Source organism: Malaclemys terrapin, chromosome 6 (assembly GCF_027887155.1).
Source record: "Malaclemys terrapin pileata isolate rMalTer1 chromosome 6, rMalTer1.hap1, whole genome shotgun sequence".
Lineage (NCBI taxonomy): Eukaryota > Metazoa > Chordata > Testudines > Emydidae > Malaclemys > Malaclemys terrapin.
Window position 1 is genome coordinate 15663471 of NC_071510.1, and position 281029 is coordinate 15944499.

A 281029-nucleotide genomic window follows, 5' to 3' on the forward strand; every position below is an offset into this window, starting at 1 on the left:
TCTCTCGCATACAACAACTCTTCCCCCAACACACACTAGTCTTTGTCTCACCACCACCACACACAAACACACCCTCCCTGTCACACACTCTTGCCCCCCACCCTTCAGTTGAAAAGCAGATGGCAATCTAGTAGGATGCCCATGGAAGATGGGATTGAGAAACCTGCATCATATGATGCTGTGCCTGCCCCATGAGGCATTGCAAACCCTTCCCAAAGCACCCTGCGGCCAGTTGCACAGTGGGATAGCTACCACAATGCACTGCTCTCTGTGTCGATGCAAGAGCTGCTAGTGTGGATGTGCTCTGCTGACACAAGGAGCATAGTGTGGACAGGCAACAGCAGTTTAAATAAAGCAATTTCATTAAAGTGGCACAACTTTTGTTGACAAAACTCTGTAGTGTAGTGTAGACCTAGCCTAAGGTTGTCTGCTCTTTAGACCAATGACTGTTTTCCTCTGCATTTGGAAAGAACCTTGCACAATAACCATCTTGCTAACTCTAAGGCTATGTCAACACTACCCCACAGGTTGATGCTCTGGGGATTGATGCACCAGGGTTAATGAAAGAAAGAATGGAGATATCCTATCTCCAAGAACTGGAAGGGACCTTGAAAAGTCATCCAGTCCAGACCCCTACCTTCACTAGCAGGACCAAGTACTGATTTTGCCCCAGATCCCTAAGTGGCCCCCTCAAGGATTGAACTTACAACCCTGTGTTTAGCAGGCCAATGCTCAAACCACTGAGCTATCCCTCCCCCTAGCAGGTCTAGTGAAGACCCGCCAAATTGACCCTAGATCGCTCTCCAGTCAACCCCAGTACTTTACCCCAAACAAGAAGAGTAAGGTAAGTCGACGGGAGATCGCGTCGACCCAGCATAGTGTGGACCCGGTGGTAAGTCGACCTCAGCTATGTCAACTCCGGCTACGTGAATAACATAGCTGGAGTTGCGTAGCTTAGGTTGACTTACCATGGAAGTGTAGACATAGTCTTAGGGCTCACCTTCACTGTTAGCTGGAGGTATAATTTGAGTGTGGCCCTTACCCTGACTCCTGTCCACACACAAAAGTCTCTAGCTTAAGTTAGTTGGTGCTTTAAACTCCAGCTAGCAGGCCCATCATGGGGTGTGGGTGGAAGCTTGAGTGCCACTGATAGTTGAGCTAATAATTATGTGGAAATGCAGCCACCTGGTGCTGCTGATCAGCTGACTCTGTGCAACTCGAGTGTAATTTTGCAGTGTGGCTGCTCTGACTCAAGCTAACGCTGCAGGGCAGATATATCCGGGATGATAGAACCATCAGCGAAATACCATGTACTAGAAAGAATGCAGGTTTGGTGGATGCGTTTGGATTTGGACACAGCTTCTGAAGCTGCTGGTGTACATTTTTCCTATGCTGACTCCCGTGAAGGGGTGATCCATTTGTCAGAGATTTACTTTCCTTTCACTAGAGAACAGCTGTAAGACACTGTCACTTTAATAAAATCGTCCAGGAGGGTAAACACGCCTCCTGTTTCCTTTATGAAGTACCTAATGTCTCTTATATATATCCAATATAAGGGTATTAAGAAGCATCTGTTCTGCTAAAAACATTCTTTAGCAACCAATATAATAAAAATGTGTGACTGCACAGACCAGTGCATTGTGAGGCGCTGTCTCCTAGTTCCCAAAAAATTCTCTTTGGGGCTGCCCATAAATTATGCAACGCAGTATCTGTGTGGGTCCTTAATTTTGTGTGTTTTCTTTCAGTGTGATGAAGTGTTACAAGGGGTGGCCGGCTGGATCTTGCAACGCCCCAAAAAATGCCTTGCGTGCTCTTGTGGACAGCCCCTTAGGATCCCTGAATGGAACCGGGCTTCCCACTTCCCATCGGGTCTGGAGGAGGAATTTCGCCCACTTGGGCACATGGCGGAGGTGAAGGCGTCAGACGGGAGGCGGGGCGTGTAGCCACACAGCTAAGCCACGTTGTGATTCCCCTGGCTCCGCCCCCTCGCTTGGTTCTGCTTCCAGCGCTCGCTTCTGGCCCCACCTCCCTCTGATAGCCCCGCCCCTATCTAGCCCCGCCTAAAATCCTCGCTTTGTTCCTCCTTCCCCGTACCTCAGGACCCGGCCGCCTTCTGGCCCCGCCCCTCTTCGTCAAGCCCCGCCCCTTTACCCTCCCCTCTGGCCCTGGCCCCGCCCCCGCGCTAGCTCCTCCCGCCTGCGGCTCCTCCCCATGGCTACGTTCGTTGGCTTGGCCCCGCCCCGGGGCAGCGCGTGCGCATGCGCGGCGCTCGGGCGGACATGGCGGCGGCGCTATGTGGCGGCGCGCGGGGCCGGCTGCTGTGGTGGCTGCTGGCGGCCGCGGCGCTGGCCCCGCGGCCGGCCCGGGCCCTGATCGAGGGCCTGTACTGCGGGCGGCAGGTGTGCTACGACGTGCTGGGCGTGAGCCGGGCCGCGGGCAAGGCCGAGATCGCCCGCGCCTACCGGCAGCTCGCCCGCCAGTACCATCCGGACCGGCACCGCGGGGAGCCGGCCGGGCCCGGCGGGGAGACCCTGCAGACGGCGCACGAGAAGTTCCTGCTCATCGCCACCGCCTACGAGACCCTCAAGGTGAGAGAGCGGGACCGCTGCCCCGGCCGGAGCCGCTCCGGTAAGAGACACCGCGGGCCGGGCAAGCAGGCGTGGGGACTAGGGGTTCCCCGGGGGGGTCTGGGGAAAGCTGAGGGAGAAGGGCTGGGTTGTGGGAAGGGGTGGACCTGGGGCGTAGGTGGGGAAGGGGGTGACACGTGCTGGGAGGCTCCCCACACTGAGGGAGGAGGGGGCTGGGCTGGGGGAGAGGAGGGCAATAGGAGGGAGGTAGCACAGGCTGGGGGGCTGCAGGAGATGGGGTGTGTCTCAGGCTGGAGGGGCACACCCCAGGTCAGGGGCCCGGGTGATGCCAGGGGTCGAAGTGAGGGGTATGGGGATGATGACTGGCTGGCTCTGGGACTCGGCTCACAGCTGGGGTCTGGCCCAGGTTGGTTACAGCTGGGATCCTGTTCCCATCAGCAGGCCTGTCTGGTCCTGGGGCAATGGCCAGGTATCAAAATCCAACCTCTGCAATTGGCCCTAACTCACATCTTTGTTGGCACCTTCAGTGGAGAGGGGATGAGCCACTGTCCCCTAGCTGTGGTCACAGCAGGTCAGGGCTGAGAAGTCATCAGTCAGGTAACAGCACAGACCAAAAAACCAAACACACAGCAAATACTGTACTGCCTCTGGACTTTAGCTCTGGGGCTCAGGGCTTCAGCCACACAGGGGGTTGGGGCTGCAGCTGTGGGGGAGGGTGTGCCAGGGCTCAGGGCGGGGGAGGGGGTGCTTGGGGCTTCTGACCCTCGGGAGCACGGGGCTTTAGACTGCGGGGGGAGTGTTGGGGCTTGGATCTTCGGCTTCGCTCCCAGCTTCAGCCTTGCAGGGGGCGCTGGGACTTGGGGCTTTATCTACGAGGGAGCGCTGGTTTCAGCACTCGTGCTCCCCCTGTAGCTATAGCCCCGAGCCCTGGTGCCACTTACCTCTCCACCTCCTGGTGAAGTCAGGAGCGGAGCTGCAGGGCTGAAGCCCCAAGGGTCAGAAGCCCTCCCCTACCTGGACCCCTGATGCCCCCCCCTCCCTGCAGCTGTAGCCTCACCCCCTGTGTGGCTGAAGTCTGTAACCTCTTCAGAGTTTGGGAATGTTTCAGAGTTAAGGGAGAACCTCTATTCCCGAGGTGTGCATAACTCTGAGGTTCTACTATATTGTCTTTCAGTTGAGACTTCCCATAACTCCTGTAATGTACTAATCCCGAGATATATTGTGGACACATTTGCTATATCAATATTTGAGTTATATATCATTAGCTTTACAGTTTTTAAGCTAACTGGGTAGCAAGGTAAAAAGTTGCTGCTGAAGGAAAAAAATAGGAACAATGTAGAGTAAAATGTGTAAGAACTCTAAAGGTATATAAATATCTTGTATTTTATCTGGAAATAGTCCCCATCTCCAATTGTAGCAAACTACATTCACTGGAGTCAATGAAATTAATCCCCTGTTCCCAACTTCCAGATGCTTAAAGCATTGCATTTGGTATGTTCATCCAGGTATCCTTAAAAATCACAGTTCTGAATTTTTTTAATAACGTTACAAGTAGTGTCTGAGATTCTTAGAACTGGAAGAAAGATGAGAGAACAATCTACTTTAACAGTTTGTTTACTTTGTGCTTTTGGAAACACTGCAGAATCAACACAGTTTCCCCCTGTTTGGCTTTCTTACCCAGCAGTAGGGAGAAGGAAGATAGCATAAAAAAAAAAAGCAAAATGTAATCATTCATGAATTAGCAGCGGGTGTTGTAGAGGACAAGCATAGTATGTGAAACGACCCAACAATTTTTAAAAGTAACGTTCCAGACTTTTTGAGTTAAACATATTCCTTTAAAACAGTGAGAAAAGTAATGGATGCAGGACCAGAATGGCTGAAGGGATTTGTGAGGAAAGATGATAATGGCCAGATAGCTGTAGGTTGGCTAAGCCACAGCTAAGGGATGAAGTAATAGATACAGGAGCAGGTATAAATACATGAAAGGATGGGGGTTGCTTTACCAAGTGTTAGGTCAGTGTAATGAGATAAAACAATTAACAGCAGGATACCAAGGGAGGAAAAATAACTTTTGAAGTGGTAAGAGAGTGGCCCATTACAGACAGTTGACAAGAAGATGTGAGCAACAGTAGGGAGAAATTAGCATTAGGAAAATTGAGTGTAGGTTTTGTAGTGACCCAAAACTCCCAGTCTTTATTCAGGCCTAATCTGATGGTATCTAGTTTTCAGATTAATTCCAGTTTTGCAGCTTCACGTTGGAGTCTGTTTTTGAAGGGTTTTTTTGTTGTTGAAGAATTGCCACTTTGAGGTCTGTTATTGAGCGACCAGAGAAATTGAAGTGTTCTACTGGTTTTTGAATGTTATGATTCCTGATATCAGATTTGTGTCCATTTATTCTTTTGCGTAGAGGGCTTGTTCACCTGCACATCTACCAATGTGATATATGCCATCATGTGCCAGCAATGCCCCTCTGCCATGTACATTGGCCAAACCGGTCAGTTTCTACTGGGAGTGGTAGAGTCATTACAAAACCTAAACTTAATTTTCCCAATACTAATTTCTACCTACTGTTACTCACACCTTCTTGTCAACTGTCTGTAATGGGCCACTTTCTTTCCACTTCAAAAGTTATTTTTCCTCCTGCTGTTAATTATTTTGTCTCATTAGACCAGGGGTGGGCAAACTTTTGTATGGAGGGTCGGATAGGGAAGGCTGTGCCTCCCCAAACAGTCTGGCCCCTGCCCCCTATCCGCCCCCTCCCAGTTCCCACCCTCTGACTGCCCCCCTCAGAACTCCCAACCCATCCAAACCCCCCGCTCCTTGTCCCCTGACCGCCCCCTCCCGGGACCCCCGCCCGCTATCCAACCCCCCTGGCTGCCCCGATCCCTATCCACACCCCCACCCCCTGACAGCCCCCCCGGGACTCCCACCCCCTATCCTACCGTCCTCTGCTCCTCGTCACCTGACCACCCCCTCCCGGGACCCCCCCGCCCCGAACTGCCCCCGGTATCCCACCCCCTTATCCAATACCTCCTGTCCCCTGACAGTCCTCCCAACCCCTATCCATATCCCCATGGATATGGCTGTGGGGGAGAGGGGACAGCGGGGGAGGGGCTAGGGACTAGGCTCCCCGGCTGGGAGCTCAGGGGCGGGCAGGATGGTCCCGTGGGCCGTAGTTTGCCCACGTCTGTGTTAGATTGACCTAACAGTTGGTAAAACAACTCCCATCCTTTCCTGTATTTATACCTGCTCCTGTATCTTTTACTTCATACATCCGATGAAGTGGGTTCTAGCCCACGAAAGCTTATGCCCAGATAAATTTGTTAGTCTCTGAGGTGCCACAAGGACCCCTCGTTTTTTTTGCTGATACAGGCTAACACGGCTACCGCTGAAACCAGCTAAGAGATGGAGAGTGTAATCTACAGATATTTTATGGGAGAAAGAAGAGAATTATGCTGGATGGTACAAAGGGTATAACTAAGACTAATTAAATGTAATTAAGAGATGAGATGCTTAGACTAAGTACCAGGAAAATGTTGAGAAAGTGAGATCCGTTAGGCCATGGAAATCTCCCAGAGGAATGGTAGTAGTCCTGTCACTTGGTGCATTTAATATTAGGCCTTGGCTACACTTACCAGCTAGTTCGACGGCTGGAAATCGAAGTTCTGGGTTCGACTTATCGCGTCTAGTCTGGACGCGATAAGTCGAACCCGGAAGTGCTTGCCGTCGACTGCGGTACTCCAGCTCGGCGAGAGGAGTACCGCGGAGTCGACGGGGGAGCCTGCCTGCCGCGTGTGGACCAAGGTAAGTTCGAACTAAGGTACTTCGACTTCAGCTACGTTATTCACGTAGCTGAAGTTGCGTACCTTAGTTCGAATTAGGGGGGGTAGTGTAGACCAAGCCTTAGACTGTCTCCAAAAAACTGAAAAGCATACTCTGTATTTTAAGAGTGTGTGTATTTCAAAACAAAAAAAACACCTCACCTTGCATTGACTCTGAGATGGATTAGAACCAATTAATACCAACTGTGTGCTTAGTATGTGGCTGTCAAATGCTTAACTGTTTCAAAATGAAATTTCTTCAGACAAGGCCAAGTATGCGTTATTCAGTCAGGGCTACATATGTGTTTTAGAATAAACTCGTTTAGGTTACCAGAGTTCAGGTAAAGATCTGAAGAATTTTCATAATACCTGGAAAGCAGAAGCTGCTTATTGAATATTAAAAATTGATTTTTTTTTTAAATTTCCCTATCTTCCATATACAAATCAGGCTAACACAGATTTTACAACAGTTTTGTGACTAACGATGTTGTAACACTAAAGTAATTTTGGTAACTAAAAATCACTTCACTACCAAGCCATCTTATGAAATGTTCTATGTGACACTGAGTAAAAGCTTAAGGATACAAACCTACAAAATTTTGTTTTAACTGTTTTCTTGCCAGGATGAAGAAACACGGAAAGATTATGACTACATGTTGGATCATCCTGAAGAGTATTACAGCCATTATTATCACTACTACAGCAGGAGATTGGCACCTAAAGTGGATGTCAGGATAGTGATTCTAGTCACTGTATGTGCTATCTCCGTGTTTCAGGTAAAATATATTTATGCGTATTATGACTATTCTTATAGTAAAACCTGAAATCTAGATTCCTTTACCATTAGTCAGTTACTGAGGTTTTTTTCTTTAATTGTACAATTAGAAGGCTCCACTGTTTCTACTTAAGTGTTGTCTACTATCCTGGGTGTACTAGACAGATATTTGTCCAGTCAGATAAATCTATATCCTGGACCAAGGCTGGGAAGTTAGTGGTACTAACCTGTTTGGGGGTTTTGTGGTACTATATATTTAAAGGATAAGAAACTTGCACTGCTGGAGAAATAATCTAGTTCCATGGTTCAAAAAAATTAAAGGCTGAACAGTCCATCTCAACAGTCGGCGATAGACTGAACCAATTTCTCATTTTTATATCAGTGTTTTAAGAAACTAATTTTGAAATTCTTCTTGAAATGATGATGTATTTAAAACAATCATGCTCCTGATTTCATAGTAGCCATTAAAATAAGAATTAGCTTTGATCAGTGAAGTCTTGCTCTTAAAATGCATGTATTTTGCTGTGTAGAAATTTGTAAATATTTCCTTTTGGATAAGGTAATAACTCTGTATACATCTTTGAGCAATTGTTTAAATAGAATAAATTTCTTAACTCTTTTCTTTAACACTTAACATTACATATATTGGAGTTACTTGTTCAAGACTTCTATAAAAGATAAAATGTCCGCTAGTTAATATGCTGTAGCTGAAGAAATGATTGAACCTTGCTATCTAATGGTCCAGATGCCCCTCTCAGCATTTTCCCCCAAATAACCCAACTAAGAGCTTTTGATTCCTTAATGCTTATGGCACCATCTGCAGATCAGTAGCTGTCCTAGAGTTCTCACCCTCCAAGCAGTGTTCACTTGAACTGCTAGATCCCTAAAGGCTTATACAGCTACATATCCTACTTCTCCTCAAGTCCACTTGGTTCTGATGGTGAAATAGCACCTGTCTCTCCTCCTTCTTTTCCTTGGGTATAAATGGGGAGATTAGTTTTTGCCTGAAATTTTCTAAACTGGAAAATAGTAAAAACTGAAGTCTAGATTCCTTTACCATTAGTCAGTTACTGAGGTTTTGATGATTGCAAAGGCAACGTAACCTCACATCTAAATCTATTTGCCTTTCTTTTGCTCTCTGCTACCTCTGCTATAGCTATTGTCTTAATGCAAGAGTTGATCTTTCCATAAGTTGCACTTCACATCTTTCACTAAGGAAGTATTGCCCCGGTAGGACTTTGGTAACTATTTGGGTGAATTAGGCAGAGAGAAGGCTGTTTTTTCTCATCTTTCTATCCTTGTTTTGTCTGTAGTCCCCTCCTAACTCAAGAATGAAGCAAGAGATGGAGGGGGATTGAGTCTTGTAAAGCAAATCCTGTCAAGCTAATAAGATTGCCCTTACATAAACTGTTTAATTAACTATTTAAAATGGATAGTGCCACTTATGATGTACTGTACTACTGCTTTAGTTGCAAATCCAAGATAATTAAAAATCTTTAAGAACATTTTTGTCCAGTAGAAAACAGTGAAACAGTTTAACATGACATTTTAAGCTAAGATGTATTGTGTGCCAATCTAAACAGTGACTCATAGTCCTGTAATACCATAATATGGGCTCGCTACGGTGGGTAAATCCTCTGATACTGAACTGGAGAATTAGAATTAAGGTCCCAAATTATTTAATGCATTGAAGTTTGCAAACCATAATTCCATTTGTATCAAACTTTTGCTGATAGTGATGTTTGTATGTGGGAGAAATGATATCGCCATAATAGGGTTCCACTGTACTGGACAAGTATAGCATTTCTGTCAAGCAGCAAACTCAAAATATGTCCCTTATTATGCCATCATTGCTTGTGGCAGTATGCAATGAGTAAAGAAATTCTGCATATTCATCAAACAAATGTATAAGCAGCCGAGCCACAGTGTTTTAGTATCGAAGAGAAGCATTTTCTTAACTATTGTCGTATTCTGTAGCAAGACATGATGCTTCTGGTAAATTAGTTTCTAGAATATGCCCGGCAAGCTTCCCCCCATTGTTCTGTAATTTCTTTGTATCTCTGTGAGAATAAACATAGCAGTTGCTAGTGTACTGGGTTTCATTAATAATGTGGGGTTAAAAACCTGTCACTGAGAGAGAAAATCAGCAGGAAAAGTTGCTAATATAATCCACAGGATAATCCTTCAGTATGAAAATAACTTCTATCTGATCTAATACATGATTATTATGAAAATTAATCCTTCACTATCTTACTACTGTTGTGAACTCGTTCTACCTGTCATTAAAAAGAATGAAATTAAATGTTATCAGATTCTTCTTTTCCTTGTACAGTCTAGCTTGTGAAATATGTTTTCTTTAGCAGAATGAGCACAGGGTTGGAGTCCAAGAATACAGAGTTCTAATCCTGGGTTTAACAATGCTAACGCATTGTGGCATTTGTTCCCCATCCAGTAGCTGGCCCACAAAAAGGTTTGAGTCTGCAGCTGGTGTTAAGCCAAGGGGACCTGGTCCTTCAGCTTAGCAGGAAAATCACACTTAAGTGTCTTCATTCCCCACAGAAGACCCTTTCAGGGCAGGGATATTTTTACACTGGCGTTCCTACTGACTTGCTGTAAGATCTTGGGCAAGTCAGTTCATCCCTCTGCATCTATAAAATGGGGATACTACCTCTTTTACTAAATATGATTATTATGTACCAGAGGTAGTGGATTTTCTTATGGTTTTTCTTCTGTTTTCTTTGTTAAAGCTACTGCTGGAACTAACAAGCTATTACTATTTTATATTCTAGTTCTTCAGCTGGTGGAGTAGCTACAACGAGGCCATCAACTACCTAGCTACAGTGCCAAAATATCGTATACAAGCGTCTGAGATTGCCAAGCAACAGGGCCTACTGAATAGGGCTAAAGAAAAAGGCAAAAACAGACGGTCTAAGGAAGAAATCCGTGAGGAAGAGGAAGAAATAATCAAAGACATTATCAAAAATAAAATAGATATAAAAGGCGGCTATCAGAAGCCTAAAATATATGATATCCTTCTATTCCAAATCCTCTTAGCTCCTTTTTACTTATGCAAGTATATAGCTTGGTATTGTTGGTGGATTTATTGTTTTAATATTAAAGGGCGAGAATATGGTGAGGAAGAGAAGCTGTATATCATACGCAGATACATGAAAATGTCACAGTCTCAGTTTGACACTCTGGAAGATAATCAGAGAAAGACTTTTCTGGAACGGCAACTATGGATAAGAGAGAACTATGAGGTGAGTAGTTGCGGCATGTTGTGAAAATGAACATTAAATGCCCAATTTACCCAGCTTAAAAACTGGTGTTCTCCCAGGGTATCTATTGTGGTTGTACTGCATGTAAGACTATGATTCATTTCTAGATATCAGTCATTAAGCTGGAGATTTTTGGCAATGAGATTCAGGTTTTCTGATGAAAGACAGTCTTTGCTCATCTATTAATGTGCTAGAATATCACCCTTATAAATTAAAAACACTTTTTTAACACCACCATTATAAATGCTGGGGGCAAAATGGGGTGTGGGGTGGAGGCTGACAGCTTGCAACTCCCCATGTAATAACCTCGTGACCCCCTGAGGGGTCCCAACCCCCAGTTTGAGAACACCTGCTCCAAAGTAACTGTTTATCCAAACCATTTGAGATTGGTGGTTGTTGTTGTTTTTTATCACTCTACCAATTCAGCTAGTTCCTGACTCTGCCCTCTTTACCCTTCAGTAGTTCTTCTGACTTTCAGTGATCCAGGGTCTGACATACTTCTTGCTGGGCAGTGGCTGTTTTATTCAAGTATAGTGCTCCATTGTTCCAGATCAGAGACTCCACACAATACACAAGCTCTGTGCCCTGGTCCTGGGGATGTTCCAGAGCCTATTACTTTGATTTAAGTATTGACTCTGCTTGTTGTACAAGACACAAGTGGAGGACTATCCTTGTACCAAGGTATTTGTAAGTGAAAACACATTAGGAGCCCTTATAGTTCTTTAGCACAGTAAATCTATATTTAAATGTTTTCTGCCTTGTTGTTGTTGCTGTGGTAATTTTATGACTATTGAGAGCAGTACTTCGTATTTTGTAATACTGTGCCACATAGTATTTACAGTTAGCCAGTCTGGTGTGCAGAGTTCTTCAAACTCTTGTGCAGAAAAACTTCAGTTACCATTGAGACACCATGCCATTATCCACTGTTGGAGATCAACCCTATTGACTGTATTACTAAAAAGAGGTTAGCTAGTTCAGGAGCAGGTGGAAAAAATACTAGGAACTGAAAGAATCACAGTAACAGCGGAGCCAAACAGCGATAAACAGGCTAGAAAAAGTTTGTGCAGTCTTGATAATGGGGAAGTTTAACTGTACAGGTGACTTCCACATGGCATGGTGGCTTTTTCATAACTTAATGGATGGAAAATTTGCAGTCTAGACCCAAGATTTACTGATCCTTTGAAACCTGTGTGTTTAGTACTGTTGTATCCCATGAGGATGTTGCATTTTAAAGATTAGAGTGTTGAACTGGTGCCCCGCACCCCCTAAAAAGTAGCTATCAACATTTGCTTAGAATTTCCTGGCAATTAAAATATCCAGTTATAATTCTAATCCTAATGCATCAAATGTGGTGATAAAAGCATTTACTTCCACAGCTAGACAGATTAAAAAAAATTAAAAAAATCAGATTTAACCACATTCCAAAATTTGTCTAATTAGTCTTGAATACAGAGGGACACAAGTATGAAAACAACTGTAGGAAACAGTTAAACCAGTGGATCTAGCTACTACATTGAGCAAACCCTTTACTGTATAGGAAATAGTCAGTGTCCTGAGTATTGCCTATTTTGGTTGGTGTGACTAGTATTGTCTCCTGCACAAGCATGCGGCTTTTAGCTAACGTTCCTGTGTGTTTTACAATGCATTCTTTTAATGGCTTAATACATTCGAGATAAAGCCAAATTCTGCTCTTACACCACCATAGACCCTAAATCCAAAGTAACTCAACTGAAGTTAATGGAGCTATGGGCCAAATGCTGCATTCCACCAGCAATCTGAGACTGACCTGACTCTATATAGCAACCTGGAGTGTGTGGTTTAAACAAAAAAAAAAAAAGTCTGCAGTTTGATTCATTGTAATAGCTGGAATAGCTCTTGCCTCTACTATGAGGCTTGCCTTGAGGGCTGACTTTTTCTTGGACTTTAAATAAAGTGACTTTTTCTTTCTCCTATCCAGGTCTACAAGCAAGAACAAGAGGAAGAGCTAAAGAAGAAGATGGCCATGGACCCTCGATGGAAGAGATATAGGCGGTGGATGAGGAATGAAGGACCTGGAAGATTAACGTTTATTGATGACTGAAGGCTGCTGAACAATGTGCAGTACTGATAAACCTGACTTGCAAAAAATTTTCGTAACTAAATTTTCAGAGTTTTATCTGCTGTGCCTCGGCAGTGATCTAAAACTCAGGAATAATTTCATCAGGCAGAAAATTAGTACAAGTTTACCATTTTTATAAATAAAAGTGAATCTGTTAAACAGAGACTTAGTTCATTGTTTATATTCTACTTGCTTGTGGAGCTGGAGTTCGTTTAAAAAGTGTTTCACATGAAATCTGTAAGAACAAATACCAACCCAACTATACCTTACACCCTTCCAGAAATTTCTTGATGAAGTCTCCTAGCTGTATTTTTGTTTTGTCCCCTCTTTAAAACCACAAGGTTTGTACATTTGGTTGTTAGGGATGTGTAAACGCTCATGTAAAATTCTATATGCAGGGCAATTTTATGGCTCTTCATCTATTTTTCCTCTCTATCCCCACCCAAAAGCTTCCAAAATCTGAGTGATCTTGCCAAATAGTATATTTGATGCAGACTAATCATAATGGGCTTATATATGCCTTTTCCCATGCCCTGTCCAGTTGGAAGCATAGTCTTCATTCATTCTGGTAACACATGGTGCATGATTGTTCAGCAATGTGACACAAACAGGCCTTAATTTTTGTCTTTGTTCTGCAGAATGATACATTAAGCAGATTTTGCTAGAATCTTAGGTTTGGGTTTTAATCTTTGTACACTGAACTGTAGATACTTGTTTGGAACAAGTGTAGCAGTATTCTACTAAATGTGACATGTTACTTGCACCGTAGTATTGGTATAAGGGAAACTAATCCTTTTGTTTAAAAGGGGCAACTTGATGCCTTATGTAAATAAAAAAAATTATTATTATAACGCCAATTCGTTTCAAATTCTAAAACCAAATTAACGTTTATAAATAAAATATTCTCTTTAGCTCTTGTCTGACTCTTTCGAACGTAGCTATTTCACAAGTCATCTATGAAGGGAAAAAAAGGAATGTTTCCCTCTTTACTTCTCACTTATGAAGAAGGCCTGGGGAGAACTTTTCATTAGGAATTCATCTCTTGTCTGCTAGGGAAGGTTCTGTGGCCACCTTACTGGTGGAAAGACCTAGTGTGGTCAAGGCTCAGGCTGGTTCCACCATTTAATACAGTGCACAAAACAGATATTGTTAGTCACGTATATGCTATGGCTCCCACTTATACCAGTGTCTGTTCAGCTGGTGGCACATGTTAGGGACTTTCTTTAACATTTCCTCATGTAGTTGAGGCTTTGGATGGCTAGAAAACTAATGAAATGACAGACCAAGAGCAGGAGTGAAAGCTTGAACAATTGAGAGGGGAAACGGGTTTAGTCAAACTTAGGGTTACCATCCGTCTGGGTTTCCCCGGACATGTCTGGCTCTTTCAGCTTTAAATGGCCGTCCAGGGGGGATTTCTAATAAAATAGAAATGTCCGGGATTTCCCCCTTCCCCTCATGCAGAGTGCGGCGCGGCTGATTGGACGGATGTGCCTGATTGAAAGCCGCTCGCAGCCACTGGGGCCTCTAGCAGCCAGAGCCCCTCCCCCACTCCCTCTTCCCTGCAGAGCAGAGCCAGTGTTTGGCTCCATGTGGAGTCCGCAGCTCTCCCTCGGCCTGGTAGGGGGGGCAAGCAAGAGACGAGGATTGGTTGGGGGTTGTGGGGGGGATGTCAGGAGAAGGGGGTGTAGAGAACGATTGGGGCAGTCAGGGGACAGGGAGACTTAGATAGGGGGTGGGGTCCTGGGGGCAGTTAGGGTGGGGGGGTCTCAGGAGAGGGCAGTCGGGGACAGGTAAGGGGTAGGGGAATTCTGAGGGGGGCGGGAAGTGGGAGGGGAGGGGCTAGGCTGGCACCCTGTGTCCTCTTTTGATTTAAATATGGTAACCCTAGTCAAACTGGTAAAATCTGCTAATAGCTATTTAAGTCCAATAGCTGTCCAGTATTTTGGAGAATTGAACTTTATTACAGATTTAGCATCATCCACACTTCAGTTATGATACAACTCTGTCTGAGACATGTAGCAGGTCTTGCCAGGACAACCAGGGAAGATCATGCTTGATATTTCAAAGGTTTAAAAATGGTGTGGAGTGGAGGGGAACAACTTGATTTTTTTTTGCCTTTACACGTCATAAAACAATACAATGATTACTATTTAAAGTCCATTGGAGACCACTTTTAGAAGTACCTCCTGTCAAGTGTTGTTAAGCATGTAAATTCAGACTCTTATGCTAATCCATTAACAATTTAATTTGCATTTGTTAACTTCAAAAGAATTGCTAGAAACTTGCTTTGCCACTGGACAGTGCTGCTATAAACCTGACTCCCACTTTGTCAGGAACCTTTTAACATAAAATCTTGGGAGGCCCCCAGAGTGAGCTGTTTTTGTGCTCCTAGGAGGGAACGCTGCAGACATCATTTTTAGAATTCCTAGCAGGATCCGGGATAACTGCTGAGTAAAGCTGTTCAAGTATGGGGGTGGGAGGAGCCGTTCAAGGAGTCCGGAACTCCAGGGAGTGGGGCAGGGAGGCAGGATACATGTGGTCTCAAGACAGGAGCTTGCAGGAGACAGCGCAGCCTCTCCCCCTGCAAAAAAAAAAAAAAAAAAAAAAAAAAAGCTATAGCATCTGTGAGGGAGATGGAACAGAGGCAGGAAAAGTGAAGCTTCTGCCTTCCTCGTGCAGGAAGCAGTGGGAGTGGCAGGGTGGATATGATTTAAATCACTAGTCAGGAAGACCTCGTTTAATCATGGTTTTCTACATAAAAGTGCATTCTTGTTGGTTGTTATAACCTTAATACATATTCTTCACAACTCAGAGATGTAGGTTTCATTTTTAGAAGGGACACTATACATTTTTAAAGTGATTTATTTGGAAAACTTTTCAGATTAGCTTTACAGCTATATCAGAAAATGAATGATTGTTTGGTTATTTCATTTACCAAAGGTAATTGAAGCAGATATTTATGAAGTGATTGGGTGGTGAACTATCTCCAATTCAACAGGTTAATCATTAATATTTGGAGATTTTCTTGCCATGCTGTATTAGGAGGAGAACATCACCAGACCGACATTTAAATTGTTTTATTTAACTAAAACAACATTATGTATTCTGGATTTTTTTCTTCAATAGCAAACATACTACTTTAACAAAATAAGCATATGCATTTTTGAATTTAGTTAAACATTCAAGTTTTTTAAAATCAGGTTTGTTTTTCTTAAAATTGTTTTTAACTAAAATAGTTAAATGAAATATATATATTTTTAAACAAATTAAATTGACTATGTCAGCCAGGTCAACCTGAGAAACTTAAAATATTGGCTTCTGCAGTGAACTGTCATCTTCACCTTCATTTTCCTGTTTATTCATAATCTGGAAAAGAAAAACAAGCTTTCCTGCTTTTTCAGGTCCCAAACGATTTCTCAATTTGGAATGAATTATTCCAAAGGAAGAAAATATTCTTTCTACACTGACAGAAGAAGCTACTGCTGGTAAAAGTGAGATTATCACTTCAACAGTCTCTGAATCCAAGTGCTTAAGTGACTTCCACCAGTTCACTGCTGTGACTTTCTTCATCAGCAAGCAGATATTTCTTGAATGGTTCTTATTCCCAAATTGGGCCTTTTTTATGGCCTGCTGCCATTATAGGTTTTCCCTTCTAGTGAGAGAATGGTATGGTAGATCTCAAATCAATGAAGGCTACACTCAGAAAGACCTCAAGACTTCTGGAATATGCTGCTCAAACAGTTTCACTTTTGTTTCTACTGCCTGTCCCTCCCTTCTCCCATTTATCTCCAGACTTCTTCTCCTTGCCCAGATCTATTCTGCCCCCAACAATCTTCTAGTCATTGAACTTTTTGAAACTTTGCACTTTTAGAGAGAGGTAAGGGATTGACACTGTACACAAATTTGCAGAGGGACAATAGGGTTGAGGTCTGTTATTTCTCATCTTGATTTATTTATTTATTTGTTTAAAAACATTTTTGCTCTTAACAAGCATATCATTTATGGAGACACAAATCCACAGTTTGAGAACTGCAAAACTAAGCATCTCTGATGGTATCTTCTAGACTGAGCACTGAGTCCCACTGAGTAGATAAAAAGATGAACATGAATAATCTATACAGAAGCTCCTGGAACCCCATAAGATTGGGTCCCTAATCCATGAACTATTGGAACTCAGTTACAAAACTTTTCTTAAACATTACATGACAATATTGTCTTATACTGTAGAATTGGAATTTATAATCCTTATTCCATGATGAGATATCTTTGAGCTATAATGTATCTTAATTAAAACTATCTTTAGATTGGTTTTTTCCTCAAAAAGCATTTGATCAAAAACTTTTTTTTTTATTTTTTTGATATATATATAAAATTTTAAATCATTGATTCTTATCCACCGTGGGGAAGAGGAAGCAGCAAATCCTGAAGAGCAATGGTGCCTCATCTGATGAATGGGTGAGACTGGAGACAAACAGCAGGGGGAGCTACAGGTGATTTTGCAGTCAGGGTATGTCTATGCTGCAGTTAGACACCTGTGGCTGGCCTGTGCCAGCTGATTCAGGCTTGAGGGGCTCAGGCTCAGGCCTGTTTAATTGCAGTGTAAATGCTTTGAGATCTTCCCACCTTGGGGATCCCAGAGACTGGACTCCACTCTCAGCCTGAAATCTGTACTGCAATTAAACAGCCTCTTAGCCCAAGCCTTGTGAACTTGAGTCAACTGGCATAGGCCAGCCATTGGTTTTTATTTGCAGTGTAGACATACCCTCAGTGGAAAAAAGTTAGCGGTGCTGAGATGCCCCCCCCGCCCCCCCCACTGGCTTAACCTAGAATTTTCCTTTCATGCGGAGGGAGTGGGCTTCAGCTAGGATTTACAGGGCCCTGCTGCCCTTGACCATGTCTTGGGAGTAAAAGCTAGAAACAGCCAATGAGAATTTGCAGTGTTCTATTGTATATAGTAGTAGCGTCCCCATTAGCTAAGGTTGCCTAAGCATTTCCAACCTACTATCCTATTTTAAGGTCACAAAATGTCACCACCATCTATAAAAAAAGATTCTTGGGGTGAGGGAAAGGACGGGATGATTTGATTAGAGACTGGTAGCAGGGGAGGGGGCTCTGGGGATAAAAGGAAAATACTAACTTCTACGGAAGTCAATGTAAGCTGGATCTGACCTTGGAATTCAAGTAAGAGCATATTTTTACATTACAGAAAAAGATACTTACAGAGTTGGAATCAGTTATTTTTCCCCCTTGTTCACAAGCACACTTGATAACAAATCTACCACTTGAAATAGAAAGTTATCACAGGATCAGCAGCACCTGAAAAGAAACATTCCCTGCATCCCTACTTCACACTCCTATGGAATTTCTCAAAGAAATAAAAAATACGTAGAAATATCTTTCTTGTAAGTCAAGACGATATCTCCCAAGATTTTCCAATGCTGGAGTCTGATCCTATGCCTGCTGAGGTCAATGGGAGTCTCCATCGACTTCTGTGAGCTTTGGATTAGTTGGGATGTGTAAGAAGGTATAAAGCAATAATACTCCATCGTGTGCTTGCAAAACAAGAGTGATGAACTACAACGTATGTCTAAGTCTGTGTGCAAATACGGACTTGACACACATTCAGTGTTGTTTTGAAGAACCAGAGCTTTAAGGTATTACATTGACCCAAACATATTATACCAGAAAAGTCCAGCTATTAAACTCCATCCTCCAAACCTCTGCATAATAAAATTATTTCAGTAATCATCCACCTATATAGCTACAATACTTACACAATTTACAATCAGAACAATGTAACAGTTCCCCGCACCTCCCCTCCATCAAAGGTTCTCAAACTTTTTCATAGGGTGGACTGCATCTCAGTGAAGAGAGAGGGTTTTGTGGGTGGCCTTCTCTCCAATACACAACCATACAGACTACCTCTCCTTCTGTTCATAGCCATATAACATTCTTGACACAGCTACAGTAACTACTTACATGAAATATTAAGTATTTTAGCTGTCTTAAATAGGTGGAAACAAAGAGCAGAGTTAGCACTACAAAGAGCAGAGTTTGCACTACGTGACTAGCCTGATGTCCAAGGACAATCAACATGTGATCAGCAGACAAGTGCTCTGTTGGCATAAAGTAGCTACAAAGCAACTACAGGTCCCCCACGGTGAATTTGCCTAGGCACAAGGCAAGCGTAGTGCCAGGTATATGAGCTTTGCTCTTCTGCAGCAGGAGCCCTGGGTGCAATGGACATATTGGGGATGGGTCACAAGGGACATCGCTATGCCCCGGTGAATCCCTGCTGCTGCAATGCCCAAATGAATTATGGCCGGAGGGGGCACAGCTTTCCAGCTTCCCCAACCTGCTCTGAGGGCTTGTGCAGCCCCAGCATTGGGTAGGTACAAAACCTCCCCTCTAGGTCCCTGTGTGAGAGCTCTGTACCAGCAAAGGGATGAATTCCCCTGTAATGATACAATTCTGCTCTTAGTTCCAAAGGTGTAATTCACATCAATATCACGACAGTTTGGGAGAAATTCAAAGTTGTTAATGTGACCAGGCTCTGCCACAAACTTCTTGTGTAGCCTTGGGCAGGTTACAATTTCTGTTTACCTCCAACCCCTGGTCTTCGCCATACACTCCTTGAGCCTTTCTTGACGCCAGGAGAAATATTACTCACCTACCCCTCAATTCAGGAAGATATTTAAACTTCCTCCTAACTTTTAGCACATGGTGGGTGTTCAGAGTTAGGAATTTGCTTAAGTATATTCCTGAATTGGGGCCCTAGGCCTTGTTTCTGCAGACACTCACGCATGCTTAATTTGAAGCGTGTGAGTAGTCCTGTTGCCTACTTCGAGATATGTATGTGTGTATGTGTTTGCAGAACTGAGGTCCATGTTATCAGTGTGCTCAAGCATGAGCCACTGAAGTCAGTGCAACTCAGAGGTGCAGGGGTCCTTGCATGATTTGCTGCTCCTCTTCCATTGAAAGGGACTTTGAAACGTCCTGTTGAGCATTGATTACAGTTACTGTTCATGTTTTTGAAGATTGACGTGTATTATAAGATTTTAGTATTTATTGATTATATTTTATATATATCTAGATCAGTGATACTCATCAGACTGAAGCTCGGGAACCGCTAGAGGCTCTTTAATGTGTCTCCTGCCGCTCTTTGCAGCACACGCTATTAAAACACTGTGATTTAATTATTAACCAATCTAAGTTACCAAATATCAGGATCAGTTGTAGAATACTTAGTCAGTCATTGTGTTGTGAGAATAATATATCTATGTAGTAAATGAAGCCATGAATTCATACTACTTTTTCAGGTAATGTTGATTGCCAATTTGGCTCCTGAACCACTGAAGTCTGAGTATTACTCATCTAGATCTAAAGCTACACACACACACACACACACACACACACACATCTATTATTTGTATTACTGTAGCACCTACAAAGCCTGGTCATGGACTAAGACAGCGGTTCTCAACCAGGGGTCTGTGGCCCCCTAGAGATCCGTGAGACCTTTCAGGGGGGCTGCAGGAAACCTAATACCCTGAACTCTGGCGCAGCCCCCCCGAAGTTGGCTGCGGCACGGCGCAGAAGCCGGGAGCCTGGGTGCCCCCCCGCCAGGTCTGAAGCAGGGAGCAGTGTGTGGCCCCTCTCCCCGGTCTGAAGCCAGCAGCGGCGTAGGGCAGAAGCCAGGATCCCCAGTGCACCCCCCACCCCAAGTATGAAGCCGGCAGTGCTGCGGGGCAGAAGCTGGGAGTCCTGGTGCCCCCCCACTCAGGCACCCCCCCTTGGCTGAAGCTCAGAGCACTGCAGATCTGAAGCCCCAAGCCCTGGTGCTCCCCACAGGCAGAGTTAGGGGAGCACAAAGGTGTTGCCCCCACAAATGGCTGTGCCATACCTAGAATGGGGCAACCCTGGGGGCAGCTCCAGCCCCCCCTCCCCCTCCTCATCTCCACCAGTTCCCCATAGGCCCTCTGGGCAGGTTGAATCCAGAGCCAGGCAGTGCGGGATAGCTGGTCCTTTGGCTGGTGGTGCCATGGAGCAGGCAGCTGTGGCTTTCCCCCCGTCTGCTGCTGGTGCCCAGGGGTACGGCTGCTCCTCAGCTCCCAGCCCTCTTTGACTTCTCACGCAGCTGGTAAAGGCTGCCTGGGTGGGGGGACCCGGGTCCGGGGCTGCAGAGCCCTTGGGGAGCAGCCACCACAGGGGGAGCCCTCCTAGCACACAGCCCCTAGCTACCCCCTCCCTGCATGCTGAACTCCCCTCCCACGCCCGCACACAGCCCCTACTTACCCCCTCACTGTACCCTGAGCTGCTCCCCTGCCCACACACAGCCCCTAGCTACCCCCTGCTCACACACAGCCCCTAGCTACCCCCTGCCTCCACCCTGAGCTACCCTCTGCCCACACACAGCCCCTAGCTACCCCCTGCCCACACACAGCCCCTAACTACCCCCTGCCTCCACCCTGAGCTACTCCGCTGCCTTCACACAGCCCCTAGCTACCTCTCTCCCTGCACTGAGCAGTTTTCAAACTTTTTGAACCAAGTCCCCTCTTTGAGTTATAATTTTTGGTTGCATCCCCCCCGGGTGGCCTGCTGAGGTGAGTCAGGGGGGTGAAGGTGGATCTCCGTCCCTAGACCCCACTGTGTGGAGCTGGCCCAAGGCCCACCGGCCCTTGCCCCCCACCCCCAAGTAAAAGTCAAACTACGCCTATGCCCCATCTTTCCGTTTTTTGCAGTGCACTGTGCAATCTTGTAACTTCCTCCTGTAGCTTTATTTTTACTTACACTTAAGCATTTATAAACACTGCTTTTCTTCTCATATCCTGCTACTGCCTTCTTGATCGATTCAGTCTTGTCTGCTTCATCAAGAAAAGTTTTCTCGTGCTTCGTTTCAAAACGTCGTTGAACACTTGATGTGCGACTAACAACACTTTCACAACAAAAAGCACAAACAGCACGGTCCTTCTTTTGAATAAATCCAAATGTGTCTGTCCAAGAAGGCTGAGATGAACGGACATATAACTTTGCTTTCTTAGGAACTGACATTTTGTCAAATGTTCCCCTCAACACACAGTGGGGAAAAAAATGGCGAGAGAGGGCATGCACAACGTCAAATGCAGTGCCTGATATAAGCCGCAAATCAGGACTTAAAAATATCCCAGTGGTGCTGGAACGATTTTTAAGGTAGGGGTGCTGAGCTGTGCCCCCACTTGCCCCTGTCTGCACCCCTCACTGTCCCAGGCTGGGGCCAGTGGGCCACAGCTGGGGGTGGCTGCAGAGCACCGGGCCGAGGCCAGGAGCTGAGCCCCGGGCCAACAGCCAGTATCCCAGGCCAGCCGCGGGCTGAGCGGGGCCAGCGGCCGGGATCCCAGTTGGCATGGAGCTGGCAGCTGGTATCCCAGGCCAGCAGTGGGCTGAGCGGGGCTGGCGGCCAGGACCCCGTCTGGCAGGGGGCTAGTGGCTGGAACCCCAGACCAGCAGCGAGCTGAACGGGGCCAGCGGCCAGGACCCTGGCTGGCAGGGGGCTGGTGGCCTGAACCCCAGACCGGCAGTGGGCTGAGCGGGGCTGGTGGCTGGTATCTGAGGCCGGCAGCAGGCTGAGCGAGGCCGGCAGCCAGGACCCCGTCTGGCAGGGGACCGGCAGACAGAACCCCAGGTTGGCAGCAGAGTGCCACTGAAAATCAGCTTGCATGTCACCTTTGGCACACATGCCATAGGTTGCTGACCCCTGCCATACTTCAACAAAAAAAATTCAAAAACAGACTTCAAAGAGAAACTGCAGAGCTACAATTCATTTGCAAATTTAACACCATTAATTTGGACTTGAATAGGGACTGGGAGTGGCCGGCTCACTACAAAAGCAATTTTCCCTCTCTTGGTATTGACACCTCCTCATCAATTGTTGGGAGTGGACCACATCCACCCTGATTGAATTGGCCTTGTCATCACTGGTTCTCCACTTGTAAGGTAACCTTTTCTTCATGTGTCAGTATATTTATGCCTGTATCTGTAATTTTCACTTCATGCATCTGAAAAAGAGGGATTTTTACCCATGAAAGCTTATGCCCAAATAAATCTGTTAGTCTTTAAGGTGCCACCAGACTCCTCGTTGTTTTTGTGGATACAGAACTAACACAGCTATCCCTTTGATACTTTTTTATTTGGCAGCTGGGGATTGCCTGAGGGGGTTGGTAGTTGGGAGACCTGTCAGGATTGGAGAGCTGTGTTGTGGGGGGAAGTTTAACTTCTGGGAGGAGGGTTCAGAAGCACTAGTCCCCAGGGAGAGGACTGAGAGGAAGTCTTTGCTACCATACTATGTTAACTTTGCCTGGGGCAGTCTGTCATTTTTTGGAATTGCTGTTGGATTAGGATTATATTGACACACTTGGAACCATAAATCAGGAAGTTGGAATGCAAAGAGGTATGGAGAAAATTACAAGGGCATCGTTTAGAGACAGACGCAGCCGCAATTAGATGCAAGATGCAGCAGAATTTATAAGAAAGCTGCTTATTGAAAGATGTCTGTAAGTAACATCTTATTGCCCCGCCCCTGCCTTTGAGAAATGTGATATACTGAGTGGAATAGAGGGAAGGGGCATGATAACCGAAAACCAATTTGAGTTACAGCTCTTAGATGTCTGTAGAGCCTTTGTGCCCAACCTAACAGTCATGATGGGAGGGAAAGGCAGGAGTCACATCTTTAGTTGAAATATATTATTCAGCCACTAGATGTCTCATATGCTATATAGAGTTCCAGCCAGGGTGTGGTCCCTTGTATACAAGGGTAACAAAGCTGGTGCTCAAACTGTGTAGAAACCCATTGTTTCTTTGTAATAATAGTTGTTTTCTTTAATAAACACCTCCTGATTAAGAAGATTGTTTATTTAATTCCCCATGACCAGGGCCGGCTCCAGGCACCAGCCCACCAAGCTTGTGCTTGGGGCGGCACCTGGAGGGGGGCAGCGCGGTTCTCCGGCTCTGGCCGCCGGGGAGAGCGGAGCCCCAGACGGGCTCTCCGCCCTCCTTCTGGCGCTCTGGACGCCGGGGAGAGCGGAGCCCCAGCCGACCTTGCCGCCCTCCCCCCAGCGCTGTGTGAATATATGTGTGACTCAGTTTCCCCTCTCACCTTATATAGTTGTTACCTGCTGGGTGCAAAGAGGTTAATTTCTTTCTTGGAACAGAGCAAGCAATGAAGTGACTGGGGGGACGTCGCTAAGTGTGAATGAACAATAAAGCACTAAAATCACTGTGGGAGCGGGAGGGAATTAATGCAATTCCCTAGAAGACAGATACACATGTCTGTAGAAGTACCACTTCCTTGGGGGGAAATTGTGTGTTTTGACAGGGTTCACGAAGCCCAGCAAACAATGACCTAAGAATTGTTTAAAGATTCCAGCCTGATATAGAGAGGGTGTGAGGGCATGTCACTCTCACTAGATGCAAGAACTGAAATAGGGTGACCAGACAGCAAATGTGAAAAATCGGGACAGGGGATGGGGGGTAATAGGAACCTATATAAGAAAAAGACCCAAAAATCAGGATTCTCCCTATAAAATTGGGACATCTGGTCACCCTAAACTGAAATGACACTGTGACTGAGAGAGCCAGACCCTGCAGAAAGGGTTTGAAGGACTTTGAAACCTACCAGGGTCTCCATGTGGAAGATGGGTGACACCTGGCAAGACAGTCATGCACATAAACTGTTTATTGTTTTCACGATATGCAATGCTTTTGTTCTAAATAAATACTTTGCTTTATGAAGACTGGCTGGTCACTGGTAAACCCTGTCATCGCCCCTGGGAGAGAACAGTGTGGCAGGTGCTGAACTAAAAACAGACTTGCTAAGGTGATCACTATGAGTTTCAGGAAGCAATTGCAGCCTGAAATCCTTGGTGTAGAAGGAGAGGAACATAGATTACTGGCCCAAGAAAGATGATGGCTAAGAGGCCTGAGACCTGAGGGAGGGTGCCCTCGAGGAGGCCACGAAGGCCTTTGGAACAGTGACAGCTGGCTTTCCATTTTTTTTCTTAGCTGCAGTCCTTAACCTCCCCAATTCCAGCTACTTGCATATTAGACCCAGCCAACAAATGTGCTATCCCCCCCGCCCCTTTTCCGTTTTTGCAACTTGGCTCCCTAGGATCTTGTCAGTTTTCACTCCCCTGCTATTTTCTTTACTCTCCACTAGGGGGAGAGGCACTCCCCTGCACATGCTCACCTAATTGTCTAGGCTGGAAAAAGACTGCAGCCTGAGGCCCTTAGGCTTGTTTTCTTTGTGCTTTCACTATCCAGTCACTAGGTAAACTTTCCTGTCCCTTTCAGTTGTGTGGTTCATGTATTTCATTTGCTAATGAAACAGGCCGGCTAGAGCACATCCTTTCATTTCCAATCTGCTTTTCTGATTCCTTAAAGCTCTGAACTCTCAAAAGTTTTTATAAAGCTTGTGGTGTTGGAACATGGCTAAAATACTGGTGGGGAAAAAATCATTTAAAATTACACCCCCCTCCCCCCCGGCTCCAAATTCCACAAAATAGTGTTGATCTGGAATAAAAAAATGCCTGATCAGTGAAAAATGTCCTCCTTAGCCCCAGAAAGGGTGGTCAGCTGCTTCCAAGCATAAAACTGGTTAGTATCCTTTTATCTTCTTGAATTTCTGATAAATATGTAATGCCTGAACACTTTTTGTCTATGTCTTCTCCTCGGTAATTCCACTCCACGGATTCACCACTCTCTTTGCAACATAAGGCCTCTTTAAATTATCCCTGCATATGTCCTTGTATCCAATATACACCTGGTCTTGGGGGATTTGTAGCCCTTTACAATCCACTGTGTTTGCCACCCAGCAGATTTACATCGATAGAGACTAACCCTTGATTTCGATAGAATTGGCAGAGGCATTTTCTCAAAATCAGGCCATTTCCAGTAAATTGGGATCTAGTCACCCTATGCAGGAAATTATGTCATAAAAATACCCTCCATATTCATTTGAGCTGTGATGCTTTTATCCACTGAAACTGTAGTCCCACCATGGTTTTTCTCACTTATGCTTCCTACAGATTTCTTTGTCTCCTTTCTGCATTAGCAGACACTCTTGCTTGCTTCTTCCCATATCCTTAAATCCTTTTCTTGATAGATGAACACAACCAGCTCTTCCCAGCCCATTCTTTGATAGACCTGACTCTCACCGCAGGGTGATGACGTTTCACTTGTTTGGTTTGTTGCACCTCGCTACAAAAACCAAATAGCTCACTTGTCATCTGGCTTTTCCAATCCTAGCTGGAATCTTCTCCTTCAATTCTTTATCACCTTTAGTCACTTTGTGCAGGAGGAAATCACTGTTAGCATTGTGAATGGGTTTTACCTAACCACAGTTTGAACTCCTGTCCTGTAGCAGTTCTAATTAGGACTTGAAGTAGTATGGTGTCTATGTTGTCTTTTTGGTGGCAGCAGGCCAACTGATTGTGCATACACACTCACTAACCCACCCGACTCTTCCTGGGATGGGTTCAATATTTGGTGTTCCAGCCACTCACTCTCCACTCCCAAATGGACTCACGTAAAGCAAACTGCAACTTCTGCTAACACTGGCAATCAGAGGTGAAAGTAAGCCGGTCCAGTCCAGTCCGGCTTACTGGCTATGCCGTGCCGGACTGGACCGGCTTCTCCGGCAGTGATTTAAAGGGCCCAAGGCTCCAGCCGCTGTGGGGAGTCCTGGGGCCTTTAAATCAAAGCCAGAGCTCCAGCAGCCGGGCTGGGGTGGGGATTTAAAGGTCCCGGAGCTCCAGTCCCTGTTCCTGTCGTGTGATTATTTTGATGCGGGAAGGGAATTCGGAGAAGCATGGACGGCTAATATTTTTGCTAGGTCTTTGGTTTTCTATTATAGCAACTCAACCTTATGTTTAAATTTGCTTAGAATTAACATTTGCCTCCTCTATTAACAGGGTTTAAAAATAATATCTCAGTGAGAATAACCTCATGCTAAAAAAAAGCTTTCAATATGAAACTTCAATTCCTTCCCAAATATTTATTTGCAGAGTTTTTTAAACATGGCCACAGGAGTGTTGGAGACAGAATTATTCCTTGGAGGATTCTTGTGGTGCGGTTATACCTGACACACCTTGATGCTGATACCCATTCGGGGCTGAAGCACTAAATAAGGAGTGGTGACAATGTCTTTCTTTAAAAGAGCATTTATAAATTAGAAGTACTGAGAGGAGTGGAAGCCTTATGGAGAGCGCTTTCTTTCCTATAGTTTAACCCACTGGAATACACTACTGGAATAAGGTATTCTTATTCTGGAATATGAGTGTCCACACATGAAAAGTAATCTGGAATATGGTAGGATGTGAATTTAAAGCTGCTTAACTATTCCTGATTAAGTCCATGTGTGGACACACTCTTATTCCGGCATAAAAGTGCCTTAGTCCGAATGAGTGTATTCCAGTGGATTAAGCTAATTCAGAATAAAGCACTCTTAGTCTGGAATAAGAACACGTAATAAGAACACATGGAGTTTTCAGGATTAGCTATTAGGAAATAACTCCCCATGTAAACAAGCCCTAAATTAGATTGTAAAGAAACACTGAAGTAAGGGAGGAAAATCTCTCCTGGAGCAGTTTGCGGGTATGGACAGGAGACTAGTAGCAGTGGAAGGACAGATGGGAGGAAGTGGCACCCCCTGGGAGTGTTTCACACTTCCTCTAAAATCTGTGCCTGACCGGCAGTGGCTCCAAGTCCCAGGCAGCACCTTTCCCAGTTAGAAATCCTCCAGACTGCTACAAGCACCTACCACAGATAGGGGGAGAAAGGCAGCCGTTTTGCTGCGGATTGACCTGTTTCTCTTCACCCCCCCGCCCCCGACCCCCTTTCTAAGTGAAGAAAAGAAAGTGTCTCGTCAGCCATGGAGGTCAGCATGGACTCAGGTCAGTTGCCCTCCCCTTGGGGAGGCTGGGTGCAAAGGCAGCAAGAGGAAAGCCACCGGGGAAGGAGCCCAGAGACCCCGAGCACATGGGCAGCAGGCGAGGGCTGCCGGGTTGGGCTGAGCACCTTAAGCCCATCGGGTGCGGAGCCCTCGGGGTTGGGTTGTTTCTCAGGCGCAGGCAGAGGAGGGGGAAACAGACCAGGGAGGGAGAGGGGGGTTGGGACGATGGCTCAGCTCTTTCTAAATATAAAACCGAAGTGAAGCGAGGGAGGCTGGACCGGGGGAGGGTGGGGGAGCCGCACTCGCTCGCGCACGGAGGGAGCTGCGGCGCTCGCCTGGCGGCTGGCGCTGGGGCGGGGAGAAGCCAGGCAGGGCCCCTGCCCCGCCGCGGCCCGGCGAAGGGGGCGCGGGGAGAGCGCAGGGGAGAGGCGGGGAGGGACCCCACCCCGAGTGACGGGATCGCTCCGGAGCCCCCGCCTCCTCCCGCGGCGGCTGGCAACATGGCTGCGGCCGCCTCCGCCGCCCAGGACGAGCTGAGTAAGTGACACCGACACGGCTCCGGCGGGGGGTTTCGGGGGCGGGGGGCTCTGGGGTGGCAGGATCCCCCCCCCCCAGGGCACCCCCCCACCCCCGTGTGTGCCGGTCCGTGGGGCGGGGCCGGTCCCCTCTCTCTGAGGGGGCGGGGAGCTGGGAAGGGGGGGTGCTGGTTTCATCGCCCCGTGTGGCCGGGGTGCCCCGGGCCAGGGGCGGCAGCGGGCGGGGAGGGAGCCGGGGCTAGGCCTCGGCTGTGCGCAGTCACGGTGTGAAATGGAAACTAAAGCCCGGGGCCGGGGCTTCCCCGCCCGTCTCAGCCCGGCCCGGCCGGCCGCAGCCCCCGGGCCGGGGTCCCCGTCGGGGTGTGTGTGTGGGGGGGGCTCTGCCAGGCCGGGCCTGGGGGCACGAGCCGCAGCCAGCGGCGCCTGGGGGCCGAGGCTGAATGTCTCCCCCGGGGCTGGGCCCCAGGCCGGGCAGGCCGCAGTGACTCTGCTTTCCAGCCCCCGCTGGGGACGCCCCGGGGAGCCCCCGGCAGCACTGCCGGCCCTGGGCGCTCGGCCCCGCGGGGACAGGGCGAGGGGAGGGTGTCGCAGGCTGATCCGGGCGGGGCCCCGCTCGGGGGTGCCCCCGTTTAATGTCCCCCCAGCGGTGTCGCTCTCCCTGCCAGGGGCCTGGGCCCTGCTTCGGGAGGGGAGAGTTTCTGGGCCTGGGGCCCCGGAGCAGGAACTGTCAGCAGCCCTGACACTGCTGCTGGCTGGGAAATGTAGTTCTCAGTCCTAGCAAGTTACTGGTGGGCGTCAGCTGAGACTGGCTGAGTGGTTAGAGCAGATGCCTTCCCTGCTCAGTGATTACAGGGGGTCTCTGGCTCATCTCGCCAACATGCTGGCGGTGTGACCTTGGGCAAGTCTCTTCCTGGCTCCGTGACTCAGTTTCTCCATCTGTGAACTTCAATTAGTTATGCTCCCTTATCAGACTAGAGTCTTGTGAAGCGTAATGTTTGCAGAGGGCGTAGAGATGCTTGGATCAGAAGTGCTACAGAGGTGCAAAGTATTCTAAAGTTTTGGTCGTTTATATTCCTCTCCAGAATAGCGTCTGACAGCACACGATAGATATGAATAATCCTTCGCTCATTTCATATTTTTTTCTTGTAATAAGTAGTGCATAGATACAAACTCTCCCCTTCCAGAGCTTGATATGTTTTGTTTGAATTTAAAGTAGGATCTAGTATAAGAAAAAAATATATTGGAAAATACATTTTAGCCATTTCAGTTTTCTTCTATTCTGCAAATGATGCCCCTGATCCAGCATTAAAACTCCATGGCAGGTCCTGTGCCCATGCAGTTCTCAGTGCTGATCAGGTTGGTGGTCAGAATCTGAGTCACGTAATTCAAATTTAGATATTTTTTTTATTTGGAGGGAAAGGACACCCAGTTTGGGGTGTCTTTTAACCTTCAAATCTACTGCTGAATCTGGTGCAGTAATGATAGATCTGTCTCTGAAGAAGTATAAAACATTAAGGGAGTGTTTTCTTGTCTTGTTGCTGCATCTCCTGAGATATAACAAAACTAGTTTTCAGACAACCTTCATGAATTAATAACCGCGTGATGTTTAACCCAGCTGATCCTGATCCATGGGAGAAATCAGTGGGCTGAGGAAAGTGGTGTTTTAAACTTGGCTTGACTGTGGAATTGATTTCACTACCAGAAACTCAGCAGAAGGAAGAAAGGTTTTAATGCAGACTTTCAAGCTCCAGGCTGTCAGATTTAAACCATGCATTGCTGCTTGATGTATAACTTGATTCTTCTGTCCTCTCTTTAGAGAAAACCCCTTTACCCTGCTTAGTTTCTACAAACTATTGCAGCAGTTCTCAAACTTCATTCGACTGGGACCCCCTTCTGACAGTAAAAATTACTACACAACCCCAGGAGGGGGGGTGACCGAAGCCTGAGCCTGCCCGAGCCCTGCTGCCCCAGGTGGAGTAGCCAAAGCTCAAGCCCGAGCCCCACCGCCTCAGGCGAGGGGACCAAAGTCTAAGCCCAGCCCGAGCCTTGCTGTCCAGAGCTGAAGTCCTTGGGCTTTGACTTCGGCCCCAGACCCCAGCAACTCTAAACCAGCCCTGGCGACCCCATTAAAATGGGGTCATGACCCACTTTGGGGTCCCGATCCACAGTTTGAGAACCACTGAGCGACTGGATGAGATGAATAGACTACGGAACATCAAAATACTGGTGGTGTCCCTGATGCCACCAAAGAACCATAATTTCATGTAGGAATAAGAAAAACCTACAGAATTCACTGATTCTCAGGTCTGACACAAATTGCAACATACTTATTCCAGTGACAGTTGGGATGAATCATAGTCATGACCACTGTAGTCTAGAAAAATTGATCGCAGACTCCATGGTCACCATCAGCCATGAAATTCTTCCTATACAGTCAACTATATATTGCCAGTGTTCCCTTCACTTGCAGACCTTGTAAAACTACTCAGGCCTGGTCTACACTACATAGTTAGGTTGACGTAAGGCAGCTCATGTAGACCTACTTATATCAGTGTAATGTACACAGTACAGCCTTGTCCCGCTGATGTAAGTGCCCTACTACACATAACTCCACCTCCAGGAGAGGCTTAGGACTTATGTTAATGTAGTTAATGTCTCAGACACTGAGTTACTTACATCTGTTGTTGGCTGTCTTGTCAATTTCAAGGCTCCCTGCTGGAGTCCTGAAATTGACAAGAAAGCCGGGCAGTTAGACCCTGGCTGACACTGGCTCCCCAGTCCCAGCCAGGCTGCATCTGCCTGGCTCCCCGCTCCCAGCTGGGCTGCCCCTGCCTGGCTCCCTGCTCAGGGAGGTGAGACCCTCAGGTGTCTGGCCCCAGCAGGGAATGGGGAGGTGAAAAGCCCGGGCAGCTGGCCGGGAGCAGAGCGGAGCTGAGAGCTTTGTCCCCCACACTGCCCCTCTTCAGTCGGTGGAAGGACGTGCACCACCGACAGAAGAAGGGTACTATGGACATCAGCCACCATAGTAATTACTGCAGTGACTGTAAGTTGACCTAACATAGGTCGATTTAAGTCTAGCGTAGACATGCCTTTAGTGGAAGAGTTCCTGCTCGCAGACACAGCTTTATTCAATCTATGGAGTGCTAGTTTCCTCCACCTACAAACTGAATATAACTGTTGCCTGTTTTTGGCAAGGTGTCCTGTGGTTATTGTCACTGGGTTTACAGTCACATTTAAATTTAATCTAAGCCTGGAAGAGGGGAAAGAAGAATGTCTTATAGGGTACAATCCAGTTTAGCAGTTTGATGTCACACTCATCAGATGTCTCAAACTATGTAAACTATGACTTATCTGTCAGCTGTACCACTAGAGAGTGTATAGTACCACCCTTCTGACTTGAGGGTGGTGGGGTTTTTTGTGCAGAGGGAGGATGGTGATTTTTCCAATGCCGCCTCTATGAATAAATGCAAACGTTGTGCAGTCAAAGGTGGACTTTAACAGGAAGCATAGGGAATTCAGGTAGCACCGAGGGGGAAAATTGGGCAGGCTTCTCAGGTAGAAGTGTGTGAGAGACTAAAATTAAATGCATCAAATTGTATTGTGAAAGGAACCCGATCTGTAGGATAATGAGCCTCCTGAAGGAGTAACCAAAATTTTCTTTTAGATCAGAAAACCAATTTGTCCCTGTTTTGTAGGCGTGTAGCGATAAGAAACTTTGATCTGTAGCAGCAATCAAATAGATGAGCTGTTACTCCTTTTTTTGTGTTGAGACAAGACTGCTTGCTTAAACTTTTTATGAGGATGCTTATGATTTGGTGGATGAATAATTTAAACAGTGCTAGCTTGAATCCTAATATAAAATCAGTAAATTGGGCCTAGAGCTGTGCGTGTTCAGAAAGAAAGAAAAGCCATTTTCAAAGAGAATGGGTAGTAATCTAAAGGGAGTCTAAACATGACACACTGCACATGGAAATCCAAATTCTGGCATTTCAAATCTGTATCTAAACTTTTCTCTGCTATGGAGGAATATGGTGAAAATAGAAAAATACATTCCCACAGTAAAAGATCATGTTTTATAAACTTGAGTAGTGACTAGGACAGGTCCCTTGTGGTGCTCCCTTAAAGTCATTTGATATTGCGATAGAGCCATGAACAGTACCTCCAAACCCTGACTCCCAGTATGTTGCTATAACCATTCTAGATGTACGTTCCCCAAGGCCTAATACAATTCCAGCAAGAATTTTCCTGGTGTTTTAATGGAAGCATAATACAAGTAGATCAGAGTTGGACTCCCAAACTGGGTATCTTGCTCCTCCAGTCCAGAGTGGTGCAGAATCAGTTGTTTAGCTTCTGGAGAAATGAAAGCCTCATTTTGCATTCTGTTCTTTTAATGACAGGTTTCAGAGTAACAGCCGTGTTAGTCTGTATCCGCAAAAAGAAGAACAGGAGTACTTGTGGCACCTTAGAGACTAACAAATTTATTAGAGCATAAGCTTTCGTGGACTACAGCCCACTTCTTCGGATGCATATAGAATGGAACATATATTGAGGAGCTGTCTCTGTATGTGTGTATATATAGCTCCTCAATATATGTTCCATTCTATATGCATCCGAAGAAGTGGGCTGTAGTCCACGAAAGCTTATGCTCTAATAAATTTGTTAGTCTCTAAGGTGCCACAAGTACTCCTGTTCTTCTTTTTGTTCTTTTAATGTTTGCTTCAGTCTCCTCTTCTTTCCCCCCAGTCATCCCGGGAATGAAGTTGACTGACTGTATCCAGGTAGAAAAGTAAGCACTTATTTGACAGAGGGCCTTTTGGAGGAAAATTCCAGCATATGTGCACAAAATAACTTTTATAAAATGGTCTTAGTGCAGTAACAATCAGCTGTTTTTAAGGAAGTGTCCATCCTCCGGAATGGCTTTAATATTGTGATCAGAGGGCTCTTGCTATAAAATGGAGTTTAGGCTGGGGAAGGTGAAGGAGGTAGCTGCCTGCATCCTCTCACAGAAAGTTACTGTCACAACTCCTGGAGTCCTGTTGTTTTCCAGGCTCAGACTGTATGGCTGGGTTGCTAGGATACTGTTGTGCTAACTAGATCAACTGTGAAGTACATCTGGTTTGACATGTCCCAGTCTTAGTAGTCCCTCAAATCCGCTTTTATAAATAGAAGTATGCACTTCATACTTGATATTCTCTTCTTACCCGAATATACATCACAACGTTCTGTAAAGAACATCTGACTTGCTGTTTACAATGGCTATAAATGCCACTGGCAGCTAATTCTTTAGTATAATAGGAAGGGAGGAGATACTGGACACACAAAAAATAGCATTTGAACTGAGAGCTGACTTCTTTGAACAGATGGATAAACAGTGAACTACACTGATGAGGCCGAACATCCAGAAGGATTTATTTTGTTGTTTTAATTGAAGAAATGATGATAGACGGGTGGCAAAACTGTCTTTTAAAAGGTACAGTATATTAAACTTCTTCCCCATCCTTCCCTTTCCACTATTTCTTATGGCAAACGACCATATAACAGAACCAGAGCAAAGGCCCAATCAATCTCCTGTTGGATTTTTGCCATTAACTTCAGTGGCTTGAAGGATCCAGCTCTAAGGCTACAGAGATTTAGAGGCTCCTAAACAACATGATGTAATGTCTGATCAGAGATCACTGCGGTAAAATGGGAGACAGGGGGTCATAGAATCATAGGGTTAGAAGGGACTGCAAGGGTCATCTAGTCTAACTCCCTGCCAAGATGCAAGATTTGTTGCGTCTAAACTATCCAAAGGCTTGTCTATACTTACGCGCTGGTTCGGCGGCAGGCAATCGAACTTCTGGGTTAGATTTATCGCGTCTTGTCTGGACGCGATAAATCGAACCCAGAAGTGCTCCCCGTCGACTCCGGTAATCCTGCTCGCCGCGAGGAGTACGCGGAGTCGACGGGGGAGCCTGCCTGCCGCGTCTGGACCGCGGTAAGTTCGAACTAAGGTACGTTGACTTCAGCTACGTTATTCACGTAGCTGAAGTTGCGAACCTTAGTTCGAATTGGGGGGTTAGTGTAGACCAGGCCCTAGACAGATGGCTGTCCAGCCTCCTTTTGAAAACCTCCAGTGAAGGAGCTCCCATAACGTCCCTAGTCACTTACAGTTTGCGGTTCGGGGCCTTGCCATTAATCTGGCTTTACTTTATAAAAAATATTTATACTCCCTTGATGGTTTAAAAAGAAAGACAATCCTTGTGGTTTTATAGAGTATATAGTATCTGCAATCTGAAATGTATTGTTCTTTCTCCTAGCAAGATGTAGTATTTCCATCAATTCTGAAGCCAATATTCTTTCACATACTTTTATCGTATAGTTGGAAAAGAACCAGAAGGGGTTAGAAATGACATTAGAAATCCTTAAGTTACCATGGAAAAGCTGTTACCTACTTGTGAGGAAAAACTATTTCTTTTTCTAAAAATATCATCCATCTATATACACAAATTGACCCTGGTGCTGTAAGCAATGGTCTAAAGATTTCTTTGGCTTTTCTACTTTCCTGATTCTTAGTGCAAAAATGAATGAATATGAAAGGACACCTGAAATCTGATCAGTTTTGTAAAATTAGTTCTAAAGTAGTTTCAGATATTGTACCTGTTCCCGAGTACCCCACCCAATCTTTGTGGTTTTACAAACACATTTTCTTAAAACTCTCCCCCTGTTACTCAGTGAAAGACTCTACAATAGTAGGAAAAAACAAAGTCGCAATCTTGCAAACACATATCAGTAGCGCCATTGAGTTATGCGTGAGTGTTTGCAGAATCGAAACGGGACAGAGTAGAACTGACTATAAAAAGCTATGTCAATTGCACACAGTATACAAACTGCAATAAGAGAGAGAATTGTACGCATCGTTTCTTACAGTAACTGGTAAAACATTTTCAGACTGATTTGTTTGAAAATTAACAGTTCATGTAATGATTCTGGTTTTTACTGCTTTCAAATAATCAAGCCTGTTTTAATCTTGTCATGCTACTGTTTATGCTTGTGTTTTTAATTTATTCTTGATAAATAGCCAGTGGCTATCATAACTGGAGCACAATTGGAAAAGGTCACACACATTGGGCCCAACTTCTGGGTTACATGGTGACTAGATTTCATCTGAAAAAAAAAAAAAAACAAGCTGTTTCTAGTCCTCATGGTTGGGAAGAAAAGCTTGAAAAAGGTGTCCCAAGGGTAACTAATGCCGTGATATCTGCCCAGCATCCTAAACAATAGCTCTGATTGGTGAACTGTGCCATTAATCATAGTGGGCTGTTAATTCTGAAACCAACTGCTGGGGGAGGCCTGGCTGATACCACCTCAGCAGAGGATTGTGTGTGTCCCCTCATTGCCATGACACCATTGTGTGATGGTGGCAGAGCCTCACACGCACACACTCCTTTGCTCAGGAGGGGTGGGGCTGAGACATCCCTTCTCTAGGATGGACTCCAGCCCACCAGAAAACAGGGAAGAGATGGTCCATGGAGAGGGAAGGCCCAATCTTCTCAAAGAGGAGTGGGGGTGGAGTCCCCTGCCAGCCAAACAGATAGCTCTTGTGCAGGAGACCTCTTGCCACTTCACTCCAAACAGGGGTCATGGCCACAGTGTGGGTCATGGCCATGGGGTGAACTTAGCGACCCAGAGTACCTTGGTTAATAATTTGGGCAGATTTATATTTGAGAGGATGGTTAAAAGCTATAGAAGAGAAAAGTTATTTCTCAGACAGACTTAATATACGATCTGGCTCCGTTAAGCTATTTTAGCTGCATCTCCTATGAATCCCTCTCTTGTTTCCTAACCCCCTTTAAAAAAAAAAAAAAAAAAAAAAATTGATCGTATTACCCTCTTGAAAAGGACAGTTCATTTTAGTCACTTGGTCGAGTTAAATTTAATCCCAGACCTCGATCAACATTCTCTTTCCAGTGTCACTATGTTTACCAAGAATTACAGATGTTAGACATATAGAAGTCAGTCCTTTACGTTAACCAGATAATATAATGTGTGTTATAGTTGGGAACATGGGACTAAGGGAGCAGCATATTTTATGGTCCTAAATCTGGAATGTGAGCCTGGTTTTGAGACCTAGGAAATACACCTCTACCCCGATATAACACAAATTCTGATATAACGCGGTAAAGCAGTGCTCTGGGGTGGGGAGCGGGGCTGCGTACTCCGGCGGATCAAAGCATGCTCGATATAAGTTTCACCTATAACGCGGTAAGATTTTTTGGCTCCCAAGGACAGCGTTATATCGAGGTAGAGGTGTAGTCTGGTGTAGAATCTCAAGAGTTCTCCAGATGTAACTTGCATTTCAGTGACGGATGAAATGATGCTTAATTAACGCTCATACCATCGTAATCTTCATCTAAGGATTGCAAAATGCTTTACAAATGAATACTAATAAAACACTGACTTAACCAACCCATCAAAATAACAGATTACAGAAAGCATATATGTCAATAGATTGAATTAAAAGCTTCAGTCTTGGTCAGCAGATTGCACATCAAAGGCTTTTATTTATTTATTTATTTATTATTTTTGGCTAGTGGGCTTTTTATTTTTAATTTGCTACAGTTACGGTCCAGTTGTGAGAAGACACTTTGTGGAGCAGATCACAGCAGTATGGAACTGCCAGGGCTAATCCAAAATGGATCTGATTACTAGGGCTGTCAAGCGATTAAAAAAATTAATCACACGATTAAAAAAATTGCGATTAATCGTGTGATTAATCGCACTGTTAATAACAGACTATCATTTATTTAAATATTTTTGGATGTTTTCTACATTTTCAAATATACTGATTTCAATTACAACACATAAGAACGGCCATACTGGGTCAGACCAAAGGTCCATCCAGCCCGGTATCCTGTCTGCTGACAGTGGCCAATGCCAGGTGCCCCAGAGGGAATGAACCTAACAGGTAATGATCAAGTGATCTCTCTCCTGCCATCAGTCTCCACCCTCTGACAAACAGAGGCTAGAGACGCCATTCCTTACCCATCCTGGCTAATAGCCATTAATGGACTTAACCTCCATGAGTGTATCTAGTTCTCTTTTAAACCCTGTTATAGTCCTAGCATTCACAACCTCCTCAGGCAAGGAGTTCCTAAGGTTGACTGTGCGCTGTGTGAAGAACTTCCTTTTATTTGTTTTAAACCTGCTGCCCATTAACTTCATTTGGTGGCCCCTAATTCTTGTATTATGGGAACAAGTAAATAACTTTTCCTTGTTCACTTTCTCCACATCACTCATGATTTTATATACCTCTATCATATCCCCCCTTAGTCTCCTCTTTTCCAAGCTGAAAAGTCTTAGCCTTTTTAATCTCGCCTCATATGGGACCTGTTCCAAACCCCTAATCATTTTAGTTGCCCTTCTCTGAACCTTTTCTAATGCCAGTATATCTTTTTTGAGATGAGGAGATCACGTTTGTACGCAGCATTCAAGGCTGGAGGGAGGTTACCAGAGGAGTTTCTCAGAGATCAGTTTTGGGACCAATCTTATTTAATCTTTTTATTACTGACCTTGGCACAAAAAATGGGAATGTGCTAATAAAGTCTGCGGATGACACAAAGTGGGGAGGTATTGCCAATACAGAGAAGGACTTGGATATCATACAGGAAGATCTGGATGACCTTGTAAACTGGAGTAATTGTAATAGGATGAAATTTAATAGTGAAAAGTGCAAGGTCATGCATTTAGGGATTAATAACAAGAATTATTGTTATTAGCTGGGGACGCATCAGTTGGAAGTAACAGGAGGAGAAGGACCTTGGAGTATTGGTTGATCACAGGATAACTATGAGCTGCCAATGTGATATGGCTGTGAAAAAAGTGAATGCGGTCTTGGGATACATCAGATGAGGTATTTCCAGTAGAGATAAAGAGGTGTTAGTACCGTTATACAAGGCACTGGTGAGACCTCATCTGGAATACTGTGTGCAGGTCTGGTGTCCCGTGTTCAAAAAGGATGAATTCTAACTGGAACAGGTACAGAGAAGGGCTACTAGGATGATCCGAGGAATGGAAAACCTGTCTTATGAAAGGAGACTCAAAGAGCTTAGCTTGTTTAGCCTAATTAAAAGAAGGCTTAGGGGAGATATGATTGCTCTCTATAAATATATCAGAGGAATAAATACCAGGGAAGGAGAGGAATTATTTAAGTTCAGTACCAATTTGGACACAAGAACAAATGGATATAAACTGGCCATCGGGAAGTTTAGACTTGAAATTAGACAAAGGTTTCTAACCATCAGAGGAGTGAAGTTCTGGAACAGCCTTCCAAGGGGAGTAGTGGGGTCAAAAGACATATCTGGCTTCAAGACTAAGCTTGATAAGTTTATGGAGGGGATGGTATAATGGGATTGACTATTATCGGTAAATATGCCCAATGGCCTGTGATGGGACACTAGATGGGGTGGGATCTGAGATACTACAGAGAATTCTTTCCTGGGTGTCTGGCTGGTGAGTCTTGCCACATACTCAGGGTTTAGCTGATTGCCATATTTGGGGTTGGGAAGGAATTTTCCTCCAGGCCAGATTGGCAGAGGCCCTGGGCGTTTTTCACCTATCTGCAGCGTGGGGCACGGGTCACTTGCTGGAAGATTCTCTGCACTCTGAAGTCTTTAAACCATGATTTGAAGACCTCAATGGCTCAGACATAGGTTTGAGACAGGAGTGGGTGGGTGAGATTCTGTGGCCTGCGTTGTGCAGGAGGTCAGACTAGATGATCATAATGGTCCCTTCTGACCTTAAAGTCTATGATTCTATGTGGGCGTACCATGGATTTATATAAGGGCAATAAGATATTCTCCATCTTATTCTCTATCCCCTTTTTAATGATTCCTAACATCCTGTTTGCTTTTTTTGACTGCCGCTGCACACTGCGTGGATATCTTCAGAGAACTATCCATGATGACTCCAAGATCTTTCCTGACTAATTGTAGCAAAATTAGCCCCCGTCATATTGTATGTATAGTTGGGGTTATTTTTTCCAATGTGCATTACTTTACATTTATCCACATTAAATTTCATTTGCCATTTTGTTGCCCAATCACTTAGTTTGGTGAGATCTTTTTGAAGTTCTTCACAGTCTGCTTTGGTCTTAACTATCTTGAGCAGTTTAGTATTGTCTGCAAACTTTGCCACCTCACTGTTTATCCCTTTCTCCAGATCATTTATGAATAAGTTGAATAGGATTGGTCCTAGGACTGACCCTTGGGGAACACCACTAGTTACCCCTCTCCATTCTGAAAATTTACCATTTATTCCTGCCTTTTGTTCCCTGTCTTTTAACCAGTTCTCAGTCCATGAAAGGATCTTCCCTTATCCCATGACAACTTAATTTACGTAAGAGCCTTTGGTGAGGGACCTTGTCAAAGGCTTTCTGGAAATCTAGGTACACTATGTCCACTGGATCCCCCTTGTCCACATGTTTGTTGACCCATTCAAAGAACTCTAATAGATTAGTAAGACGTGAAACCCTGTTGACTTTTGCCCAACAATTTATGTTCTTCTGACAATTTATGTTCTTTACTATTGTTTCAACTAATTTGCCTGGTACTGATGTTACACTTACCAGTCTGTAATTGCCAGGATCACCTCTAGAGCCCTTTTTAAATATTGGCGTTACATTAGCTATCTTCCAGTCATTGGGTACAGAAGCTGATTTAAAGGACAGGTTACAAACCATAGTTAATTTCACATTTGTGTTCTTTCAGAACTCTTGGGTGAACGCCATCTGGTCCTGGTGACTTGTTACTTTTAAGTTTATCAATTAATTCCAAAATCTCCTCTTATGACCCTTCAATCTGTGACAGTTCCTCAGATTTGTCGTTTACAAAGGACAGCTCAGGTTTGGGAATCACCCTAACATCCTCAGCCGTGAAGACTGAAGCAAAGAATTCATGACTTTATCGTCTTTAAGTGCTCCTTTTGTAACACAGAATACGAAGTATACAGTGCTCACTTTATATTTATTTTTGATTACAAGTATTTGCACTATAAAAAAACAAAAGAAATACTATTTTTCAGTTCACCTAATACAAGTACTGTAGTGCAATCTCTTTATCGTGAAAGTTGAACTGACAAATGTAGAATTATGTACAAAAAGCCTGCATTCAAAAATAAAATAATGTAAAATTTTAGAACCTGCAAGTCTACTCAGTCCTACTTCTTGTTCAGCCAATTGCTCAGACAAACAAGTTTGTTTCCATTTACAGGAGATAATGCTGCCTGCTCTTGTTTACAATGTCACCTGAAAGTGAGAACAGGCATTTTCATGGCACTGTTGTAGCTGGCGTCACAAGATATTTACGTGCCAGATATGCTAAAGATTCATATGTCCCTTCATGCTTCAGCCACCATTCCATGGGACATGTTGATGACAGGTTCTGCTTGATAACAATCCAAAGCAATGCGGACAGATGCATATTCATTTTCATTATCAGATGCCACCAGCATCTTTTGCTCATCATTTTTACAGTGCAAATATTTATAATAAAAAATAATATACACTTTGATTTCAGTTACAACACAGAATAAAATATATATGAAAATGTAGAACAACATCCAAAATATTTAATAAATTTCAATTGGTATTCTGTTGTTTAACAGTGCAATTGAAACTGCGATTAATTTTTTCAATTGTGATTAATTTTTTTGAGTTAACTGCGTGAGTTAACTGTGATTAATTGATAGCCGTACTGATTACCTTTCTTTGGAATTTGGTAGCCAGGAAAGCAAGTCAGAGAGTTGTTAATCATTTGTATTCTAGTAGCACCGAGAGGCCCCTACTGAGATCAGGACTCCATTGGGCTGGGTGCTGGACAAATACATAATGAGAGAAAAATTGTACTCCAAAGAGATTACAGACTAAATAGATGACAGATAAAGGATATGAAGGGAGACAAAGGTGCCGAGAGGTGAGATGACTTGCCAGACGTAACACAATCAGGTCAGTCATAGCTGGGAACAGATCTAAGGTCTCTTGAGTCCCAGTTTGATGCCATCTCCGTTGGACCAGATGGAGCCAAATGTGTTCTTTTATTTGGTTCTTTGGGGATGCTCTCCTCTAAAGTACACTGTCAGCTTGAGAAATGACAGAGACAAGATGGGTACGTAATATCTTTTATTGGACCAACTGCTGTTGGTGAGAGAGAAGCTTTCAAATTACACAGAACTGCTGCTTCAGAGCTCTGTGTAGCTCGAAAGCGCATCTTATTCAACAACAGCAGTTGGTCCAACAAAAAGGTATTACCTCACCACTGTGTCTCTCTAATAGCCTGGGACCAACACGGCTACACTAACGCAGCAAACAACTTGAGAAATGGTCAGTTTAGATCATTAAAAGTGGTTTCAGGTGATACAGCTGTCAGGGTTTGTGGGTTTACAGTCACATTTTCTTGTTTTTATTAAAGCGTTTTTCCTCTTCCCTGTTGCCATGTGACAAGCCCACACCAACAACAGAGGAAACTGATTTAGTCCATGATTCTGCAAACACCCATGTGCTTAACTTCAAGCATGTGAGTAGTTCCATTGCAATCAATGGGATTACTCCAGGTTTAAAGTTAAGCACATGAGTCCGCATTTGTGAGACTGGAACTTAACTAACCATACAGAGGAAACCTCTGAAAATAATGTACATGTCAAACACGCAAAGTAAATACATTGGGCAGAGAGGAAACTGTTCTTTCTCCACTCTCTTTCATCTTAATAGTAGTCTTGGGTGCTATTTATAACAATAGCAGAGGAAAAAATTGGAAAAGCAGTATACTTTTTGTTAGTTGACCCTTCCCTTTTAACATACGTTTTGCTTGACTGCTGCTTCACAGAATTCCTATATTTCCTGTGGCTTCTACTCTATATCTCTGCTTTTGAAAATTATATATCTTTAGCTGAAGGTTATAATAAATAAACTGATCTTCTTTGCATTCACTGCAATCAAGTCCTATTTATTCTCTACCACAAGGAACATGACATTGGGAAGGCCTCCCAGGTGTGGAGTTTGGGTGCACTGCAGCCAGTGGTGAGCACAGACACTGCAGGTATTGTTGATGGCTTTGTTAAGGTTACAGAACGCAGTCAGAGTTGCGTGTGCCCACTGACTCTCAGGATCAGGCTCTTGTTACCCCAGGCTGCTCAATTCATGAAGCATTGGAGAATTCTCAGAAGGCAGATACTTTAGGGAAATGAAATATGACAGAGAAAGGCAGGACATGAGAGAAGCTTTTTTTTAAAATTAGGTGGGAAGAATGTATCTTGATTCCCTGAGGCAGCTGATAGCATGAGAAAGCAAGAAAAATCCCCATAAGACGAGAGAGTCACTGACAAGTACAGTTTGCATTGGAGGAACTGCTGAATTTTGACTTGTAATTCAGCTGGCATTAAAATCTTATAGTCATTTGTCTTTTCAACTGCTTACCCTGTTTAGTTCAACCGGAAACAAAATGTTGGGAGGGACGTGCGTGTGCTTGGTCTGCTGCCTGCAGAGAGATGATACTGTGGCTAAGAGGTCTATACAACCACCTTATGTTGGTATAACTACGTCGTTCGGGGGGGTGGAGTACCTCTGCCGACAGGAGAGCGTCTCCCATCGGCATCTTGGCTAAGTGCTAAAGTGACACAGCGGCACTGCTGCAGTGCTGTAAGCGTAGACAAGCCCTGTAAGGGCTTTAACAAAGGGATGGGGAAAGTTAGAGACAATAGAGCAGCATTTCCAAAGGCCTTCCTATCTGCAGTGTGAGTGTTCAAAAGTCACTTCAAATCTGCGGGTACAGTATTGGTACTTAAACCTCCGTGTTGCCCGTTGAGGGACTGATTCCCTCCATCCCTTGTGTATCCATCCAAAACTCATTGACTTCCGGGGGAGCTTTGGGTTCCCAAGGAATACAAGGTTAAACCTTTGTGACAGGAGGGCCTCTCCCTCCTGCAAGTCTGAGCAGCCCATCCCTCAATCCATCAAATCCTCCTCTCTTTTGTAGGGTATAACTAAAGTTCAAACAAACATTCTCTCCTTTCGGGTGCTTCAAGCAGAAGAGCACTGCTTCCTCCTTACTTGACTGCATTAGACTGGCCCCTCTTTGCTGCTGCTTCCTCTGATATGTAGCAGTAGGGCTTGATAGATTGTCAAGACCAACTGCATGTGGACCATAACTCTGTAGAGCTGATAGAGGACTGACTCTTGACTCTACCTGGGTCTCCAGGTAGTACACTCTGTCACATCCTTTAATGCGTGGTATGGATCATCTAACAAGGGATTTTCCGTCTCTTGTATTGGAGCATCCTGGAGCCCCCAACAACATACTTTTGTCCTGCAAGCATCACAGATTAGGGACAGGGCAAAGGGCATTTTCCCTCCATTTAAGTTAAGAGCAAACCATTGTGGGGTGGTCCATGTTGGATCTGCAAGGGTTTTAGCTTCCCCTTGTTGTAGGCTGCCTTTTTGCCTGTAATCTCCCAATTGCATTGACCCTGTTAGCAATCCGTTGTAGATCAGGTGTGCATATTGAAGATGCAGAGAAGAGACGGGAACACTCCTGCCCTTGTGTATCAGAACCATCCTGCCCCCATCCCAAGCTATGAAAGTGCTGCTTCGGTGTCTTGCTACCCATGTGGCAGTCTGCTTTTCTTCTAGTTTAGCCATCAGGTCATCTAGATCCTAGTGCTTAAAACAGTGACTTTCCCATTTATTAGTCTAAAGACAGTTGGTCTTCAAGCCAATTGCTTGAGTTGCCGATAGAGGATTTTGGTCTTGTCAGTGTTCCTAAGATGATCCTTTCCTAGTTCATACAGGGAACTGATGCATGTTTTTTATCTCTTCCTCCCCTCCTGATCTTGTATCATTTGTGACTCCTATGTCCTTACTGACATTCATACTGTTATTTTATACTCCTTCCTGGGTTGGGTGGTCCTGAGAGGCGGTGAGAGGGATAGAGAAATGAGATTGTCAGAACACTCCAACACTTTCATGTGGGTGATAGGACCTTCAAAGTCTTTTGCATTTTAAGTTATGTCAAAATATCATTACTTTTCTGGCACCCACATTTAATTCCTATTGATGATGACAGTCTCACTTGAAAATTGGGTTAACAAATAATAGCAAATCCAGATAGTTTGTTCAGCTTCATAAATGTTTTTCTAATGGTGGCTCAGTGGATTGGTAACAGAGCATAGAGCCTTTCCTCTCTAGGTTGCTGGATCAAATCCATCCCTCGTTACGTTGTAAGCTCTTGGTGCAGGGACCGTCTGTTTGTGCAGTGTATAGCACCAGGGGGTCCTGGTCCAGACAGGGGTTCTTAGGCTCTACAGCAATATAAATAATAATAGACCAAAAGTTATTGCCATTCAGTGGCTGTCTGGTGGCCTTTGTTATGGTCTTAGTCCAGAGTCCAGCAGACAGATGTCTGTATCTCAAAAACGACCACCACAATTGACACGTTGGTTGGTGGTCAGAGCAGCGAGGCCAAAGGATTACTAGGTATGGAGGCTGAAGTACTGTCGTCGCCTGGCGGTGTTCTAGATTAGGGCTGAGGCCCATAAGTGGGGCAGTGTGTGGAAGTTTGCATTGCTGCTGTCCATGCTGAACCCGATCTGTGAATAATCGAGGATTGAGGGCCATCAATCCGGCATCTTTCACCAACGGAAAGTTTGCATGCAATTTTAAGAATAGAAGATCATGCTTTGTTGAGAGCTTTGATTGAAGATGCTCAATCCTTGCCATACTTTCATCCCAGCTGCTGTGTTACAAACCCATAAGTAGGAAAAGATTTGTCTGCTGTTTGGCTTTCTAACTCCAAATTAACTTTATTTTTTTTAAACTACAGATCAACTTGAACGTGTATTCTTACGTCTTGGCCATGCAGAAACAGATGAGCAGTTACAGAATATTATATCCAAATTCCTACCCCCTGTCCTGCTCAAACTGTCCAGCACGCAGGAAGGAGTGCGTAAAAAGGTAAGGGTGCAGTTATTGTAAGATTTCCAGTCACTGGCGATGTAGACATCCATGATGTATCGATGATTTGGTGTTACTGGCTGCTTTCCATAAGAGAATATATTCTGTGTAATGTTAATGTGATGTGTAGAGTCACTCCTGCTTGCTGTTAGACCAGGATACTTGCAATAGTCATTGCTATCATTCACTTAACTGGTTGTGTGTCAGTTCAGGGCAACTACACCTGTATTTCCCCCTTGGTGGTCCAGCAAGGGCACCCACTCATAGGCTCCCAGCTCCTCAGCTGTCACCTTGTGGGCGGAGACCTACGTCTCTTCCCTCCTGACTGGGGTTTTTCCAGGCTGCACAACTCCCTGCCTTACGCTGTGAGTTCCCCAGTAAGTCAGATGGTCTTAATGGCCTGCGCCTGCACTTTGCTTTCTCCTTGGAGGCTATACACGGTGTAATTGCCCTCAGTGATATCACACAGCCCTTTCTAAGAAAGCACGTTTGTTCTACAGATGAAAGCAATACAGAGAAAACATTAAAAACAAAAGAAGCTGCACCCATGCTAATAAGTTTATTGGAAATCATGCCCAACTCCAGCAGGGACTCCGGTAGGAGTCAATTCTTCAAACCCCACCAAGGGATTCTTCTGTGGTTACAGGTTCCTAACAGCTGGTAGCTCAGAATAGGCTCCCCCAAGTGTCTGTATAAAGTCACTCCTTTATATGGTTTGGGCCTTTGATCTTGGGGGGAGAATCCCCCCCTTCAGGGCAAAGGCTGGGTTTTTGCATAATTGTGGGTGGGGAATTTGCATTCATCTCTCTCCTAGATATTTCCTGGGAAATCCACTTCGCATGTGTTGTCCCAAAAGTTCATTCTTATCTGCCACATTGTGCATTATAGTCCTTTGATCATCAAGGCCCTCACTAATACATAACCTTTGCATTTAATACAATGGACTCCAGAGATACTTAAACTTAATTCAATATCTCCCAAAGATATTGCAGGAAACTGCATATCTGTTACAGGGTGCACTAGAAATCTGGGAATAGCAACTGAGAGATGGGCTACCACGGAGATTCAGGTTTTTTTTGGAATCTGCCAACCCCCCCCTCTCCGCCCCAATGTTATAAATCTTGTGCAAGTGGGGAAACTTGTCCCACTATGGCCAAAGTTTTCTAAAAAGCTCAACACCTACAGTCGGGGCCAGATTTTCAAAAGAGCTCAGCTCCCATTTAAGCACCAAAAACTGGTCCCAATTGTGGGTGCCGAACACTTGAAAATCTGGCACTAGATGCGTATTGTTGTCGACATGCTGAAGGACTGTTGTGTGAGAGAGAGAGCATCTGGCTAGCTGGTGAAGTTCCTTAGTGTCTGGGTATGTGATGTGTTTTCTTCTTTCAAGTTGGAATTTGTTAACCAGATTCATCTGAATGGTTATGCGTAGGAAAAGGCCAAAGACTGCAATTTTTAAAAATTAAAAATCATATGTAATTTAAGGAAGAAACCTTTTAAAATGACAAATTAATATTTTTGTTTCGGTGTGGGCTTAACATTAAATTGTAAACCAAAAAATATTACTCACTTTACTTTCCTGTCTAGACCAAAGTTTGATATTTTCCATGCAAAAGGTATCATGAACATAACCGATCATTTTCCTGTGCTCCCAAATGTTTGTAAGGTCCACTCTCAGCAGGGAAATACAGAATCCTGAATGTTGTTCTTGACAAAATGGGGTGGGGGAGGAATTGACTCTTCCAGTATTTTTGTTTTGAAAATTATTTTAAATCCTGATTTACAGATTATTCTGTTGTTGGTTTTTAATTATGTTTACGGTTCTAATCTTAAACAAATATACAGGAAAATTATTCTAAATTAAGTGTTTAGCAGCCAATCAAAGGTGATTAAAAACCTAACTGACCACTCGTAAACCTCAGCAAAGATCTAATCGGCACTATGCATTTGTGCAGAGAAACCTGTTCAACGCAAGCTCTGCTATTGATACATTATTTACCTCAAAGCCTTGCTTTTCAATCTGCGGGCTCACTTTAGTCTCACTTCTAAACTACCACAAGAGACTGAGAAATATGGCATGTTTTCAGACACCAACAACTTTTCAAAATATACCGAATGGTCTGTGCTAACGTTGGCTCTGATTCAGCCAAGAACGTTGGCCTCCCTCTTTAGACCCATCCCTATTCAGCGAAGCACTTAAACACATTTGAAGTCAAAGGGAGCTAAGCACAAGCTTAACTTTAAGCGCTTGCTGAATTGTGGTCTGAGAAAACAAAGGCCAATAAGCCAGATGAATGAAATCGGAAATGGAAAGATGCTGGCATAATCTAAGTGGCAAAACCCCTGCAGCGTAGATATAGTTGTAGGATATAAAAGTGCTTTTGCGGTATAGCTTGCTCTGTTTTGGGAGTTTAAATAAGCTCTAACAGTGTAAGGCATACTTTATACTGGGATAATTGCATCTACATTGGGGCTTTTACCGGCATAACAGAGTTAGCAAAAAATAATCCCACCTCCTGGTTATACTGGTAAAACTTTCAAGTGTAGACTAGCCCTAAATGTCATTGTTGGTCTTAACATAGTTTTAGAAGAGCAGGAGTAGTTTCTTCAGTTCCAACCAGTTTTTCCACCATACATAGGGTTTCTCTGACCATCAGTACTTTTCCTCCTCAGGCTTCCCTCCCCTCCCTTTGATTTCTTCCAACTAGCATGTTACTTCATTTCCCTTGCTCTCATCCTGAATTCTTTGACTGCTAGCACAGTGCCAGGTGTCTCTAGGATGGGTCATAGACATGTAGACTGAGTGAGAGGTCGAGGCCGACCGCTTACCTTGAAACCCTCCATATACCTTCTTAACTAACTTAGAAAATCTAATACCTCCTCAGTCGAACCCAGACACAGCTGATTCGAACCAGCTTCTTTCTCAACTGCCATCCTGAATGGTTTAACCAGGTGCCCCAAACTGTCATTGTATATGGAAGTTCTCTTGCTGTGATTACAATCTGTTATGCTTTGTTCTCCTGCATAATGTGTTTTGGGTGTAATTCCCTCCCCCACTCTGTATAATAGCAATAATATGTGGTTACAGGTGAAATACCCACAATTAACTGCTTTAAGGTTTGCTACATGTGTTTGCGGGGTTAGCTGACCAGGCAGTGGTTTATAGACTCTCATCACACCCCAGTTCCATGTTATTGCTCAACTGTCTATGAAAGCTTTTTATGCTACCTCTTGCACTGTGCTGGATCCCTCTCTCCCTGAGTTTGGAGAGGGAACTAGATTCTATCCCCTACAAGCCCATACAATGAGAGGCCAAGCTAGATCAAAATCAGTTTGAATTGCACCTATAAATAAACTGAAGTGCTAATTGTCCTCCGCTCCAGCTGACTTCTGTGGATCTTTGGGGTTGCTCAGCTAGCCAGTGCAGTCTCTAGAGCATAGGTGTATTGGTATTTCTCACAGAAAGCATACAGGCAGACAATTGCTTTCTGCACCAGCAGAAACATCCGTTACGTCTTCAGGAGTAGCCCCAAAAGCAGGACATTGCAGTAATCCCCTCTGGTGGTAACGAAGGTGCAGGTAGCCAGGGTGAGCGCTACATCAAAAAGAAAAGAGTTGCAACTTTCATGCCAGTTTAGATGGGAGAAAAAGCACTCATGGCCACTGCTGCTATCTGCGGCTCCAGAAGTAGCAGAGATTTGAACAAGTTATCCAAGTTGCTAACTTGGGTAACACAAGATGTGCAGACTCTCCCGGCTGAGATAGTAAAGGTCAGCTCTGCTATTTCCTCCAGTCATTTTCCCCTAGCCTGCCAACACTGACTCTGTGTTCTCCATGCTGCGCTTCAGCTAGCTAACTCTCATCCAAAGTCCAGTCTCCGCTAGACACCAGGAAGGCTGATAGTGTGTATTGGGTAGATCATGCCCAGGTGCTTCAGGAACAGAGTTGACCGTGTGCAGTCTGGAGTGTTTGACCATGCTGGCCCAGATGAGGCACTTGGGGGGGGAGAAGGTGGTATACAAACAGAGCTGTCCCTTGGGTAGGGCGAATCGGGGTGACTGCTCCGGGGCCCGTGCTTTGGGGGCCCCGTGAGCCGGTGCGATTGGCTGGCGCAGTTGGTCCTAGAAGAGATGAATCCATCACTTCCGCCCCGGGACTCCCACCCTGGGCCCTGCGCAATCGGCTGGCACGGTCAATCCCAGAAGAGAGGAATCAGTCACTTCTGCCCCAGGCCCCGCACCCTGCTAGGGACGTCCCTGTATACAAATGTTCTAGCTCAGTTTAATTACTGTTTCGTTTAATGTGAATCCTTTTTTTTCTTTTCTCAAACTGATTTGGCAAGTGCTAGATTTTTAGTACTAGAATCCTTCTCTGTCCATAGGGTACAGCACTGATGGCACATTGCAACCTTCCCCACATCACTCTGCCAGCATTCCTCCATCTTGAGATACAGCCGCCAACTATATATAGAGAGACAAGTTAACTCTCCTAATCATTTCTTCCTTGACATCTCTTCCAATCCTGCTAACAAGGGCACCACTTGTGGTGGATGGTTTTGTGATGTGGATGAGAGTCCGCTAGAAAGTGTCTGGAGACCACCAACGCATTTCATGCAGGCTAATGGATAATATGATAAATGATGGCAGCCATCTTGTCAAAGAGTTGGGAACTAAGTCATGCAGAACTCTTTGGCCTGTTCTGTGTTTAATGGATCATATTGTATTGGGAACATATTGAACCCAAAGCTGAGGTTAATCATTTTTTCTCCCTCCCAGGTCATGGAGCTCCTAGTTCACTTGAATAAACGCATCAAAAGTCGTCCAAAAATTCAACTTCCAGTAGAGACTTTACTAGTCCAATACCAAGATCCTGCTGCAGTTTCCTTTGTCACCGTAAGTACCGTTCTTCCAAGAACATTACCTGATTTGTACAAAGGTGAGCTTTCTATTTTTTTAGAGGCTCCTCATGGTACTTAACTCTGCCAGTTCCCTTCAGAAACATATTATTGTGATATGAGAGATGCTTTAAAGTGACTTAAAATAAACAACTATATGCCACTAGCATGGGTGAAACTAGTAGTTTTATGAAACCACTAAATTGCTGACAACTTTTTTTGAGACAACTTCAATTATTCTCCAACTTTCATGAGTACTTGAAATTGACAGATTTGTTGTTTGTATTAGTTGCATCTAGAGGCCCCATTGTGCCAGGTGCAGAACCAGCACCTACTGAGTGAATCTCTGCCCTGAAGAGGTTACAATTTAGGGCCACGATCCTGCAAATATATAAACATGTGCTTATCTTTATGCACATGAGTAGTATGTGTAAGTATTTTCAGGATCAGGGCCTTGATAGATGAGACAAAGCAGGAGACAGAAGGGAATTTTTCAGAAGGGAAACTTTATCAGATTCATTTAGTCTTTTAAAAAAAAACAACAAACCTAAAACTACTAACCACTTTGTGAAACTAGTGAAGACCATTCTTAGCTGAACTGTAGTGTGTGTATTACAAATACTGATACTGATTTCATGGGAAAGACTGCAGAACATTGGAAAAGACCTGTCTTCCCTCTCATTGTTCTGCTGCTAAGCCATGCATGTTCTTAATGGAAAATAACATCCTTGGGAGCGGAGATGGAAATGTTTAAACTGTTAAACTGTCATTAAGTAGCATTCACTTCCACTGGAGCCCTGGAAGCAGCTGATTGTCCAAAAGCAAGAGCGAACAATGGGAGAAATTGTACATGAGCTTTATCTTGGACGAGGCCAAGGATTTACAAGATGTTCATATTCTGTAGAACACTGAGAAAAACATCTTGTGTGACGGTAAACTTGAAAAGCAGCTTTGTGTGCCATCGTTGTTGTCTATGGCAAAAATCTGCTGACAATCCTATACTGAAGTGATGTATGTTGTTTCTCACAGTGTAGTCAGTTTTGTGATGTTTTAATAAATACCGTGACTACAAAGAAACATAGCCCAGCTCATCTCTGCATTGTGTTGGTCGGCTTAACGGTGCTAAGAACATAAGAACATTGTGAATCCTTTCCATTGTGAATCACTGCTTATATTTCATTACTGAACATTTGAATTAAATACCACAGAGGTCACCTCAGAATGGTCTCTTGCTAACTTCTCACAATGGTTTGATCTTTTAAAAAATTATTAATCCGATAAACCAGTCAAGGTCATGTGTGCGTGCAAATTGGAGAAGAGCTGTAACCATTTCAGAAGATGATAGTAATTTAGTAGGTCCATGCTTAACTTAATCCAGCTGGAGTAACATGGTTAGATAATTAAGTATAACAAAGCCTTCAAATTCTTATCAGACACCTGGACTTAATTTGCCCCTACACTTTGTCTTAAAAAAAGTACTTGGCTCAATGAATCTTCATCCAGGGCTCAAAATTCCTGTTCACGCAAACAGAGTCCTTATTTATCTACAGATCAAATGTACTGATCCAACATTATCCAGCCATTATGACTAAGCTTTGACTTTGAACGACTACCTCTACACACTAGAGAGTAGTCCTCTCTCTGTGGGTATTTAGTCTTTAGCCGCTTGGTTGAGATTGATAAGACTGCCAACTCTAGTGGTAGTTCTAGTAATATGGGCACTTGTGCACTGGGAATTGGATTGATTCCTGCACCCTAACACAATTGTTTTAACTAGGTCATTGAACAGACAGCAGGTAACCATTCTATATCACTACAAACCAGAGCTGGATTTGAACCAGCACTTTAGCAGTGCAAGGGGTTCCTCTCCTGTTATCAACCTCTTGTGCTGCCCTATCCCACAGCTCTGTATTTTTAATTTTATTTGCAGCTTTTGACAAGGAGGATTTAGAAATGTTTTCAAAGGGCCTCTTGCTTATGTTGCAGAACTCCATAGTTACCCCATAGTTCAGTTTTATTTCCTTTCAGAAATAGGGGCCTGAGAAAGTGAGAGAGAGGCATTCTCGTAAGTGTCCGTCCTGGGGTGCACTCACCGCAGGTGGCGCTTCCCCTTGGTTGCTCTGGAATTAGTTCTGGGCAGGCATTATGCCATCCTCTGGTGCTGTCTCTCCCGTCGTCCTCTCATCCTGTGGACCCAGGAACTGCAGCCTCGGCTTTGTGACTTGGCCCTCTGGCTGGGTCACTACATGGTTCCCCTTCTGTGGGGTGTAACACAGTCTGTCCTGGAACAAATAGTCCTCTGTGTCCTCTGCCTAGTATGCCGTGTCCCCAGTGGCTGGTAGGGGAACCTGGGCCCGCCTTATACTTTGGGTTCCAGCCCAGGGGCCTTCTCTTCAGCAACCAAGGTCTGGTCCCCTATTCCTTGCTGCTTTTCCCCTGAGCCTTCTCCTACCTTTCTGCCCCCGGTTTACCAGTCTCCCTCCTCCCAGGGAGTGACCGTGGACTACCCTCTATAGTCCTGAATGCACCTCCCTCCTCCCAGGGAGTATCTGCCACCTACTTCCCTGCAGCCCCCTTCTGTTGCCAGCTACCTGGCTTTATATAGGACCCTTCTGTTCCTGTCCAGCTGAGCTTCATGTCTGATTAATCAATCTCTGCTCCCTGGCTGCTCCTCCAGGTGCCACCTATGGGTTAATTAGGCCTAATTTACTCTCTCAGGGCCAGTGTGGGGAGTAGACTCTGTCACAGTGCCTTACTCAGGAAACCTTCCATTGAAGTCAGCAGTGATAAGAGCAGAATAGGTGCTGAACCTGCCGGTAGAAAACTGTCGGTTAATCGTCGTAAGCCCTGGAAATAATTGCTTGGTCTTTCAGACCCTCAGTTATTATATATAACAATGTCAGAAATGTACCATATGGGGCTAGTTTAACAAAATCCATTTTTCTTTGCATTGATATTACATATATATTTTTTTACCCTGGCAGAATTTTACTATAATTTATGTTAAGATGGGTTACCCTCGTTTGCCTGTGGAAAAACAGTGTGAATTGGCGCCTACTCTCCTCACTGCAATGGAAGGGAAACCACAACCACAGCAAGACAGGTATGATTATCTGTACTTGGAATGAAAGAAGCCTATGTCGTTAGAATAAAATGAAATGCACTTTTTCTTGGTGATCATTTGGTTACCTAGAAAGACTTGCACGATGGATAATATATTCAGAAATCCAGCTTTGCTTCCTGACCATTAGTTAGCATGGAGGACGCCTCAGGGCAGGGATTGTCTCATATGTTGAATTTATATAATGCCCAGCACAGTAGGGCATCAGTTTGATGGGGGGTGGGGTCTCTAGGTGGTACTATAGGACAGATCTGTCTAAACTTTCAAAAGCAGCTGATGATTTGGGGTGCCCAACTTGAGACACTTTAAAGAAAGCTGACCTTCAAAGAGTGCAGAGCACTGGCCCTCTGAGAGCTAGGCCTTTTTAAAGTGCGTCACGTTGGGCACCCCAAAATTGAGGCATCCAAACTCGTGTCACGTTTGGAAATGTATCGTAATAGATAAGATACTGACTATTACAGGCCAGGTATAGGAGCTGCTGTGTGCCAAGCACTTCTGGCAGTGCAAAGGGGCCCTAAAATGAGTGTAAATGTCATCATCGTCACTTACTTGAAAGTGCCTTTATGCTACCAGAGTGGTAAAAAGCGGTTTAATTATAAACGAGAATCGGGGGGTAAAATCTCGGCCTTGTTGAAATCAATGGCAAAGTTCCGGTTAACTACAGTGGGGCCAGGATTTCAACATCGGCGTGTAAGTGGGAACTGTTGGGTGCTGAGGCCTTTTGGAAACCTGGCTGTACATGTACAGCAAATAGACATGGTGTAAGTTTGCTTCATAACTCTGGGTCTGATCCCATGAGGTGCTCATCTCCCTCTACTCTAGTTAACTTCAATGGGACTTTGAGGGCGCTCAGCCCTGTGCAGGATCAGAGCCCAGGTTTTGAACGAGAGATGTTCTCTGTGAGTCTCTTTGGTTGCAGTTTCTGAAGCTAGATTGTGTGTGTTTAAATGAATTCACATAAGTACAATGTTGTAATGTTCTTAAAAATGTGGACATAGATAATTAATTCTTATCCTTGCTTGTGGGTTTGAATTTTGTTTTGTTTTGTTTTTTTAAACCCAAACCCCCAATTTGCTTCCTGTCTCCCATTGTTAGACATGTTGGGTATCAAATGAAAGTTGCCAGAGTAGGAATCGGTTGACGTCCCCCTCTCCCCACCTAAATCTTTGCTGTACAGTTTGTCTGTTTAATGCTAAGAATCAAAAGGTGTTTTTGTAAATAGTTGCAGTAAATGTAATTGTTTTTCAGCCTAATGCATCTTCTAATACCAACCCTTTTTCACATGAAATATCCTGTTGAACCATCGAAAGCAGCTTCTCCATTTAATCTTGCCGAAAAACCAAAGACCGTACAGCTGCTCTTGGACTTTATGTTGGATGTGCTCCTTATGCCTTATGGGTAAGTGAGGGCGAGCGGCAGCAAAACTCTGTAACGCTTGGAGTATCTTGTATGATGGATGATTGGAAGTGTGCACAAACGTGTGCTCCTTTACCTCCCCTTCCCAATAAAGTTGATGAGGCCCTAATTCAGCAAAGTACTTAAACAGGCACCTTATTTTAAGTTTGAGTAATCTCATCCCTATTCAGCAGAGGGCTTAAGTGCTTTATTGAATCTGTCTTACAAATCTCTCATTGACTTCCGTTGGGGGTAGGATCAAGCCCTTAGAGAGGTAAACTGTGGTTTTAAATAATCATGATTTTACAATAAAATAAAAATCAAACTGCTTCATCATCTCTCCCCTGCACCTCCCCATTTCTATGCTTGGTCTGTTGGGGCCCGACCATCCACGGTTCTGAGCACTCCCAACTGCACTAGATAGTAATGGGCAACGAGGGCTCATATCTCACAGGATCGGCCCCGCAGCGACGAGATTTATGTTACGACTTTCTGCTCGCTAGAGATGTTGTAATCTGATTAACAGCTGGAGTGGGTGTGCACATCAGCTCCCAGAGCAAGTTTGTGTACACTCATTATTTACAGTGCAGTTTGCTTTTACTGATCTTGCTCTTTTGCATATTTAATCAATACTTTTCAAAGGCCTCTTCCCTTTGACTCTGTGTTTGCCACTCATTTATATTGTTCTGGAAGAGTTCACTTGGAAGGACATTGAAAATTATTTTAAAAGCAGGACTCCTCCCTCCCCACCGCCCTTGATTGTCACTTGACTGCAGGTGACAGCTGGGATGTTCTAATGCACCTGAGTGAGATAGGAGGACACACGCTTTTGTATTACAGTGAGACTAGTGCTCCTGGTGCACTTTGGGTGGGATTTTCAAAAGCTCTGGCCAAGATTTTCAAAAGTGATCAGTGATTTTGGGTGCCCAACTTGAGACATCTTTAAGAGGCCTGATTTTTTGGAAAGTGCTGAGAGGGTATCTCAGTTTGGGCATCCAGAATCACTGGCCATCTTTGAAAATCTTGGTCTCTGTGTGGAAACTATGCATAGCCTGCTGTAACTTTGATTCACCCTTCTTGGCATAAAATTGCTCGGTGGAACTTGCTCTGTGATTATGCTTCATGGGTCGGATTTGGTCCACATGTACTGAAGCCGTTATGCTGATAAATCTATTAGGATTGAGTGCTGTTTAAATAGACCCTTATTACGTTCTGTTGTATTTAGTGGTGCAGCCTGGAGGGGGAAAGGAATGTCCCAGTATAAGGCTATGGCTATTGATCAGGCAGTAGAAGGATCTGTATTCTGTTCTATAGGTGATATTTTGTTACAAGCTGTTTTTTCTTAACTATGTTCTGATCTGAACTTCTGCTGGAACTGAATCTTGGAGTGAATGACCAGGTCTCTGTTCCCAGTAGCCTACTGCATAGTTGCTTGATTGTTTTGTCTCCTTAAATTTTAGTGCTAAATGTTTCTTGGAGGCTCCAGCTTGCAGTAAGATTTTAAAAAAGGGCTTAAAGGCCCAAATCACACAGTTGTTTAAACTCTGTCTGTCAAAGATCATTCTCTAGAGTTGGGATGAGCAGTCGCCTGCACTGCTGAGATCGTTTTCTGCCACAGCAGATTCTGGTTGTTCAGAGCAATAGCAAATTGTTCACATTGGTCTCTGTGCCACAGTTCTCATGTTCTGATTGGTTTAGCTGGCTCCCTGGCGCACGGGGGGAGTGGCTGTTACCCTGGCCCCTAGGGGTGCGTGTGGGTGCTCGCAGAAAGACTTGACTGGTTACTTTCTGAGAATACGTGAACCCTGGAGCTGGAGGTGTAACTTCCAGGGCAGGTAGATGTACGTGTTTAACTGATGGAGCTAGCATGATACAAATAGCAGTGGAGCCGTGGCAGCGCAGGCGGTGGGATGGGCTAGCCGCATGAGTAAGTACCTAGGTCCTAGGTGTGGTTGTACTCGGTGGCCAGCTACGCTACTGTTGTTAGCATATGAGCTCCATCTGGGCTAGTGCAGGAACATTTACCTGAGCTAGCGTCAATATCCCTACTATGCTGGAAACGAAACCTCCAGGGTTGGGGGGAGGGATAGCTCAGTGGTTTGAGCATTGGCCTGCTAAACCCGGGGTTGTGAGTTCAATCCTTGAGGGGGCCACTTAGGGATCTGAGGGAAAATCAGTACTTGGTCCTGCTAGTGAAGGCAGGGGGCTGGACTCTATGACCTTTCAGGGTCCCTTCCAGTTCTAGGAGATGGGAGATCTCCATAAATAAAAAAATAAAAAAAATAAAAAGTTCCAGTGTTGCTGTACCCTATGAAGACCAGGGCCAGAGCCCCCAGCCTCTGAGTGCCTGAGAATTTGAATTCTGTTGCCTGTCTCCTCTATCAACACTGCAGAGATGGGCTGTTTCCAAGGGGTGTTTGGTTTTTTTGTTTTTTACCACAGCTCTTCCTTCTCTTCACATCTCGGGGTTGCCCCCTGAGCAGAAGGAGGCCTGCTTTATGCCTTCTATGTGTTTTCATGCATCCCAGCCTCCTCTGTGAGATTGAGGGGATCATAGAAGATTAGGGTTGGAAGAGACCTCAGGAGGTTATCTAGTCCAACCCCCCTCATACAGGCTCCAGTTAGTACTTGTATAAGAGTTTATCAAATACAGTATTTAATGGGTGTTGAATTCTAACACTGCAGAACCTCATTAAGTCTTAATTCATCGATCACTAACCTGCTAATGGTCACCAAAAAACCCTACTATCCCTCTCCTCTCTCAACAAACATTTACTAGCAGAACATTATTGGGAAGCCTGGAGTTACTGGGCCTTTGTTCCTTTTGCAGCATTTATGATAGCAGACCGACTGTTATGCTGGGAAGAATCATCTGAACTACTCGCTCAATTAACAAACTACATTTTGTGATGCACCGTTGTGTTCGCTTACAGGCTAACCTGTAACTTGCAGTGGCTCTCCCTGTCACTATTGCAACTTGGCAAGGCTCTGCTGTGTGTTTAAATAATCTGTCTTATGTATAGATGAGACGTTGCACTCCATATGTTTTATGGAAATATGTTTATAAGTGTGAATATGATGTAACTGGAATATGCTTCATGCAAAAGGTCTCTTGTAAGATATCATTACAGAGCTTATAATCTACTGAGTGTGTTCATCCTATTTGTATGAATGTATCAGTCTTGTATCTGAAGCTAGAAATATGAAGTATTACTCTGAAGTCCCAGCTGGAAGGGAAGACGGGCTCAGAGGTAGTTTCAGCACATCAGGTGACAGTCCCAAGGGGGTCTCTGTGACCGAACCTGTCACAATATGGTCAAAAAATAATATTTAAGGGGGAGGGAGGAGTGATATTTATTTTGACCTCTTTAGGTGCTTGTAATGAGGAATTGACTTCAGTTCATAGGGTAGTTTAATAAGTCCACTCAAGTGTTCCTTTTTTCCTTCCAGATACGTACTGAATGAATCCCAGAGTCGTCAAAACGTGCCATCGGCACAGGGCTCTTCTGCATCCAGTAGTGCTGGAAGTTCGGGGATCCCTCAACCTCCTCCAGGGATGAGCTTTTACGCAGCCAAGCGGGTAATTGGAGATAGCCCATGGACACCTGAACAGCTGGAACAGGTAATGCAAATCACATGGGCTATGCAGGTGTATGAAATGGGAACTTCAGTAAAATGACTTGGTGGGTACAATGGCTGCAACATGCAAGGAATGCACGTTGGTGTGGAAGTAAATGTAGAATTCACTCCAAAAAATGGCTTGCCCAGCTTGTGTGTAAAGCACACGGTGCCTGACTAGGTGTCTGCAGTCTATGTGCACGTTCGTTTGAAACTTGCACTTTATGCATTAAAGCACCTACAAATGGTTAGAGTGAGACCGAGGTCTAAGGCTGCCACTAATGAGTTGTCAACCATTTTTCCTTCTAACTTTGAAACATATTTTCAGAACTTGCTAGTAAATGCCCAGCTGAGCTCTGTCCTCGCCTGTGTCTTTCTCTTAGATGTAATCGAGTTTCTGAACTCTTCTCTCAGTTCATTTGCAGTGGAGGTTTAACATAACTCTTTGCCACCTAGAAAGCTTAACTTCTCAGCTGAGGGCATGCCGAGGTGGTGGAAAGAGTGAGAGTTTCTCTCTCTAGGATTACAAAAGGCTCAGATTTCAGTCTGCTAAACCTCGACATTAATGTAGCACGTTGGCTGGTCAGTAACTTTTACTTTCTCTTCTACGTTGCGGAGCAGTGTAAACTGGGAATAGTAAAGTTCATTGAAGCTGAGCAGGTACCAGAGCTTGAAGCTGTCATACACCTGGTCATAGCCTCCAGCGACACACGACACAGTGTAGCAACTGCGGCAGACCTGGAACTGAAAAGCAAACAAAGGTAATGGCTTCTGTTTAAGAATTGGGCACTGGCATTGCTAATAATAATAATTGCAATTGATGAAGTGATCCTGAAAGGGTACAGGCTGAGAGGGGACAGCAAGTTTATCAGATGGGAAAGCCACACCACTTTCTGGCAATGGACATTTATCCCGCGGGTTAATCACTTCAGCATTGCCCTGGGCTGTCCTCTTCCACAACAGCAGCAGCAAGGTTTCTGTTAACCCGTCATCTTGCATGATGACTGTCTCCTCCCCAGCCAGTGCTGGCTGGAAATAATGCTCCTCCTGGGGGAAAATCTATGTTTTTTACCTCAGGCCGGCAGAGGTCATTGCTACGGCTATTTGCTGAGTCACATGCTAAGCAGAGGCTGCTCCGTTCACACAGGAGGCAGCCTGGTGTTCATGCAGCTTGTGGTTGGAGCATACACAAACTGACTTCCTTATTATTGGAGCTGGATTGGTCAGCCTTTTGAATGTGTGGGTGAATTCTGTACTGCTGATAGTGTGGGGCTAAATAGTATTGGTTTGAGCCAAGTACAGCATAAGCAAGTCACGTGATGCCTTCTCCAGTGCACCTCAGTCATGTCCAGAGAGATTATTTTAATTCATTGGAATAATTTGGTTGAGAAAATGACTCCATTCTTTAGAACCTGGTTGTTCACTCCCCTTACGGTGGTATTGTGAGCCCTAAGAACTGCCTTGGCATAAAACATGTTTGTTAAACACCTCTTATATTATGTATGCAGCTGCTAGATGTCCCATATGTTAACCCCATGTTTAGGGCTCAGTTGTTGTAGGCAAAAATGTGTGTGCCCTTCTCCTTGATTACCCACTCCCCCAGTTATTTTTTTTGGCTCATTTGGCTGTGGATGCCACTGTTCAAAGGACATCATAGGACACTGGGGTGAAAGGTCCTAGGTCAGTGATTCAAGCCCAGCTCAGGTCTATAGTGACAAAGTTGTTCTGATCAGCTGGCTGTTTGTTGACCTGTGTTAAACGGGTTTGGACTAAATCCATTTCCCAGCTTACAAGGGTCCCTATTGCTAAAACCACCATAGTGATTGCCCTCCTGGTTGACAGTCTCATCAGAGAGGCCAAGGATGAATGGGCCTGGAGCTTGAAGTATCTTCTCCCCTGTAGGAGTGTCCCAGCCAGGTCAGAGTCAAGGCGCAATGGTAAGAAACTTGTGGTCCTTAGTGCCCATGCCAGACCAGTTTTGTGGATAAGCAGAAGTCTGTTTTCTAGGGCAGTCACTTGGGCTGCTCCCCCAGCACTAAATTCACATCCCCCGCACTTCGTGGGAAAGGAAGAGAAGGGAGCTATTGTGAGGTTTTTTCATTGCTTATTTGGGAAGCAAAAATCCATCTGTGGAGTACCTGGCTGTGAGGACTTGCTTGTAATTCTTTACCTCATGACTGCAGATTGTAGGTGGGCTGAGGGTGAAATTAAGCTGCACTTGAAGCTAATTAGATTTAGGTTTTTTCCTTCAAAACATTACACAGTGCTGTAAAATATATTTGTAAATAATTGAGGCATAATTTTAACTTGTTCCTTTAACAATTCTTTAGCTTAATTGACTGGAATAATCCTACTATCGTCAACAAAATGTACAAAGTGTACCTCGGGGATATACCACTGAAAACTAAAGAGGTAAGACTTGCTTCCAGAGCTGTGTTCCTGCTTTATTCATGAGGATCTTATTTTATTTGCCGTGGTTTATTTGCTGGACAAAGCATCCATTTTTAGTTTGTCACTTCCTTTGATCTTTGTTTTTCGCCGAGCAGTTTGAGTAAATATTTTTTTTCTTTTTTGAAAAAAATACACACTTTCATGAATTATTAACAATCAAATAGTATTAGCCACAGCCAATGAAATATCTTCCATCTTGTTCCTGACAGGGAGTTGTTCTGAAGCCAGAACTGAAACGAGATCCAGTCAGCACCCGGGTTAAATTAAAGATTGTTCCTCATCTTCTGCGTTCCAGACAAGCTGCAGAAACATTCCCAGCTAACATTCAGGTAGCACCTTCACTCCACAGCAGCTATTCATAACGTATCTACTATAATTGTATCATTCCTCCAGTGCCTAGGAAAGGGTTGAAACTTAACTATTGCATGTGATAGCTAGGGAAGGAAGGGAATGCAAATAATATTCGAAAATTAAACCAGTCACTGTATCCGATCTTCTCATGCTTCCCACCAGGTGGTATATGATGGACTCTTTGGTGCAAATACAAACACGAAACTGAGAACTCTGTCCCTGCAGTTTGTACATCATATTTGTACAAGGTAAGCAACATAGATGGTTTATGGTAATAGATGCAAAACTATTTCAAGCAATTTACAGAGACAGCTTTGTATGGTAAATACGCAGTTGTGCTGAAGACAAAGAATATTTAATTCTATTGCACATGTTTTTTTTAAAAAATATTGAATATCTTTTTGTATGTTAAGCTGTAATACTGGCAGAACAGAGAAGATGATGAGGGCAGTTATAGAAAGCAATTGGTTTTTGGTATCAGGGACTGTAGGAGGTGCAAAGAATATATCTTAACACGTTTTCTTTTAAATTCCAGTTGTCCAGAAAGTAAAATAAAGCCACTAGGCCCAATGCTTTTAAATGGGCTTACGAAACTGATTAATGAATACAAAGAGGTGAGTTGAAAGGCTCTTTGTTGTAGAGTCACATTTATTTATTTAGCCCTGGTCTACGCTAGGGGGGAGGAATCGATCTAAGTTGCGCAACATCAGGTATGTGAATAATGTAGCTGAAGTCGACGTACTTAGATCGACTTACCGTGGTGTCTTCACTGCGGTGAGTTGACTGCTGCCGCTCCCCTGTCGACTCTGCTCTCGTGGTGCTGGAGTATGTGAGTCGGCAGGAGAGGGCTCGGGGGTCAATTTATCACGTCTAGACTAGACGCGATAAATCAGTCCCCGCTGGATCGATCGCTGCCTGCCAATCCAGCAGGTAATGTAGACATACCCTTAGAGACAACGTGGTGAGGTAATACCTTTTATTGGACCAACTTTTGCTGAAGGTATTACCTCACCCTGGGCCATCCCTAGGAGGGTGTGGGGCCCGGGACAAATCCCCCTCCCCGCTCGTCTCCTCACGGTCCACTAGGCGACTGCTTGCCTCTCCCCCCACCTGCTGCTCGCCTCCTCACCCCGCTCGCCCTCCCGCCTCACCTGAATATCGGGACAAATGGCATCCTAGTCTTAAATCGGTCGGGACACAGGGCTGAATATCGTGACAGTCCCGATTTTATCGAAGCACAGGGACCCTTGAAGTGCGAGGCCCGGGGCGGTCGCCCCGATTCGCCCTACCCAAGGAATGGCTCTGACCTCACCCACCATGTCTCTCTAATATCCTGGGACCAACACGGCTACAACAGCACTGCAAGGATTTATTTGTTTAGATTTATAAAAAAAGAAAAAAAAGATTGGTCTGATTTGAATTGATCTGATTCTTATACCTCATTGCTCTTGCATGATGTTTATTTTAAAAGAATGTATAAGGAAATATTTTCAGCAGATAGGCCAGAGAGAGGAAAGGTGATCTCATGGTACTGAACTGGGATCCAAGCGGCCTGGACTAAATTCTCCACTCTTCCATAAATTTCCTGTGTGACCTTTGGCAAGCCATTTGGTTCCCAGTCTTGCAAACACTTATGCACATGCATGTGAGTAGTCCTGTTGATTGCAAGATTTCCATGGCACTATTCATGTGCAGCTCTACCCCGATATAATGCCACCCGATAGATCATGAATTTGGATATAACGTGGTAAAGCATTGCTCTGGGGGGGGCAGGGCTGTGCGCTCCGGCGGATCAAATCAAGTTCGATTATAACGCGGTTTCACCTATAACACGGTGAGATTTTTTTGGCTCCTGAGGACAGCGTTATATGGAGGTAGAGGTGTACTTGAAGTTAGCACACGTGTAAGTGTTTGCAGGATTGGGACTCTATTCTTTCATGCCCAGATCCGGGGAGGTACTTAAGCACATGTATAACTTTAAGTATGACCTTGATGTCATTCACTGCCTGATGAAACTTCCATGTAGTGGTCTTCAGGCGTAGTCCCAAGCAGAGTGCATTGCAATAGCTTAATACAGAAATATACAATCGCTTAATACAAAGCATTGGTTAGTGTGTGCAGTCAGCATTGGAGGGATAAGTTCCAACCGTCCGCCCTAACAAAGGCAGAAGACTGCACGTAGCCACGATTGTAGCTTACCTCCCAGGAGCAGCCAAGGGGCCAAACTTAGATTGTAGACCACGTTGCAAGGGTATGTCCATCTCTTGCCAACGGAGGGTGCGGAAACCGCTTCTATCAAGTCCTCTGGATGCTTCTCCATTGTGCATCAGCAACATCTTGCTCCTCTCTGGGTTGAGTTTGCAAAGGGAAAACTGAGGCTGTGCGCCGGCAGGGTTTGAAAAATAAAGAGCTGCAGAGTAGAGGGTGGTCCGCAGGCTGGAGGACTAGTTGCATTGGGTAGACCACTTTGCTGCCTTTTACAGATTTTTTGTTTTGATAACAAGTGAAGTTGAGCCAGACACATTTAAGAACCTTCTGATTCAGGAGTGTTTTTGTTAACTACCAATTTAAATGCCAAAAGCCTCCCAGATGAGAGGAGAAGGGGGAGGAGGTGGTGAGGACAGGAAAATAACAAGGCAGTAGGGCATGGAGGCAGTGAGAGGAGTAGGTGAGGGGATGTAGGAATGTTAATGTTGCTGAGACATGAGGGAGTTTGGTAAACAAAAGAAAACTGCATTAGATGCACGTTACTTAAAGCAAGGAGAAAACAGAAAAGATAGGAGGGTTGCCAGTAAATGCTGGGTGTATAATTTAAATCTCTCTCTCCCTTGTGTCAGGTGTATTGATAGTGTTTGTGGAGTGTCCGTGAACCATAGTGCGGCAGTTCCAGTCAGTGGTGATGGGCCAGGGTAGCCGCGCAGCCATTATTGTGATAGCACCTGGGAGTCGCAGTCATGGACCTAGACCCCTTCGTGCTAGGCGCTGCACGGGCCTGATTGCGATACCCTAACTCAGGCTGAGGGCTTGTGTAGGTGAACACGCAGTGCGCGGCAAACGGGTGTAAATCTACCCCACGCTAACTGCCTGCTAAAAGTTCCTTCGTGCGCGGCAGCAGGGTCCACATGGCCAGTTATTGCACAGCAGGCGAGTTTGATTGACACCCAAGCTTGCCACACACTAGCTGTTCGTCTAGCCATTCCCTGAGTAATTCCTGCGAAGTCAGTGGGACCCAAGGCGGGGTAGGATACTGTTGGGATGGTATCATTTCAACAGGTACTACCAGCCATAACTAAGGGTGTTGTACTCTGGCCCAAAACACGATGCAGGTTTTCCCAGTGTCATTTCATAAAGCAAACTTTTCTAAAGCACGTTACCAGTGCCTGATCATGCAAACCCCTTCCTAGTGCAGATTGTTCCAATAAGTGACTCCAATAAGGCTGTCAGATGAGGTGTACTGATATGAGTGGGGTGGGCCTTTACTTTCCTTACGAAGGGTGTGGTGGGGGTGCATTTAAGTGGTTGGATGGGTGCTACCAGAGCAAAGAGTTTAAATAATTGTTAGCCCGGGGCCCCTGACACTGTTGTGTGACGGGTGACCGGCTCTGCTGGAAGTTGGTTGGGGTCAGTGGAAGGTGTCTGTCACTTGCTGGCCATTTCACATACCTACCAAATCCCAGCAGTTTTTCTTTCTTGAAAGATAAAGGCAGCTTTTTCGGCATAATTTTCTGTTTCTGTGGGAAGAACGTAATGCATCTGTTCTTCGTTTACAAGGTGCTTTGCTCTGGGATTTGATTATTTTCTGGGGCTCTGTTTCAAAGGTGAGGAGACAGGATATAAAGTAAGGGCATAATTGTAAGGGATAGGGGTGGGTGTGTGTGTCTCTCTCTCTCTCTCCTGGCTCTCTCTGCTGACTTGGCTTTTCATTGTTTTATAATTCAAGGATCCCAAACTGCTGTCAATGGCCTATTCAGCTGTTGGAAAACTCTCCAGGTAACTAAAGCGCATTTTAAGTAATGGGATGTCGGATATTTTTTCCAAAGCAATTTGTAACTCTGTCAGCAAGCAGGCGAGTTAGTGTCGTGCCAGATGGCCATTTGCAACAGAGCACAGTGTGTGGAGAAGCACTGTCTTGTGTCATCTCTGCATCTGTAAAATGAAACATGGTGGTGGTGGATCGTTCTGCTAGGAATGACTGATGGTCGTTCATGGAAGCATGCAGAGAGGATCTAATAATGGTTCTCTTCTCTAGATTGCTGCGGGTTTGTTAATTTATGATTTTTAGCGGAGGTTCGCGCGCATGCACTTCGTGAGCTGTGTGTTCAAAAGTGGACCCTCCAAACTGGTTATCAAATTGGCTGTTTCATAGAATGTCTTGATTTCTGAGCCACGCTGAGCGGTTGTTAATGGGAATAATTGCCCAGTGGTGGAGGTTATGCTTGGAGGTAGAGGTGAGTTGCAAAGAGACGAGGGAAGTGAAATGCAGAGTATGGATATGGTTTTGCTCTCAAATTCTTTTTAAAAAACCCATTCAAATGATTCTATTCCAGTCGAATGCCTCAGCTGTTTACCAAGGACATAGCTCTTGTCCAGCAGTTTTTTGAAGCTTTGTGCAAGGTAGGTGATAACATGGGTTTGGGAGAAGGTTATTATTTTAATTCTCTGTTTGGAGGGACACATTGGAGAGTAATGAATCCTCTTGTTTTCATATTGCAGGAAGAGCCCGATACCAGACTTGCTATTCAGGAGGCCTTGTCTATGATGGTTGGAGCATATAGTAGTTTGGAAGGAGCACAGCGTACGCTTATGGAGGCTCTTGTGGCTTCATACCTAATAAAGGTATTTTATTAGAGATAAATATCATTTTTTAAAAGAAGAGAGATCCGCGTGGTTTGACCCGAATACTCTTTTTTGTTTTTAATTTCATCAAGGAACCCCCTCCCTTCCCCCACCCAAATTCTGTTTTTTGGCATGAAACTAATGAAAAAAATCAATGATTCACTCAGCTCTAATCTCTAACACTGTCTCCACTATGTTTTGTTAGAGATGTTCCGCTCTTCCATTTTCCTTGTACTGTTACAGCTATGCAGAGGCTTTCCGTGTCATGAAGTGAAATGATTTGAAAATGTTCTAGTGACTGGAATAATGATATCCGTGCACCTTTCTTGTTCTTCAAAATTTCCCTGTATCCACGCCTGTCTTTTTCAGAATTGCTAGTAGTGCAGCTAATATGCACCTGGAGGTTCTGCAATTGTATGGATAGTTGTTCATGCCTTTCCTGTGACATACACATTTACTTGTGCAAAACTAGGTGTACAAATGCAAGACAGTTTTGCCCTTGCAATGCTAGATATCTGGGCCTCAAGACGGTATTCTTTTAAGAAAACTCTGTCCTACCTCTGGAGATTCTATCCAGACCTTGTAGAGAGGCTGGGACTCACTCAGCTAATCGGTCTTTTTTTCATCTCTGGTTACAGTTCTTTTTATTATGGACTAATCCCGCAAATTCTTGTTTTATAACTGCTGAGATGATTAAGGGCTTGAGATCGTGGCCCATGATTCCTAATTGAGTGAGTGTGTGTGTGTGTAATTACACATTTAACTATTCATGCTGTGCTTACTGCAAAAACTGGTGGTGTTTTTTGTGTGTCTTGCTGCACCAAGAATTGGTTTAGAGAGGTGGCCTTGAATTGCCCGAGTAGGGGTTGAGACACAGTAGTGTACCAGATAAGAGTACTGTTAAGGCTGGTCAATTTCAAGAACAACAGCCTTTTCAGTGTTCATTTAAGTAGCTACTTCAGTGTTGCGTTCTCTTCACTTCGGTTCCAGTTTAGGTTTGGAACCGTCACAGGACTGTGTTTGTCCCTCTGGGGCAGAAGTAACACAGAACGGTGTGTAACACAATAGAAGGAAGTATTCTGATCTTGAAGAAAATTTTTAAATCCCAAGTACAGTCACTGTTTTCCATAGGAATTGTCACAAAATGTCTATGTAAAAGGATGTTGCTAATTACGTTTACAGTGGTTGCTATGACTAGATATGTTTCCAAATGCACTTCCATGTTTCCTTGCACCTCAATAATTACTTTTGGCTTAATTGGGTCAGATCTAAAGTGAAGACGATTGAGATATCTGTTTGCACGCACGCCACATGGAAATCCTTTGGTTTGGCTGCAAATTATTGTTTGCATTATAGTAGAAACTAGAGGCCCCAACCAAGATCAAGACCCACTGTGGCGATACTGTACAGACACATACGTCTAATTTGTCTGGATCCATAACTTGTAGGGGCAAAACAATTATTTCCTTCTCCAACTGAAGTAAACTTTTTTTTTATTGTTGAAACAACTGTTTAGGTTCATCTTAAGGTTTTTCTTTCATGCAATTGCCTTTGTTTAAAAAGCTTTTTGTTGTGGTGGGCTAATGAGGACTTTTTTTTTTTTTTTTTAAAGCCTGAAGTCCAAGTGCGTCAGGTGGCCGTGAAATTCGCAAGCACAGTGTTCCCTTCAGATCACATCCCTTCCAGATACTTACTGCTTTTAGCTGCAGGAGATCCGTAAGTTTCAGGAGGTGTTAACTTTGCATCTGGGTTAAAATAAATAAAAAATTCAATGCAGTTGTTTGGAAATTGGCCATTGTGTTGTAGCAGTAATGGCAGACTAGCAGAGACCTGTAGCTCTGCCTTATCTTGGCAAGCTAGGGAGGAAGAAGAGAAATCAAAATCTTTCACAGGGTACTTTTGTCTTTTAGTTTAAACCAGAAAAACAAAGTGGGGTAAGGATGGACTGACAATGTCAAAACTTGAAGTGCTCAAGCTTTGATTTACCACGCCATCATATAATTAAATGAAGCTAAGTAAATCAGTTGCAGCTAGCGTGTCTTGCACGGCATTGGGTTAGTGATGCCCGGGGAACTGCTGGTTCAGATAAGCACTTCGTGAGAGGACTGGCAATGGGTCAGCTAAGGGCAGGGCCATAAAATGGTGAAACAGAAGAGGTGAAGAGAGGAAAACAAAACTTCTAGGGTGCGGGAGTAGAAAGACTGGAAACTGAAGGCAGTTTGTATAGCTTGGTTAAGATGCTAGCCTGGTAAGATGGGGATGGTGCTGGATAGATTGAGAACACTGTGATATGTAAGTCCAAGAAAGTCTCTTATCATCCAATCTCCTTTCTTCCAGAATCAAAAGGCTGTTTATTTTCTGTAACCTCCAGCTGGTTCTCTGCAGTGTTTAAAAAAGCTTCTTTTCTTAGAAGCCCTCTCTCTCCCCAAGAAATGCACTTGTTGTTTGTTAAATAACATTCGCTCTGTGCTCGTGTGCAAATGACTTTCCTTTCTCATTTTTTCCCCTTGAAAGACGAGAAGAGGTGCATGGAGAAGCCCAGCGCGTACTGAGAATGTTTCCTGGTAAAAATGAAAAGGAGAGTGCTGGTAAACAGATGCCTTCCTTCCCAGAAATGGTCCATTACATTCAAGACAAGGTACAGCACTGCGGCAAGGCTTGTAATGATTGCAGGCTTTTTTACCCCCAAGGCAGTGGTGTTAGCTGAAGTTTGAGGAAAGAGCAGATTTGAGATCGCAAGAACCTCCCTCTCAGTTGGTCCCAATAGGCACCATTACTGGCACCCTTGGCAAAGAAACTAAGGGTTAAGTAGGGCTATGGAAACTGGTCCTTTGAAATAACCACCCTTAGATCAGCGGGGAAAGCTTGCCCGGCTGCTGCTTGTGTTGAATCAGTTGTGTGGGGGGAGTTCAATCTCCAGGGCCGGTCATCCAGCACCTTACACAAGCAGTTACGTCACACAAACAATTCTTAAAGGAACAAAGACTATGTGTTGGCTGACCCAGAGAAAGGGAGGACTATATTGTACAGCACATAAAAGCGTTACAATATATGGAGAGAGAAAATGGAACAAATGAAGGAGGTCGCTATTAACTCAAAGGCTTAATTAATCCTCTTCATAGTAACTCGGTGGAAAAATGAAAATACTGACTGTGTGAGTGACGTGTCATGAGTCCTACAGTGGGAGATGCCCCAGGGCCTGACATGACATGCTGCTCTAGCAGTTTGTTCCCTTCCGTATGCACTTAAAGGTGACCTGTACGGATTTAAATAATGGGCTTGTGCCCTTCTTCGCTTTTCTTATGAAGTATAAAGTCTGAAATGACTTTTTGTTTTAAAAGGGTTTTTTTCTGCATGTTTTTTTCTTCCTTAGGAATATCAGGGATGTCAAATTGGGACTTAACTGCCTTTATAGCAGGACTTCTGGAAGGTCTCAGGGATGTTTGTGACAGCTGACATTTCAATGTCCTAGTCATAGAGTTTAAGGCCAGAAGGGACCACCAGGTCATCTAGTCTGACCTTCTGCATACCGCAGGCCACCAACGCCAGCACACCGAACCCAACAAATGGAATTAGACAAAACTATTGCAGCCCATAGGAAACGAATCTATATTATGTGCCCCAGGCAGAGTATGGGAGGGACTGAGGTGCGCTAGTGCCCAAGGTCCCTGTAATGGCAGGAAAATGATTGAGATGTATCCAGATAATCCCAGCAAGTGACCCGCACTCTGTGCTGCAGAAGAAGGCAAAAACCCCTAAGGTCCCTGCCAGTTCAACCTGGGGGAAATTCCTTCCTGACCCTACAGATGACGATCAGACCCTGAGCATCTAAGCAAGAACCAGTTAGCCAGGTACCTGAGAGAGAGAGAATGCTCGGTGCAACCTCAGAGCCCTGGCCCATCCTGTCCAGTGGCTCATCTCCAACCCTGGCCAGCTGTGATGCTTCAGAGGAGGGAGATTAAAATAAACCCAGAATGCATTGAAGGAAAATTCCTTCCTGATCCCATGCAGGTAACTGGCTGAAGTCCTGAAGCATGAGATTTAGGCACATAGATAAATTCATGGCTGGTTTATACACATTTGTTCTTGTATCAGCATTGTCCTTTAGCTTAAATAGCTCTTCACTCTCCCTGATGTATTTTTAGAAAGCAGTCATATCCCCTCTCAGCACTGTTTGCTAAGCTAAACAAGCCGAACTCTTTCAGTCTCATTTCATAAGATAGGTCCTTCATTGGCCTTGATCATTCTACTTGCTCTTCTCTGCACCTGTTCCAGTTTGAATTCATCTTTCTTGAACATGGGTGAACAAAATTGTACCCTGTATTCCAAGTGAGGTCCTACCAGTGCCTTGTACAATGGCATTACTGCTTCCCTATCCCCACTGGAAATGCCTCTCCTGATACATCCTAGAATCCCATTTGCCTTTTTCATAGCTACATCACATTGGTTGCGCATAGTTATCCTGTAACTGACCAGTACACCTAGGTCTCTCCTCCTCTGTCACTTCCAACAAATGAACCACCAGCTTGTAGCAGAAATTCTTATTAGACACTAAGCAGTTTGTGCTATTGAATTTCATCCCATTTCTGTTTCTCCAGTCTACAAGGTCCTGCTGTCTAATATTCCGATCTGCCTCTGTATGGATAATACCCCCCAACTTTGCATCCTCAGCAAATGTCATTGAACTGAGGGGAGATGGTGTTGAATCTCTAGCAAAATCTTCCTTTATCCGAAATAGGAGTCATTCTAGTTAAATAGGTGTTCAGAAAACCCCCCAGAATTTTCATCAATGTGACTAAAAATCCCTTTCCCTTTCAGTTCCCTTTTTTGTTCTCTTGGCTCTCGTGATGTCACCACTTCACTCGGGATTGCAGAGTCCTTCAGCTTTGACATGACCTGAATTTCTAGCGTGAAAAACAGGAGAACCCCCTGTCCACACCCCCACCATTATTCGGGTCTTTTTTTTTTTTTTTTTTTTTTTAACAGAAGCATCAAAGGATACAAGACTAATTTTTCCCCTTTGCTGAGACACTTTAAGTGTTTGTTTTTCATATGCAAGTGGTGAATAATAAATATGTGCTGGAGCTGGTCCATATAAGAACACTTTACGGCCAGGGTCAGTGTGCAAAATGACTTCCCTACATAAATGAGCTTAACTCTTGTCTTCAAAGTCTAGAGAACTAAATTTAAAGGAGGCGTAAGATCCAGTGTTTCGAGAGCGTGGAGTAATGGGCTCTGATCCAAAGTTTTCCACTCATTTGACTTTGGACGCTTGCTTAAGCTGTCTGTGCCTCATTAGGGCCCCAATTAAGCAAAGAATTTGAGGACATAATTGATTCCACAATTGTTGAATCCAGGCCTATAGTCATCGTACATGCTGATAAACTAATATCTGCCGACCTTATTGGGGTGCTGAAAGTAGGGCTGGTTGGAAGCTTGTCTGACCGAACCTTGTACTCTTGGAAGATGTTGATTTGTCAGAATTGAAACATTCTGTGGGAATGTGTTGATTTTGATTTGTTTCCAGGGGAAACCAGCCTGGTTTCCTGCTGGCTCCTAAGCTTCCTGGCTTCTTGCTAGCCTGAGCTGGCAGTCTCCAAGCTTGGAAGCTTTTTTTGGAATTTGGTTTGAAATTTTTGAAATGAAATGTGTGTGTGTGTGTGTGTGTGTTTTTTTTTTTAATAATTTTTTTTTTAAATTTCTGGGTTTTCCTGTGGAAGGAAATCCCAGCTCTAGTTGTGAGCCTTAATTAATGATTCTAACGCACTTTTGAGATCTTCTGGTTAGCTACATTATGCAAATGCACAGTGTTTTCTTTATAATTACATTTGCTGAGTGGAAGATAGTGGTACAATTAGTTGCAGCAGAAAAGATTATTACTAAGTATGTGTGCCATTTACAGCCTGGCGTTTACCCTTGCTAAATGTATGTGTTTGTTGTTTAGGCCTCTCACCGAATGAAAACTCCTGCTAAATACATGACCGGAACTGCAGTCCTGCCTTTCAATCCTGCTACGTTTGGAGAGGTAATTATGTCTGTCTCACGGCAATAGTGATACATTCTTACATGTCATTATTTAACCTATGGGACACTGGGAGAACAGTGGTGATAGGATGTCAGGCACTGACCTGGGACTCGGGCAATCTCGGTTCAGTTCTTTAAGGAATTCTGGGGACTTTACCTGACTGACTTTGCCACAACCTCCTCAATAATCTTCCCTAAAAAGGGAGATTTGAGGTAGCTCAGTAGTTGGTGTGTCACGGTCAAGGGATGGTTTTCTGAGGAGGATGTGTTGACCATGCCTCCTTGCACACACCTGGCATCCTAACCTCACAAAAGAAGGCACTGACGGTCTCTCCCGCCCCAACAGTGGGAAATCAAAGGCAGAAGATACTGCACCCCCGAGACATTGCTTGTATAGCTTGGTAGCAGGTAGGGTGGTCCTGATGTCAATGATGATCCTTAGACTCAATGAACCAAATTCAGAGGTGATGCATTACTTACTTACACAATGTGGGCTAAGGGACGCTAAATTGGTGTAACTTACATGCTGAACTGGCTGAGAAAAGATGCAAGTTACTCCAGTTTAGAAGCACCTTTGTATTTGATCCGTATGACTTAGTCCAGCAGTTTTCAAACTTTTTTGAGCTGAGCACCCCCTTTGAGTTACAATTTTTGGTTGCATCCCCCTAGAGGGGTTGACGGCTGGATCTGACTCCTGTTTCCCTGTGAAATACCTTTAACCCTATCTTGTTCTCTTCTCTGTTTAGATAGTCCTGTACCTGCGAATGTGTCTTGCTCATAGCGCAGGTGTGGTGCCATCCTCTCAGAACTTAGCTGACATGCAAGACCATGCTCCAGCAATTGGCCGTTATATCAGAAACCTGCTGTCTGGCAACTTCATATCTTCCTCCTCATCGTCATCTTCCTCAAAAAGTGGAGAAACCAACCCAGTGCAAATCTATATTGGCCTTCTTCAGCAGCTGTTGTCTGGTGTTGGAGGTGAGGAACCATAGGCCATGGTGCTGAGGAAAGAAGAAAAGCTCTTTCTATAACTTATGAACGAGCGTTGGCCAAGCATACTCAATACCCTGAACTTCGCTTCAGTGAACCATAGGTTGTAATGAGAACTAACCCAAACTGTCCTATCCCAGTTTGTGGTTTAGAATTATTCCCTCGCACACAATTGTGAAAGGGGTTAAGGAGAGAGAGAGCGCCACAAGGTTGGGGTGTCAGAATTTCCAGGTCATTGTCAGTGTTTATTACAGTCTTTGCACACCTGAACAGTTCCCTTGTACATAGGCGCCAACTCCATGGGTGCTCCGGGGCTCAAGCACCCACTGAAAAAAGTAAGGGGTGCTCGGCACCCACAGGGCTGGATTAATCTTTTGTGTGCCCCGATGCCTGGACTGTGGCCTGCCCCCTGAGGCCCTGCCAGTGCCCCTGTCCCGCCTCTTCCCTCCGAGGCCCCGCCCACCACTCACAGGGGAGGGGAGGGGAGCACCCACGGGCAAAAACAAAAGTCCGTGCCTGTGCCCTGATAGAATGACACTCTTCATCAGCTATCGGAGGCAATTTAAAGTTTCGACACAAACTACTGGTGTACCTTTAAAACCGTTTACTAGAAATATGCATTCACATACTAACTATTTGCCTGTCTGACATCCATAAGAGAGAGAGTACTCAGAAATAAAGTTATGACTTTGACATTCCATATTATCTGAGATATTTTTAAATTTGCATTAAACTGTTTGATGCAGCATTATCTGCCTGTTTTTTCCATTAGTTGTAAATAGAAAAAATTGTATTTCATTTTCTGAAACTTGATTCTTTAATTACTCTTTAGGTTTGCCAGTCATGTACTGTCTTCTAGAAGTTGTTTCGGTGTATCCAGAAAAACTAGCTACCAGATTTGCAGACAAAATAGATTGGATAAAGGTACGTTGCATACACATGTGGATTTTTTTTTCTGTTCACCTTTGCAAAATCTGGCATTTCAAGACCTAATAATTTTCCAGGTAGCCGATTAGATGATCAGTACTATCTTGAGGAGTGAGAGATTCTTTTTTGCAGCATTTTTATTTCCTATGTCTATTGCGGGTTTCGTTTGCACTGTTCAAAGAGTTCTCTCTCTTTCAGTTCATTACTCTGTGATCGGGTATATGTTTGCTAAGTCATAGTTTTAGGTAGGAATTGATGCTACTAAGTGTACATCTATACTGCAGCTGAGAGTGTGCTTCCCATTGTAGCCGGGGATAGCACTGGCGGTGGCTCGGGCTAGCCACTCAAGTACATGCCCAAGCTGCTGCCCATGCTACCCCCAGCTACATGGCTATTTTTAGTGTGCTAGCTCAAGCAGAGCTAGCGCCTGTCTATCTACTTGTGCTGGAGAGCACGTTCCCAGCCACAGTGTAGACATACCCTGTGTTCCTCACATTGGTAGACTCTGAGGGTTATGTCTACACGGCAGTTAAACAGCTGTGACTGGCCTGTGACAGCTGACTCAGGCTTGGGCTACAGGGCTGTTTCACTGCAGTGTAGACATTCAGGCTTGCGTTAGAGCCCAGGCTCTGGGACCCTCCCCCTCCTGGGTTCCATATCCCAGCCTAATGGCCAAGCCAAACCTCTACACAGCAATTAAACAGCCCCATAGCCAGATCCCCGCAAGCCCAAGTCACCTGACATGGGCCAGTTGCCGGTGTCTTAGTGCAGTGTAGACATACCCTGAGGGCCAGATCTTTCACTTCTGTCAGAGTAGTTCTGTTCTCTGGTAGTTCATGGGTCTGACTTCACCCTGTAAAAATCTACCAGTGAGAGGAACTGCTCTGGCAGCTCTCTTGAGGTGGGTAGGTGGAGGGCAGTCTAATATACTGCTGTAAGTTTTGAATCACGCTATATAACTCCATTGGCAGTATTCTGGTAGTGATAAACTTATTTTTTTTGGCTCCCTCTTCCCCTCCCCCTCCCCCCATACTCTCAGGTCACCTGAATCCTCCCCCTCCCCCCATACTCTCAGGCCACCTGAATCCTTCCATTTGGGGGCAGTGTGTGTGTATGTACACAAAATTCAGATGAAAGGATTCAGGTGACCTAAGAATGTTGTTTAAGTTTATACCCCTACTTTTTGCATTTCTCTCTTGCTACACACACACACACACACACACACACACACACACACACACACACACAAGCGTGTGTGTGGAGTTAAATGCAAATAGTAAGGTTATAAACTTAGAAACACAAGTCAGGAAACAAATGTTTATATTATGTTTGTTATGCTAATGTTGCCATAATAACCAGACCTTTTTAACAGTCTAGGTAATAAAAAAAAAAAAAAAAAAAAAAATACCACATACAAACAACATGGGTGAATTAATGTTGCTGTGAGAACTGTGACTTTTCCATTTCTTGACTTCTGTGTCTGACATTTGCAGCCTTTGCATTAAGTAGGTTTAATCTCTTCAGCTCTTTTTCTTTTTATTAAGTGAAGAGGAAAGAGCAAACGAAAGGAAAACCTACTCTGTGGCACTATGGAATTGTTGTCTTGTACAATTCCATGCACTTATTAGCTCCCTATGGCTGGGGAACATGAAATTTCTTCTTTAAATGCCTGATTCAGCAAAGCATTTAAGCACCATGCTAACTGTAAACATGTGAGTAGTCCCCTTGAGGGCAATAGGACTATTCATGCTTAAACCTAAGCACATGAGTGCTTTGCTGAACTGGGTCCTAAGCAAGTTACTTAGTGATGATAATAATACTCCAAGGGTAAAAAAAACTTTAGAGTAAAATATGGAGTGTAGGTGGGCAGTTGCATCTGAACGGTGTGCTACTGTATTAAAGGTAGAACATCAGTGAAGTATGTTCCATCTTTGTCGTTGTGTTCTTTTTTTTTTTTTTTTTAACTTAGAGTCTGATGAATACTAACAAGGAAGAGATGCGTGAGCTGGCAGCACTATTGTATTCTGTAGTGTTGTCTACAATGTCTGGAAATGAACTGAAGTCCTCTGTACAGCAACTGATCAAGACAGCAAAAGACAATCATGTAATTACATTCTCTTTATCCATTTCATGTATTTTTTTTTTTTAATTGGGACATTTTAATTGAAGATGTTAATCTTCTAGCCGTCCAGAATTTATTACTTACTGATTTAAAAAAAAAAAAAAAAAATGGAAAAGCACCATTGAATTAGTTAGTTTCTTGTTGGAGGTAGGAAAAAAATGTTGCTATATTTGAGCAGAACAGCTTTTCTAAGTAAATAAATAATTGAAACTATACTCAGTCAATATTTGACATTTCTCCTGAGCACAACCAGGACAGGTAGGAACCATTATTAAGAAGTTTAGTCAGTTAAACAGTCATCGTTCTATTGCATGATAATGGGTTGCACCAGCTACCTCCAGCAGGTATAAGTTTTGTTTTTATTGATGAGCAATTAAAGGTAAGCACAGATTTTAGGAAGTATTTAGCTGGTCACTCATTGCCCTTCCCCTGGCTAAGCCATAGCTCCCTCCCTCCCTTCACCGCTGGCCAGTGAAAGCTTCTCCTACCCAGCAACCTTTGCTAGGTAGGGCATGGTTTTATGGTCCACAGCCTTCACCTCCCACGACTGTTCTCACTACTAGATGGGGTTTCCTTCCTTCCCTCTGAGCCCCTCTCCTCCTCTCAATATTCATAGATCTGGCGCTTACCTGAGTTCCTTGACTAAAGGGATTGCAAACAATGAGGAATTCAGCCTCCCTCCCTCCCCCCAAAGAAATCAGGCAAATAATTTTCTTGATGCGACTCACCTACCGCAGTCTCAGGAAAGAGTTAGATCCTTTCCCCAAAGAACTATTTTGATTTTAATCCCTACGTAGATCTCAGTAATCTGCTATTTTACTAGTACCTTAACACCATGTTCTTTTTGAAGTCAAATGGGACTACTCCCAGGTTTAAAGCTAAGCTGAGACATTAGAAACAAAATAGTCTTTATTTTACTCAGTTCTCTCTTAAAAGAAATACTTTTTATGAGAACTTTAATTCTGTCTTTGAGATCTTCCAGTCCCCCCTAGATCTACTCTTTCCCCTTCCTTTTTACAGTAGTATGTTGAGGATCAAACAAAAACATTAAAAAAAAAAAATGCAGTTCTGTTGTTTGCATCTTTTAAATCTTGAAGCCTTATTCCTGCAGAGTATCCTTTCAAATTAATCCAGACTACTGGATTCTGAATCCAGAACAAGACATTAGCTAGACAATTCTAATACAAAGATCAACGCTGAAATAATTAATGTTCTTGCTTTAACCTTATCTAGAATGATGGGACCAGATTGTGCACTCACTTGTGAATTTTGAGTAACTCCACTGAATTGAAGGGATTTTATCTGGAGTAAGCAAGAGCAGAGCTTGGCCCCTTGTTTCAGTCTCTTGTATGTGCAAACTGGGGAAGACCGCACTGCTCACATTCGGAAGGATATAGTTATAAACTAAAGGATTACGGATGTGTTTTTTTTTTTTTTCTCCTGGTAACTTGAGGGGGAAGTTTTCAAAAGATCCTAAGCAATTTAGGAGTGGAGGTCCCAGTGACCTTCTGTGTGTCTTGAGCTCCTAAATCCCTTAGCTATTGAAAATCTCCACAATTTAGGCTTCCAGGGGAGAAAACATTGACAGTACCGACAACCTATGGAAAACCCCATAGGCTGGGCTATACCTCAGAATTTTCGTGCTGTACCTTTCCAGCGGGCCTACCTATACATCTGTCTTTTCATGTACGCTTTATGTAAAATGCATGATTGTGTCTGTAGATTTCCTACCATGTTGGTATTGTCTGTAGAACCCGGAGATCCAACATGGATCCTTGTTGGCTTTGGGATTCACAGTAGGAAGGTACCTGGCCAAAAGGAAAACCAGAATGATGGAGATGCATGACATTGAAGAGCCAAATATTGTTGTCATGCCAGAACAAGACCAGCTCATAAAGACCACAACAGAAACAATAGGTAACTTCACTCTTGGCTATTGTATTGCACCTTGGCATTGATGGTTCTTGACATGAGAATCTATATAAGCATAGTATCCAGTCACAGCTGGTTCAGGATATTTCTCAGGTTGGCTGCATGAACTGACAGTGGCCTTGATGCTGAGTAACACCTGTCTGATGGATTTGCCAGTCTTTAAGACTGTCTCCATCTCTGTTGTCTGATCAGGTGTAAACAATGCTCACTACTCCAATATTAATTAAGAAATAGACTCCCATGTGAGAGACCAGCAGGTGCACACAGGTGTACGTTTGTGGTATATTCTTCTCACTTAAATAGGTTTTACTTTATGGTTACTCTGCCTTCACTCCTGATTCTCTCTGTTATACAGGAGAGCAAAACCTGGCCTCTTTTTTTTTTTTTTTTTTTTTTTTAAGATTATACTTCTGACTGCAGTCAGGTTGTAGAGCCAAAAACCAAGTCATCCTGTTGCTTCTCTGTAGGTTCCTTTTTGGACAGCACCTCTCCGCTCCTGGCAGTTGCTGCTTGTACAGCACTGGGGGAAATTGGCAGGAACGGCCCCTTGCCAATTCCCAACGAAGGCACCGGGTTTACAAAGCTGCATCTTGTTGAAAGTTTACTGACCAGAATCCCTTCTGGCAAGGAAACAAATAAGGCAAGATTTTTTTGGTTTGTTAATTTTGTTTCTGGCATATTTGTTCTTGTTTGTTTCGGGTTAAAGTGAGGCTAACGCGATTACCTATCAAGTTAAGAGAGACATCACCCTTACAGCCTTGGTGATGACATTTTCAAAAAGTGCTCAGCCTTGGTTTAACTCTGCTCCCACTGAAGTCAATAGGAGTTTTACCCTTGGCTTCAGTGTAGGAGAGCTAGGTCAAAGGCTGTTAGAAAATCCCTTGAATGAATAATAGTTTTTGTGTTTTTATCTTCTTGGGATGAAACTGAGGGTATGTCTTCACTACCTGACAGATTGGCGGGCAGGGATCGATTTAGCGGGGGTCAATTTATCGTGTCTAGTCTAGACGCGATAAATTGACCCCCGAGCGCTCTCCCGTTGATTTCTGTACTCCCAGCTCGGTGAGAGGCACAGGCGGAGTGGACAGGGGAGTGGCAGCAGTCGACTCACCGGGGTGAAGACACCACGGTAAGTCGATCTAAGTACGTTGACTTCAGCTGCGTTATTCACGTAGCTGAAGTTGCGTAACTTAGATTGATTCCTCCCCCCGCCCTCCGAGTGTAGAAAATGGGATATTGTGGCTGAAAATCAGGAAGAACTTCTCTAACAGTACTGTGTGAAAGGGACTAGGCTCTGGACCGGACCTCAAATAGAATGAGGGGAAACTCCACCACTTGGGTCATTTTCCAGTGATTTTTTTTTAATCCAGCTAGTGCTGTGCTGTAGGGAAAAGTTATACGTTGGCAGGAGGATGTACTGCATGACCTAGTAGGTTTTTCCCATCTCTGATTTCTAGGAATCTATGACAGCTTGTGATTAAACTCAGTGGGAAGGCGTGAAAGAGTAATAATAAAAGCTCTGGATTTCAAATTAGGAGGCATCTATGTTGAAAAAGTGCCTGCTGGGTTTATGAGTAAAATCTTGTGATTCTATTTTTAAGATGAAAGAACGAGCGATACAAACACTGGGTTACTTTCCAGTGGGAGATGGAGACTTTCCCCACCAGAAACTACTGTTGCAAGGACTAATGGATTCTGTGGAGGTAAGGCACTAACGTTCTCCCTTACACCACAATGAGCGTTTCAATTAGTATTGGCTTTCTGAATACTTTGGGCCACATTTACAAAGGGAAATGGGAGCTGCTCTTTGAAGTGACTCATTCCATTTTTCATATCTGTTCTTTCTATTTGCAAGCAGGCTGGTAGAGGGTGAAGAGAAGTTTTGTGTATGTAAAACCTGTGGCCTCAGTTTTCTCTCCCAGTCCCATAAACACTTACATACATATTGTCAATGGGACTGCTTACGTCTGTAAAGTTAAGCACGGGTGTAAGTGCTTGCGTTAACGGGCGCTTTTAGAGGCCACTTCTGAAAATCTGGTCTTTTAAAATTACTAAAGATGCACATTGAATGTCAAAATATCTTGTTCCTGTGACAAATTTTAAACAAAGAAATTGTATTGGAAAGACGTTGAGTGGCGTAGCTCAGCTGAATTAAGCATTTTAGAAAAAATCAGCAATTTTGTTTTGTTAATCCCGGAACTCTGCTCTATATTGGAAATGTATTTTGTTCCATTCTGCACAGTATTTCAGAGTTGCTAATTTACTGAATGAGATGCTGGAAGGGAGAATGAAAAACTTCTTGCACATTAGGGTAGTGTTCTGCATTTGCATGTTGGTTTTCCCTTTCTCAGTTGATCATAATCACATTGAGCAGTTAGCAAATACAGAAGTGACTAGTGAATATAAAATATGCTGCCATGGCCAAGCCCTGTAATATGACATGATTGTAAAAGCAACAAAAATGACAAGGTCATCCTGTTTGTATCTTCAAAGTGGGCCTGTCAAAATGCAGCGCTTCTCTTCCTAGAACTTTTCCGAGGACAGGAGAGCTTCCTGTATAAAATGTTTACTTGAGCACAAAGATTTATGTGAGCTTGCAGGAAACTAATTTGGAAAGACAATAAGCTAAGGGACTGATTCTGCCAAGAACTGAGAAGCTATTACTCTAATTGAAGTCAATGGGAACTGCAGGTGCTCAGCGGCTTTGAAAATTAAGCCTATGGGCTACATGTCATAGTAAAAAAAATTATGTATATATAAATTAAATGAGTAGCAAAGTTCCGTGCCTGTTCTGCGCCTGATGCAGGTAAAAGGAATAGAGAGGAAGTGGTAGAGGGACACAGAACAAAGCTAAATCTTACTCGCGTGTCCCTGGTGAGTGGAAAAGAATTTCTTTCCATCTCTTGAAGTTAGAATGTGCTACTCAGCTTTTCAGTGTGTCTGGATAGAACATTTAACAGCAGTTTGTTCCCTGAAGTGGTGGGTAGGGGAATCTTTTATTTGACTTCTGCCTAGTACAATAAAACCTCAATATTTCACACCAACGACTGGGCTTGCTGAATAAAGTGAATAAACCTTTTGTTTTTCAGTCCAGGACGCTGCATCACCTTTGTTCCCTGGTTTGGACAAACGCAGAACCGTGTTAATGACTTTATAGCAGGCTGTCAAATATTCCATAAAGCATTTTGTGAAAGTAAAAGCCTGAGGTTTTCAAAGTTGCCGTGGGGGTTTGTGCACTGAATTGCCGTCAATTTTAACGGGCAGCTGCGCATCCAAACTAGGGAGCTTTGAAAATCTCTGCAAAATGCCACTTGACTGCGGCAGTACTGGGGGGAGAATTGTTGGGGTTGGTCAGTAACAAGGTGATTATTTAGCAAGGACCTATTGTATTTTCCAGGCCAAGCAAATAGAACTTCAGTTCACCGTTGGTGAAGCCATTACCAGTGCTGCAATAGGCACCAGCTCAGTGGCTGCCCGTGATGCTTGGATGGTCACCGAGGAAGAGTATACTCCTCCTGCAGGTATGCATTGGTGAGGTGGGAGATTTGGAGGTGGAATGAAGAACCTGAGGGCCCTGTCCTACATGGAGTTGAGCACTTCTGGGACACTGATTCTAGTTGGTGGGAGTTGGAGGCTCTTAGCAGTTCCCAGGTGGTGCTCCGTACCTTGCAGGTTTGGGCCCTTCACCGGTCCGTTTGCCTGTTTTTTTACTATTTAGTGGCTTTTCCCCCCGTTTGACCAGTCTGTCTCTTGATATTTTTCAATGAAAAGATTTTTGAAGTGTGTGCTGTTTAAATCCGCTTCTTACTAATCTACAATTAACTGCTTTACACTTTGATCATTTATTCTGCTCTCCCACGCTTGTTTCATATCTAATATGTATAAGTCCTCTAAAACAGTTAGAGCCAAATTTCCCAGACTTTAAAACGGAATCTTTGGTTTTTCCTGCCGGAGGTTTTGTATACACACGCTTGGATTGCTATGAACAAACTGCATTTGCGTGTGCATGGACTTGGATATCTACCCGATTTTATGCACCCTAGTGCACATTTTGTTCGCTAATCGGATTTTTGGATATGGAAGAAAGTGAGCATGAAAAATGCTGCCTACAAAAACCATAGGTTCAATCTTAGGCCCCATTCCTGCAAACGCTTGCATACGTGCTTAACTTTATAGGTATGAGTAGTCCCATTGATCTCAATTGTGCCTGGTGTTAAGTACATGTATATGTGTTTGCAGGATCAGGTAGAAGCTAGGTTGAGTCCCTCTGGGGAATTTGGGTACTAATAAAACACTAACACATTCAGGCATAGTCTGCACCATTCCTATTAGTCCAAGGATTGTTGTGCGTTTTTACCGGATGTTCAGAATCTTAGCCAAGGATATTTTAAGACTGGGCCAAGAGGTGCCTATTTAGCAGTCCTTACTCATGCAAAACTCCCGTTGTCTCCCGCAGGGCCTTTTAATGAGTAGGCAGTGCTGAGGGTGCAGGGTGAGGGCTTACACCATAATGAAGAGCTATCTATGAGTTGATTGAATGCGTTCAGGACAATAAGCACGTGTGTGTTTCAGTGTCGATGTAATGTTCCTCATCTTTTTATTCCATCCAAACAGATGTGAAAGTGAATGACGTGGTCCCCTGGGTTTTGGACCTCATTTTGAATAAGCACATTGTCAGCCCTAACCCCCACATCAGGCAGGCAGCCTGCATCTGGCTTTTGTCACTGGTGAAGAAGCTGAGCACACACAAAGAAATTAAGGTGACAACCTGCCTCTGTCTTGCTTTGCCGCCTTCCTTCTCTCCCCTCGCTGCTGTTGCCTCTTTCCTTCCTTATGTACTCGCTGAGATCTTCATGTGACACCTGCATGCCCTGTGTCGCTGGGATGATACTGCTCCTGGAGTCCTACAGCCTTAATAGGCCTCTTAACTTCCACTGAAGTCATTGTGGGTTTTGTTTCCATAAGGGCTGCAGGATATGGCACCAAAGACCTGTTCTCTTAGGCAAAGGGGGTTGGTGTCACTGGCATTTTAAAGGATTTCTCGTTGCAGAACATTAAATCTCTAAGAATAAACCAGTTTGGAAATTTCCAGACTACTTGGAACCACAGGTTCAAATCCCAGCAGGGTCAATTCTGCCCTCCAAAGGCAGATAAACTAATATTGCATTTGGGATCTTTTGGATGAGACCTTAAAACTGAGGGCCTGTCCACTCTGTATGACCACTAAAGATCCTCTGGTCCTCTGCCTAAATACAGGAGTTTACCCCAGTGGTTTTGGCCAAAACTTCCTCTCCCCACCACTCTGATGCAATAGGCAATGATGAGCCAGTTGGCTGCCACCTTCCATCCCAAGGTGGCTGAATTTCAGCAGCAAGGTGCCTGTACATAGTTGACAAAATGCTTTGGAATGAAAGATGCTACATAGGTTTAAACTATTACTAAATTTCAAACTGGCACAGTTACCCCATATCAGGTTATTTTTGCAGAGTTCTCATCTCCATAATGGGGCTTCAAGGAGGCAATACGATCTTCTGATTAGCACAGGGGTTAGGAGTTTGGGGTTCTCTTTCTGACTTACTCACTTTGCAGCCTTGGACAAGTTACTTGACACTCCCCCTCCTGCATCTTCCCTCCTCCCCCGCATCCTTTCTTTCCCCATCTGGAAAAAGGGAGTAACACTTATGTTACTTAGTAAATTGCTTTGAGGTTGGAGGGAAGATGTTCGATGAATGCAAAGTATTATTAGCTCAGAACTTCAGATGGCCTGTTTCTAACTTCTCAGGAAATGAGTGCAGTCCTTGTAATGTCTGTTTGAACTACAATTGTGACAGCAATGAAATAGTTGGAGTGTATCTGCTAGACCCTGTTAGATGAAATTGAGAGGAGGCAAAAACCCAGAATAAAAAATACATGTTCTTTCATCTTTCAGTCTCATCTCAAGGAGATTCAAAGTGCATTTGTTTCAGTTCTGTCTGATAATGATGGTAAGTAGTACCATATCTATGTGCTTTGTTTTTGAACAAACAGTTTCTTAACAGAGGGGAGAGAATCTTTTTGCTATTCAGTGCAGTTACATAAAACCATCTAAACCTTTATTATTCAGCACTGAAAGATGTTTGTAGAAATATTAATTTTCACTGGAAAATGGACACATGTGCATGCTGTTGTTGGCAGAAATGTCAAATGAAACATTTCTCTCCCCCTTAACCTATTTACGTCAAAATTTCCATGGGAAGGCATGCTTTCCCCATCTCCTGGGACTATAGTAGAGTGGAGACCAATGGAGCTCCCCTGTTTGGTTTGTGTACCAGGGCTCCAATCCTGCCGTTGGATCCACATGGGCAAGACCTTTGGCTGTGCTCCATTTAAATCAGCACAGGGGTCCACCTGCATAGATCCAGTTGAAGAAATGGTGCCTAGGGGTCTAATCTAAAGCCAACAGAAATCAGTTGGAGTCTTTCTATTGATTTTGCTGGGTTTTGGATTAGGCCCCAGCACCTTTGATGTCATTTAACCATGTCATAGATCCCATTCTTTTGCTCCTATTTTAATTGTCTCTCTTCATTGGTATTTTTCTTACTACTTACACACTTGGCTTTTATGGTATGAAATCTGTTGCAGAACTTAGCCAAGACGTTGCTTCAAAAGGCCTTGGGCTAGTGTATGAACTAGGTAGTGAACAAGATCAACAGGAGCTGGTCACCACGCTTGTTGATACGCTTATGACTGGCAAAAGGTACGGTGAGCACAGAACTTCCAGTGTGTGTAACCACTTCCTGTGTGTGTGTGTGTGTGTGTGTATGACAGGTCTGTGGAGAGAGGTTTCTTAGGATCAGAATGGTGGAAATCAACTTTCACCTACTCCCCACGTGTCTGACAGTGTGTGATAACTAAGTACAATGAACTGTAGCCTATTGAGCTGTGCTGAATGGTTGAAAAGTTAAAAAGGTGTTTTGGGGTTTGCCTTGTGGGTCAAATGTAATCTTGTGCTGATCAAGTTTTAATGAAGAACTATTTCTTTTCTGTGCAAGAGAGTCCAATGTCCTTTCTGCTTTGGATTATTTACAGTCCCAGCAGCTCTCTGCAGGGGAGTACCGTTGCTTGCCTGTAGCTAGGAATAATGGCTGGAAATTAAATTTTGCTGTTATTTCTAATATTTTTGATATTTAAAAAATGTTTGATTATAGCTAAAAGGACCACATAGCAAGTATTGATGGTTCTACGGTAGAGTGGATAGCTCTCCTGCTGAGAGGAGGAAGCAGTTAGGTTAGACAAAGGCTAGAAAAACTCCCACAGAAATCAATAGGAGTGTTGCCACTAACTTCAGAGGACCATAAACGGAGGGTGGGGCAATATAGGGAAAATTCCAGTGGTAGCTGGGACTAAGAGGCAGATGGAAATAGTATTTTGTTCTTTGGAATGGGATCGAGACCTTGTCTAAATATGGGTTTGGATCCTTGCCCCAGTGATTGGGAACAGATATAGGTAGAAGTAAAAAGCAGCTGTTTATATACGCTGCATCTTTTAATTTAGAATTGAACAGCAAGACCCTGACCTTTTAAAGACTTAAACACGTAGGTAATGCTCCGCCTCGCTGGAGTCAGTGGGACGCCTCGCAGTGTGTCAGGTTAAGCATGCACATAAGTTGACAGGATTGGGTCGCAACTAACAAGAATTTACCAGGCAAATACAGTGAAACAAATTCATGGGTATTCGAATGTACAGCGTGTGAATGACAGCCTGTTCCCGGACAGTCACTAAAAGCTAATGCTGGGCCTGTTTTATCACCAGGGTCAAACATGAAGTGACTGGAGAAACAGTGGTGTTCCAGGGAGCCCTTGGCAAAACCCCAGATGGGTACGTTAAGTGATGACTTTCCATGAGACAGGTGCAATTCTGCACCGAACTGCTGTTCTAGAGCCACATGCTCTTCTTGTAAATCCTTCCTCAGTTTTTATTTGTCTAGAATTTTGATTGCGTTACTCTTGTTACCTCTCTAATAGTTACTATAGCTCTTTCTCTGTAGTACTGATTGGACACATGTTTATATCTTAGCTGAATTACTTACTGAATTCTGGTCCAAGGTATGACTTGACTCTGTGGAGTTATAGGTATGATGGCGCTGTCTGTGACTGAAAAGCGACGCTAATTTTTCCTTCTTGCCTTCCCAAGTCAGGGTCTCTCTACCTACAAGGAGCTTTGTTCACTGGCTAGTGACCTCAGCCAGCCAGACCTGGTGTACAAATTCATGAATCTGGCCAACCACCATGCCATGTGGAACTCGCGCAAGGTAACTTGATACAACAATGCAGATACCTATGTGAGCTGTAAAAAAACAAAACAAAAAAAACAAAACAAAACAAACAAAAAAAACCAACAAACAACCACCCAATAATTGCATCATTCCTCTTATAACAATTGGGGTGCAATTTCTGGCCATAGATACTGTGTTCTAGTGTGAATCTACCAGCATGTGAAATGGTGAATTACAGATTTCTTCAATTATTCCAACAAATCATGAATACTATTTGCATTGCTTGAATCCACACTCCACATTCCACTCTGTAATTAATTATAGTTAATATTATTATTGATTATTTGTACTGTCCTAACAAATAGGTGCTAAGGGCCCAGTGTGGTAGCTGCTGTACAAATATTTTTAAAAAGAGCTTAAATCCTAAATTTAAGGCAAAAAACAGGTGGCTTTGACAAAAAGAATGGTGGAGCACGAGGTAGCAGTGAGACGATTGTGATAAGCAGTGGTCACAGCACACCAGCTGTTTTAATCACGGTCCTTGAAATATTGCTCTTAATTTTATTTACCAAAAGATCAACTACTCACGTTCTTTAGCCATTATACCCTTTATCAAAGCCACAATGTGACTTGTCATGCTTCCTGAAGTCAAATAACCATCATTCCTATTCATTCGAACTCATTTTTAAAAAATGTTTTTGTTTATTTTAACTTTTTTTAATTAAGATTTGATTAATGTGACATCCTTTTTCATTAGCCCATTTGAAATACAAAATAAGTTGTTTTAACAACCGAGCAGGCAGCGCTGCTGCGTGCTTCAAATAACCTGTCCGCTCTGCACAAGTTCGTCACGTGCCCCCTTGCTAGGATTTGGCTTTACTGGAATCTCCACTTTAAGCAGAACGTAAGCCTCTGCCTAAGCTTTCTTCCAAAGCTTGACTATTCAGTGTTTCCTGCAGGACCTCCCTATCTCTGCCCTTCGATTCCTATAACCGGAGAGTCACACCTTTCTCTTATAGCCTGGGGGAGTTAACAAGCTGCACTTGCTGTAATGAGTCAGCAGAATGTACACAGCAACTTTATGCTGGATTCTAATGTCTGCTAGCAGAAGAGCACTCCTTCCTCAGCGGGGTCATAGATTCTGCCCCCCTGTTCCAAGTAGCCTTATGGTTTGTCACTGATCTTAGATCGCTGCCCCAGCAGGGGAAATGAAGAGGGAGCTTCTTTGTATTTACTTGCCATGCTTTTCAAAAAATCATGAGGGTTGACAGTCCCCCTTTCTGACTACAGAAGGGCTGATGAAGGAGTGCCATTTGAGTTCCTCTAAACCGTGATAAATACAAAGCAGTAATCCCAAGCATTTTAAAGAAATGCAGAGAAGCGCGCGCGCTCTCTCTCTCTCTCTCTCTCTCCTTTTAACCTTAGATTTTTATTTGTTTTAAAAAGTCCTTTTTGAAAACTCCTACGTGGCTGATTCCTTTTGGGAACACATTTTCTTTGGAAAATCTGCTGCTTATTGTAATGCTCACTGCTGCACAGATTTATACCCCCCTCACTCACCATCTCTAGATAGGAGGGCTGAGGAGATGCCTCAAAATGAAAAGGAGTGAGGGAGAGAGAATATGTGCTACATTATTAAGTTATCCTCCCTTCCCTGCAAATTCGCTGCATCACCTGTTGGGAGGCTGATTGTGTGACTCAAAGCTGTGGGATTGGTCCTTAAGGTCAATATTTGGCTTCACTTTAATACTAATCAGATGACATAGGGAATGTAACTAAGCGATGACAAATCAGGGGTGTGACAGGGATCTGATCCTACATTGCTTACTTCTGTGGAAGCTTTGCCATTGACGTCAGTGGGCCCAGGATTGGGCCCTAAACGAGTAAAATAGATGCACTTGTCTGCTGAAGCGAATCAAATACATCCATTCTTCTTCATTTTAGGGAGCAGCGTTTGGTTTCAACGTGATCGCTACAAAGGCTGGAGAGCAACTGGCTCCGTTTTTGCCCCAGCTGGTTCCCCGTCTCTATCGTTACCAGTTTGACCCCAACATGGGCATTCGACAGGCTATGACCAGCATTTGGAACGCGCTTGTCACCGACAAATCTGCAGTGAGTGAGCATGCGTTCTCATGTCCCATTTGGGTCTGTAGGGTGTTGGAGTGAAAAGCCACATGCTTGAGCATCTCAGCAGGATTCTCGGCAAGAAATAACTGAGGAGCATCTTGTGAAAGGCATTGATGATCTGTGCTGTATGAGAAGGAGGAAACCTCTTACTATGTAGAATAGGTTCTAACCTAGCCAAGTAGAACAGGGGATGTGGAATTTATTGGGAGAAATAGAAGATGCACAGATGTCTCCACACTGCCTGTTATGCATGGAAGGATCTTCCTGAGCTCATCTGCCAGGGCCACGTTCAAGTTCTGCTGCCCCATAAAGGAGGGGTTGCAGCACTTCCTGCCTTTTTTATGAGAAGCCCCTACGGGCCCCTGCTGCTTTGTGAGGGTACGGTTCACCCGTCAGTGGCTGAAGAGGGCTCTGGGGTTGTGGCAGCCAAAGATCAGGTGATCCGCTTCCCTGAAGTGGCGAGGAGGTTGCTCATTGGAAGAAGCAGATGCTGACTCAGTGGAAGAAGCTGTCCCCAAGCTACAGGAGGTAGGAGAGTTCAGTGGTAGGCCCTCTCTTCCCTGGGCTCCTGAAACTCTGGAATGGATGAGTGAGTTTTCTTCTTAGCAGCCCCAATCCTACCTCTCCCCATAAAAAACTGCATAAGTAGATTCGGAGGCTCTCAGGCATGTGGAAATATCCTGCTTCTGCTCTTTCTAGAGACCTATTTGCTTCTGCTTCCAAACCTCTCCATAACAAAAGAGCTGGAGGGCTCTAGCTTTCCCTTCTCCACATGGCTAATGTGGCTCCCCGCAGCCTTGGGCTCTGAACCAGCAGAGGGGAAGTCTCTTCCAAACTGGAGCAAGAGAGCCAGCCCAAGCAGAACAGGTTCATGCAAGGTCAGCTCTGACCTTTCACAGTCGATCAGGATTTGCTGCACTTTGGCTGGTATCTCTGGGGGCGTTGTGTCTCGTCCACAAAGACCTTCCTTAGCAAGGTGGAAAATCTTGGCAGGTACTAGCTAAAGACCAGGACTTTTGCTTGCTACGGTCCCAGTCATGCAGTCAGACCCATGTATGTGGATCCAGTTGCAAGGCCAGAGCCTTGATGGGAAGCTGCAGGCTGCTCCTGGTCTATGTTTTTTTTCTTTTCTTCCACCAGATTGATAAATACATGAAGGAGATTCTGGATGATCTGCTCAACAACCTGACCAGCAACATGTGGAGGATCAGAGAATCCAGGTATAGTTGAACAGTGACGTCTTCCTCTTTAAACAAAACTGCCAACACGTCGTTAGAAATTCTAGTGGATTTAGAAAGGAAAAGGGCCGAGGGGTGGGGCGGGGGGTGTGGACAGAATGGAGCCCACCACCAGAACAGAGTCGTGCTGAAGTAGGATATACCGCAACGCCTTGTGTTTCAGGGTTGGATCCCATTCAGCCCTGCTGTGATACTGGGTTAAAAGCTCTGAAGAAAAGTGTCTTCTGATTGCAACGTTCTTGGGGGGGGTCCCAGAGCCTGAAAAGTTTTAGGGAATGTCTATACTGCAAACTAAAACCAGTGAGGCTCAGAACCGGGCTTGTGCTGCAGGGCTTAAAACAGCCATGTAGATGCTCGGGCTGGAGCCCAGGCTCTGAAACCTGGCGAGCGGGGCAGGACTCAGAGCCCAGGCTCCAGCCCAAGCAGAAATGTCCGCACTGCTTTTTTTTAAGCTCCGTAGCATTGGCCTGGGCTCTGAGACCCGCTCTGTGTGTGGTGTGTTTGGTTGGGTTTTTGGAGGGGTTCCGAAGTGTGGACGTATCCTGTGTCATGGTCTGAGTCTATGGACAGTCCATTTATCAGTGTGTAGTATAAGGACTTGGTGATAGGAGGGTGCAGTTAGATACAGCTCTGATAATGAGCTGCTGTTAGTTAAACATTTTTTGATCTAGCTCATCAGCAAACCAGCATAAACATCTAATCTGTGCTCCAAACCTGATCCATCGAATGTCTCCGTTCCACCTCCCCACCCGGAGTTAGATGGAGTCATTAGAATATCATGCACTGAAAAGCAGCAGTAAATCAGGGCTGGGAAATATAACGAAGGTATCTGTTGAAGGAGATGGGGTTTCATGAGCTATTGCTTTATTCTGGCGTTGGGGAGCCTGATTCTCATCTACACAAAGTCACTTTGCCTCTCTCTCGCAGTGTAAAGGGGCTTTTTAGTAGGTGTGTGTTACATTTTCATTGACTCTCAGGCCCCTTTACGCTGCCAAAATGATGCAAAGTGGCTTTAGTGTAAATGAGAGTCAGGCCCAGAGGTCTTTCCTGCCAAGGACGGCCTGCCTTTGGAAGTAAGTTTAGGTGACAGTAATGTGTGGTGGGGTTTTTTGGGTTGTTTTGGTTTTTAGCATTTTATTTCTGTATTGTATCCCTGTCTGAAACAAAACTGTGTTTGCAGCTGTCTAGCACTGAATGACTTATTAAGAGGCCGACCACTGGATGACATTATTGATAAACTTCCAGAAATCTGGGAAACCCTGTTCCGAGTGCAAGATGATATTAAGGTAATACAGCTTCCTGTTAATTATACTTTTTGTAAGAGCTGACAATTTAGCAAATCTGGAGGGAATATCTCATCTGCTGCAAGTTTAGAAAAGTATCTCTGTGAAGAATCAGCTGAAGCCAATGGAAGTTGCAGGTGCTCACCACTGTTCAGGTCCCAATGAGTAAAATGCTTGGGAAATTCTTCATATGGGTTCCTCATAGTGTTGTGATGCCTTCTGAGACCTTCTCCACTCGGTTTATCCAGAGCATCTTGTGCAGTTCTGGGAGAGCAAGTAGGTTTGAGGGGGGCGTATACAGCACACACTGTTTTCTATTCTGCTCAATCTTACAAAGTGCTGAACAGTCTGGCCCTGACCCAGCACAACACTTAAGTGAATGCTTAACTTCAAGCGCATGAGTAGTCCAACTGGGTTCACTCATGTGTTAAAGTGAAGCACACGCTTAAGTGTTCTGCAGACCAGAGTGTTCGGCATCCTACAGGATCAAGCCTTATGTTTCCTAACATCCAGCCCTGCCTGTTCAAGCAGGGCTAAAGCTTCTTTGCATCTGAAATTGTGCTGTGATCGGAGGGGCAGAGGTTAGGCCTTGTTGCTTTCACAAACTCAGCTGGAATTGCATCATTTTCGCTGTGTGGGTGAAAGGCAAAATAAAACCAGTCCTAAATATGATGTTGGTAGAAACAGTATAACCGAATTCTTCAAAAATGCTTCTGAGTAGAGAATAAAACATACAGGAGAGATTTTATGTTTCCTTTTGGAAAAGGACAGATCCTCCAACATTAGTGGCATGGAAGAACAAAGCATGGGAACTCCTTTAAATGGAAAAATGACAGCTAGTCATAAATCAGGATCAAATTGGTTTCATAGCACACGGTTCCCATTTTTTGGAATCTGAACAAAATAAATACACACACACACAGTGATAAGAGGTTGACCATACACAAACAGATCACAGGTTATGAATCAGATTTGTCAATACTTGTCTGGAAAGTCCAGGTAGGTCAGTAATGATAAAACAAAAAGTTTAAATAAAATCTTAATGGAATTTTAACTTCTTCTGCAGGAGTCTGTACGAAAAGCAGCAGAACTAGCCCTGAAAACGTTAAGTAAGGTAAAATTGAACTTCTTCATTGCAGACTGTGTATGTGGAGGGTGTGTTGTATGTGGTGGTGTATAATAGTTAATTTCCACCTGTCCAAGAATGACCTTTGATTACAAATTACTCTCATATAAACTACCCTGGTACTAAGGTGCAGTGCTACGTTATAGCCCAGTGGAGATAAATATAAGTGTGATCCTGCATCCCGTACACACTGATAACCCCTGTTGAAATCAATGTGACCTGTTGGAGGAAAACATCTGAAATCTGCTTCCGTGTGCCCTTCTTTTTTTAGAGGGTTAAAGAGCGGCGTTATGTGCAGTGTACAGCGCGTGCACATGTGCATAGAAATGGAGCTGACGAGACAGGGTTTAGCTGCCCTTCCTGGGGTTTGCGACTCTCCTACTTTGGGACCTGCTGTTGTGGCCATTCACCATTTGGGCCAATCTGGCTGAAATAACCTGCACAGCAGCTGTGTTTCCATTACTAGATCCAATTGTTGAGGGCCAGGGCGATGCCATGCCTGGATTTGGAAGGCAGCACGGTTCCTGTCTCCACGTCCCCATTCAGAGCGAATATCGATATAGCACTGAGCTGGAATTTGGCTGAGCGTTTAATCCCCCATACAAAAGTAATGGTGCTCTAACGGGCAAACCCAGACCTGACACGACCAGGCACAACTGCGTTGACTTCCGTGGGCTGCTCCCATGTACACGAAGTCTGAATGTGACCCAGTCTCTTGGCTCTGGTTCCTCCGTAACTTTTCCCATCGCACGCGGGAAGGTGCTGGGTTAAATCTGAGGAAAGATTTAGCCGTGTGTGACGTCGCCTCTCCTATTTATCCTTAGGTGTGTGTGAAAATGTGCGACCCCGCCAAAGGCGCAGCGGGCCAGAGAACTATAGCGGTGTTGCTGCCCTGCCTGCTGGACAAAGGAATGATGAGCACAGTGACTGAAGTTCGGGCTCTGAGGTTTGTTTTACAGCCAGTACATTCCCTTGGGTTTGGGTGTGTGTTTGTTCAAGGGGATTTGGTTTATTCACCTGAACTGCAGCGTGTCCGTTAATCACTTGCCGTTTTAATCCCCTCTCCCCATCCCCAGAAAAAACAGCCCCCTCGCTTCCCCCTGATTTCGTCCAGTTAAAACAGCAGCTCAGAGAATTCTAGTGGTTTCCTAGAGTGCGATTTCTTTAACTAAACAGGGCTGGTGCAATAGTGTAAGGGCATGTCTTCACTACCCGCCGGATCGGCAGGTAGCGATCAATCTATCTGGGATTGATTTATCGCGTCTAGTGTAGACGCGATAAAATTGATCCCTGATCGCTCTGCCATCGACTCTGGAACTCCACCGCAGCGAGAGGCGGAAGCGGAGTTGACAGGGGAGCGGCAGCGGTCGACTCGCCACCATCCTCACAGCTAGGTAAGTTGACCTAAAATACGCAACTTCAGCTATGCTATTTGCGTAGCTAAAGTTGCGTATCTTAGGTCGACCCCCCCGTAGTGTAGCTAGCCTAAGTCTCCTATTCAGAATATCCAGCCTCTCTGCACCTATTGAGTTCCTGGGGGCATCCAAAGGCCCCTCCCCAGCCTAAGGACAGGTGCTACTGAGCCCAGGGCTTAAGTCAAGTAGGGGGACAACAAATGAAAGACACTGCAGTTGCACAGGTCACAGCAGGAGTCAATCCAGCCTTCCATCTTTCTGCAGCAAGTAAACTGACCCCCAGGCAGTGTGTAGTATGTGAGACTCTTCTGTAGGGCCTCACAAGCTGATGGTGTGTACATGTAAAATGCTCATGAAAAGGGATTTACCCTTGTGTCTCCTTGGCCAACATTTCTTCACTGCTCCTCCCTCTGCATCGCTCTTTTTCAGCATTCTTTGGGCTGGTTGCGCACACTACAGAGGTGGCTGCATTTCCGTGGTGCTGAATGCTTGTATTTTAGTTTCTGAATTCCTTTAGGGTCCTTTGAGATGAAAGAATTGCACTTTGCCATTGATTATTATTTTGTAATCTTTCTGCATGGAATAAATGAAGCAGTAACTAAGGTTCTGAAGTTAGCTAAAAGCTGAAGTGAAGCTGTCTTTTGCAGGAATAAACTGATCTCATTAACATTATTATCCAGCAGATTAAAAAAAAAAACAACAAACCGTAACAAATCTCTCATGAATTGTTTTCTTCCTTGTGAGAGTTTGAAAGTACTTTGTTGCCTTCCTGATTTTCAAGTGACAGTCCATTAGCACACCTCTTGGGCCACTAACTGTTTGAGGGAGGGTCTAACACATGGAATGTGTTTGAGAGCAGCAGCCTGTGTGGAATGGAGTGATGCGGTTGAACATATTGTTTTAAAGGGTGGGGGGTTCACTTGTGCAGAGATGACTGAAGTTTCTGAGCTGATTTTGCGTAGTGTCTCCTAATCTAATAATCTAGTTGCTTCCTGTTTCTGTGTTCAAATGTGTCTAAATAATATTCTCTTTGCAACACTGGATACGCTAGGCAATCTGTGCGAGAGGATAAAATAGCTTGAACAATGTGTAAGTATCAGTAGAGTCTCTAGGCAAGATTCTGGTCTCAGTTAAATTGAAAAGACACAGAAAAATTCCATTCGCAGACATACTCCAGATTTGTACGGATGCAGCAGATCTGAATCTGGTGGTGTGTCAGCACAGAGTTGGCACGGATGCCAGCTACACTTGGGGAAAGGGCTTTTGTAAATAACTAGAGTTGTAAAGGCTGTGGGATGACATGAGCTTCAATTCTTTTCCAGCATTAACACTCTTGTGAAGATCAGTAAAAGTGCTGGTGTTATGCTGAAGCCTCACGCGCCAAAGCTCATCCCAGCTTTGCTGGAGTCCTTAAGCGTGTTGGAACCCCAGGTTCTCAATTATTTGAGTCTCCGCGCTACGGATCAGGAGAAAGTAAGTGTAACAACCAGGGGGTATGTTTTCACAGCCGTTTCACAAGGATTGATAGCGTCAAGGCTCCCACAGACATGAACAGAATAAATCAGCAATTCTGAGCGAGAGGCATCCCAAGGTGTTAAGGGAATTAGCTAATGTATCTACTGAACTGTTATCTGTTATTTTTATATGACACAGAGAACCATGGAGTTACTGGAGGATTTTTTTAAATGCACTGTGTGCCCCCAGTCTTTTCATAAAGGGGGAAAAAAGCAATCTTGACAATAACTGTTAGTAAATCTGACTTCAGCCCTGAGTAAAATTATGGAACAGCCAGAGACCTCTGTAAATATGCAGGTTGCATCTACCCTAACAAACCTGGCACCTATTTCCTGGAAATGCAACATCTGAAGCACCATTGCTAGTTATAATGTAAGCTCCAGTAATCAGATTGGGGGTGTTTTCAGCACCGTCATTAAACCTGGGCTTTCCTAATAGAGAGGGGTACTAGACTGCGGTGATCTCCCAACGCCCCATTGCTGACATCTGCTTCTTGCCTGTAGTTATCTGAAAATGTGCACTAGTCAGAGTTTGTGGGGAAACACATTGCATTTGATGTTGAGATGTGGTGGCTTTTTCTACTGGCTTCAGATTACATCTGTTTTGTTTGTTCTGTTTCCTTTAGGCTGCAATGGATAGTGCCAGACTTAGTGCTGCTAAATCATCTCCCATGATGGAAACAATTAATATGGTAGGTGTTGGATTTAGGAAAGGTCCTAAAGTAGACATGTGGGAGGGTGGATAATGACCAAAGTGGTAACATGATGGGGAACTTCCCTTCAGGCTTTTATCAGACAACCATTCATTTGATTGTCAGAGTTCCTCAGGTATGGGCTCTTGTCCACCTCTTCGTTTAGATTATACCTTCTATCCCTCCCCCAATACCTCCCACAGGTAGCTACTGGCCTTCCTTCTCCTTCATAGCAACTGCCGTGCGGCCAGATGGGGAGATCCTCATCTGGTGTCCATTGAGGTCAGTAGAGTTGTGACAATTGGCACCAGCTGAGGAGCTGCCCATGATGTGGTGAAGAGCATAGGAGTGTTTTGTTCTTAAGGGTGACAACTAATGCTCTTCCGTGGGTGACCCAACAATTTCAGGGGATGCTGAATGCTAGCATGGAGGGACTCCTCCACTTCTTTAAGAGTGCAAATACTTCTCCTCTGTAGTCTTATCTCCACTTGCCCTAGGATCTGCATTCCTAATTTGTTCCCAGCTTGGGTCCCCAGGAGGCAGTGTGAGGGAATTGCTTCTGGACACTCAGAGCTCTGTTATTTTTCCCTTTCTCCTGTCCTACCAGTGGTTTTTAGTGCTTTAGACATTTAGATCTGGGCCAGGACAGTACTTCAGTGGGAAACCTTTGGGGAAAATCCAGCTGCTGTTGGAAATGGTGTAGGTTATTCAGTATTCCACACCCGTTTTTCCTGAGTTCAGCCTTCCATGGTGCCCAGGCACCCCGCCACGGGCTGGCGTTCTGCTGGAGGAGCTGCCTTCTGAGTGAAAAGTACGTCTGTGGCCTCTTCTTCAGTTTGAACTCTATGGCCGTCTTCAGAAGGGATGGGGCTGTGACCGCCACTCTTTACCCAGCCTGTGACATGAAAGCAGACAGGAATATAAACACGGACGCTGTCAGCTGTCCCAGTTGTTCTTAATAAAACCTCCATTGTGTGAGGTGCTGGGGCCATTCTGTGCCATTGTGGTCTCGGTGATGTGGTCTCTGAAGCACCTCACTGAGACCCCAGTGCTCCCTGAAGTAGTCAGGCACAGGCCCCACTCCTCTCACAGCGAAGCCGTCCGGTGTAAAGGGAATCAAAACCATCTTGTTTTCTGTGCATCCCCTGCTCATGTGGACACAATTTCACGTGGCTTGGAGAAGCAGACACCCTTGTAAAGGGCAATAGCAAATTACTCACAGGATGTATTGGCCTTGGAGGGCTCTCCTTGAGACATAAGGCCTCCAGTTTATGCACCATGCCTTGGGCTCCACCTAATGGCTCAGTTTTACCCTTGATGACAATGTTGCCAAACGTCCTAATAATCTGAGTGAGGGCTTCTGTATTGTCAGCATAACTCCATGAGCAATATAACTTGGAATGGGAATGCTTCTTTTTTTATTACTGAGTTAAATCTATAGAAACCCTAGGAAGGAAATGGAGAAAAGTGCAATGCTTTTGATAGGATTTCTGGTGTTAGAGACATGATCATTTAAAAAATCATGGTTTTTTAGAAGAGAAATTTCCTTCCATTTGCTATCAACATCGTAGACGATTGAGATGGGAAATAATCTCAGCATTGTCTGGTTCTGATGCGTTAGCGCTGCGGTGTTGAGGTTTCACATGGCTGCTGGGGAATGTTTACATCCCTGCCAAAATTTACACCCACAAATTTATTTACTTGATAGTGGTTTTATTTTATATCTTCTTAAAAATACAAAGGGCCCAAATCAGCACTCTGATGCACCAGCTCTACAACGGGGCAAGCGTTGGTTTCAGTGAGGTCGCCCCAGTGTAACGGCGTGATGCATCAGGCTGCTAATCTATATTTGGGGCCTGACCGTGTCCCTTTAAAATGAGTGCTACACAATACAATAAGCTCCCAAGTGCAGTGAAGTAAAAGCAAATAGCATCTTTTCTGTTTATGGTACAGGCCTGGCTTCAGTGTCTTCTCAAGATTTACTCTTTCATCCCTTCCCTTTCCATAGTGCTTGCAGTATCTGGATGTGTCCGTCCTTGGTGAGCTGGTTCCTAGGCTGTGTGAGCTGATCAAAAGTGGAATAGGCCTGGGCACTAAGGTACGTCTGCAGCTTTACTAAGACTTGGGCAGTGGGGGCAGCAAAACGCTGCAATGCCAACCCTATTATGGTGCTTTTGACTCTGAAGCAGCAGCTGTAATAGCTGAAAACGGCTCATTTCTGATCGGGATTCCTGTCCGCCCACCTGACTTGCTTTTCGACATGTGTACTAATAACCTCACCTTTGTTGTGCAGCTGGTGGATTCGGTAGAATACGCTAATAACATCGATTTTTCTCTTGCAACCTTTCAGGGAGGCTGTGCCAGCGTCATTGTGTCACTAACCACTCAGTGTCCCCAGGACTTAACGCCGTACTCAGGTAAGGTTTCCTTTCAGAGAGGGGTTTGGTTTAAGTTGCTTTTAGAGTCTCTCCTGAATAGCCTGGTTTCCATTGTCTGCCAGCACACAGTGCTCTTCGTGTTCTCCGGCCCTCTCTTGGAGCTGCTTCACGCAGAAAAGGGTGGTAGGGATAAGCCCTAAGAGGGGTTGAGGGAGTGGCTCTGGAATGGGCCTAGGGCCTCTCCCTGCCACGTCTGAAGCAGATGAGCGATAGCTGTGTTTTAACCGTGGTTGCGAGCACGTTTTCCTTTGCCAGCATGACCAGGGATTAAGGGTATAACAGGGCTGTCCCCCGACACGACTAGAGCACGTTTCCTCTCTGGAATTGTGCCTCAGCAGTGCTGCCCCACTGTGTGGAAACCTTCTTTAATGCCCTGGCCAGCTGTGTCTTTGTTCCGCTGTAGGGACTCGCTCACAGTACGAGTCTGCTGCTGCCTTCAAGCTGATGGAGCTGCTGCTTCAGCTCAGGCAGTAGTGGCTCATGCTGTTAGACCTGTAAGTCTTGTGTTCAGTCCCTACTGGCAACCTAATCAGGGTCACAGCTACCGTTGGAACATCCAAGGCTTTATCGCGATTTGGGAGGCTTGGGCAGGTCTCGTCTACGTTACCAGAAGGAAATATAGTTTAATGGGTTGGGGGACAATGGGGCTGAAACCAGATGCCCTTGTAGACCAGCTATGGCTATGCGTGTCACTAGCTGCAAAACAGCAGAATTGTCCTCCTGGCTACGCTCCAGTGACAGCTGTTTAAACTGGTTTTGGTTTTGCGTGTGTACATGGGGCCAGATGAAGTTTTATCATCCTGTTAAAGGACACTTTCATGCATAATTAACAAACTAAAGAAAGCGACTGGTGCGGAAACAGAAATGATGTAATAAAATTCAGGCGCTGTAACCCATAGCAGTCCAAGTTTGCGTTACCAGAATCAATCCTGTCTCTTTTCAAACAGGCAAACTCATGAGTGCTTTACTCAGTGGGCTGACTGATCGCAACAGCGTGGTGCAGAAGTCTTTTGCATTTGCTATGGGGCATCTAGTTCGGGTGAGCTGGTGTCTTTTAATTGTGTTTATGATATTGGTTTTTTGGGAGGGGGAAGGTTACGTGTATTTAAATGATTTGAGTCTCTCTCTGACTTTTTTTAAAGACCTCCCGGGATAGTAGCACTGAGAAACTACTGCAGAAGCTCAACAGCTGGTACATGGAGAAGGAAGGTATGTGGTTTTTGGTGGATTTCAGGCTTACTGTATGAGGCAGGGAACCAGCTCCTGGGGGGGGGGGGGGGGGGGAAGGCATGTTCTAGTATTTTCATCCCCATTCATGCAGAGCACTAATGTGTACATTAATGGAAAACACACAGTGCTACTCCTCTCCTATACACCCGTGTGACTCCCTCCCCTGCTTCCGCGGAGTGACTCTGGATTCTCACCAGCAAGGGAGAGAAGTCACTGGCTCCAAATGACCAAACTGTGTAATTGTTTTCTCCCCTTGTCCTTCAGAACCGGTCTATAGGATAGGCTGTGCTTTAACTGTTCATGCCATCGGGCGCTACAGCCCGGACGTGTTGAAGAACCATGCCAAACAGGTCTTGCCTCTGGCATTTCTGGGCATGCACGAGGTCACAGATGAAGAGAAAGGAGAGAAAGATGATTCTAATCTGTGGACCGAAGTGTGGCAGGAAAATGTACCTGGTAAGTTGATCTGGAGATCAGTAGATGCTTGCTTCTTGCTGGGGCTGCTGAGAATCTAGAGGAAACATCATCCTCAAAGTTTGCGAAAAATTTAACCTTTAATTCTTCTTGGAGTGCTTGCTCACGTCCATTCCATAGTAGATGTGTGTGTTCGCCACATGCACCGGTGCTGGAAGTTTTTCCCTCAGTGGTATCCATAGTGGACCCACTCTGGCGCCCCCTGGAGTGGCACACACATGCACATAAAGGGTGCTGCCAGCTCCCCCCAATCCTCCGTTCCTTCGTGCCTCCAGTGATGGTGCTGGAACGTCTGCTGCTTTGGCTAGCTTTTCACTTCGTTCAGTGTGTCTCACGAACTTTTTTTCCTGTAAAATAGTTGTATATAGTTACCCTTAGTGTGTGTTCCAGTTAGTTGGTTCCAGACGGGACTCAGCCTAGAGACTGGGCATGCGCTGGTCCCCAGGCTTTCAGCCATGCGATCATCGTAAGTGGCCTGTGCCCATCAGCGACCCGCATGATAGTTGTTTAAGGTGTCTAGGCAAAAGACACACAAGCGACAAGTGTCACATCTCTAAATCATTTAAACCCCAAACAAAAAAAGGAGAGAGACATCCATCCCAGGGCGCTCCTGAGGGAATCAGTGCTGACCCCGGCACCAGAGCAGAGGGCTGACTCGGCCCCAAGCAGTGCAGCGTCGGTGCGGAATGCCCTGCTGGCACCTTCTACAAGCCGGCACCAATCCCCCTCCTCGGCTCCAGCCAACAAGCCCAAGAGGACCGTGAGGGGAAGATCTCTCACTTCCCATAAAGAGAGGGCTGGAGGAGAGCCAAGACCCATGCTGGGCAGCTCAACACCTCCGTCAGGGAGTCGAGCCCCAGCTCAAGTCAAGCGGTCTAGCCCATCCCGTACCAGGGGCGGCTCCAGGCACCAGCGCAGCAAGCGCGTGCCTGGGGGCGGCAAGCCGCGGGGCGCGTCCTGCCGGTCCCTGTGAGGGCGGCAGTTAGGCTGCCTTCGGTGGCATGCCTGTGGGAGGTCCGCCGGTCCTGCGGATTCAGCGGCAATTCGGCGGCAGGGACACCGAAGGCGCGGCACCTGCGGACCTCCCGCAGGCATGCCACCGAATCGGCGTGACCAGCGGACCACCCGCAGGCGCGCCGCCGAAAGCCTCCTGACTGCTGTGCTTGGGGTGGCAAAACACATAGAGCCGCCCCTGCCCCGTACCATGCCTGCCACACCGGATGTTGACGAGGGCCTCTGTCAACTCGAAGTCCCGTCGACACCCGAGGCACTGCAGGCAGTGATACCCAAGCCCAAGGGTAAACCCGCCTTGGGACCGTTCCGCATGTCCCCACCTCAGTGGCACCGTTCCCCATCGTGGGGGACGTCCCGCCAGCACTCACCCACATGGAGCTGTCATGCCTTGGAAGTAGGGAGACCGGTTCAAAGAACCCCTCTTCCGTCTCCAGACCCTGGGCACCGACGGGGATTCAAGGCGCGGCTCACTGGTGACCTGGTACAGACCTGTGTTGGCATGTGCCCTGAGACCAACCCTTCATGTCTCCAACACCTCGGCACTGATCAGTTGAGCGGGGCGGCCTGATCCCGGCAGGGCGGCCCGAACCTGCCAGGACTGGGGAGAAGTGCCTCTCTCCTCTTCCCCTTCCCCTTCCCCCTGCTCCTCCCCCTCCCGGGAGGAAGTCCTCTCTCCGCACCAGAGCACCCTCCTGCACCCCACATTCCTCATCCCTGACCCCACCCCACAGCCTGCACCCCCAGCCAGAGCTCTCATGCCCCCCATCCTGTGTCCCAGCCCTGAGCCCCTCATCCCCAGCCCCACCCTAGAGCCCACACTCCCAGCTGGAGTGCCCCTTACCCCCCGCGAGGTGCTGGATACTATTGCAATGGGGGATATCTACTTTTCTTTTTTAATCTCGGCCCAGCATTCAAAAGCTTTATGGAATGAAGTTTGCTCTCTCTGCAGGTGCTGATGTGGGGAGGGGTATTAAGGCTGATGGCCCAGGGCCTGGGCTAGCCTGATGGAAATTGAAGATCTCATTTGATTTGGGATCCACTAGGTGGTGCTCATAGTATTAACTCCAGAGAGTGGGTGCTCCCCAATAGGAGGGCTCTAGATACCAATTTCAACACCTTTTATGTCCTGGGATGAAGGAAGATGCAGCTGTGTAATTTGCCCCTTTGCGAGTGACATGCTAGCTCTTTCTTTGCTGTTTAGTGACCTGGTTTCAAAATTCCCAGCCAGTCAGTAGGTTACTGTTGCAGACCTCTTCCCCAGGACCTGAGGAGCTGCTGCCATCAAATTAGCAAGGGATGTGGTTTTTTAAGAAAAATAAAATTTCCCTGGAAATCGACAAGAGAAATACCCTAATCCCCACGAGATCAAGGGATGGAGATTGGCTCGCCTGTTCAATTGTGTATTGAAGACCCTCTTAAATCAGCTCTGAAGGATCTAGCAAACAAAACCGTTTTGGTGAGGAGGAGCTGGAATGACTGTTTGGCCACACGATGAGTCACCTGGAGGTTATCTGGTGACTCAGCTCACAGCCAGAAGAGAAGAATCCTTTTACTTCTGAAGGATCAGCTTTTTGTTCCTTTGATGTCATAAAATTACAGCTTTTCTTTGTGTTTGATACACAGGCACTTACGGTGGCATTAGATTGTATATGCAGGAGTTGATCGCCATTACCCAGAAGGCTCTGCAGTCCCAGTCTTGGAAGATGAAAGCCCAGGGAGCGGCTGCCATGGCCTCTATTGCCAAACAAACTGGTTCCCTGGTACCGCCCCATCTGGGAATGGTGGTTGGTGCATTGTTGCAAGGTCTGTCTGGAAGAACGTGGGCAGGAAAGGTAAAGAAACAATTGGGGCCAAGTTGCGTGAGAGAGGCTCAGGTGTTCAGTCCCTTAGCCCAGAAACGGAACATAGTGAGCCATAAACATTCCCGTTCCTGCAGGGAGTGGGATTCCAAATGTATCTTGCTTTGGTTGATGGACCCTTCCTGACCTGTGTGTTCCTGATACCCAAAGAGGGGCACTGAGGTGTTCTGGCCCGGACATGCGGCTGTTCAGTGGCTCAGATACCCAAACTGCTTTGTTCCTATTCGATTTAGAGCGAGTTTTTAAACGACATGTTTTTGTGTGCATGTTTTTAAACGACAAGGCATGGAACCACAGTAACTAAAGGTGGTGGAAATGGGGAAACTCTGGCTATGCCCAGTCGGTAATGGAAATAAGTGCACCAAGTAGCATACTGTGGAGTTTAAAAAGAACCAAAAACCTTAATGTAAATGAGAATCTGGTTCTTCAGACTACTTTCTGTCCCTCTGGCAGCGCACGTTTAGACACGTTGAGGCCCAGCTATGCAGCAGGACAGTGTGAGTGAGAACCCGTCCGGGTCGTGTTTTTGAAATGTAGGCATCTAGTGAGCTAGTTTACCATGGGAAGAATGAGTGATGGGAGAGGATGAGATTAAAACAGTGCAGTTTACCGTGGAGTGATGGAAAGAATGTGCCCCTTGTAGAGGTGAGTGGCATTTGGATGCTTCTGCAGCATCTGCCTGAGCCACAGAGTTAGGGATACCAGTGACAACTGCAGGAGGAAAGCACTGTCTCGCGGTGAAGTTGTTCTCATGAACACGTCTCACTTTTGTTTTAATGCTTACAGGAGGAGCTGCTGAAAGCTATCGCCAGCGTCGTCTCTGCATGCAGGTAACCGTCCCTATAGCGAAACATTGTTTAATCAAATGGGTTCCCTGTGCCTATTTATGCATGGCCACTGCCTTTTCCTGTGCTGAGGGAGAATTCATTGCCACCTGCCCTTTCCAGGGAGGAGTAGGAGGTCATAGGAACTGTTGCCACCCTAATCTCCCCCTGAGACATAGACGCTTTTTCTCCTCTCCCTGCTGATCTGAGGCTGGGGGCTGTTGGGCAGAAGCCAGAGTTGGCAGCAGAGCTGCTCAGTGGGTGTAGGGACAGGATGGGAGGAGTGGGATGGTGAAGGTGGTGAATGGATGGGCGAGTGGACTATGGGAGTGGGAAAGCCAGAGGGATGGGATTGAGAAAGAGGATGAGGGACAGAGGAGGAAATGATTGGGGGGTTGTGTTGAAAGTGTGTGAGAGGAGGTAGGGGAATGTAGTAGTTCCGGGGTGGGGCTCGTGCCTTCCTGGGGCACCTGAAAGCCAGGCCGCCCTGCTATAAAGCGAATGACAGTTCAGGGCCCCAACCTTTGGGTAGGGGCTAAGCACCCAATTGACAGTTCAGGGCTCAGGCCCTTATGCAGGGGCTGAGCAGACAATTAACAGTTCTGGGCTCAGGCCCTTTGTGCAGGGGCTGAGCAGACAATTAACAGTTCTGGGCTCAGGCCCTTTGTGCAGGGGCTGAGCGGCCAATTAACAGTTCTGGGCTCAGGCCCTTTGTGCAGGGGCTGAGCAGACAATTAACAGTTCTGAGCTCAGGCCCTTTGTGCAGGGGCTGAGCGGCCAATTAACAGTTCTGGGCTCAGGCCCTTTGTGCAGGGGCTGAGCAGACAATTAACAGTTCTGGGCTCAGGCCCTTTGTGCAGGGACTGAGCACACAATCAGCAGCTCCGGCCCTGGGTCAGGGCGGGGCAGCACACCAATAGTCAGTCAGTGGCCCAGGCCTTGTAGCAGGGGCTGGGTCAGTTTGGGTTAGCCCAGGCCCTAGGTCAGGGCAGGGCAGCCAACGGATAGTCTGTCAGGGGCCCAGGCCCCTTGGACAAGGAGGAGGAGAGACTGCCACCCGGCGCGGGGTGGCAGGGGGGAACACAGGCCCACCCACTCCACTGTGTTCCAGCCCGGGGCCCTATCCGCAGCAGTCCATCTGCCGCGCAGTCAGTGGGGATCCTGACCGCAACACACTGACATGGGTTCGGGGTCTGCTATCCCCGGGCCACTTCCCATCTCCTCCTCCGTGGGTACCTGCTCCTCCTGAGTTCCGTCTGCTGGGTCACAGATCATGGGCTCCTCCGGGCCCCGAGCACCAGGTAGGTCTGTCGCTCCCTCTGGGCCCTCGGCGGGGGGAAGCTCAGACTGCTCCTCAGGATACCGGGCTCTCGGCAGGCTCGGCCAGTCCTCCTCTGGATACCTGGCTCTCGGCAGGCTCGGCCAGTCCTCCTCTGGATACCGGGCTCTCGGCAGGCTCAGGTCCGCGGGAGCTCGGGCACCAGCGTCTGTCCTCTCCCGCTGCCGGCCAGCTACTGAGCGCTGGGGCCTGGCCTTTATACTTCCTGTCCCGCCCCTTGACTTCCGGGGGGCGGGGACAGGCCGTGGTGGCTCCGCCCACTCTGGCGGCTTTTCTGGCTCATCGCTTCCTGGGGCGCCTGGAAGCCAGGCCGCCCCGCTACAGGGAAGAACACAGGAAATGGGGAAAATGTGAGGAAGAAGAAAGGAAGAGGGAACAACAGTTACTACAAGACTGAGGAAGAGCTCAGGTTCAGAAATGTACTTACAGGGAAGGAAGGGAGAACGAATGGAGCCACAGAGAGTGAAACGTTGCCCTTAGAACGGAGGGTGCGTGTATGTACGCTGGTTAATGCTGGGAGAAGGAATTCCTTGCCTCTGGTGGAGATTCGCACACTCTGGAGCTAACGGGTTAACTTTTGTTCTTAGAGATTTGTTCTCCTGAATAGCATTTTTCCCATTTGCAAATGCCCCAGACTCCACCAAATGACAAGGAACCCTTCCCTCTTCCGAGAAAAACTTCCCAGAGGAGAGTGCCATTAGGACGCAGCTCCAAGGGCTGCATCTGCTCCTTGCAAATTACTGGATATTTTGGGGGATGGCCAGAAGATCTTGTCTAGAGCACTTTGAACCGGCCATACCAGGCCTAGAAAAGGGCCCAGTCCGGCTCTGAGCTCTTCACTGGCACCAGTATGAGTGTGTGTGTGTGTGTGTGATAACACATTTTATTTAACCTATATTAAAATAAAAAGGATGGAAAGTCTGAATTGTGGCAGTAATTGTGTGACGTCCTGGGTTCAAGGTGTCGGAGCTGCTTACTTAACTAACAGCCTCGTGGGGGTGTAACTTGTGTTTGACCTTCCATGTACTTCTGGTGTTTCAGTGCAGAGTTGCAGAAGTCTGTGCCCAATCAGCCCAGCGTCAATGATGTTGTCCAGGCTGTCCTGAAAGAGTGTCGCAAAGAGAACCTCAAGTACAAGATGGTAGCGCTCCGATGTACGGCAGACGTGCTGAAGGCGACAAAGGAAGACCGTTTCCAAGAGCTGGCGGACATCATCTTTCCGATGATAAAGAAGGTGACGCATCAGCTTTTTGATTTACTTTTTTTTGAAAACTAGCTGGTGGTGGTAGGCCTGCCTGGGTGAAGTCTTGTTCATGGGGCTTTTTCTCCTCAGAGCTGATGCTTTGAAAAGCTCTCCCCATTCAGACTGGTCCAGTACAGGTGTGAACGTCTCCCACTTGTAATCTCACAAGGTTTTTCCCAATCCCCACTTTTTTTGATTTGTCTAGTCTTAGCCCCTCACCTTTTCAGTGAAGCTAACCCAGAGTTCCATGTGGTTTCCGGCATGCGGTGCTTCTCCAGAAAGACATTAAAACCCAAGTCCCTGGCTGCTCTGCTGGAAACGAAAGATCCCATGACACTGTCTCAAACCACAGGGTTTTCATAGCATTTCTCCTCCAAACCCACCGTTGTGCAGTGTGATGTCTACCGGGTGCAGCCCCCCATCTGAGTCTTGAAGAGTGTGACTTGGGCTGAAGCCAATGGGAACTACAAGTGTGGTGCACCTCTGAAAACTCGGCCCTGTGTTGTTAAAGCGCTTTGGGGTCCTTCTGGATGAAAGACAGCATAGAAATTAATAACATTTCTGTAGCTTTTCCTGATGGCAACAGAACTTCAATGAATTGAGGTTCTCTAACTGTGTGTGTGTATTATATGATGACTAGATACACAGGCTGGTTGTTAGCAAAGCGTAATGTCCTGTCTTCCCCCCCCATTCCTGGTACCTCTCCAGAATTCTCATGAGAGCGTAGGCGCTGGTTCACCAAAGAATGATGACGACGAGAATGAAAAAGAAAAGGAGCTTCAGATGGAATCTCTGCTCTGTGCCTTTGAGAGTTTGGGCAAGGCCTGGCCTAGGAATCTGGAGACACAGCGTAAGTTGGATCAGACAAATAATGAGCAAAGCTGGCAGTGTGTGGATCAAAGAGCGTTTGCTTAAAAAAAGGGACTCCACCAGAAAGCATGTTAAGGGATGCGGAGGAATGTCCAGGGTTTTCAAGAGCCATTTGCTTGAGCAGCGGGGTCAGTTGGTGCAATCTGCTGGATATGCCATCCTGGCAGTAATTTACAGTAACTGGGGAAGATGCGGTCTTTTGCACTCCAACAAACGTACACTGCGTATCCTGTCTTTCCCCAGGCTCACCCCTGAAGAGTCCTTACAAGTGCACTAAATGCCATGCCCCAAGCTGTTTTGAAGGCGAAGAGTGATGTGATGGGACGTGTAGGCCAATGTTTTCTAACTGGGGTGCCTGAAGCAAGACCCCTAAATAAGTGGCCTGGTTTTCCCAGGTGCTGAGCACCCACTGTTTCCACTAATGTCAATAGGAATTTCAGGGGCTCAGCACCTCTGAATGATCAGGCCCCTTTTTATTGAGAATGTGGATTTAGTTGCTTGTGATTTGGCCCCCATGTATGAAAGTGTTGCCCCATCAGGATTAACCAGGGTTTCAGGGGCCTGTGTGGGAGGAGGATGTTTTGATCTCCTTGCAGTGACTGAAGCCAGATCTAATTTGGAGCATGAACATAGACAGCGATATTAGTGTGAAGTAGGGAACGTTCACATCTTCCTTCCCCTTATTAATGTAATGACACCCTAATTTGTTGTTTTCAGGCTGCTATTGGCAAGAGCTGTGCAAATTAATGTGTGAGCGTCTGAAACTCAGTACGTGGAAAGTGCAGCTTGGAGTGCTACAGGCCATGAACGCCTATTTTCAAGGGTAATTTTCCTGCTTGTGCTTCACTTTTATTTCCTGCCTTCACTCAGGCATTTCAATTCTTTTCATGAAATCGTGACAAATGCGCTGTTACGTTGGCTGTAATGATTCCTCAGAGTAAGCCAAGCAGCTCCGTAGAGTGGCTTGTTTCCTTCGGCACGAGTCTCACACTGCTTTTACATTTGCTAGGTTAATGCTTTTTGAAGAGGCGCACTCAGACCCTGGGGCTTTGACAGAAATCCTGTTGGAAACCTGCTCGTCTATCACACACTCTTTAGGTAAATGTATTTTCCCAGCAGGCGGCTGGTGATGAACAGCTCGTGTAAATGCTTGTCTTCTGGGAGCTGGCTGGTGGATATATTTGAATCTCTCTCTCTTTCTCGGGACATGTTCACTGAAGTGTAATCTGTAACGTTAGAGCCCGTAACTTTGAGTACCCTTTAAGCTCCCTCCCTTGGAATGGCTGCTGACAACTATTGCCCGTGATGGCTTTGACCAGAAGTGTCTTACTATTTTAGAGCAGGAACACCTCTTCCTCTCCAATAGTAAATACCTTGATTTTGGAGGTGGTAGATTGCTGTGTGGGCTCCTGTACTTTCTACATATCCATAACTTCACCTTTTTTAAGTGTCCTCCTTGCAGAAGATGAGTCACGTAGGACTGGAGAACTGAATGAAACATAATTTTCCCAGTCTCTTCATTCAGACTTTTGATAGCTAGGCCAAGTTCGCACCTGAAACAATATCCCATCTTTATCTCTGGTGTAGTTCCCTCAAAGTCAGTGGAGTTACACCAGAGACTATTTTGGCCCTGTATATCCATGATCATTGTCTAGGATGGAAAATTTCTTACCCAAGAATTTCCTTTCTGCTGGCAGCATCTCCCATCATTCTAATATATCTGGGTTGCTCCCCTGCCCTCTGCGGTTCCTGGAGGCAGTTCAGAGCTGCAATGCAGTGTGCGCTGGCCATGCCTCCTCTTGCTGCTTGCCATCAGATGAGTCATTTCAAAGCTGTATAAAAACTCATATGCAGTGTTGTTGTAGCCACCTTGGTCCCAGATATTAGAGAGACAAGGTGGGTGAGGTAATATCTTTTATTGGACCAACTTCTGTTGGAGAGACAAACTTTTGACCTTACACAGCACACTCTTTCGGGTCTGGGAAATGTCACAGCTAAATACAAGGCGCAACGGATTATTTAGCATAAGGAGTTAATACATATTTCAAGGGACCATTCGAGGAAAAGTGGCCCATTAACATAGTTCTCCAGTCGTAAGGGGGCGGGGAGGAAGCTGGGGGTGGGGTAGGTTAGTGAGTTAGAGATTGTTGTAATAAGCCATAAATCCACTGTGTCTATTCAGTCTGGGATTTTTCATGTCTAGCAAAGTTACGAAGTTAAGCTTAAAAATCAAGCACTAAAAATCATGGCTTCCACTCTCCTGTCCGTTCGGTCTTAAGGAATAACCATTTCCCTAGCTAGGGAAGTTATTGTGGCACTGGGCTTCAGCGAGAGCATTCTCTGGTTCTTGCAGCTAATAGAACCGGAAGTCGTGATCGCTGATACATTTAACCTGTGTCAGACTTGTCCCTGATTATGTCTTTGAAGGAGGAGCGCAAGGGACTTGCTGCCTTGGGGGAGGATTTGGAGGGAAGGTATTTGCTTTGAGGCTTACCCTCAGGAGCCTTCTCAGGTTCAACTGTGGCCACAACCTTTTTGCACACTTCTCAGTGGAAAAAAAATTGTTGCATTTTTTTCCAAGTCTTGCATGGAGTTGGAGACCGAAAGCTTTCCTTCCTCGGCAGAGGGGGAGGAGTCTGACTCAGAGGATGTCTCTCTTCTGGAATATTTTGTTCTTTTTTCCTCCACCTTTTTATTCCTTGTGGACTTTTTTGGCGAGCTTTGCTGGAGACAGTGACCAGACGTGACTTGCTTTGTGCAGAGCCCTGGAGAAGTTTCTCCCTGGCAGTGTGCTCCTTCAGGATCCCATCCTTCTTGAGCAGGAGACGGGATCTCATTATCACGGTGCTCTGACTCAAACGGGGGGGGCTGGATATAACCCTGAGGGTGCTCAAGGCCCATTCCCAGATGTACCCCTGGGTCATCTGGATGAAGTCCTCCTTAGAGCCTGTTCTGCCCGAGGTCTCCTGGTCAGGCTTTTCTGGGTGGAGTTGTGGGGAGGGGTCCCAACATGCCTGTCTGACTCAGAGCCTCACTCCCAGGCGGGCGCTAGGGTTGGCTGCCTAGGAGGAGGCTGGCCATAATTCGCCCTCTGCTGATCTTGGGAAGGCTCTGTCACGTGCAGAGCACCATTCGGGTCTAGCCTGGCGTTTGTGCCAGGCCAGTAAGGGGGCAAAGGGGCTCAGCCGGAAGGCGTTGCAGTGGAGGCTCCAGGGGCTGGAGCTGCACAGACACTCACCCAGGAAGAAGGAAGGAGAAAAGGCTCACTACTGCCTGAAAAGGGCAATAAACAATAAAGGGACAGGAGTAAGTGAACTGTCACTTTGCTGCTGCAGAGGCAGGAGATCTGGCAGCAAGCGGGAGGAGGGGGCATGACCAGCACATGCTGCATCCCGGTTGTGAGGCACTTCCGGGACCTGCGGGGTGAAGGGGAGCAGCCCCACCCCAGACCTCTCAGGATGGTGGGAGATGATGGGCTGCAAAAAGAAACCAGAGATAAAAAGTGCACCACAGACTCTCAACAGAGGCCATGTTTGTGCCCTCCCAGTCCTGCTATGCTCCAAACATGCCCCTCCTGCACCCTACCCCATGGCCAAGGAAGGAGCCCTAAGGCTGTCGGCAGTGCCCGTGTTGGGGGAATCGTCCCCTGGGCAGATATAGGGCTCTTAGGGCCCCTTTATGCCACTTCCATCCTTTTATGTGGCTTAAAGGGGCCAGTGGGATAAGGATATCACCCCAGGGGCTGAGGACCGTGGAAACTCTTGTGCAAGTTATGGTCACAGGAAAACAACTTGGTCTCTGGTGACTTTGGCTGCATGCTTTGGGTGAAAGTCCATATAACATAACCTAATATCCTATTTGTTTAGGAAATACCTGGATGATTATTTTAAGCATTGCCAAGCCACAAGTTGATTGAAAGGCGATCCTCTACATAAAGCGTTTTCTCAAGGGCTCCGATGTAGGAATATGACTGTACTGCAATTTCACCAGCTTTGTTAGCCTCCAATTCCTCTTTAACCCATGGAAGGGTTGCATTGGGGGTCCTGTACCAGAAGGCTATGCATGATGCTTTTCTAACATGGTGGGGGAGTCTGTGTATTGCAGACTCCATACTGCTAATACACCTGACTGTCCAGGAGGGTTTCTGAGCTGGCCATATGATGGACAGAAGTGTTTGGAGCTACAAAAGCTTAAGTACTTTGTGGAAAGAAATGGCTAAAGCTGTATTTGTGCCACTGATATGTACTCGGCTTTGAAAATTGGAATGCATTCTTTCTCCATAGAAAATAGGAGCTACACGTCTATCAGAACAGAAGCGTTGTCTGTGATAGAACTGCTGCTTACCAGACTTAAAGGTGAGGTTCTTTGTTTGCTTTGAGACTCCAGCTCAGCGTGTGGCCCCAAGGCCTGGAAGGGCGGAGAGACGATGCCTTCTGTTGCTCTGCATTTACTCTGCTGGGTGATTTAGGAGCAACGTTCACCAGCTGCCTGTAGCACTTCGCACCTGGCAGGACAGCGCAGCACTGACATGGGGTGGAGGCAGGAAAAGCGTGAGGGAGAAATTCTGAGTTAGGTGTGGAGAAGCTGTGGATGAATCTAAGGTCGGGAATACAAGGTCTGCCCCCTTTGGTGTGAGAACCGTTCAGGAGAGTTAGGTGGAGACAGCACATTCCTGGGAGGCAGGATATCGAGGTTCATTCTCCAGCTCTGTCTCAGACTCACGGTGCCAGATTCTGCATTGTGCTCTGGCCCTTCTATGCTGCCCCATGGCTGGCATTAGTGGAAATGCTGCCTGCCCCCTGGAGGGCTGGAGGAGGTTTTGCTGATGCAGGAAGTGTTTCTCTTCTTGTAACACCTGTGCTGAATTTAGCCTCTCAGTTTGGGGTTCCATCCCCTTTAAGGCCTAAACAGGTGTGTTCCTTCAAGTGTCCTACGTGGCTGCAGTTGCTCTTTATTTAGTGAACTTTCTCCTGTGAGCCTTTAGGTTCCTGCTCTAGCTCCGTGCGTCTCCTTTAGTGGAAGAGGGCTGTGTAGTCCTTTTTCTGGTTGCTCCATGATTCACTTGGCGCAATCATGAAGTGAGAAAGAAATGCCCCCAAACCCCTCTTTCCCTCATGCTGAGCACTGTGAAGCACATTTAGCCAGGCCTTGGTGGGCACAGCTCCTTTGTGCCAGTCCGTGGGACTTGCATCTGTGTAAGGCCGGCTGAATTTCTCCACATGGTTGATAATCCTGCAGGATCTCCTCCCTGAATAGCGATTTGGATTAAGCGTAGAACTCGAAGCAGTTCCTGTTTCATGATGTCCAGGGGCCTAGTTACTTTGCATCATTCTGGTATTCATTTGAAAATGCAGCTGTTTATCTCTTTTTATCCACGCAGAGTCTAAACAATGGGACAGCCTGCCACTGGAAAGCAGAGCGCTCCTCATTGGCTCACTTACTACCATGGTATTGGACAGCAGACCTGAGCTACAAGAGAAAGCATCTTTATTGAAGAAAACACTTGAAAACCTTGACTAAATTGTAAAACACCAACAGCAAAGTGCCATGTAAAACAAAAACAAGTGCAGTGTGATCCGAAAACCAAGTGGGGAAATGAAGATTTAATCTGTAGCATGCATCATTCCTTGGCCAAAATAAAAAATGCCTTAAATTCTGTTCCCCATTAACTGTATTTTTACTGTTTTAAGCAGCTGGTTAGTAAACAACTTTGAAGTTGTGGAAAAAAATAGTTGTATCAGTAAATACCTCTAATGATCTGCCCTAAAAGACTTATAGGTGTGTGATCTAAAAGAAGTATTAAGGGCAAGAAGCATTTGATTCTTAAAATAGGCAAAGGATGTAACTTAATTTACCCTAGATCCCAAATGCCCCGTAAAGAATTGTTGAAGATAGCTGAAGAACCAACAGCTCTGGAAAGTTTAAATGCTTGTTTTCATTTCACTGAACCTTGCCTGTGGCGGTTTAATACTTGGTGCCCAACTAGTGATTCTTTAAGTCTCTCCAGGAGATCGGGGGCAACTAATATTTATATTAACAAGGGTTGAAATCCTGCCTATGTTTAAATCAATGGCAGAATTCCCATTGATTTCACTGGGGGCAAGATTTCATCCCAGAACTCCCAGCTCACTGCTAGCCCAGTCTGGTCCTCCCTGGCACACACTCCCAGTGTTTGTGAAATGTGAAAGGCAGAATATTGTTGACTTATTTCCTCCATCTCTGACTTGAGTGGATTTAGCAAATCCATGCCCCCTTCACAGCTAATGGATCCCTGCCTCCCACATTTTAAACAACAATGATTTTCTCCAAAAGTATGCACCTGAAAGAGCACTTTAATGAGCTGCCCGGGGCTGAGGTGGTTTGGATCTGTAAGAAATGACAGGTGGGGAACACTGCTCTTCTCCAAGTTGTTTTGCATGACACTCCTTAACTGCAGCAAAAAATGACACCCCCCCCCCCCAACTTTTTCTAGAAAATGTTTTTCCAGAGTGTTCAGTTTGCCATGATGGAAATTTTTATAGTAGTAGTCTTTTTTTCATGTTTGTAACTCTGTTCTTGCTTTGGAAAGCGGTAACAATTTAGACTTCTCAATGTTTGTAACAAACTGAATAATGGATATCATCTATCAGTCGCCAGTTCACACTGGTTTCTAGAAAATACTTTTAATTTGCACTTAATAAGAAAGACCATATCTGCATTAACATGGAGTAAAAATTCTATTTGATTAAATGGCCACGCTCCCCTATCCTCCCTCTTTCTTAGACAAAAGGCGTAAACCTGGATGCTGTGACGACAGGCTTTAGAAATGTAAAATGACCACTGTAACCTTAGCGTGGGTAGTTCATCGCTTTGCTGAGTATGAATAAAATCATGAGCGTTGGCAACCTCACAGCCATGGATTTCAGCAGAGAAAGACTTGTTGTTTTCTTAAAGACTCTCCCCCAGTAGATTATCAAATAACCTTGCCAACCATCATTGCTCTGTGTTGCTGGCATATTCAGGATTGAGTGTTCAGTACCTACCTTTCCCTCAGGTCTGTGCTATTTCACGTACATTGGAAAAGCATTGAACTAGCTTACTAGTCTGATGTTGTACCTAGGGGGAGGGGCAGTGCAGTCCATACCCATCTCATCAGAAAATTTCAGCCAATGTTGGGGTAAGACTCTTCATTTTATGGCACTTCTGTATCAAGCTCTAATGCATCTTGTATTAGCACACATTAGGCAATCCCTTGGTGCTGAGAGCTGGTGCTAAAACATTTGATCTATGACTTAGTGGCAGGGAGCTGCTGTTTGTTTACATTGTTTGGATTACCAAGCGCATTTGTAAATTTTAAAAGCTTATTGGGCAACTCACTTGTATAAGATGGTACCATTTAAACAACTTGCCTTCCATGAAACCTTTCCACAGCTCATTTTTGTATGAATGAGAATTCCCCGTGTTGCTTTGCTGTCGCTGTTGTTCGTCTGACTTATTATTTTTCATATAGTTCAAAGCAACAGACAGTTACAGGAAACCAAGCGCTCCCAGTTGCTGAGCCCTTGATTTCAGCAGGGATGTGCGTACTGGGAGGCAGTACCTAAGATTATGTAGCCCTAGCTAGAGCAACTGGGCTAGCTGCCGTAACAAATGTTTTTCTGCTAGGGGTTTATAGTACGTAGAAGAAGAGGTTCTAGAAATTCTACTGATGTCTGGATTGACAACTGTGGCCAGGATTACTGGGAAGCTGGAGATGGTGTATTAGAATCTCTCTGACTCATAAAGCAATATGTTTTTAATGATTAAAAGTACGGATTCAGAATTCTTCTACAGCATGTGCCTATACACAGAACCTACCTGCACAGAAGTTGATATGAATTTAAACCAAGGTCTGATTTCTACCCCCCTTTTCATTTGTAAACTTGACAGGAAAAAAAAAATAGATGTGGCCTTCCTAGAGTTTTTCCTCTGAAAGTGATTGCACTATGTAAAACACACTGTACTTTGCCCAAGATGGGCATTTCTTGTGCTGCTGCTTTGTAGACCAAGAGTGAGGCGTGCAAGTCTGACACTAGCACTCATTCTAACCTGCAAGCTGTTGCTTAAATGGATGTATATTAAGAAAAGTTTTCTAATGTTGCAAGGTCTCCATCAAATTCATTGTGATCTGTACGTGGATGTTGAAGTATGTAAATGGACTGATTGAAAGAAAACCCTCCCGCTTACCAAAAAGGTAACATTAAATAAAGGTGCATGACCTGTTCTTGGAAGCAACTGGTAATTTTTTCCCTACTAATGTGTCAAAGTTTAACCTATCCAGCACTTTCTAACATTCAAAGCTGGCATTAATATTATGAACTAGTCATACATGACTGGTAACTTCCCTCCTCCCACCTTAGGAGCAGTTTAAGCTGCTGTCTCATCTCTCAGCTACTCCCAAAGTCTAAATAATATAAAATGGTTTTATTTCAAATAGTGGCTTTGCTCCAAGCCATGGCCCCTCAAGCTGGGTTACTGCCAGTTAGAATAGACTGCATTTCTGGCCTGTGGAGGTCAGTAGGGTTGCATAGATGTCAGCAAAGGCAGGACTGGGCTGTGATGTTGAATGTTGCATAATAAGCAACGTTTAAAAAAAAAAAAAAAAAAAAAAAAAAGCCCTCACCTTTTGAACTATTTATCAAAGCTACCCAAATACACAGGAACCCCTCCCTGAAAAATACAGTGTAGAATATGTTGGATGTTTTTCTACATTTTCATATATATCATATTCTGTGTTGTAATTAAAGTCAGTGTAGATTTTTGCTTACAAATATTTGCACTGTAAAAATAAGAGTATTTTTTTATTTACCTGATACAAGTACTGTGGTGCCATCTTTTTATCATGAAAGTGTAACTTACAAGTGTAGATTTTTTTGTTACATGACTGCACTCAAAAACAAAATATAAAACTTCAGAGCCTACAAGTCCACTCAGTCCTACTTCTTGTTCAGTGAATTGCTTCCATTTATGAGAGATAATGCTGCCTACTTATTTACAATGTCACCTGAAAGTGAGAAGAGGCATTCATATGGCACTTTTGTAGCCGGCGTTGCAAGGTATTTACATGCCAGACATGCTAAACATTGGTATACCCCTTCATGCTTCAGCCATCATTCCAGAGAGCATGGTTCCATGCTCATGACACTCATTAAAAAAAATAAGCATTAATTGACTTTCTCACTGAACTTGTTGGGGGAGAATTGTACATCCCCTGCTCTGTTTTACCCACATTCTGCCATCCATTTCCTGTTTTAGCATTTTAAGAACACTTTCACTGCAGATTTGACAAAACACAAAGCAGGTACCAATGTGAGATTTCTAAAGATAGCTACAACACTCAATTCAAGGTTTAAGAACCTGCAGTGCCTTCCAAAATCTGAGAGGGATGAGGTGTGGAGCTTGCTTTCAGAAGTCTTAAAATAGCAACACTGCAATGCAGAACCCACACCACCAAAAAATTAAATCAGCATTCTGCTGGTGGCATCTGACTCCAATTATGAAAACAAACATGCATCGGTCCGTATTGCTTTGGCTCGTTATCAAGCAGAACCTGTCATCAGCATGGCCGCATGTGTTCTGGAATGGTGGTTGAAGCATGAAGGGACATATGAATCTTTAGCAAATCTGGCACATAAATATCTTGCGATGCCAGCTACAACAGTGCCATGAGAACGCCTGTTCTCACTTTCAGGTGACATTGTAAACAAGAAGCAGGCAGCATTATCTCCTGCAAATGTAAACAAACTTGTTTTCCTACTCTAACCGATTAGCTGAACAAGCAGTAGGACTGAGTAGACTTGCAGGCTCTAAAATGTTACATTGTATTTTTAAATGCAGGTGTTTTTGTCCATAATTCTACATTTGTCAGTTCAACTTTCACAATAAAGAGCTTGCACTACAGTACGTGAATGAGGTGAATTGAAAAATACTTGTAATCAAAAATTAAATATAAAATGAGCACTGAATACTTTGTATTCTGTGTTGTAATTGAAATCAATATTTGAAAATGTAGAAAACATATTTGAATAAATTGTATTCTATTACTCTGACAGGGCAATGAATTGTGATTAATTTTTTTAATTACTTGACAGCCTTAGTAATTATATCACTCATTACTGTAAGATACAATTTGTGTATGACAAGTTCTAAAGAGCTATCCTGCTTGAGAAACCAACATGGCAAACTGAAGTGGTATTTAGTTCATTCTGTCTTAAAAAGGGACCCAGAATAGGTTAGCCAGAATGAAACTGCTTCCACAGGAGAGGGTGAGGGAGCCCTACATCAGATCATCCCATAGCTCAGTGGTTGGCCCACACTGAGAGCCACCTCTTCAAATACTTTCTCCCCATCTGGCAGAGAAGGGGGAATTGAACCCTGGTCTCCCATATCTCCAGCAAGTGCCAACAGCAGTATCACAGCACCTAAATCGCTGCTTGGTAGCTGGTTCTCGAATTTCTAACTTTCAAAGAAACAAGATGACAGGTCTTTTTACTGTGCCAGCTAGTGCAGAATTACTCCTTACTCGCTCCAGGGGCTGCTTCTTGTCTTCAATGATCCAAGCAATGAGACGTCTCCTGCTTCCTTTGCCATGCTAGTAGACAGTGACTTTGTTCAATGTCAATCAACTTCTAGTTCTAGCTCTTTAAGCATTACAAACAATTCCTTTCCTATTCCTTTCATTGAGAACTCTGTATGCCTTACGTGTTACCCTCCACACTGCACCGAACACTGAAAACGAGTGGGGGAAATCTGTATTGTGGCAAATGAAGGATTAGTTTAAGGGAGATGAGGTAGCTGAGGCTAGTAATGGTTTGTACCATGCAAAAAAAATTAATCAGCCCCTGCTGTAGAACTGAGCTGGTGCACATTGACCTGGCCAGAAACAGGCTTAGTAGATGCAGGTGAGGGTTCTTTTCTACATGCATGTAACTGGGAGCTACTCATTTTATTTCTGAGGAGCAGCTCATGGTCAGATCATAATACCAGATGACTAAGCTCCATCAGTAACTTGGTAGAAGCAGAGCCAAATTACCATTGGAAGTACCCTTTGGCCACAGGTGCTCCAGACAGTCAACTAGGACACATTGTTATGAGCCTAGAAAGCTGCTATGACAAGGAAGCAACTCATAGGCAGACTTCGATTGTAGCTCATGTGGGGAAAAACAATGCATTTCTAAAACTCCACTGACTAAATAAAACAGTGATCAGTAAAATGGAACTATTGGAAAACCAGATTAGTGCCCAACAAGAGGTGGACTGGGATTTCAGGAAGAGCAAATGAAAAAAAAAAAACAAAAAAAAACAGTTCAAAACTTGGTCCTGCCCTGCTGAAGATGCACTGCATATTGACAGCATATCCAGTTAAAAGGAATCACCGCTGGGATTGATACAGTGGAGCATCTGGTTTTTCGCTGTTCTGTGTCCATTGCAAGGGAACAAATCTACTGATCTCCTTTCCAGATCTAGCATCTACACACACAGCTGAAAGCTCCAGAAACAACTTTAAGGGACTTAGAAGAAAACCAGTAGGTCTTATGCCTCCCTGGCAAAGCTCCAGGTAAGTTTTGACGGAGGGAACCCCTCTTTTGAGCAGTAGTTTGCCATCTGAAGAATTCTGAGGAAAGCCAGCAAGATACCTTAAACGTTTGATCCAGAATCAAACGATTCCTGCAGAGTATCTTTCCCTTTGTTCTTGTTTAATTCAACTAGTTAAACACTGATGTTATGAACTACATAACCAACCCCAAGACTAGTCGGAGTAACGTACTTCAAGCTTATTTAAAACTTGCCCAAGCATAGTCACATGCCACTCTGTTAAGTGGTTACCTACAAGGTGAGAAAAGAAACCAAAAGTGAAGTTAGGCTTCATGTTTGAGCTAAAATCATTTATTGACAAGACAAGCAAATTAAAATATTAACATGGCAATTTTAGCAACTGTACCAAAGTTATAGTTTAGAAGGATAAGAAGTCACCTTTCCTGTTTTGCTTTTTGAAAAAGTCAGCAGTATAAACATTAGCATTTCATTTTTATGTTGTATTCTTTAGCAATCAAGCTTCTCTCACAAGTATTTTCAATTGCTTTTTGATACAAGATTTAAGAACTCAATTAAGTAGTCCCTATTCCCCTACCTTACTGAAATTTCACACACATTTACATGTCAGAATACAAGAACCCGTTTCTCCTTTTTAAGGAATCATGATAGAAAGAAAAAAGCAGATTTTAAAAATGGAGGAAAACATTGAATTGTGAGTGGGACATAATAGAAGTAGCAGTTGTTCATGGTTGGCCTGGCTTCAGCCAATACAGTGGCAATGCTTTGCCTGAGTGGAGAGGACAGAGTTAGAAATTCAGGTATGAAAACAAAAAAGGAAGGTATGTAGGATAAAACAGAGGACATGTCTAGAAATGAACAAATGGAAAGATAAAAGTGAGTGGCTATTTAGTCCAGATTTCTCTTTAGAAAACCAAGTATAATGAGAATTTTAAACATGAATTACAATTAGAGAATATATAGAATAAAACTGGCCAGAGTATTCACTGACTCCCTCATGCTAACTTCAGGGTTTTGTTGGTTTTTTAAGTTGGCCATTTAGTAATGTGTTTTTATAATGGCATTTCCAGTCTCTTCAACGTAAAGACAAGAAACACAGGACATTCCAACAGAAAGTGCTGCAGGTGGAAGTTTGCTCTTCAAGCATCCACATAGGGTCTGGGTCTATTCTTCTGTTTTGCCTTGTCAGCTTTTTGCTGTGCAGATACATTACTTCCATTCTGTGCCTGAGTATATCTTGCCACAGTGGATACACCATCTACAAACTTGGTCTTATAGAGGACATTTGCATTGTTGAACATCCCATCCTTCAAGGATACCACAATGAACTAAAGAAAGAAAAATGTTTCCACAGCATGAAAACCATAATCTGAACGTAAAAGGACAATAGAGATTTTAAAATTAAGATTGATAAAGCTTTCATAAAGTCATATAGGTATGGAAAGTCTAAAAGCAACAGTTTAGATACACTGCTCCATTTATCCTAATTGGCTATTGTCCTGGGCACTAGTTCTCCAGGAACGTTCTGAATAGGTCACCTGAAACCATAGCAAAATAGAAACCTCCCCTGCCCAAACCACAGAGACAAGATATAAGCCCAGTTCTAGGGTTGGGATCTTTTGGTTGGGCAAAAAAAAAATAAGGTAAGCCCCATGTATTTGGCCGTCCCAAATTAAGTCCCTGATGCTGAACAAGGCCCCTTCATTTCAGATCAAACCATGAACAAACAACCTGTCACTGACAGATATGAGGTGAGCCTCCTCCCTCATAGTTGGGAAGGGCACTTTACTCTCCCTTGTGACAGCCAGAAGATAGTTCTCTCTTCTTCAGTCCTTCCCACTTTGCATGGGTGGGTCTAGTCCATTTGTTTCACAGAAGCACTTTTCTTAGCCCTAGGCAAAGAACACTTCACGGATACAGATAGTACACGTAGCATGTTCAGAGCTCTCAAATTTGTGCAGGTGAGAATCTAGTCTCAATAACAGTAGAAAGACAGAGACCAGACTGGGAAGTTGGGGTGAGGTATGTCAAATCCATACTGATTCTGTTTCAGATTGTGTGCGATTTGCCTATAAACGACCCTTCAGTTCTACCACATGAACACACAGGATCACCTGAAGAACAAACTCCTCCAGCTCTATACGTTTTCCTGCCCAAGTTGGAGTGATATGAACATTCTCTCCACTGATTCCTGGCACACTTCATAAGGGCCCAAAATAGAAGAATAGAAGTTATACTTCTAAGGCGGGAGTCCTCAAACCTCTTAAAAAAAAGTGTGGACCTTATCTTAATAGATGGATTAATTCACGGACAGAGCCCTTCCCATTTGCTACTATGTACCAGTTCTGTTGGTTACAGCAGTTGGTTACCAAGAAAAACAAATGAGGAAAGTAATGAGTTTTACACTAGAAGGTGAGAGGACGACTAGAACAGGACTCCATAAAAATGTTTCACAGTTTGCAGAATAATCACTGTGACCTCTGTGTTTTAGGCCTCATGAATACAGAATTTCTAAGCACTTACGCTTCCCCAGTTGTATATGCTCACACTCTTGGAGAGTAATGAACTACACAAACAGACCACCACATATAGATATTTGCAAGATCATACCTGGGAATGTCTGAAGTGAGTGCGAAGCATCTGTCCAATGTTCTGCGTGTGAGAAAGATCAAGGGCTGCATCCACTTCATCTAAGATGTAAATTGGAGCAGGTTTGAAGAGAAGCATGGCTAAGATCAGGGACAAAGCCACCAAAGATCTAAAACAGACCAAAGACAGTTAATTCTTTATAAGCCACAGGGGAAAAAATATTCTTTCCCCCCTTTGGCTGCTCCACCAAAGCACAGCTGTGCTGCAGCAAGGACATTCTGTGAGTGTAGACAGACACTAGAAGCTCTGGAGCAGTAGGACAGATAGCTAATACCATGGTTTGGTATTTAACTGAAACTCAAATTTCTGCCCAAATCGTAATGAAAGATATAAAATAACCTTTCAAAGTCTGACTGGTTGGATTGTTACTTTGAAGTTCATGCTGCTGTTTTACTCATTTCCAATTGTGAGTTTTGCTACATTTTCATTGGTCTACATTGTTGCTATGTTGGCCAGTAGCTATTCTGGATGATTCTCTCCCTTCCCCTCAAGAGAGTCCTCTGCTTCCTTCCCCACGCTCCCAACAACTGTCTTCTAGTCCTCCACTTTCCAGAGCCACCTTTAAAAGACACTGCATAGCTTCTGGCAGAGAGAATGGTATTCTCTTCACAGTAACTTACTCCCCCTCTTTAATATGCTAGAAGGGTAGAGAGCTTTCAGTGCCATGGTGGCACTTCTTTTGAACCAGAGGAGGAACACACTGTATCTAGGAGCCAGAGACTACAAATTAAACATGGGACTAGTACTACACATTCCTCAATACGATCCATTATTTTTAGTTATTGCAACTCTCCTGTAATTTCACTTATGCCACTTCTCTGCAGAAGCACGGTTTATCTTAATAGCTGTGAAAAGCAGTGTACTCATCTATGATTTAAATTTCTCTTTATTTTTGAATGTTTCCATTATGTAGATACATAAAAGTTAGCTCAGTACTTTATGTTCTATGCTCTGGATGTTAAAATGTGAATTGGTAAATACATGTGTATTTTATTTAAGGAAAGCAAAACAATCTACCTCTGGGGGAAAAAAGAGGACAACAAAGGAAAAGGAAAACAAAAGCATCACACCAACCTTTGACCTCCACTAAGTTCTGTTAAATTTTCCTTCCAGGTATTTCCTAAGGCAACCTTGAATTCCAAACCATCTAAGGCAGTTTGCCCCTCAGGGGCTGCCAGCATAGCATTGGCCCCAGGTAGAAGAGTAGAGAAAATTGAACCGAAGTCTTTGTTCACCTACAAATCAGACCACCACAAATATTTTCTAAAGGCCTTTGAATCATGAACAATTGCTGTATACTTAAACTAACAAATAGCATTATTAACAAACACTTCATTTCTGCCTCTTGGAGTCAGTTTCTTTTAACCCAATGGAATTGGATGTCCAACGGAAGATTAGCATGTGCTAAATGGTGAGAAGACAGACTGTACAGAATCCTTTCTTTGTTCCATAATTCAAGACAAAAACATGGTCTAGATCAGAGGTCCCCAAACTGTGGGGCGCACCCCAGGGGGCGCAAAGCACTGTTTTGGGGGGTTGCAGCTGGGACCTGGGCCAGCCCCCACGGGGGGGAGGGGGCATGGAGGGAGCACCACCCAGCTCTGCTCCTGGTCCTGGCCCAACTTCGGCCCCTGCCCCCAGCTGATCCCAGCCTCAGCCCCCTTACTCCTGTCTGCGTCCAGTCCCCCCCGAAGCCGTGGTCCCGATCCTGGCCCGGGGGGGGGGGGTGAGAATTGAGGGACAGGCAGACAGGAGAAAGGGGGACGTAACCCTGAAAAGTTTGGGTACCGTTTTCTTTAATGATTCCAACGAGGAAGTTAAACACATTTGGTTGCATTTCAGTAGTTAGTATGTCAGGTGATAAAATGCTTTGGGATTTCATCTGGATGAAAGGTGCTATTAAAAATAGCAAACTCCTCTTTGGACACACACATATGCAGCCCCCTACTTAACTCCCTTTGTTAAACAGTAATGGGAAAATATTTGACGTAGTCTTCAAAATCATAGCCTATATTGAAATGCTCAGGGTTGGGACTGTGCCTTTATTTCCCAGGCAAAGTTACTGTGTACTTCTGCACACCTATGGCACTATATTAAAAAAAATAATTATGTAATTTCTAATAGATGTCAAGTACCACCACTGTTTTGTCTTTTGTTGGTGATACCTTAAATATATGCAGCAATAGTTTACATTTGTAAATTAGTGTCTGAAATTTAGATATATTTTAGATACTCTTAAGTACATCCAATCATAAAATTAGACATGTCAAAACCCAATAAGTTATTTAACAAGTATCATAAAATTTCTTTTTTACCCACAAAAGCTTATGCCCAAATAAATCTGTTAGTCTTTAAGGTGCCAGCGGACTCCTCATTGTTTTTGTGGATACAGACGAACATGGCTACTCCTCTGATACTTGTATTAGGTGAATTGAAAAATTCTATTTCTTTTGTTTTTTACAGTGCAAATACTTGCATTCAAAAATAAACATAAAGTGAGCACTGTACACTTTGTATTCTGTGTTGTAACTGAAATCAATACATTTGAAAATGTAGAAAACATCCAAAAATATTTAAATAAATGGTATTGTTTAACAGTGCGATTAATCACAATTAATTTTTTTAATCGCTTGACAGTCCTTAAAAAAAGGAATAAAGTTGATCCTCCATGTTTAGAAAAACACTCTAAAATGTGAAAGCTAAATCTGAAATAACATACCTTTTGCCAGGCAATGTTCAAAGCTTCATTTTTCTTTTGGTCAAGCTCTTCGATAGTTGCAAGTATTTTAGACTTGTCATTCTCTACAATTCTTTTTCTCTTCATTAAGTCATTATACTGGTTCAATTAGAAGAGAAAATTGGTCTCAATTAACTTTGTACTTGACATGTTTGGCTCTAATCCTGTAAATACTCAGATGCTTAACTTTAAGCATGTGAATAGGCCTACTTACAAGAGTAAACTTAAGAATGTGTGTATAACTGCTTGCAGAATCAAGGCTTTCAGTACTTTATTCTAAAATATATTCTAGAAATTTGCTACAACAATTAACAAAGGGTAAAACTAAATCCTGAGGGACACTTCTCTCCCTCATGTTAATAGTGGTTCATTGTAATTTTTACCTATTAATTGGTACAAAAGGATAATTTTTCCTAACCGCGAAAAATGCACCAATCCTAGCCAACTACAGTGATACTAAAATGTCAATTGGCCAATTCATCCTGAAACACCATGGGCTACAACCCACATTTTTGGCGAGGTTTTCATTTTCATTTAATACTCAATCAAGCATTGCAGTAGACATAGTAATGCTGGACTGATCTACTCAGAATGGAACTTTTTAGAAGGAAACTAATCTTTTGTCACGGGAAGTCAGGATTTTCCCCAATATCAATTGCTGATGCCCAGTCGGTTAAAAATGTATTAGCATCCAAGAATAAATAAAATGGGTCATGCTATTGACTTCTGAATTAGACAATGTGTAAAGCTTAAGCAGATCACTTTACTTCTTTGGGACACTGAGTAGTACTGTGCAAGTGATAGAAATTACACTGCCCCTAAACAAAGAGATATACCACAAATTGTCCAGACTCTTGAGGTTAAAGCAAGAAATTTTTACCCTTTCTTCTGCCTCTGAAAGCATGTTCATAGCTCTCATATTGACATTCCTTCCCAACTTTTCTTTTTTTTCCTGTAGTTTCTGCAGCCTCTGACCTGCTTCTTTAGGATTGTTAGTTTTAAAATCATACGCTGTGTTAGGCTGGCCAAAAAGTTGTTTCTCTGAAGCTATCCACTCATAGTCTTTCAGCAGTTTAGCCACCTGGAAACATGCACAAAAGCACATATGTTGAGAGCATTTACATGAAAAATATCAGCACCCTAAGTTGTTATACAACATTAAATCTCAGTATACAAAATGCAGCTTTGCTGAGCATCAAAAGAACACTGCCTTATATCAAGTACAGAAGAAAAGTCAGGAAGGTCAAAACATGGGGAAAGTTTTTGAATGAGTTTGACCTTGTGACTTGAACTTAGATTTCACAAATGGCAACACAATGCTCTGCCACGGTGTCTCCAAGTCAACCTTCTTTAACGGATACTTGGTTTGTCCAATAGATATGACTGCATCTGCTTCATTGGTTGTCTCCCATACGGACATGCTCTGTTTGCCTATGGGACAATGTATGGATAAACACTTGTGATTTTTCTGAGAGGTTTCTCAGAGTTCAGGATGTACCATTATACCAATGCTTATTAGATAAAGGAGAATATTTCCATTGCCCATGGTGACTGAAATAACCACCTCTGGTTACGGAGGCAAAGAAGGGTAGAGTTCTGGGATACCTTGGCAGCAGCATCAGTAGTTTCTCGCTTGTGTTTGTTGATGTTATGTTCTAGCTCTTTAACCTTAAGCTGGGATTCATTATTTTGTTCTCTAGATTTTACAGCCTCTGCAGATTTGGCTTTAATTTCTTTATCCTGGGCCGTGATTATTTCCTTTTGCGTAGCCAGCTCCTCCTGAGCTTTCTTTACCGATGCCTGAAAAACAACGGAGACAATCAATCATTTCTCTTTTTTAATCAATTTATATTATACCCTTATTACGAATAAAGGAAAATGACTAGCAGGAAAAAAAGGGGAAAATATAGAAATTCTTTGAGGGTGAAATTCAGTCAAAGGATAAAAAGTCTGCAGAAAGGTCCTGTAGGTGATGTACCTCCTGTGTGGTGGGAGAAAAATCCATATCAAATTGAATAAATAATCTATAGTATAAGGTTTAATAGTTTCCATTCACAGCTACACACAGATGGAAAAATATCAGAACAAAGTTGTCTTTGGTATTGAAAGTACCTCCAGTTTTGCCAGACCTACCTTTGTCTTGGACACCTCAGATGCCATAGCATCAATCTGATCCTGGTAGGATTTGATAGCTTCATTTACAGCCTCAATCTGTTGTTTATAGGAGGCCTGTTCTCGCTTTAGCTCTTCTAATTCCAGAACTAATGCTTCAACTTCCTAAACAGATGACATGTTGAACATGTATTAAGGACTATACTTGAATAGAAAGATTTAATATTCAGCTTGCTTCTGAGTAAAGACTGCAGAAGAAAGGTCGAAAGTCAATGGCTCCACAACCACAACTATAATATCATTATAATCAGACAGCCTCACAAAGGGAGAATGGAGCATATTTATGATTCTAGAACAAATCATGGATCACCAATTTCTATGTATGTCAATGACTACAAAATAATATCCATGCACTGAAATTGATAAGGTTTAAGAGAATCATAAATCTCTGCAGACACTTCTGCTCCATTGTGGCCATTTTCCAGGATTGTTAAACTTGCTACCAACAGTGAAAGATTTACCTGCTGCTTTTCTTTCATTTTTTTGCTGGAAGCATCTGCCTTTTTTTTGGCACCATCTAGCTTCTGCTGGGCATCTTTCAATTCTCTCTCACGCTCCACTTCGGCATTTTTCATTTTGTTCTCCAGCACTTTATATTTTTCTTCTGCCTTTTTTTGGATTTCCTTGGTTTTCTTTAGTGTCTCTTCACTTTCCTCTGAATCCAAAAATATAGTATTGATCCTGGGAGTTCTTCCAGCCCCTGACTAAACTTCTACACATATACTTATAACTCAGATGTCAAATCAATTTTAACAAAGGCTTAGTACAAAAAAAAAAAAAAAAAAAGGGTAATAAGAATTTTTACTAATTTATGAGATCAGCAATTTCAGTGTTCCCTTGTCCATGGGTCAGTATAAATGCTGCCCAAATACTAACATCACAAATAAAATATATGGGAGGGTACAGCAAGATTGAAATTTGTTCATTAAGTTAAATAAATAAGCTCTCCCTTTATATGCCAGATAAATATACACTTTACATACCACAGGATGAACAAATTAATTCACTAAATGGTAGTCTACCAATCTGTGGTATCCTATCAGTTCCTTCACTCATGACACTGTTTGAGACACTCCCACTACACATCTGCCTCTTTCTTCATCTTGAACCTGTATGCTTTTGCTATTCCTTCTTTCCAGATCTCCTTTATCTGTGTGAAAACTAATATTTTTCAAATAATTTCTCAGGATTCAAAGTATGCATAGTGCAAATCCTAAATACAAGAAAATCAGCAACCTTAACTGTATCCTCATTTTAGTCGATCTATTGTTATTTTAATTTGCAACATCTTTTGTATTTGTTAAAACAAAAATCCCTAAAAAACAAGTTTCAGATTTTTAATGGAATCTAAAAGCTATTAGCTTTATACAAATCTCAAAAGCAAATAAAAGGATTCCACTATGAATAGCCAAATGACGTCCTTCACATTTTCAGCAACTCGCTATCTCACCAATGGTTTTCTTAAGGGTATCCAGCTCCTCTTGCTGTTTGTGATAGGCACTTTGCTGAAGTTTGGTTTGCAACAGCTCTGCTTCTTCTGATTTCATCTCCCACTGCTGCTTCAGTTGGCGATATCTTAGCAGATGATAGGAGACATGATCAGATGTATTCGCATGATAAATTACAAGCATATCACTTATGTAGGGTACACAGAGCTTTAAATTTTCAAGCTATACATGAGATAAATAGACAAGTATTTATATTTCCATTTTACAATGAGGAAAATTGAGGCTATCAGCCGTGAATTGGGAGTTCCTGCCTTCAAACCTCATGCCATATCCTTTAGGATAATATGACAAACATTTACACATCTGCAATGATAAATCCTGTATAGTCTCATCAATAATGAAGTTTACAGTAGAATTTGGATACCTGGACACTTGGATAAATGCAAGTGCTATTTTAAACTGGAGTTTCATATTTTCATACTGCAGTGATGCCAGTTCCTGAGGATGGAGGAAACGGGGAAGGAAAGGAGTAGCTGCAGAGGATAGGAGTCTCCTTGGTGGTGCTGAGTGCTTCCTGGCACTGAGAGCCCGAGGGGAGGGAGCCAGTCTTAGCCCTTTGCTATTTGTACTGTTGGTTTCAGAGCTGGGGGCTGAGAGTGCCTGGTGCTGCTTGAGCACTTCCCAGGAGGCTCCTGTCTTCTGCAGCAACTTCCCCGCTCCTTCTTTTCTCTCCTCTAGCTTTGGGGACTGGCATGAAACTGTGAAATTGCACCTTAAAATTGCATGTTCATTTATATGAATGTCTGATTATCCAAAAGCTACATTGGGGACACACTATGGCTATGGATAACTAGGATTTTCAGATACATGGAAAATGTCTGTTCAAACAATTTAATAAGTACATAAACCTTACTAGGGCTGATCATCAGTGGCTTAATTAAACTGACTCCTCTTAGTGGACGTGCAGCAACTGCACTATTTATCGAAAAGCAAATAAATGAAGATGTCTAACTCACAACTAAATCTTTTTAACTGTACAATATCAGATTCTAGATGAAAATGACATAGAAATGTTCAAAACTAAGTTTGAATCTGGTTTGCTCCGTTTATTTATATTTTTGGAAAAATCATTAAAATGGTTGAAACTGGGTTTGAAAAATAAGTACCACATGTACATAGTGTACTTTATTTTTAAGGACTCTTATTTGCTTAAGTATATTTCATAGAAGACCTTTAAAGAAAAAGGAAGATTCCAAAATTATTTTTAATTGAAATTCACACAGAAATATTTTCTAAGTAAGAAGATAGAATTTAAATTCCCAAATAGCAAATATTTTGGGGGATACTGTTGCAATTTCAGTGTTTTCATAACTCTCACCTACTCTGATTTTATTCTCTAGAAGCTGAAATTCTGGATAGGAGTTACAGAATAGGACCCAAGGAAAATCATTTGGCACTTCAGTGAATAGGAAAAGCAGAAAACTGAATACAGTTTTCAGGAAAGCACCAGTGTGTACTAAAATACTATTTTCCCAAGCATAGCAACAATATAAGCTTTTCTTGCTACTATTTTCCTGCAGATGTTGTCCAGAAATCTCCTTGCCTCCCCATGAAATTGTGTAGTGAAGTGGTCACACTATTCTGGCTTTCATACAAAACCTGATCTGACCCTCTGTGCTCCTACAGTATTATATAAATATAAATAAAAGAGAAAAAGAATTTATAGAAGCTTGTATATTTTAACCCTTACTTTTCAGCAGTGTTCTTTAAGCTTGCCAGCTCCTTTTCTACTGTGTCTAGCTCAGACTCCATTGTTTTTAATTTTTCTTGAATATCTTTCATTTCCAGAAGCTTGGACAAAACAGGTGTAGACTGTGAGCGTGCGCCTGATTAGTGAAAAAACAGAAAGCTGAGATGATTGATTGCCTACCATTATTTAAACTAAAGGATGTGTTTAAAAATTGGGCTACTCACACGGCAGACATGAGAGAACAAAACTAGAGTCGCTTATAAAGCAAAGACTGAACATATAATAGTTCTCAAACACAGTCAGAGACTATTTTCTCACTCTAGAACTAAGACATGTTTATCTACAACTATTTTTCCTAGATTTTCGGGAATAGAAGTATTACTAGAATCTAGTATTACTGGACTGGAAGCTCTCAATGGAGCTCAATCCAAGTTTTTATGCTATTGCTTAACGAGTTGGGCAAAGTAGGATACGTTTGGCTGAACTTGCAGGGTTTTGAAGTCCAGTAATTCTTCACTTAACATTGTAGTTATGTTCCTGAAAAATGCTACTATATATAAAACTACACACACTCACGGTCTAACAATTTAATACTGTTCACAGCAATGATGATTGTGAAGCTTGGTTGAGGTAGTGGAGTCAGAGGGAGGGATATTTCCCAGGGAATGCCTTGCTGCTAAATGATGAACTAGCAATCGGCTGAGCCGTCAAGGGTTAACACATTGTTGTTAATGTAGCCTCACACTCTACAAGGTAGCACTAATGGAGGAAGGAGGCACAATAGACACATGGCAGTGGCTGCAAACATTCCCTGCGGAAACTGAACCCATGCTGATGAACCCAGGCTATCCCACTGGAGCACACCACTCCCTCCACTTTCCAAAGTGCTAGGGGGAAAGGAGGGGGAGGGAAAAATGTGTGTGTGTGTGTGTGTGTGTGTGTGTGTGTGTGTGTGTGTGTGTGTGTGTGTGAGAGAGAGAGACGCATTGCCCCTTTAAGTACGCTGACCCCACTCTAAGTTCACTGCCTTTTTAAGTAGATCAACAAGTTGAGATAGCAGCTGCTGCCGGCAAGTTCCCTCGGTCCTGAGCCCGGACGTGTACCTTCCTGCTCTCTGGAGATGGGGTACAGGAGCAGGGGGAGGGGGACACCCTGACATCAGCACTCCTCTTCTCCCCCCCCCCCCCCCCCGCACAGGAAGCAGGAGGCTCCCGGGAGCAGCTCCAAGGCAGAGGGCAGGAGCAGCACATGGCACTGGGAGGAGGGACACCTGAACCGCCCAGCAATTGATAGCCTGCTGAGCGGCTGCTGCACAGGGAACTTAGGGGAGCTGATAGGGGGGCTGCTGGCCCACCCTGGTTCCAAGCCCCCAATGGGGCTACAATGGGCTGCTCTTCCTGCAAGCAGTGGACAAAGCAGCCGGCTGCCAAACAACGTTGTAAGGGAGCATTGCACAACTTTAAATGAGCATGTTCTCTAATTGATCAGCGATGTAACAATGAAGAAGTGTTAACCGGGATGACATTAAGTGAGGAGTTACTGTACCTGTCTTACTGGATTATTTAATTATGTAATAAATACGTTTTTGGGTTTAACTGAAATACTTAATTGAAGATTTCTTCCCTGTTAGATGGGCTCCCCTTCCTGGTTAAAGCTTACGACACATGTTATTTGGTACCAAACAAAAGCTGGTTTATTTTTCCTGGATTGGAGATATTTGTTTATTACATTTGTAAATGGATTATCCAATACATTTCACGTGCACAGGGAACACTATCCTGTCATAACTTTTAATTAAAACAATTTAAATAAGGCAAATATTTTTGTTCCAGTATTTTCATTTATGTCTTGCAGAATTCTTTGAATGGCCATTTTTCTTAAATCAAGGGACTAACTGGGATTTGACTTTAAGTAGAATACATCTTCAGTCAAATAGATTTCAAAGTTATCCCGTGTAAGGTTCTAAATACAATTTTACTGTTGTTGTTAAAACATTTAAAGCAGTACTCTAGTCAGCGGAGATGATATGGTAGGAAACCAAAATAATGATTACCTCCACTCAGAGTCCCCTGAGGATCAAAGGTATCTCCTCCAAGAGTGACAGTTCTTTTCATTATGTTTTTGTCAAAAGTCACTTTCTTGGCATTATTCATGTTATCACAAACCAGTGTTGTTCCAAAGACATATTCCATTGCCTTCTGCAGTTCAGATTCATACCCAACCAGAGAGAGGGCCAAATGCACATTATCAGCACCAACCTAACAGTAAAAGGAAATGGTATTAGTGTTCCACAAGAATTAGAAAAAGAGTTTTTAAATCCAGTTTCTTGCTCCCCTTATAAGATTTTGTAACATATTAAAATTCCTCAATACCATGTCCTAATACATCAGCAGCAAGTGCCTTTGAACTACTTGACTGTAGGTAAAAAAAACTGACTCAATCTCTCCCCTTCTCCAGTCAGAGTACTAATAGGCACCACAATCAAATAAGTTCAGCAATGCATCTCCCCCAGACATTATTTGGCTCACTCCCTTCTTTGTGACTGGCAACACAAAACTTTATTGTTGTGCTCAGCTCCTCCTTCCTCTATCTAAGAGTGAGTTCAGTTCTTTGCCCCACTCCCACTCAGCCCATGTATTGTCTATTGTGCTTTTACAGAATGGTAACAGCTAACAAAGCATTTCAATTTTAAGTAACAAAACAAAATAAAATAAAGAAAAACATATACACAGCAAAAGAATATATCTAAAGACATACCAAGCGTTTTGCCGCCATCACAGTTTCTTGCCTAATACACTGTGCTGAAATTTTATTTAGTGGAATTATGGTGTAACGACGCTTCAGTTCACCTTTTTCTAGCAGTTTTTTACCAATAACCTGAAATTTAGGGGGGGAAAAAATGTACATAAGGGTATCAAAACATGTCAAATTGTGAAAACTAAGACAACTGAAAAAAATTCTTACAGGAATGATGCACATACTGGAAAGTTTAACATTTGGTCTAAGGAGGCATGACTCCATTGACCTATATTAATTTATACCCACTAAAAGTAAATTCACTGCTTGCTAAGGTATCGACTTAAGGATACCCTATTGGTATGGGCCAAGATTTTTAGTGGTGACTAGGGATTTGAGGGGGCCTCAAATTTGGGAGTGGGGACCAACTGGATATACCTTAAAGGGGCCTGATTTTCAGAGGGCAGGTGCTCAGCACTTCCTGAAAACCTGCATTCTTTTAAAGAGTCTGTATTTGAGGCCCCAAGTCACTAATCACTTTTGAAAATCTTGGCCTTAATGCACAAAGTTTTAACTACACCTCTCCCAGGAGCGTCCACAGAAGTTGCTTGCCTAAATCACAGGGTTGAATACAGCCAAAGGGATGTACTCAAAAGTTCTATGTTAAGAAACATACCTCTGTGTCCACCACAATGTTATAGAGTTTTCCCCCAGCTACCACTTCTAGAGCTGTTGCTGTGGAGATCTCTTTCACGGTGATTAGAGAGGCAACAAGCCCTTTTATATGGTTTGGGTTCCAATTTTTTTCTGGATCCCTTAAAATAAATTAAAACAATATGATAGCATACAAATTATGTTTCTTTAGGATGAAAACAGCTTATGACAAACTCCAAATCCACATATATTAATATAAAAATTCCATAATATGCAGAGCTATAATATTCTGAAGCCATGGACAGCTAAATTATTTTAAAACTTCATAACAAACAAATAAGGTTTTCCAAGTAAACTGTCAGCTGTGGAATAAATAGAACAATCCTGCATTCAACATTGCCTCAAGTTGGTCATAAAACTTGGCACTACAAATAGTTATGCAGAACTGACTTTATTAATAAGCTAACAAAATTTGGGAGCATTGCTAATATTTCTAATTGACATATAAACGGACATATTTTGGCATTAAATTAAAGTTACATGAAGCAAGCCTATTCATTAGGTACGAGGTATAAATCTTTCATTAAAGTAGGTTTTTTACATAGTTACATGAAGGAGGTTTGGGGAGATTATGAAGACATTCCTGAAATTTTTCTTGAATGTAAGAAGTTATTGATTTTTTATCATTTACATGTTATCACTAGCCTTTTAGATTTGAATGAACTTGTCAAAGGCACTATTTAAAGAGGCACACATACAAAATTTAACAATATAACAATGGATCATAGCAAATTTTAGACAAAAAGATATAGCATGTTTCTCTAACTGAAAATACTAATGCCTATGGACATTTAACGAAATCTGCATTTCTCAGTAGTGACAGTATAAAACTGATCAGTAATTAGCTGCCATAATATTTCTATGGGAAAAGGATAACATAGTTTTGATGCTATATCATCAGAAATTAGCAGCTAACATTTGCAAGCATATAATAAATGCATCTGCTGTTTTCACTTTTACTTGTCCCAGTGGATAGTGCACCGGACTGTGGCTCAGGAGACCTAGCCCTGCCACTGGCAGGATGGACCTTGGGCAAGTCATGTTACTTCTTCATACCCCAATTTCCCCATCTGTAAAAAGGAGATGATGATATTTACCGCCTTTGTAAAGTGCTTGGACATCCGTGGGTAAAAAGAGCTGTGTGAATGCCAGGTAATATATTATTGTCCTAGATACCCAGGCAGATTAATCATGCCATAACAGAAAGTCAGTAATGGAAAGGGAAGCAAACTATTGATATACCAATAGCAAAATAAGGACTTCCTGAATTGTCGTCCTCCCGAGTTCCCACAATCTTATAAAAGTTTCTAGAGGACATTTTTTTAAAGTGGATGTTTAGTGAACATTAGAGTACAATTCTAAGGCCTTACTTATATTCAAACCGTAGACTGGGAAACTTGGCCATTAAGGCTTCATATGACTCTCTCAACTGATTGACATCACGAGACAGCTCTCTCCGTTTTGCTAAAAGAGTTTCTTCTTTTTTGTCTAAAAGAGCCAAACAAACATATCACTGAACTTTTTAGACACAGTCTTTGCAGATTTAGATATGAAGCAGTTTAGAAGCAGGTACACAGCATGTAGCCCAAGCCATAATGAGAAGTCCTTCCTTCTTCCAAGATTCTTACAGCTATAATTTAAGCAAAATATTGGCACCCAAATATTCCAAACCGACATAAATCAGAAACTTGGAATCTTGCAAGCTTCAGTGAGATTTATAGAAAAACAATAATTGCTATGTTTAGCTAGATAAATGCCCTTTTTGCAGTGAGGGGACACACAAAAAATTCCAAGACACTTTACCTTGTTTAGGACAACATTTTCCAACTTAGGTGCCTAAAGTAAGGCACTTAAACTGGTTAGATTCTCAGAAATGGCGAACACTGGCATTTGCTATTGACTTTGGGCTGGATTTTCATTTACGCTAGAGCCTCTTTACACTCTGGCTCTGCATTTGCACTGTAAAGGGGCCTCAAATTGGATGTGAGTTACACTTCTGTCGACAGAGTGGTGTGAAGGTGCCTTAATGAGAATGAAAGTCATTGCCCTGTACTGGGAAAAGGCTGGGGAAAACTTTTAATCTGGTGTCTCAATTTAAATACCCAGAGTTTGTAAATCTTGGCCTATAAATTTAAACTAGTATCCTTTTACCTTCAACAGGCAATCCTACAGCCCCAACCTGCAGCTCTGGGATCTATGAACTCTTACCTGCTGCAAGTAAGAAAACTGCATATTTTTCCATCTAATTCTATTGTGCTACCTCCACTATACTAGTAACCATTCATTAAAATGGCAGAAATATTAATTTCTTCAGAGTTCTCTTCCTATATTTCCAGGCTCTTTCTTCACACCAGGTTCTTCTAGATTGTCCTATACTTCCCACCCACCAATCCCCAAATTGCTATTCTACCAGTAAGTCAGTACAACAAACCTTCATAGTTTAGCTTTTTCATTTCATTTTCTAGTTTTTCTTTCAGCTTTTTGACAGCTTCAAATGCTTCTTGATCTTTCTTGTAGCCACCATCCATCTTTTTTACTTCCGCTTGTTTTGTCTTTAATTCTTGTTGAGCATGTTTCAACTTCATTTGAGCCTATTGTGAAATACATGACAAACACAGAGCCTGGAGGTTTTCAAACAGGACATTGTATAGATTTAGAATTTCTACATTATCAGGGTGCTTGGGTTATTATTCAGGATCCTTATCACTTACAGTAGTGTCAAATAGCATCCTTGGCATTTAAAAACATAGTGCAATGGTAGATGGAGGAGAGAGTTTGGAAATAAAAATAGGATATTGTGCATCTCTCTGTTATTTTAGGTCATATATTAAAAGGCAGGATGGGGGAAGGTTTCAGAGAGGGTAATGAATAGGGTTAGTAAATGAATGAAAAGGAGCCAGGCCCCCTTTAGGGTTTTTCAAAACCACATTTCTTCAGATGAGTCATGGAACACATTCCTCAATAAGGACTATGCATATGTTAAGTTTGAAGTTTTAATTTAAAACAGTGCATTAGAGCACAATAACGCATATGAAAGTTTGACAGAGGAGAGAGACATTCTTACTTCATCCACAAGAGTAAATAATTTAATCAATTAAAACAAACAAACAAAAAACACACAACCAAAACTAAAGACACCATTGAGAACAACTAATTCTGGGTTTACCATACAGGAGAACCTTCAGTTTCAAAAGATAAACTTTTGGAACACATTATTAATGAGTCTGGGACAAAGGGTTTAGTATGAATGTACCAAATGACTATTACTAAGGCTACGTCTTCATTAGAAATGCTGCAGCAGTGCCACTGTAGCACTTCGGTGTAGACACTCATTACAGCGACACGAAGGGTTCTCCCATCGGTGTAGTTAATCCATCTCCCTGAGAGGTAGCACATAAATCAACAGAAGAATTCTTCCTTCCCCCTTGCGCTGTCTACACCGAGGGGTGGAGTGGGGTGGGGTGCGGTGGGGTGGTTAGGACAGCTTAACTACATCACTTAGGGATGTGAATTTTTCACACCCCCGAGAGACATAACTGGGTTAACCTAACTTTTTAGCCTAGATCTGGCATAAATTAGAACAAATACCAATATACCTTGACACAGATCTGCATGATTTAAAATTAAGATTAATCTTTTCATGACTACCAGGGCCAAAATCAGGACTTTCAGAGTTTTCCCCCATCATTAAAAACACTGAGTGACAAAGAGAACAAGTATCCATCTACTGAGCAAGACCAATCAAAGAATTTTTATAAGTCTGGTTTTCATATATACAGTGGAATTTAGGGCTTTAATATAGCTTGAACTGGTTAAATTTAATTTCAAACAATTAATGTAAACATAAAAAATAAAAGTTATTACAGGAAATTGAAGTTAAAATTAAGAACACTGAGTACCATGACTTTTTCTTTTTTAAATCTAATATTATAATTTTTGTATTTTTTCTCATGTCAATGCCATAGCTTTTCCCAATTTATGTTATCACAAACAGCTAGCCTTAATAATACAATATGCTATCATGCATTGCCCGTTACAGAACATCCCTGTGAAGCATTTTTTTGATAACCAAATGGAATATTGCTGAGCAAGCTTTTCAAGACAAAGTTAATAAAACCATCAATGCTTGTTTGGGACATGGTTAGCTTCTATTCTTACCTGCTTAGCCTCCGTTTCTGCTTTACTAATATCATTCTTGCACGTCATCATCTGTCCAGCAAGAGTTGCTTCTTCACCATCTTCATTGCTGGACAGACCAGCAGACACGGCATTAAAATGTTGTTGTGCAGCAGCCAGAACATTTGTATCTTTATCACTTGCCTCCTGCAGAGCATTTAGCCCATCTTTTATCTTCTTTACTTCCTTCTCCTTCGCCACTACAGCCTTCGAATCCTTTAGCAAAACAAGTCAGATCAATCAGATCCGTTTGAGAGAGTAACAGCAACTTGAAATCTAAACAGCATTGAAAAATCAGTTGCAAATAGTTTAAGGTACTATGTTCCCAAGCCCCCTGGCCATTATTTGTGATTGTACAATCACATTTATATTTTTTTGAATGTTTTCTTGCCTGTATTGTTGCATGAAAGAGCCACACAAACAGGGCAAACACAAAGTGTTGCACGAAATACACTGGAAAAATAAATTACTGTAACTGATACAGATTAGAGGGGAAAAGTTTTTTTTAAAGTATTATTGGTAATAGTAACAGGTAAAAAGATATGACAGAAATGTGAACCTTGACAGTCTCATTTAATCGTCAGAGCATTGATATTCTTATAGAGCAATGTATTTTAAAGTTATTGTGATCCTCCCTGAACTTCATAAAAAATAAAATATTAGCTGAGGGGGCCTATTCTGTTCATGCACACACCTAATTCCTAATGGGAATATATTCTTTATATCAGGCTACACACGAACATCAAGCTTAAAACAAAGTCTGTCTCCAGATGACACTGAAGGGGGAAAGCAAAGCTTTATTAAAGGGAAAATTTAGACTACTTTACATAATACATGATATTGTAAAAAGGTAATGCCACTTATTCTTTATCTCTACAGAATACAGACCCTGGACTTCAGAAAAGCAGACTGACTCCCTCAGGGAACTGACGGGCAGAATCCCCTGGGAGGCTAATATGGGGGGGGGGAAAAGGAGCCCAGGAGAGCTGACTGTATTTTAAAGAAGCCTTATTGAGAGCACAGAAACAAGCCACCCCGATGTGCAGAAAGAATAGCAAATATGGGAGGCAACCAGCTTGGCTTAACTAAGAAATATTCAGTGAGCTTAAACACAAAAAGGAAGCTTACAAGAAGTGGAAACTTGGACAGATGACTAGGGAGGAGTATAAAAATATTGCTCGAGCATGCAGGGATGTAATCAGGAAGGCCAAAGCACAATTGGAGTTGCAGCTAGCAAGGGATGTGAAGGGTAACAAGAAGGGTTTCTACCGGTCTGTTAGCAACAAGAAGGTGGTCAGGGAAAGCGTGGGACCCTTACTGAATGGGGGAGGTAACCTAGTGACGGATGATGTGGAAAAAGCTGAAGTACTCAATGTTTTTTTGCCTCAGTCTTCACAGACAAGGTCAGCTTCCAGCCTGCTGCACTGGGTAGCACAGTATAGGCAGGAGGTTAGCAGCCCTCAGTGGTGAAAGAACAGGTTAAGGACTATTTAGAAAAGCTGGACATACACAAATCCATGGGGCTGGGTGCAATGCATCTGAGGGTGCTGAGAGAGTTGGCTGATATGATTGCAAAGCCATTGGCCATTATCTTTGAAAACTCGTGGCAATCAGGGGAGGTCCCGGACAATTGGAAAAAGGGAAATATAGTCCCCATCTTTAAAAAAGGGAACAAGGAGAATCCGGGGAACTACAGACCAGTCAGCCTCACCTCAGTCCCCAGAAAAATCATGGAGCAGGTGCTCAAGGAATCCATTTTGAAGCACTTGGAGGAGAGGAAGGTGATCAGGAACAGTCAACATGGATTCACCAAGGGCAAGTCATGCCTGACCAACCTGATTGCCTTCTATGATGAGATAACTGGCTCTGTAGATATGGGGAAAGCAGTGGACGTGATATACCTTGACTTTAGCAAAGCTTTTGATACTGTCTCCCACAGTATTCTTGCCAACAAATTCAAGAAGTATGGATTGGATGAATGGACTATAAGGTGTATAGAAAGCTGGCTAAATCATCGGGCTCAGCTGGTAGTGATCAACGGCTCGATGTCTAGGTGGCAGCCGGTATCTAGCAGAGTGCCCCAGGGGTTGGTACTGCGGCCGGTTTTGTTCAACATCTTCATTAGTAATCTGGATGATGGGATGGATTTCACCCTCAGCAAATTCGCAGACGATACTAAGATGGAGGGAGAGGTAGATATGCTGGAGAGTAGGGATAGGGTCCAGAGTGACCTAGACTAATTGGAGGACTGGACAAAAAGAAATCTGATGAGGTTCAACAAGGACAAGTGCAGAGTCCTGCACTTAGGATGGAAGAATCCCATGCACTGCTACAGGCTGGGGACCGACTGGCTAAGCGGCAGTTCTGCTGAAAAGGACCTGGGGATTACAGTGGATGAGAAGCTGGATATGAGTCAGCAGTGTGCCCTTGTTGCCAAGAAGGCTAACGGCATATTGGGCTGCATTAGTAGGCGCATTGCCAGCAGATCGAGGGAAGTAATTATTCCCCTCTACTCGGCACTGGTGAGGCCACATCTGGAGTATGGCGTCGTTTTGGGCCCCCCACTACAGAAGGGATGTGGACAAATTGGAGAGAATCCAGCGGAGGGCAACGAAAATGATCAGGGGGCTGGGGCACATGACTTACAAGGAGAGGCTGAGGGAACTGGGCTTGTTTAGTCTGCAGAGAAGTGAGGTGGGATTTGATAGCAGCCTTCAGCTACCTGAAGGGGGGTTCCAAAAAGGATGGAGCTTGGCTGTTCTCAGGGGTGGCAAATGACAGAACAAGGAGCAATAGTCTCAAGTTGCAGTGGGGGAGGTTTAGGTTGGATATTAGGAAAAACTATTTCACTAGGAGGGTGGTGAAGCATTGGAATGGGTTACCTGGGAAGGTGGTGGAATCTCCATCCTTAGAGGTTTTTAAGGCCCAGCTTGACAAAGCCCTGGCTGGGATGATTTAGTTGGGGTTGGTCCTGCTTTGAGCAGGGGGTTGGACTAGATGACTTCCTGAGGCCTCTTCCAACACTAATCTTCTATGATTCTAAACTTGTGGTGCCCTTGCATGTTTATGCCATAAATTTGTCCCAACGATCTTATCCCTCTTGTACATACATTACAGAAAAGTAATAAATAAATCACAACATACAGCTATTATATATTACTGAAGATGTTTGTAGTGCACCAGATTAAATATTTTCCTGAAATTTTAAAAACAAGGGCCTTACTGTTTACCTCCTCCATGCTTTTTACTAATTCTTTACATTTCTTCTCTTCACTTTTTAAGTTTTGCTTCTTGAGATCAAGAGCACTTTGTGCTTTTGTATCAACTCTCTGAGTTTCTGCAAGAACATCTTCCAGTGAACGTAGTACGCCACCAACTTCCTATAACCAAGACAAAAAAAAAAGTAACTCGTACTAAAAGAAACCTGTTTAATAATCATAAGATATTGTACATTCTATCCAGCTGCATTAAAAAAAAAAAAAGGTTAGAAGCAAATATCCTTGCCACTGTCACTTAAAAATTCTTTTAGTTTTAATCATCATAATTACAAATAGGGGCCTACCACATTCACAGCCCATTTTGGTTAATTTCACAGTCACAGGATTTTAAAAATTGTACATTTAATAATTTCAGATATTTAAATCTGAAATTTCATGATGATGGAACTGCAGGGGTCCTGACCCAAAAGGGAGGGGTGTGTGTGTGTGTGTGTGTGTGTGTGTGTGTGTGTTTTGCAGTATTGCCACTCTTACTTCTGCACTGCTGCTGGCAGCCTCCAGAGCTGGTTTCCCAGCCAACAGACACCACTATCCACCTGCCCAGCTCTGAAGGCAGCAGCGCAGAAGTAAGGGTGGCAATATTGCAATCCCCTCCCTCCCCACACACAATAACCTTGCGACCTCCCCCACAACCTTCTTTTGGATTGGAACCCCCAGTTTGAGAAATGCTGGTCTCCCCTGTGAAATCTATATAGTATAGGGTAAAAGTACACAAAAGACCAGATTTCATGGTCCATGACATGTTTTTCCACGGCTGTGAATTTGGTAGGGCCCTAATTATAAATCAAGTCTATTTTTCACTATTTATGCTGTTCACTTGATGCAAATCTCCATGCAACAAACACACAGAGCAAATAGCTTAATTTAAAAAAAAAAAAAAAAAAAAAAGTCAGTTTCAAGTAAGTTTGACTTCCAGGTTCCGATTTGATAGCAGGGTGCTACTATATTTGGGTTTAAATAATACGGGGCAACGTTTGAAAAGGCTACGTTTAAGAATCATTTCATTGGCACTGGAAAATAGGGTAGAAACATTTCTATTATCTTGCATGAATGCTTATTTTTATAAAACCTGAATTTTGAACCCAATTTGACGTGCTTAAGTGTCTTAACCACAATATAAAGTACACAAATATAACATTTTTGTAATTTTACATTAAAGAAAGTGGATGGGAGGCATCAGAGAATGAATTGTTTTCCATTGGATCTAGAAGGATTTTCGTTCATTTATTCTGAACTGTGGCATTTATTTCTCTTCTAGTAAATATGTTGCCTTTCAGGCATCTTCTCTCTGGCTGGACATCTCCCCCTCTTTCAAAGATACAAGAATGTTCATTCTCAACATGACAGGGTTTTCTGAGTTTTAGAACATCTGAATGTGAATCCTCCACACCAAGCAAAGATCTACTTCCACAAATATTATTTATGCTCATGAGTCAACCTACTCGCATGCGTAAATATTCAAAGAATCAGGGCCTAAGTATACTAAACTATGTTCCTATTTCCACTGGCATGGAAGATAGAAATTGTGAGAATATGACTGCACTTGGCTTAGTTCTTCTACAGTTATAATACCATTGAGATAACTGCATAATCTGGTGTTATGTGAACTATAAAATATCAGTTAGTGTTTATATCATAATAAAGTATCATGTTTATTTGTTATTAAATGGATGCCACCAAATAGAAATCTACTCAATCTCAAAAAGATGCTCAAGAACTACAAAATCCCTCTACCAACGTTTGTGGTGTATAGTCTTATTTTCTTTTTCTTAATGCTATTTTATCCCTAAACTGTGTGAAAGACTCACACAAACAAGTGGGGACACAAGCCAACTAAACACAAATAACTATCAAATGAAAAAAGTAAAAATAGAAAGCCTGAAAAGACAGTATTAATAATCTTTTGTTTATCTTAGGTATTACTTGTAATGATAGGAGGTAAAATATTACAGATGGAAGTATAATTATTAAATCAACAGGGTGTCTTTCACATAATGGCTAAGAATTACAGTATGTAGGGTATAAACATAAGCATATAAAATCCAAAGGAAATCATTCTATCCTAAGTTCCCTCTAAGCTAGCAGCTGCCTATTTAGCCAGCGCAGGGGCTCAAGGCTGCAGCGGGGAAAGACGCCCCTCCCTGTTGGCCCCAGCACGGTCCTGCTGTAGCGGGGAGAGGCACCCCTCATACGGCCCCAAGCTGCTGCGGTGAGAGAGGGCTGGGGGGAGTCCTCCTCTCCCCACCGCAGCCTGCACTCCAGAGCCCATACACTCCCTGCACCCCAACCCTCTGCCCCAGCCCTGAGCCCCCTCCCGCACCCCGAACCCTTCGGCCCCACCCCATTAATTTTGTTATGTGCACCAACATGGAGGTGATGTGTCACACATCACCTCCATATTGGTGCACATAAAATTCATTCTGCACATGAATGTAAAAAATTAGAGGGAACACTGGTTAACTTCTCTCTATATTTTAATTCAGAGAAATGAAGTTATTTCTTTCCGATTTAATCTCTTGTGTTGATATATACATCGACAAACATATTTGTGTTCTCACTTACCTGATCTCTCTTCTTTTCCATCTCTGCTATTTCTTTGTTAAGTTCCTTCACCTTTTTCTCATTCTCAGCCATTGTTTCCTGAAGTTTCGTTATGTTAGCCTGCATTTCCTTTAACTCATCGGCAGAACGTACCTTCGTCTCTTCAGCCAAAACAAATTGATACGCAACATAGAGACGGCTTAAGTGTTCTATCTCTCGCATTACCTTCTGGTACTCTAAATAGGATGATCGTTCCTGAAAGAAAGGGCCACCAATAAAAATAAGCCAGCATTAAAAAATTTTTGTAATACGCCCATAGTATTTCTAAAAAGTTTTGTATAATTTTATGATCAATATTTGTAGCTATACAAGCCAAGACGAGTAATTAAATCTCATGCTTCAAAAGATATATGCCAATTCCCCTAGAGGGATGAGAAAGCAAGGAAGGATCCTCCTTTCCTACATACAATAGTACCCAACTGGCTATATGCATTACACTTTTGCCTTCCTCTGATGCATCAGTTGCATTATACATACACATGACTGCTTAGCAAAATGTTAGCAAATGATGCTAATACAACAGCCTGTACTGTGCAAATAACACTTGGATATCCTTTCATGAACCAAGCTAAAACTTCATCTTGCTATTGTCTTCTAGGGTTTTTTCCCCCTATAATATCTTGCAGGTCCTGAATGTCCAACGTTACCATAATAATTAGACATCTGAAAATAAAATCTCTATAAACCATGATTTCCACATTAAAAAAATATTCAGACTAGAAATGCGTGTAGATATTTTAGAATCTAGAAGAGCATTTTGTTTCAAAAAATGAATCGTTGAAGAGATTATCTGAGTTAGTCAGGCTATTTTCCGATATTTTAAAAATTGCCCCCCCCCCAGTGTAATTTCACCCAGTGTAACATTAAGTCTGTTTAAAAGCCAAAGATGTTTTTCCAGTCTAAAGTTCAGTACCTCTTTCAGTTTCTGTAAGGTTGGAGTGATTTCTTCCTCTAAAATCTGAAACACAAAAACAGAATATATTTTCAGATTCTTAAATCTGAAAACTCTCCCAAATCCTACTACTGTGACCACATTCACATAGCCTTAGGCAGAGAAAGCAAGCTTTCCACAAACCATAAATATACAACAAATGGGGGCGGGGGAAAGAGAAGGGACCATGGCAGTGCAAATGGGTCAAGTACATCCCCTTCTATTGTGGCAGATAAGATTTTGTTCTTTCTAAGGCTACACAACAGGCAATTGAGTCATTCAAGTCAGCTTACAACTGCTATCATTGATGTTATTCAATTTATGTAAAGCATTAAAAAGCCACACAATTGCAAACAATAGTACCGTTTGAATTTCTTTCAGTTTTGCCTCTTTTTTCTCTATAGTTTTCTGGGCAGCTATTTTCTTGCACTCATACATCCTTGTACCAGCCGCTTCTTCAATCATAGCTAAAATCTGGAAAAAAAAAAAAAAAAAAAAAAAATCCCCCGAGCTTATGAAATAGCTTCAAAATCACCAGTGTTAAACAAAAAAATTTCTCTACACACCTTTCTTCAAAATACTGTTCCAACAGTCCTGAGCAAACAGTCAACTCAAAATTTTACACGTATAAAGGATATCAAGAAAAGAGAGAAGGAAAGGAAACGTCAACCGTGTTCTCACCTCTGGAGGTTTCATGTTTAGAACCTTGGTAATTCGTCCCTGGAAATAAAGGCAAAAATGATTATGGCCTTTAAACTCAAAGTGTACTACACTGTTATATACAGTGCAAGATTTTTATATATTAAATTCTCAATCAAAAGTTTATCAGGTAGTATAATAATTTTTTAAAGATAAATTTATTTTCAGTCTAAAAGAATAAACCTGGTTTGACTTCAGTTATCTAATTCTTGAAAGTTCAAATCAGATTCAAATCTGAAACAGCTTGTGTCACATTACACTGGTAAGTACGATGTGCTATACTTTATAACTTTGCTTATGCTGCATCCCGCTATACGTAGTTACACTGATCAGGGACATTGCTTTCACTCCCTGTTTGGAATCTCTTACTGACTGACTGATTTTGATTAAATTCTTAGTCACAGTTTGGCTTTTGAGAGATTTAACTGATGTCAGTCAACATGTGGAAGCCTCTGTGGTAATAGAAACAACGTGTAGAGCTAATGCAAAACAAAATTCCCAAATCCAGCCACAAAGGAAGTAAGTTTTTAGGAACATGTATATAATACCTGCATAATAAGAAAGTGAGGGTTGTTGACATTGAGTCCAACGGAACAGAAGAGATCCTGCACTCTTGTGTTGTTTGCATTCACACCATTGATTAGATACTTATTTCTACCACCAATGACGACCTTGAGAAAAAGAAAAATGGGATACTCAAAATGAACTAAAAATGGCTTTACTGTTTGAGAATACAAACTAACGGAATTCTTAGATGTAGGAATCTGAGCAAACAACTAATGGAAAATAGTTTCAATGTGTCCTGAGGAAATTAACAAAATTACAAAATACACATATCAAACAAACCCTCTCATCAGTTTGAAGTACCATTTTTAAAATCCTCTACCCCAACTGCAAAAATGTGAGCTAAACCATCACGGCAAGTACCTTTGGCAATTTCTTGGCAGTCAGGAACAAGGGAAAGTCTCTCAGTTCAGTGTCAGACCAGAAAAAAAATACTACCACCACAACTAGCAAACTGCTTGTCAGTTTCATCAGAAAGGTTATGGTTAAGGCTATGTTTTACTCACAGGTATTTTTTAGTAAAAGTCATGGACAGGTCACAGGCAGTAAACAAAATTCACGGCCAGTGACCTGTTCATGACTTGCACTATGCCCTTAATTAAATCTTGGGAATGCCGCGGCTTGGGGGGCCGGTCCAGGGAGTGACACTGGTGCTCGGTGCAGGGGGAGGGAGGAGGAGGAGGAAGAGAGGAGGTTGGTGGGGCTGGCATGCTCCCTACCTGGCTTCTTGGAAGCGATGACATATCCCTCCCTAAGTTCCTAGCTCCGCACACTGCCAGCTCCACAGATCCCATTGGCCGGGGACCACAGCCAATGGGAGCTGCGAGGGCAGTGCCTGTGAGAGCAGTGCGCGAAGGTAGGAGCCGAGGGACATGTTGTTGCTTCTGGGGAGCCCCCCAAGGTAAGCACTGACCAGAGTCTCTTTGTGTCAAGTCAAAGCACACTCTGAGGCAGTGTAGGAAAGCTTGCAGTGCTCCTGTCTGTACCATATCTGTTCTGTGAATAAATGAATTCAGTATCCCAAGTGGACAACCTAGCATTTTTCAATATTAAGGTCACTAAAAAATTAGAAAGGGAAAGGAGAAAGGCAGAAAAGGGAAGCACATCATTTTCTGTAGGGGACAATATAGCTTGCTCCAGGAACATTGTCTCATGACTAGGTGCGTTTCCATTTAAGGGAGTAGAGTCATTGTTTATGGTATATGGAATACTACAAAATTTGTAGTGTGAAAAGGCAACTACTTATTATATCCTTATTTAGTTGCTTAGCTCAAATCTTACATAGTTTGTTATTGAGTTCACTCTGGAAACATTGCTTTAATAGCACAAGTTCATTGAGAGAATATTTAAAAAAGAAGAATTAGTGCACAATCAAGTAAAAGAAACCAAGTGTTCTTTAAAACCTTACCTGAAGGAATCTTGATTATGCAAAATAACTTGAGGCGTAAGGGTAGAGAGCATTAAAAAAAAAAAAAACCTACAACATTGAATTCTATATCATCTAGTTGAAAAATAACAATCTGCCTTTTATCTTAGTATAGTCATTTTCCACTGAGAACGGTGGAAATTCGTAAATCTTTGTGGGCAAACACAGATGTTAAACACTCACCTGCCTGGTGACTGTGATCTCATCATGAGCTTCAAATCCCAACGGACTCTGTTTCTTGTCAGAATTATCAAAGGTGATTGAGACAGTCGCTTTAATAATTCCAGCCTGACCATTTTTGTAAACCAAATCTTGCAAATTGGATGCTCGCACCTGAAAATGTGGAAGAGGAATACATTTGTTAACAGAAAGCCATTGCATTGCTTCACACTGTGCACTATTAATTGCTAGAATTTGAGGAAAAATGTATGAAATATTTGAAAAATAGGAATACTGTACATTTAGATACTCTAGCAGCTCACAGGTATAAAAGAGCATGGAGAAAACGTGCAAGATGGTTGCACGGTAAACTAACACACAGTAAGTCAGCTAAGCATTTTTTTTTTTAAACCAGATACATGAGAAAAATTAAATGCTTAGATTTAGAAACCAGATGACAAGATCAATTAATACATAAGTGCCTTTAGGTAAAGTGTTTGATTTCATGATACAGTATGTGTGTGATTGTAAAGATAGAATAATAGGATTTACTTGCAATTTTGCTGGATTTCCCTAGAATTCCAGAGCAGCATTGTTTAAAGACTGGAATCCAAATTTGCTTCAAAATGGACACTTTTCATATAAGTAGCAGTATAGGCCAGTGTCTTTTAAATAAAAATCATTTCAACAAAACCTGCTTTCTGTTTTTCTGATGAGTCAGCTAATAGTGTTCTCAGACCAGCTCCAGGTATGCCAAAGTTTATTATAGAGAAATACGTTTGTATTATATTCTGTGATTGTACTTTTACCTACCAAAAGTCTGCAGTTCCAACCTACTACTTCTTAACTTAGCATTTTTTCCCGTGGTTCTGGGCTGCATAGTTTGTATCAATGTATGATTATTACTGCTATACAAAGCTTACAGAATAATAATAATATAAAATACAATATAATAATATATAGAGATATACCTATCTCATAGAACTGGAAAGGACCCTGAAAGGTCATCGAGTCCAGCCCCCTGCCTTCACTAGCAGGACCAAGTACTGATTTTGCCCCAGATCCCTAAGTGGCCCCCTCAAGGATTGAACTCACAACCCTGGGTTTAGCAGGCCAATGCTCAAGCCACTTAGCTATCCCCCCCTATATATTTAGTCTTCTACAAAGTGTTTGAAAAGAATTCCCTAGTAATTGTAATAGGCCTCTGTAAAAGAGTATTGACACTGTAACTATGATTGTAAGTCAATTTTGAGAAGAAGAGTCAGTGGGGATTACAAATTCATATTTAATTATCAATAAAAATTATTTTTTATTGGACAATTTGAACCTAGCCAGAAAGTGGCATAGAAAATGCCAGTCTGTCTCATTTTGGTTACAAAGTAACACCAGTTTCCACAACATTTTGTGAAGATTAACCTCAGGTTTGTTGCACAAGGATGCTATTCAGCACAAAGAGGAGTTTCTCATTGATTCTTCCTAACTGCAGTATTTCTCCTTCCTTTTTACCTGAGATAGGTTGGAGATGCCCAACAGAAAACAAATAGAGTCCAGGATGTTGGACTTGCCACTGCCATTTAATCCGGTGATAGCATTGAACAGTGGGTCGAAGCCGTTGACTTCTGTCCTCTGGGCATAGGACTTGAATCCTTCAAGAATGATTGACTTGATATGCATCTTTTCTGTCTCTCTGGAGGACCTGGCCAAGCCCCTCTCCAAGGGGTATGAAGAAAGATCTCAGATTTATAATCCTGTGTGTTTTAAAACAACAAAAGCAGACTTACTAAAATGAGAGGGCACCCCTACTATAAACCAAAGTATGAAACAAATGGAAAAGAATACAACTACTCTAGCATGGACAATGGTATTTGGACCCACATGCAGGAATGTGATAAGATTTTTTTGCCACAACAGTACAACCTCAGTTATCTGAATCTCAGTTATCCAAAGGAGGGATAATTGAGTCCCCAAGCAAATATTACTCAAATTTAAGATTTCCTTGATTACATGAATTTATTCAATATGACTCAGGATATTCAAATAGAAGTTGTACTGTGGTACAAAACAGGTTTCTCATCAAGAAAAAAAATTACAAGACTAGTAGGAGGCAAAAAGACAAGACTAAAGTCTTTTAAGAGAAAAGAGAGAGGAAGAAATTTAAAAGGGCAGTGTTGATGGAGTACCTTGTGGACTGTTATCTGTATCCAGAGTTGAATGTGACTTTATGTTAGTCTTAAAATTATGTTAAAATAGTTGAGAACTTCATAGCGAAAATATATGTAGCTAAAAAACCCAGACTGTTCTGTATTTCAAATTGTTAAACTATTAAAAAAAAAAAAAAAAAAACAACAACAACCGATACTGTCTGCTATTTTTACAAATGTTACTTTCAGTTTATCCCAAACTGAGATGAGAGAGAAATGTCTCCTTATTCTGTACACCTGGCAGCACTTTGTTTATAGCCAGTTTCACGGTGTGACTTTGTAAATCTGACAGCTCCTGGGCACAGTCGCTGTCCTCTGTGGTTCAGGTCACCCAGAAAAAGGAAAAGACAAACATTAGAAGAACAGGGGCTGCAAAGGCAGTGACTGGGGGCAGGCACAGGCCTGGGGCTGTTGTAACACAGTGACTAGGTTTAAACTGACCAATTTTGCACCCTCCCCCTCCTCCAAGGGGTGAGTGTGTGTGTTGAGAGGGCTTGTGCCCACAGGGCAGGCATGTGGGGCCCTGAGCTCCCTCACTGGTATCAACCCAGACCCCCCCAGCCACCCGCACTACTGAACAAGGCCCTTCTGGGGACACTGGGGGAAGGAGCCAAGTATCAGGGGGTAGCTGTGTTAGTCTGTATCCACAAAAACAACAAGGAGTCCGGTGGCACCTTAAAAACGAACAGATTTATTTGGGCATAGGCTTTCGTGGGTAAAAAACCTCACTTCTTCAGAAGCATGGAGTGAAAGTTACAGATGCAGGCATTATATAATGAGACATGAAGACCATTTCAGATTTGGGGACAATGTATACCTTCAAGTCAGTGGCACTGCTACGGGTACCTGCCTGGACCCACAGTATGCCAACATACTTTTATGGCTGCCTTAGAACAACACTTCCTCACCTCTCGTCCCCTAGCGCCACTCCTCTACTTGCGCTACATTGATGACATCTTCATCATATGGACCCACGGAAAGGAGGCCCTTGAAGATTTCCACCTGGATTTCAACAATTTCCACCCCATCATCAACCTCAGCTTGGACCAGTCCACACAAGAGATCCACTTCCTGGACACTACAGTGCAAATAAGCGATGGTCACATAACCACCACCCTATACCGGAAAACTACTGACCGCTATACTTACCTACAAGCCTCCAGCTTCCATCCAGGACACATCACACGATCCATTGTCTACAGCCAAGCCCTAAGATGCAACCGAATTTGCTCCAATCCCTCAAACAGAGACAAATAACTACAAGATCTTTATCAAGCATTCTTAAAACTACAATACCCACCTGGGGAAGTGAGGAAACAGACTGACAGAGCGAGATGGGTACCCAGAAATCACCTGCTACAGAACAGGCCCAACAAGGAAAATAACAGAACACCACTGGCCATCACATACAGCCTCCAGCTAAAACCTCTCCAGCGCATTATCAATGATCTACAACCTATCCTGGAAAATGATCCCTCACTCTCACAGACCTTGGGAGACAGGCCAGTCCTCCCTTACAGACAACCCCCCAACCTGAAGCAAATACTCACCAGCAACTACACACCACACCACAGAAACACCAACCCAGGAACCAATTCCTGTAGCAAACCTCGTTGCCTACTCTATCCCCATATCTACTCTAGCAACACCATCATAGGACCCAACCACATCAGCCACACCATCAGGGGCTTGTTCACCTGCACGTCTATTAATGTGATATATGCCATCATGTGCCAGCAATGCCCCTCTGCCATGTATATTGGCCAAACCGGACAGTCCCTCCGCAAAAGGATAAATAGACACAAATCAGACATAGGAATGGTAACATACAAAAGCCAGTAGATGAACACGTCAACCTCCCTGGGACACTCAATAACAGATTTAAAAATAACTATATTTGAACAAAAAAACTTCAGAAACAGACTTCAAAGAGAAACAGCAGAACTAAAATTCATTTGCAAATTCAACACCATTAATCTGGGCTTGAATAGGGACTGGGAGTGGCTGGCTCATTACAAAAGCAGCTTTTCCTCTCCTGGAATTGACACCTCCTCATCTATTATTGGGAGTGGACTACATCCACCCTGACTGAATTGGCCTTGTCAACACTGGTTCTCCACTTGCGAAGTAACTCCCTGCTCTCCATGTGTCGGTCTATAATACCTGCAGCTGTAACTTTCACTCTATGCAGCTGAAGAAGTGAGGTTTTTACCCACGAAAGCTTATGCCCAAATAAATCTGTTCGTCTTTAAGGTGCCACCAGACTCCTTGTTGTTTTTGAGGGAAGGAGCCTCCCCCCAACAGCCCAAAGGAGAAGCCCCTCACTGGGGGGGGGGAGGGAATCTGCAGGCATCAGACCCCCACCCCCACACACACGGCCCCTACAAATGTAGCAGCGAGGGATGCCTAGTCCTTAAGGATCCCCCCCCGCTTCTCTCCGTGGTGCACCCGCCGAGCCTCCCCCGGAGAGAGACCGGGACCGGCCACGACCCCCCCCGGCCAAGGGTGGTGGGGCTGGGCTGCGTCCCTGCCCGGCCGCCCCCGCCGCCTCTCACCTGCCGAGCCCGGGGAGGGTGGGGAGGGGGGTCTAGCGCGGGGGCAGACGGTTAGCCGCGGGTTCTAGAATCCCACCGCCCGGCCGCTCCCGGCGGCGCCCTTCCGCTTACTTGAATTTTGGCGCGCAAGGACTGACGGGAGCGCTGCGGCTGCCTGATTGAGCTTTGCTCGCGTGAGCTCATCTAACCCACACGCGGCGCGATGCGGCGCTCCCGGAGGGGACTAGCGGGGCGCGAAGGAGACGGCACCACAGAACCCCACGGCGCTGTTTTAAGCGGAGAACGTATTGATTCCGGCGTCTGCCTTGGACAGACCCGGTCAAGAGAGGACCCCCCCCGGCAACCTGATAGGTGGAGATGGAGAGTGGGGGCTTCTACAGCGCGCGTCGCCTGGCTGCTGCTGCGAGTGCGCATTGGGGGGCGGTGTATAACAGCGCGAGCCTTTACTCCCTATTTCGTGGGGGGCGGGGTCATAGAGGGGAGCGCGGGTATGCAGCAGGGCGAGCCCCTGCTCGGGGGGAAGGGGGGCAATAGAATAAAGGGGCTTGTGCGCGCGCCTGCCGCGTGCGCGTTCCCGCTCCTGCGGGGCAGCTGTGCACGAGCCCCTGTTCCAAGGGGAGCAGTCGGAGGGGGGCTGTGCACGCGGTGTGCGAGCCCCTGTTCCAAGGGGAGCAGTCGGAGGGGGGCTGTGCACGCGGTGTGCGAGCCCTGTTCCTAGGAGAGCAGTCGGAGGGGGGCTGTGCACGCGGTGTGCGAGCCCTGTTCCTAGGGGAGCAGTCGGAGGGGGGCTGTGCACGCGGTGTGCGAGCCCCTGATCCTAGGGGAGCAGTAGGATGGGGGTGGGGAGGCTGTGCAGACGTGCGGTGTGAAAGTCCCTGTTTCTGGGAGGAGTGGAGGGCCAGTGCATTAGGGGAGAATGTCTCCAACAGTTGGATCAGTCCGGGATTATTCTCCTCCACCCTCTAGTTCCCAGGCATGTAGGTGACCATAGTGTCCCAGGGGAATAGCAGGATCCTAGAATCAAAAATGTAGGGCTGGAAGGGGCCTTGAGATCGTCCAGTCCAGCCCCCTGCGCTGAAGGAGAACTAAGGGCTTGTCTAAACTTACATTTTATAGCACTCTAACTTGCTGGCTCGGGGGTGTGAAAAATCACTTGTTAGTGTAGACAGGCTCCCAGCGCTGGGAGCCAATCCCCTCGTGAAGGTGGATTATCAGGAGCGCTGGGAGAGCTCCCTCCCAGCACTCACACGTGACCACACTCGCACTTCAAAGCGCTGCTGTGGGAGTGTTCTTGCAGCAGTGCTTTGACGTTTCCAGTGTAGACATACCCTTAGAGCATGGCTACACTTGCAGATGTAGAGCGCTGTGAGTTAAACCTGCCTTCGGAGAGCGCAGTAGGGAAAGCGCTGCAGTCTGTCCACACTGACAGCTGCTTTCGCACTGGCATGGCCACATTTGCAGCAGCATTCGGAGCAGTGCATTATGGGCAGCTATCCCAGCATGCAAGTGACTGCAACATGCTTTTCAAATGGGGGGGATGGGGTGGAGTGTGACAAGGAGTGTGTTGTGGGGGGGGAGAAAGTGTCAGCATGCTGTCTTGTAAGTTCAGACAGCAGCAGCCCCTCTGTCCTCTCTCACACACAGCTTTCTACACTAATGGTTGCTTTGTCTCAGAGCAGATAAGCAGAAGGCTGTCAGAAACAGAGCTTTCAAAGGGCATATCCGCATTCCTACAGTGATTCAAAACAATGACAACAGTGGCCACCTGACTTAAGGGGATTATGGGACGTTTCCGGAGGCTGATCAGAGCGCAGTAATGCAACACCTCGTCTGCCTGGGCGTGGTAGCCAAGGCGCAGCAAACGTTATTCCTCTCACTGAGGTGGAGTATCAGGAGCGCTCTAGCTGTGCAGTCAGAACACTCTGCGTGCCTGGCCAGTGTGGACGGGGAGTGAGCTAGTGCGCCCGGGGCTGCTTTAATGTGTTGTAACTCGCAAGTGTAGCCAAGCCATAAGTAAACCTAGATTGTCCCCGACAAGGGTTTTTCCAAACTGTTTTTTAACACTTCCAGGGATGGGGATTCCACAATCTCTCTTGGAAGTGTGTTCTGAAACTTAACTTTTTCTTAATATCTAATCTAAATCTCCCTTGTAGAGTAAGTAATAGTGGTCACTATTACCAAGTGGTCCAGCTATATTCACCTCTTGGACCAGATCCTCTGCTCCACTTAGGACTAAAGCAAGAATTGCCTCTCCTCTTGTGGGTTCCAGGACTAGCTGCTCCAAGAAGGAGTCATTTAAGGTGTCAAGAAACTTTATCTCTGCATCCCAGCCTGAGGTGACATGTACCCAGTCAATGTGGGGATAATTGAAATCCCCTATTATTATTGAGTTTATTTTAATAGTCTCTCTAATCTCCCTTAGCATTTCACAGTCACTATCACCATCCTGGTCAGGCAGTTGATAATATATTTGTACTGCTATATTATTATTAGAGCATGAAATTACTATCCACAGAGATTCTATGGTACAGCTTGGTTCTCTTAAGATTTTTACTTCATTTGATTCTATGCTTTCTTTCACATGATATAGTGCCACTCTCCCACCAGCACGACCTCTTCTGATACTTCTGAAAACAGATTATGGAATGGGTTTGCAAAGTTGTCTGAAAGTGGTTATTTACAAGACTTTGAATGATCAGCTAAAAACAAGCAGTGATAGGGAAAGTGGGTATGTGATTAGTATTCTATTAAAAGACACTATCTATAGTCATGGCATTCAACTTAGTATCTTAAAATATTTTTATTTAACTTTTGTCTCTGAAGAGAAATACATTTACATAGATTTGTGAAAATCATATTTACAATATAACAATACAAGCACAAACTACAGGTAGATGTGACCCAGAGTACTTAGTTTCCAAAAGTTGCAATAAGGAAAACTATCACATAGAAGAATGAAAGTTCAGAAGAATTAGTTCAGTTCTGTTCCTCCAAAAAAGGTAAAAACAAAATGTGTTGCTGTGATAAATTGAGGGTTCTGTCTGTACCGCTTCTGAATTGGGGATAATTTAATGAAATTGTATAACAACATTACTATGTCTTGGAAAGACTGTATGTATGTGGATCCCCCATGAGTTAGCAGGGTTACAGTGGTGAGTGATCAGCACTCAAGATCATCTATTCAAAGTGAAACAGTCTGGCACAATGGGTTTGCTCTAGCTGAGAGAAGACACTTCCTCTTGTCTGAAGGGGATGGGTGGGTTTGAGAGCTGGGGAAAATTACTGAAAGGCAGAACAAAAGAAGCAGGAGTCTATGAAGGGAGTCACAAGTGAACTGGGGAAGAGAACCATTTTGTACCAGGTTAAGATGAGGGAGTCTGCTGCAGGGGGAGGGTAGGCAAGGTGCATAAAGGACTCTGCCTCACTGACAGAGCACAGATGATCCTCCAAGGTCTCCCAGGAAAGGGTGATCTAGTGAGAGACATTGCATTAGGATGTCTTATATTATATGATCTGTCCTCTACATGATTAAATATGTATCAGAGGGGTAGCCGCGCTAGTCTGGATCTGTAAAAAGCGACAGAGTCCTGTGGCACCTTCTAAACTAACAGATGTATTGGAGCATAAGCTTTCGTGGGTGAATACCCACTTAGTCAGACGCATGTCATGCATCTGACAAAGTGGGTATTCACCCACGAAAGCTTATGCTCCAATACATGATTAGATATGTTGAGCATAAAGATGTTAGACTGTACAAAGTGTGTGTGTGTTGGCTGCTTCACAACTACTACGTGCCCCTGAGAGAGTTAAACTGTAAACCAGAAGCTTCACACCTGCTGGCTGGAATTCTGTGAGAAACGTGTGTTTCAGTACTGAGGAGTCTGAAAGGTTTTATTTTTCCTGATGAACATGGCATAATTTTTAGGGATACATCCATGCTTGCAGACAAAGGACAATATCTGTAGTAGCTGTAAGATTTGATGTATAAGTCATTTGTAACGGTTAGTGGTTCCTTGTCCATGAGTGGTAGACTCGTTCTCTGTATGTATTAATCAGGCCAGCTGCATATATACTAAATAATTAAATCACTTGAAGAATAAATTGCTCAGTACCTTCAAACTTCTATATGTGCATTTAATTAAATACTCCTCCAAATAAACAGTATCTTGAAACAACATGTCAATCTTTAATCTGTGCATTAGTATCTGATACTTAATATGTTAGCCAATCATAATTACTAAGATGCCATCTGTTGTCATGGTCAAATTATTTAGTGCCTGATCCATGGTATTTTATCATGTCATTAAAGTCCATATCACAAAAAGCAGCAATTGCACATTAACACTGTAGCAGTATTTCTTTACTGTGTGCATTCCTTCGGGTGTCTGTGGGGGGAGGAGGGATATCCATATAGCAGTGTGTGCAGTCCATTCTTCTTAAGACACTTCTGAGTTATATAGAACCAGTAGTCTTTTAACTGTAAATGTGAGCAAGAGGAACTATACTTGTAATAGAACAGAGCTATCAAAATTCTGTAGGCCAAATGACAGATAATTGACAGGTCATAACAGCAGCTATATGTTTGAAAGAAGCCAGTATAAACTACAGCTAGTCTTACCATTACTTTCTGTAGGGTAATTCTTGTAACCATGGCTTTAAATTGCTAAAAATCACAACTCCCAGACCGCTCACCTAATTAAAATCTGTGTATACAATCTGTCAGGACACGTTGCATTCTACTATGTATTTCTCTTGCCACTTGTCATTTTATTATTTCCTAATCATGAATAATAAGATGGCAGCAGATGAATGTGAAATAACATCTTTTAGCAGAGAGCAGACAAAGAAATGCAATATAATATACATGCTTTAGGTTCAAAATACTGAGTGAAGTGCAGATGAACTCTCGTGAAGTAAAAAAAAAAAAATCACAAAAATGTAGTTAAGTTTGCAATTGGGTAAAATCTGGAATAGCCCATAATGGCATTTTAATAAAAAAAAAAACTTGCTTTAAAAACAGTGGAATTAGTTCAGCAACCTTGAGAACAAGAGGATCAATTAATAGCACAATGTCATTAGCCGTTCTGGCTCAAAAAGGACCCACATGGTTGTTTCCAAAGTTGCACAGATGATGAAAATTATACATATAATACAAATAGGTGGGAAGAACATAATACTAATGAAAAACCTGTCCAAATCGACCTTTAACGGACCATTCCAGACAATAAATAGCTTCACTACTAAAACCACTCAATGCTGAGTTCTGAAGTGGCATGGGGGGAAAAAAGGATATATATAATAAAACAGAATAAGGCCATACTACAGAAAAATGTCTAAACTGACCTTTAATCTGACATAAAGCAATAAACAGCTTTATTACCAAAACAGCCTGTAACACTCAGTTCCAAAGTGGCATACAGGATGCAATTGATAAATCTAATACAGCTAAGTGTGAGCAACGTAATACTTAGGGGAAAATGGGCCAAAATGACCTTTAACTGCCTGTTCCAGGCAATAAAGGGGTCAATTATTAATAAAGCCACCTGGAACACTCAGTTCCGATGCTGCACAGAGAACAAAATTATTGCCTATAATACAACTAAGTGAGACTAATGTAATACTGCCAAAAAACCCCAATCAAACCAATTACCAATAAAACTTTAATTACCCATTTCAGTCAATAAATCAGTGTATTATAGATTAAAAATATCCAGAACCACTTATTCTCAAAGTGAAGGGAGAGTAAAAATAATTCTTAGGCCTATATAACACAGAGCCATGACCGAAAAAAATAATACCTTTCAAAACCCAGTTGAAACCACTTTTTATATTGTGAGACCTTCTGTATAATAAAACATCTTGTATTATTACTATTGTTGTTGGTAGCAATAGGAATAGTTATAGCCTCTTTATATAGTATTTCCATACAGTCTAAGAAATATGGGGCTAAAAAGGCTCTGTTTAGGTCTTGATACAGATATGGAATATTTTACTGCTGGAACCATTTCAAATAGTTTTTGTTGCTGTTGTTTTGGTTTTGTAGAGAACCCTATTTCATAGGTTCTATGCTACAGTCTAAATTGGCTTTTTAAATCAAAATGGATTGTTCAACTTTCCCTTTTCCCTACAATGGAATATAGTGAATAGGGCCGGCTCTAGGCACCAGCAAAGCAAGCAGTTGCTTGGGGCGGCAGATTTGCAAGGGGCGCAAGAATCCAGCCTGGAGCTGAGAACCAACAGGGGGCCCTGGGAGCTGTAGTTTTTTGGTTAGCTCCCTGCCTATAGAGCCAGCTCTGGAGCAGGGAAAGAACTACATTTCCCAGCATTCCCTTGGCCACTAGCAATAGGAAAGGGTGGGGGAAGGAGCATGGAACTGAAATCTGCAGCTTGCTGTGAATAGTAGGAACAGAGCCAGCTCTAGGTTTTTTGCCGCTCCCCCTGCACTCCTGTATTGCCTCAGCCCTGGACTCTCCCCTGCCCACACCCCCTGCTCCCCCAGCTCTGGCCCCCACCTGCACTCCCCTGGTGCCCCAGCCCTGGGCTCATCCCCCCCCCCCCCCGCCGCCCCAGCTCTGGCCCCCCACCTGCACTCCCCTGCTGCCCCAGCCCTGGGCTCCCCCCCCACCCTCACCTCCTGCTGCCCCAGTCCTGGGCTCTTCCCCCCCACACCCCCTGCCACCCCAGCTCTGGCCCCCACCTGCACTCCCCTGCTGCCCCAGCCCTGGGCTCTCCCCCCACCCTCACCTCCTACCACCCCAGCCCTGGGCTCTTCCCCCACCCGCACCTCCTGCCACCCCAGCCCTGGGCTCTTCCCCCCCACACCCCCTGCCTTCCAGATTTGAATACCCTCAAAATTAAGGAGTGCTCAAGCTCAATTTGGGCAGCTGTTACTTCAATTCCCCCAAATCAAATATACTGATCCACTGTAACTTGCTGTAAAAAAAGTAGAATAAATTGAGCAAGAAATGCTTCCCAGTGGTTATTAGGACTGGAATTGCTATTTTCAACAGCCATTGTTGGTTTTTTTTAAAGTTTTAGTTTTATTTGTTTAAAAGGAAGACCGTAATAGTGCATTCCCCATAGAAACAAAGAATGGAACAAAAGAATAATAAAGGCACCTCAACTTTTTCTCATTTATGTAGGACAGTCTTATAATATGCATCCAGCTATCTTCCAGTCACACAAGCTGAAAATTGTTCCACTTTACTGCAGTTCTGTAACCATATGGGAACCAATCCTGTCTGTGTTCTGTGCCCATCCAAAATTCCTGCTGAATGACCCGCCCTGGGAGCGAGTTACCAGTGACCCAGGGCTGGGGCAGCAGGAGGGTGCAGTTGGGGGGGAGGGAGAGGGAGAGCCCAGGGCTGGGGTGGGAGGGAGCCAAATAATTTTTTGCTTGGGGCAGCAAAAAACCTAGAGCCGCCCCTGATAGTGAGGCCCTATTTGTACTTTGTATGAAAGGAAGTGATAAAGTAGCTTTATTTTCACAAGTAGGCCTATATTGCACAGGTCTGGAATTGTTGGTTGCTTATTAACTGCAACTGTTTGATCTAATTTTAAACAATCTATCATTAACATAATTATAGAGCTACAAAAATTTCACATTTATATTGGCACATATTTACTGGCTGATTTGTTTAATACAAGATTTTTTTTTCTTGCAAGCCAAACTACTTCTGTACAGAACTAGCAATGAACCAGTTGAAACTTTAAACAGCCATAGAGACTTATTGAAATCTTGATGGTTTCATAAAGAACCCCATGCATACCACCAAGGGTAATTTTTTCTTAGGTGACTGATGTCACTGGCTGTCAGTGGGGGATACTGGGCTGCATGTGCAGGGAAGAGAATATTTTCAAGTTGAAATGGGGTAAGTAAGTAGGCCTACATGTAGAGCAAATGCATAAGATCATTGTGATAGAGTAGTTTGCCCCTTAAAGGCAGTAGCATCTGGTGGTCAGCCCATCTCGCCTCGTTGGATGACCCTTGAAGGGTTTGAAAGGTCCAATATAAGAGTCTGTGGGTGATGTGGTGAGAGAAGAAGCGGTCTCAGGAATATCTGGATATCTGCCACAAGGAGATGCCAGCAACGTAACTTGGTTGCCATCCCCCACCCTCATCCTCTGTCAGGTTCCCAGATATTTACTGATTTCTTCCTTAATATAATATATTAAGGACAAAATATATCTGCTCCCTCGTGGGATATGTGTACCCCATCCTCCCTGAATAACATGGGTGCCAAATAAGATATGTCAAACTGAGAAATCTCCAGCCCCCCTTAATTATGTATGAATTTAACCACCTCCCTAGTCACACACTTCCAGGTTATCTCACTTCACAGAGACTTTGTGGCTCCCTGTCGCACTATCCACTTTGTAACATGTCAGACCAATTGATTCTAAGTTTTTATTTAACCTGATTAAACATAACAAATAGGATTCAGTAACCCTTCTATTTCTTCTTCCAAGAGGGAAAGCCTAATCTTATAAGAGCTCTGTCATGCTGGTGTTCCTGACTGCAGTCTAGCTCTCTGGCCTCCTCTGTGATCCCATTCCCTGTCTCCTCAGGCCTTGTCTACACTGTGAAAAAATGCCCCCTGAGCAATGCAAGTTTCAGTGCTGTAAAGTGTCAGTGTAGACAGTGCTGGGAGCTATTCCCCTCGCGAGCTCTCTCCCAGTGCTGGAGCCGCGACTACACAGCCACGTTAAAGCGCTGACAGAAGCCAACTGACCATCCTTCAAATTCAACAAAGTCTGAAACAAGCAGTCTGGATGGAGCTTCTATCCAGGAGTCCAAGTCTCTGTCTCTCTCTGCACACAGCAGCCTATGTTCTTTTTGATCTTCATTCCTTAAGATATCACATAAAATTCTCCTTAACACTTATCCTGTAGCAGCATCTCATAATATAGTCCCTTCTCCACAGCTGGACTTGCTCAGATGCAGAGAAGTGTCTCTTTGGTTGCTATGCCATATATATGTCTATAAAGTTAAACTTGTGCTAGTGGTTTTGGATTGGTACCATCACCATAGTATCTGATGCTGGATTTTTATTGGCAAAAACTGAAGCCTGTGGTAGTGGTTTTGTTAAGATCTCCTGAAAAGTTGCTCAGGGGGACCATACATTCTATACTGGCCAAGGGGACGAAAAATGAAATTAGACAGTTAGGCGCTAAATGGCCTATTCATTATGAGGAACTTATTTGTGCCACTGCCCATGTATGTGCTTTAAAGAAACAATCCTTATCCTCGACAAATAGCCAGTGCCTTCTCTTTCATTTGGAAATTGTGAGCTACTGTAAACTGATAAAGCTTCACAAAGACACCAGTTAGGATTGGGACGTGGTTGTGCTGGGCACTGGACAAATACATAGGTGGAGGTGCTCCCTTCTCAAAGCACGTCACTAAAAACAAGTGAGTAACTAGTATGGGAAGTGGAGAGAGTTGATGTGGGTGACAGTAATAGGCTTCAATTAGACAGGACGTGGTGCACAACTTGATGATTCCAAAGTTGTTTAAAACTTCTCTATCAAAGCAAAAACGCTCTGTGCTTCCTTAACAGTTACGCCTCCTCTTTCCACACACACCGGAAAAATTGACTGGGCTTGCTGCCTATCTTTGAGTGGTTCTTCCCACCCCTTTCTGTATAGGCTCCCCAGTCTGCCTTCTAACTAGCATCATCAGTTTTGCTTTTTAACAAACTATCCTGAAAACTGAGACAGTGAGTGCCTGCTCCACATGAGTCTGGGATATTACCAGGCTCCCTGGCATTCTGTCACTGTTCAGAGGGTAGATTTGGGTTCCTGCAAGAAATCAGAAAAATCATAGATCAGCTATGCGCTATGCTAGCAGTATGTGACCTTGGGCTCTGAAAGTGCCCCCAGGGCCTGCCCATCACCTGGTCCTCCTGGGGTTAGCTTTCCTCACTCAACAGTCAATCTCCCAACTCCACAAAGCAACTCGGAGCCTTAAACTGACACTCATCATGTCACATAAGACTGTATGGGAGCTGTCCCTGATGCTGCTGGGACTCTGTAGGTGCGGTGAGGTTGAGGATAAGGGCTCTGCCATCTCCAGCTCCATAGAGCTGTGGAATTTTTCACTCGTCCTAATGGGAATTGCAACTTGCATAGCTATGTAGGGGTTAAGCAGCTGCTGCATTATACCCCAGAGGTGGTTGTATTTCAGTAGTGGGCGAAGTGGTTTGTATGCATAGTTTGATTATCTGCTATTTAAGGCTCTAACACACTTCAGAAATTTGAGTAAGATAAGGGTGGATGCTGCCCAAAATGTGTTCGTGTCTGTGCTCTTTATATTTTGGCCTGCTTCTTCAGGGTGAAAGTTGGGAATTTCCTCCAACTGAAGGATATGGCCTCTTAATGGGAAGAGCTCCTGGAGTGCACCATGTGACTCTCAATGAGATAAGCTCCTGGAGCATAAGAGCAAATGGGCAGAATGGGACTGCCCACTTGACTAGCTGGTTGTTCTCCAAGGAATGCCAGTACACTCAATGGCAAGTATTTGCACTTGGGATGCTGGGTGGTGGATGTTCAATGCATTCTGTCTCAGATATTACAGGTGGAACTCAGTTTCCTGACTTGCCAGGTGAAAATGGTATGGCACTGATGGGTTTTTGGTGCTGTGTTTGGAGAAGCATGTCTAAGTGCTGCTAACTTAGATCCAACTGAAGTGCAAGTTGCCACTGCTGCTAAACTCCATGGAAACATGCTCCACACTGGTGCATAGGTTGAATGCCACCAAATTTGCCAAAGATTTGTGTAGGTGATTGCTGGCAAAGACCAGGTTATCAGACTGCTGTCTTCACTGGGGGTGATGTACTAGCTGTCAGGACTCCAGCAAATGCACAACAACTCACAAAGTAGTTCTCAATCATGCTGCTGCAGGGTATAGTGTTGGCACTAAGCATTTCTTGTTGCCTTGGAGGAGACTTAGATGCACGAGGTACCAGTGGAGTTTGTGAAGCTGGAGGCATGTCCCGTCAGTTCCAAAACAGCTACTGGTAAGACATCAGGCCCCAGTTATAAGTACCCCATGGCGCTCTGTCCCTAGACCTGCTCCTATGAAAGCATCAATGTTGAGATCTGGATCTCCCTGAGGAGGGTGGGGGCAAATTTTGAACCCTCCCATAACCAGACATGGATATGTAAGATTTTACCTTCAACTCCAAAGAAGAGTAGGAGCAATCCAATGGCCATGGAGCTCTGGTACCAGGTGTTGTAAAAGGAGTTGGCAAGTGGGATGGATGAGGCGAAGCAGTAGGGGTGGGTGAAACATTGGGCACTTGCCTGCTGACAGTACCAAGCATCTGATTTGGAGATGTTCTGAAGACTGGTAGCAGTCATCCGTACCAAGGGCTGCTCTGTAGAAGTCAGTGTTGAATGGGGGAATGCTGAGGATGTAGTGGGTCCCGGCGCTTGAATTGAAAAAGACAATGCCAGGACATATGGGCAGGAGTGGAGAGTCTGGCACTGAAAGGCAGAGGAGGTCCTTGGCCACTGTGGACACTTCTGGTGTTGTCAGCACAGAGAACTTTGGGTAGATAGCAGCATGCAAGAGAAAAGTCATCTTTGTAGATGGCCCTGGCAATGGAGTCGGCCTCAACAGTACCAAAGTTGGTGCCAGAGTCAGGGTCCCCAAGCACGGCACTCCGCTGGCCATGCAGATTCGGCGGCATGCCTGCAGGAGGTCCGCTGGTGCCGCGCCTTCAGTGTCCCCGCCGCCGAATTACCGCCAAAGCCGCGGGATTGGCAGACCTCCCGCAGGCATGCCGCCAAAGGCAGCCTGACGGCCACCCTCACAGCAACCGGCAGGCCACCCCCCGTGGCTTGCCGCCCCAGGCACGCACTTGCTGCGCTGGTGCTTGGAGCCGCCCCTGGCCAGAGTCAATGATTCTAAATGAGTGGCTCTGAAAAAGAGGTGGTGCTAACCCATTGGGGGCCTTAAGCAGAGATATTTTTGCCCCCCCCCAACACATAATAAAAAACGAATGGTGGTGCCCCCTTGAGCTTCTCAGGGCCCTAAGCAATTGCTTACTCTGTTTATGCCTGGCGCCAGCTCTGTCAAGGAAGTATGCATTACCTGGTAGCACTCAGTACCTGACTTGCTCCTGGAGGATTCTGCTGGAGACTGAGTGATGATGAGACAATTTCATAAACATCTGAGAAACTGGATTTGAGTGCTTCCCCCGCTCCTTACCCCTGTTATTCTTACCCAGTAGACGATCCCAAGCCAACTGGTTGGCCAACATTTGTGAAATGTTTCATTTTATTGTTGGGAAATTCAGCCAACTGGCAGCTTCTTTTCATCTATCAGAGAAACTGCAAGGCCAAAGAAATATCTAGGTTGTGTGTGTTTACTGTGAATTACAACATGTATAGATGGTGAAATGCAGACCTTAGGCACCGGACAAACTGCCTCTGCAGGTCTCAATATTGCAAAGTTGGAGCAGCCTTATTGTAAGAAAGCTAAGTGGACGGATTAGAATTAAAAATGTATGGACCGAGATTTTTCAAAAGTGGCCAGTGATTTCGAGTGCCTCAAATTTTGGGTGCCCACCATGACATATAATAAAGGGGCTTGAATTTTAGAGGTGGGTGTTCATCCATTCCAAAAATCAGGGATCCATTTAAGCTGTCTTAGTTTGGGCTTTTACCCCAAAATTGAGGTATTCAGCCACTATTCCAGTTGATCAAATTTTTCCTCAGCCTTACAAGGAGAGGGTCTCAAGGCCACATTTGTCCCAAGGTCACATTTGGGCTCCCTTGTCATAAAGTTAATCTACATACTGTAGTATTAACTGCTAAGGAAGTACTACAGGCACCAGAAACTGTCAGATTCCAGCGTGGTTTTTGTTCAGGTCACCTCTTTCAAAACTTCTAATTTTCAGACTGTTATATCCAGGTGGCTGATTTCATCCCTGCTGTAACTCCATTGAATTAGTTGGAGTTACACTAAAGATGAATTTGACCGAGGGTCTTTCCCTGGTTAGGAATGTCCATGTTTTGTTTTGTTTTTGGGTGGGAGTGCATTGGGAGTCACAGTACAATCTTCTACAGTGGTGATCCAGAACACTGCAGTAGACAAAACTCTGTGTAGGAGGAAATACCTTTGAACTAGTTTAATAACTTTCTATAGTGGGAGAGGACAAACTTCTGGTTTTTGTTATTATTTGCCTTCTGCAACCCTGAAGCTATACGCGTGAGCCAGAGAGTGCCAGGTGCAAATCACTGTTCCCTTCCTTCATTCCAGTTGCATTTTCTTGTTTACCACCTCCTTAGCTATCTTCCCCATCCCAATATAGCTCTTTCATTTAGTCTCTCCAACACCCAAACCCAGCAGTGCTGTAATGTTAACAGGTTTTTCTCTGTAGTACAAGCAAATGGATAGCATCTCAGATGTGTTCTAGATGCAGGAATGATTTTCCATTTTAAAAGGGAGACAGAAGTCAGGAGAATATACAAGTCCTTTTAGAAAGCATTCAGTCTAGGAACTCAGCCTTTCCGCAGCACTGCTAAAGAGCTATTAGTTGTAGTGCTACAAAGATGCAGCAGGTGGCATCAGAGGAAGTGCAGATAATTACAGTGGAGTGAACCCTATTTCCTTGAGCCAGAAGAGTGGTAAAGCAGAACAGAGGGGTCTAACTTCGGTGTTCAAAGAAACTGCATCCGGTAACTGTTGCACAGGTTAGTAACGGGTGATAGGAATGAACAGTAGTAACTGGGACTGAGTTGATGATAATTAAAAGGCATCATTATCTAGGCTCTTACACATTTGCAAAGTCAATCCAATTCTGTGTCTTATCTCAAACCAATTCTGAAAGAGAAACTGCTGCTCAGAGTAGGCCAAAGTTTAGGTTTTATAATAAACAGCATTTTCCAGAAATCTAAGAGTAATAGAAATGTTTCCTTAAATTATAAATTGAAGTGAAAACGTATTTTAGATAGTCCCATGCAGTGTTAGTAAGCCAAACGCTGCAACGCCAGACTAGTGCAGGAGAACCAGAGAGTGAAACGGACTATAAAAAAGGGAAGCTAAGTATATTTTCATTGTCGACCAGGAGTTGGCAACCTTTCAGAAGTGGTGTGCCGAGTCTTCATTTATTCACTCTAATTTAAGGTTTCGCATGCCAGTAATACATTTTAACAGTTTTAAAAGGTCTCTTTCTATAAGTCTATAATATATAACTAAACTATTGTATGTAAAGTAAATAATGTTTTTAAAATGTTTAAGAAACTTCATTTAAAATTAAATGAAAATGCAGAGCCCCTTGGAACGGTGGCCAGGACCCGGGCAGTGTGAGTGCCACTGAAAATCAGCTCGTGTGCCGTCTTCGGCATGCGTGCCATACGTTGCCTACCCCTGGTCTAGACTGAGCTTAGGGCAGGAAGGAAACATGAGCGGTGAGAAACGTTGTAAGAGCCAAATTCTGACCTTAATTTCACTAGTGTCAATATATTAAAGTTAATGGAATTATTCTGGGTTTATACGGGTGCAAAGAAAGAAGTATATGGCCTCGAAGTTTTAAAAAAATATTTGTTTCATTAATGTAAGAGTTTATTAGTATCACACAGATTATGAAAGTTGTGGTTTGTTTGTTTTTCGTTTGTTTGTTTTAAATTAGGCTTTAACTTGAGAATGATTTTTCAAAAAATTTACCTGCCAGATTCAAGGAACAATCTGTTACTCCAGCTCAGAACTCCTGAGTGAGACCTGTAGTAACAATCAGTGTAGACATTCCCACTCAGGTTCTGAGACCTGGTGAGGAGGGTGGGTCTCTGGGTCTGGGCTCCCAGCTAGAGCAGGAATGTCTACACTGCTATTTTCAGCTTCTATAGTGCAAGTCCTGCGAGCCCAAGTCAGTTGACCCGGGCTCTGAGACTCGCTGCCACGGGGCGGAGGGGTGTTCAGTGGAGACGTACCCTCCTAAGGTAAGCTTTTTCACAAGCACTCAGCACATTGGGTGCTGCCTATGAAAATATGGCCTTTTATTTTGGTGCCTGAATGGGAGTTGAACTCTTGAAAACCTGGCCTTAAATTAAGTGAATTGTAAGTGGGGAAATGCCAGTAAAGAAACCTGGCGGAAAGTTTTTCAGACTTCCTACAGACTGGGATAAACAAGCAAGTAACCTTTATTTTAAAATTTTGAAAAATGCTTTGATATCAGCCTTTTAAGAATCGGTATTTGTATAAAGCTACTTCAGAGATGGTGGGCCAGATAGAGCCACAGCTTCCTAATAATCTGGGTTAACAACGTAAAAGTCGGATTCTGCTCTGTGTAAATCAGTGGGAGTTTTGCTAATGATCTTAGTGGAAGCAAAATCTGACATAGTTATTGGGATCATAGTTAATGTTCTGAAATATGTTGTATTTTTTCTTCATAATTTTATATATGCTGAACCTTTGTCCTGAAATTTTATTTACTGTGTAGCAACACTAGGAATGCAAGTCTGTCCCACTGTTCTCAACCTTTTCCATAGTGGGGACCTCATTCTTCACACCAGGACAGATATGGGGGCCTTTGTCTGTCTAGCTGGGATCCCCCTTCTACTTAATAATATGGGTAGGGTCAGGGCCAACGGGGGGGGGGAGGGGAAAGCCAGTACAAATTACCAGGGCCCGGCAGTCCGGAAGGGGGCCCAGGGCCCGGCTTCCCTGCCCTCTTGTTGACCCTGTTTAGCCAGTCCGCCCTTGCTGGGGGGCCCAAAAAAATTTTTTCACCGGGGCCCGAACCCGCTCCCGGCGGCCCTGGGTAGGGTAGTTGCAACTGTCTGCCACCTGTTGGTGACAGTGCTGGGAGTTGCAACCCTGAGTGGAGAACCTATCTTCTATCCAGCCCCTGGAGAGACATACTCTGAGCAAGCCAGTGCTGGTCAGTGACCTATTTAGCAATGGCAGAGCTGCATTCAGCCAGTAAAATCCTTATGCATTCTCTGTGCTCAGACACGCAGTTCAGATCTTTGTCATTTGAAAGCCAATGACCCCAGAGCTGCCAGTATTGAGTGCTCATTTCCTCACAAAAAATAGCCAAGAGGCATGCATTAAAAAAATCCAGAACTTTTACAGCCTCATCAAGTCCTCTTTTCAGCTCCACTGGAATCCTGTGGGAGTTGCTTCCCAGGGAGTTGAACAATGTGCCCAAATGGCTTGGGGTGCAATAGATTGGATTCTGTTCAGTGTCTTTTTCTGTGGTAGCTTGGGCACCATCAGTGCAAATATTAACACAGCAACGCCAATCCAACCTGGCTGCAAGCAGGGCCGGTGCAAGGAAGTTTCACGCCCTAGGCGAAACTTCCACCTTGCGCCCCCCAGCCCTGCGGCAGCTCCCCGCCCCCCCCCCCCCCGCTCTGAGACGCCCCATCCCACGGCAGCTCCCCCCTCTGCCCTGAGGTACCCCCCCACGGCAGCTCCCCACCACAGCTCACCTCTGCTTCGCCTCCTCCCCGAGCACGCCGCCCCCACTCTAATTCTCCTCCCCTCTCAGGCTTGTGGCGCCAAACAGCGGATTGGTGCTGCAAGTCTGGGAGGCAGGAGAAGTGGAGCGGCGACTGCACGCTCGGGGAGGGGGTGTAGGAATGCTGTAAAAAAAATTGGGTGCACTGCTTTTTGGTGCCCCCAAATCTTGGCGCCCTAGGCACCGCCTAGTTTGCCTAAATGGTAGCACCGGCCCTGGCTGCAAGAATTGATTGGTGGAAAGCTTCAAAGATTTCCCACCTCCGCCCTGTAGCGCGCCCTGAGTAGACAGCAATACAGGGAGTCCTCATATATGGATCCTTCCTACCTGTATTGAACTCATGTGGGGCAGAAGACACATCTCTAGTTTCACCCGGTTGTGTTGAGAAATTGTGGCTCTCCTGAACAGGTGCTGCTGACCACTGGAAGCCATATTGTGAATTCATCAGCTGACTATGTCATGGGAGAGAGGAACTGCTTGGCTTGACTGGCAGATCCCAACATAACATTAACAACAGCTAAGAGAGACGATGTAATTGTTGTTTCCACAATTATACGAGACTTGGAAGCTTTTAGTATTCACTGCGAACCCAAGTCTGGTGCATGCAGGTTTTCATGCCATTTAATAAAACAGGCTTCTGATTTAGTCAACCCATGCATTGTTGCTCAAGGAATATCATGGGTTTCTTTAGTAAATGTAAGGGACTGTTGGCCTCTTACTAAAACTCAGTGGGTTTTTTTGATTGGCTAGCTCCCAGTAACAAAAGAAAGGGGAAGGATCGATGGGAAATCAGGATCTTGAGACTGAGAGTCCCCAGGGGGGATGGGGAGAGGCCAATGCTCCAGGTTAGCCTGATTGGCAGGGCGGGCAGGCTAATGAGGGAGTCAGGAGGCCAGGGAGGGCCTGTCCTCCCTGTGAGCTGGAATTGCCTGCCTGGGTCAGACAGAGTGGGGCCGAGCTAAGGAGAGAGTAGGGGCCCGAGCTGAGCTGGGGAGCAGAGTCGTGCCAACCAGAGACGCAGCCCAGGGAGCAGACCTGTGCTGGGAGGAGAACTGCAACAACCAGAGTCGGAGGGCCAGAAAAGCAGCCCAGCTGGCTGGAGGCAGAGCAGCAGCAGTGCTGAGGCAGAGTGGAGCTGGACCAGTCCAGAGCCGGGTGCGGTGAGCAGCTGCGGAGAGCGAGAGGGACTCTGGGCAGCAGGCCCGGTACAGGGACACGCCCCCCCAGCCAAGACAACTTGCAAGCCAGACTTGGAGGGAGATCGTAATCCTGACAAGGTGGGGGTGACGCTGGGAAGAAGAGTCCTGCCACCCTAGAGATCAGGGCGTGTGGCCACCGCCAGAGCAAGTGTCCGACCCGCAGCATCCCTGCAGCACAACCAGGGCCTGAGAAGGGGCCTGGAACTTGTGAGGAACAGACTGTGAACTGCCCTTACAGTACAGAGATACTGGTTGTGATGTCTCTGTGCCACAGAGCAGGATGATGTGTTTTTCTTTAACCGTTCTCATTTTTTAAAAAATTGATTGCTGTTTAATAAACTGTATTTGCTTTGAACTGTACGGAATGATCAGTGGGTCAGGGAAGCATCCAGTGCAGAGAGAGCACCCCGGAGTGGGGACACCCTAGTCCCTGTCCTACATGACAGCAAGGTTGGGGGTCAAGCCCCCCAGGAATCCTAGGCCCAGCCTTGTCGGGGTTATGAGGATTCTGCCACAAGGAGAGTGGAAGGGGAGCCCTGGAGGTCAGGCAGGCATCTGGGTAAAAGAAGTGGGAGTGAGGACTCAGATCCTTTCGCTAGCTCATTTCACCAGGGTAGCGTATAAGCCAGGAAAGTTGCCCACAATAGCGGGCCTATTGCCCTGCTTACATAAAGATGATCGCTTCCTCTCCACATGCCTCAGTGTTCCCTCCTTTTGATGGTCATAAGTAAGGCTCCGTGTTAGTCATGGAAAGTCACGGATTCCGTGATTTTCTGTGACCTCCGTGACTTCTGCAGTGGCTGGTGTGCCTGGCCTGGGGGCCGCCTGAGCAGTTTGGGCATTCCCCAGGCCCGGTGCACTGGCTGCTGCTGGGGCAGTCACAGGCCACCGCCTCCCAGCAGCAGGAGTTTGAGGGGGGAAGGGAGGGGGGGGAGGTGCGGGTTGGTGCTTCCCTGGGGGGGGCTTCCCTCCCTTAGCCAATGGGAGCTGCAGAACCGGGACTTGGAGTGGAGCGGAGGCAGCATGTGGAGCTCAGGAGGTGCCAGGGAGGGAACCTGCCCCAGCCCCGCCAACCCTCCACCCACCACCCACGGCACCCCCAGGCCGCGCTCCCGCTGAGCACCTGCGGTGCCCCCCCGGGCTGTGTCTCCTCCCCAAGCACCCACGGTGCCCCCTGGGCCATCCCCCAAGTTCCCCCCCCCCCAAGTTTTAGTCAGGGGTACATAGTAAAAGTCATGGACAGGTCACGGGCCATGAATTTTTATTTACTGCCCGTGACTTTTACTAAAAATACCTGTGACTAAAACGTAACCTTAGTCATAAGGAAACCTCAGAATCCTTTGCCGGCTGCTGTGAAAACTCCTTTGAAATATCACTGTAGCTGAGAAGCAAAGCATGCTTGGGTCTGGTTCCCCAAGTGAGGAAAGTCAGCCTGCAAGAGGCAGATCCATAAAGGAGGGGAAAATGGTAAGAAAGGGAGGCAGGGCCAGTTTAAGATATTCTGAGGCCCTAAACTATGTCAAGTGTAAGAGGCCCCATACCATTAAAAAAATCAATTTATTATTTTCACAGAAAGGACAGTGAATATATAAACACAAAAGCTTTATATTTGCATATATAGAAAGATGAAGTTTTAAAAATAGAAAAATAATTTTCATTTGCAGCAGCCCTCTCGGTAACGATGACTTCATGACAAATAAATTTTAGACAAATTCTTTGAACTAACTGCGTATGTATGGAACCCTTCTGCCCGTCAGAGTTAGCAGCAACAAGGGCCAGGTTCAGTATCTAGGGGTTCCGTTTCAATAACACAATGCAAAACCGGCTCGAGCCCCCACCCAGTGACCTGGGACAATTACATACCACCTCCCTGGGCCCCTCTATGAGGCAATACTTCCCCTCCCGCAAGCCCAGAGTATGAACATAGCAAAAGCCTTTTAATAAAGGAGGGAAATAATGCAGCATTATGCTGGGGAAACCACCACAAACAAGATTCATAACACAAACCATGAGCAACAGAAGACCCATCCCCAAGTAGATTGGGCCACATCCCTTCCCTTTGGTTTTTGAGTCTAGCAACCCAATAGTCACCCCACCCACAGTTTCTGCTCTTGGTCAGTGCAGCCCCAGAGTTCAGAAGTTCATCTGCAGAGTTTACCTACCAGCCAGGGTGGAGGTATGGGGTCACCTTACATGCTCCACTGCTTGGGTTGACAACCAATTGCCATGCCTTTCCATGGGGTTCTACAACCAACCAGGCACAAATACCTATCCCCAACCTCTTTCAATTCACTGGGCTTTGGAACCCATGTCCCTTGCTTAGCGAGTGCTGCTTAGTTGAGGGCGAGTTCTTCAGTCATAAAATGCCAAGTACAGTTCTACTGTCCTTGCTTCACATCACCAGGATAACAACACTTTATTACTCCTGCCCCAATAACAAAGAGACTGGGGATCCCACAGCAGCTAAAGTGACCATTTGGGCAAGCAGTCCCATCATGCTAGGCAGGGTGGGTGTGCCCATGCAAACGAGATCAGCCCTTGAAGTCCTTTTCCACAGCTCACCACCAGATGTCAGGGGAGAGCTCATTCTGACTCTGCTTACCTCCTCCCCTCAGCTGAGAATTTGTCATCCCGACAAATCACACTCCCTATTATACCAACTCATTGGTTCCCTCCAAAGGGCCTCAGGAAGCCCACTATGGCTTCAACAAGCCTGTGTGCTAAACTTATTGGTTCCTCACTAGTCACCCCTGGTGCATCATAAGTTAACCATTTTATGGGTCTTATTATGCTGTCCCATCTATTGAGAATCTCTGTTGCAGGGGTAAGGGAGACATCTTCTTGAGCGACGGATGGAGAGGTTTCCGTTGAGGGTCCCTTGGCTACTGGCATAGTCCCCTGCACCTCTGGTTCTAACAGTGGAAGGCCCAAGGTGCCCAGGGCACCCTCACCTGTATGTCTCCACTGTCCAACAACCTGTGTGTGTCATCACAGGGGGGGTCCCATCGGCGGCACAGAGGTGCCAGTAATGGGCCTAAATACTTCCACCATGGGGTTTAGGGCTGAGGAGGGGGAGCTCTCTCTTGGTTCAGCTGTTCGAGACTGAAATCTTGTCTCCATTCCAGGATACAGAGCCAGCCCCCAATACCCTCTCCTGCACCCCAAACCCCTACCCCAGTCCTGAGCCCTCTCCCAGAGCCAGCACCCCTCACCCCCTCCTGCGCCCCAAGCCCCTGCCCCAGCCCTGAGCCCCATTCCAGAGCCAGCCCCCCCATGCCCCATCCTGCACCCCAAGCAATATTACCAATAACGGTAATATTACCATATCAACCAACAAAGAACTCAGAAGGTTCAACCATCTGTTTCGGGTTGATGTGCCTCTCACATTGAAGGTTTTTTGCCAAAGTGGTCCCCTCTTCAAAAATAGTGAAGAGCACTGCCCTAAGCTGTAGTTTAGTTAGCTTATACCTTCATCCGGCACTGAAGGGAGGGTGGTGCCAACTGCCCTGCTGCCTGGAACAGAGCAGGGGCACATAAACTGTAATCCAGTTCCTTTCCCTTTGAGGGGAGAGCTGGAAAGTAAGGCATCTGCATACAGATCCCATTAGGACAGGGAGAAGAAGCAAAATGCCAGGCTCCTGGCTGCAACAAATTGGAGAATTCTGTGGCTTGTTGGAAAAATGACACATTCCATGCCACAGAATTAGAGTCCACTGGGCTTTGGCTGTGACTAATGGAGCAGTCATACCTCTTACAGCTATTGTTTCTGGCTGTCTGTGGATTTTAGCCAGGGCATCAGTCCCATTCTAAAGCAGTTGACTCTCGGCTTATGGTTTTGAAGTTTTCTCCATGAACCAAAGGGCTAGAAACGTAATTTAAAAAAATATAGATCTGGTAATTAAAGCTCCCTGAAACCTATTGGTGACCCTTGGAGGTCATGACCCTCAGATTGAAAACTACTGGTCTATCCTGTCAATCACCAATCTCCTGAAATAGTCTGGGCTATAAGATACCCATAGTCTTACAATTTAGTTTTGTATATGTCCAGACATCATAGATTTTAATGGGCTTTTTAGTACTGTAGAGTTGCTCACCTTTCCAAAATTCATGGGAGGTTCTCAGTTTTCTCAGGTTCTCACTGGCCTTGTCCTCCATCCTGTGAGTCTACACTGTAGGGCAGGTAGACTATTGAATTTTGACCTTGCAACATCATGATGTTAGGTTGTAGTGCAGCACTGGCACATGATGACTTCGCATTTCTGCACTGTGATATCCTGTCAGCTTGTGATAACAGTGCTGAAGGAACTGAGAATGCAGTGTCATTGTTCTATAACGCATTGTCATGACAGTTTAGCAATTCCAATTTCATGATGCAGTGCCAGGAATTTGTCCTGCAAATAATTTCATTATGAATACTTGGCACTTATATCGCACATTTTCCCCCATAGATCTGAAAGTGCGCTATGAAGGTAGGAAAGCATTATTATCCCCATATTACCAATGGGGGATATGACATGCAGATAGGCTTCAGTGGGACTTACGGTTGCTCAAAATATCAATCCTTAAGTGACATAACCAAGCTCACTTATCAAATCATTGACAGAGCCAGGAGTAGATCCCATAATGTCTGATACTGTCCAGTCCCCTGATGTCACCTCCAGACTATAACCTGTACAGTCTAGTATTTATAAAGTCCTTCAGGTTCTTTCATTGACGGGTGCTTCAAAAATGTTAAATATTGTTGTTATTATTATTTTTAGAGTGTCAAACAACTGCGTAGACCTGGTAAGGAAGAGAGGTAACAGGGTAAGATATTGTTTCTCTGAATAATTTCTCTAGTTTTTTAACTCTGGGCATCTGCCCACAACACAAAACCACCCCTGAATTATTGCACAGTGAATATATTGTGCTCAGGAATAAACATTTTCATTTCAGTCATGCACATCTGAAAGCTTCTAAGCCGTTTCAGAGAGAATATGAACAAAACAAACCTTGGTCTAACACACACAGCAGTACGGCCAAATGAACTGAGATTGGCAGCAAAACCAAACTAGAGTCTGACTCAAAATTTACAATAAATCAAGAATCCAGGGAGAAACAGTATTAACTGACAAAGGAATTAAACAAAGCTGCACGCTGACATGAAACCTTAGATCAGATCAGCTATGTTAAGGCAGAATAACTTCCCAAATGCCTGGAATGTGGGACAGTCAAATGTGCTGATCTGTTGATACAATTGACATAAAAGCAAACTTGGTCCCTTAAAACTTTGCTTTACAATGTGATTTAGATGCAATCAGGATACACGTTGCTTTTGGGTATGTGTTGGAGATGGAAGCAAAAACCTTATGGAGTGTTGGAATACGTTATCAATAGCACTGCAGGCAATATGTAGGTGGAAAGGAATGTACAAGTCTTTCCCCTTCTTATTTCCGTTCTTGTAAGATTTTTGGTGGATGGGGTATGTCCAGCCTTAATAGCCATTAAACGTAATGTTGCTAATTGTATATCTGTTGTGCAATCTTACAGAAATATCTATAAAGCTATTCAGTAGAGAATTCTAATTATTATATATGTTTAAAGAGAGCTCCTTTAGTTTAACAATAAAGCAATATAAGGCAGCATGTCATACTCAGTGTTCTGTGAACCTCAGGCAAAACCAAGGGCTTCAAATGCATCTGTGAACTGCAGACATGGAGTGCAGTGATTGAGTGGTTTTATTCCCCGTCTAAAGTGGACATAATAATCTGGACACAGAGTTACAGACACGCTTAAGGAATCAGCTCATAGGTGAGCTGAAGTGTTTTTAAAAGAAATTGACACAGCAAATGATCTCGAGGATTGTGCGTTATATTAAACATACGATTTGTATGAAGTGCAGGGGGTAAGTCAGGACAAAGTTTGGCCAATGATGTTTTTTCATGCTGACTGGATTTTAAAAAATCACCAAGTGAAATGAGTCTTGTTTCCTTAGGTTCTATTTGTACAATAACTCTTTAAGACATATTGGTGCAGCTGTGAGGGCTGACATTTTTGTATTTACAGATCAGGTGTATATCAGAGTGGGAGAGTCAGTTCCTGCTCTTTTATTTGTGTTCAGAGTGCCTATTGCCACAGATAACAATACCATCTGGCTTTTCCTCTAATCATGATCATGCAATAATTGATTATGGGGAGCTGTTTTTAAGGTGGCTCTGTTAGTAACCTTAAATGCATAGGGGCTGTATGGGAAAGACAGAACCTGAAGTGAAAGGTGTAATGTTCTTGCTGGGATTTAGGGTGTCTAAAGCAGGTACAGACAAACAGTGAATGGGAATTCATGGTGTCATATAGGTTTATCCCCTTGTCACGGACTCACAGATCGTGCCCACTCTTGGCCCCGTGCAGTCCATGGGGGGGTGCCCCTTTCAGTGCGACAGCCCTTCTTGGGGGTCCACTCTCTCTCGGGGTCAGGCCCCACCACCTCCTGGAGCCACACCTCTCTGAGCCTTAGCGCGTCTGTCTCTCGCCGTGGGCCCCCTTGGAGTCCACTTGCTCTGGACCCCCCGGGCCTCCACCCCTGAAGGGGTTGATGCAACCCTATTCTCTAGATCGGAGTGATACTCAGCCAGCATAAAACAGGAGGGTTTATTGAGAGTTGAAAACAGCACAGGAAACTCTCAGGGCCTCAGGCCTGGCCTCCCTCAGCCCAGCACATCCCAGTCTCTCTGCATCCAGGTGGGCTCTGCCTGCTCTCCCTCTCCAGCCCAGAGCCCCGCCGCTTCCCAGCTCAGCATCTGAGATCCCCGGCCCCAAGCCCCGCCTCTGTCCATTGTCTTCTCTCCAGGTAAACAGGGTCGTAAACTGGGGCCTCCTCTCCTTGCTTCTGTCCTATGGCTGGAACCGGCTGGTTAGGTCACTGGGTCCTCACTCTGTAGCCCATTATTCTCCCACTGGCCAGAACCGGCTGCAACTCCTGAGCTGGGTCTCCAGGTCGGGGTCTCAGGTCACCGGTCGCTGGGGTATCCATCCTCCAGGCCATTGGCTGGGGTCCCAAGTTCCCTCTCCGGTCCTCTGTAACAACAAACTCCCTCTCCCCTCACCTTGTTAAACCAGTAACACCCAGGGAAACTGAGTCCCACCCCTTCCGCATGCAAATCATTGAAACCCCACCGAAAACAAGAAAAAACAAGACAATCCCCCACTTCGTCACACCTCTTTACTGCATGTAAGGAGCTTGCTTCTAATCTTTGACACAGTGGGTGGATGAGTATTGCTGGTTATTTGTGAAATCAGTTAATGCACTTGTGCAACATGCATGGGTGCTGAACATCTGGGATTGTGGTGGGGTTCTTTTTTTTTTTTTTATTTAAAGCGGGCCAAAGTAATGTACACCTTGTGTATGTTCTCCATTGGCCTACCACAAACCCCACACTTGTGCCTTTTAGTATCTGAAATCGGTGCAAAGTGTTTAACTGCAAAGTCACCATTCCCTAAGACTCTGTCTTGGCTTGTTTGTAGGTAGGCCTGGTGCTTTGTGCTGATTCTTTCACCTTGTTAAATCCTGCGTAGACTTTGAACTTGGTGGGTGTGGTTATTGTGACAGGAAAGAGTGATTGGGCCCTTCAGTAAAGCCTGAGATAATGAAGTCTGTTCGGAGGCCCTCTCACGCCACACAGTTCACTACAATGCGGTGAAGTGCCAAAGCTTAATATTTAACAACTTGTTAACTGTTAAAGGAGAGTGGCAGTACTAGGTGGATAATCTGAAACTATTGTTAGAAGTAACGAGTCTGTATAGGTATATATGGTCAAAATTTCCAGAGAGCCTAAATGACTTTATAAGCCTAAGCGCCATTTTCAAAAGGAATAAACCCTCAAATCCTCAGTTATTTAGGTACCTAACTTCCATGAAATCAATGGGAGTTAGGCACTAATACCTTTGAGGATCCAAGCCTCAAGAACCTAAGTCTCATTGAAATTTACTTAGCTCCATTTTGGTGCTTTAGAAAACTTTACTCATGGGCCCCAGGAAACAAAAATGTGTTTAAAGATAAATAGGGTTGTTTTTTTCTTATGATGGTCTTTAAAGTAAATTTTGACCGAAAGATATAGGTTAAAAATAAAATTTGTGAAAACAGAACTGAGTTCTAAAACAGAAAAGTTGCTGAAATTGCTTTGTCTGCAAAAAAAAGAGTAAGAACATAGGCCTGTTTTGAGAATAACAAGGAGAAAGTGGTAGTAGTGGTGTGTGTCATATGTTTGGACCCATTTTTGTTTTGCTAATGGTTAGATACATTGAGTGACTGGTTTTCGTTCTTTTTTTTTTTTTTTTTGAGGTTAATTTTTAATGATTGGATTTTTGTATTGGACTTTCCATAAAAGCTAGTGAGATGATATCTCCAGTGGACTCTTGCCAGCTGTCCCAAAAGCAGTGTCTCTTGTCTGAATGGCAATATATTTTTTGGAGGACTCCAGGATCAGCACTCAGAGTGACCTGCAAATGTTTCGTGTATTTAAAGTTGCTTAGTCATGGGGCGACCCTTTTATGAGTTAATGTTTGCTGAATTGGAACTTTTTCTACCAATGAACTAATTGACACTCAATTGGACTAAGTCAAATCACTTGTGAACCTGATTTGCTAATGGTTTGAAGATAGGCACTGTAGGGCGGAGCAAGGGAAATTCATATCCATTGTGGATAAAAGCAGAGATCTTTGCCGTTGGCTACCCACTTGAGGAAACACTGAGGTTCCAGAAGCTGTAAGACGGATCACCTTGCAGAGAAGAAACCTCGATATCCTGAGATTGGCTATTCCAGTCTCTGACTGGGCTTCTGCTCTGATCCGCTGAGCCTGTTGACAAAAAGCAGCCAGAGAACACCACCTGGTTCCTTACCAGCAGGAGCTGAAGAGAAGCAAATCTTTATTATAAGTATCCACTTTTCTTCTTTTCTTTTGTCGAGGGGCCTTTTGAAGGGTCTGAAAGAGGCTGTGCATGTGTGTATAAACACCTGTCAGATTCACCTGGGAAAGTTCCCTAAGATTGTCTTATGGAAAACACTGATTAAAGGGTGTTCTCAGTTTAATGTGCTGTACTTCTAAACTTGAGAAACTCTAATGTCATTGTTTGAAACATTTGGTTATTAAAATCTGTGTTTATCAGGTGTATCAATCTGTTTTGTGCCACCTATTGGCAGACGTGTGGGAAAGGGTTAGCCACGGTATCAGGGTTAAAATGTAGAGGCTTTATTTGCCTTTGCAGCTGTGATTTGAACTTTGGCTAAAACTGGTAACAATTGGTTTTCAGTGCTGAGTCCATTTAACCAGGCTGAATTTGTAGATTTAACTGGTATAAGGAAAAGCCTTTAATTGAGGATTTATAGCCAATCAGGCTGCCACCTTTTTAGATTTCTTTTAGACTATATGGATGAGATTCTGTGCTGTGTCTTTAAGAACTGTGGCACAGAATTCACAGCCCAGTGGAGTGGGGACTGAGATGACTTTAAGCTGCCTTTATGCCCTCCTGTTCCTGGGCTGTTCTAGGACTAGAATGGTCCCTGGAGTAACTAACACAGCTCTCGGGCGTCCTTCACTGAGGCAGGGAAAGGTACTTTAAAAAATAGTAAACTTTGGTAAGTGCAAATATAAAAGACTTGACAAACTCTTAGTATGTTTTCGGGGTCAGTGCTTAGCCTGAAATGGTTAAGCACAGAGATGGAGATGCTCAGGCCTGACCTGGGTGCCTGACAATATCTAATCTTGCAGCGGGGAGGGGTCAGAATGGCTGTGCAGCCATTTGTATTCCAGCTTTTAATTTTGATTGTGCTGTCTTCTCATGCAGGTGGTACAGGATGGTGAGAGCCAAGTCTTGGACGCTGAAAAAGCATTTTGAGGGCTTCCCCAAAACAAATGACTTTGAGCTGAAAGAGGTGGAGTTGCCAAAGCTAAAGGATGGAGGTAAGGAGAATGTTCCTTCATGTAGATTGTGTTAGGACTATATTTTGTCTTTCTACTCATAGCGCAGTGTGCAAATCTAGAATAATTAATACATTTCTGTGATCTGAGCTATACAAAAGTACGAGCAGGCTGGGATTTCTCCATTGATCTACCACAAACCTCACACTTGTGCCTTTAGTGTCTGAAATCGGTGCGTGTGACTCAACAAAGAATCCCCTGAGGGTCAGGTGCCGAATACCTGGCTCAGCAGTGTTCATGTGGAAGAGCAGACATTTAGGGTGGAATTTTCTAAAGTGCTCAGCATTCACCTGTCTCTGCTTCCACTGAAATCAATCAGTCACTGACTCTGGTGGGAGTTAGATCAATGCTGGGTGCTTTTGAAAATCCCCATCCTTACCATTAGGGTTCTGGTAACAGACCCACCCACTTGACTGCAAATGAGTAAGAATGTCTTGTGGGCTGGGGGGGGAGGGGGTGCGCGTCTGCTACAAAGATGTACTGAGAGCTATATACTGCTAATCAGGACTTCAAAATTCCACTTGGCCACAAGCCGGTGACAAGTAGAAAATCTGACCTGATGAGTCTGGAGGCCTAAGGTGCAGAAGTCTATGGAATATAAAGTTTTATTTATTTTTTTAAATTACGCCAGCACCATCATCTCATATCATGTTGTAAAGATAACCTTCCGAACGTGAATCGATTATAGTGTTCTCTTCCTCAGTCTGCAGACAGGCAGAGATTGATCATACAGAAGGGGAATTTAAATGAACAAGACTGGTCATTTTCACTGCTTCTAGTCAGAACCCTGTGGGCAGCAGAGAAATTATGGAGAATTATATCATTTTCGTGCTGGTGCTGCTGCTTGGGACAGTGGCAGATGTGCGTATGCTCAGGGCCGGCTCTGGCTTTCTGGCCGCCCCAAGCAAAAAAAAAAACAAAAAAACCTGTGGCGCGGCCGGAGCCAGGGTGCAGGGGGACTCCCTGCCTTGCAGATGTGCCCCGGCTAGCGGATGGAGGGAGCGGGGGGAGAGAGAGAAGGGGAGCGGCCAGGGCTTCAGCGGGGCGCTGCCACGCGGCCCCTCCCGCCGTGCCCCCTGCCGGGAGGGCTCCACACCACTCTGGTTGGCTGGGAGGGAAGGACGCGGGCTGCCCTGCTGGGCTTGCTGCAGGGCACTCCCATCCTCCGCCTCCCACAGGGCGGCTGGAGCGGAACAACAAAACAAAACAAACAAACAAAAAAGCGGCCGTGCTGCACTAGGATTGGGCAGAATGCTGCCTCCTACAAGCTGCCGCCCCAAGCACCAGCTTGCTCGGCTGGTGCCTGGAGCCGGCCCTGCATAGGCTCCAGTTATTCACCAGGGAGTTGGGCCCAAAAGCTAGAGTAGTTGACACCTGTCCTCACACTAACCAGGAATCTCTGGAGTGGGGAAAAGATACAGAAAACTCTTCCCTTCCAGCAGCGAGAAGGTGCTTGAACGTCAAGTGCATGAAACACTTGCTAGCCAGAGATTTCCATGAAAGATGGAGGCCCTAAACCAGTAGTTGAGGGACTGGGCTTTCACCAGGACATTGCTCCTGGACCCCACTGGTGCCTTTGGCCCTCACTTCAAACCTGTCCTTGATCTCTTTTTCTGGCTAGCAGGTTTAATTCTCCAGCCAGTAAGGATCTGCCAGATGTTTCAAGCCTTATTATTGACACAGCAAACCTGGAAGCTTGCCCTGTGGTCCCAACCAGAAGGCAGGCCTGATTCAACAGAAAACTCATGACTGGATTTTTATTAAAAAAAAAAAATAGAGCCGCTCCAGCCAAGAAAAGGTGTGCACAGGAACACAACAGGGAAACTCTCTCCCAGGGGCACCTGCTCCAAACCCCCTGCAGTGTGTGTGGCGGAGGAGGGAGGAAAAAAGTGCACCCTTCCCCCCTGCATAGAACAGCAATTTAGGAAAGGGAAATATTTGTTTACAGGGGGATGAATGGAGAAAAACAACAGGGGGAAAAGATAGGGGGAGCAGTAAAACAGGGTTACATGCAACACACGGACCCATGTGCTCAATGGTACCCCAGTATGAAGGGACAGACACTGACCAATGCGTCTAGGCCAAAAGTTTGGGAGTCCTGGGCAAAGTTCCAGTCTGGCAGCAAGTCTTGGCTGCTCCCGGTCATCTTCGACACCAGTAAACTTTCCCCAACAAACTCCTCCGGTGCCTTCTTCTGAGGTTCTCTGCAAACCCATCCAGAGTGACAACCTACCCATGTAGCTAGCTACAGCCTCTCTCCTTTTTCCCAATGCAAGGTCACAAGCCCCCATATTCACGACCCCATACAGCTCTGGGCAGCCGTGATACTGGGCCAGCTCCGGTTTGTTCCTTTCACAAGAGCTGGAGCTATGGAGACATCCTCACCTCCGTCACTCTCCCTCTTTCCAGCCCTCCTCTGGAACAACCAGTGCTTCCTCTGCCTCATGGGCCATGCTCTCTAAACCCTAGGGGTATGTCTACACTGTAATTACACGCCCGCGGCTATCCTGTGCCAGCTGACCCAGGCTCTAAGGGGCTGTATAATTGCGGTGTAGATGTTTGGGCTGGCAAGCTCTGGGTCCTCCAACCTCACAAGGTCCTAAAGCCCAGGCTTCCGCCTGATCCCGTAAGTCAGCACCGCAGTTAAACAGCCATTTAGCCCGAGTCCTGGGAGCTGGCCCTGGCAAAATTAGAAAATTCCCCCCCGATTGACTAGGTCATATTCCTGAATTTCTGCGTTTTTAAAGCAATGCTCCCAACACTGTCCGGAGAGAAATGGACCTGCCCCTTCAGTCTCTGGTGAACATCCATGCGTGTCACGCTTACTATTTCACCCCTCTCCATTCCATACTACCTGGCCATGTCCAGCAGTCATTCCAGGGGAATTTACAAAAATCCAAGGATTTTTAATACGCTGCTTGCCCAGAAAGACAACATAGAACGGACCTGCATGTGCCTGGGATTGTGCATTGTTTTTTTACAATCTGAATATATAAATAGTTGCAACAAGTGTTTTCTTGCCTTTGGCACTAGCCACACATCTGAGCATTAAGGTATGATGCAGCATTACCCAATATATCTGTTACATGATTAAGAGTATCAGAGAGATGATGTTAAAACATCTGGATATGGTTGCAGATGGCAGGTTTGAAATGTACATCCATTAAAAAGGAAGAAGCCAGTTTTCAGAGACTCTTTAAAAAATACAATTCCATTCCAGCACGTATTTAAGAAAACTTATTTGTTATTTCCCTTCCCTTTAAATCCTTAAAGTGGAGGTGGGGATACCTTTAGGTTAAAGTACAGGTCTGTCGCATCTTACACGCATTTAACATGCGCAATTTCAGCTTTACGCGGTCGGCAAAAAACAAGTCAACAACAAAAAAGAGAAAAATAACAATTTTAATACTGTACCTGTAGTGCGGGTGATTCCGCCCGCCATTCAACTCAATGTAATTTTGACTATACGCGGTTTTCGCTTTACGCACTAACCGCGGAACGGAACCCCCGTGTAAGATGAGACTCGCCTGTAATGTTGTTTTTAAAATGCAGCTTTCCCTCCCTGCTACTTAAATGGCTTTGAATGCAAAGAGACTAATCCGTTTAACTTTCTGGCTCTCATGTACTTGCACAGTTCTCTAATGGTTGTAATCAGTGACAGCAAGAGTTTAACACCGACACCTCCAACCCCAATCTCTCACCCCACGCCCCGGTATTTATTGCCTTTAAATGATAACTTTTCTAATACCATTTGTTCTTGTAAACCACTTATGTTAAACAAACCAAACCAAAGTGGTCCAAAATTACCAAACAACATCCCCTCTTTGAAATTTAAGGGAGAAAAAGTAAATGGGGTATTAATATTTATTTATGTCCAAAGTAATCTGCGTTGGGGCCTACGGGTGGGTGAATGTGGTCTGTCAGCACCCTCTGTTGGTTGAATAATGGTAATAAAGGGTTTTATGCATGGGTCTTAAAAGGTAACAGTTCTCTGTGTGGGTACCTGGACTTTTGAGCTTCTTACAAAGGAACGGGATATAGCAGGGATGGGCAATGCTAAGGTGGTAGTGGGCCGCAGAATCCACTGAAACCCTTTGGCAGGCCATCCTTACTTTTTGTTTTTTGTTAGAGACGACATATTGCATAACTTAGAAATGTTTTATATAACAGCCCCTTACAGAACAACCTTTAACTACAACCCCCCAGCCCAAAGCCCCAGGTTAAACATACCTCCTTCACTGACTGACCTTTGCAGAAGAGCCCACCAGCAGAGACACTTGCCCGCCAATGTTCAGCTCCGTGATCTCCAGGAATGTGGACAAGCCCGTGCCCCTGGACACCACCCCTGCCTCAGTCCCTGCCACCCGGGATGCACAGCCCTTGCTTGGTACCCCCAGGCGCTGTCCACCAGGGCCATCCTGGAGGGATCCCGCTGTGATTGCGGATCTGCCTCCTGCCCTTACTCCGGGTGGTGGGAAGAGCCGCCTCTCTCCCTCTTTCAGCATCCTCTGTTCGGGGCTGGCAGAGCCTCTTGCTGCTTCCCTCCCTCAGGCTCTGATTTGGATGGGCCTGGAGTCTAATTGGGTGGGCGATGGTCCACTCGGGCCCACCTGTGGCTACACCCATGGTGGGCCAAATGAAATGCTCTATCTGGCTGTATGCGGCCTCCGGGCCCCCAGTTGCCCATCCCTGGGGCACAGGAAAGGAAGACCGGCTGTGTGTCCCAGAAACCTTCCTTCCACAACGGTCTCAAAAACAAAACAGAAAGCTATGTCCGTTTGCCTTCTCTGCTAACAGTGTAGCAGTAACTTAGACAAAGCCTAGAAACTTGATTTGATCTCTGTCACTTTCGCTTAGCAGCTCTACTTACTGTAGGTCCTAATGTAACCGCTAATCCTTTTTATTGCAGATGTGCTGTTTGAATCTGTGTTTCTCAGTGTTGATCCTTACATGAGGTACGCTTTTCTTTCTTCCTTTTTAGTTTAGTTTACTACTTTGAATTGCTACTTTGAATCCTAAAAGCAGTGCTTATTCAGAGCATCTGGCTTTCCACGGTCCTCTCAGGGGCTACCTGCCCTATAGAAACACCAGAGCCCCATCTATGTCTTCACCAACGTCTACGCTGTAGCAACGACCACATTGGTGGAGCTGGTTACAGCACAGTATCCTCCCCACTTCCACAACATACGGCTACAGCGCAGCTCAGTCATGCAGAGTAGACCGGACTGAACTGTGCAATAACTATACTACAGCCGTAGAATTTCACTGGGCTTTACTGGACCATTTGGGAACTCAGGTGAAACGCAGTTCTGTTCATCTATGCAGCAAGTCCTAATTATTATTATTACTATTTATATTCCAACAGAATAGCTGAGCTCAAGGCTCCACTCTGCTAGGTGCTGTGTCTACACTCAGCAAGAAACACTCCCTGCCCTGAAGAGTTTAGTCTAAATACATAGAGAAGGGCATGAGAATGGAAGTGTTATTATCTCCATTTTATAGATGGGGAACTGACGCACAGAGAGATTAAAGTCACAAAGGAAGTTTATGGTAGAGCCAGGAATTAAACCCAGTTCTTCTGTGTCCCTGACCCGGGCCTTATGGTGAAGGTACTAGCTGTGTTCTCTAATAATAACTGTAACCTCGGAACGGCAGGGGACTATCATTTTGTAATAAGTTAGCCCAGCACGGTAGTTGATCAAGGGGCATCTCCACTCATGAGCGGTTGGCTAGGAACAATATTTTATTTTTGTTAACATGAGAATGTAACTTTCTCTCTGTCTCTCTGCAGATATCTGGCATAGTCAACAGCGAGACCCTCAGTGCACTGTGTCTTAATCAGAAAAAGGACAGTAATCTGTAGTGACTGTTTTGCACTTAATTAAGGCTCTCTCCATTTTGTGTGTTTCAGACCTTATAGTAGGAGATACATGAAAGAGGGAGACATAATGATAGGCAGCCAAGTTGCTAGGTAAGGTCTTCATTAGTTGCTTGATTTCTTTTTTCCTAACTCACTATCATCTTTCCATACAGGAGACTCAAAGCACTAGAGAAAGTACAATGTCACTTATAAGAGATGCATGCAGCTTATATTACTTTCTGTTAGCCAATGCAGCACATTAATAGGTATTATGTGCACAATACTAATATACCATACATTATATACATAAAGTTATATAATACATATGTTAACTGTATGCCTTATGGTCTCCCCACGATTCTGTTCACCCATGTCTGTTCACCCAAGTATCTCACAACACTGTGACTCTGAAGTCAGCAAATTGGCATTAGGAAAGCTGTCAAAGACAAGATACATAAATGGTGTGTCCAAGCAGAGGTTGGGATGTATCTCTATGTCCAACTTGTTTGGAATGTGCTATCCAAAAGAGAGAGAAGGAAAGGTTCAGAAAAATAAGTTAAGGAACTGGTGGGTTAGATCTTGGATGATGTTTAAGGTGCTTTTTAACTTGTAATCAGCCATGATATAAATATGAGTGGTTTTGGGGGTGTATCATTGAGGCACACCTTCTGTGTAAGGCACACACATACTGTGACGTAAGAATTGCTTCTGGGAATTTTTCTCCTTTTGTATTGTGCTGTTTTGACTTTAGACTGTAAATTTGGCTAAGTTTGGTTATTTGGTGTCTCAAACATTTTTCATTACGAAGCACAACTGGCTACATCTTTTAGTCAATACTTCTCTGTGAGGCCCCATATTTCCTGGCAACTACTTTCTTTATCAGTCTGTAACCCATCAGAAAGCAAGAACATCCCATGAAGCCGTACTGCCTTCTAGTACTACTTAGAGCTTGTTCGGAGGCCTGGAGACTACCCTTACTTGCGTTACTCACATGAGCAGTGCCATTGAAGGGAGGTCTTACAAGACAGAGCAGGAAAGGCTAACATTGCACAAGTGATCATATTCTGAGGTGTCAGCTTGTATGCAGGACATGCTGTGTAATAACTGCTCACCCAGGAACGGTACAGTCAGCTATTCCAGCTGAGAATACTCTTCAGTCACCTTACTCCTTTTGCTGATAAGGCGTATGGCAACTTCACCATTGCCAAGGAATGCTATAGAGTCTCCATCATCATCAGACTTCTTTGTGGTCCTGTGTGGGAAACCAGAGGTTGGGAGGAAATTTAAGCCCTAATCCTCTGAGCGAGAGGTCGGGTACCATCAATAGTTGTAACACTTCACTTGAAATGAGCTGAGGAATTCACTGCGTCTGGTGCCAAAGGATCGTGTGCACCTTCTGCTGAATTTTGTTATTTTTGTTTGACTATCTTCATTATTAGAGTCCCAAACCGATAGTTTTCAAGCTGTTCTTAAAGAGCCCTTCCTGTCCTACAAGAGGAGCAGCCTTTAGGAGGTGAAATGTCTTCAGCTTTTGAAAAGGGACCTGGTTTACTGAATAGGGAACTGCCTCTTCTACTCTGCCCCTGTGAGATACCATTTCCCCAAACTTCCTCTCTCCTTCTGGTCTAGCTGCAGGGATCAACTCAGGATTCAAACCGAACTGGTGTTTCAGTCAGGGTTTTGGCTTGGGATCCTCCCTAACATATTAGGAGCATAAGTCTGATCCAGTATGGTAATTCCTATGGCCATGTACCAGCTGTTTCAGAAAAAGGTGCAGGAAATGTACAGTGTAGCTAGTTTTTTGTGTTCACCTGCCTAAAGGGAGCATTTCCTCCTAACCCTCTCACAGCCCCAAACCCTATGTAAATATTTAGCAAAGCTAGGGAGAAGGAGCGGTTTGTAAAGTATGGCTTTCGTTTGTCTTCTCAGAGTTGTGGAAAGCAAGAATCCCACCTACCCAGTAGGGACCTATGTTGTGGCTAATTCAGGCTGGACAACTCACTTCATCTCTGATGGGAAAGATCTACAGCTGCTTCCTCCTTGGCCAGAAAAGCTCCCCAGATCTTTGGCTCTTGGGACAATTGGCATGCCAGGGTAAGTCATAGCACAGGCTATATAAAGACTGACCAAACTTCGCTGCATTGAGATTTCCAGCCATCTGTGTGCAGGCTCTACCACGCCACACTTGAGCCTAATCAGTGCATGCTCTGAGAGGCTCTTGCCACTGAAGAGGGACTGAATTTTGACCCATCCTGCGTGTGCGAGGCTTAGTTCTATGTCTCCATTTGGAGCCTATTTTCCCCCTACTTGGAGACCGCACGGTTGCTTCTTGGCCATATGGGATGGGGACAGAGTATTGTGCTGGAATTAAAAAGCAGACCAAAGGCCCAATCCAACAGACATTAGAGTTGATGGAAGGACTCCTTTTGATTTCAGTGGTAACTAGCTAGGGCTCATAAAATACTGATCTTGCTCTGCCGATTTCTCTGTATTTCCAGAGTTTGCACAAAGATGGAAACATGCAGCTGTAGAATTCTACAGTCCTATAGCAGCATCAAAAGCACATCTATACCTGTTGAACAGAGCTACTGTTCATGGTAACCCTGCCCTAAATACAGAAGAAATTCCATTCCACTTATGCTTTCTCTTGCCTAGTTCCTCCTAACTTGCTTCTTTTCTTACCTCTATATTTGTAGGACAAGCCACATGGAAAGCTTGCAACTTGTTATTTGTGATCTGGCAGAACAGAAGCTTCTTAACATTTATTTAAAAAATGGGCAAGATGTTTAGCTTTCCACATTCAAATAGCTTGAATGGATTTTGTACACCTTATAAATAATTCCGAGCACTTCATATAGAATCTCTAATGGGATGAGATATCCCCTCCCCTGGACAGCTACATGAAGCATGACCGGACTTGGTGTTTGTAATGTCTCCACTGAACATTTCCTTTCTCTTTCAGCCTCACTGCATACTTCGGCCTATTTGAGATCTGCAAGATGAGAGCAGGAGACACCGTGCTGGTTACTGCAGCAGCTGGAGCTGTGGGTTCAGTGGTGGGGCAGATTGCTAAAATCGGAGTGAGTGGCTTGAATTGTTCATATGAACACCATAGACTGTCAAGCTAAGGAGAGGAGTGGAGGGATTTGAGTGCTTAGGAGGAAGGGGGACAAAGCGTCTCTTAGATGGGACTTGCTCCAAGATCAGTTGTTTAACAATAATAATAATAATAAACAAAAACCTCTGGCAAGGCACTTTTAGTAGGAGAATTAAATTAAAATGATGCAGTTGTTTCCAATTACTATTGCTCCTGGGGACTGCTAGCCCCACCCTGTGAAGCTTCACTCAGTTGAGAAGCCCCATTGCCTCCATGTGACTAGGGCTAGGCCTGGAATTGAGCCCAGGAGCATAGGTAACAGTTTGCAATGTGTATATGTCACTGATCTGTTCTCCCTGTCAATAGTGTCCCCATAATCCGCTAAAGCACACAGGCTTACTGCAAGAACCAGGATCACAGATGCAGTTAGCTATGCGTATCTAGCAGTGTGGTAGTGAACAGCCAGATGAGAAACAGAGTATTGCCCCCAGGGAATAAATAAAAGATGCCATGACCAATTCCTGCCTGCATTTATCATTCAGCTGGTGCAAACCTGGCAACCAGCACTCTCCTTAGTCAGTGATACAGCATGTGCTTTCCTCATACATATTGCCACTACTCCACAAGCAAGTCTTCACCTGTCAGCATCATACAATATATGTACCTTACAGCAGTAGTTCTCAACCAGGGGCTGGGGCCCCCGGGGTGGCTGCGAATAGGTTATAGGGGGCCGCCAAGAGGGCCAGTATTAGACTCACTGGGGCCCAGGGCTGAAGCCTGGGACCCCCCTGAAGCCAAAGCCTGAGCAACTTAATTTTGCAGGGTCCCCTGTGGTGTGGAGCTCTGAGCAATTGCCCTGCTTGCTAACCCATAACACTGGCCCTGACTTTTGTATGCAAAAATACAGTTGTGGCACAGGTGGGCCATGGAGTTTTTATAGCATGTTTGTGGGGGGGCCTCAGAAAGAAAAAGGTTGAGAACCCCTGCCTTAGAGGAGATTAAAATGTGGGGGGAGAAGGGAAGGGAGAAGAGTGTACACACTTTTTTAGAAACATTTTTCTGTCTCTGTCAATAACACAAAGAGAAATGGTCTGAAATGTGACAGTTAAGTGGTTTGTATCATACGTCATAAATTTAATCCCTTCAGTGATGGATCCTTGAAAATGACACTCTTGAAATTGTATTTGGTATCTTCCTTTTTTGGGTCGCCGTAGCTAAAGCACTAAAATCTAGGACAGAGGCTAACGGAACACCTATAAAATACCTTAGTGTAGAGTTCGAAGTCTCATGTCGCCTGTTGACTACTTTCTGTGCAGGGCAAAGAGAAGCAGGGGAATCCGCTTTCACAGGGCGACTCAAGGCTGTGGGAGCTGGGGAACCTGCAGCATTCCAAAGCTGTGCAGGGCAGGGAAAGGCAAGGGAGAGTTGCAGGCTCTGCTGCCTGGTGGCATGTAGCATCTCATTTGTATCTTGTATTTTATTCTGAAACCACCTCTGCGTTAAGACGTATTTTCTTTTCCTCCAGGGTTGCAAAGTGGTTGGCTGCGCTGGCTCAGATAAAAAGGTTGCTTATCTGAAACAGATTGGCTTTGATGAAGCCTTTAACTATAAGACTGTAGGATCCTTGGAAGAAGCGCTGAAGAAGGCCTCACCCGATGGCTACGACTGCTACTTTGATAACGTGAGTTCAAGCTGGGGTTGGCAAGAGTGCAGTTTGTTGCAAATGTTCACTTCTTTCTGCTGTGGACGTGCACTTGGAATGTTGTGGCTTAGTCCTGTGAGAAATAGCCCCCTGAGAGAATGTCCGGGCTTACGCTCTCTTTCAGTTTTCTCTTTCAAATTCCTCTTTTGCTAGCGAAAACTGCTGGCCTGTGTTTTCATGGAATTCTGAAGTTCCAGTTCAGGAGCACTGCTATTCTTAAGCCAGTGGGCGGGTTCGACTTTTTCCCCAGAAAGATCAAAGCAGTCAAGGAATCCCTGGCAAACCATTGGCCTTGATGAGGAGTTATTGCTCATTTAATCTTCCCTCCTGCCCCAATTTGGCAGCCCTCAACGTTTTCAGGGGAAATGGTTCAACTGTTACCATCACAATGCCTTCCCCCCCCCCCCCCGCATTCCCCTGCCCCACCAACATGGAAAAGTCCCAAAATGTCAGTAATTACAGATTAAAAAAAAACAACCCTCTGATCTTCGTAGGTTTTCTTGACAAGCACACCCCCTTATTCATAATAAGGTGTGGCTTCATCATGGAAGACACTTACAAAAGTCACCCTGGGCTAGATGATCAGCTGATGTAAATTGGTGTAGGTGCATTCCATTCAATGGTGCTCCACTGACTTTCAGCAGCAAAGGACCTGTCTGCCTAGGTGTGATAGAGCCCTTGACACACTGTCTTGGGTGGCAGGTCAGGAAAATAGCCATCAGTACCATGACTACATCAACCATGTTTCAGTTCTAGCTATTCAGCCTCATCTAGGATTTAAAGATGTGGTGTTAAACTGCATGAGCTAGACTGATTTCACGCGATGTAATAATACCTTCAAAAGCTCTAGTCAAGGCAAGTTGTTCTTTAGTAGATCCAAACTGGTTAAGTTAAAGCCTAGGCTCCCATCTGACATGATCTCACATCACACCTTTAAATCCCTGTCTCCAGTGCCCTGCAGATGTTGGGGTGAGCATTTGGAAAAGTAGCCTCCCTATAGACATAGTATTTTAATTAAAGTCAATAGCTGAGAGTATATATGTGGGGAGGGTGGTAAGGATGAAAGAAACACAGAAGTTGTTTAGTGTTAATACTCTCCTAAAATGCTAAGGCATGCCCTTTGGGAATAGCTTGGCTCTGAGCAGAATTTACAACCTTTTCCCAGAAGCGGGCTGACATCAGCACAGCTGGTGCACAAATAAAACAACAACACAAAAATCTCCACTTAGAAACACAGGGAAAAATATTCAATATTTTGCCAAGCAAATGGAAAAAGCATGTTGCCAGTGAAGCTTTGTCAAGCTGAGGAGAGGATGTTACAAAATACTTCTCGCACAGACTCCTATGAGAAAGCTGTGGAACAACAGCTTACTACTGTTTGTCTACCCATTTAAATAATTAGCACTCCTGCATCAGGCAGGCCATTTGGAAGATCTGATCATTCCAGTGCTGGAGTCCTAATGGGATATACTGTAAATATACTGTCAGCAGAAATTCTTGCTTGGTATTCTGGTGCTATTTTCAAGATTCTGCCCAGTCTCTCTCTTCCAAGCCCGCTTTGTGCCTGCACTCTTCCAGCTCCTTATACCTCCATCAAAGCCTTCATCTTGTCCACTCCCCTTTTCACATTCTCCCTAGATCAGCTGCTTCCCCCTTCATCCACACACACACACACACACACACACACCCCTTCCTAAAAAAAACTCTACTTCTGGTTAGACTTCACCTGCTAACCATCCACCTCCTTCCTCATACCATGCCTCTATCTGTTTAACCTTGCTTACCTTTCCAGGTTGATATTAAATTAGATCCAAGGTGTTCATCTTGCTGCTCTCAAACTCAATCTCTTCCCTGTCCTTTGTCTAATTTAGATGAACATTTCAGGGCAGGCACTATGTCCTCTTATGTGTTTTTAAAATGCTGTGTACAGCTGGTGCTATCTAAATAGGAAACGGCGTGCCAAGACGACCCTGACCCTCAGTCTTGATATTATGGGACTGACACATAACATATAGCAGAGATGGGCCCAGAGCAGTGCTTCTGAGTCAAACACTTCCAAATAAGGGCCCGCTCCTACAAGCACTTAAGCTTATGAGTAACTTGACTCTAGTGACTAGCTCCTCAGTAGATCTGCACTGCTCAATGGGATAACTCACATGAGAAGTTATTTACATGCTTAAGTGTTTACAAGTTCAGCCCCTCAATAATCAATAGGGGTTTCATCTGTAACTTTATCTATGTTCTGACTACCTTAGGTGGGTGGAGAGTTTTCAAGTATTGTTCTGAATCAAATGAAGAAATTTGGGAGGATTGCTGTGTGTGGAGCCATCTCTGGATACAATGACACAGTGCCCCAGAAAGGTAGGAGTCTTTTTGTCAGTTAGTTACTTTTTATGGTGGAAAAAATAATGAAGAAAGAACTTTCCTCTCTGAATTCTTTTAATGGTTTTTATGTTGCGAAACAAACCCTCAAAATTAAAATATATATTTTGTGGAGCAAACGCATCCCCAATGCTGCATTTTTAGGACAAAGTTAATCAATCATCTTGTATTCTGTGCCTCAAAAACAAAGCTGTATTGTCCCAGAATTAAAAAGCAAATAAACACATTTAGTTCATGGCCCTTTCCCACCACGGAATGGTAAAGCTTCACAGACAAACAGCAAGGCTCAGTGTAGTCAAAGCTTCATCTGAGTAAACAAGGATGCTCCTCAAATGGGAGAACCCCTCACTTCAACAATTTATAACTGATCTTTGATATTTAACATTAAAACAGTTCCAGATAGTTAAATCACATTGTCCTGTTGTCCATCTACCAAGAGGAAGGGAGGGGAGTGGGGATGAATGTTGGTTTAACAGGAATGGGAAAGAGTAGTGATGGGCAACAACCATAGAAATAAATTGTTCAAGAAGTGTAAATTACTAATTTTCAGCACAAGCAGTGACTGGACCTCTCATCTAAAATGCCAATAGCAGCAGGAAAGGAATCCCTTGCAGAGTACAACCAGAGAATGCACCATATAACAGACCTGGTGACAGTTGGTATATGTGATTTAAATGAGACTTTACTGCAGAGTGTTACTCTTGCACACCACTAGGGGGCAGTAGAAAATGAAGAGCTAGTTTGTTTCAAGGATTCCAACTTTTTATCTTTAGGGTGTAATTTACCTAACAAATGTTAAGTAAACACAAACAGCAATGGTAAAACAGCCTGATGCATGCTATTTCTGTGGCAAAGCAGATTACACAGTTCAGTCATCTAGATGGAAAAGTTCTTTCCCTAGGGTTTTAGATGGTTTTACTTTTATGGTAGGATTTGCATTGGTAGTCAATTGAAGTCAGTATTGACTGTAGGTGAAAATCAGGTTAGGCATTTCTAACATTCCAGGGTCAGTGCTCTAACCACTGGGCTATGTGTATTTGGGGGTGAGGTGGTCTGCACCACCACTGTCACCATTTTGTGCAGGGCCCAATCTGGTCAAGAAGTGCAGCCTTGGGCTGACTAGCTTGGCTTTATCAGCATCTCAGCTTCTCCTTACTGCACATTGGTTTGGTTTTAAACAAAGTAATATTACCACGGTTTTGTCTATTACCATTTCCAACAGGACCTTATGTTCAGATCCCAATGATCTTCAAGGAACTTTACATGGAAGGATTTATCGTCTCACGGTGGAATGACAGGCGTGAGGAGGCCCTGAAGATATTGTTAAGATGGGTTGTAGAGGTAAGAGGTGTGGCAATTTCTCAGACTACAGTATGTGAACTTATGCTGCTACTTCCCTCTTTACAAAAGCCTGTCCACGCGAACACGAGCCAAGTCTGCTCTCATACACTGCTCTTCCACACCCAACATGTCCCTCTAGCAGGAGGTGTGGGGGTAGTGTGTGTCAGCATCAAACCATGCTGAACAATACAGAAGAGAGGAATAGGGCATGCAGCAGCCAAAACTATGCTTGGCCAAAACTGAAGGGGCAAGGTACCAGACTCAGCTCATCTCTACTGTAAGGTCAGTCAGCTGACAAGTGAGTGAGAAGGGAGCCTGGGATATCCCTAAATTTAAATGCAAATCTCTTAAGACCCATTTCAAAATGAGTCCAACTACCTTTTAACTCTGCCTCTTTTGCCCCCTGCCAAATATTTAAAGTACTTGCTCTATTCCTTACCCCTCCACTTAAAGCATGGCCAATTCTTGTGAATTTTGTTTTTATTATTACCTCAGTTTGGTTGCAGAGTAAAGCTTGAAAATGTGAAACCTAAAGACAACACTAAGCATCAAAGCACCCAACAGTTGTTGTGGGGCTTATCAGTTGGGTTGGCACTACTGCACTTACTAGGGGAGGAAGAGAAATCTTGTTTCTGGAGAGTTTTAATGCTCCACATCTGAAGACTTAGTTCTGTTAGACCTATTGCAATTAGCTTCTACAAAAGTAACAACTGATATTCCATAGGGAATTTGGCATCAGTTAGAGGAACAATGGTAGATAGGCCACCAAAAGCAGCAGCCATGTTTAAATCACTTTTGCTGAGCAGTATTGACTAGTGAGGTCACTAAAACAAATAATCTTACACTACAGACATTACCCTTTACTCTCAAAGGGTGAGCTCTTTAGCTGATGTAAACCGGTTCAGCTCCATTGACTTCAACAGAACTACCACAGTTCACATCAGCTGCTAGGAGTGATACGCGTTGAAGGAATCTAGCTACAGTTTAGACCACCTGCACAGTAGAATAAAATTGAGTAAAGTTTTTTTTTTTCTTTGCACAGGGGAAAATTAAGTGTGAAGAACATGTTACTGAAGGATTTGAAAAAATGCCAGCAGCTTTCATGGGACTGTTAAAGGGAGAAAACCTTGGAAAAGCAATAATAAAAGTGTAAAGAGCATGTGATTCATTCCTTTAGGAAAGCCATACCAATAGCTTATGTCTTGTTGCCAAATGCTCAGCCACAACTTTTAAATGGGCTAAAGTATACTCAAATTAGACAAGTCCAACTGGTTTGGGGAAAATGAGGCTTCCTCAAATAATGCAATGCTACAACAAATTGTTGCTCCTGCAGCTAAGTGATTAATCCACTTTATCGCTGCTATAATCAGTCCTCATTGATACATGTGATTCTGAGACTTAGACGAATACTCTAACCCAGGTAAATGGTCAGTGGAGCTATATGGCTTTATACTAACTGAGGATCTGACCTTATTTTTAAAAACAAGGAACCTTAACTGAGCTGCTTAAGAGCTTGATGTCATCTAAGGTCCATGCAGAGAACAGAAGTCAACTGCAATCTTTTAAATAGCATCTGCTAAATAGTCATTAATAGATTTGTACTAGATCCCCTTAAAATGTGGATTTTATTCTGTAGCTAACATGCTTGTCACAGTCACAACATTTAACCCAGCAGTAATCTAATTAAATAGTTTAGAGCTGTATGCTATGTTTATGCAAAGAAAAATATACCATTAAAATCTTATTGATAAAGAAAGTTGTTCTTACCTTGACATGAAACTGACTACAGAGTGGCAATATTTATGACTTGTTCTGTTTTTGTGCATCAAATAACCTGACTGATCAGCTATGCATTCCACATTAATTTGGGAAAGACTGACATCTCTCCCCCCCCCCCCCAAAATCTGGGTTTTACACACCATCTCCTTCCCTCAGACCACACCCACCATGCCAATTTGAGGATAACTATTTTAACTCAGGCAGCTCTTCACACTCACTAGGACAAGTATGTATCCAAATCTAGGAAATTCTGTAGGAGTTTAGTGGTCATATGCCTTTACCTCCTGTGAGCTGAGTGCCTAAGGCTTGGTCTACACTAAACCCCCAAATCGAACTAAGGTTCGCAACTTCAGCTACGTGAATAACATAGCTGAAGTCGACATACCTTAGTTCGAACTTACCGCGGTCCAGACCCGGCAGGCAGGCTCCCCCGTCGACTCTGCGTACTCCTCACGGTGAGCAGGATTACCGGAGTCGATGGGGAGCACTTCTGAGTTAGATTTATCGCATCCAGATTAGACGCGATAAATCGAACCCAGAAGTTAGATTGCCTGCTGCCAAACCAGCGCGTAAGTATAGACAAGCCCTAAGACTCATGTTGTGGAAGAGTAAGGGAGGCCCAGATAGACAAAATAGTGCTCAACTCAAAAGATATTGAAAATAGCCTAAAATAGAGAGCTTGTAGTAGTAAATAACTTGAATAACAGCTCTATCTGCAGATGCACATAGAAGCAGTGAACTCTATGGAGACAACAGGGAGGTCAGAACTCCTACAAATGATGAATAAGGTGTAGACAGACTGATGCCTTTCACCTGGCAACTGAAAGGTTCAACCGCATGCTCATGTCATCCAAGTCAGTGCTTATATTATATTAGCTCTACTGGCTATCATGCCAATAAATGAATGCTGAATGTATTAAGTGCAACAGCAGCTAATGCATCTTAAAATTAGATAACACTCCCTGTTGCCAAGACAGATTAGATTCTGCATGGGCTCAAGTAAGCCAAATGGAGTCTAAAGTCAACATCTTATAAAAAGAAAAAACCTGAAGTGTCCTATGCCTGATGCTAAGGCAAGAGCAAACATCCTTGCTAGAGTCTGAACTATCATGTGGTATAAATACTACATCTTTAGCCTTCCAGTTGTGTCAGTCCAACTATCTTAACTTCAAACAGACAGCCTGAAGGTTCAGGCAGTTGACTAACCTATTGCCAAGGAATACAGGCTTGAGAGTCTAAGTTAGCTAGGAAAAGCAAGATCGACTCAAGCACAACTTTGTTGATAGTTGATGGGAGTTCCTGCCTACAGCTCCACTGCTCTTGAAAAGATGGCAAGTAGTTCTGGCTGAAAGCAAGCCCTGGCCCACTCACACACATACAGCTCAGCCTTCTTGCTGAAAAATGGGAGACCAGGACACATCTTTTAAAAAAAAAAATCTTACTATAATAGGTCAGGCATGACAGGTTTTGCAAGTTTTTAATTTATTAACTTGACCTGTAAATTCTACCTATATTCTGATTTGTGCAAGGGAGTGTAGCACTAAACTATTAAGTTTGATGATCCATGCAATAAAACCTCCTAGCCACTAACTCATCAGTAGTATTGTAAGGTTGCTGTGTGATGAATTAATGCACAAGATGTCACATAAGAAGTCCCCAGCTCTATTCAGCTTGAGTCAGCTGAGTTCAGTGTGACAGAGTGGGAATCTTTTGTAATTTATGAAGCTTGTGTCGGCTTCACTTTCCCTTAGTGCTTTTCATTGCTACCCAAGAGGTGCAAAAGGTTAACACTGCTCCTGGAGTTGAAGAAGAGACATGAGGTGTCACCAATGGGTCATTAGAGAACTTGGTGAAACCAACCCATATCAACTGAGAATCAAAGAAACAAGGCAAACCCCAATGACTGAACAATTGACACCTAACAGCAAACAACTCTGGAAGGCAGATGCAAATACTCAGTGCATTATGCCCTGAAGGGCTGCAGGGGCCTTGTACTGTACGAGTCTGGCTTGTCTGATTTGTCACAGGGAACTAACAGATGGGTATTGCTAGTGCCCCAAGATCTCATTTCAGTCATAGAGAACAGGTGCCTGCCCCTGGGGAATGGTGTAGGTCCTCGGGCACTCCCAGGGGACTGGTTACAGGGTGGGGAATAGACCAGACCCATGATCGTGTGACAAACAGCACCAAAGTACTTTTTTTAGACTTAGAAATTGAAAAAAGTCTTAACCTGAAGTCATCCAGACAATGAAACCAATTGACAGCACGTAACACATACCAACCTTGCTAAGGTTGCTTGGACCACTCTTCCCCACCCTCATTATTTCAAGTTTTTGCATCAAATATTTCCTCACTATATTACTTCTGAACCAGGCAAGCGAGACATCTTGAATATGGAATCCTGGGAATGTTTTTCTAACACTGTGACCCCCTAAATCCATTAAAACTATAGTTTTGGTACCTTAGACATTAGCATGACTGTGTTGGCACCTCTAAACCTGAGCAGAGTAAAATAGATTAGTACCACGTAATGTGTCTATTACTGCAAAACATGCTTTTTGGATTAAGATGGGTTATGGTGAACTTTTGCACTGAGAACTTTGTTTAAACAGGACAGACTGCTGGAAATAGCGATCTCATGCTGTACAAAACAGGTCAATACTAGTGAGAATGGCCATCTAGTTTTAGGAGATTACTTCAGAGGGATTGAGGGGGATTAACTTCATAGCTAGCATTTGGTCCAGTAGGCCACCACATTACCACCTAGCCATCCACCCCCAGAAGTAATACAGCTATATCTTATGCAAGCTGCCTAGTTTCACACACTGGACAGCAGTCTCTGTAAGTGAAGAATTTACATTTTATTGTACTCATTTACAGTCTGAAGGGACAAAATTTTGGATACATATTTAGCTAACTTGATTAGACTCCATAAGTAGAAAAAGTTACAGGCTATATATAAACAGTCAACATTAACTGTTCACACTGATCGATCAGCGTAGCTTGGTAATATTCTCTTCAAGCTTCTCTCGGTTTGCTCCAGAGAATTCATGCACCTGTAACAATAATTTGTTTAATAGCAGCCATTTAAAACAGTGATTTTTAGCCCAAATAGTTTTATAATTCCTGGAAAGATATTGGCAATTTTAGCCCCATAAAACAGAGGATAAGTGGCGGCCAATGTTGGCGGTTTGAAGTATTGTTTTGATTTCCAGATTTTGTATTCTGCAGCCCGAAGTATTTTACACACTTTGGACCAGACTCTGCTTTATTGTTCTCCAAGCACCTCCTACTGACTCCAGCCTTACACATACAAAGGCTTACAGATTTCATAAACAGCTACACATATGCCATGTCAATCTTGGCTCTCAAAGGTTGTAAAGAATTACTTTTCTTACCAAAAATCTTGCATATTATCTACAAGAGGTCAAACTATTCAGTTAAACTCTGGATGCAAGACAATGTCTTTTCACCTACTGCATTAAGGTGTTATGACACCACTTCACATCCAGATGAATTAACTTTAGGTTATACTTTGCTGGAGAACATGTTTTCCAAGTTAGATTTGTCAAAAAGGAACAGACAACAACAAAAGGATATTTAGTTTTAAAGAGAAAGTTACTAGAGATTCTAGAAGATAGAGTCTTGTCTACCCTCAACATAGTACCTATTCAATCCACCCAACATTGAGGCATATTTTCTGATGGGCAAATTTAGTTTTTGAAAGCCACAGCTCCCACCCCCGGAAGGCCTTCCTAACATGAAGAAAATCTGAGCAGTGTGCCTGCAAGTCTGGTTATACACTAGTCCACAATGAAGATGACAGTCAGTATGAAGGACTTGTTTTATATTAGAGCACAGCCATCCATCCAATTATTTCATAACTAAGTGCTTTTGGAGAACAGCCAGCCAAATGAGGTTACTAAATCAGATATCCCAACCAGAAGCATAAGTAGTCTTGGCCCAAGTTCTTTATTATAGCGTCTGGAGTTTAGACTTTTATCAGCTCTGCCATGATTTACAGTAATTACAATTTTGGAATTGTGCAGAAGTACTGAATTTGTTTCCTTAGCCTTTCTATATAGCTGAAGACTAAACACATCTAATAGATTAGTTTGCTTGTTTTTTGAAAAAAGTTATGAATTGTTATTTAGTTATGATTGGGTCACAAAAAGATAGGAATACTAATTAAAATTAAGTCCAGCTGGCCTGCAGCTGGGATAGGTGCATAAAGCAGGTTTCAGACATATTAGGTTCTGAAGAGAGGCTCAAAGTCTGGGTCAAAACTTCACATTAGGATTTACCTGGAATACAAACCTAGAATGTTGCCAGAACTTGTTACATGCAGTTAAATCACTTAGAAGTAGTTTGTTTCTAACATTAGTGACCCACTGCAGAAGGCTAGGCATTATCCTTTTTTTAGGGTGCCAATATGAACTTTCTTGTTTCCGAGGCTACTCTAAAGCCATTTGTGCTCTAAGTGAGTATGTGTAAGTGAACTATATTGCTCAGGAGGTAAATTGAGATGCAAGCTATTGTGAGATCTTCACAAGGTGCCATTTCTCCAGAGACTTATTCAGGAAACAGCTATTATGTGTGGTCACTTGCCCCAGTCTTCTATTTTTCCCTAAAATAACTTCCAGCAGCTGCGTTAAACCTCATTAAAATGTTTTTTCTGGGCCCTATACATGTAGTTAGTTTAATTCATATTTAGTGTTTTAGCATCCAGTATCCCTCCTCCCCGCACCTATACGGTTTCACTAAGAATGTTGAAAACCTACCTTGTTGCCTTGCTTGTAGAATTGGAATGTTGGCATGCACTGGACTGCACACTCTGAAGCAACGTCCTAAAAAGAAAGTTTCACTGCAATTTTAGCTTGGCAAATTAAACATAACTAACCAGACATCAGATCTGTAACCGATTACAGAAAATGAAAGGGAACCAAGTAATTATTTGCTACTCTGGTCAGTTTAAGACCAGTCACTAATTATGTGGATATACTATAGTCTTCCTGTTCCTACAACTAGCAGTGGTTTCATCCTCTTTGCTGGATTTGTTTAGACAGAAACAAGTACGACTACTTCTGCAGAAAGTAGCACAATACTACAGAAAGCTAACTTTCTTCCATATCATGCCTGATTTGTAAGGTAATTTCACAGCTGAAGGTCTGCCTAATGAGTTTGTTAAACAAGCATCTAGTCAGCCAGGTTTGCAATCTGATGTTATTTCCATCTGTTCCAATTATTAAGAACCTATATTGGAAAGGCTTATGAAGATATTCCAATTAGAAGTGTTCATCATTCATTATGTAAGGACAGAAACTTTTAAGCAATGAGTAGTGTTCCTGCTGTTTATTACCACTCAAGAATAGTTTATCACTAGCACACAATAGCTTCAGGTGAGAAGCATCAGCTTTAATAGATCACATATCCAAAGACTGATTAAGTCACCCTAACTGAAAGTTCAGGGCAGGAGAGGGGAAGAGAGTGAGTGAAATTTAGATTAGCTACAACCCCTGCAGGGAGCAGTGCCTATACTATTCAAGGTACCTTCACAGCAGGGGCACAGGAAGACAAATACATAAGTAGGTAGTTTTTCCTCTAGAACATTAGCAGACTATGGGAGGGGAGTGCAAGATGACCACAGATTCTAAACAAGATTTGCTAGCAAGCTAGAAATACTGCCAATACACAGACAAGCCTACTACAGCATAAGTACTTCAGAATGCAACAAATGTTGTATCACTTATATAAGGGCCAAGTGGAAGCTTTGAGTAGTTATCAGAGTTTAAGGCCAGAAGGGACTATCAGATCACCTAGTCTGACCTCCTGTATCTTGTAGGCCATCCCCTGCACAATACACCCAACAACTGAAATTTGACCAAATTATTACAACCCACAGGAGACTAGACATATGTACCACAAGCAACAAAAGCAAGGATCAAGGGGCACCTGTGCCCAAGGCCCCTCCAATGGCATGGAAGTGATTGTGCAGTATACCCGGATAATTCTGGCAACTGACTCACATCCACATGCTGCAAAGGAAGACAACCCTCATCCCCTCCTATTCCGCCAGCCACAGCCAATCTGACCTGGGGGAAAATTCCTTCCCAACGCCACACATGGCAATCAGTTCCTCACATGCTTGGGGTGTAAGAACCAGCTAGCCAGGCATCTGAGACTGCACAGTGGTGCCACCTCAGAGACCTGTCCCTCACCATCCAATGTCCCATCTGCAGCAATGGTCACCCCAATGCTTCTGAGGAAGGATATTAAAAAAACCCATAATACAATGGGTGGTTGAGAGTAAGAGTGCAAGAGAATCCCTAACTGATTGCTGTAGATGGCCAGCTGAAACCCTAAGCATAAGCTTTTAGGAACATAAGAAGTCTCCTGAGAGGATCTCAGTTTCCCTAGAAGAACTGAAAACTAACTCAAGTTTACATTTTAATATGGCTTGATCCCAGATATTAGAGAAATCCCCCTATTAACATTTGGACTTTAAAATGAATTCTTGATATTTTGGTCTAGTTTAAATGTTTCCATCAAGTGTTATTCACATGCACTGAGGACAACAGGAGTTTTGGATATGCAAGGAGTACAGGATCGAGATCACTTTAGCAATCAGACCGATCTCTTGTCAATTAGTGTTTGTTAGGAATTAAAGTACATGATGGAGAAATGCTGAATTACTAACAGGGGGATTAAAATATTCCCTTTAGAAATAACAATTAATCCCTAGTTTCTTGCTCTAGGTAACCACTGTTGCAGCGACTGACCATTTTGAGAGCAAAGACCATTGTAGGTGTCCTAAAAACACCAAGTTTTTAGGAGACAAGTTTCCCAGTATTAAATCGCATGGCAAAGTTAACCTTTACTACCAGTTTGGCCACAAACAGTATTACTTTTTGGTGCACTATTTGAGGACCTTACCTGAGCATCATCCACATCAACTTCAAGAAACACTACGTCTGGGAACTTCTCACAAAGACTCTAAAGTTTTAAAACAAAAGTGTTAAAATTGCAGTTTTTACTTCATATAAACCTAGTTTAAGACTGCTCTAGGAGTCTTATATAGGAGCCCCATTTGAGGAAAAACAAATCTTACTAGTTAGTATCTTTTACTAAAAAGTAGGTAAGTACAAGTTTCATTTGCCATAGAGCAATTATGTCACTAGCTGGAGCGTCAAGAGTTCAGTTACATGTACCACAGAAGTCATTAAGACTTTTAGTAGTACATTTTAGTTTCAAATGCTTTTTACTAAGATCTTTAGTAAAAGGAAAACCTTCCACTACCCAGCTTTAAACTAAGTAGTTAGAGAGGAACTTATTAAGGCATTTCCCTCAACCATGAAGTCATGTAACATATGTCTCTAGGATGGTTATATTTGCATGCTCCTAAGACATAATGAAGTTTTAAAACTATTAAGCAAGTTGCAAGTCAGTTGAAGAGTAAGATTTACAGGTCTACAGAGTGATACATGTACCCTCTTCCTTCAGATGGATCTCAAATATGTACTCCTTTTTAATAGCTTTAAATATTGTAATGTTTCTCTTTTGAAAGAAGAAAATTGGTAATCTGTGAAAGTTTGACTCAATTCCTCAAGAGAATTAGAACAAAGTTTTAATAGCACTGAAACTTTGGAGAGTCACATGTGAAGTACCTTCATTCATCAAAAAGGTTTACCCTTCATAAACTAAGTAGATACAGTAAAATCTCAGTGTTATGAGCACCAGGGTTATGAACTGACCAGTCAAGCACACCTCATTTGGAACTGGAAGTATGCAATCAGGCAGCAGCAGAGACAAAAAAGCAAATACAGTACAGTACTGTGTTAAACTACTGAAAAAGGGATAGCAGCATTTTTCTTCTGCATAGTAAAGTTTCAAAGCTGCATTAAGTCAATGTTCTGTTTTAAACTTTTGAAAGAACCATAACATTTTGTTCAGAGTTACGAACAACCTCCATTCCCGAAGTGTTCATAACTGAAGTTCTACTGTACCAGGAAATGGTACAACTTCCAAGCTACACATTTGTAATAGTTCACAGCCACATATTACACTAATGAATCATGATTCCTAGTTTTCACTGATGGCTATTTGGAGTTAGCATGCAGGGTTACAGTTCTTTACTTTTCTTGTTTGGGTCATAAGTATTAATATTATTTCAGCCTGTTCTGTCATTTTGTTAGAATGTTATTTGAGTTTTAGACTTCAAAATCATTTGACAAGGCTGTCTTTTATGGCACCAGAGACTGAATTTTATTTTAATTTTCTTGACCTTGTCAGTTTGTTACGATCCTCACAATAAGTTGTGAAGAGCATTTCACTTTTTTGGAGGGGGAGGAAGGGAATGCTTTAAAGAGAGCGGTGAAGAATTGTTTGGACAACATTAGGAATATCATTGTTTTGGTTACAGTCACACGGAGGTCACAACTGAAATTTTCTTGCAAGTCTTCCCCATGTGTGTCAAGTAACAAGACCGTTCAGACATCCATAGTGACCTAGTTTTATAGTAAAATAGCATTGCACTAGTCAAGTCTCAGCTGTAAAAGCTAGCAGAGTATTGAGTTTGGCATTGTTACTTACATGAAAAAAGGGTTTGATCATTTTGCATGGTCCACACCATGTGGCCGAGAAGTCAACAACTACAAGTTTATCACCAGCAGATTTCAATTCAGACCTAAATTCTTCCTGTAGAGAGAAGAGATTCAACACCAAGTTTTATTTTTGCAAGTGTGCTCAAATCAGTCCCGCTTCTTTATGAAGAACTTGTTTTTGAAGTTCATACTCCGTTTACAGACTGGATATTCTGGTGGCTCAATCCTAATAGCCAGTGTTGCATACCAAGACTTTTAGAATCAGTGGATTTTGAATACACTAGCGCGAGTCCAAAAAACTTCTCCTACAACAACCCAAGAGCTATTACAATAACCTATTACTTTTTCAGCAATATAACAAGTTCTCTCATGTAGGAATTACCCACTAAGTTGTAGCAGCAGATTTGTTGTACTGGCTGGCCCAAAGCCAAACAAAAGAACTACTACATGAGACTAGATTTTCCTTTCTAGTTTGCATTAAAAAGGAACTAGGCATGCAGATTACACAAGAGACGGAGAGTTTGTCGAGTTCTAATCAAATACTTGCTCTAACTAGTGAAGCAGGTGCTTCCTACTGCCAGTGTTCTGGCATGTTTGATACATGAGGGTATCTGACAAATCTTTTATTAGAATTGTTATTCTAATCAGATAGAAACCACAAACCCAACTTCTCCTTATATACAAACATTTGTTTCCAGTCAACTGTTCCTGAAAATGCCGTTTTAACTGCATTCAGTCAAGTTTGTCCAGTTCTTTCATCCTGTATTTAGAACTTTTATTCTTAAAAGTCACCAAAGCAGTAGGTTTTGATGCAAAGCAGGCGACTCATGCCCATAGCTACCAAAGCCCTACCTTTTGTTTTCATAGCACAATAGCATCTCTCCCCCCCCCCCCCAATCCAAAATGGATAGATCAGAATTACACCTCTCACTTCAGTTACATGTCCCTGAACAAGGTATAAGCTAATCACACTGCACTATAGAACCAATTATACAGTCTTCATACTTAAGTGGATCATCCTTTGCAATAAAAGGAAGCTTTCCTGCAAGGTTCAGTGCTTCTATGCATGACATATCAAGAGTTCCGATGTACGGTTTGCCTTTTCTTTAGGCAAGAACACCATTGGGAGGGAAGGACCTAGATGTTCAGATTGTTTTGGGCTATATACCTAGATTGCAAGCTAAGTGACTTCTTATTCAATTCCCAAAATAGCATGATAAACATCTGAGAGACTTGTCAGGGAACTGCTAACAGTATCTGGGGAGACTAGGAAAGCATCAAGTCAGACGATATGGAGAAAACAGGTGACAAATGTTCTTATAAAGACAGGGTTTCTGGGTACCAAGTACTGGGACACGGAGAGAGGTGAGGTCTAAGTCACCTCAGCTGAAGGAAAAAAGGACGATGAATACTACTTTTAAAAATCGATCCCCTTCTCTCCCATCTGCGTCCTGCCTCCTCCTTTCAAAGAAAAAAAAAAAAAAAAAAAGGTTTCGGAAGTGAAACCTGGATGTAACCTCGGTTTCAAACACCTCCTGTCTATAGTTGAGGAGCACTGTTGGCTGGCACTGCAAGCTACCTTCCACATTACGTAGCTCAAGCTGCCTTGACCAAGAGGAAAAGCAGAGGTGTGAAGGTCAGTGTCAAAACTGGAAACCAGGTGAATCAATTTGCAGTCCATGCCCTATCCACTGGGCACCACCACCTCATGTTCCAAAGTGATGTAACAATATGTGATCCAGCTACATTTTAAGGAGCCTACTATATATTTAAATCTGCACAATCATTTAGACTCCACCAGGAAAACAATTTTCTTCATGTTCCTGCACCAACATCCAAGTCTTCTGTAAATTCAGCAAAGGATGGAACCACTCTTTCTATTTAAGCAGCTTACATGTGCAGCAGATCTAGCTAGAGCTGTTAGACTCCTGTAGTGAAACCATCTACATTTGTGAAAGTGGACTAGTTTTGAGCCAACATCACTCCAAGGGACTCTGGGAAGCAGATTTATATTTTGTACCAAGACTGAGGTGTTAGCTGAATTTCACTTAAACCAGCTGGCTTAAATTTGAGCACAAGACTCAAAAGGTACAATCCCACACAGTTAGATGAATGCAATTAAAAGCCCACTAGGTTTGCTTAGCTTTAGATACAGCCACTTTAAGGTATTTTAAAAGACTGCTGTGTTCCTTTAGTATGTTATAATTCAGAAATTTGGCCAGATGGCTGATAAAAGCAGCCCAATTTGGCTGCTACAAATAAAACTGATAGAGGAACGGAACATGTACCATTTTATTGTTGGCTGAACATTATCCGCAAGTAAATTCTGCTATATAATTTGCTGTATTGTGGAATTCAGAGACAGTCATCTGTACAAATTGGATTTGGTTGTGTTGCTACAGCCTGAATTTCAAGGTAGCCATGTTAGATGAATTTGTAGTCCTTAGAGATGCAGGGACACTAATAACAATTAAATTGTAGAATATAGAACTCATTTATTCCTGACTATTTGTGGCCATGTACAAGATGTGCACTGTAAAAATTCTTGTAAATTAAGGGATCAAAGAAGCCAATTTAGATTTTGAAGGAACCAATATTACTTTAGATAATCTGGTGAAGCTATGTGACGACTGAGCACTAAAATACTGGTTCAGAGGCCCTAGCATTAACCTACCAATAACTATTCCTTGACATGCTATTCAGACATCATGTTCTCTACTTCACTGCATTCATAAAGCCAATGAAATTCACTAGGTTGGGACCACTTGGGTATAATCTGGTTCAGTTTTATGCTGAATGCTACCTTGGCAAACCCAGTTTGGGGTTACATGAAAAAACTAGGACCCAATTCACTACTAGAATAATTCTGTTTAACAGCTTAAGTTTTAAATTAAGAGGACACAATCACAGCAGCTTTGCGTCATTGACGGTTTGTCACAAGATAGTGTTTCTAGAGCGCTAAGACCACTAGTAAAGTGATTTGGTTATTGTCAACATCGGGTCCCCCTTTTACTCACACTTCCTAAGGTACTGGGCAAACTACTTGCACAGATGAGCACAAACCATTCCTGACCTAATGTTCCCTCCTCCCCCCAAGAAGGGAATCTGCCTACTTTCCATAATTGTTACACTACTACACAAGCTAATCAACAGGGGACACGGAACCTGTAGTCATCGGTCTCATTTTTTAGAGGGTAGACAAACTAGTAGTGCCTTGACATCATCAAAACGCCACCTCTGCCAGTGGCGAGTAAGAAGCGATACTGTGATAGCACAGGGCGTGCCCGACATCAGTTTCTGCTGAAGTTTTGTTTTTCAATTAACCCATGCAGGGCCCACAGCGCCAGTCCTCGCTGCAGCTGCTGACAGTTTTCCCTGCAGCTGATCGCCACGCTGGCCAAGGTAACGCCGTGGCCCTGCAGCAGAACCACTCGAACCGAGACCGCCAAACAATTACAGAGGGAGGGGCCAGTTACCCAGGCCCGCGCAGTACCGGGGGTGGGGGAGGGGAGGAGAGTGGATCCCCTCCCCAGCGCAGACCGGCCGCCGGCTCAGCCAGAGGCTCCTCAGGGGAGCAGCTCCCCGAGGCCTGGCGCAGTGGGGTGGGGGCGGCCGTGCAGCGCGGGCCAGGCCCCGAGGACACCGTTGCCCCGGAGGAAAGGGGAAGAACCGCGGCGTGCCCGGCCGCGCCCCCCCCCCGCGGCGGGGCCACTCAGCCTTACGGCGCGGGCACGAGGCGGGGCTGCGCTCGCGCGCGTTCCCGCGAATTCCCGAGCATTGAACCGCCCCGAGACCCCGCCCGCCCCGAGCTGGCCCTGCCCGCCCCCGAGACGCTGGCCGAGGCCGCCCCGCCACCAACCGCTGCTCACCAGGTTCCCCACGCTCTTCACCATCGTTGCCGCCCGGGTTGCGCTCACGAGACGCTCCTTAACTGATACTTGGACCGCTAGTGCCTCTGGCGTGGTGCCGACGCCCTCCTGCTTATATAGAGGCCAACCCCCCAGGCCTCAGTGCGCACGCGCGGTCCGCGCCCCGCCCCTCCCTTTTCCCAGAAGTGGAGGATGCGCACCAACGGCTGACGTAGCGGAGCTCGTGCTCGCGGGTTTCCGTCCCCTCCCCCTCGGCTCGGCGCGCGCTGAGTGGCGCGGGTTAAGACCCCCTCCCTGAGTGGGCGGCGGGACTGCGCTGAGCTGTCAGGCGGCGGGGCCGCGGGAATCCTCCCGAGGAGTCACCACAGCGCCTCCCTCCCCCAGCGAGAGGGCGAGGCGGCCACTCATTCCCCCCGCAGAGCAGATGTCACCCCCGGCCCCAAAGCAGACAGGTCCCTGCCTGCCTCTGCCTGGGAGGGGCACAGGGCAGCGCCAGGGGAGGCCCCACGGGAGGGGGGCAGGAGAGTGAGCCTGGCCTGCCCTCGCCCCACAGTGGCCGCTCCTGCCCCAGCTCCCCCCTCCGGGCACGGTGTGGTCACAGTAGGGTGACCAGATGTCTCGATTTTATAGGGATAGTCCCGATATTTGGGTCTTTTTCTTATATAGGCTCCTATTACCCCCTATCACGATTTTCACCCTTGCTGTCTGGTCACCCTAGGTCACACCAGGAGCTCAGATTTGGCCTAGCTGCCCCTCTCTTGTGACAGACCAGGGGGGCTGCGGGGCCAAATCGGAGTGGTACTGGAACTCCACACACCAGGTCGCAACGCCCCAGGCTGCTCTTTCGATTGCTAACCTGGATGCACGCACGTCCCCCTTCCCCGAAATCATAGCGATGCCTAGGGGCAAGTATTAAATGAGGTAATGGAATAAAATGTGTGAGATGTGTTGAAAACCAAATCACGGCCAGTGAGATGAAAGCCTCCAAATCCACAAAGGAGACTAAAACTAGTAAAAAAGAAAAAGGGTCAGGGGGATCAAGGATTTCACAGAAAATTTCAATTTGTTGGTAGAAATTCAAATACTGAACAGTTTTGGTTTTCACCTGGAATATTTTGGTTTAAAGACACTCAGTTTTTAATTAAAATTTTCTGAGGAAAGCAGTTTTTCTGTATCCATATTTATTTATATAAATGAAAAGACAATACACCAGAAATCTACAGATAAAAAAAATCAGAGAAATACAAACCAGACAAATTAAAAATGTACAAATTAAAAACGGTGGTGTGCTTTGGTATGCGCTTGGAAAAATAAACAAGCAAAAAAGAACCCTGAGGTTTGGGTGAATAGTGTAATAGGATAAAAAAATGCAAATGCATTTTGTCTTTGGGAAAATTGAAAACAGATGCTAAGAAATAAAAGGCTGTTTTTCTTTTTTTAATTATGGAAAATAAAAAAATGATTACATGGACAGAAATATTTCCTATATGAGTTTGTTTCTCTGGAATTGAACTGGGCCTCTTGTGTCACATGGGTGAAAAAGAGAGGGCAGTAGGTAGGGAAATTTTTGGCATTAAAGCAACTTTTGATCAAATAGTGAGAGATGCTTGTATGCAGCATTAGTCACAGCAACATTCTGAGGGCGGGCCTACGTTTCCTTACATAGCTCATGGCTAAAAACTCAGTGACTTTGGAAAAAACTGCTGTGTAACAATGACCAGGAAGTATTTCACATGCATAGGCCCTAGCCAAAAGTCATATGATTTCCTTCCCTCACTCCTTGCTCACTGTTCATTGCTGATGTTGCTGCTTGTGACATAGTACTATTTACAGTTTATATTACTGGAAAAACTCCAGCCAGTGTGCTTTATTTAAATAGTTTTAGTCGACTCTGAATGACTTATGATTTTTTTGAGAGCCCGCAGGTTACCATGAAGTTTTCTCTTCTTTTGGTTTCAGAAGGAGAAATCAGTGGGGTTACTGAGTTCCCAAGTCAGTGTTGAACCACAGGCTTCCTACAATTATGAAATCTCAAGTAGTCACTTGTATTACTTAGATTAAACTAGCCTTGGTTATACAGTTAAAATAATAATAATTATATAGGTTTCAGAGTGGTAGCCGTGTTAGTCTGTATCAGCAAAAAGAACAAGGAGTACTTGTGGCACCTTAGAGACTAACAAATTTATTTGAGCATAAACTCAAATAAATTCGTTAGTCTCTAAGGTGCCACAAGTACTCCTCGTTCTTTTTAATAATTATACAGTGAACACCCTTAAAAAAGTTCCACCAGTCTGAAAGATTCTACCCGGTTAAAAAATATTTCTCATATTTAAAATGGACAATTCCATTCGAATCTTTCAAACTGTGTGGAACTTTTAAAAGAACACTTTAGAGTGTATTTGGGTTTTGGTGTATTCTGAGTTTTTTTATTTTTTAAAGGGGGTGTATGTTGGGGCTCATTGCATGTGTTTCGGTGTTTGCTGCATGCTTTAAAATCCTGGAATGAATAAAGTTGAGTGATTGTAAAATGTGATTCAGTAGTTGTGCAAATTATCTTTTGACTCTAGATACCATGGTTATTGGTGTCCCTATAATTGTAGACAGATTATCAAGATGAATAGATTTCCAGGTCCTTTGCACTCAGATGACATAAATATTTGTACCCTATAAAATATACATGGTTTAGAGGTTGGTGGAGACCACGCCAAAAGGAATACAAAATGTTAAATTGATTGTTAATGAGAAAAATGCGAACAATTTTAACTGGCAAACAGATAAATGTTTGACTGTAAAGATAAAATATTTCTAACTTCTAATAGACGTTTTCTTTTTGTTCCTGTACAAGCAGGTATCACCTTTTACCAGGCTTTAGGGGAATTCCCTGGTTCTTTATCAGATGGGTTCACAGTTATTGTACTGGTTAGTTACACACCTTCTTTCCGGCAAAAGATGTCTGTTTATTATTTCATTTCCATAGGCTGTCCGTGTGTCTTTAAAGGATTTTCACCATGTACCAAGCTCCCAGGTGATTTATCCTGCCTGGGAGATGCTGCACAGTCCTTACAGTGTGCTTTTATTGCCCTTTGCTTATTCCTCTCCTTTTGTGAAGAGGATAAATATCTTTCTCATACATGCCAACGATATGCCTAGGGCCACTTTATACCACTTTGGCAGCATAAAGGGTCATAAAACCAGAGGCTTCAGAGGGTGGGTAATTGTGTAAGGGGATTCTCTGGGTGGTGCATAACTGGCATAATGGCGCTACATGTCCCTTCTTAATGTCTGGGATAGGGTTGTGCTGGAGGCTTGGCCAGGAAGAAAGCACTGCTGTGTTCTGCTACTCTCAACTGCCAGAATATACCCTTGTGTCCATGGACAGTTGACTGTAAATTAGAGCAGCCTTGAGGACCAGAATACAAAGAAGTACAAAGGTGGCATAAAGCCTCTCTCTCTCTCTCTGCTGTGTAGATTTCAGTCCCATAGGAAGAAAATCTAAAGGAAAAAGGAATTCAGGAGAGCTGGCAGATTCTCAAGGAGACAGTAGTAAGGCACAACTGCAAACTATTCCGATGCAAAGGAAAGATAGGAAGAAGACTAAGAGGCCAATAATGGCTCCACCAGGAGCTCTTTAATGACCTGAAAATCAAAAAGGAATTCTACAAAAAGTGGAAACACAGTGAAATTGACAAAGAGGAGTACAAAGAACAGCACAAGTATGTAGGACCAAAATCAGAAAGGCTAAGGAGCAAAATGAGTTACACCAGGCAGAGGACATAAAAGGCAATAAGAAAAGGGTCTTTAAATGCATTAGAAGCAAGAGAAAGATGAAGGAAAGTGTAGGCCCTCTCCTAAGCAGGGAAGGAGCACTAACAACTGATGATATCAAGAAAGCTGAGGAGCTTAATGTCTATTTTGCTTGTCTTGTCTTCACTAAAAAGGTTAATGATGACCAGATACTCAACAGAATTAATATTAACAACCAGGCGAAAGGAATGCAAGCCAAAATAGAGAAAAAACAATTTAATGAAAATTTAGATAAATTATATATATTCAAGTCAGCAAGGCCTGATGAAATTCATCCTAGGGTACTTAAGGAACTAGCTGACGCAATCTCGGAGCCATTATCAATTACCTTTGAAAACTCCTGGAGGACAGGAGAAGTCCCAGAAGACTGGAGAAGGACAAACATAGTACCTATCTTTAAAAAGAGGAACAAGGAGGACCCAGGGAATTATAGACCAATCAGCCTAACTTTGAGACCCGGAAAGATACTGGAGCAAATTATTAAACAATCAATTTGTAAGTATCCGGAAGATTATATGGTTAAAAGGAATAGTCAGCATGGATTTGTCAAGAACAAATCATGCCTAACCAACTTAATTTCCTTCTTTGATAGTATTACTGACCAACACGACGGGGGGAAAGCAGTATATGTGATATACCTTGATTTTAGTAAGACTTTTGAAACAGTTCTGAGATTCTCATAAGCAAACTAGGGGAATGTGGTCTTGATGAAATGATTATAAAGTGGGAGCACAACCAGTAGAAAGATCGTACTCAAAGACTAGTTATCAATAGTTTGCTGTTAAATTGGGAGGGCCTATCTAGTGGGGTCCACAGACATCTATCCTGGGTCTGATACTAGTCATTAATGACTTGGATACTATTCTGGTACTAGTCATTAATGACTTGGATAATGGAGTAGAGAGTATGTTTATAAAATTTGCAGATGACACCAGGCTGGGAGTGGTTGCAAACACTTTGGAGGACAGTATTAAAGTTCAAAGTGACCTTGGCAAATTGGAGAATTGGTCTGAATTCAACAAGATGAAATTCAATAAAGACAAGGGCAAAGCACTTCACTTAGGAAGGAAAAATCAACAGCACAACTACAAAATGAGGAATGACGGTCTAGGTGGTAGCACTGCTGAACAGGATCTGGGGGTTATAGTGGACCCAAAACTGAATATGAGTTGTCAACGTGATGCAACTGCAAAAATGGCTAATATGATTCTGGGGTGTATTAAGAGAAGTGTTGTATGCAAGACACAGGAGATAACTGTCCTGCTCTACTCTGCACTGGTGAGGCCCCAGCTGGAGTACTGTGTCCGGTTCTGGGCACCACGATTTAGGAAAGATGTGGACAAATTAGAAAGAATCCAGAGGAGAGCAACAAAAATGATAAAAAGTTGAGAAAACCTGACCTATAAGGAAAGGTTAAAAAAGCTGGGCATGTTTAGTCTTGAGAAAAGAGTACTGCGGGGGAACTGGATAGTCTTCAAATACGTTAAGGGCTGTTATAAAGAAGACAGTGATCAATTGTTCTCCCTGTTCACCGAAGGTAGAAGAACAAATAATAGGCTTACTCTGCAGCAAGAGAGATTTAAGTTAGATATTAGGAAAAACTTTGTAATTATTAGGGTAGTTAAGCTCTGGAATAGATTTCCAAGGGAGGTCGTGGGGTCCTCAGCATTGGAAGCTTTTAAAAACAAGACCTATCAGGGATGGTTTAGGTTTACTTGGTCCTGCCACAGTGCAGGGGGTGGACTTGATGACTTTTCCAGGTCCCTTCCAGTCCTACATTTCTATGATTCTATAGTGCTATAGAGGAGAAATGGATCCTCTGGCTGGAAGAAAATGCTTTCTTCTTGTTTACATCTCTTTTTAAAACTATGGAGCTATTCATTGTTCATCAGAACAATCCTGAAGCTATCCTGTGTATATGCACGCGCTCAGTTGTGCAGGCGATGTGTTGGGTCAGCTTTCTTGTAAGGACACCCGGGTTCTATAAGGCAGAAAAATCAATGTGCAGTTTTTACCCAAGTTATTGAAAATGCTACAGAAATTAAGCTATTAGAAAGCATCCACTGGAAATAGTAGATTGAAGCAATCAGGGGAAGGTTTGAAATGAAAAATGCATGCTGCTCCAGCAGATCTCTCTGCAGCATGAGTGTCTAATGGGGCTCATGGCCAAACTGCTAGCAAATCGGAGACTGATGCGGAGCAAGCTCTAAAACTGAAGATAACCAAGGTACAATTTTAAAGATGCCTCTGTGTTGCTCAATAATAATAGTTACCTAGCATGTATCAAGTCACTGGGTATTTTGCTAGAGTAAGCGCAGAGTAAAAACGGAATAAGGACCTCAGGGCTTAGCCCATAATGAAATTAATCTTCAAATTGTTTTTGTAACTATTATCTAATCTCACAAGATCCTTTAGAGGTAGGTAAACATTATTATACCCATTTATCAGATTGATGCCTAAAATGAGGCACTTAATTCCATATTCATGCACCTAACTGAAAGGGGTCTGATTTCCGCAGGAGAGGAGCACCCACAGCTTCCAGAGACTTCACTGGGGAGTTGTCATCACTTAGTAAAATCAGGGCAGCTATATTGCAGTGCCTAACTTTAAGACATCCAAGTTAGAAAATGTTGGCTCTTACCTCTTTCGCTTTTTGTTCTCTCATCTATAAAATGGGGATAATGATACTTACCTAGAGGGATCTGGGACTCAATCCTGCACCATTAAACCCAGTGGAAGGTATGCCATTGACTTCAGTGGGAGTAGGTTCAAACCTGTGGTGCAACTAAGTGAATTCTTTTTTGTAATGTGCATTGAGAGCGGTGGGTGGAAGGCATTACAGAAGTGCAAAGTATTAGTAATACTGACTTGATTCAGTGTAGTAGTCACTTTGCCACAGTGAAATCTAGCTTCCTTCCTTCTCGGTATGCTTTTTCTCTAGAGAAGTCATTCCTGTCTGTAGCTTCATGAACCTCCTTTCTGTAGCTTTTTCTCTAAACCTTCTGTTCTTTTTAGTTTATTGAACCAACTGATGTGCCTAAGGCACCAATCACGCAATGGCATGCCACATGGGTGAAAGGTCTGTACTAACAGAGATTGCAGGATCAGTGCCAAGGAGTCATCTCCGCACCAGTACAGACTCTTTATTAAAGATTATTAAGCCAGGGTAGAATAGACCCTCAAAATCTATAGTTCTGATCTTATAACAGAGGGTTATATGCTTTGCTCCTAGTGACACTATGTTACACATTTAAATTTCTACATGGGGGAGCAGGAGGAGGGAAGGGGTGAATCCCTAAATCTTCATTATAATTTCTGAACTATTATTGGGCCAAATTCTGGGCCTGATTCTCTTCCCACTTTTGCTGTTGTGAGTCAGGACTGACTCTCTTGAAGTCAGGTTTCAGAGGAGTAGCCGTGTTAGTCTGTCTCAGCAAAAACAATGAGGAGTCCTTGTCATCTTAGAGACTAACAAATTTATTTGGGCATAAGCTTTCATGGGCTAAACCCCACTTCATCAGATGCATGGAATGGAAAATACAGTAGGCAGGTATAAATACACAGCACATGAAAAGATGGGAGTTGCCTTACTGAGTGGAGGGCCTGCTAACGAGGCCAATTCAATTAGGGTGGATGTGGCCCATTTCCAACAGTTGACAAGGTGTGAGTATCAACAGAGGGGAAATAATTTTTTGTAGTAACCCAGCCACGCCCAGTCTTTATTCAGGCCTAATTTGATGGTGTCAAATTTGCAGAACTGGAATTAATTTTCCCTCTGTTGATACTCACACCTTCTTGTCAATGGGCCAGATCCACCCTAATTGAATTGACCTCGTTAGCACTGACCCCCAACTCGGTAAGGAAACTCCCATCTTTTCATGTGCTGTGTATTTATACCTGCCTACTATATTTTCCACTCCATGCATCTGATGAAGTGGGTTATAGCCCATGAAAGCTTATGCCCAAATAAATTTGTTAGTCTCTAAGGTGCCACATGGACTCCTCGTTGTTTTTTCTCTTGAAATCAGTGGAGTTACAACAGTGTCAAACTAGGCTAAATGAGAGGAGACCTAGACCCTCTGTCTTTAATTACACCAATGCAACCCCTTTGGTTTCATGATTACATTAAAGACAACCAGCAGGCAGGGGTGTGCATCCAAAGCTAGTTTGTCAGCTGAATATTCAAATGTGTGGGGCAGTGAATGGGATTCTAAATAGAAAAAAAATATTGACATTTGCATTGTAGATGCTGGAGTGTCTCATGCATTCTGCAAGAGCCCGGACACTTTTTGCCACAATGGAACTGCCACAGGCTGTGGTTATAGCAACAGACATGCCAGCTCTGATAAAATGAAGGACAGAGTACTTCCTTGTGCCTGAAATGTAAGTAAGGACGTTCCTGATGGATGTGTTCTGGATTCAGCTCTTTTATACTGGAACAAGGCATTACGTGATTGCTCTTTTTTCTCTTTTTGCACACTTTTGCATCCGACGAAGTGGGCATTCACCCACGAAAGCTTATGCTCCAATACATCTGTTAGTCTTAGAGGTGCCACAGGACTCTCTGTTGCTTTTTACAGCTCCAGACTAACACGGCTACCCCGCTGATACTTTTTTCTCTGTTCTTCCTCAACATTTTGTTTTTATAAGGCACATGTAAAATCGCAATAAATATTTAACAATTTTATAGCTGTGCTTAAAGTTATGCCAGCATGTGTCACAAAGAAAACGGGATGCTCTCTCACAGGACTTCCCAGAGATCACTAGTTAAGCATGAACTGCTCAGAAGGTCCAGGATGGCGTCTGCAGTAATACTTGGAATAATGGTGAGGAGGTTAAGAAAGAGCAATTGAGTCCCTACCACTTACAAAACACACAGGCCCTGATTCTCTACTGCCTCTTGTGTTCATTTACACCTGTGCAAAATGGGTGTAAAATCTAGTACCAGTGGGTGTGGAGAATTCTGATCGGGCAGCACTTTGCACAGGTATAAATGACTGTATAAGCTGCAGGGCATGGGAGGATCAGGCCTCCAGTTTTGAAACAGACTAATGACAGATCCACAGATGAGGACCTATAAACACATAATATAGACAATAAACCAGAGCATCTTTTACGAGGTGACGACGGTACCTTACAATTATAATCTCCCTCTCCCCTACAGGGAGCTGGTTATCCAAGCATCTTGACCGTAAGATCAAGAAAAAAGGAGGTGCCAGTCAACTCCACTATACCTCGTGGATCAGCTCTGATTTTGTAAAATAAGTGCCCTGGGAAAGTGACAGCCTCCTTGGAATAGACTGGGGCCAAGCGGGTTGTCAGGTGGTACGTGCCTAGATGACTTGAGTGCCCTCCAGGAATAACAAGCTTATTTTTTTAAAGGTAATATTCTTCTTGCCTTACAAGGTTTTATACAGTGTTCCGAGCATTCAAAGGTATGTAAACATCGTGGCTGACACTTTCTCATCAGTAAACAGAGGGCAAATGATACTTACCCACCTTTGCAAAGTGTAGAAGAAAAGTGCTATGTAAGAGTCCAGTATTACTAATATTATACTCCAGCCTCCTCTTTCTGCCACAATCTGTCTAATGAATGGACTTTGATGGCACACACGCAGCATCTAGTTTTTTGGGCCTCCTAAGTACTCCCTCGTCCCCATAGAAAGACTCCCAGTGATTTCAGTGTTTTTTGTATCCCAGCCTTTGATTTGGATTCCCGGTTATTCCATGATTAGGGTGCTAACATGAGACCCAGGTTCAATGCCCTGCTGTGCCACAGACTTCCTCTGTGACCTTGGGCAAGTCATTTAGTCTCTCTGTTCCTCAGTTCCTCTTGTGTTAAAATGGGGATAAAAGCACTGCCCTACCTCTCAGGGTGTTGTGAGGATAAATACATTAAAAAAAATTAGGTGCTAACATATTACGGTAATGGAGACCATATAAGAACGTAAGATGGAGGGGCAAGATTAGGGTTAGTACTTAGGTCTATGTTTTCCTTAGCAAAGCCATCTCTTTTTTTCCAGAATTTTTCCTACAGAAAAGAGAGGCCAAGAGGCTCAGTCAATAACAGTTTATTGTCATGGGGTGCTTTGTGACCTTGTAAATTACATTACTAATATTAAATATTGCCTCTGTTTGCATTTGTTTGCTGAGAGCAGGTACATCAGGGCTTTGGCGCACTGCTCCTCTGTGAAGGAGATCTTGAGGATTTCCTTCTTGAGGCATGCTAAAGGCAACGTGATAATGAAGGAAATGTTCTATCAGGCCATTGTATATTTTAGAGAAGATGTGCTCGAGTGTTCTGCCATTCTGAAAAGCCTCCTCTTTCAGGGAGGAAGAAATAACCGTTTCTGTCTGAGCATAGCTTCAGTTAAGTCTATATGAGCAGGTTGTATTTGGTCGTGCTTTCTTTAGATATGCTCAACTGTGCTCTTCCAGGAAGTATACAAAACACGTTCACTCCCAGTGCTTGGAAGCTTGGGGTTCTCCCATCCAGGCAGAAAGCTGGCTTTTTGGGTCAAATTCTGATCACATTGTCATGAATGTGAATCTGGAAGAATTCCACTGACTTCAGCGGCGTTACCCCTGGGTAAATGAATTGAAAATGTAGCTCGCTCATCAAAAACTAAGTGAGTACCTGGAAGTAACAAAAATATTTAGGGCTAGACTCAGCCACCCTTACTTACACTGAGCAAGGACTCCCACTGAAATCAACAGGGCTATTCTCAGAGACTGTACCACTCGATATAAGTAAGACTGGCAGAATCTGCCCTATTAAGTTTATGACAGTTTACATTTCCTTCAATAATAAGGCACGAGAGCTATGAATTTTAATCTCACTTAGCTTGGTGTAAAGCAGGAGTAACACATCAGTATTAAAGCTGGTGTGAGATTAAAATCATGCCCCGTAGCTTTATGAGCAAATATAAGGAAGCTTCAAGCACCAATTAGATAAAAACATTCTTCTCTGAGGGCTCAATAGCATACAGAGCAGAATTCTGCTAAATATGCTTTACATATTAGAGATGGGCCAGAGACTTGCATTCATTTAGATCTAGATCCAGACTGGAATGTCTCCAAAGTTCTGGGGTCTTTTGTTACAGGGTTCTGGCCCAGTTCTTTCGCTAGTACATAAAGAGGTAACTATATATGTCATTATAGGGGAAAGGATGGTACACCACAAATAAAAGTCTTCTGCACTGCCATTAAAAAATGTGGCACTGCTTTTGACTGCTGACTAAAATTTTGGGCAGTTGACATTTTTTTTTGACCAATACCATAAATAATACAGCACCCAACATGCAGTTTCAAAGTGCTCTGTGACTAATGCCATTCAAACAGCTTAATAACATCTGATCTGCATGGCAAACACTTATTTGCCTAATGCCTTTTGGCATGCTGCTCAAATTGAATGCCATTCCCCTTTTGACAGCAAGGGATTGAGTGCTTTGTGGAGTTTCTAAGAAGCAGCATTGTAACAGACAGGGCTCGTCTAGGGAAGATCTAACTATTGTTCTTTCTGTGCGACATCACATTCAGAGCATAGACCCATAAAAATGAACTGTTCCGCCCCTGAATGCCAGAAAATTATCTGTTTTGGCTCTGCCACTCTCTTCTTGCACTTTTTCTCTTCCTCTCCCTTTGTTCCACCCTCAGTTTCTCCTTGTTTTTTCCCCCCTTTCCGCTCTACTCCCCTTCCCTGTTTTGCTTGGAAATACGTGGAACGCTATAGATCAAAATGTGTAAAACTTCTTTCTAGCTCAGCACCTCTCCTTAACACCACAACACATGATCCTGCCTGCAAAGTGGGCTCCCACCTGTCTGCATGAAGGTGGGGATAAGGGATACAGATTCTGGTGCATCAGGGACTCTTTTGAATGTTATGGGATTGTCCAGAGATTGTGACCTTCTGAAGTGACGCATTTGGCAGTGTTACTTTAATATTCAACGTAAGTCTTACCTTGAGACTGGAACGGGTAGCCCTGGATCTTATCAGAATGGTGATTGAGTTCATACACCGTTCTTCCTGGAATTGTGGATTTTTTGTGCCATCGTGGTAGCAAAATGATGAATTCTGCCGTGCTGGGAGGCTGCAGCCATTCCTGGAGGTGGAGGGCTAGCACTATGGTAAGTGCACACTAAATGAAGTGGCAGCCTTGCAGATAGTAAAAAGACACACGGTAGGATTCTGTGCTCACCTCCAAGAGGTGTGGCTCAGAATTTGTAGGAAGAAGGAAGGCTAAAGTGGGTTTAAGTTCCTTTGCGCTGCCCAGAAGCTGGGCTTTTCTGAGCCCTCCAATATAACTTAGACAGACCTATTTAAAACCTCCTGGCACTGCCCTATGGGCCATGCTGCTGCCTGGAATCTCTACAGTATTGTATCTTGTGGCCCCCAGCAAGCCAGGGCTTAGTAAGAGACCTTTAAAAGGCAGCCTCATGGCTGTCTCTGCAGTGCCTATTCCATGAGCATCCCCACCATGTCCAGAATCAGGACTTTTGGGGCCCTTTGATGCTGCTTCGGCCCTTTTACATGGTGTAAAGAGGAGTAGGGGTGAGGATCTCACCCTCAATTAATTTAAAAAGTTTTAAAAATGCAGCTCATGCGGTCAAATGCTTTGGAAAAGGCTAAGTCGCAAATATGTAGTCCAGCCCCAAAGGGCCGTACAGAAATGGTCCATGCCCACGATCCATGCCCCAAAAAGGTGCAGGCTATTGCAGACGTGCATTTGAGCGCACAGTCATTGAGACTGTACGTATACATTGCAAAAGTGCTCAGGCCGAAATTTTCAGAAGTGACTGGTGATATTAGATGTCTGAATTTTTGGGTGCTCAAGTTGAGATGCCTTTAAGGGGCCTGATTTTTAGAAAGTACTGAGCACCAGCTGCCTGGAAACCCTTTCAAGTGTCTCATGTTGAGCACCCAAAAACTGATGATCACTAACCATATTGAAACATTTAGTCCTCATCAGCACTATGCAAAATCCTAGAAGAGACAGGAAATGGAAGCTTCCACGCACACAGGGCTAGTTGGCTGCCTAACTAACTATTCGTAGGCATAGTCACCCAATTTGCATGCTAGAACGTGGTAATTACATAAGCAAATGTAAGCATGCAAATAGCTGCACATATTTGTGCATGGAACGCAAGACTCGTTTTAAAAAAGAAAATTGTCTCTGTTTGTGGAATTAAATAGTGACTGAAGCTCTTGACCAAATAAAGCTGGGGTGAATACTAAATATAAATAGCACCTAGCACTGTACCAATCCCATGTAGCATGTGCCTCCTCTTACTTTTTTCTATTTTCTTTATTCTCTTCCCCTCTTTTTAATTCTCCATCCTGTCATACTTAACACAATCCTACATAATTATTTTTAGACCTCTCCCCTGCCTTGTTTGTTTATTTTGTTGTTTAAAACTCAAGAAAAAAAAAACAAAGAAAGCTTTTGAACAGCATCCGCAATCTTCCCTTTAACACGTTCCTAAATACAGCTGTACAGAACCTATGTTTTGCAGAGCTCATAAGTATGTTTTTACATGACTGATGTCGTGCCAATCACGTCCACCCTCTTGCATATTTACATAATCTTCCCCTTACCACCAGGTCCATCGAATCTACTGTTAAAGTGATATCAAGCATTTAATGGGATTTCAATGGAGTTAGCCACCGAGGTGCTTTTGAAAATCCCACTTGGCACGTGTCTGCATCTCTGGGTGCATAAATACCTTTAAAATCTGTCCCTCGGTTCTGCAGTGATAGGGTGGAAAATGCCACATGGGGTGTTTCTCTATTAAAAAAACATGTTTCCATTTTCCTCTAAAACCATCACTGAAGTATTTCTATTGCTCTCAGGCTCTGTAAAATCTTGTTTTTTTTACACAATCAAAGGTCAGCTTTTCAGACAAGCTAGCCAGGTAAATGTGCATGCAAAATGCCCTGGCTAATTTGCACATGCAGTTTATGCAGCTGTAAACACAAACTGGTGACAGTCTGCACAAATGGCTAATTAGGCTCAGTGGTGTGCACAGTCATGTCACACCTTTAACCTTCTCTCACACACAAGGTCATAATGCCTTATAAATACTGTAAATCATTTCTCTGGACAGCCAGGTTATAGAAACAGGGTCTCAAAAAAGGTGCAAACCTGAGACAGACTGAACAAGGTAATCATTTACAAGCAAAGTTAATGTTTACATTCTTTGCACCCAATTAATATTAACTGAAATGGTCAGTTATGGTTACACAATTTTACCCACCGTTTCCGAATGGCCACTGAAGATTGCCTGTGTCTTAGCAGTTATTCATTAACAGGAGGCTGGAATCGTCAGCTTCATTTGGAACTATCCCAGCTCACAAGCAAACTGCTTGCTATTGTATCAGTGTTGTGTGATTGACTTAGTGAGTATTGCACGCACCTTCTGCCACGTCAGAGATGGTATAGTTCTTATATAAACACTCGCCATTGCAAGTTCTACCCCTAGGCTGGTTTTAATACAATAAATGACATATGAGGAGGGCATCTCCAGCCAGTAAATAGCTGGCTGATGGGGGTGGGAGCCCTTGGCTTTGTGCCTCAGTTCTTTCAGTCTGCTGTGAACGGCCAGGAAATGCTTGGTCTTCAGGTCATCTTTACAATGATGAACATTGAAAGTATCAAAATATGGAGAAAAGCTAATGATCAGACCAGAACAACAGACGAGGGACTCGCCATCTAGATCTGAATCCAAATCAGAGAAGAGGGAGTCAAAGTCCAGCTCTGAATCCAAATCTTTCTACATTTCAGACTGCTCAGATTCAGCCCATTCAAGACAGGAGCAAGCTATAACCTCGGATCTGGAGTTCAGTGTCAGGCCCTGCTCTACCTTTTAGGTTGCAAAGCATCAGCACAACAGCAGCAGCAATGGGAGGTATTAGAACATGGCCAGCCCACTCCAACTTTTTAGTATCTCGTTAACGTCCTTTTCAATATGGCTTCAGAACACATATTTTCACTCCAGGTAGACCCCTCAGAACTCCTCTGGTGTGGTTGCAGCTCTGTTGCAAGGATAACTGTTGAACTGCACATAGCAAAGGGTCTATGTTCTCCTTACAGCCCTGGTGTTTTCCTAGCAGATGAAGGCCAATAAATATAGGAACTGATAGAAATGCGAAGATTCATGCTCTACTTTTCATTATTCCTAATAAATACATACAGGAAATAATATAACTTGGTGAAACAAATCAACCAAAAGAGACGATCCAAAGTCAGCAGCGCAGTTAGTTACCTGCTTTGATTTTGGTGCTTGTGATATCCACAACAATTGCAGGAGAAACATAAGATCCGATTCCTGACCGTATCTGCCTCTTGACAGGTGAATGAAAGATTCTAAATTGCTCAAAGTCCAATCCAAAGCCCATTAAGGTCAATGGAAAACCTCCCTTTCTGATTTGGGATCTTTAACAGTTAGAAAATAGAAGAAGATAAACTATCATTTTGCAATTCACTGCTCAAGATACCATCTTTAACCAAGGGAATTTGACTGCAAATAAAAAACTGTGGCATCAAGATCACATGTGCACATATCACACAATTTCTTTCTTTTCTTTTTGTATGTCAGGAAGTTACGCATGAGGAGGAAGGCAGTTTGGGGCTGCCATCCATCCGTCCCATGATTTGTTCTTAAAATAGTCACTGGGTGGTTGACTCAAAGAGATAATGGAAGATTTCATAAAACCACTTCTGATACCTGGTGTATGGAGGAGTCACTTTTAGAAGTACAAAGAGCTGGCTTACTTCTGTGCCGGCTCTGGGTGCTGGATTATAAACTTGAAGCTTTCCAGGGGACTTCTAGAGGGAAAAGAAATATCATTCCCCTTTGCCAGGAGAAAGCTGTCATTTGGGATAATCCCAGATTTAAAATTTGATGGGAGGAAAATAATTTGGAAAAGGAAATCTCTAGGTAAATCCATCAGATCTCTTGTCACCATTCACATTTAGAGATACAACAGAGAGAAAACACAGATAAGAACAATAAAAAGAAAAATAACCCAACAGCAACCAATATGTCAGAAAGGAAGAAATGTAAGATGTTCTTCTCTCTATCCCTCTATTGGGAGTTGGCATTCTGACATTTTCAAAGCTGCCTAGGGAATGGAGACATTAATTTTAACAGGAAACAAGAAAATTCCTTTAGGCAGCTTTGAAAATCTCAGCCTAAAAATTCCAACCTATGTTGGATTTGTAAAGCTCCTTGGTAAAGTAGATGAGCTCTGACCATAATGACTTATACTCTGTTGGCCACGTTGTCTCACCTTGCTCATGCTGAGTAGCACGTTTCTCTGGGAATAGGCGCACCATGGAGGTGCTACTTGATATAAGTAAGGGTGTCAGAATCTGACCCCATGATTTTATATTTGAGATACTCATTGTGGTTGTTGTGGTAGGGCCAGATCATACCCCTGCGTGGAAACATCCACGTAGGTGGCAGGAAACGCTGAGTCAGATCCTGAGTTGGTGTCAGTTTGTAAAACCCTATTGATCAGTGTACACCAGCCGCTGCGGATCTGGCCCTCTCTAAGGTTTTCACTGTGGAGTTTCTTCTTCATCCTTCCACTGGGGGAAGATAGGGAGGGTCTCTCCTCACTCCCTGGGAAGAAAGTGAGCATGACTTACTGCCAGGGGCTGTCCATTCACGTGCTCTGCGTCTCTGGACCTTGCTGCTGAGCTCTTACTTCTTGACAGTATGGCCCCATTGGGAGCCCTCTTGCCATGGACCCTCCTGGCTGCAGGACCTGCCTGATGAGGGATCCCTACCATGGAGCTGCGGATTGGCCAGGAGTCTACTGGAATCAGCATGAATCTCCCAGTGACTACTGAAAACAAGCTGGGAGATTTTAATAGGCCGCTAAAAGTCTGGTTGGTGGTGCAGTGGGGCTAAGGCAGGCTCCCTGCCTGCCTTGACTCTGCACAATTCCCGGAAGCGGCTGGCATGTCCGGCTCCTAGACACAGGGGCAGCCAGGGGGTCTCTACGCACTGTCCCTGCTCAGAGTGCTGACTCCATCGCTCCCATTGGGCAGGAACCGCGGCCAGTGGGAGCTGTGGAAGTGGTGCCTGCAGGCAGGGGCAGTGTGCGGAGCCACCTGGCCGCCCCCGAGTCTAGGAGCCGGACATGCCAGCCACTTCCAGGAGCTGCCCGAGGTAAGCATCACCTAGCCGGAGCCTGCATCCTAAATTCCCTCCCTCACCCTAACTCCCAGCCCAGAGCCCCCTCCTGCACCCCAAACCCCTCATCCCAGAGCCTGCACCCCCCAGCCGGCACCCTCACCCCCTCATGCACCGCAACCTGAAGCCCCCTCCCACATCCTGAACCCTCATTTCAGAGTCTGCACCCCCTCCCGCACCTCAACCCCCTGCTCCAGCCCGGTGAAAGTGAGTGAGGGTGGGGGAGAGCAAATGACACAAGGGGGGGGGGGGCGCGATGGAGTGAGTGGGGGCAGGGCCTCAAAAAGGGGCAGGGCCTTGGCAAGGCTGTTTGGGTTTGGGTGATTAGAAAGTTGGTAATCCTAGGTAGAGCATACAGAAATAAGGCAGCCTTAGAATAACCAAGGGAGAACACTACTGAGCGGCACAGGAAGGGAGGAAAGGTGAGGTTTAAAGTGAGATTTGAACAGAGGGAGATGATGAAGCAGAGAGATCGGAAAAGCTGTCCCAGATGGCAGGAGTCTCTCATCAGCAGTGGCAAGACTGACTATGTTTACCCTACGCAGTTAAGTCGACTTAAGTTACGTCACCGATCATCCACCACTGTAGTGAAACTGTTTTTGCACGTCCACACATACCTTCTTGTGATGGTGGAGCACGTCCACAGTTGGTGCTCTTGCATCGACAGAGAGAGCAGTGCACTGTGGGTAGCTATCCCACTGTGCAACTCTTCGCCCTCTGCCATGGGGTATTCTGGGTGGGCTCACCGTCCCATGATGCAGTTTTCTCTATCCCATCATTCCATGGGCTTCCGACTACATTTCACACCACTTTTCAACAGCCTCTCCCCGACACAGCTACTGCTGCTCGTTGGAGATGGTTTACTTATGTCGATGGGAGAGCTCTCTCCCAGCGACAAAGAGTGGCTATACGAGCAATCTTATAGCAACGCAGCTGCATCAGTACAGCTGTGCTGCTGTAAACTCGCTAGTGTAGACATGGTCCAGGTCACAAAAAGCTCTATGCCTCTCTTCCGGTTGGCTTTATTATGTCGGCAAAGCAGGAGAGTTAAATCGGCGGGAGGAGCACAGCAGTGTGTACACCTCCACAGTTAGGTCGACGTAAGGCTGAGAATGGACTGAGAAGAATCTGTTGCTAGATGAGCCAGGGGAATTGGGAGTAAGAGGGAGGGGAGGTCTGTTTGGGACTTGCTAACACTGCCTATCTAGAAAACATGCTGATTCATAAACTTTATGTATAGGCTTTTGTCTTGTGCTTCTCACTGTCAAAGCTGGGCCCCTCACAGTACTGGGGAATTAAGGGCCAGATTTTTACAGAAGTGCTCAATACCCAAAGCTGGGGCCAGGTTTTCAAAAGAACTCAGCTTCCATTTAGGCACCATTTATGCCAGATTGTTAATAAGGGGCCAGCACCCAATGTGCTTTTTTGCAAACCTGGCCCCAATTTTGAATGCTGAGCACCTGAACATTAGCCCCCCAAGCTTTTTAGAAAATCTGGCTCTAAGTGACATGCCCAAGGTTACATACAGGGTGGATTCTGACCCCACTGAAGTCAGTGGGAGCCAGGATTTCACCCAGAAAGTCTATTGCAGAGCTAGGGTTGCTCTGGGCTGGGACAGGGGGTTGGGGTTAGGAGGGAGCTTTGTGCTAGGGCTGCGGGGTTCGGAGTGCGGGAGGGGGCTCAGGGCTGGGGCAGAGGGTTGGGATGTGGGAGGGAGTTCAGGATGCAGGCTCTGGGAGGGAGTTTGGGTGCGAGAGGGAGCTCAGGGCTAGGGCAGGGGTTGGGGTGAGGGCTCCAGCTGGAGGTGTGGGCTCTGGGGTGGGGCCAGGGATGAAGGGTTTTGGCTGCAAGAGGGGGCTCAGGGCTGGGCCAAGAGGTTTGGAGTGCAGGAGGGGGCTAAGGGCTGGGGCATGGGGTTGGGGCATGGGAGGGGGTGCAGGCTCCAGGAGGGAATTTGGGTGCAGGAGGGGGCTGGAGGGCTGGGGCAGGGGGTTGGGGTATGGGAGGGGGTGAGGGGTGCAGGCTCCAGGTGGTGCTTACCTCTGGCGGCTCCCGGAAGTGGCCAGTATGTCCGTTTGGCTCCTAGGTGGAGATGCAGCCAGGGGGCTCTGCGCCACATGCTGCTCCTGCCCGCAGATGCCGTCCCAGCAGCTCCCATTGGCTGCAGGTTCCCATTGGCTGCAGGAGTTGTGAAACCGGCACTCGGGGCAGTGCACGGAGCTCCCTCACCACTCTTACACTTAGGAGCCAGAGGGACATGCCGGCCATTTCCAGGAGCTGCGTGGAGTTGGGTAGGGAGCCTGCCACCACAGTGCAACCGGACTTTTAATGGCCCGGTCAGAGGTGCTGACTGGAGCCACCAGGATCCCTTTTCGACCAGGCCTTCTGGTCAAAAACCGGACACCGGGCAACCCTAGGCAGAGCCAAGAATGAACCCAGATCTCCTGAGTCCCATTCCTGTGCCTTAACCACAAGATTCTCCTTCCTGTTCAGATGAGAATCTTCATACATTTTGATGCATCATTTCTGAATAACTGGATTGAAGGTAAATAGACACATACGAGACTGCGGAAGGTGGATTTTAATGGAACTTATGTTTTTGTTTTCTGCAGGAACTACATTAGTTCTTCAATCTTTGCTTCCAACTTTCCGGTGTCAGTACCAGTAATTTCGCAAATCTAGTTACAAACAAACAGACAAAACAAAACAACAACAAAAGAAGGTTTACTTTGCAAAAAATGTCTGATTTGATAAAGCAGTAAATTGCAATTTAGAAAGTTCCTTTTTAAAAAAATGTTTGGGATAAACAATAAAATTTCATAAGAATTGCACACTAAAGCTCTGATTCTGCAAACACTCACACACCTGCATAACCTTACACATGGGGAGATTCATATTCAAGGATTGTTCTAACACAGAGACAGAGATTTTGGATTCCTCCTTTTACGCTCTGATTCAGCAAAGCATTTAAACATGTGCTTAACTTTAAACACATGCTTAAGTCCCATTTACTTTGAGGGAAAATAGGCCAGGGCCGGCTCTAGGTTTTTTGCTGCCCCAAGCAAAAAAATTTTTGGCTGCCCCCCACCCCAACCCTCGGCTCTCCCCCTCCCTCCCCCCCAACTGCACCCTCCTGCTGCCCCAGCCCTGGGTCACTGGTAACTCGCTCCCAGGGCGGGTCATTCAGCAGGAATTTTGGATGTGCACAGAACACAGACAGGATTGGTTCCCATATGGTTACAGAACTGCAGTAAAGTGGAACAATTTTCAGCTTGTGTGACTGGAGGATATCTGGATGCATATTATAAGACTGTCCTCCATAAATGAGAAAAAGTTGAGGTGCCTTTATTATTCTTTTGTTCCATTCTTTGTTTCTATGGGGAATGTACTATCACGGTCTTCCTTTTAAACAAATAAAACTAAAACTTAAAAAAAAAAAAAAAAAAGCAATGGCTGTTGAAAATAGCAATTCCAGTCCTAATAACCACTGGGAAGCATTTCTTGCTCAATTTGTTCTACTTTTTCTACAGCAAGTTACAGTGGATCAGTATATTTGATTTGGGGGAAATGAAGTAACAGCTGCCCAAATTGAGCTTGAGCACTCCTGAATTTTGAGGGTGTTCAAATCTGGAAGGCAGGTGCTAGATTCCCTTTCTGAATATTAGCTATATCTGGAAAGGAAAAGTCAATTTCTGCTTCCATGGCTCAGAAGTGGAAATCCTCCTACGTGCCTGGTACTGTATCTAACGCTGCCCAGGTCCAGAGCCTCCCCTCCCTTACTTTTCATTTTAAATTCTAGTGGGATCCACATACCGCCCTTGCTATGCTTCAGATAGAGAGGTGCACCGTCCATTTAGTCCCCCCAATTCCTTCTTTGGGGGAGAGCTCAGGGCTGGAGCGGCAGGAGGTGCGGATGCGGGGGCGGGGGGGAGAGCCCAGGACTGGGGCGGCAGGGGGTGCAGGTGGGGGACAGAGCTGGGGCAGCAGGAGGTTGTGTGGGGGAGAGCCCAGGACTGGGGCAGCAGGAGGTGCGGGTGGGGGGAGAGCCCAGGGCTGGGGAGCAGGGGAGTGCAGGTGGGGGCCAGAGCTGGGGTGGCAGGGGGTGTGGGCGGGGGAGAGCCCAGGGCTGGGGCGGCAGGAGGTGCGGGTGGGAGGAGAGAGCCCAGGGCGACAGGAGGTGCGGGTGGGGCGAGAGCCCAGGGCTGGGGCAATACAGGGGTGCGGGGGCGGGCAGCAAAAAACCTAGAGCTGGCTCTGTTCCTACCATTCACAGCAAGCTGCAGATTTCAGTTCCATGCTCCTTCCCCCACCCTTTCCTGTTGCTAGTGGACAAGGGAATGCTGGGAAATGTAGTTCTTTCCCTGCTCCAGGGCTGGCTCTATAGGCAGGGAGCTAACCAAGGAACTACAGCTCCCAGGGCCCCCTGTTGGTTCTCAGCTCCCAGGCTGGATTCTTGCGCCCTTTGCAAATCTGCCGCCCCAAGCAACTGCTTGCTTTGCTGGTGCCTAGAGCCGGCCCTGAAATAGGCACATACTTAAATGACATGTGCACGGTCTCAGGTTATCCTTTCAGAGTCCCCGTCACTTCACTTTAGGCTCAAAGTGACACAATTATACCCTGATTGCTTTATAATATACCAGTCCCATTATGCAAATGGTCCCAAACAAGTTCCCAGGCATGGTCTATTTCTCACCCCACTGCAAGTAGTCATTAAAACTTAAGGCATTTCATCCCTCCATGTCCCACATAGCACACCCTGGCATCTCTGATCCACACCTGGAATCTCTGTCCATCCTCTCCTGTCCTTGTCCGAGGACAGCCACCACAGCCCTTCCCAGTGGATTCAAATCCCGCTCTTCCCAGCAAGAACCCCCTATAGCCTCTCTGCTGGGGAGCATTCTTGTTTGAGGTGCATCTTCACTTCCCCCTGACCCTCTTCTGGTTCCTCTGGGTCCAGTTCTCCAGCCCTGGAGATCTCGGAGGATAAGCGCCTCTGCTGCTCCCCTGCCTTCTAAGCTCTCCAGCCCTGGTGCAGGGATGCTCTCTTTGCATTCAGCCTTCCCCCAGGAAGTACCTTTGGCTTCCTTCCGGGACCTCCTCCAGTACTCCTGGTATCTGGCAGCTTTTTTCTACCCCTGACTGAATCCAACTCCTCTGACTCCCTCCTACTGGGTCTCTCCCTGATTCTTTATAGACCCCAGGTGCTGCCCTGTTCTATTAAGTGGCCAAACTGGGAGCGCCTATTCTGGCACAGGGGAACTGAACCTGCTTCATTCACAGGGACCAGTCACCGTGTGACAATGACCCACTTGTCTGACCTAGAGATGGACCCCAAACCCCGCCCCCCACCTGCTTCGGAAATCTGCAGATGTTTGGTTCTAGATCCAAACTCTTGAATGTGTTGAATCAAAACTCTGGAACTCAAGGTCCCCAGATTTTGGGGAAAATTCAGATCAAGACTCAAACTATGTGGCTCAAATCCCACAGCTGAGTTTTTTCTTTTGCAAAAGGACTTATTTTCTTAGGCACTCATTTCACACAAAAGCCTGAAATATTTAAAAAATAGAGGCCTTTTTACTCAGTGCAATTGTCACGGAGTGTGGGGGAGTCAGGGCTCCGCACCCCCCACTTCCTGCGATTCACCGTGACTCTCAGCCAGCCAGTAAAACAGGTTTATTAGACAACAGGAACACAGTCTAAAACAGAACCTGTAGGTACAGAAAACAGGACCCTTCAGCCAGGTCTATCTTGGGGGTAGGGAGCCCAGACCCAGGTTCTGGGCCTTCCTCCGTTTCCCCAGCCAGCTCCAAACTGGCACTCCCTCCAGCCCCTCCTCTGGCCTTTTGTCATTTTCCAGACCAGGAGGCCACCTGATCTCTTTGTTTTCCAACACCTTCAGTTGACACCTTGCAGGGGAGGGGCCCAAGCCATCAGTTGCCAGGAGACAGGGTGTTGGCCATTCTCTGTGCAGACGGCATCACACCTGTCCTCTAGGGCTATGCAACAATCACACACCCTTATCCCCCCACCTATATACTTAAAAAATGCATGGGGAAACCGAGGCACCCATACAGTATTTAGAAAAAACATTAAGAACATTCCCACTTTGTCACAGCAACGTGGGCAGGAGTTTCAGAGAAATCCTTCTGAACCAGGCCTAGTCGTTATTAGGAAGGGATAGAGCCAGTTATTGCCTTTGCTGTCATACTAATAAAACAATTATCATTTATGTCGCTATACAATACCTTTTCCGTTTTCTTGTACATCTGGAATGTCGGCATGGCGATAATTTTACAAGAATTAGCCACGTCCTAGAAAAGTGAGAAAAACGCCTGTAAAATCATCTGTCATACTAGTTCTAGAACCATTCATTAAAATCCAAGGTCATGGTTTCAGGCAAATAGCTATAATAATAATAAAGAATGAGTCAAGAGAAATACAGGAAATTCACCTATAAGATAAAAAAAACAAAACAGAAAAGCTGTTTGCATAGTACCGTTGAGCTATTATGTGGCAAGATAACACACAGTACACGGAATGATTACTCACAAGAATGCCTTACAAAGCATTCAGCAAGGTGCCTTTGGTGCTTGTCATTCATGCTGAAGACAACTGCGTCAGTGAGAGCTTTTGCACTACTGTGCTGCTTGTACAACCCCTATAAGAACTTCATTATTCATAGTTTTACCTTGCCACTTGATATATGCACAACAGCTTGAAGGAACTGTTGAGATTTTTCTAGCTCTTTGATACGCTGATGTGAAAATGTCCATATTGCACAGCTGTAGACGAAGGCAGAAATTGCTTGCAGGGGTTCTCAAACTGGGGGTCGGGACCTGTGAGCTGTCAGCCTCCAACCCAAACCCCGCTTTGCCTCCAGCATTTATAATGGTGTTAAATATATAAAAAAGTGATTTTAATTTATAAGGGGGGGTCGCACTCAGAGGCTTGCTGTGTGAAAGGGGTCACCAGTACAAACACTTGAGAACCACTATGCTACAGCATGGTAAATAAAATGTCAGCTCTTTAAAAAGAGTCAATGGAATGTCCAGCTAATCCTTTATGGCTACTTGGTATCTCTGCTATTAGCTGGAGATCCTTCGCTATTTTTAGTAAAATGCTATAGACTTTGTTTGCTTTGGCTGTTAGGGTGACCAGCAGTCCTGATTTTATAGGGATAGTCTCCGATATTTGGAGCTTTGTCTTATATAGGCACCAATTCCCCCCCCTTGCCCACCTCCCCACCCGATTTTTCACACTTGCTGTCTGGTCACCCTATCGGCTGTTCAGTGCCAGATCTGCCGCTGGTGTAAACTGGCGTGGCACCGTTAAATTCAGTGGAACTATGTGAACAACAGCAGTTGAAGATATGGCACTGCACCCTCCAGAGCAAATAAAGGGGGATGCTCTAAATTTAAGCACAACTGAGAATGAAAAATCTCAGGACAAAGATTGGTGAAAATTCAAAAAGCCGGCAGTTTGTTATCTGTTACTATCTACATCTGTATTGGTGACTCACAGTATCTGTATCAGGGACGTGGCCCTGAATCTGCTCTAAATGACACCTGTGTAAATCAGGAGTAATTGCATTGAAGTCAATGACTGGTACGTCCTTTCAAAATCAGGACCTATCTGTACTGCCGGGTTTGACAATGCTGTGTTTGGCGCTGGCTTTGCAAAACACAATCAGTCAGGTTTTTGATTTGGCAAAGATCAAAACCAAAGGTGATTTGAATCTGGTTCCATTTTATTTGAACGATCAACATTTGGAGAGTAGGCAGCCATTTCACACAGGTGTTCTGTTTTGGCCCATTTCTAATCTATATTAAATCACTAGCTACTAATGTCCTCTGTGGAAATGGGATTGTATTTTGATATCTGATTTTCTTGAAAAAAGGGACATGGAAGGTAAGATCTTGCAATCTCTTGCAGTCAGTGGGACTGACTTCTTAGGTGAGTAGGGGCTACTTATTAAATGCACAGATCAAGGTCTAACATTAAAGACAGTGAAGAGTTTTGAGAGCTACTGATGATAAAAGCCAGGTATTCATTAACTATTATTATACCATGAACATGATTTCAATAGCATGATTTCAACTAACCTGGGTTCAATAGCTTACCTCTGCCAGATCGATATCCACACTACAGAACATCACATTGTCGTACCGAACAGCCAGATCCTTTAGGAATAAATGGAATACATATACTTGTTTGCTGAAGTACCATTAATAAGCATAGCAATATGTTAGCATTATATCTCCAGTACAGAAGCTACACTATTAAAAATAGTTGGAGTTTCGTATTAAATCACAGATCTAGTAACGGCCAGAGAAGGGCTGTGGGATTCTCTCCAGAAATGGTGCATTCTGATGGAATGAGCATTCCACTGAGATTTCCCACTGGGTGCCCCTAATTGGTTTTATTTTCTGCTTTGGGCTGGGAACTGAACTCTGCTTGCACTCCTAGATCCCTCCAGATGTGATGCCTCCGGGTCATTGCTGAAGCAAATTGGCAGGGCCGTGTTGGGAAGCTTCCTGGGTTGCTGCTGGTGCTGTACTTGTTACAGGGGTAGGAAAGTTCAGGAGTCCAGTGCTGGCTTCTCTCACAAGCACTAGATGCAAGTCAGCAGCCCACCGTTTACCCAGAAATTCTGGGAAAATATTGGAAGAGATTCAAGGGGAACCAGAACCAAACCTCCGGCCTTCAGGGATTTGCTCCCAGATCTAAATGTCACATTTGGCTACTAATTTCATACAAGCGGCCAGATCCAAACACCCCCAGACGTGCTGGTGTTCAGAAGCCACTGCCTGGCTCACAGGAAGAGCCCATCTGTAGATGAGATGTACACTGGCCCAGCAGATTCACAGAGACAGGATTGGGGGAAGTCCTGGTTCAGCAGCACACAGCCAGCACTGTGCGCCGTGGAGGACTGTGGACTTTTCTCCTGGCGCTGGAGCCACTCCTCAGCCACTAGTGCGTTATTAGGGTTGCAGTCGCTTCCGCTGTGCCCCTCTAATCCCAATTCCATCTGTCGGGCTGTCCAGTATGACCAGGAAGTCACAGAGCCATTGGTCACATCCCCATCCCTTCCCTGGCTCAGCCCCCTCTCACCCTAAACCCAATCCCTGCACTGGGAACATAGGGATCCTCTGTGGAGCAATCCACTGCATAGACTTCTGGGATCCTGCCTCTCCCCTGTGCAGAGGAACCAGAACAGTGGCATGAAGCCCAGGCACAGTGGGATGAAGGACAGTGTTTGCCTCTTAGCATTCACATGGTGCTTTACATCTCCTGAGCATCATCCAATCAACGGACTCGCCCTCCTCTTCTGTCTTTTTAGACCCCTGATAGGAGTGAGAGGCTCTAGCTTCGCTCCATTGGCAGCAACAGCGCGACACCAGTGTAAAGCTGGAGTAAGGCCGTGCTGAATCACACCCTCCATTTCCCAGGACATACTAGAAGGTTCGAGGGAAAGGGAGTCTCTTCGGGGGCTCTCTCATGTTATTAGCTACTCATTCTATGCTAATAGCTGGTGGGTCAAGCCTCTCATTAGACTCTGCCTGATTAAAACAGTTGCTGAGCAACAAATGAGCATGGCTGCAACACAGCATCTATCCACAGGGAGCCAATTAGAACAACAGTTGTGTGTGTGTGTGTGTGTGTGTGTGTGTGTGTATGGGGGGAATGCTTAATTCTCCATCATGTGACATTAGCCTGCTGTCTTCCTAGCAGGCATCACCAGATTCATCCTCCTCCCACGGGCAGTGATCCTCCCTGACAGGTCACAGGGAGCAGCTTTCAAGGCATCGTCCATATGTTTTTCACTGGAAAGACACTGAATCATCTGAACAAGTCCCGACACTGATTTTAACATAAGCCTACATCACTTGCTCGCTCAGTTATATATAATGCTGTGAAGATGTCTCTTTTGCTTTTCCTTGTATGGAAATCAGGAGCAACATCATCCCCCTGTGTGAAAGCGAAAGATGGCAAGAAAATCCCTAGTGTTTCAAAATACATTCTGCAGCTACCCTCGTCAGTGCTAGAGAAGCTGGAAATCCCTGCATGGAAAGGGGAGATCGGGTGTCAGGGATCTTGATTAATAAAGGGTCATTGAGCTGTGTAAACTAGATTTATACTTCTTTGCATCACTGAAGTGATGGGTGATTCTGCTCCCACCTGTTTGCAACTCATTTTGGGCCAGATTCTGATACGCCAAGTCATGTTGAGTAGCCCCTCCCATCACAAGCAGGCCCCATGAAGCTAATAGGGCTATTTGCAGAGTGAGAATAAGAATCAGAATAGGCCCATTGGCAAACCAGACTCCATCAGCATTTTAATTTCCACGGGATGACATGAGATAAAGCATTCTCCAAAGAATTCCCTGTTGAAATCCCCAGAGACCATTGTTTTCATCATCCCTGTGCTAGCAGTGCGGGTGAATCCATTTTCTTGAGTATTCACTGAACAGTCAAATCCTGTCCTCAGGCTTGTGCATACTGAAAAAGTGGAGCCCCAAACAAATATCCTGGCCTCCCCTGGGCAGACCTCATTCCTGGCTATACTAGACAATTGCTGACAGTCCCACCAGCGAGTCTCTCAGCAGCAGCCCCGGCATGGACGCTTAGCCTGAAAAAGACGTGTTTTGTTCCTGATCTCTGTGCAGTGGAGTACAGGAAACAGACCAGACAGGCAACCTAATCAGTAACTAGCGCACAGTGGGATAGTAGTGGAAAGACTCTCCTCACCCCCTTTTATCTACAGAACAAATACAGCACGGGCAGTGGCAGTGGCAGCTTCTATACTCTGACTCACCGATGGCCCTCAGCCCTGAGCCTGAGAGATCACTTCTGGGGTTGGAGGGCAGAGCAGAGAAACAGAGAGGAGGGAGAAGCCCTATTAAATCATCCTGTCCATTTCCCTGGCAGTGCAGGACTCCTTTACAGGGAGGTATTGCAATATCCTACAGTAATGCCCTGCAGTGCACTATGGTCATCATGCATTGTTTAGAGGCCATCATTGGAGAAAATGAAGTAAAGGAAGAGTTGTTCACTCTAGTACATTTCCCAGTGTTTTGTTGAGACGAGTATTAAAAGACCAAAGTGACGGGGCTTCTATAATTGCCCTTGGTGGAGACTATTCAACAGTTCGATAGACCTCACTGTCCCATGGTTGTTCAATATAAGTTTTCCCCTAATCCCGCGCCATCAGTCTTTGGGCATGTCTACACAGCAGCCGAGTGGTGTGATTCCCAACTCCTGCAGACACCAGCTCTCGTCGAGCTAGCCCCTAAACACAGTAGTGTGGCCATGGCGGCATGAGCAGCAGCTTGGGCTAGCTGCCTGAGTACTTGCCTAGGGTCTCCGCCAGGCTCAGACCTGGGGCAGCTAGCCCCTCCCGCTAGCCACCCCCAGTACACTAGCTTGAGTAGAGAGGGAATGTGTATGTCTATGTGAGCTTGGAACCACACCTCCCAACTGCTGTGTAGACATATCCCTCGTCCATTCCCTGTGTAGTTCCATCTTCGTGCTGAATCAGTCCGTTGCCTGTCTTCTGAGAGACAATAACGGTGCCATGCAGTGATGGTCTTTGTGAAGGCTGGCAAGGAAAAGTTGGTCCAAGTGCAGAAAAAGCAGATTCACAAGAGCTCAAGCCCCCTTTCATGCACTGGCACAGTGATGTTTTTGTGCTTCCCAGTTGCGATACTCCTGACACACAGCAGAAATGCAGCAGGGTTGGAGGCTCCATTGTCTGCCCGCTGAGCCCCAACTAATATCACAGCTGCATGCTCATCTGGGAGGGTTTTGCAAGGTGCCCGCCTGCTCACTGGAAACTGGACTGAGACTCTCAGCTCCTTTCATGTAGGGCACCAGCACATGGGACTAAATATCAGTGACTGATCCCTTGGCTGAGATTTGAACTGGTGACCTGCATTCCTCTGTTTGTTTTCATCTCTCACAGGAGGGCAAGGTGCAAAAGAGTGAAGGGTTTTCTTTTCAAAGAGTTTATGCTTCTCAGTCCTCAGTCTCATAACTGTTTACATCATTGCTTTTTAAACATTACCACAGCTTGCAGCAAAACCACCAATGGGGCCTGATTTTGATTCATTAAGATGTTTCCACGCCAGGGTGTCACTTTAAGAGCTTTGCTAAAAGCCTGTTGTCTCTAATGGATGGAAACATTCTCCATCTAACTTTGTTGCTGATTTCCGGTATTAGACATTTTCACTGTAGGTTATTATGACCCCTTGGGTTCCTGGAGTCCTTAATGCACTTTCCAATTGTTCTAAGTGATAAGAGCGCTGCACAGATAAAACTAAGAGATCGATACAAGTGAGGGCCAAGTTCTTGCAATCAAATCTGTGTGAGAGGACCTCTGAACCAGTCTGTTGACTTCAGTGGGACTCTGCACAGGCACGGATCTGCCTCTGCGGATCCTTTTGCAGAATCAGGGCATAGGATCAGAACCATTATACAGCACTGAAATGTAAATGTCACTAGAATAATATTACTGGCTAAGACTTCATTTTCTGCGTTCTTGGTAAGCTCTGGTTAATGAATCCTCACAGCACCACAGAGAGATAGGTAAGTATGATTGTCCCTGTTTGCCAGAGAGAGGGGGTCCATGTCTCAGCTGGAAGTAGAACTCAGGAGTTCATAGATTTTAAGGCCAAAAGGCACCATAATGATTATCTAGTCTGACCTCCTGCACAGCACAGGCCATACAATTCCACCCTGCATCAGGTCCACAACTTCCTGCCTCCCAGGTCTGCGCCTCATTCTCTCTCTCTCTCTTGCTCTCTCATTCAGTGCTATAAGCTACAGCGTGCAGAAGGGTGTGGGCAAAGGTGCACCGCTCCTCACGGCATTGTGTCTGCAGGAGGTGTAGTACCTCTCCTCGGGGGGCACACACAGCAATGGCGGCTGCTTCTACACTCTTTTACCTTCTCACCATCCCAGCTCCGCTGGTCCAGACAGCAGGTGGGAGGTTCTACCTTTGTCCCACGATCCCTCATGGGATTTCTAGCACGGCTGTAGGCCCTCGACTCCCCTAGTCCTTGCTTGCACCGCGGGAACACAAGGCCTGAGACTGTGCTTTGCCCCCATGCAGGGGCACAAGGGAAGTCAGGTTCATTCTGCACTCTTTCCCCACGTGTCACCTATGCAGAACTAGGCACAATCTAGCCTAAGTGTTCAGAGGAAGAGAACTCCCCATGAATTCAGGTGGGAGACAGGTAACGCTGGTTCAAATTCAGAAATGGAGAGGACCCGGGAAGAGGGTGAGGATAGCAGCAGGTCTAGCCACACTGCCCAAGTGTGACGGGGCATATTTTGAAGGAGCTCCAATCTTTTTACTTCCAGAAATCAAGGCTGTGCCTTTTCTCCCTATAAAATTACTTGAAGGCTCAGAGCATGTGTTTTATGTCCAAAGGACAATATAGGTGTCCCCTCCCCTGGATGTAGATCATATATCCAGGATGCAATGGAGTGGTGAATGCCTTCTTTTCTAATTCAACACTGGCCCTTTCTGCAAAGGGACACTCTATGGACTAGAAAAACAACAAAGAGTCTGGTGGCACCTTAAAGACTAACAGATTTATTTGGGCATAAGCTTTCGTGAGTAAAAACCTCACTTCTTCGGATGCAGTTTCAGCTACACAGGTGTAAATCTTGAGTAACTCCATTGACCTCAATAGAGTTGTTCTGGATTTACATCAGACTCTGAGCTTGTGGGTTTTTTCCCATGCAATGTCAATTCCCGCACCCCATTCTAGGAGTGGCATGGGATGGCAATACTGTACTCACACGAATGACAGGATCGGTTGCTTTGCAAGGTCCGCACCATTTTGCCGAAAAGTCAACGACGACGAGTTTGGAGCCTGCGGCCTTCAAAAAATCATCAAATTCACTCTGAAATGAACACATTTGCGTGAAAAGGAAGAGCTGCTGCATAGGCAGTGGATAAAGTTTTAACAACCTGAAGATTGTTGGCAAATGCACGACAAACAAACTATTTGCTCTACTGGACTCTTCTAATGTTTAACGAGAGAACTACACTTCAGCCCTGATTAACTTTCATTTGTGTTAAATTAAACAGCACAAATATATAAATACGGGACGCATCACAACAACACACTCCATAAGATGGTCATGGTAATCATCATAGAAACTCCTTTGTTTTCACAGGCCATGGTGCAATGATGCAAGCTCTGCTAATATCGATTGCAAACCATTATAAAAATTGGACGTTAAAAAGTCCCCCTCATAGCAATGACATCAGCGTTCCGATAGTAACCAGTACACTCCAAAGAGGAAAAAGCAGAGGAAGACTGCAAAAGAGGAAAAAGATGAATGAAATAAGGCACATACAGCATGAAAATAAAAAGACATGATGGTCTTGTAAAGGCAAAATCATCTGGTGGCCATCTTGGATCCTCTTAAGGACAACTAGGCGTCCATCTTTGTGAGCCTTCTTGCTCCTTCCCCACCCTAGTTTGGCGCCCCTTTCCTGGTTTCGGCAGGAATAAGGGAGCTGTCAATCATATAATCTGCCCAGTGACTGGAAGTCTATATAAGGCGGCGTTCTGATCAGATCGGGGCTGCCCATCTAAGTGGCAAAGTGCAGAGCAGACAATCAAGGGTAGGCCATTCACCCCACATGGGTTATTCTGATTAGGGAATTTCTCACTTGCACACACTCACTACATCATCTAGGAGATTCACATACTACACCCACGACGACGCAGGTAAAGGGTAGAGGGAGGGTAGGACTCATCAGTTCACCTGAAGAAGCTCGATCATCCCTGCTTCGGGTCTCCACTTCCATCCAGGGGATCTGGTGACCTGCTGTGCTGCACCAGACTAAGAGGGAAAAGGCCTCTAGAGATGGTAATGTGATCTTGTGAGTCTACTTGTACTGTTCCCTACTGTTACAGCCTGTCTTGTTGGTTATTTTGCCATGTTTATTTTACCTTTGGGGTCCTTGCCATATTCTTCCCTTAAATAAAACCTCGTTGTACCTTGATTTGTGAAGTCTTTTATACAAACCTCCGGTGATAGATACGGGTAGGGGACGAACCTAGGTCCGAAATATCTGGGCCACTTTTACTTTAGTCTCCTGTTTCGGTCAACAGTCTGGGGTATTACCAAGCTTTCATTGCCACATGTCTGGGAAAATCTGTGTAACTCATTCACAGTTCTTCCCTGTATACATAATGTCATGGCAATAAAGGCTTTATAGGTTTCCATAACCTCAACCAAGGAAAGAACCATATTCTCTGCTAGGGCAAACTGGTGCACTTCCAAAGATTCCAACTCAGCTGTGCCAATTTACATTGGCAGAGAATTTGACTCCAAATCAATATGAATAACGACGCATTACATTTTGCATTTCCGAAGCACTATAGGAACATCAACTGATTCAGTCCCACAACACTCGCACAGTAAGATGAATCAAGCATTTTTATTCCCTGGAAATTTGGACAGAACATTTAAGTGCTTTGATGAAGATCATGCAACACATCAGTGGCAGAAATAGGATGAGAACCTAGAATAGCCTTGTCCCGTGCCTCAAGCTGTTGGACCTTACTGCCTCCCAATTACCAGTGGTCACAAAAAGATAATTTATTAAAGGGCTGGGTCATACGCCCATTTAAGTTGGTGTTATTTGCCATGCAAACTACAAATGGACAAACAAAATGGTATTGAACAGCAATACGCAAGTAAAGGTTGTTTTGGGGGACTATCTGAATTAAAAACGGTTACTCACCTCTCGGAGCTGTTGTTCTTTGAGATGTGTTGGTCATGTCCATTCCAATTAGGTGTGCGCGTGCCGCGGGCACAGTCGTCGGAAAGTTTTTCCCCTAGCAGCACTCATCGGGTTGGCTGTGGAGCCCCCTGGAGTGGCGCCTTCATGGTGCTCAATATATGACCCTGCCGGCCCAGCACCGCCTCAGTTCCTTCTTGCCAGTTACTCCGACAGAGGGGAAGGCGGGTGGGTTTGGAATGGACATGAGCAAAACATCTCAAAGAACAACAGTTATGAGAGGTGAGTAACCGTTTTTTCTTCTTCTTCGCGTGATTGCTCATATAAATTCCAATTAGGTGACTCCCAAGCCTTACCTAGGCGGTGGGGTTGGAGTTATGGAATTGCTGATTGGAGCACTGCTCTGCCGAAAGCCCCATCATCTCGGGAGTGCTGGACGACAGTGTAGTGTGAGGTGAAGGTATGCACCGAGGACCAAGTTGCTGCCCTGCAGATTTCTTGGATTGGGTCCTGGGCCAAGAACACTGCTGACGAGGCCTGGGCCCTCGTGGAGTGTGCCGTAATAGCCGGGGCTGGTACTTTGGCCAGCTCATAGCATATGTGGACGCATGAAGTGATCTAGGAGGATATTCTTTGAGATGAGACCGGGAGGCCTTTTATCTGGTCTGCCACCGCTATGAACAACTGGTTCGATTTTCTGAACGGCTTAGTGAGCTCAATGTAGAAAGCTAGTGCTCACCGAACACGGAGGGAGTGCAGCCTCTGCTCCCGGTTACTGGCATGAGACTTAGGGTAAAAGACGGGCAGGAAAATGTCCTGGCTGATGTGGAAGTGTGACACCACCTTGGGGAGAAAGGCTGGGTGCAGCCTGAGTTGTACCTTATCCTTGCGGAAAACAGTGTAAGGTGGGTCAGAGGTGAGGGCCTTTAGCTCAGACACCCTCCTTGCAGAAGTAATGACCAGGAAAGCTACCTTCCAAGACAGATACAGGAGAGAACAAGTTGCCAGTGGTTCAAATGGGGACCCCATGAGCCCGGAGAGGATCAGGTTAAGGTCCCACTCAGGGACAGGCTGTCAGATCTGGGGATGCAGGCAGTCCAGACCTCTGAGGAAGTGACCAACCATAGGGTTGGTGAAGACGGATCAACCAGATGCTCCTGGGTGGAAGGCCAAGATAGCAACAAGTTTGAACCCCCCTGGAGGATGCCACCAGGCCTTGCTGTTTCAGGTGTAGGAGGTACTCCAAGATGAGAGGTATAGGTGCCTGGAGGGGGCGTGTACGATGCTGGTCACACCAGCTCGAGAATCTCTTCCACTTTGCCAGATACGTGGCTCTAGTAGAGGGCTTCCAGCGGCCGAGAAGGACCTCCCTTACATGTTCCGAGCACAGAAGTTCCATGGGGATCAGCCATGAAGCTTCCAAGCTGTGAGGTGGAGGGACCGCAGGTCGGGGTGATGGAGACGACCATGGTCCTGAGTGAGTAAGTCAGGGAGGAGAGGTAACATAACCAGTGCATCCACCGACAGCTCCAGTAGTGTAGTGCACCAGTGCTGTTGAGGCCACGCTGGAGCTATCAGAATTACTTTTGCCCACTCCCTGCGGACCTTGAGCAGGACCTTGTGCACGAGAGGGAACAGGGGGAAGGCGTAGAGCAGATGACCTCTCCAGGGTAGCAGAAATGTGTCTGTGAGCGAGCCGGGCTGTGACCCTGGAAGGAGCAGAACGTTGGGCACTTCCTGTTGCGTCGGGTGGCAACTAGGTCGACCTGGGGAAATCCCCACCTTTGGAAAATGAGATGTATGACATCCGGCCGAATGGATCACTTGTGTGTGCAGAAGGACCTGCTGAGGTGGTCCGCCAGCGTGTTCTCAACTCCTGGTAGATAGGATGCTTCCAGGTAAATGGAGAGGGCTGTGCAGAACTCCCACAGCCGGAGGGCTTCCCGACATAGGGGAGAGGAATGGGCTCCACCCTGCTTTTTGATGTAAAACATGGCGGTGGTGTTGTCCATTAGAACTGCTACACACTGGCCTTGTCGTTGGGCCTGGAAAGCCTGGCAGGCTAGGCACACCACCTTCAGCTCCTTGATGTTGATATGTAGGGAGATCTCATCCTGCAACCACAGGCCCTGTGTCTGGAGGTCCCCCAGATGCGCACCCCATCCCAGAGCCGATGCATCCGTAACCAGGGACAAGGAAGGTAGAGGGTTATGGAAGGGGACTCCTTCGCACACTTCTTGAGAGTTGAGCACCAGTGGAGGGATGTGAGGACTTGCCTTGGCACTGTGACCACTGAATTCAAGCTGTTACACTCTGGGCAGTAGGCCGAGACGACCCATGCCTGGAAAGGTCTGAGCCGGAGCGTGGCGTCCTGGGTCATGTAAGTGCAAGCAGCCATGTGGCCGAGGGGACTCAGGCACCCCCTTTCTGATGTGGTTGGGAATTGCTGGAGGCTTTGAATTACATCCGTGATGGCTTGGAATCGGGTCTCTTGTGCCTGAACCGAGTCTAACACTGTCTCAATGAATTCTATTCTTTGCGTCAGTTCCAAGGCCGACTTCCCCATGTTGAGGAGGAGACCCAGTCGCTCGAATGTGCACCTGACCAAACAGATTTGGGACTGCACCTTCCCCCTGGTGAGGCCCCTGAGCAGCCAGTTGTCGAGGTGGGGTATACTTGCACCTGCTGTCGATGGAGGAAAGGAGCCACTACTGACATGCATTTGGTGAACACTCGGGGGGCTGTTGAGAGGCTGAATGGTAGGGCAGTGAATTGGTAATGCTTGTGGTTGACCACGAAGCGTAGGAAGCGCCAGTGTACAGGATGAATCGATATAAGGAAGTACGCATCCTTCATGTTGAGGGCAGCATACCAGTCTCCCGGATCCGGGGAGAGGATAATGGTGACCAAGGAGACCATGTGGAACTTCAGCTTTACCATGAATTTGTTGAGTCTGCGCAGATCTAAAAGGATCTGAGACCCCCCCTTGATTTTGGGGATTAGGAAGTATCAGGAGTAGAATCCCTTACCCCTTAGCTCCTGAGGAACCTCGTCCACTGCTCCCATGGCGAGCAGCGCCTGCACCTCCTGGATAAGGAGTTGCTCATGAGAGGGGTCCCTGAAGAGGGAAGGGGGGTGGGAGGGTAGGAGCAGAACTCGAGAGAATATCCCACCTCCACCGTGCGGAGGACCCAGTGGTCCGAAGTTATTTGGGACCAAGCACGGTAGAAATGGGACAGACAATTAAAAAAAAAAGAGGAAGGATCCAGAATCGAGGCTGGTGCACCGTCCTCGGGTGCCCCTTCAAAAGGCCTGCTTGGAACCTGATGATGGTTTAGTCGGGCCCTGACCCTGGCCAGAAGTGGGGTTGGAAGGCTTCCTTCTGCTGTTCCTGCCCCTTCTCCTGTAGAAGTCCTGCCTTGGCTGAGGAGGGTAGGAGTGCTGCTGCTGTTGTTGGAGCTTGAAATGCTTACATTGGGTTGCTGGGGTGCGCATACCCAAGGTTTTCATAGTAGCCCTTGAGTCTTTTAGGCTATGTAGCCAAGAGTCAGTCTGCTCCGCAAACAGGCCCGCCCCATCAAAAGGCAGGTCCTGCATCGTCTGTTGAACCTCGGGTGAAAGGCCTGAGGCCTGCAGCCATGAGCTACGCCCCATGGCGATACCAGAGGACAAGGTGCGCACCACCAAGTCTGCAGCATCCAGTGAGGCCTGTAAAGAGGTCTGTGCCACCACCTTGCCCTCGTCCTCTATCGCTCCAACTCCTCTCTGGACTCTGTTGGAACCAGCTCCTTGAATCTGAGCATCGAGTTCCAGGAGTTGAAGCTATACTGGCTCAGAGTAGCCTGCTGACTGGCACTCCTGAGTTGTAGCCCCCCCCGTCGAGTACACCTTACACCCAAACAAGTCCAGGCGCTTGGTGTCCTTGGACTTAGGCGCTGGGGCTTGCTGCCCCTGCCTCTCCTTCTCGTTCACTGCCACAACCACCAATGAACAAGGCTGCGGCTGCATGAAGAGGTATTCGTACCCCTTCGATGGGATGAAGTATTTCTTCTCAACACCCTTGGCGGTGTGAGGGATGGAGGCTGGGGTCTGCCAGATGGTCTTGGCATTGGCCTGTATGGTCTTAATGAGGGGCAGAGCCACCCTCAAAGGACCTTCCGGGACCAAGATGTCGACCATTGGGTCCTCCGACTCCACCACCTCCTTGGCCTGCAGACTCATGTTGCACGCCACCCTGTGAAGGAGGTCCTGGTGGGCATGGCTGTCTATGGGGGGCAGTCCAGAGACAGAAGTGCCCACAACAGCCTTGTCTGGAGAGGAGGGTGAGGAGGCTAATGGGGGAACAGGGTCCTCCTGTCCCTCCCTCCTGCTTGTCAGGGACCTCCCGTCCTGTCTCGGTGGCTGGACCAGGTGGACCAGGGTCCTGCTCAGGAACTGGAGTTGGAGTTGGAGTTGGTTCTGTGGGGGGGCACGGGCACTGCACCACCTTGGCACCCCGAGGGGTTGGTGCGACTGGCAGAAGCCTCCGGCACCTGGGGTTCAGAGGTGGCCAATCAGGAGCCTTTAGATTGAGCACCCTGTGCTTGGTGGTACGCCCACGGGGTCCAAAATGGCCACTGCGCAAGCCCCGGCCCTGCCCCCATCTCAGAGTGTCCATGGCCTGACTGGTGCCAACCCCGCTCTGAGTAACTAGATCCCGCCTCTGAGTCCGAAGACCGGGATCGGTACCGCGAAGGCCAGGTCGGTGCAGAGCGGAGCTGATCTTGCGAGCATTGCCGCGCTGGGGAGCACTGTCGTGATACTGGAGAGCGGTGCCGCGAGGCTGGAGAGTGGTGCCACGACTTGGAGCTGCGCGGGCTCGCTGAGAGGCACCGGGACCTGTCGCGCGACGGGGATCGATGCGCGGATCGGCGTTGTGAGTGGGAGCACTGGCGCGACCTGGAGCCGTGCTGTGAGTATGACTGGTGCCATGATTGCGAGCGGTGCCGGGACTCCAAGCGGTGCCGAGGGACAGAGCATCGCCGGTTTGCCTTGAGACAGTGACACACGATGTGGTCCCAGAGGCTTGGTACGAAGGGTGGGTGACCTCGGCACTGTCATGGTGATGAGGTTCCTCGTGGCCTCAAAGGTGTCCGGGGTGGATGGCAGGTCCACCTCCTCGATGACCTGGGCCGGGGAGTCCAACGGCACCGGACTCGATGGTCCGCTTTGCGGGGCTGAAGTCGACGGTGCCGTCTCAGCAGACTTCGGTGCTGGGTGCTCCTCACAAGGACGCGCCCCATTGGCTGGCTCCAGAGGAGCGAGCCTCTGGGATGGAGAGTTGCTCCTCTCTTGCTTCCAGTGCTGCTTCTGTGCTGGGGAGTGGGAGCAGTGCCAGGACGATCGCGTCATTTTCGGCGCCGAGGAGCGTCGGTGCTGCGGATCTCTGCCAGAGTCCTTACGCGGTGCTGCTTCCTCCACTGTCGCTGGGGTGCTACGCACCAATGAACTTGGTGCCGGGTCTTGCCATACCGGTGGAGGCTGAGGTCTAAAGTGCCGCCTCCATAAGGAGCTGCTTGAGGCAAAAGTCTTGCTCCTTTTTGGTTCTGGGGCGAAATCCCTTACAAATCCTGCACCGGTCGGCTTGGTGAGCCTCCCCCAGACACTTCAAACAAGTGTTGTGGGGGTCTTGACATGGGCTTGCTGCAGGACTTGCTGGGCTTGAACCCCTGGGACTTGGGCATGAAAGCCCCCCAAGAAAAAGTGGTCGGGATGGAGGATAAACCCCCCAGCCCAACTGCTAACTACAGAGAATGCAAACAAACCAAACTAGAGAAATGTGGTAAAACTTGCAGAGCAAGATGCCACAGTTCCAACGACTGTCACTGGTGGTAAGAAAGAACTGAGGAGGCGCTGGGTCAGCAGGGTCATATATTGAGTGCCATGAAGGCGCCACTCCAGGGGGCTCCACAGCCAACCCAATGGGTTCTGCTAGGGGAAAAACTTTCCAATGACTCTGCACGTGGTGCGTGCACAACTAATTGGAATCGATATGAGCAATCACTCGAAGAAGGATCTGTAATTCTGCTTGGGCTGAAAGAAATTGTGACCTCTATTGGAAGTCCATTTAGTTTTGTTTAGAAAAAACACATGGTGTTAAGCTGTTTCTTTCCATTTCACCTCTTTGGAATGTACTAATAAACTTGCAAGCCATTGGTTAATCCTCTATGAGCTCACAAAGGACCCTATAGGCAACTAATGGCTTGATCCAGCTACCATTAAAATGAATGGGAGTCTTTCCATTGCCTTAAATGGGAGTTGGCTCAAGTCATTAAGACACTACTTCTTATTTAAGGGCTCGCTTCAGCTCCCACTGAAACTGGCTAAAAAACTCTCATGGGCTAAGTGGGAGCAGGATTATACAATGCTTTGTTTGAAGGATGCCATATGAACATGCATGGGGGCTTTTGTTATATTTATTTTCTCAGTCCTCCTCTTTTTCAGGAGGACTTCTACTCCTCTCCATGAACCAGCTGCAGCCATACAGGTTAGATGTGGAATAAGCAACCTATCAGATTAGCTGTAGATATTCTATGTTATTATGGAGCTGTGTAAAGGTACATGATGTTTGACAAAGACATAGGGCCAAATTATGCTCTCATTTACTCTGGATTTACACAAGTATAACCCTATTGGAGTTATTCTGGATTTACATCAGTGCAACAAAGCAGAATATGTCTCATGTACCCAATTTGCTACAAACAGAGATGAAACAACAGCCTAGCAATTCAAACACAAATTGATTGGGGACATCGTTGGTGTGGAGATCAAACTGAGAACGGATCAGAAAAGAAATGGGTTTTGTGAGTGGTATCTTCCCGTAATTCCCGCAATGCTCTCCCACCAGTCCAGAGATTTGCAGTATAATCACCCAACACTATGACCAGAAAATCAGGCTGACCTGTTGCCCTGAGGAGAAAGGTTTTGCCTGCTGAAAGCCATGGCTGAGTAGTGATATTTCTTTATTTGTTATGGGTTTTTTTAGCGCTAATGAAAGCTTTGGAGAATTTTGACCTTGAGACCACCACTAGACCCCCCCTCACTTGTCCCACATGGATCAATTCTCTCTACTCCTATTCAACATTTAGACACAGCCCCTAGATCGGGATGGGCAAACTACAGCCCGTGGGCCGGATCCACCCCGCAAGCCGTTTTAAGCCAGCCAGTGAGCTCCCACTGGGGAGCGGGGTCTGAAGCTAGCCCAGCTCTGGTGCTCCAGCCAGGGCGCAGGGTCGGGGGCCGCACCACGCAGCTCCCGGAAGCCATGGCATGGCCCTGCTCCGGTTCCTACGTGCTCCAATGGACCCCTCCAGTGCTCCAATGGGAGCTGCAGGGGCAGTGCCTGTGGATGGGGCAGCGTGCAGAGCTGCCTGGCCGCGCCTCTGCGTAGGCGCTGGAGAAGGGACGTGCCGCTGCTTCTGGGAGCCGCTTGAGGTAAGCACCGCTCGGAGCCTGCACCCCCTGAGCCTCTCCCCACGCCCCAGACCCCTGCCCCAGCCCTGATCCCCCTCCCACCGTCCAAACCCCTCGATCCCAGCCCGGAGCACCCTCCTGCACCCCAAACCCCTCATCCCCAGCCAACCCCAGAGTCCACACCCCTAGCTGGAGCCTGCACACCTTCCTGCACCCCAACCCCCTGCCCAGCCCAGAGCCCCCCACGCACCCTGAACTCTTCATTTCTGGCTCCACCTCAGAGCCCGCACCCCCAACCAGAGCCCTCACCCCCTCCTGCACCCCAACCCCAATTTTGTGAGCATTCATGGCCCGCCATACAATTTCTATTCCCAGATGTGGCCCTTGGGACAAAAAGTTTGCCCAGCCCTGCCCTAGATGAACTGGTCAGATGACATAGACTCAAGTGCCAGCAATGTGCAGAGGACATACAGCTCTACTTATTCTTCACCACATATGGTCATGCCACTACCACCAAGATGGCCCAGTGCTTGGAGTAGATCAGCCCATGCATGAAGAACAGTGGGTTGAAGCTGAACCTGAGCAAGACACTGGTGGGCAGGGGAAAGCATTTTGAAGAGTTCACAGCTGCAATTCAGTCTCCTCTGGTTGAAGGCATACACTGAAAATTGGTCAAGTCAGTCTGAGTTTAGGGGCGCTGCTGGATTCCACGCTGATGCTAAGCTCTAACATAGTAGCATCCACTAGTAATGCCTTCTACTGCCCCCGTTTGGCTAGGAGACTCCGTAATATCATGGCACATGATGAGCTGACCTCAGTTATCCATGCCTTTGTCACCTTTCAGCAGGACTATAGACTCATAGACTTTAAGGTCAGAAGGGACCATTATGATCATCGGGTCTGACCCCCTGCATGCTGCAGGCCACAAAACCCTTCCCTGGACTCTGCTGTTGAAGTCCCCAATCCTGTGTTTTAGTGACTTCAATCGGCAGAGACCCTCCTGCTAGTGATCCCTGCCCCATGCTTCGGAGGAAGGCGAAAAACCTCCAGAGGCTCAGCCAATCTACCCTGGAGGAAAATTCCTTCCCGACCCCAAATATGGCGATCAGTAAGACCCCGAGCATGTAGGCAAGAGTTTCTAGCCTGACCCTTGTTGGCCATTATACTATTTACGTACCATTGCTTGGTTTTCCTTGGCTACTATGTTTTACCATTAAACCATTCCCTCCATAAACTTATCTAACTTAATCTTAAAAAAGGTCCGTCGCCCCCACCGTTTCCCTCGGAAGGCCGTTCCAATATTTCACCCCTCTGATGGTCAGAAACCTTCGTCTAATTTCAAGCCTGAACTTCCCCACGGCCAGTTTATATCCATTCGTTCTCGTGTCCACATTAGTACTAAGCTGGAATAATTCCTCTCCCGCCCTTGTATTTATCCCTCTGATATATTTAAAGATAGCAATCATATCCCCCCTCAGCCTTCGCTTTGTCAGACTAAACAACCCAAGCTCCTCTAGTCTCTTTTCATACGACAGGTTTTCCATTCCTCTGATCATCCTAGTCGCCCTTCTCTGCACCCGTTCCAGTTTGAGTTCGTCTTTTTTAAACATGGGTGACCAGAACTGCACACAGTACTCCAAATGAGGTCTCACCAGCGCCTTATACAACGGAAGCAGGACCTCCTTATCCCTACTAGATATACCTCGCCTAATGCATCCCAAGACTGCATTGGCTTTTTTCACCGCCACGTCACATTGTCGACTCATAGTCATCCTGCGGTCTACAAGGACCCCTAGGTCCTTCTCCTCTTCCGTTACTTCTAACCAACGCGTCCCCATCATGTAACTAAAATTGTTATTAGTCATCCCCAAGTGCATCACCTTACACTTTTCACTATTAAATTTCTGATACTCCAATTCACAAGCTCATTCAAGTCTCCTTGCAGAGTATCCCTATCCTCCTCCGAATTTGCAACGCCTCCCACCTTCGTATCATCCGCAAACTTTATCAGCCCACTCCTGCAATCGGTTCCGAGGTCAGTTATAAATAGATTAAATAAAATGGGTCTCAAAACCGAACCTTGAGGCACTCCACTAGTAACCTCCCTCCAACCTGACAGTTCACCCTTTAATACGACCCGCTGCATTCTCCCCATTAACCAATTCCTTATCCACCTCTGGATTTTCATATCGATCCCCATGTTTTCCAGTTTAACCAATAATTCCTCATGGGGTACAGTATCAAACACTTTACTGAAATCCAGGTATATTAGGTCCACCGCATTTCCCTTATCTAATAAGTCCGTTACTTTCTCAAAGAAGGAGATCAGATTCGTTTGGCACGATCTGCCCTTCGTAAAACCATGCTGTAATTTATCGCAATTGCCATTAACCTCAAGGTCCTCAACTAGTTTCTCTTTCAGAATCTTCTCCAGCACCTTGCACACTACAGATGTTAAACTAACAGGCCTGTAGTTACCCGGATCACTTTTTTTCCCTTTCTTGAAAATAGGAACCACGTTTGCTATTCTCCAGTCTAACGGGACCACCCCCGAGTTTACAGATTCATTAAATATTATCGCTAATGGACCTGCTATTTCCCGTGCCAATTCCTTCAATATTCTCGGATGAAGATCGTCCGGTCCTCCCGACTTAGCCCCATTAAGGCGTTCAATAGCAGTGTAATACACCTGGGCATGAAGCCTTCAGTAGCTTAGGAAGTGCCGACTAGTTCAGAACTACAATGCTTCTCCTCAGCAACACAGACCACCATGCGTACATCAAACCTGTCTTCTGCTTGCTACACCGGCTCCCCATAGAAGATAGAATCAAGTTCAAGTTCTTGGTCCTTATCTTCAAGGCACGCAATGGCTGGGGCCCAGTGTATCTAAAAGATTAACTAAAGCTCCAGGGTGAAGACCGTAGTCGTCAACTCTGTTCCTCTGGCCCAATGGAACTCACAACAATAAGAGTAAAGTTCATCCATGCAGGAGTTTGAGCTTTCTTAGGGGCTGGTCCTAGACTGTGGAGCGAACTCCCCTAGGAACTACGGGCCATCACAAACCTCACCACCTTCCGCTCCAAGTGCAAGAAACACTTCTTCGACTTGCCCTCTCTAACATGAACTCATAGCAACATGTATATTAACCAGAAAACCAAAAATCCCTACGAAAACAAAACACTCTACTGCACACACAATTCTCCCCCTGGGGAGAGGATGAGACAACAGACCACATGTGAGAGTTGTTAGTCACAGTGCTTGATGCCTGTCTGGGAGGCACTCAGTTACTACAGAGCATGGTATAAGAACCTATATAGAATAGAATAGAATAACCGTGCTTTCAGAGAACAGGCATTTCTTTATGCTACTTCAGCTATGTGCCTTGACCCAGAGGTGGAGTCCTTCCTCTCAGGACTGAAGGGTTATTTCTACTCTTCTCCTTTCTTGAGATTATCCACCCAGTGGTGGTTTGTGTGGGGTGGACACTTGTCCACTAGAAACTGAACTTAACCCACCCAAGATAGTGCTATTCCAGGGAAAAATAAATGGCCAGGCCAACTGCTGGTGGAAACTGGCATAGCTTTATAGAAGCAAATGGAGCAACACTGATTTACATCAGCTGAGGATCCAGCCCAAAGTGTTTTAAAAAGAAGTGCTTTCTACAGCACTTTGCCTTCCTCTTTAAGCCCTTAGGTACTTGCCTTATTTTGTATAGTCTGCAGCATAACGCATGGAAGTGCCTGGGAACCACCACAGAAAACACGCTTCAGGTTCCTGCTAGCATCTTCTCCCTTCCCTGCCCCACACAAGGTTGGGCAGCTCTGGCCATGATGCTAGGGAGGCTTTGTGACATAGTGAAATGAGTCATCTGAGCTAGGAACAATTTTTATTAACTTATTATTTCATTTCCCCAGGGGGAGGAGCAGGGATCTTATATTACTTGTTTCATCAGGGAGCGTTGTTTGCCTTCTGCCATGTTGATTGTTGAGTTGGGAACAGCTTTCCACTTCCCCAAGGCCCGTTCCTCTGTTTCCTTCAGATTCTCTTTAAAGCATTCTTCTGCCAGGAACCCTTCATTCTTTCCTTATTCTCCTCGCTCTGCTTTTCCTGTTGACCCACATGTTTGTCTTGTCTACACTAGAAGGCCTGTGGAGCAGAGAACATGTCTTTCTTATAGGGTTTGATTCTGATCTCACATGTGCTGGAGTGAAGCTAGAGCTTTTGAAAAAATTGCTGGGCTGCCTGGGCGAGGGAACCAGGAAGCTGCCGGGGAGAGGGGATCTGCCGCCAGCTGCTGCCTGCCTCACTGCTCCGCTCCCTCCAGCCCCGGGAGAAGCGAGCAGCGCCCGCCCGCCACCCCTTCCCCCGCGCCCGTCCCCCCCCCACCGAGCCCCTCCGAGGGGGGCCGCAGCATGGCCTCTGCGTGGCCGGAGAAGCCGGGGGGGGAGGCGCGGAGCGGCCAGAAGAAGAGCCAAGGAGGGGCGTGGCCAGAGGAGGAGCCAAGGGGGGGGGGTGCCTTTTTTATGGTTGCTCCCACTGCACTGAGAAGCTGGCTACGCCACTGAGCACAAATATTTGGTAAGTAACAAGATAAAAAGAAAACATTAGACTCACATGGGGATGGGGGACGGGGAGAGAGAGAGAGAACAAGTCTTGTGGGTGGCCTCTACTGAGCATAGTATAATCATGGCTCAAACGTGGCGTCTCTGGACCTGCTCCAAAGGCCACTGAGTCAATGGAAAAACTTCCATTTACTTTACTGGAATTTAGATCAGGCTCTTGGGGTGCATAAAACTCCTATTGCCTTGTGTGCTAATTACATGTGTGAGGCAATACCAGGCCCTGAGCTTGGTTTTGATGCTACAGGTGCCTTTTACTAAGCATTTCAATGGAACCAGAAAGGGACCTGAGCCAGTGCCAGAGATCATTTCTAATCAGTAGAGATACAATCTTCTAAAAGATCAGCTATCTGGATAACAGCCTATGCATTGCTTGCTTCCAGGCATCTCCTTTTCCCTGACTGGACAAACTTTAGTTTCATTTAAATCTTTTCTTACGCTCCACCCAAACAATAGATCAGTATCAATAGATGAAAAATGATGCTAGCTGATAAAAATGAGCCTGTATTAGTCACAGGGACAGAGCTGAACTGCAGAGATGTGAAGCCAGATCTTGCCCTCACTCACATCAGTTTTACGTGGTTGGAATTCCTCGGACCTCAGTGGAGTCACTCCTGACTTACTGAGAGCAAAGTCAACTCCATGTACATAGATAATGAGAGAGAATGCCATGTGTTTGTTTTCAAAGCTAGAACTTCTTGGATTCTCAGGGCTATGATGAATGTAAAGAGAGTAGAGTGAGGGACTCTTGCATAGAAAACTCTTGGGCTAATTCTTCTCTTCACGCATTCCCAACAAATTCAATGATAGCTACCCACAAACAGCCATGGGAAGAATTTGACCCTTAGAATTTACACTGGGCAATTCAGCTTGCTCCACAAAGGTTCCTCACCCCTGACTCACATCCACAATAAACCAAATAACCACTTCTCTAACTTCAGCTAATCTGAAACGGAAAGACACAGTCTCTCTCTGCAGGAAGCTTTGATTAGTACCAGATGTATTCGGGATCTAGCCAACTTAATCACCAACTAATTAAACTGTCTCAGATGGATCCATGTAGAATTCCTGGAACTTTCATTTCTGCCAGCAGGGACAGCTCAGGCCTACCAGGGTTTTTGGTAACAGTCTTTCTTGGTCACATTTATTAATTCACACAGTGAAATATACCAGAGATAAGCCTAGTGAAAAATGTGGAAATGAGCTTTCTCAAAACTTGGGGCTGTTCAGATCTGCAGGTTCAGTTCAGATTTAATCTAATTATACATACGATCATGAATATAAGAATAATATATTAGAGCTGGGTCTATGCTCCCCCCCCACCTCAAAGTTTCCACAAATATTCATTTGAATTTAAAATGAATTGGTTTCATGCCCCGTTTGTATTTAATTTCTCTAAATATTGAGGCAACAGAGTTCTACTCACACAAACAGAAGAGGCCAACAGGAGTTTCTGAGGAAGTGAAGGAGCTAGTCCCTAGATACAGATCTACTTACCCAGTTGTGATGGGCAGTGATAGACCAGTTATTGCAACCTACAAGGGATGTGTCATGATCTATTTCCTGCCCAAAGATATAGACTTCCCGTGAATGAGGTGCATATTGACAGCTGTGTTGGAGAAAAGGTTTTAGATCTTGCAGGGCTGCTATCGATCCCGCATAGCATCAGAGAGACTGAAGAGTACTTGGACAGCCAGATTTGGGCAGCACCACCACAGATCCAGGCAGAGAAGGAACTGATTTCAAGGGAACAAAAGAGAATAGAAATCAGAGAAGGATTGGCAGTCTGTGACAGAGCAAAGAAAGAGAAGCAGGAGACATTCAACACACCAAAAGCAGAGGACGTGGGACAGTCTGTGATGACCAGAGGAAGGGGGACCAGGAGAAATGCAATGCATGCAGAATTACTTTCAGGGACTCAGTGCAGTACCTGCAGAGGAAGTCTTGGGAGATTCAACTGGAAGGAAGGAATAGTGATCTCCACAAGACATACCTGGGGATGGATGATCAGCCCAAACCTGAAAAATGTCAACCATGTCTAAAAGAAGGCAACAGACCAGCCAGAGAAGACAGAGAATCTTCATCAGGTACTTGATATTAAGAAGAATGAACAAAACCATTCTGCAGTGGACAAAAGGATAGCAACACATTGTGCTGTCCTCCAGGAGTGAAGACAACACACATCACTGAAACACTGGATGGAATTCCAAAGACTGCAGGGAGGGGTCCATTGCTAGCAATAAATATTGGCACAAATGTCACTGCCTCTGAAGAGATTGCACAACTCATCCAAAGCTTCAGGGATCTTGGAAAGGAGCTGAAGGAGAGGAAAGTTGGGGTGACCTTCTCAAAGATCTTTCCTGTCCTATGAGTCACAGAAGATAGAGAAGATACTGGAGGTAAACCAGAGAGTGATGTAGAGTGTTTTGGTGTCAGTGAACACTGGGCCACCTTATATAGGGAAAGGAGGGTGAATTCAACCCCATCCATCTCAGTAGTAGAGGAACCAATCTTCTGAGTGATAGACTTGCTAGAGAAGTCAGGAGGGCTTTAAACTTTTAAACTAGCATCTAAAGGAGAGATTGCTAAGGGGGCAAATGCATACATATACTCAAACATAAAACTCAGACAGAAGGTAGCTTGAATATAAAGAATCAAGGCAAGGTATGTAAGGAGAAGAAATTCTTCAATTGCCTTTATACCAATTCTAGAAGCCTGGGAAGTAAACAAAAGGAATTAGAAATGCATTTATGAAAATAAGTTTGATAAAACTGGTATTACTGAAAATCTTCTAGGATGCTTCACATGACTGGAACGTTAAAATCACAGAATATGCCCTATTTAGGAAAGACAGAGTGTGCAGAAGGGGAGAGGGTAGCACAGTACATCTAAGGTACCATTACCTGTCTTAGAATTGCTGACACTTCAGAAGGACAAGACCTGGAATGCTTACGGATTAATGTGCTAACTGATAAATCACAAGATGGGGTACTGCTGGGACTCAGCTATAGACCACCAAATCAGACAAAAGACCAGGATGAGCAGCTCCTTACGCATCTAGCTTTAATGGGTAAAAAGTGAAATTGCATTACCCTGGGCATTTTAATCTGGGGATGTATGCTGGAGGTGTCATGCTGCCACTGGTGGAATTTCTAAAACGTAGAGATGATAACGTCCTAACAGAAAAATTGCAATGAACTCAGGGTAATTCTATAATAAACTTCCTTTTGATGGACAAGGATGAATTGATCATTGACCTAAAATATGATGATTACCCAGGTGCAAGTGATCATAACCTGATTTCATTTGTTATATGCAAACAGTTTATCAGCCTGACCAGTAACATACATATTTGGTACTTTAAACAGGCCAGTTTCCTCATGCTGAAAAGAAGTCATGAACAAAACTGAGTGAATGGAAATATGTAGACATAAAAAGTCGATGCTAATTGGGAATTGTTCAAAATGCTTTATTAGATTCCACCTCTCCTGCCCCCAAACTCACAATCATGTAAGAAGGGATCTTTATTTTAAAAAGCCATCCTGGTTAAGTGAAAGTAGCAATTAAAAACAATATATAAGAAATGGAAACATGGGGACATTGATAGGAAGTGCAGACAACTGATAAGGGAAGCTAAATACATTAATAAAAAAATCTATAGCTCGTAGGCATAAGGACAATAAGAAAGAATTATTTAAATATGCCAGGAACAAATTAATTCCTAACAATGGTATGGGTCTGATTCTAGATAAGGATGGTAAAATTGCCAATTGTGATTTAGAAATGACCGAAGTATTCACTACATACTTCTGTTCTCTATTTAGAAAGAAGCTGGATGATGTAATTCATATCTTAGAGAGATAAGGAAATATTTTCTATTCCAGCAGTAACATGGGAAGATGTTAAACAGCAACTACAGAAGTTAAGCAGGGATATATCAAGTCAGAAGACGGAGGTGGTATTACCTCTGTCTACAGCATCAGTGTGACATTTCCTTCTGGAGTTGTCTGGACTGGTGATCTGTTAGGTCACTCCAATCCTTGACTCTGGGAGCCAGCCTTACGCCGCTCTGCTGTGAGAACCCCCACACCTGGGCTGTTCACACACAGCCTCTGGCATGTAAGCTGCTCCCAGCTACTTGCAAGCGAATGACACTAGCCAATATCTCTGGTCCCAGATACAACCCTAGGAACCTCTGTCTTGCAGTGTCCAGTTATGCTCGCTGGATGCTGCAAGCTTATATGAGTTTGTCAATTTAACAAAGAAATTGATATGGACCAGACTGGTTATCCCCAGGGGAGTCTCTGACACGCTTCAAACCAAATGCACTGCTTCAAGTAGAATAGATTTATTAACTAGATTTTAAGTGATTATAAGTCAAAGCATAACAAGTCAGATTTGGTCTAATGAAATAAAAGCAAAACACATTCTAAGCTGATCTTAACACTTTCAATGCCCTTACAAACTTAGATGCTTCTCACCACAGGCTGGTTGCTCTTCAGCCAGGCTCTCCGCTTTGATCAGTGCTTCAGTCGCTTGGTGGTGGTGTCTGTAGATGTAGCTGGAAGAGAGAGGAAGAGCATGGTAAATGTCTCTCCCTTTTATCATGTCCTTTCTTCCCTCTTGGCTTTGCCCCCCCCTCCCCGTCCCACTTTCAGAATCAGGTGAGCATTACCTCATCGCAGTTCCAAATTGACCAAAGGAAGGGGGTGACTCCCTTGAGAGTCCAACAGATTCTTTTGTTGCTGTCTAGGCCAGTGTCCTTTGTTCCTGTGAGGCTGGGCTGGGTTTGTCCCATACATGCCCTGATGAGGTGTGAACTGCCTCTCAGCTCTTGGAGAGTTTTTGCCTGGGCTTATTTTAAGCCATGAGAATACATTTTCAGCCTCATAAATGTATACATGAAATTATAACCTATAACCTTACTGTAACAACAATGCTCATGCATCATGAGTCTTCCAAAGACACCCAACATGACAAACTTTGCAATGGATACCACACAATCATTTTACAAGGATGAACATGAGGGTGATGCGTGTTCCCCAGAGGTGCACAGCATCACAATCACTAAGCCCGTTACTGGAATGCTGAGTCCAATTTTGATGTCCACACATCAGAAGCGATGTTGAAACATTGGAAAGGGTTCATAAAAGAGCTACAAGAATGACTTGAGGTCTGGAAAACATGACTGACTTACGAAGGATGATTTGAGGTTTGGAAAACATGAAAAAGTGAGAGACTTAAAAACTCAGTCCATTTAGTTTATCCAAGAGTAGGTTAAGAGGAGACTAGATCATGTTCTACAAGTACCTACATGGGGAAGAGATTTTTAATCTAGATAGCAGAAAAAGACACAATGAAATCCAATGGTTGGAAACTGAAGCTAGACAAATTCAGACTAGAAATAAGGTGCAATTTTTTAACAATGAGGGTAGTTAACCATTGGAACGACTAACCTAGAGACATGCTAAATTCTCTATCACTTGGAGTCTTTAAATGAAGACTGGATATCTTCTGAAAGATCTGCTGTAGCTCACATAGAAGTTACTGGAAATTAGTGAGTGATGTTCTGGGACCTATTATGACATTGCACTCCATATGCTTTATGAAAATATGCTTGGAATGTGAATATAATGTAACTGGACTATGCTTTATGCATACAAATCTTATAATCTACTGCGTTTGTTCATCCTATTTGTATGTATGTATCATTCTTGTATCTAAAACTAGAAATATGAAGTTAACTCTGAGGTCCTATTGTAATTATGCAAAGTGTGGGCCATTAATGGTGGTTTAGAATCTTCATGGCACCCTTTAACTAGGATAATTGGCTGTATATGGTTTATTTACCTGCAAGCCTTCTTGTGGACATGGGGGCCAGCCTGTGGGTAATGAAAAATGAGGTCTTACAGTGACATGTGACCATGTCACCTGAACTGGAAACCATCTTTAGCCTGGTGCTTTTCCATTTAGAAGGAAGGGGGGAACCCAGAGGGAGACAAAGGATTCCCGCCTTGTGCCAAAGCTATAAAAGGGGGTGGAACAGAACAAAGGGGTGGCAGTCATGAGAAATCCCCCTTGTTACCACCTGAGCTGGAACTAACAAGGACTGTACCAGGGGAAAGGATTGGGCCCAGACTAAGAAGGAGTCTAGTCTGTGAAAGAAGCTTATTGGAACATCTCTGAGGGTGAGATTTACCTGTATTTAGTTTCTTAATGTATTAGGCTTAGACTTGCGTGTTTTTGCTTTATTTTACTTGGTGACTTACTTTGTTCTGTCTGTTATTACTTGAAACCACTTAAATCTTATATTTTATACTTAATAAAATCACTTTTGTTTATTATTAAACCCAGAGTAAGTGATTAATACTTGGGGGAGCAAACAGCTGTGCATATCTCTCTATCAGTGTTATAGCGGGTGAACAATTTTTGAGTTTATCCTGTATAAGCTTTATACAGAGTAAAATGGATTTATTTGGGGGTTTGGATCCCATTGGGAGCTGGGTATCTGGGTGCTGGAGACAGGAGTACCTGCTGAGTGGTTTTCAGTTAAAGCCTGCAGCTTTGGGGACTCGGTTCAGGCCCTGGGTCTGTGTTCAGGCTACCACGGAGTAGCGTGTTTGGCTCAATAAGGAAGGGTTCTGGAGTCCCAAGCTGGCAGGGAAAACAGGCTCAGAGGTCGTTTCAGCACATCAGGCGACAGTCTCAAGGGGGTCTCTGTGATCGAATCCATCACACCTCTTTCATGCAGCAGGTCAGACTAGATGATTCTGGGCTGCAAATCTTTTAATCTATGGACCTGCTCATGGAAAGGAAATGTTAAACTCGTACACATGAGATAGTACATTTTACATGGGCTGAAATGCATTGTATTATTAGAGAGAGACACCTGGTGAACAAACCCTCTAAGCAGAGCCCTGACACAGGGACAATTCAGAGAAACAGGCCAGGAACTGATCATGCCTTTCACAGCCAGGTCTGCACATGCTCATGCAATTGCTGCATCAGTGGGTGTGGTGACAGGAATTAAATTACAGAGCAGGAAATACAATTGATGTATATAGGATGAGACACCGCTTATTAACAGAGATGGAGGGCAGGGCCCCTGAAGCCTCACCACTACAACCCTGACCCAAAAGGGAAGAGATTTATCCCCCAAGTTGGGCCCCCGCAAGGCTGCTCCATTGATCTGCAGAAATGGAAGAATGGGACAGGATCCGAAGAAGTCATCATCCAGGTCAGCAGATGGAGAGTTAATTTGTTGGCGCTTCCCACCTCTGTCAGTAGCCAGTCTCCTCACGTCTGAGCACCCTCAGGATTAAGTTGGGCTGGCATGGAATCCCCCCCAAAGGAGCAAATGGCAAACGTCTTGCTTGCTTCTGCATTCAAGAAGGGAACGATTGGCCCTGTGGTAAGATGATGTCCCTGGCGTTTCTAAAGCAGCGCGTAAAATCATATGACAGTTGTACAAATACTCTTTTAATGACCTAACTGCTTTTATCACGGCTTCAGCAATTACATTCATTACATTAAAAAGGTCTGCTGCATTGTACGTACTTGACTGAAATATTTATAACTGCACCCACTGATGGTGTAAAAGGCAAGGCTATGTTTCACAGAGGTGTCGAAGGGAACAAAAATACACTGCTTGGAAACTGGGACTTTTCCAGCTGACAATAGCGAGCTCATTGCTGTCATGCCCATCGCTAGAGCAGATGAAGGCACTGTAATCAGGTCTGTATTCTCAATGACAGTCGTCACCCCCTGGCTACATTGTGGCTGGCCCTGCCCTACCCTCAACCCTCATTGCACAACTGCAGAATCTAGGCTTTAATTTAAAAGCCAAACGACATTTCCAAACCTCATGGTTGTGGCGAAATGTGAACCGATGCAGTGATGTCCCCCCAAGTCTAATTAATGGAGATATCCCATCTCCTAGAACTGGAACGGACCTTGAAAGGTCCTTGAGTCCTGCCCCCTGCCTTCACTAGCAGGACCAAGTACTGATTTTGCCTCAGATCCCTAAGCGGCCCCTTCAAGGATTGAACTCATAACCCTGGGTTTAGCAGGCCAATGCTCAAACCACTGAGCTATCCCTCCCCCCTGCAAACAAAATAACTGAGAGACCTGCCCTGCTGGTTGTAATTCTAAAGCCTAATGAAGATGCTTTAAAAGGCAACTTTATTTCACCACTGATCATGTTAGCAGGGTCAGATGTCAAGGGGGATGGGAGTGAAACCCACAGGAGGGAACTGAGAGTTGCTACAGGAATGGAAATATAGAGGGGAGAAAAGGAGGAAAATCACAAAGACAGGGAGGAAGAAACAGAGAAAGCAGGATAATAAAGGAAGAAAAGCAAAGGGCAGTGATGGGCCTCAAGGGGAGAGGGCTTTCCCACAGACTGACAGTGGGTGAGACAATGGCAAATAACAGCGTTGGGCCTAAATGGATTTGTAGAAGCTGAGCACCTGCAGCTCCTGAGGACTTTGGCTGGAGCTGTGGTCCTCAGCATCACAAAATCAGACCCTTCCAAGTTAAATTATTACACAAATTTGTGCAAATCTCCCACTGGAGATCTGCTCTGGGCTGAGAGGACTATGTACAGTTCAACCCACAGTTCACAGTTGAGCAGAATTTAGCCCCTTCCACAGAATGAGTTTGACACCCCTGTCCGATACAATCTGTATATTCCCAGCATAAAGCCCTCCTGAGAAGGCTAATGCACATGGCTAATGCAGCATCCTCCCTCGGGAAGCTATAGCTTATGCTGGCAGGCTGCAAGGACTAACACTGTTTTATGAATACATTCTCTAAATACATTAGCAGCAAGAGAAAGCCTAAGGAAAGCATAGGTCCTCTACCAAGTGGGAAAGGAGAGCTGGTGTCTGATGAACTCAAGAAAGTGTGAGGTGGTTAATGCCTATTTTGCTACCGTCTTTGCTAAAAAGGTTAATAATGATGACCAGATACTCACCACACTATTAACAACAAGAGGGAAGGAACAGGTTAAAGAATTTAGATAAGTTAGATGTATTCAAGTTGGCAGGGCCTGATGAAATTCATCCTAGAATATTTAAGGACCTAGCTAAAGCCATTTCAGACCGATTAGTGATTATCTTTCAGAACTCGTGGAGGACAGGAGAGGTTCCAGAAGACTGGAGAAGGGCAAATATAGTGCCTGTCTTTAAAAAGGGGAACAAGGAGGACCCAGGGAAGTATAGACAAATCAGCTTAACTTTGATACCTGGAGAGATACTGGAACAAATGATTAAACAATCAATTTGTGAGCATCTAGAGGATAATAGTGTTATAAGCGAATAGCCAGCATGGAGTTGTCAAAAACAAATCATGCCAAACCAACCTAATTTCCTTCTTTGACAGGGTTACTGGCCTAATGGATGGGGGGAGGGGGAGAAGAAGCAGTAGATGAGATATATCTTGATTTTAATAAGGCTTTTGACATACTTCCACATGACATTCTCATTACCAAATTAGGGAAATGTGGTCTAGATTAAATTACTATAAGGTGGGTGCAAACTGGTTGAAAGGTTGTACTCAAAGAGTATCCATCAATGGTTCACTGTCAAACTAGGAAGGGTGTAGCGACTAGGGTCCCACAGGGGTCAGTCTACTAGTCAATATTTTCATTAATGACTTGGATAAGGCAGTGGAAAGTACGCTTATAAAATGTATGGATGATACCACGCTGGGAGAGGCAGCAAGCATTTTGGAGGACGGGATTAGAATTCAAAATGCCTTTGACAAACTGAAATCAACAAGATGAAATTTTAAAAAGGGCAAGTGCTTCATTTAGGAAGGAAAAATCAAATGCATAACTATAAAATGGGGAATAACTGGCTAGTTGGTAGTACTGCTGAAAAGGGTCTGGGGGTTATAGCAGATCACAAATTTAATATACGTCAACATAGTGATATAGATGTGAAAAAAGCTAATATGATCCTGGGGTGCATTAACATGAGCATTATATGTCAGAGACAGGAGGGAATTGTCCCACTCTACCCGGCACTGGTGAGACCTCAGCTGGAGAACGGTGTCCACAATTTAGGAAAGATGTGGACAAATTGGAGAGAGTCCAGATGAGAGCAACAAAAATGATAAAAGGCTTAGAAAACCTGACCTATGAGGAAAGGCTGAAAGAATTGAGCATGTTTAGTCTAGAGACTAGATGGCTGAGGGGGAACATGACAACATCTTCAAATATGTAAAAGGCATTATAAAGACGGAGACCAATTGTTCTATATGTCCATCGACAGTAGGACAAGATGTAACTGGGTTAGTTTGCAGCACGGGAGATTTATGCTGGTTATTAGGAAAAACTTTCCAACTATATGGATAGTAAAGCACTGGATAGGTTACCGAGGCAGGTTGTGTAATCCCCGCCATCAGAGGTTTTTAAGAACAGGTTAGACAACATCTGTTAGGGATGCTCTAGATGTACCTGCCTCAGTGTAGGCAGCTGGACTAGATGTCCTTTTGATGTCCCTTCCAGCCCGACATTTCTAAGGTTCTATGAAACTGCCCCATTATACAAACACATTTCACAAGCCTTTCTTGAGCCTTGTGCAACCAAAGTGTATATTTAAGGCGTAAGAAAGAGAAGGCAGCATGTTTTGGGAGTGATTAGCTATAGAATGCCTCAGGCCTGGTGCATGTTCTCTTTTGTCCTTCCCATTTTATTTAGGGGTCAGCTGTATACCAAGAAGAGATCCACTTTTGGTGTGAGTCATTCAAAAGAAATAGTTTCCCTGAATTGTCAGGATGTCACTTGAGCTATTGCTATAGACAGCACTAAATTCATCCACTGGCATTTCAATGGGAACTCGTATGTCTGAGAAACACACAGAAGACTCATTAGATGACTAATGAGCAATTAAGAAACTGTATTGATAGGGGAAAAAACCCTTTTAAAATAAAGTTTCTTGCTTTTTAATGCAAACAAGTAAATAAATAAATGCCCCCTCCCCCCAGAGCTGGATCCAATTGTGCGCCCACTGAAATCACTTGCAATCTTCCCTCCCCTCATTGATTCCAATAGGAGGATTGGACCCTCTGTCATCATCTTACTTGCCACCCCCGGTGATCAAGGCTCAGGCAACAGTAGCGCATCAATAAAATAAAACTGCTGGTGAACAATATAGTGGAGCAGCCTGGGGAGATGGGGGAGTCTGGGGCCCTCTCTCTTTGGCAGAGACTGCCACCAGGGGAGCTGTCTGGGGACCTGCTTTTCCTACTGGCCTTGGAGATGACCCCAGCGAATGGAACATGCTGGTCTTCCCCCGCTCAGAGAGAGCACTGCCACAGATGAACAGGGCTCATCAGAATCTATGCTCATCCATGTAAAAAATTCCGCAGACCGGTGCCCATTTATCTCTGAACATTTCTCTCATCTGCCCGTTTGTGAGCTGTTCCAGAAACAGATGGGCTTCTATTAATATGGCCTCAACAGACAGCGTGGGAGCAGTTTGTTGCCTATTGATGTAAATTGCTCTTTATTTTCTCGGGCAAAACAAGTCAAAACAAAGAGAGGTCAGGTCTGAGAATGTCCGCTCCCCTCTCTGGCATTGTCCTAGGATGTAGGGAGGAAGAGGAAAAAAAATTGAAATAGACTAGGGAGAAGGGAAAATATTGCTGGGACTTTTAAGGAGACATGTGAGAATGTGATGGTGACAAAGCTTAGTTAGAAAAAAGCTAGGAGAGAGACAATGGGGGAGCGTTTTAAAGGCAGGCAAATCAATGGGTGTCACTGCCTGGAGGGGAGGGAGAAGGCAGCGCATAGAACCACAGTGAAAATGCTACTTGTACCCAGCAGCAAGAACCAGCAGAGGAGCATACACTGTCTCAACCCGCCCACCCCGCCTATTTTCCCAGGAAAAACCACCTGTGCTTTGTGCTGTAATAACAATTAGGCTGTGGTGAGCCAGGAGCTCTGATCAGTGCTGTCAAACTTAGCACGTTTAAGCTATAGGGGAACGATTGAGCAAGGTTCTCGGAAGAGTCAAAAGTCACTAGACAGTCTGATGAGGAAGGACGTTGGTTGACTAAAGCCCTGGGACCCAGGCAAGCTAGTTGTATCACTTGCCTCTGCCACAGATGCCCGGATACTAATTGTGACGGGTTCGGTCACAGAGACCCCCTTGGGACTGTCGCCTGATGTGCTGAGATTACCTTTGAGCACGTTTTCCATGCCAACCTGGGACTCCAGAACCCTGTCTTGTTGAGCCAGACACGCCAGCCTGCTGGAAACACAGACCCTAGGAGTCACGCCCCTAAAGCTGCAGACTTAACTGAAAACAGCTTAAGAAGTGCTCCTGTCTCCAGTACCCAGACACCCAGCTCCCAATGGTATCCAAACCTCAAATAAATCCGGTTTACTCTGTATAAATCTTATGCAGGGTAAATTCATAAATTGTTCACCCGCTATAACCCCGGGTGCAGTTATAAATATTTCAGTCAAGTACGTACATTGCAGCAGACCTTTTTAATGTAATGAATTAATGTAATTGCTGAAGCCGTGATAAAAGCAGTTAGGTCATTAAAAGAGTATTTGTACAACTGTCATATGATTTTACGTGCTGCTTTAGAAACGCCAGGGACGTCATCTTACCACAGGGCCAATCGTTCCCTTCTTGAATGCAGAAGCAAGCAAGACGTTTGCCATTTACTCCTTTGGGTGGGATTCCATGCCAGCCCAACTTAATCCTGAGGGTGCTCAGACGTGAGGAGACTGGCTACTGACAGAGGTGGGAAGCGCCAACAGATTAACTCTCCATCTGCTGACCTGGATGATGACTTCTTTGGATCCTGTCCCATTCTTCCATTTCTGCAGATCAATGGAGCAGCCTTGCGGGGGCCCAACTTGGGGGATAAATCTCTTCCCTTTTGGGTCAGGGTTGTAGTGGTGAGGCTTCAGGGGCCCTGCCCTCCGTCTCTGTTAATAAGCAGTGTCTCATCCTATATACATCAATTGTATTTCCTGCTCTGTAATTTAATTCCTGTCACCACACCCACTGATGCAGCAATTGCATGAGCATGTGCAGACCTGGCTGTGAAAGGCATGATCAGTTCCTGGCCTGTTTCACTGAATTGTCCCTGTGCCAGGGCTCTGCTTAGAGGGTTTGTTCACCAGGTGTCTCTCTCTAATAATACAATGCATCTCAGCCCATGTAAAATGTACTATCTCATGTGTACGAGTTTAACATTTCCTTTCCATGAGCAGGTCCATAGATTAAAAGATTTGCAGCCCAGAATCATCTAGTCTGACCTGCTGCATGACATAGGTGTGATGGATTCAATCACAGAGACCCCCTTGAGACTGTTGCCTGATGTGCTGTAACGACCTCTGAGCCTGTTTTGGGACTCCAGAACCCTTCCTTATTGAGCCAAACACGCTACTCCGTGGTAGCCTGAACACAGACCCAGGGCCTGAACCGCGTCCCCAAAGCTGCAGGCTTTAACTGAAAACCACTCAGCAGGTACTCCTGTCTCCAGCACCCAGATACCCAGCTCCCAATGGGATCCAAACCCCAAATAAATCCATTTTACTCTGTATAAAGCTTATACAGGGTAAACTCATAAATTGTTCACCCGCTATAACACTGATAGAGAGATATGCACAGCTGTTTGCTCCCCCCAAGTATTAATCACTTACTCTGAGTTTAATAATAAACAAAAGTGATTTTATTAAGTATAAAACATAAGATTTAAGTGGTTTCAAGTAATAACAGACAGAACAAAGTAAGTCACCAAGTAAAATAAAGCAAAAACACGCAAGTCTAAGCCTAATTCATTAAGAAACTGAATACAGGTAAATCTCACCCTCAGAGATGTTCCAATAAGCTTCTTTCACAGACTAGACTCCTTCTTAGTCTGGGCCCAATCCTTTCCCCTGGTACAGTCTTTGTTCCAGCTCAGGTGGTAACAAAGGGGATTCTCATGACTGCCGCCCCTTTGTTCTGTTCCACCCCCTTTTATAGATTTGGCACAAGGTGGGAATCCTTTGTCTCACTCTGGGTTCCCCCCTTCTTTCTAAATGAAAAAGCACCAGGCTAAAGATGGATTCCAGTTCAGGTGACATGATCACATGTCCTGTGAGACTTCATTACCCACTCACTGGCACACAGGTATACAGGAAGTCTTACAAGTAAACAGAGCTATTTACAACCAATTGTCCTGGTTAACGGGAGCCATCAAGATTCCAAAGCATCATAAATGGCCACACTTTGCATAATTACAATAGGACCTCAGAGTCATGCTTCATATTCCTAGTTTCAGATACAAGAATGATACATTCATACAAATAGGATGACCACACTCAGTAGATTATAAGCTTTGTAATAATACCTTACAAGAGACCTTTTTCATAAAGCATATTCCAGTTACATCACATCCACACTTATAAACATATTTTGAGTGCAATGTCACACTAATATTTCCCCGTCCCTCTGGTTGTGCGGCTAAACTCAGGGACGCTGAGACCCTCTGAGGGAAGGTGTTCTTGGGGGTTGAGGAATTGCTGTGGTCACTAGTTTCCCTTCCTGTTAATAGAATGGTGTGTCTGTGCTCACACTGTCACACTGACGCCATACTGACGTGAGTAGGCAATGAATTCTGGGAAGTGGTGGCAGCTATTCCATAGGGCCTTGGCAGGAGACAGTGTGTCCAGAAGACATGCACATGGGGCAACGCTCAGAGCACATAAAGCAATGCAGTCTGGGATGTCTACCTGAACAGCTCTACTACAAAGTTGTAGCGCTGGCTGGGTCACAGGACCGGCTCGTTGCTGGTATGTGGATTACTGTCTAAATTCTAGTTTGTCCAGCTAGGAGGCCAGCTGTTCCAGAATTCCCTTGTTTTATCACAGTATATGAACCCCACTGTTTTGCTGCAAAAAGCAAAAGGACTTTCGCTCCTTCCTCACAATGGAAGTTTTGCAGGTAAGGTCCTGGGGGAGAAAGGAATTGGGCAATGGGCTTTTGGGCCTGGATCCTGCTCCCACTGAAGTCAGAGGCAAAACTCCCACTGACTTCAAAAGGTGCAGGAGCAGGGCCTCTAAGGAACGTTTGGCACAGGACAGTGAGGAGGCAATTTGAAATCTCACCTCTTTGCTGCAGAGAGAGCAAAGCTCGATGGTGGACCGGCTTGGCAGGCTCCTGTGTGTTTTGTCTGTCTCCGCAGGCATCCCAGGGGAGCTGGGTATTTGAGACAGCTGCCATGGAGATTCAGGATTCCCAGGTGCTGAGGAATTAAACAGAAGGTGACTGACTTAGACCTAGGGGTTGATGCAAGAGACTGTAACTCCACCTGAGCATCTCAGAGGAGACTTGGTTAAAATAGCAACAACCAAATAATAATAATACAGTGTCACTGTAAAATGAGAACAAGGATCCCAGCAGGGGTCCTCCCTGTGCCAGCCCCCGAAGCCCTGTGTCCAGCTAACATGAACCCCTGTAGCACCAAGCCGCCAGCCTGTGGCGCAAAGCCAAGTCCCCACCTCTGCACAAGCACAGAGCTGGTTCAGCCAGAGATGAGGCCACATGCAAAGCCATCCGACTGGGCCCTGGCTGCAAGGCCCCCTGGGATTCAGCGAACAATCTTCTTTCCTTGCTCCAAGCTGTCCTCCATGCTAGATGGGGAAGGTCAGTCTAATGGCAGGCAGATGGGCCATAACAGGAAGTGTATGATGTGCCCCCGCCAGGGCGGTGATAAATGGGAAGCTAGCTAGATTCTCTTTGGGGGCTCAATTGAGTATCAGCTCAGCCACCGTGGAGCAGCTCGTCTTCCAAAGCACGTAGGAGAGGCGCATGAGCATTCCACTTCACAGCAGCCCTTCAGCCTGTCCTGGGTAGGTTGGCGCCCTATGGATTTGGGGCAGAGGCGTAGCCAGATGGAGGGAAGAGGGGGAGCAAAAAAAAAAAAAAAAAAAAAGGGCACCACCCGCTGCGGTGCTTTTACTGACGGGGCAGCACTCCGGGTCTTCAGTGGCACCTCGGCGGCGGGACCTTCACTCGCTCTGCAGGTCTTTGGTGGCATTTCGGCGATGAAGCTTCCATGCCGCCGAAGACACCTGAAGCGAGTGAAGGTCCAGCCGCCGAAGTGCCGCCGAAGTGGGTGGCGCCTTTTTTTTCCCCCGCTCCCGGGTGAGTAAAATTAAAAAGGTGCCACTTGTGCTCAGTGGGGAAGTGGCCGCTCCCCCGCTCCCCACTACGCTACTGATTTGGGGGACATGCCGCTGCACGGTTGGTGTATTGGCTCCATCAGCCCTGCACCAGGACAAATGAGCTGCACCCACCGTGAGAGCTTGAAAGTAACCTGGCACCAGAATCACGCTATTGACGTCAGCGGGGTCAGTCCTGATCTATAAACTGACTTCAATGAGCTCACATTTGGGCCCATATTTGTTGGAAGCCAGTGGATCAGCAGCCAGTTTAATGGCACAACTCATGCTGTGCACCTTGTGGTCTCCCCCCTGCTGTCACATGGGACTGTAGCATTATAGCTAGAGATGAGTGGAGAAAGACAGGTTTGGATTGGGATCCCGAGTAGGATTAGGTTTGGGGTCAGGGTTAGGGTCCAGATTCCAGGGCTCCGAAATCTCATAAATTTGTCTCCGGAGATTTCATCCCCAAATGGTGGGAATCCTGCAGGATCAGCTGTTCTCGGGAGATTTCCACCAGCCATATATTAGAGAAAGCCTACAGTGCCCAGTGTAATTAGCTAGCAATTATAGGTGTGTTGTGTGACTAGGGGTTGTGCCCCAGGGGATGCAGAGCAGGACTGCCCCAGTGACGGCTCCAAAAGTCATCATGCTACAGAGGCACTATTTCTCCCTGAACTCCCCAGTGCGTGGGGTAGCAGAGTACTTGGCACATGCTCTTTGGATGGCCAGCTCCATAGACTTGTGCAGACAGGGTAGGGCGATGGTCTCATAGTTTCCTTGCACTTGGGTGAATGTGAGGACTATAGATGTGACTGGCATCCTTGGGGATGCACAAGAAAACTCCTGGTGTCCTTCCGTGTTTGTGCACTGGCCACTTACAACCTGGTGCACATTTAAGCAGGACATTTGCTAAGTGGGGAAAACCAGGGGGCATCTAATGAAGCTTGAGGCCGGGGGAGGGAGAATGCGACCAGCTTCTTCTAACGTGGGTGCCTAAAGTTAGGCAGCTCACTCCATATTTTGGACACCTAAATAAATGACAATGGTCAGAGGTGCTGAGCTTTAGGGAACCATGTGTACAAATTTTGCCCCATGTCACCTGTATTTCGGATACTTAATGTGTGTTCTGTGTCTCAGGGGATTAGTAAGAGGAAAAAAGGGCCTTTCACCTCCAGTCACTGCTTTGACTGTGGCACAGGGTGGTTGTGAATGAATGTTGTCACCATCTGAGTCTTCATGTGGCTAGGTGGGAGGAAGTGGGTTTAGTTTGACAAGAATATCTTCTCTGAAAAGGAGTGCACAAGACCTCTGACATAGGTCATTCCAGACAACACAGAACCTATCAAAACAAACCTAGAAAGACAGCTGACTTTAAAGACTGGTTTCTCCAGCAGGTGTCTTCTCTAGCAGCGGTTACCAAGTTTCCTTGATTGTGATATTTCCCCTTAGGTTGCGGTAGAATCATAAAACCAACACACAGTGTGGCCGACTCAGCGTGTCAAGGGAATGCTGAAGTGCGTAACATTTGGGCGTTGGTGGTGCCTTCTGTTGTTCCAACCAGTTTTCCGAGCAGGTTATTGCGTGTTTTGACCTTAGTTGCTGTCTCTGTAAGATTGTCATGATAAGTGAGAGTTCTATCCAATGTGATGCCTAGATAGACCGGGTGTGAATCATGCTTTATTCACTGACCATTGAGAACTAAGTTCATGTAAGTGGAAGACACTTGATGACACGGTCTTACTTCCACTTGCTATCAGACACCACCGACGACTATAATCGGTCATAGCCGCCATATCTGCGTTCAGAACACTCTCAAGTGTGTCAAAGGAGTGTGACTGGGTGCCGAGGCATAGGTCAACTGCATAAACAAACTTGTGAGACCCGGTATATGGTAGGTCATTCGAATATAAATTGAATAACTTTGTAGATAATAGTGCTCCTTGCGGGAGGCTGTTCTTCTGGTGCCTCCAAACACTTGTTCTATCACCAATATGCACATGGAAATGGCAATTTCTCAAAAACAGAGCCATTGCACATACTAACCAACTTGGCATAGTTCTAGAGAATTTCACCAAAAGGCCCGTGTGCCAAACCATATCATATGCCGCAGTTGGGTCAAGGAAAACTGAACTAGTCTTCAAATTATGTTGCAATCCATTTTCGATGAAAGTTGTAAGTGCAAGTACTTGATCACACTCAGCGAAAATCAGCTTGCTGGTGCCAGCATGTCTTCCACAGATGGTGAAATTCTTTGTGAAATCAGACGCTCCAGCACCTTAAATCAGATGCTTAGAAGTGAAATTGGTTTGTAACTTGAAGGCAAGTGTGGGTCTTTCCCAGGTTTCAGCTGGCAATGACCTTTGCTTGGAGACAGATTCTATGCAGTCTGGATTCCCGCAGAACTCCGTGGAAAAACTGAATGAGCCATTCCCGAACACGAGGACCCAGATGTTTCATGAATTCCGGTGCAATTCTATCAGATCTGGGAGCTGTACCCATTTTTAAATCATTCAGCACTTCATCCAATTCCAGATTAGTGAATGGCTCCATTTTACTATTGGCTGGATTACTGCTCAGGAAACGCTGCCACTCCCTATGTACCTGTTGTTTGACAACGGCAGCAGGAGCTTTGGCAATCTTCAACAGATGACGGCCAATCTGATTTGGAGTAACTGCACATGGACGTTGAACCACACCTAGCTGACGAATTAAGGAAGCATTTGGGAGGAGAGGATTGAAAACGCCCACCTATGGCCACAGCCTTTGAAGCTTTGCCCTGAGGCAGGGACCCTTTGTCTGGCTGATTACCTGTTACCGGAGTGACTCAAATCATCACGAGAGTGCTTGCTCTATGGAATTGTGACCACAGGAAAACCCCTAGCTGGGGTTTGAAGGACTGTTCACCAGCCAGACCTCTGGGAAGCTTAGTTGTGTGTGTGTCGGTTCTTTTATTGTTTTCTCTGTAATGGTTTTACCGTAAGACTAAATGTGCTTGCTCAGAAAAGCCGTGTGTGAATCTAAAAGCATGGGCAATCACACCGGTGTGTAACCTCTGAGAAGAAAGCAAAGGGCTGCTGGCCTGTTCAGGAAGTCTGACTTGCTAGGGAGTAATACAGTGTGGGCAGGGAACTGTTCAGCCTGGAAAAACGCCTGTCAGGAGGGAGAGAGGGGCGGCGCTAGGAGCCTAGGGTGGATGCCCTTGCTAGACCATGCAGGGGGAATACAGGTGCAGTTGCTCTGAACTGTGACAAATGGAGTTTTTTCCTTCCTGTACAATTATAGGGAACCTTGTTTATGTTCTCTATGCCCTGGGGATATAATGGTTGTGCAAGTGGCAATAAAGGAAATCAATCAAACCCATCAGCCGGAATGCAGATAACTAAGCACACGTGGGGCTGAGGCCAACTCCCTTAGAGGATGTCTGCACAGCAAAGAAAACTCCACCGTGGGCCCGTGCCAGCTGACTCGGGCTTGGGCTGCGAGGCTTTTTCACTGCTGTGGAGACTTCTGGGCTGGGGCTGGAATCCGGGCTCTGAGACCGCCCACCCGCCCAGGCTAAGCAACCAGCCTAGGTTGACAGAAGAATTACCTGGATTACCTACTCTGATGGCAGAGTCCCTCCTGTCGATGATCTACACTGAAGCGCTACAGCAACGCTGCAGCAGTACATGTGTCTGACGAAGTGGGTATTCACCCACGAAAGCTTATGCCCCAATACATCTGTTAGTCTTTAAGGTGCCACAGGACTCTTTGTTGCTTCTTACAATGTTACAGCAGCGCTACTGCTGCAGTAAGTGTAGGTAAGCCCCAAAACTTTATGAAAATCACAAAGGTCTAAGCCAAACTCTCAGCTCTGAATGCCCACAGACTCTGGAACAGTTTGGACCCGGTTCTGGATCTGAATGTACTTATCAGAACCTTCCTGATGACAGGCCCAAAGCAAAACACCCGCCTTTAAAAAGATGGCGCTGCCCAGAGTGACACCAATGGAGCCAGTCAAAACTTGGACTGTCCGTTTTGCGGGAAATGTCGCCATTTCATAATTTGTTCTTGTTCCGATTCAGAATGAAAACAGATTTTCAACAGTTCCCATGAAATAGAATAGCCAACAAAAAACGGTTACGCCCCTTCTCGTAATGGTTGTTCTTCGAGATGTGTTGTTCATGCCCATTCCAATCAGGTGCTTAGTATGTATCTCTACTCCTGACAGGTCATAATATGATGTAATCTAATAGTTGAAATAGTCCATTATTTTTAGGTTTATTTTAACTTTTAAAATCATTAAGGGCAGCTGCTACTTCGTACTGTTTGAAATGTCTTAACTCCCTTTTCAGATCAAACTCTCCTGTTCGTGGTGCACTGGCCTGTTTTACAGGTTTAGCAATGGCTGCTGGTAAGCAGGTTTCCCTCTGGGCCTCTGGAGGAAATCCTCTGATGCTACCCTGTGCAGCGAGAACACCTCCCTTCTCTGCTGCATGGGCTGTGCATGCCCCACTTCACCTCCACTTCCTATAGTGACAAGCGAACCCAACTAGTTTAGTGTCATCTCCTCCCCTGCAGAAGAAAAACCATCATCAGCACAGATGAAGCACAGGAAGATGTGCAGCGAATCTACACTTAATTCATTTGAAATCCTGCTTTTCTGTCTCCGAGATGAAAGGCCTCTTGGCTCAGCCTCCCTCGGGCATAGCACGGGCGCATTCCCACAATTATTGCACACGAATGGCAGGCGCTGGCTGGTGCCTCTTTAGGAATCAGTCAGGCATGCGTGTGACTGATACTGCGCCCACTCACCCCAGGTGCTCTAGGAAGGCAAGATGATCTCGTTATACTAGCACAGCTCTGTTATTGTGGTGGCTGTCATCCCGAGAGGCAGCAAGTGCAGAAAGATGCTGCAGTACAAGCACATTTCGAAGGCAACCATCTCAGCAGAATTCAGACCTGTTCCCACGGCTCATTTAGGAAGCTGCTGAAAACCCACCTGCCTGGGGAGACATTCTAACTACAGTCACCAGGCTGCTTTGCCTGCAGTGCACGTTTGTCTAGTTTCTTTACTCTGCTTTTCACTTGGGAGCCCCTTGGGGCAAGGTGTGTGTAACGTGTTTGGTACTTTGCACAGCACTTTCCAGCTGCTCCTATACCTACAATACCAGAAAAATGATCTATAGAGCACTAATCACCATTGAAACGGACACTAAACTAGCATTTGAAACTCACTTGCATTCGTTCACTAGAGAAACCTAACTTACACTGTGTAGAGAAACTGCAGTTGCTGACAGGACGGTCTCGATGTAATATGCAAGCCTGGGGCTAGATTCTCAGCTAGGGTGAATCAGTGGAGTTACACTAAAGTCACTGATTTACACCCACTGAGCATCTGGCCCACAGTATGTATTGATCAAGCACAGGCTCCATGCATGGTGCCGTATAAGCCAGAAAAAAAAAAGCCACTCTGCTGTGCAATGTACATTCAGCAAAACCCTCATTGTGTAAAGATCCCAGGGGAACCTTTGTAAAATCTGGGGTTTGGGCAATCGGGGATCCCTCATTACAGAGCCACTCAGCAGAAAGGAATCACCTGGCAACCGCAGTTCTGAGAACAGCTGGGCTCCAGGGAGTCAAAGCTGAGCTCGGCAGGTCTCGGCCCTGTGTACAGAAGTGCGTGCGTGACTACGCTCACTCAGACTGAACTGCCTCTCCCATTCTAACCTCGCCCCTCATCCCCCCTTTTTAATGGCTTGCAACCTGCTCGGATTCATTTCTGGGGCCGACTCTTTCCCCCGGTGGTTTCAGCCCAAAGGTGAATTGATCGGGAAAGTCGGAGCCCAGTCAGTTCAGCCATTTTTTACTTACCTTAAAGAAAAGGGAAGAACATTCCCCCCCACCCTTCACAATCAGAAATGGTGGCAAACCCAAGATCAGCCGACAACGCTGTACTAGCAGTAAAGCTAAGAGCAGCCACGCCCTGGAGTAAGGGGGTTTGCAGACACCAGACGCATGGGCACAAAGGCAGTGAGGCAGCATAAACTAACACGTCAGCAGTAGGGAGACGGCACCCAGCTCTACATCACCTTCGCTCCAGGTCCATCTCCCCACGAGTCAAGTGCCGTGGTCAGATCAGCACGCGGTTGAAGAGCAGCTGGCTGAAACTGAACCCAGGACAGTGTGAGTTGATGCTGGCGGGGAGGAAGGAGCCAGTTGAAGAACTCCCCACTTGCATGGCATTGCCCTGCCCTGAGGGCGTAAAGCTGCCCTCACAGCAAACAGCCACCGCCACACAAAATGCCCTTTCCCACCGACGGCTGTGCCTGACACAATGTGATCTGGCCACGGCCATCCCTATATTCCTGCCCCTCCAGGTTGGTTATGGTAACACTCTGCACCTCAGATTTGGACAGCTAACCTTCAAAAAGCTCCCACTGGTCCGGACAGCAGCTCACTCATTCAGCAGCAGAAGCTCCACAGAGTGCGTCACCATGCGCTGCACTTTCATCGCTGGGTCACTTAGATCTGAGTCTTCGGCCCTCATCTTCACAGCCTGCCCACGAACGGCCCAGGTTACCTGAGGGACCACCCCCACCCCCACCCCCCGTGCCACTGTGACCTATCACAGTAGCTTTGTTCCACTTTCAGCGGGAAACTCAGGGGACCAAAAGACAGAGCTTCCTTGGCTACTGGTGCACGACTGGGGAGCTGGTGTCTGGAGGGGACACAAAAGCCATCTCCTTCTGAATGGACGTGAAACCGACTGCAGTAACCCAGCCACCCCTCAAACCCAGATATTTAGAAACCAGCTCTCCCCCCCCACCAAATAAACCTCTCTACAGAAGCGGGGAGGAGAGAAGAAGCGCGGAAGAGATGACTAGAGATCATCTCGCTCTGGTGTTCACTTTAATGAACAGGTCAGGTGCTCAGAAACCACATGGATGGCTGCAGAGTGAGAACCTAGACAGGAAGGGCAGCTAACCGAGTAACATTCATCTCAGTTATTCTGCTCTGTAAAGCAGAGATTACAATGCAGAGGTCAGATAGGCGGCTACTGCCCACCAGTCCTTGAGGCTGCTGTGACACAGCACGGGAGGCAGTATGACCTCAGAAAGCCGGGGTTCTATTCCCAGCTTGGCTGCAGGTGACTTTGGACAAGTCATTTCCCAGCTCCCTTGCCTCAGTTTCCCCACCTGTAAAACAAGGACACATGATACTGGCCTTTGTCAAGTGTTTTGAGATCCCTGGATGGAAAGTGCTATATAAGACCTGTTATGTTCTTGCAACCACGAGTTACAGACACTTCGACATATGCAGCAGCCCTGTAAAATCAGAAGTAAAAATACGGGCAGTATGCCGGAGCTCACACAATCTGCACGATCCTTTCTGTACATAAGGTGATATAAAATTCCAGGGCTGTTGATTAAGCAGCTCAGACCAGTGTTACATTCTCTAAAATCTAAACGGAAAACAAACCTATAGGAAACAGCTCCGGATTAAGGCACAAATGCTGTAAATCCATACCTGAGGAATCAGCTGCTGGAGTCATGTGATTACAGCCGCACCTCAGCTTTCATTTAAAAACAAGTAGGTGTTTATCCCTTGTGTTTGTGTAAGTGGGGGAATGGTCCCGCTATTGTGGGGAACTTTCCTGGCTTCTGCACTACCGCAGTGAAGTGGGCTAGCGAAAGGATCCGAGTCCTCGCTCCCACTTCCTTTACCCAGAGGCCTCCCTGCCCTTGAGGACTCCCCTTCCACTCTCCTGTCTGACAGAGTCCTCTTAAACCCCGACAAGGCTGGGCCCAGGATTCCTGGGGGGCTCGACCCCCAACCCTGCTGTGGTCACCCAGGACAGGGGCTAGGGTGTCCCCACTCCGGGGTACTCTCTCTGCACTGGGCACCTCCCTGACCCACTGATCATTTCATACAATTTAAAGCAAATACAAGTTGTTTAATTAACAATTAATTTTAAAAAAGAATAAGGAAAAATGGGAAAGGTTAAAGGAAACACATCACCCTGCTCTGTGGCAGGGAACGTCACAAACAGTGTCTGGAACGTCAGGGCAGGTCACAGGCTGTTCCTTGTAGGTTCCAGGCTCCTTCTCAGGCCCTGGCTGTGTTGCAGAGACGCTGCGGGCTGGACACTTGCTCTGGCGGTGGCCACACACTCTCAGGCTGTAGGTAGCAGGACACTTCTTCCCAGCGTCGCCCCCGCCCGGTCGGGGTTATGATCCCCCTCCGAGTCTGGCCTGCAAGGCCTCTTGGCTGAGGCGTCTCCCTGTGCTGGGCCCACTGCCCAGGGTCCCCCTCACTCTCCCCAGCTGCTCACCGCACCCAGCTCCGGACTGCTCCAGCCCCAGCTCCAGCTCCACTCAGCCTCAGCACGGCTGCTGCTGCTGCTCTGCCTCCAGCTCCCTGGGCTGCTTCTCTGGCCTCTCTGGCTCTGGTTACTACAGCTCTGCCCCCAGGACAGCTCTGCTCTCTCTGGGCTGTGCTCTGGCTTTGGGCTGCAGCTCTGCTCCCCAGCTCAGCTTGGGCCCCTGCTTAGGGTTACCATATTTCAACAATCAAAAAAGAGGACGGGAGGAGCCCCGCCCTAGCCCCTTCCACTCCCTCCCACTTCCTGCCCCCTCAGAACCCCCAACCCTCCCCCCCACGCCTTGTCTCCTGACTGCCCCCTCCTGGGACCCCTGCCCCTAACTGCCCCCCAGGACTCCACCCCCTACCTAAGCCTCCCTGCTCCTTGTCCCCTGACTGCCCCCTCCTGAGACCCTCCCCACATCCTAACTGGCCCCCTAGGACCCTACCCGTCCCCTGACTGCCCCAACCCTTATCCACACCCCCATCCCAACAGCCCCCCCCCAGAACTCCTGACCCATCTAAACCCCTCTGCTCCCTGTCCCCTGACTGCTCCGATCCCTCTCCGCACTCCTGCCCCCAGACAGCCCCCCCCCGAACTCCCAAACACCCCCTCGCTCCTTGTCCCCTGACTGCCCCCTCCTGGGACCCCTGCTCCTAACTGCCCTCCAGAACCCCACCCCCTACCTAAGCCTCCCTGCCTCTTGTCCCCTGACTGCCCTCTCCTGAGACCTCCCCACCTGTACCCTGACTGCCCAAAACCTTACACCCCCAACCCCCAGACAGCCCCCCCGAACTCCTGACCCATCCAACCCTCCCCCCTGCTCCCTGTCTCTTGACTACCCCCCACCCCCAGAACCTCCCTGCTGCTTCTCTGGCCCCCGGTCCCCTTACTGTGCTGCGGAGCGGCGTGCTCGGCAGCGGGGGAGGGGAGCAGGGTCGGAGCTCCAGACTGCCGGAGGCCGTTGCCGGCAATCTGTGAATGCAGGGTGGGGGGGGGGGGGGAGAGAGAGGAGGGGAGTGGGGTCAAGTTTCAGGGGAGCGGAGGGGGAAGTGAAGGAAGGGCTCTGGCTGCCGGAGCCCCGTGCGAGTGGCACGATCTGGCCGGCTGCCCTGTAAGCCACGCACGCTCTGTATTGGGGGGAAGTCCGGACATTGACAAATTCCCCCCGGACGCTATTTTTAACTCCAAAAAGCCGGACATGTCCGGGGGAATCCGGACGAATGGTAACCCTACCCCTGCTCTCTCCTTAGCTCGGCCCCACTCTGCCTGACTCAGGCCATTCCAGTTCACACGGAGGACGGGACCCTCTGGCCTCCTGACTCTCTGACTAGCCTGCCCGCCCTGTCAATCAGGCTGATCTGGAGCATTGGCCTCTCCCCATTGTTCCTGGGGACTGTCAGTCTCAGGCTCCTGATTTGCCATCGACCCCTCCCCTTTTAGTGCTGGGAGCTAGCCAGCCAAAACACCCCCACTGAGTGTTAGTAAGGGGGCAACAGTCCCCTTACATTTGCATGAGGCAAATTAATGGATGGTTCTCTCGAAGTCTACAGACAAGCTGAAACTCTGGCCCTGGGAGGGGTGACCTGCATCCCAGGCACCTCTAGGAGTGCTAACTCCCCCTCCTCTGGGGCCACCAGCAACACTACCTACCTCAGGACTCTGTCAGGGGAAGGAGAGTGCTTCAATCCCAGCGCCTGTGCAGATACATCCCAGCTGCTGGGGTAAGTCTGGGGGGTTCCCCTGGCTGCTACCCCTGCCATTCCAGGGGAGAGGGGAGCTTGCTGCTGCTCCTGGTGGAGTTGGAGGAGAAGATGGCCCCATGCTGCTTCCCCTGCCCTCACCACTCCAAGTGGGGGAGAGGGGGCAGACTGCCAAAACGTGGCCCTGATGGGACATAACATTATACACGGATTATATGAAAAGCAGTACGGGATCCTCCTTCAGGGGCCCTGCTCCTGTTACTTTCAATGGCAGCAGGATCAGGCCCTCCCCTCTAGTGGCCCCCACTCTGTAAGAACACAAACAAGCAGATACTAGAGTTCAAATAGGGAACGGATTCAAGAACAGTGCCTGGACTGGGAGGAGAGAATTGCAATTGCTTTTGACACCCTGCTGTAAAAATTCAAAGGGCAGAAGGGTGAATCTAGGTGGGACTGGTAACAGAAGGGGCAGTGCAGATGGCTCCTATAGCAGAAGGAAGAGGAGTAGGCAGATGCAAATGGCAATGGGTGTGTGTGTGTGGGGGGGAGGGGACGGGACACAGTCCTCTAAGCGAAATGGTGACCTTTCACTTTCAGTGTGGATATGGTCTCTCTCTGGAGGCTTTGGCCAATCCTCCCATTTAGTAAAAATACTTCACTCAGACACTCATTTCCATCTGCAGAGCTCCGAACACTTCACAGAAGGAGGTTCGGCTCATTCTCCTGGTTTTACAGAGGGGAGTTGCAAAGAGATGAAGGAACCTGCCCCAGTCACCCAGCCCTGGAATTCCAGGCTCTATCCAGGCTCTGCCTCCTTTAGATAAAAAAGCGAGAAAGTGAAAAAGATGCTGTAAAAGTGAGCAGACCCAGGAAGTTTAACAGCAAGGGTTGCCATAAACCTGCCGCAAACAAGTGCAATTGGTCTAAAACCCTGTGGAAAAGGCAAGAAATGTCTGGGGAAAGGGTTTGTATCTGTGTGTCATGCCACAGGGCAGAGTTTGTGTCATAAGGCCATGCTGCTGGGTGGAGTTTGAGAAAAAAACAGTATAGGGCATAATCCCCTTCCCCCCCTAAAAATCAGACTCCAGAGACAAGCAGAAAAAAACAACACAGGCCACAACTGCATGAAAACAGCCGCCCAACGCCACCAAACAAGCCCAAAGTCCCCATAATAAGCTGACTTTCATCAAATCCAGTGCAATTTCTCATGTGACCTGCAACCAATGGTGTGGTTTGCAAAAAATCGTTGGCTGACCTGTTCTATACTTTCCTTGTATGGAACAGTGGTAACATTGGTTGTTGGGAATATCTTCTAGGATAGCATATCGTCCACAAGATACTGGGATTTTCAAGAGAGTCTAAAGGAGTCTGGCTCCCAGCTCCCCTTCAGTAGGGACCTGGATAGCTTTGAAAATCCCCTGAAGCGCCTCTGAAACCCTTACTGTCAGTGCACAGTGCTGGGAGCCCAGCAGAGCACTCGAGACAAATCCAGCTCGGTCACCGGTAGCAAAGAGCACATGTTGACTTTAATAGAGTTGCACTTGCTTACACACCAGGCCTGAGTTTGGCCCATTCGCTTTTCATACATCTCCAACCAGAGGAGAGGATTTTAAAAACACTGCTAATTGCACCTTCATCTAAAGAATGAAGTTTGGATGTCCTGGATTAGTCTTTCAGAATGAGTATTAATGATTCAATCATTGCACTGGAGTGGAGATCCGCTTCTCTTAACCCCAACTCCTACATCAGGCCATGGAGAGCTGGGAGGAGACACAGGAAGCTGTTGTTAGGCACTAATGAAAGAGCGCAAAGTTGTATTTACAGGTACTAAATAGGGTGCAACTTTATTTACAGTGTAAAGTGCATCACACAGAAGTCATTTAATACACACAACAAGCAGTGACATAAATGACAATACAGTATTTGCAAAAAGATTGTTCCTCTGAGACTATATTATTGTAAAGAGCAAAATATCATTAACTAGAACAGCCTTTGTGCCTTGCCAGCAGCTCTGCTAATGACATGGTTTTTCCGGACTGGTCTTTGAGTCCTGTCTAACTGTTCATCCATGTGAACTTCCAGTGCTAGAGGCAGGCCATGCAGCTCCTCTTAAGCAGTCTCCTACCAACACAAAGTGCCTCCATACACAACACTGTTCTACTCCAAAGAGAGCATCAGGGCGAGACAGAATCAGGGCATCACAAGGAGAGAAAGGGCACACACTATACAGACACAGTAGAAAAGATACGGTTTGGTTTTTGTAAAGAGACAAGAACAATATATATATAAATGTGTGTGTATATAAAAAGATAGCTCAGTTTTCTCCATCTACCCACTCCATCTCCTGTAGTTTCTGGGCGGTGTACTGCAAACAGGTCATATGGAACAAAAGGCTTCCAGTAACACTCTGTGTGGGACAGCTAAGGCCCTTTGTTTTCAGTTTTACGTGATTTTTACTGAAAGATTCTTGGGCTTTAAAAAAGCCATTTTTCAGTTTTTACTGATTTTCACCCAAATGTTGGACTCTCAAGAAACCCAATACATGACATTAGGTAGCTGTGTTTATGTTAATACTATGTTTGCCTAAGTGTACATGTTAGGCTGCCTGTTAAAATAAGGTAATGTAGGGGAAGATACACTCGCGTGCAGATGTGTGCTTATTAAAGTACAGTTCATGAAATTAACCACAGCATTAAACTGCTTTTGCTTTTCTCTATTTGTTGCTTGTTTTCTATCCCCCCATCC

The 281029-nt window shown here is 44.9% G+C and overlaps 6 protein-coding genes across 10 annotated transcripts; 3 read left to right on the forward strand and 3 right to left on the reverse strand.

The window, feature by feature from the left end:
• Positions 1–2258: 2258 nt before the first annotated feature.
• Positions 2259–13471, forward strand: DNAJC25 (DnaJ heat shock protein family (Hsp40) member C25). Its single transcript, XM_054031834.1, has 4 exons — positions 2259–2588; positions 7033–7185; positions 9974–10444; positions 12420–13471. Exons 1-4 carry the CDS (start codon positions 2259–2261, stop codon positions 12540–12542), a joined length of 1077 nt encoding a protein of 358 aa, XP_053887809.1. The 3' UTR covers positions 12543–13471.
• Positions 13472–27320: 13849 nt separating this feature from the next.
• On the forward strand, positions 27321–114843 carry ECPAS (Ecm29 proteasome adaptor and scaffold). Of its 3 annotated transcripts, none has more exons than XM_054031501.1 (49): positions 27321–27484; positions 44870–45000; positions 49776–49892; positions 52879–52997; positions 54264–54413; positions 57861–58032; positions 58650–58789; positions 60359–60440; positions 60689–60808; positions 60993–61078; positions 61366–61444; positions 64771–64820; positions 65378–65444; positions 65544–65666; positions 67279–67382; positions 68181–68304; positions 71611–71691; positions 72437–72668; positions 73513–73604; positions 75577–75711; positions 77481–77646; positions 78129–78301; positions 79263–79364; positions 81059–81182; positions 82276–82421; positions 83591–83645; positions 84283–84397; positions 85453–85518; positions 85834–85951; positions 87860–88027; positions 89183–89262; positions 90461–90566; positions 91630–91677; positions 92514–92635; positions 94427–94577; positions 95245–95310; positions 97319–97408; positions 97661–97727; positions 98696–98787; positions 98891–98957; positions 99243–99434; positions 102090–102298; positions 103112–103155; positions 105530–105722; positions 106440–106581; positions 107319–107424; positions 107611–107699; positions 110885–110956; positions 111982–114843. In XM_054031501.1, the coding sequence occupies exons 1-49, from the start codon at positions 27463–27465 to the stop codon at positions 112119–112121; spliced, it is 5535 nt and encodes a 1844-aa protein (XP_053887476.1). In that variant the 5' UTR covers positions 27321–27462; the 3' UTR covers positions 112122–114843. The 3 variants fall into 3 exon arrangements, with proteins under 3 accessions (XP_053887476.1, XP_053887473.1, XP_053887475.1); XM_054031498.1 differs by lacking the exon at positions 27321–27484 and adding an exon at positions 27919–28020; XM_054031500.1 differs by lacking the exon at positions 27321–27484 and adding an exon at positions 33393–33489.
• A 3652-nt stretch (positions 114844–118495) lies between these two features.
• Positions 118496–151054, reverse strand: SMC2 (structural maintenance of chromosomes 2). The gene is made up of 25 exons (XM_054033226.1): positions 150969–151054; positions 147719–147960; positions 146237–146386; positions 144612–144734; positions 144046–144084; positions 143728–143838; positions 143347–143391; positions 142395–142628; positions 139785–139934; positions 136537–136770; positions 134810–134969; positions 133749–133866; positions 132341–132479; positions 131686–131805; positions 130982–131186; positions 128929–129064; positions 127181–127305; positions 126192–126385; positions 125692–125835; positions 125164–125358; positions 124439–124639; positions 123541–123657; positions 121896–122056; positions 120783–120930; positions 118496–119500 (listed from the first exon to the last, which is right to left on the reverse strand). Exons 2-25 carry the CDS (start codon positions 147884–147886, stop codon positions 119312–119314), a joined length of 3606 nt encoding a protein of 1201 aa, XP_053889201.1. The 5' UTR covers positions 147887–147960; positions 150969–151054; the 3' UTR covers positions 118496–119311.
• A 13597-nt stretch (positions 151055–164651) lies between these two features.
• On the forward strand, positions 164652–194728 carry PTGR1 (prostaglandin reductase 1). 3 transcript variants are annotated; one of them, XM_054031620.1, is made up of 10 exons: positions 164652–164669; positions 178457–178572; positions 183500–183545; positions 184502–184561; positions 186380–186544; positions 187413–187530; positions 189073–189228; positions 191505–191610; positions 192854–192972; positions 194015–194728. In XM_054031620.1, the coding sequence occupies exons 2-10, from the start codon at positions 178467–178469 to the stop codon at positions 194123–194125; spliced, it is 987 nt and encodes a 328-aa protein (XP_053887595.1). In that variant the 5' UTR covers positions 164652–164669; positions 178457–178466; the 3' UTR covers positions 194126–194728. The 3 variants fall into 3 exon arrangements, with proteins under 3 accessions (XP_053887595.1, XP_053887596.1, XP_053887594.1); XM_054031621.1 differs by lacking the exon at positions 164652–164669 and adding an exon at positions 177335–177547; XM_054031619.1 differs by lacking the exon at positions 164652–164669 and adding an exon at positions 177335–177543.
• Positions 194729–197593: 2865 nt separating this feature from the next.
• On the reverse strand, positions 197594–207337 carry LOC128839010 (thioredoxin-like). The gene is made up of 5 exons (XM_054031622.1): positions 207221–207337; positions 203341–203445; positions 201685–201744; positions 199533–199598; positions 197594–197807 (listed from the first exon to the last, which is right to left on the reverse strand). The coding sequence occupies exons 1-5, from the start codon at positions 207242–207244 to the stop codon at positions 197745–197747; spliced, it is 318 nt and encodes a 105-aa protein (XP_053887597.1). The 5' UTR covers positions 207245–207337; the 3' UTR covers positions 197594–197744.
• Positions 207338–226809: 19472 nt separating this feature from the next.
• LOC128839782 (thioredoxin-like) lies at positions 226810–238179 on the reverse strand. The gene is made up of 4 exons (XM_054033055.1): positions 238030–238179; positions 232345–232404; positions 230470–230535; positions 226810–226902 (listed from the first exon to the last, which is right to left on the reverse strand). The coding sequence occupies exons 1-4, from the start codon at positions 238174–238176 to the stop codon at positions 226840–226842; spliced, it is 336 nt and encodes a 111-aa protein (XP_053889030.1). The 5' UTR covers positions 238177–238179; the 3' UTR covers positions 226810–226839.
• Between the last annotated feature and the right edge of the window lie 42850 nt (positions 238180–281029).

Excerpts from the sequence above, each read along its gene's own strand:
- DNAJC25 (XM_054031834.1), top strand. The coding sequence starts at position 2,259 with ATGCGCGGCGCTCGGGCGGACATGGCGGCGGCGCTATGTGGCGGCGCG. Across the intron at positions 2,589-7,032 it reads CCGCCTACGAGACCCTCAAG|GATGAAGAAACACGGAAAGA; the intron begins GTGAGAGAGCGG and ends TTTTCTTGCCAG. Across the intron at positions 10,445-12,419 it reads GGATAAGAGAGAACTATGAG|GTCTACAAGCAAGAACAAGA; the intron begins GTGAGTAGTTGC and ends TCTCCTATCCAG.
- ECPAS (XM_054031498.1), top strand. The coding sequence starts at position 27,984 with ATGGCTGCGGCCGCCTCCGCCGCCCAGGACGAGCTGA. Across the intron at positions 88,028-89,182 it reads TTGTCACCGACAAATCTGCA|ATTGATAAATACATGAAGGA; the intron begins GTGAGTGAGCAT and ends TTCTTCCACCAG. Across the intron at positions 103,156-105,529 it reads AGCGTCGTCTCTGCATGCAG|TGCAGAGTTGCAGAAGTCTG; the intron begins GTAACCGTCCCT and ends CTGGTGTTTCAG.
- SMC2 (XM_054033226.1), bottom strand. The coding sequence starts at position 147,886 with ATGCATATCAAGTCAATCATTCTTGAAGGATTCAAGTCCTATGCCCAG. Across the intron at positions 131,187-131,685 it reads TGATGGCGGCAAAACGCTTG|GTTGGTGCTGATAATGTGCA; the intron begins GTATGTCTTTAG and ends TTTTACTGTTAG. Across the intron at positions 129,065-130,981 it reads TCAGGGGACTCTGAGTGGAG|GCGCACGCTCACAGTCTACA; the intron begins GTAATCATTATT and ends TTCACTAATCAG.
- PTGR1 (XM_054031620.1), top strand. The coding sequence starts at position 178,467 with ATGGTGAGAGCCAAGTCTTGGACGCTGAAAAAGCATTTTGAGGGCTTC. Across the intron at positions 187,531-189,072 it reads GGCAGATTGCTAAAATCGGA|GGTTGCAAAGTGGTTGGCTG; the intron begins GTGAGTGGCTTG and ends CTTTTCCTCCAG. Across the intron at positions 192,973-194,014 it reads TGTTAAGATGGGTTGTAGAG|GGGAAAATTAAGTGTGAAGA; the intron begins GTAAGAGGTGTG and ends TTCTTTGCACAG.
- LOC128839010 (XM_054031622.1), bottom strand. The coding sequence starts at position 207,244 with ATGGTGAAGAGCGTGGGGAACCTG. Across the intron at positions 203,446-207,220 it reads TGAAGAGCGTGGGGAACCTG|GAAGAATTTAGGTCTGAATT; the intron begins GTGAGCAGCGGT and ends TTCTCTCTACAG. Across the intron at positions 199,599-201,684 it reads TTGATGTGGATGATGCTCAG|GACGTTGCTTCAGAGTGTGC; the intron begins GTAAGGTCCTCA and ends CTTTCTTTTTAG.
- LOC128839782 (XM_054033055.1), bottom strand. The coding sequence starts at position 238,176 with ATGCAGCAGCTCTTCCTTTTCACGCAAATGTGTTCATTTCAGAGTGAA. Across the intron at positions 232,405-238,029 it reads CAACCGATCCTGTCATTCGT|GATCTGGCTGTTCGGTACGA; the intron begins GTGAGTACAGTA and ends TTATTCCTAAAG. Across the intron at positions 230,536-232,344 it reads TGGATATCGATCTGGCAGAG|GACGTGGCTAATTCTTGTAA; the intron begins GTAAGCTATTGA and ends TCACTTTTCTAG.